Source organism: Amia ocellicauda, chromosome 5, assembly GCF_036373705.1.
Source record: "Amia ocellicauda isolate fAmiCal2 chromosome 5, fAmiCal2.hap1, whole genome shotgun sequence".
NCBI classification, from domain to species: Eukaryota; Metazoa; Chordata; class Actinopteri; order Amiiformes; family Amiidae; genus Amia; species Amia ocellicauda.
Window position 1 is genome coordinate 45,683,471 of NC_089854.1, and position 288,358 is coordinate 45,971,828.

Here is a 288,358-nt window from a genome sequence, read left to right on the forward strand (position 1 = left end):
TATAAACGTTGCCGGGTGGAGACGCACTTACAGCGGCGGGCCCGCTAGGCGCTCCACTTGTTGCAGAGGTGTTTCAGTTGTTGTGTGCCCCCGGTGCAAAAACTGATTGGCGCCTCTGCTGCACGTTTCCCTGTGTACGCGCATGTGTGCTCAGCGCTCGGCGATGAGCTCCCCTCGCCCCCGCCACTGTGCCGCTTGAGGCCACCGCACCTTGCCTGCCTGGAGTGGGGAAGTCTTATGCCCAGTCTATTTGGGCACCGACAGCGGGCGCGATTTGGCCGCAACTTCCGGGTCCGCTACGGTGCACGGAGGTCCGCCGCGCCCGGCGACTCCACACTCTGGCGAGTGATGGGGGGGCCTCGGGGGCGCTGGATCTCCGCCTCTCCCTGAGCCCCTCAGTCCCCTCCTCCAGGATGGTAGTGCTGGGGACAGCTGCGCATCCTGTGCCGGCGTCCCCACCTACTCCCGCTGCTGTGCCACGGCAGCTGCCCCCCCCTGTGACAGCCGCGCCGCCCCTGCCTGACGTGCCGCGCTGTCGGCAAAGGAGGTCAGGCTCAGTGGACAGAGAGCGCAATGAGGCTATCCTTGCTCTCAACAGCAGGATGGATCAAATCTGCGCTCTCCTGGCCGCGCAGGCAGTGCAACAGGTGCTGCCCCCCCCACACCATGACGCTCCGCCACTGGCTCACACTGCGCCGGTGGAGACTGAGGGGAGTCTGTCTGCCCCATCCCAGGAGGAGGGCAGCAGACGGGCCATCTGGGAGGAGGACCACCTGTCTCTGGGTCCTCATGAGGACTCAGAGCTCGAGGCGGAGCTCATGGAGGAGGAGCTGGACGCTCCCACCTCTCCTCTTCCGTTGAGCGTGGACGCCCCACCTGCTCCCACGGGACAGGACAGGGAGTTCTGGGCAGTCATCCAGAGGGCTGTGGAGTCTCTTAAGCTCCCCTGGCCCTCTGATCCTGCCCTGCCGTGCTCCAGGTTCGAGAGGGGTCAGCACGCGCATCGGCCCACACGGGCCTCCTCGAAGAGCTGAGGGCTACCTGGGACCATCCAGCAACAACCCCCGCCCTAGCCAGGAGAGGGAAGGCTTATGCCAGGACCCAAGGCACGGCAGAAGCGGGCTATCTCGGAGATAGCGGTGGCGGCAGATCAGCTGCCAGGGGGGCAAGGGCGACAGGGCGATCCTTGGCAGCCGCTGGCCCATCTTTACACCCCCGGCAGATCAGCTGGTCACGGTGATGCGCCAGGGGGCAAGGGCGACAAGGCAGCCTCTGGCCCATCTTTACACCCCCCAGCAACTCTCCAATTAGCAACACTGCACCCAAGACTCTTGGGTGCTCCAAATTATATCAGTTGGCTACTCCCTGCAATTTCAGACATGCCCCTTCCAGGGCGTGGTGTGGACGCAAGTGAGGGACCCATTGCTGTTTGGCGCTTCGTGTCGAAATCGCCACTCACCTGCAGAAGCGAGGGATTTTATTCCCCATACTTCCTTGTGCCCAAGAAAGATGGCGGTTTCAGCCCCATCTTGGATCTGAGGCGCCTGAACCGCCACCTCAAGTTGCTGCGCTTCAAGATGCTCAACCTGCGCACCATGTCCCAGGCCATCAAGCCCGGCAACTGGTTCACCACGGTGGATCTGAAAGATGCTTACTTTCACATCCCCATTGCGCAGGCGCACAGGAAGTTTTCTCTGTTTCGCCTTCGAGGGCTGAGCGTTCAAGTTTGCTGTTCTCCCCTTCGGCCTGTTGCTAGTGCCACGCACTTTTTCCAAGTGCATGGACGTCGTGCTAGCCCCCTTGCCTTGCCAGGGGGTCCGCGTCCTCAATTATCTAGATGACTGGCTGGTTTGTTCTCACTTGAGGGAGCAGGTTCGGATTCACACAGACCTGATTTTAGGCCGCCTCTCAGAATTGGGCCTTTGGGTCAATCGAGAGAAGAGCCGCCTGACGCCAACTCAGCAGGCACGGTTCGGACTGCGCCTCGATTCCGTTGCCATGCTCACCACGCTGGTGCCAGAGAGAGTTGCCTCAATACACACGTGTCTCTCCCTCTTCCGACTGAGAGCTCGTGTCAGGGTATCCCTTTGCCAGAGGCTGCTGGGCCTCCTAGCAGCTGCATCACAGACTCTCCCCCTCGGCCTCCTCCAGTTGAGGCCGTTGCAGTGGTGGTTCAGGTCTCTCAGGATGCACCCTTGCCGTTATCGAGTTTGCCGAGTCACCATCTCTCCGGTGTGCTGGAAGGCGCTCCATTGGTGGCGGAGCCCCCACAATTTGACCCTCGGTGTGCCCCTGGGGCCAGCTTACCACCGAGCAGTCATGACGACAGACACCTCCAAGCAGGGTTGGGGAGCAGTCTGCGACGGACGTGGAGTCAGGTGGACGGAGCCCGCATGGGCCCTCCTTATCAACATCCTGGAGTTACAAGCAGTACTCCTTGGACTGTCTCGTTTCCTGCCAGTCCTGCGGGACAGACATGTGCTGGTCCGGATGGACAACATGGTTGCCTATATCAACAGGCAAGGAGGTCTAGCACGCTGTCTGTTTCTGTGGGCGCAACCACGGTTCTGCTCCATCAGAGCAGTTCACCTCCCAGGCCTGTTCGACACGGCGGCGGACCTCCTCTCTCGGGGAGGACCCCCAGTCTCAGAATGGAGCCTCCACCTGCTTGTGGTACAACAACTGTGGAGCCGGTTCGGCAGGGCGGACGTGGATCTCTTTGCCTCGGCAGAGTCCACACACTGCCCACTATGGTTCTCCGTCCAAGACCGCTCAGGAACCCTAGGGATCGACGCGCTAGCTCACAAGTGGCCGCGCTGTCTCCTTTATGCGTTCCCACCGTTCCCCCTTCTCCCAGTGGTCCTGGAGAAGGTCAGGAGAGAACGAGCGACAGTTCTGCTGATAGCCCCGCGGTGGCCTCACAGATTCTGGTTCGCGGACTTGATTGCCCTCCTCCACGGAGAGCCTTGCAGCTCCCAGTGAGAGTGGACTTGTTGTCCTAGGTGCAGGGCATGCTTTGGCACCCCAATCCGGGCCTCCTCCAGCTCTGGGCCTGGCCCCTGAGTGGGAGCGATTGATTGCCTGGGGTCTGTCGGACACGGTAGTTGCCACTATTGAGTCGGCGAGAGCTCCCTCTACGAGGTCGCAGTATTCCTACCGCTGGCAGACGTTTAGCACCTGGTGCCAAGACGACGGTCAAGACCCTATTAATTGCCCCATCGGGGTCATATTGCAATTTCTAAAAGAGCTGTCATGTTCGGATTGATGGCAAGCCTCCTGGGTCTCATTTTCTGGCTGTGCAGTTTCTGAAGAGAGCTTGACGGCTACGGCCTCCTCGAACCCTTTCACTGCCCGCATGGTGCCTTGATGTAGTGCTGGACGCACTTTCCCAAGCCCCATTTGAGCCACTGAACTCAGCTGAGCTGAAGCTGGTGTCACTTAAGACTGCGTTTTTGTTGCTGGCAATCACCTCTGCAAAACATGTGAGCGAGTTACACGCCCTGTCCGTACACCCATCGTGTGTCCGTTTTGCGGGAGATGGCTCCAGGGTCACGCTACGGCCTAACCCTGCGTTCCTCCCGAAAGTGCTGTCTCCATTTCATGTCAACAGGCCTATTGAGTTGATGGCTTTTCATCCTCCTCCCTTCGCTTCAGAGCAAGAGAGTCGGCTTCACCTGCTCTGCCCTGTGCGGGTGCTCAGGTACCTTTTGGAACGCACTATGGACATTTGGCGCTCAGACCAAATGTTTGTGTCTTATGGAGCGCGGACACAGGGCCAGGCGCTTTCAAAGCAGCGCCTCTCGCATTGGATTGTGGACACCATTACCATGGCCTACGAGTCTACTGGGACCCTGGTGCCTGATCACCTGGTGGCCCACTCAACTCGAGGCATTGCCACATCGTGGGCCCTTTTTCAAGGTGCCCCCTTGGCGGACATTTGTGTGGCTGCAGCTTGGGCCTCGCTGCTTACATTTGCCCGGTTCTACAGGTTGGATGTGACGGGACTGGTCCCTTCCATTGGGAACCCGGTTTTGGCTGCAGTCGAGCCCCAGTAGCCTGCAGGCTCTGGCTCCTGCCTTTCCTCTCCCAGTCTGCCCCTGTAAGTGCATCCTGAGGGAGCTAGTGAACCGTGTCTTTCCCTTCCACCGGACTATGCCTTCCAGTTGAGCACCCACACGAGCTGCTCCTGGATGTATAGACAGCCCTGTCGATGTGTTCCCGAGGGCTTGTCGTGCGGCCTACAGGCATGTTGCCTTAAGAGGCCACCCTGTATATAGTTAGTTCATTGTAATTGTGTTGCGGTGGTGCATGCGTTTGGTCTGTACACCGCTCTGTGTATTGGTCAGCAGGTCTGTGGCCCGCTCTGGCTGTATTACGCCATAGAGCAGGGGACCACTGCTGTTGCTGAGTTCTCCAGTGCCCCGCTGTGTACATAGTTCATTTATTTGCATGGTAGAGCTGTAGTTGTCCTGCGTTAGCTGCGCTATTCGACAGGTGTCAACTGCTGCTGTGTTCCACGTGTGGTGCATGAGCCATCTCCTGCACGCCGTGATGTATATATGTGTATATATGTATTATGTGTTAAACAGCAGGACTGTGGCTCCATTCTAAAACTGTAGAATTAAGTTCACTGCCGCTGTTCCCAGCTGACGGCGCTTGAGTTTCACTGCCTTGCTGTGTATATAGTTCCTTTGTTAACACAGTAGAGCTAATGTTGCCCTGCGTTAGCCGGTCTAACCAGTAGGCGTCAACTGCTCCTGTGTTCCATGGGCAGCGCATGACTTCGTTCCTGCGCCCCGTGGTGTATATAGTTCGTTTGTACGAAATCTAAATTGTCAGCACAATGGAGATCTTCCACTCTGTACTGTTTAGCCGAGTTGGATGCTCTTGTGCTGCGCGCTGACAGCATGAAGGTCTTGCTGTCACGTGATATGTATGTATTGTATATTGTTCAGTTCGGCTACTCTGTTGACTAGCCAGCTATGTATTATATTGTATTTTTCTCATTTGGTCTGTGGCCCCGCTCCTATTGGATCAGGGGTCCACTGCCATGATATTGCGCGGAGGCCGCACAAGTGCTTGATTGCCCGTGCCAGACATTGTGCAAGTAGATTACAGCCTCGCTCCTAGCTGCACTAGTACAGCAGCTGGCCTTGCTCTTGTAAGTAAGAGCTTGACTACGGTCCTCGCTCCTGAACGGCTCAGGTGTGGTCCTACGGGGCCCCTGAGGTTACTGTCTGGAATTGTGTTGCCGAGGTCCCCTAGCGGTGCACCTCAGGGCAGGCTCCTTTATCAGCTCGCTGCCTCCTCCATTGCGATGGTTTTGTTATACAGTAACCCCTCCCCCTTGGGCAGTGCTTCCGACTTGAAAGATAACGATAGGTTGCGTATGCAACCCCGGTTATCTGAAAAAGGAAGCACTGCCCAAGGGTTGCAAGGTTGCGCGGGAGTCCAGGCTCCCGGCAAAAGAGGACAAACCTGTGCTGACATCACGTTTTATAGAACAGGAAGTGGGAAGGGACCTGTTCTGAGTGACGAGCGCAGGGGCCAATGGCAGCTTTGATAGAGTGACGTTTCGATCGGGTTCCCGCGGAAGTGCACAGAAACCCCTCCCCCTTGGGCAGTGCTTCCTTTTTCAGATAACCAGGGTTGCAAACGCAACCTATCGATGTACAGTAACTGATATTACAATTACACACACTATTTTTGCATAGCTCTCAAGTTTACAAAATGACAATGCATGAGATTTGTCACACAAAAAATGCGGTGATACCGTTGCCACCGGCAAAAGCTTAAGATTTTAGAGACTTGAGAGCTATACCTGCCACAGGAATACAGGCCACTGCACCACTTTACAACATGGACCATTCATAACTGGCTTGAAAATGACAATGACAATGACAATGCTACACAGCTACATAATACCCATCGATCTAATGCAACACAAAACAGCTGCTAATTACCAAAATAACACTTCCCCACGCCAACACAAAGCATTTCCAATCATGGAAAGCAAACAATACTATCCACTGCACTACACGAGTTATCGGCGCAGCTCGGATGAAGTGGGTATCCGTGTCCTTCTGTTTCTCCCATAACTCGTCAAACGTCGCAGTTTTTACACGCAATTGTGAGCGCTGCTAAACTATTTATTTTGCATTTCATGCAGCTGCGAAGGTATACTACTTTGATAGCAAACCTAAATGGTCATATTGACCATACCCTGTGTTAGGACCAATCAAAATATGTTTTTTTTTCCAAAATGTTAAACTATGTGTGACTGTATGGATGGTGCTATGGAATTGCAGAATGAAGAATACAGCCGGTTTAATATTCATATTAATGACCTACCGGAAATAAGTAACAGTAACGGAGTCCTCTGTGGGAAATGTAGTGGAGTGAAAAGTATATTATTTTGTTTGTAAATGTAGTGGAGTAAAAGTTAAAGTAGCCACCAATAATAAATACTTAAGTAAGGTACAGATACTTGAAACACGTACTTGTACTTGTAGAAGTACAGGAATTTGTACTTCTTTACTTTACACCTCTATGTCTTGGGAATTAAAATGTTTCTTCAGCTATTATTTATTTAGTCTCCACTGACTTCAGCTAGAAAAATCATGGAATTATGTTTTCTATCATCTTAAACAAAACATATATATAGAAAAATAAGACTTGTAGACAGTCTCTCCAGCATAACAATTTACAAATAGGAAAGCACATCACCTTGAATTTGAAGATGAGAGATGAGAGATGGTGACTGAAAATGAAGCATCGCTTATGCCTAAATATATATATATATATATATATATATATATATATATATATATATGAAAACAATATGTAAAATGTTCCGAAAATATTATGGATCCAGGTAGGATCTACTGAAATATTGTAAAAGGCATGAAACTGGCAGAAGAAGCTATGGTTAATATATACATTTCACTATTAGGATGTTTTCTCATTAAAAATAAACTTTTCTCATTAAGAAGAAACAGATACATTAGCATTCCAGTATTGCCTGGCTCTTGTGGGAACTATACAGTGTGTGTGGCTGCAATATGAATACACACAGTGACATTGCTTTCTGTGTTTCAGTCTGAATGAATACTGGAACTCTCCTTTCTTGTCATTCATTTCCTGTATTCCTTTCTTTTCTATAAAGTACGCTTGATTTTTTTACATCCCTGCTCTTCTGTGTTATCTGTAGCCTGGTGTTATGATTTTTTTTTCTTTAGACTTTGATAATCTTGAAAGGGTTCAAGGTTATAGTCTCAAACTGATTCCATCTGGGTTTTTTGTTTTGTGTGTGTGTGTGTGTGTGTGTTTTGAGCAGTAGGAGTTTATTTTGTTTGTGTTCTAGTCGTTCTTTAAAGATCTTTAACTACTGTTGTAAACCACACATTTATGTATACTTTTATATGTTTGTTTTCCTTAGTCACATACAGTATTTTAAACAAATAACCCCCCACGCTTTACAAGGAGAGAGCCATTCAATTAAACATAGAAAATATTAACTCAATTAAAAAATGAATGTAATATTTTGTCAATTAATCACAAACCACACATTTGGAGAAAATTAAATTAAGAAAACAGTATTTGTGGTGTATATGTTCCCTAGTATTTAATATTAACAAGGAACTAACCTTTAATAAATTGTATACTGTTTTGGTGGTTGTATGCTAAGTGTAGGTTAGTATGAGTATGGAAGCCTTCTGCCCATATTCAGGGCCCAGTTGTTCAAATGTAATCTGATTGGATTTCGGCTATTGGATTGCATCAAATCTTGAAAATGGATTGTTCAAAAGAAAAAAAGATTCTGAAATCGGATTAAATCACGTAATCCAGTCTTGGTTTTGATCTGGATCCAACCTTCAGTATGTGTTGTCCAAAACGTTTTAGTAGGATTGGGATACCTTTGATCCAAAAAATCAGGATTATCCTGATCCTAGCAGAAGGGTGGATTCAGAATGGATTTCAGGAACAAAATGTAGTAAAACTTTAAAATAGGTAAAATAATACATTTGTATTTTGTAGTATATATACATTTATTTATATTTTGCACTTGATTTTTTTAACCATTACAGTGATAAAGTAGATAAAGTAGACATTAGGCTACCTATTAAGCCTTTCAGTACAGTAAAGTAAAAAACAAACAAAAGATTGTCTCCCAATAAAATAATCCCCCAAACAGCTGTCAATATCAAACAAAAATAATATATTTAATTTTAACTTTCATTCATCACTCTATATTAATTACAATGACACAATCATCAGAGAGAAAGTAGTTATATATTTGTTGTGGGTCAGATGAGGGATCTGACTGTTTAAAAGAAATGAAAATGGAAGGGGTTGTTTGTATTGTTTTATTGTGCTGTTTTCTGTCTCTTCAAATAAAAACACTTAAAGTGACCCCATGCTGGGTATTCTACCTGTTGTTCTTTACATAGCTAGTAGCCTACATTGTGATATGTAGTCCCATTTAGAGCACTGGTAATCCGGATTTGGTAATCTTGAAAAGTTGTATCTGGATCAGGGTGATCCAATCCAATGTTGCTTTGAAAAACTGGCACAAATGTAAGATGGATTACCTGATCCTGGATAGCTAAATCCTGGAAGTTCAAATCCAGATTCAACTTTTTAAACAACTGGGCCCGGAACTATGAAGCTGTGTGAATCAGGTTGTAACTCCAAAATGAAAAGTGAAGTCAGACTGTGGCTTGTGAATGCATAACAAAGAATGTGTATAACAGCAGATTTCCTGGAATAGAATATTAATAGTGATAAAAAAAATAAGTCAAAAATGTCTTTCCAATGTGGATTTCTTACCAAGGACTGGTAATAATTCTTCTTATTACCTTAACAAAAAGGCTATTTATCTGACCTGGAGGGTCTGTCAAATGCCATACACTGGAAAACTGATATCCTCAAATGCAGTATATGAAGACTTGTCACTCAGAAGTTTGTGTTGTAATCTACCCCTGGCAGCCTGTCAGTAAACAAAGCTGGGAGATGCCATAGTGAGTGGCAAAGGTTTTGTTGATTTCAAAATGCTGTCTGTTGACTCAAAAGGACCCTCAGTGTGGTGGCTGGCAATGGAGCAATGACTTGTCAATGATTAAGCAGTTGTTTTTAAAGACACCCATTCCATATCTGAGAAGCTGTTTCAGGAAAGCTTGATTAGTACATGTCTGTGGTAAAATTAAGTGAAGTAAGGAAATAATACTAATAATATAAAGCAATCTAAATCTGCTGTGATAAATTTATATACAACTTTAAGTTATATGTGGTAGTGAAATACATTACTAGAGAAATATATTTTAATTTGACTCTTTCACATACCTTAAACTGTTACCAGGTTTTCTTCAATTTTAATTTTAATTTTGACAACAAAGCTTCATTATCATAACGTTGCCGTTATTATATCATATAATGATGATAATATGTTTCTATTAAGTATGTAATAATTTACTGAGCATGCAACGACAACAAGAAAGAAGAATGAACGAATAATTAATACTGGCTAAACTCAGAATATGCTTTATATCGTTGGATCGCAGTTGTTTTTAAACAATTAATCTTCTATGCATATATATCTGATTCATAATGTGTTATTATGTACAAAACTGAAGTCACTCTTGTTAGCAGTTTCTTAATTGAAAAAGACTGCAGTTCATATAGCTCTCTCTCTCTTCCAGACAAATTCTGACTTTACCCAAAGTGAAAGCAGCACATAGGTCAACACTTTTATGTCCTCAAACACTTCAGTGAGTTTAATAAAATGTAATAAAAGTTAGTCTTAAATTGTCCTTGAACCTTGAACACCCAAAATAAATGTAGTATTGTGAATTTAAGGGTGCTATGCAGCATATTCAATAAAAACATAAAATAAAAAAAACTGCCTCAGTTTTTCTGATCATAGCGCAATCAGGCTTTAAATTAAACTGAATCATGAAGAAGAGAAGAAGAAGAAGAAGAAGAAGAAGAAGAAGAAGAAGAAGAAGAAAGTTTACAATTACAAAGGCGATTTGACCCATCATTCTCGTTTGGTGTCCATTAATATCTAAGTGATCCAAGGATCCTATCCAGTCTATTATTAAATGTTCCCAAACTTTCAGCTTCTACCACATCGCTGGGTAGTTTATTCCAGATTGTGACTACTCTCAGTGTAAAGAAGTGTCTCCTGTTTTCCGTTTTGAATGCCTTGTAGCCCAATTTCCATTTGTGTCCCCGGGTGCGTGTGTCCCTGCTGATCTGGAAAAGCTCCTCTGGTTTGATGTGGTCGATGCCTTTCATGATTTTGAAGACTTGGATCAAGTCCCCACATAGTCTCCTCTGTTCCAGGGTGAAAAGGTTCAGTTCCCTCAGTCTCTCCGAGTAGGACATTCCCTTCAGACCTGGAATATGTCTGGTTGCTCTCCTCTGAACTGCCTCTAGAGCAGCAATATCCTTCTTGAAGTGTGGTGCCCAGAACTGCACACAGTATTCCAGATGATGTCTAACTAGCGCATTGTACAGTCTTAACATTACTTCCCTTGTTTGTAAATTCTACACTTTTGACAATATACCCTAACATTCTGTTTGCCTTTTTGTATTGCTTCCCCACATTGTTTGGATGGAGAAAGTGAGGAGTCCACATAGACTCCTAGGTCTTTCTCATGCGTTACTTCATCTAGATCTGTACCTCCTATAGAGTAATTATAGTGGACATTTTTGTTAACTGCATGTATTACCTTGCACTTGTCCACATTGAATTTCATTTGCCAGGTGTCGGCCCACAACTGAATATTATCTAAGTCCCTCTGAATAGCCTGTGCTGCCAAGATTGTATCTGCTGAGCCACCTATTTTAGTATCATCTGCAAATTTGACAAGTTTGCTAACTATCCCAGAGTCCAGATCATTAATATAGATTAGAAAAAGCACAGGCCCTAGTACTGATCCCTGTGGAACTCCACTAACAACCTCACTCCAGTTAGAAGCAACTCCTCTAATCGACACCCTCTGTTGACTATCTCCAAGAATATGGTTTTCATTAAGATGCTCCTCTATTTTCTGTCTAATAATTTTTTCCAACATTTTACAAGTGATGCAGAAGGTAAATTCTGCTCCCATCACATCATAAAGCCCATACAAAGCAATCACCTGGGCCCAGTTTTTCAAAACTTTTCTGATAGGATTTAAGTAATCGGATTGGATTAAATTGGGTATTTCAAAACTGAAAAAGTAGATTCTGATCTTTGAGATTGGGATTTGGATCTGGTAATCCAATCCTACCTTTAATCAAGCTTAAATGTTGTTTTGGGGTTTTTCAAAACTCAAGGGTGAAATAAGGATAGTTTTGATGCTGAAAATCAGGATAATCTTGATCGCACTGGAAGGGTGGATTCAGGGTGGATTTAGACACATATTGTGATGTTACTACAGTGGGGAATCTTGGAAAAGATATACAACTTGACTATAAATCATAAACAGTACTTAATGTTTACATTTTATTAAATTGACACAAGAAATAAGATGTTCCAATAATTAACAAATGCCTCAATATATAAACAAAAACGAATTCTCTAAAGTTCTTCATCTGAAAAAGTAACCCCAGCATCTTGCAGTTGTTTTTGAAGAAGACGAATCCGCAATTTTGCTTCTCTGTTGGAGCAAGGTCAGCTTGATATACAATCTTTCAACAAAACCCCCCAGAGGGCATCATACTAGGTGATTGTGCGTACCCACTCTTACCATGGCTAATGACACCTTTTGCCACAGCAAGCACTGATGCAGAGGAAAGATTCGCCCATGGAACAACCAGGAGCACAACTGAGCACCTAAATGGAGTGTTGAAGAGGAGCTTTGCATGCCTGACTACCTGCGTGTTGAGCCACAGCAAGCATGCAATATAATTCTCGCCTGTACTGTCCTTCATAACATAGCTCAAACATGGAAAGTTCCTCTCCATGATGACAGCGGTGATCTTCCACAGCCCCAAGTGGATGGCCCTGTCACACCACTGGCAGCATTGCAGCTGAATGGACCAGCTGGAAGGTCAATGAGAGATGCTGTAGTGAACCTTTATTATTATTAAAAGGGTCCTTGAATTAATTAATTAATTATAACAGTTTTCAGAGAAATTTGAAGTTTTGTGTTGTTCATTATTTTTTTTATCCATTGAGAGTTGAATTTTGTCTATAAGTTACCTTATGCATTTCATGTATGTATATGTGAATAAAAGTAACATACAAACTTTGTGTTACACTTTTTTAGTCTAGTTCACTCATGTCTTTTTGGCCTAACATGCTAAACAGAGGCCTATTCAAATCAGGATTCTGGAATCTTGATCTTGTGGTATCTGGATCAGAATCTGATTATTTTCTGAAAAACCGGCACAAAATCAGCAAGATTACTCTGATCCTGGATTGTAGAAAAGGGGATTACAAAATCTGGATCATTGTGATCCAGATCAAAAGTTTTGAAAAACTGGGCCTTGGTCATGGGGCTAGATCATTAGACAAAAACATAAGGATAAGGGCATCTGCTAAGAAATATAATAAACCAAAACATTGTGCATCCTTCTTTAAACTTTATTTTGTGTTGACCTGTTGACCCATGTTTCAATAGACATATAGGATGATATACTATGATAATATTTCGCTGCAAGACACCCACCTATCTGTTTTGATTATGATATTGTTATTGTTTGCAGTGCTTCTGTGACTTAACAATGCATTTAAAAAACACACACTATATGTCATCATCACCATCAGCATACACCGATCAGCCATAACATTATCACCACCTGCCTAATATTGTGTAGGTCCCCCTTTTGCTGCCAAAACAGCCCTGACCCATCGAGGCACGGACTCTACTAAACCTCTGAAGGTGTGCTGTGGTTTCTGGCACCAAGATGTTAGCAGCAGATCCTTTAAGTCCTGTAAGTTGCGAGGTGGGGCCTCCATGGATCGGACTTGTTTGGAGAGCACATCCCACAGATGCTTGATTGGATTGAGATCTGGGGAATTTGGAGGCCAAGTCAATACCTTGAACTTGTGATTCATCAGACCAGGCCACCTTCTTCCATTGCTCTGTGGTCCAGTTCTGATGCTCACGTGCCCATTGTAGGAGCTTTCAGCAGTGGACAGGGGTCAGCATGGGCACCCTGACTGGTCTGCAGCTACGCAGCCCCGATGCACTGTGTGTTCTGACACAGCATTCACTTTTTCAGCAATTTGAGCTACAATAGCTCGTCTGTTGAATCGGACCACACGGGCCAGCCATCGCTCCCCATGTGCATCAATGAGCCTTGGCCACCCATGACCCTGTCGCCAGTTCACCGCTCTTCCTTCCTTGGACCACTTTTAATAGGTACTGACCACTGCAGACCAGGAACACCCCACAAGAGCTGCAGTTTTGGAGATGCTCTGACCCAGTCGTCTAGCCATCACAATTTGGCCCTCGTCAAAGTCGCTCAGATCCTTTCGCTTGCCCATTTTTCCTGCTTCTAACACATCAACTTTGAGGACAAAATGTTCACTTGCTGCCTAATATATCCCACCCACTGACAGATGCCATGATAACGAGATTATCAGTGTTATTCACTTCACCTGTCATTGGTCATAATGTTATGGTTGATCGGTGTATATCAATCCACTGCTGGATGAAGGCCTCCCCAAGATGTTTCCACTTGCTTTGATCTACAGCTTATTTTTTCCATGTCAAGCCTGCAAAGTTTATGATTTAATATTTATTTTGCATGTTCATCTTCTAGGACTTTTTTCAGCTCTTGGTATCCATTCAATAGTTTGTTTTGTCCATCTTTGATCTGTTTTTCTGCAATGTGTCCTTTACTTTGCCATTTTAACATTTTCACTTTCAATTATGTCACATATTTTGGTTTGTACTCAGATCCATTAATTTCCTCTCTACCTCTTTTTGTTATTCCAAGGATACATCTTTCCATGCTCCTTTGTGTCATCTGCAGTTTCTGTATTTTTTTAGCATTAAGTGACCAAGTTTCACATCCATAAGTGATCAGTGGTAGTTTACATCTCTTCAGGCAAATGGGTAGATTTCCTTTCAACAGCATGGTGTTTCTTCCAAATGCACTCCATCCCATTTTTACTGTTTGGATTTCTTGGATAATATCTCAGTCTCCGCTGATTTTCGGTGCAAGGTAGGCATAAATTTTGACTTCTTCAAGTATCCGTTTGCTTGCATCTGAAAGTTCTTGAAATTGAAGCTGTTTGTCTTAAGGTGTTTTGTCAAATATGACGATGGCATCGGCAAATCATAAGATGTTAAAATAATGTTTAATTGATTCCTTGTCCTCCCAGTCCAAAGTCTTGAACACTTCTTCAAATTGCCTTGAAGAGTTATGGAGAGATTGTGATTGTGATTCTTGTATAACATGTATATGACCCATCGCACTATATCCGTTTCTGAATCCTGCTTGTTCTTTTGGTTGGGCAAAGTTGTCTCGATAAACAAGATACAGTCAAGACCCCAAATTAAACATTAATAACATTGAGCTGTGCAAAACCATAAGGAAACATATGACTGAAGATGTAAGAAAGTTTAACAACCAAATTAAAGAAACCATTGAAAATAATGGGAACATCAAAAATGCAAAATAATACCTTAAAATAGGAAAGAATCAAATAATCAGAAAACTGAATTGTGATTATCAGAATAGTGGAAGAATAAACAAATAACAGATAAATGGAACAATGCAATTGTCATTACCCTTCACAAGAAATGAGACAATGAAGATCTGAACTATAGGCCCATTAATCTAACTCCCATTTTATACAAAGTATTTTAACACTTTGGGGGTTTTAGGGTCACGGTGAGATGGGGAATTGAACCCGGTCTCCTTCACCACAATGCAGCGATCTTACCACATCACTAAAAGGCCCAGGCCTCTTAGCGAGGCTCGAGATCGTTACACTACACGTCCCCACACTACTCCCATATCTCCACAAAGGCCTGGACCTTTTAGTGATGCGGTCATACGTTTCCTGATGGTTTTGCACAGCTCAATGTTATTAATGTTTAATTTGGGGTCTTGACTGTATTTTATTCATCTTCTTTTCTTCATAAGTTATCTTGTTTATTGAGAGATCTTTTTTATCTTATTATGATGTGCTAGTTCCTGCAATTTTCATGGTGTCACTCGATACTTTATCACATTACTGTGATGCATCTATATCTTCTTGTTGTTCATAAAGTACATTAAATCAGTTCTTCAATTCTAAATTGTACTCTGCTTGATGATTTCTGAGGTTCATGATTTGCAATTGGCTTTTATTTCTTCATTAGTTTCTTCTTTCCACTCTGGCACTGAACCATTCTGTGGTCACTTCCAGTATTGAACCTGTTTAGGACCCTGCAGTCTCCTAAAATATGTTTACAGTTCATTAAGATGTAATCTATTTAACTTTTCCTCCTTTATGACATCACCTCTTTTTTCTTAAGTTCAGGTTCACTTTCTTCTAGGCTTTTTATTGAAGATAGAATTTGTGATCAAAAATTCAGTTCAGCTGCTGAGTTGGTGAAAGTAAACAGGTTGTAGAAGGGAGATTTTGTCTAGGAGTAGCAGGAAGTCTGTTGCAGGAGGAGCCAGGTGTGGCCAGTTAGGTGTGAATTGGGGGCAGGTAGACAAAAGCTACTTAAAGCAGCTGTTGAGAAAGAGCTGCACTGTTTCTCGCTCGCAAAAAGTGAAGCAGTTGACTAGGCAACAGGAACCAAGGGACAAAAAACAAACAACAACAAAAAAAACTAACATTTAGAAACATGTGGCCACTACAGTGTCAGTTTTGCAGAATGATTGCCTTCCTGGATGAACTCATCCAAGAAGGTTTCATTTGTGAACATTGTCAACAGGTTGAAATCCTACAGATCAAGGTTTGTGATCTTGAGGCTCAGCTTGTTGATCTGCGCTGTATTAGGGATATAGAAGAATTGGTCAACCAGCCCATGAGAGAGATGGTGTGCACGCCAAAACCTAGGAGAGTTGAGACCTCAGAGCAGGACAGCATAGAGAACTGCTGGGTTACAGTAGGTCGTAACCGCAGAACAGGGCGTGCACAACCCCAAGAGACACCCCAAGAGCTAGAATTGCCCAACAGGTTCAAACTGTTGGACACCGACAGCTCAGAGGGTGATGGGGGGGCAGTTGAGCACCAGAGCACCATGGTGCCAACTCCCCCCCAGAAGAGGGAGGTAGTTATAGTAGGAGACTCAATTCTTAGAGGTGTAGATCACACAGTGTGCTATAGTGACAAGGAGAACCGCATGGTATCTTGCCTGCCTGGTGCTCAGGTTGCAGATCTCCCTAAACTAGTAGATGGGCTACTGGCCAAAGCCGGGGGGAATCCACTGGTCATGGTCCACATTGGAACAATGACATAGGAAAAGGTAGGACAGAGGTTCTGCAAGACAAATCTAAAGTGCAGAACCTCCATGGTAGTTTTCTCCTAAATACTTCCGGTACCACATGCCAGGCAGGGAGACAGGCAGAGATTAGAAAGTTTAACACGTGGCTGAAATCTTGGTGTAGGGAAGAGGGGTTTAGGTTTATGGAGCATTGGTCTTTCTTCTGGGATAGATGGGACCTGTACAAACCAGACGGTCTACATCTAAACAGAAGGGGGGCTAATCCATTGGGAGAGCATATGAGCAGAGAAATTGAGAATCATTTTAACTAGGGACCAGGGGGGCAGGGAGCTCTGACAATGGGAGATGTTCCTCTAAGGAAAGAAAACAAAGGGAACCCACTAGTAGGAAAGTCCTGAAATGTTTGTACCTCAATGCCAGGAGTATAAGGAACAAGATGCTGGCAAGTGCTGGCATGTGACTATGATGTTGTAGGAGTGACAGAAACATGGCTTACAGAAAACGATGGGGTTGAATACAAGTTAGAAGGATACACACAGTTTAGAAGAGACAGGCAAAATCGAAGAGGAGGTGTGGTAGCACTATATGTGAAAAATGACATTGAGGCAGAAGAACTAAAATTAGATCCCAATAACAGAACAGAATCTTTGTGGGTGAAACTTTTGGACAAGAGATCTGGAGGATTAGTGGTAGGAGTGTGTTACAGACCACCCAACTCAGATATTCAGCAAGTTGTTGCATTGTACAGTGTAATCAGGACTGCATGTAGCAAGGATGTGGCTGTTATAATGGGGGATTTCAATTTCCCAAACATAGACTTTGAAAGCCCGGTTGGGACTACAGAAGCAGAAATAGAAATGGTTGAGATGGTAAATGACTGCTTTGATATTTTCAAATGACCAAGATAGAGTCAGAGGGACACTAGTTAGAGAACCAATGGCAATTTGTGATCACAACATGGTTAGCTTTGAGGCATTCTTTCAATAAACAAGGCCCAAGTCTAAAACAATGGTCTACAATTTCAGGAAAGCAAACCTTGAAGGTATGAGGTGGCATTTAGAAGAGGTAGACTGGAGCACACTGGATACAGATTCAGTTGAAAATGGATGGTTATATTTTCAGAATATACTACTTGAGGCTCAGGAGAAATTTGTACCAAATCTTAGCAAATTGAGGACCAAAAAACATTGGCCAAAATGGTTTAATAGAGGTATGCAAAAAAATTAAAGACAGATAACATGCCACAGGTTAACAATCAGTCCAGTCAAATCCTAAGGGAGATCAGGATAAATGAGGAGGAGGTACTAAAGGGACTAGCAGAATTAAAAACAAACAAATCACCTGGGCCAGATGGTATATTTCCAACAGTACTTAAAGAAATTAGGGAAATTATTTATAGGCCGCTAAGTCAAATATTCCAAATGACACTTAGAACAGGGGATGTGCCAACTGACTGGAAGACAGCAAATGTCATACCAATCCACAAGAAAGGGGACAAAACTGAGCCAGGAAATTACAGACCAATCAGTCTCACCTGCATCACCTGTAAAATGTTGGAAAAAATGATTAGACAGAAAATAGATGAGCATCTTAATGAAAACCATATTCTTGGAGATAGTCAACATGGGTTTAGACGAGGCAGATCATGTCTTACTAATTTATTCGAATTTTTTTAACATGCAACTGCAGCTGTAGATCATGTGAAAGCATATGATATGATATACTTAGATTTTCAGAAAGCTTTTGATAAGGTTCCACACCAAAGACTGATCCTCAAATTGGAAGTTGTAGGCATTCAAGGTAATGTAAGTAGATGGATTATGAACTGGTTGATGTATAGGAAACAGAGGGTGTCGATTAGAGGAGTTGCTTCTAACTGGAGTGAGGTTGTTAGTGGAGTTCCACAGGGATCAGTACTAGGGCCTGTGCTTTTTCTAATCTATATTAATGATCTGGACTCTGGGATAGTTAGCAAACTTGTCAAATTTGCAGATGATACTAAAATAGGTGGCTCAGCAGATACAATATTGGAAGCACAGGCTATTCAGAGGGACTTAGATAATATTCAGTTGTGGGCCGACACCTGGCAAATGAAATTCAATGTGGACAAGTGCAAGGTAATACATGCAGTTAACAAAAATGTCCACTATAATTACTCTATAGGAGGTACAGATCTAGATGAAGTAACGCATGAGAAAGACCTAGGAGTCTATGTGGACTCCTCACTTTCTCCATCCAAACAATGTGGGGAAGCAATACAAAAAGGCAAACAGAATGTTAGGGTATATTGTCAAAAGTGTAGAATTTACAAACAAGGGAAGTAATGTTAAGACTGTACAATGCGCTAGTTAGACATCATCTGGAATACTGTGTGCAGTTCTGGGCACCACACTTCAAGAAGGATATTGCTGCTCTAGAGGCAGTTCAGAGGAGAGCAACCAGACATATTCCAGGTCTGAAGGGAATGTCCTACTCGGAGAGACTGAGGGAACTGAACCTGGAACAGAGGAGACTACGTGAGGACTTGATCCAAGTCTTCAAAATCATGAAGGGCATCGACCACATCAAACCAGAGGAGCTTTTCCAGATCAGCAGGGACACACGCACCCGGGGACACAAATGGAAATTGGGCTACAAGGCATTCAAAACGGAAAACAGGAGATGCTTCTTTACATAGAGAGTAGTCACAATCTGGAACAAACTCTCCAGCAATGTGGTAGATGCTGAAAATTTGGGAACATTTAAAAATAGACTGGATAGGATCCTTGGATCACTTAGTTATTAAATGGACACCAAACAAGCATGATGGGTCGAATGGCCTCCTCTTGTTTGTAAACTTTCTTATGTTCTTATGTTCTTAAAATATTTGTGTTTTTGAAAAAATCCACTAATCTAGCACCTCTTTCATTCCTGTCTCTATTCTATATATAAATACACACAGGCCCACTCTCGTTTATCCGCCACATTTCATTTTCTGAACATTTGGCGGATTAATGAGAGTACATGCCTTATGCATGTATGTAATATCTGTCACCTTTTTTGTATTGTTCTCATTATTTTAACTAATTAAGGTAATTGGTAGTTTGTTAAGAGGGGAGATAAAGGCACTGGAGAGAGAATTGGAGAGGGAGAATGCTGTGTTGAGAGCCATGCTGAGTGCCGCTTGAGAAGCGAGCAGAAGGAAACAAAAGGGATATATATCCCAAGGAACCTTGTACTGAGATACTGCTGCTAGAGAAAAGTAACCAAACTACCTTGAACCAAACTAGCATTTTTCTTTCATGATTGCAATAAATGTTCATATTCTGCAGATCAAATCAAGTAAGACAAACAAACCCCTCTCCCTTTGGCAATTGTGCCATTTCCCCCTCAAATAATACTGCATTGAAAATACATTTTAAGATTAAATGTGTCTGCCTTATCTTAATGGGGTGGGACATTAGAAATAAGGGGTTATTTTTAATGGGACACATATTATGTATATTAAGTAAATGTTCATTAATATTTGTAAATATACAAATCCCTTGTTTAAAGTAACCTGTACATTCTACTATATATAATGTAAATAAATCATATACAATTAACCATTCAGAAACCTATGTGACATACAGAGGCCTGTGTCAATGTTTGTGACATTTAAGTCAGAATGGGCTGTGTAAGAGTTAAAATCAATAGTGTATATAGCGGCATTATATTTAACCTGGAAAAAAAACAACGGGAGGTTCCCAAATGAATTGTTTGAATGTCTCTCAATAATAAGAACCAAACCATATTGTACAGTTGCCAAATCTTTGGATTTATTTACTAAATTTCCCTCATCAGCTTCATTTACTTTACAGCACTCCAAGTTCTGAGTGTACTGCTGGCACAAAAAGCTGCCATTTTTATTTGCTCTGATCAGTCCAAGGTCAAACAGCAGCAAATGTTAGGAGATCTGAAAAGCACAAATACAGTTACCTATTTCCCAAGGTCCTCTTTCTAGTACAAGCAGGAAACCACATATGAGAATATATGAGGCCAAGAATAATTGAAAGACTTGCACTTATTTGTAAATAACTCTCAATAGGCACTGTATTAAACATACTTCTCAGGAACATGATATCACTTGGTAATCTAACCGAGTTTAAACTCATTAGCACAACCTGGTTCTTGAACACCGTGCAGTCTTGGCCAAAACCAACAATAGTCCTGGGAGTGCGAACTGTGCTTGTGGCAGTGTGCTCTGCAGGCTGGTCTTTTTACATCTGTTTTCAAGCTGTGTTTTCCTCAGGTACGACTGGCATTCTAGAAAGACATGTCTTATATTATCAGCAAGAGAAGGCCTTTGGGAATAAGCAATTAACTCCTTTATTTAAGCATGCTTTCAGCTCTGATATGCTGTGAATTATTTATGACAAAGCAAATTGATGTATTTGTGCAGCCTACTTAACGGGCTATTCCTGATAAGTGGTAAATATCTCTTAACTTTACAAATGACTTTCAAATTTGTCAGACACTTAAGACATCAACTTATCCTTTTCTACAAAATCATGTGCAATGTGCACGTTTTATGCATGTAAGAACTGCAGAAACTAAAAAACATGTATGCAGGGTTGAGCACAAATTTAATTGGTCAATGGTTGTGTGTAAATGTGTGGCCCTATTAGACTACGAAGGGGCTTAGATGTTCCTCAGAAACCCAGGTCAGTTATCTTGCACAATTCTTTGAGCTTGTTAGGAAGAAGATAGTTGTGCATCTTCAGTGCAGCTTCATTTAAAAAGGAACAGCTTAATAAATAACCACTGGCCTCTTTCCTTCTGACCCTGTACATACATTACAGCCACGCAGGAGCCAAATCCTGGAACAGCTATGTAACTGCTGATAAATACTGATAGTATTAAAACAATGTGGACAGCTGGAGCAGAGACTGGAGTGACACACCACCGAATTCTCCAACACAGACAATTAACTGGGAAAGGTAATGGCTTAATATTACATATCTTGTGCAAAATTATTGCTGCTGGAAATGTATCAGCTGGCGTAGAATATTATCTGGGGCCTCATGTGGCATTTCCAAGAGTTTATTATATTTATGTTGGGAATCATTTGAACACTGGAATGGGAGACAGTTAATTTGAAGATGAGGAATTGCAGGTCATATTTTAACTGTAAGCTTATAGGTCACCAGTCTTCCTGAAAAGATTATATTGCAGGTCACGTACCTTGACATATTTGTATGTTGACCTCTGGGCGCTCGTATTTGACTGAAAGAGTGAAATTACCCTGCCGATTCAAGAACTGCCTCAACTGTTGAGCGACTTATTTGTCAAGAATCATCAGTTTGCCACTGGGAAATGCTATAGTCTATGAATTAAAACGGGCTTCTGATCTGTGGGTTTAATATCAGGGCACTTTATTTAAATTGTTCATATTTACAGGGGAGCCCTTAATCCCTGGATTGCCTTCTGTTGCTGTCGAAGTGGAAATGTTATAATCCAATTCCATAGAGCTAAGCCAAGAGAGTGAACTTGTGGTGTTTGGCTGAAAGAGAGAGGGAACAAGAGTGAGTCAAACTCAATTCAAACTTACTGCTTGGCTGAGTAGTGTTTCATGTTACTAGGTGTATTAGGATTAAAGAGATTTTCAGTGTGTTTTTCACCTCATTTCTATGATACAAATGAAGAGATACAGTCACTGGTTGTTCAGTTCTCACTTCAATTATGTGTGGACAGAGCTAAACACTATATAAGAGATTACAATCAGAAAGTAAGTAGTTAACCAGTACAAACTAGATATTATACTTGATTTATCAATGATTTTGATGAAGGTGACTAATTATGATTTTGAATTATATATGTGTAATTTTTTACTTGTAATTGTATTATGTTTTGATATGTAATTTTATACTGTGTTATTTCACTTTTGTAATGCTCTTATATTGTGTTAGTCGCCCTGGATAAGGGTAATAATAATAATAATAATAATAATAATAATAATAATAATAATAATAATAATAATAATAATAATAATATATGGAACATAGCATTTTCTAAACAAAAAGTACTGTATAGGTTTAAAATGAATCCTTTCAGTTTTACAGATGTCTCTCATACACACATGATGTACATGAAAATGCAATACTCTGTCAAGTTATTTTGATTATTTTTTTTTACAAATATGACTGTTACTCACTAGCTTATTGCAAAGCACCCTACAACTGATTTTGGGAGATGTACACAGCTGTGAGATTAAAAATATAGGTTGAAAATTGAATCCTTCTGTACTGTGACAGTAGCTGCTCTGGAGAAATAGGAGAGAGAAAGTGGATTAAAGATAAATAAAGCACAGAGACAAGGTGTTGTGGGTGTACTTTACTGCTTAATAATTAATAGTAGATTGTGGTAAAAAGTTTCCAGAAAATGTTACCACTTTGAACCTGAAAGAAATTAAATTATTTTCTCTTTTTTTCCCGTTTCACTAATTGTCTGTAATGGCAGACAGACAAAGACTTCCGAATCTCACAATATATCTGTTTTTTCTTTTCCCTTTGAGGCTGTACATATTGAGATTTTCCAGCAACAGCATGCTGAAGAGATCTGTCTGCAGATTGACAGTAGTTTCAGCAGGACTCATTAAATAAAAAGGTAATGCTCATTTAATTACCACTGCCCTGCAAAGCACTGCTACCTTCTCCAGTTGCAGTATCCTCACTGTCAGATTGTATAAAATGACTTCAGTTAATATGAGGCATTGTAAAAGTAAAAAAACTGTGCAAAGGTTAGAAATATCATGAATGCATTTGTCTGGTAAAAATAATTAGAACGAAGACATTGGTAATATAGCTCAGCCGATGGTCTGAGCCACAAACTTAAACTGGTTTGCAAGTTACTTATCATTCGCATATTAATTGTTTTAAAATACCACAATTGGTTGTGTACCATATTTCACTACTAATAGTAAACTCTGTGTAAACAGTATTTCCTACTCTAACACTACACTATGAGGTTGAGTCTCTGATTTTGGATATTTTCTGAATGTACTTTTCTTAAATCTGTGTTATTGCTGAAGAAAGGTTAAAAGTATAGCTTTAGTTGGGCTACATGTTTTAAAACAATTTTATTTAAAAATGTCATTGAAAGCGTGGAGATTTACTTTATGTAAACACTGAGCAAGTGTCTTGTTTTAACCCAGGCCTATGTCTTCTGGAAATCTACCCACCAGCTTTTACCAGTTTGTCTGTTTTTCAAATACTGAAGTAAACGAGGTTGGAAATAGATGTTATAAATAATAATTAATAAATACTATATACGTATACATTAAGGATTGCATTCCATTTGTATTTTCTAGGACTGTTCTGCTTGTGGGACCTTTTAAGGTTATCTGAATGAATGAGTGGCCGGGCTCAGATATAAATGTGGTGGGTCAGCTCCATGAGCCAGCAAGTGATGGATTCTCCTTGTCAGAAAGCTCACCATTCTTCGGTAAGAGACAACTGTCATGACCATGCAATCCTAATCTCAATAGGCAAGCGAACATTGTTAAAAATGCTATAAATGATTTAACACCATTTCTGTTTCTCTTTAATTTGAGGAGAAGTTACTTCTCAGGTGAAATGGCTTTCAGAATAATTGAGGGGAGTGCTGGGGAATCCTCTGTGCCTGCTCTCTGATATCACTGTTAATCAGTTGAGATCAGAAACATACTCCTTATCTCGGGTGGAGACTGCAGGGAAATGGAGAAAGAAAGGAAAAAAGACAGCTTTTGTCAGTACATGAAAGTGACTGATCTTAGATCTTGGTCAGTTTTTTACTTTTGCACTGCAGCTGGAGTGGGTGAAAAAAATAAGATGATAAGAGTTTGCATAGGGGACAATATATTCAGCTTTGTGCACCAGGATGCTTTAAATGCGTCGTTTGTATCAGACTAGTCTGATAATAACAACAACAAAACAAACAAGCACATTAACAGCACAAACTTAAACTGCATGGAGGGAATCTTTATTGATTTCTAATTTGATGAATTCTACGATATTAAAGGCTTTTCCAGTCACTGCAGACATGGGTTTAATAAGTCACAGAAGTTGAGGTTTGCCTTGCTAATCGCTGCATCGTGGTACGGCACTGTCAGACATCAGACAGGATTTACCCTTGACTCACGCTCATAAATCTCAGCGCCGCCTACAATCTGCGCGTTTTCTGCAGCTTGATTTTCCTGACAGATATCTGCATTAATCACCCCGCAAGCAGCTTGCCCATTGACAGCTCCAAGCAATTACATTACAAATGAAGATGTGCTAATGCGTTTAAGATTAACAGGCCTTAAAAAAAAAAAAAACTTAAATAAATTAATGTTGTTGCTGCAAGTGCACTGAGTAATATGATTTCACGATCGCCATTAAGCTTTCTCAGCCTACTCCTAAACTGTCAGTAAATCAAATGCAAATCATGGTTACAACAGACAACGTGCCGCAATTAACAATTTGCTCTTTGATAACAATAGTTGTATTAAGTACGGTTGTTTTTTTCTTTACACAGTTGTAACATGCTTATAGCCACTTACAAAATACATCATTACAAAAAAATGTAACCCAGGTCTACACTGTGCTCTCTCTTTTGCAGGGTGATTAGGGGCGAACTCATTCATGGATGGCTGGGACATAAATTAATAATAATAATAAAAATCCGGCCTTGTTGTCCTCACACTTATTCTTTGGTTTGGAAGCTCTGAAGTTCATTGGCATCTTAACGTTTTAGGAAAGGATATCAAGTTAAAATAGATGGTTGTACAATTAAACACCAATCTTTTTCAGGAGATTCAGAAATACTAAACAGAATGAATGAATGAATGAATGAATAAATACATAAAATGGGCATATGGTATACTCTTAATAGACTGCTGAGTTGTATCTAGTTCTGCTTGAAATGTTTCTTGAAACCAATGTATGTAGTCACGGCTAATTGCTAACGCACTATTTTACCGTTTGCACACAGACATCTGTATAATCTATGTATATATAAGCCGTGGTTCAGCACTGAGAATTACTTTAAAGTTAATCAGTAATCCAAGCGACCTTTGAACCCATGGCATACCTGATCAGGTACTAAAGTGCTACAGTAAAGCAAAGTCACAATGAGTAATACATTTGCGTACACTTTTACAATGCTACACAGTGGAAAATGTATGTACTGCGTGGTGTCAAGCTTTTCTTGACTGGGTGAGTTTCAGAAAGGATCTATACCAGGGGCAGTGGTACCTGAGATAGGATACACTTTTTGGAGGTCCGACTGTCATGGAAATGGTGCAAGAGAAGTCTGCAGGAGGTTGGTATCTAGGGCAAGATGTTTTCTGTTTTGCAACTCACTGTCAAGCTAGCCTGACTTTTGTCTCCAGTGCGCTTTGGATGTGTAGCATGTAACAGGCAACAGGACTCTGAATAAAAGAAAAAGGTCCACATTCAGAGCTTCCACTAATTTCTATGATTAGGGCTTAAATCACTTCAAAATGTTACAGGCTCAGCATTCCTGTGTGTTTACAGATAAGAAGTAAAAGTAGCCAGCCAACACTGGTTAAGATATGTTCTCTTATATATCTCCATGCCTGACATTGCTGGAAAGTCAGTGTATAGTTTTCTGTGCCTAGGAGTTGTTTGCTTGTTATGCAGAACCAAATTATCATTACGAGGCATCTCTAAATGCATTTCAAGATATCTTCAAATATTTCAAGATATGTCTACATCATTTAAAGATATCTTATCTAATCACTTCCTGTTTCCTTATTCAGTTACATAGAAATGAATGAACAAGTTAACAGAGATTGATAATGTTGGGCTACATACAGGAAGTGATTTGAAGATATCTCGAAATGATTTATCACTATCTCCAAATAAACAGGAAGTCATTTGCAGATATCTCTAAATGATTTGCAGATATCTCGAAATCATTTAAAGATATCTCTAATTCTGCAGTTAGTAAATTGGTTTCAGTTAAACATTTAAGTTGTGTCTATGCTTTCCAGAACGGATACATGTCTCCAACTTTAGGATCTCTTTTCGTTCTATGAGACACTGCCAGTCTGTATTCTTATCTTCGAGACAAGACCACTTTTCATTTCTTTGTTATAGATTTGTTTGAAAACAAAAACAACATGTTATAAATACTTAATTAGATTCTGCCTTTGAGGAGTGTGGCAGATAATGAGGATAATTTTATTCTTGTGTTCCCTTAACCATCAGTTGAGTTGGGCTGAAAATGTTTAAGTCTGAGTTCTCAGATGGATTTGAGATCTTCTGGGATTGTTTTGTCTTAATGTGGTTCAAAATGGAACTCCAGCCCAGTGTGCCAATAAAAATAAGATGGCAGTCACCCTGGCATCCAGCAAACAAGTTAATTTTGCTCTTCAAGTTTAATGTACTTTGTCATTGATTTTGTTATGTATTTGTTTATTTCTTTTCATTTCAGATTTGCTGGCAGAACAGGGCAGCCCACTGCTCCCAGATCCAGAGGTGCTGCCCTATGCCAACTATCCCAGCATGCAGTTTTCTCCGGTACAGCCGCCCATGGCCTCTCCACCATACTACTCCAACCAGAATTACTACCCGCAGTACAGCGAGGAGTGGTACTTCCCCTCTGGAATGTATGAAATGAGGAAAGTGCCCTGTGAGAACTCTTATGACACAGAGCTGGAGGAAGGCACCATGCCACTGTGTAAAAGGTCAAGGCAAGGACCTCATTCAGGGAGGATCAAAGGCGAGGAGCTGTGTGTTGTGTGTGGAGACAAGGCTTCTGGGTACCATTACAATGCCCTAACCTGTGAAGGATGCAAAGGTAGGCATGAACAATTCACCCCAAAAAGTTATCCATTCCAATCTTCTTTAGAGATCAGTGAAACAAACCTATTTTCCCTCTTATTCCAGCTTTAGAGTAAATCAATGTTTGGTACAGTCTGACTAATTCATCTTGACTTTTTACAATGTTTTACAGCTAGGTTTATGATAAGAAAATACTGGAGGTCTACTTTTAAACCTGGAACTTTGCATATTAGCTAACAGTCCTCAATGATTCATTTCTGCAGTGTATGCAATGTAGATGAAAGTTGTTTTGCTTCACTTTTTCATGGCCTGCAGTCATTCATACACCATCCATGTAATTTGAATGAGTAATTACTAATGTAATGTCACTAGTAATGAGTGGACAGTGCACACCAAAGAGATTTGAAACATTCCAGTCTTGTTCTGAGTGCTTAGTTACTTATTTATTGATGTCAAAAATCTACTTTTTGGATTTGGATTATGTGATCCTCAGATTAAGTGTGTGTGTGTGTGTTGTTTATCCCCCCCGCCCTACCTTAAATAGCCTGTGGTATATGTTTTCCTTCTATTCCTATTCTAGGTATTCTAATATTGTAAGTTATTACTTTATCTGAAAATCCACTTATTCTCCAGGCTCATGTCAGCATAAACTGATTTTAGTTACACTGTTCTTTCTTACAAGTGTACAGCAGTGATTACTTTCTCCTGCAGCTTTAAGACGCATTTCAAACAGGCTCTACAGGCATTTACAGGGCCTTGGTTAAGCAAGATTTGTGATTAGACGGGTTAGCCATCGGCTTGTTAGTCCTGTTCTTATGAAAGCTGTACAGTAGAGCAAGATAATGGATGATGCAATCTGTCGGAAATAAAAGAGCCTTTGTTTTTTGCGGAACCTCTAAAACAGAAAAAAGCTACATAAAGCAAAAACAGGACAGATACATAAAGGCCCAGGGTTCCAACTGTATTGGGTTGGCAATGACTTTCAGATGAGTGTAGTTGGTAACAGATTTATTGTATGTTTGTTGATGTGATATGGTGATGAACATACTTCAGAAAAATGCTCTGTAGATCATAGAGCATTTAAACATGTAGAAATAATGACTATGTTGCTTGCTTCTAGGTTATTTCTCCTACAATTACCTGCAAGAATAAGTAGTATCTTAGTATCATATTCTTACGAGAAAGGACATTTAGGGATAATCTTGAATTAATCAATCTCTTGGTTAGTCTCCAGCCTTTGTTTTTGGAAATTAACTTCTGCCTGACTTACACATTACATAGAATGATTGATTTTTGTAACAGTGTCAGGACCAGGGGCCTTGAAATTCAAGGACCGCTGGTGACTTTCTCATGGTCACACACTAATCTGAAGTTTTGGCTTGGATAGTAAGTTGGATAGAACCAAATTGTGCTTAAATTCTGCAATGTATACAATGTTGGCAAATAAGAAGTGACATTAAAATAAGTATCATGACTTGACAGGAAACAATTATTCTCATGCAGAGAATGCTTTGCTTTGAGTCAGACATATAATTAATAACTTACTTTCCTTTTTAAAAACAATTACATTATTTAGACTACTTGGAACATGGTTTTAGTGGGCTTTCCCAGTTGGAAATGAAAAGGAAAAAATATTAAGTTTGTGTTTCCAATTAAAATTATAGATTTTTTACATTGTTATATTTGATACTTACTGTACATAATCTAATTTGATATATAAATTACAGGGATAAACAAGCCCATAGACTTTGCTCCTTGGTCATACTTCAACAAATCAGATGCTTAAATAAGTGGGGATGAAATGAGTCCCACTTTTTTTAAGAGCTCAAAGCCAGCCTTCCATACAATGCTGGACAGGGTGAATTATACTCTTAACATTATTAAACTCTTTCAATGATTTGTGTTACAGTATGATACATTTTTAAATGGATGACAAATTCAAAATTATTTTTTTCTGTTTCCTAATGTGCTTTAATGTGTTTTGAAGGTACTTGATACTATCAAAATCAAATTATTAGCGGCACAGCATCCACTTCTTTGAGATTCCCCAGCACTTCAAATTCAACATGGCTTTGTCTTCTACTGCTTTCCTAAACCTGAAAATCCTGCAACTCTGATACAAATTCTCATTTATTCCTTTTTTGTAGGCTCAGGAAACAACAGTTTCATGAGTGCACATGCCTAATTGATGAAAGAACAGGCACATGGTTAAGAACAGACTCCAGCTCTCTGGTCATTTTGCCACCTGTTCTTCTTGAAAACCTGCCTCTCCATGCGCACTACAATCTTCCACGCTAGAGTCAGTTTCCCCTCTCTGATTTCTGCTGCATTATAGCCTAAGAAACTGAGCCTGTCCAGGGCAATGCATTTTTAATGGCTGTCATTCTGCTGATAACCAAGTGGAAGAATGTGTAATTACTGCAGCCCTATATAGTCCTATATATTTGAGGGGAAGGAGGCCCAGTGGATCTGCTACAGAAGTGAAATACTGTATATTGCAACAGGAGACCCATCTATTTGTGAACTTGTCGTGGAATAAATTTTTGCTCTTGTTTCCTCTTACATTGACAGAGCCATAAGACTGCTGTAAATAAAATAGTATTAAAACCATAACCCACCTCAAAGTAGGCTTTCTATGAAAAGTATTGTATCCAGATCCATCCATCCATCCATCTTCGAAACTGCTTATCCTGGTGAGGGTCGCGGGGAAGCCGGAGCCGATCCCGGCAGGCATAGGGAGCAAGGCAGGAATACACCCAGGACGGGACGCCAGTAGTATCCAGATGATGCTGTGATAAAACAATAGGACTATATTATTTTATATATGTTGTATTTAGTTGAGCAAATTTCTGAGCCTATTTTAAGATGTAGGTACATTTGAGCAGTGCATTCTGGAATCTCCAAAGCACCAGATTTCTTCTAAATTGAAGGCCGTTGGTTTCTGAAACTTTGCCATTTTCCCCCTCCCTCACCTCCTCACAGGTTTCTTCAGGAGAAGTATAACAAAGAACGCCGTGTACAAGTGTAAGAATGGAGGGAACTGTGAAATGGATATGTACATGAGGAGGAAGTGCCAGGAATGTCGACTCCAGAAGTGCAAAGAAATGGGAATGCTGGCAGAGTGTAAGTGGGAAACAAATTACACAACGGAGAGCGAGAGACCACAACATAAACACATTAAGTTAGGGTTTGTTAAGACACAAATAGGCATTGATAAATTGGGAGCAAAGAATGTCAGTTGTTTCCCCTTCTAGACCTGGAACCCCACTTTATCACAGATACAGGTGCTGATACTATACAAGTATATCATGCTCTGTTGAATCATTGTATTCTTAATTCATTTATTACTCTTAACTTAACGTTGTGTTAATGGTACTCTTCAATTAAAAATACTGGTAGCCTTTCTTCCTAAACGTTCTCTATACTGTTTCTCTGCTGAATTAAGTATAGCACAGAGAATGTTTTGAATGCAAGACAGTGCCAGGGCAGGAACTGGGATTATTTTGCACATTCCATAGGTCCATTTCTGGAACTTTAATACATATCAATACATTTCATAATTAAATACATATCAAGCATGGATATCATTTTTTCCCCATCTTCTTCTTATAAGGGAACTAGTATGGTTCCTACAAGTATGGGTCTTCATGTGTTGTTAAACGTAAGATGTAAAGCACTTTTTCAGTTTGATGCTATCATATAAGCCACTTTTAACATTTTTACATATAAAACTCGATAATGGTGGATGTCAATGGCAGATGTGTAGTATTTTGGGATGTGTCATCATAACTTCCAGAATAGTGGAAACAGCAGAAAAAATACAGAAGCACTGGATTTGTCTTCCCTGCGACAACTCAAGTTATTTTCAAAGTCAGCCAAGTGTTAGCATTTTACTTATCTTAGCATCTTACTCTGTGATAGTAATTATAGTTTCTGTAGTCAACATGAAGTGTTGCTGTGTCCACGGCCACCGGGAATACAGTTGTTTATTTTCACCATTCTGACAACAGGTGGAGATTGTTTGTGTAAGTTAACAACTCCAAATTCAAACAAAGGGAAAAACAACAGTCATTTTGACCGCAGTGCATTCCAACATTTGTAACACTTGAATCATCCCATATGGCTGTGCTGGTTTGTATGACTAGGCTAATGCACTTTATAAATACATTTTACAATGTGATTAGTCTTTTCCTGCATACAGTACAACTATATAAAAAAACTGAAATGAACATAGTGCCTGCAGTAATCCCATATACACCAGTTTCCTGCTAAGAAGATTGGATGTTTTATTAGCTAAAAGCAAAATGGTGGTAACAACTATGAATAAATGTAGATTTTCGTATATCTATATATTTGATATAGCTGTGTATGCCTTATATATAAAGTACAATATACACATGCAATGTTATTCCATTTGCATTGTCAAGTCTTAATTGAAGTTAAAATAATAAATATTGTTCACATATTCTTAGACTGCATGCATTTATAGAGAATAGTAAGTGCATATTAAATAGCATCAGTAAGATATACAGTGAGGGAAAAAAGTATTTGATCCCCTGCTGATTTTGTACGTTTGACCACTGACAAAGAAATGATTAGGCTATCATTTTAATGGTAGGTGTATTTTAACAGTGAGAGACAGAATAACAACAAAAAAAATCAAGAAAAACGCATTTTCTTGTCAGTTGTCCTGTCCCCTTAGCAGAAAAACACCCCCAAAGCATAATGTTTCCACCTCCATGTTTGACGGTGGGGATGGTGTTCTTGGGGTCATTCCTCCTCCTCCAAACACGGCGAGTTGAGTTGATGCCAAAGAGCTCGATTTTGGTCTCATCTGACCACAACACTTTCACTCAGTTCTCCTCTGAATCATTCAGATGTTCATTGGCAAACTTCAGACGGGCCTGTACATGTGCTTTCTTGAGCAGGGGGACCTTGCGGGCGCTGCAGGATTTCAGTCCTTCATGGCGTAGTGTGTTACCAATTGTTTTCTTGGTGACTATGGTCCCAGCTGCCTTAACAAGATCCCCCTGTGTAGTTCTGGGCTGATTCCTCACCGTTCTCATGATCATTGAAACTCCACAAGGTGAGATCTTGCATGGAGCCCCAGACCGAGGGAGACTGACAGTTATTTTGTGTTTCTTCCATTTGCAAATAATCGCACCAACTGTTGTCACCTTCTCACCAAGCTGCTTGGCGATGGTCTTGTAGCCCATTCTAGCCTTGTGTAGGTCTACAATCTTGTCCCTGACATCATTGGACAGCTCTTTGGTCTTGGCCATGGTGGAGAGTTTGGAATCTGATTGATTGATTGCTTCTGTGGACAGGTGTCTTTTATACAGGTAACGAGCTGAGATTAGGAGCACTCACTTTAAGAGAGTACTCCTAATCTCAGTTTGTTACCTGTATAAAAGACACCTGGGAGGCAGAAATCTTGCTGATTGATAGGGGATCAAATACTTATTTCCCTCGTTAACATGCAAATCAATGTATAACTTTTTTGAAATGCGTTTTTCTGGATTTTTTTGTTGTTATTCTGTCTCTCACTGTTAAAATACACCTACCATTAAAATTATAGACTGATCATTTATTTGTCAGTGGGCAAATGTACAAAACCAGCAGGGGATCAAATACTTTTTTCCCTCACTGTATGTGAGTGGGAAACACACAAATCTTCTTTAATAGCAGTCTTTTCATATATGTCCCTATATCCAAAGAATGGATAAACAAGCAGCTGTACGAGGTTTTAGCTTAATCCTTTTTAGATACTCTAGCATTTAAATTGCTATCGGCTTTGTGTCGGCTGGGTGTTGTTTAAAACAGCCTGCCATATTATCCCCAAAAGCAGATTAATAGTGTTGTTTAGGGCATTTTGTGTGGGTCTGTACGTGTGTGTCGGGGGGAGTGGTTGTGGTTGGCTGAGGCACTGGAGAGAAAGTGTATTGTTCCGGGTTGAAAATTCAAACAGTTGTGAGCTACCTTTACAGTGGTGAGAAAGAAAAACAAATCAATAATAAAAAAAAGAACAGACATGGGCAGGGCTGGGATGAAACCTAATAAAAGGGAGATCAATTTTCTCCTCTTGGCATGGGCCAGACTAGATGAGCCACAGTGAGTGTTGCTATTTGAAGCTGTCAGGCGATGGAAACACTGAGTGCCTTGACTGAGCAGCTCAGGTTGCTCATAAATTGTGCATTTGATTTTTTTTATAAATATTGTAGGTGGTAGGCATTTTGTAGGTCTGCACTCCAAGCCCTTGACAGGTTTCAAACAAGGTGTGTGAGGGGAAAGGGAGAGGACTATTTTTGGGCTTGGCCTAATTCTGATGTTCAGAGGAGGGAGCCCTGCTGTTTTATTTTTGTGTTTGTTTTCCCTAGTGTGGAGACACAAACGATCAGGAATATGGGTATAAACATATTTTTTAATTCATTTTAGATATTATCATAACATTTACAGTATTTATTAGCCCAGGTTACCACATTTTTTACTTTACATTGGGTTCTTTTCATCCAATTGAAACTAAAAAAATCAACACAAAAGCAAGAATATCCTTTTGCATGGTCATTGTTTAGTGTTGAGAAGGATATTTTAAAATGTCACTTCTGCATTGTGGTTTATTATTTTTGCTTGCTTCCTTGTATTAGTGACACATCAACAACAATCCATTATATCACAGGGAACAGTAAGGCCAATGTACTAAATGAAGAAACCTTACGCTTATATAGACTTTTGCAGCCACCAAAAAGTGTTAGGAGGTTCTGCTGTGGCAGGAATAAAAACAGATATGTTACTAAAACAACTGTAGCAATATGGGGAATTAGGAGGATACATTTTTTGGGGACCTCCTACCTACTGTATAAAAATGCACAATGTTTCATGTCCCCTAATTTCCAGTGGCTTCTGATTGTTGTTGGCAGGCTTACTAACAGAAATACAATGCAAGTCGAAGAGGCTGAGAAAAAACACCAAACCCTCTCCTGACCATTCCAGCCGAGACACAGAGGGAGCCGATAGTGGAGATGCTAAACAGGTCACTTCCACAACAAAGGTGTCAAAGGTACCAGAGAGACAGAGACACTTCCCAACATGGTCATTTAAAAATACACAAAACAACTCTAGGGTATCTTCAGGTCTCTCCATACAGCCCCAAAACTAACACCAACATTAACCTAAACTGTGACCTTAACTATTCTTCCAAATCCTAATAGCATTAGGCTATAACCTAACAATCCTCTTTCCATCCCTACTGCCAGCCTTTACCTTAAACCACAAATGTTGTAGGCATGGACCGTATTTATTCAGATACTCCTAGATATTTCTTCAGTGGAGTGTGTTGGGGAAGAACTCTTGATAATGGTCACATATTGAATGTTCACATGCAGAGAATTTCATCAACCTGATTTAATTTGTTCCCTTAGAAAAAAATCCAAATGAACGGTTTCTATGTACACTAACATAAGGCAATCCATTGGAAGTATTAGTTTATATGTACAAGGGATGTAATCGGAATACATTTTTGCACATACCTCGAGCACCCATTAGTGTCAAGGTTACTATGACAACAAAAAGCTCATGCCATTCTTGCCAATGGTAGCAGTAATATGTATCATGTGCTGTACTTCTGTATTTCCAATATTTTTTAAAATAATATATTTGTGCACTTGTCGAACGATAGAAGGCAAGAACAAGAATTATTGTACCGGAAATCCAATTTGATTCAAATTAGCTTGATGCCTTTCGTCCATTGATATTTCTGTAGCATGCTACTTCCGTTAGATTAATATAATTTTACTTAATATAAATGACTAAGCCACCCTCAGACAGGTGAGGGACCTCCTGCACAGATCAACTGGATGGACCAATGGCAACTGTAGGGATTGGTATGCAAGACAATGAGATCACAATTATAATGTATTTATTTATTACACATTACACACAGGGTTAAAATATTGTCCTTAGGAGTTCTCCAATATAACATTTCACCTTGGAATAACAAATTTACCAAGTCAAGAGTCTGAGATGGCAAGTTCAAACCAACAAGCCACAGGGGATAAGTAAACAATTTAAATAAAGTGAAATAACAAATCTAAAAATACACATCTAAAATATCAAGTGATTAAATTTACAACTAAACCAAAAATTAAATGAACATCCTGCACACATCTTAATTATGAACCAGTGAATAATAGAATACATTAAATAACAATTAAAGGTTTACCGAGAAAAAAAAACAAATAATTGGATGTTACGCTCAAATTCTAAGAATAGATCAAAACAAGATAAAAGCCATGAGATGGGAGAAGTGTAAAACTGGTTATCTGAGAAAGGAAGCACTGCCCAAGGGGGAGGGGTTTTCAGCGTGCATCGTTGGCACGCATCAAAGATATTTGTCTATCAAAGCTGCCATTAGCCCTTGTGCCCGTCACTCAAACAGGACCCTTCTGCTTCCTGTTTGTATAAAAGGTGACTTCTGCACAAAGACTTCCTCTTTTTGCTGGGAGCTAGAACTCCCACGTGACCTTGCAACCATGGTCTTTTCTCAGATAACAACAGTTGCATAACCAAGCTATCGTTATCTTTTGAGTTAGAAGCACTGCACAAGAGGGAGGGGTTACAGTATAACCAAACCGTCGCAAGGGAGGTGGCAGTGAGCTGGTAAGAGAGCCTGCCCCGAGGCATACCTAGTTGGAGCCGTACCAACTCTATGATAGAACCACAGGGGCCCCTTGGGGCCACATCTGGGCTGCCCAGATGCGAAGACTGCACTGAACTGGGAAGAAATAAGCAATGGTGTATCCACGGGCAACAAGAACCTTGTGCCTACCATGAAGCCTAGTAATAGCGGCCTCCTGCTCTACTAGCAGGGCTAGGAGCGGGGCCAATACCAAGACCACACCATATAAGCACAGGGCGCAGTCTCACACCCCATGCTCAACATACTGCGGGCTAACCAGACTAGCTAGGGTGGGGCCACAGACTCCTGGCAAAAGAACTATATACATAGCGAAGCATGTGCGGGTGGAGGTGCCATTCCGACACCGGGGGCCCTCCCCGAGGGAGGAGGTCCGCCACCGTGTTGGAGATGCCCGGGAGGTGGGCTGCTCTGATGGAGCACAGCTGAGGCTGTGTCCATAGAAGCAGATGATGCACTAGCCGATATAGTGTGTGCGACCGGAGACCTCCCTGTCTGTTGATGTAGGCAACCACTGCTGTGTTGTCTGTCCGCACTAAAACATGACTGCCCCGAAGGGCCAGCATGAAGTGACGGAGACCGAGGAGCACAGCTCGTTATTCCAGGGCGTTGATATGGAGGGCCCTGACGGGCGCCGTCCAACTGCCCCGGACTCCCTGTCCATTGCAGACAGCTCCCCAACCTTGCTTGGAGGCGTCTGTTGTCAACACCACTCAGTGGCAGACTGGCCCCAAGGGCACACCAAGGGTTAAATTCGAAGGGCTCCGCCACCAACGGAGCGCCTTCCAGCACGCTTGAGTGATTGTCACTCGACGTGCTCTGTCGCGGTGAGGATGCATCCCATAGGACCCAAACCACCACTGCAGAGGCCTTAGATGAAGGAGGCCGAGGGGGAGGGTTTGGGACACAGCCGCTAGAAGGCCCAGCAGCCTCTGGCAAAGGGACACCCTGACGCGGGCTCTCAACCAGAAGAGGGAGAGACAGGCACGTATGGAGGCAACTCTCTCTGGCACCAGCGTGGACAGCATGGCAATGGAATCAAGGAACTGCGCCTGCTGAGTCGGCACAAGACAGCTCTTCTCTCTGTTGACCCGAAGGTGCTCTGAACCTGCTCCCTGGAGTTGGAACAGATCAGCCAGTTGTCTAGATAATTGAGGATGCAAGGGGCCAGCACTGCGTCCATGCACTTGGAGAAAGTGTGAGGGGCTAGAGACAGGCCGAATGGGAGAACAGCAAACTCGTATGCTTGGCCTTCGAAGGCGAAGCGGAGAAACTTCCTTGATGAGCATCTTGAAACGCAAGACCTTGAGGCGGCGATTCAGGTACCTCAGATCCAAGATGGGGTGGAAACCGACATCTTTTTTGGGCACAAGGAAGTATGGGGAATAAAATCCCTCATGCTGCGCCGGAGGGGGCACTTTGCGGATCATGCATTTCTCCAAGAGAGCGGCGATTTCAATGCGAAGCGCCACACACTGCGAACGGGTCCCTCACTCGCGTCCACACCATGCCTCTGAAGGGGGGTGGACGGGTCTGAAACTGTAGGGAGTAGCCAACTGTTATAATTTGGAGCACCCAGGAGTCCTGGGTGCGGAGGTGCCAATTGGAGAGTTGCTGGGAGGTGTATGGGTGGGCCAGAGGCTGCTGGAACGCTTCAGGGCCATGGCATGGGAGGTGGAGGGGGCGGAGGTCTGCTGCCCGTCCTCTTGCCCAGGGCCTGGGTAGGCGCCTGCCTGCTGGTGAGGTCCTGAAGAGTAACACCAAGCACCGCCGAAGTGCGCCAAACAAAGCACTGCACACTGCAAGCGCCGCGCAGGCTGACAAGCCTAGTCGCACCACGTGTGCCGCAGTGGGTACCAGGGACACTAGGCCCCACGCTGTTCGGGATCCGGAGGGCTCACTGTAGAAAAACCACCAGCCGAAGCTGTAGTGTGGGAGCAAGCCGGCGGAGGAGTCCCTCTCGCGGGCGAAGTCTCTTACGACAGACCGAGGCTTAGGCCGGGCAGCCGGCCTCAGCTATTACTGCCACTGCGTGTGCTCGCGCTGTGGAGGAAAAAGTCCAGTACACAGTGTACTAGCCTGAATAATAATAATAATAATAATAATAATAATAATAATAATAATAATAATAATAATAATAAACGACTAGTAGTCATGTGAAAGCCGAGATGAACTGAGGCGCCAACGGACTTCCGCGGCGCGGACAGAACAAAATAGCGTGGCTAATTTATATAAAATTAAAATAGAACAACACACAACTGTAGCCAATCGGTGGAAGGAAAGCACATTATGTACCGCCAGCCAACCGAAGAATGCAGATTTCTGGTTTGGACAAACAGGCTCTCTTATTCGTCTTGACGAACAAAGGCGAAGGGCAAAAAGAGGAAGTCTTTGTGCAGACGTCACCTTTTATACAAACAGGAAGCGGAAGGGTCCTGTTTGAGTGACGGGCACAAGGGCCAATGGCAGCTTTGATAGACAAAAGTCTTCGATGCGTTCCAGCGATGCGCGCTGAAAACCCCTCCCCTTGGGCAGTGCTTCTAACTCGAAAGATAACTAATATCAACGGATTGTTGCTAAACAACGTAACTCACCAACCCGGTTTTCTCGAAAATATGCAACAGTCTCATGTAACAGTCGCTCTCCTTTAATGCAGCAAAGTATTGCAATCTGTGTAGCCGTCGACCGACACATTCTCCCAGCTCAGCTGTTTTTGTACAGCATCCCCGCGCTTGCGCAAAGCGGAATCCCCTGTTTAAAAGACACCGCACTCATCTTCCCGTGCAGAAGGGTTGGGGCCAGTGGACAAGAGCGGCGGGTCTCCAGGGCAAAAGATCAATCTTGTATGCAAAACAAGACATGCTGTCAATGATGCAGCCAGGGAGATCAATAACAGATCAAAGCAGTCAGGCAAAGTTAATACAGAATAAAATACCCTTGTTACATCTCAATAATTTTCAAACTTTCAAACTTTGTAGCATTAACGTTTCCGCAGCAGACCATTTTTTGCCCCTCACCATATTACAGGATTTAACTGCGTGACGCAAATGAACGGACATGCACTGAAAGATGCAGATAGATTGAAGTAGATTTACACGGCTAGTATTAGACGCTATGTTCTGTTGAATTCATTATCAAAGGTCTACACCACCTCTTTCGTTCCGATCGAAATTTCATTCGAAATTAGTTCAATATGATTAGTCTGTTCAGATTAAGGTGTTTGTATGAGAGTATTGTATTCCGATTGATTTATAAATCGGATTATTAAAAGATTATTAGGCTCCATGTAAACATAGCTAGTGATGAAAGTGTGATGTTCTTCAGCTACAGTATCAGAGGAATCAGACAGATAGCAGTCAACAGCACAAATGCAAGCTGACCTATAGAAGTTATTGCAGATAACAACAGAGTATTTTACAAAAGTATGTGAACAGAACAGAGTCATTCTAGTCATGTTAGGTAAATTAACCCTTGGTAGCGCAAGTCTGCCATTTGCTCTTCTCAATGAAAAATTGGTTCGCTTGAGTGTCCTGACAGCTGGTTCTGAAATCCACAAATCATCTGCTGGTATCGTACTCTGCACAACTGGAATCTAGATAAAGACACGTGGTTGAGAATCTCTTTCAGTTTTTTGAAGGAATTATTTTTTGGCAGTTCAACCGATTGTCTTGTGTAAACTGCAGTCTCCCGCTGCTTTCAGAAGAAACCTAAAGCTAAACAGAATTGGAGAGAATGTGGATTTATTTTAAAACTATCACATGGTTCTTCAACAAGGAAATGTGATGTGGCATCACGCTGTTATATAGCAGTTTTTAACTGATCACAGCTCAAAGCAATGAAACAGAATCCATGCATTATTCAGCAATAATTAAATTGGGTCATGCTATTCTCGTGTTTGAAAATCCATAACCTGCTCATTTCATTTCAGGAGAAGGTTGAGTTCAGTCAAGAGCAAGTCAACCTTCTGAATTACATTTTAGATGCCTATAATAAATATCGCATTCCTCAAGACATTGCCAAAAAACTAGTAAGTTTGCTCTGATATTACTTAATTCAATGTTCTCAATGTATATCCTTTTTCTAAAAGCTCTTTGCTTCTTTACATCCAAAGAAAGACATGCTACAGCCAACCCAGAGAAAATTGATAATTTGTATAAAGGCCAGGCTATTGAATGTTTAATTTATTTTTAGTTGTCTTTGGTATTTATAAGCCAAAAACCTGTTGAAACCATCTGAAATTGAGTTCCATGAAAACTGGGTACAAGATTTGTTCTCAGTAAAGTTTACAATTTGCTTAGATCCATAAATTCTCTGTTACTTGATGACAACTTTATAATAGTCCCTTTCTGAAGTTTGCATGAAACTTAGATGCATTAAAACATGCATAGGATGTTTCAAATATTGTTTACAAAAGCATTATCAAGCATTATCATTATCAAGATTCAAGATTCAAGATTCATTTCACCTCAAGCTTAATTCTAGGTTCTTATTTTTGTTTGTTTTTTCTGCATCTCTTCTTTTATATCTCTTCTTAAGCTTCAAGATCAATTCACTGCAGAGGAAAACTTCCTTTTACTCACGGATTTGGCGACTAGCCACGTGCAAGTACTGGTGGAGTTTACAAAAAAGCTCCCAGGTATCTTGACTTCTCATTTGTAATGTAGAGATGATTGCACATTAACATACAGTTACTGAAGGCTTTTTTTTTTTAATAAAGACTCACAGCAATAACCCTTAAAAAATAAACGTTGCACTTTTGTCAGGTTTTAAAGCCACCAGAAGACTACTGCCAGATGGTGTTCTGTAGCAGTTAATAGCAGAACCCAATCCAAACATATTAAATAAACTGTAAACAGTAGGTATTACAGAATGCTACACCAGCACTCCTGTAACAATTTCACAGTATGAGATATGTATTAGAGCAGTGGTTCTCAAGCCTGTCCTTTTTGTTCCAACCCAGCTCTCAATTACTTAATTGAAGTAGTTTGATTACATTTGACTCTTTAAATTGTGTTACTGATATAAAGTTGGATCCTTAATTTTCCCTTATAGAATTGTATACTTGACTTAAAATCCTACTGTAAAAAATAATTGAAAGGCTCTGATTTAGGAAATTATTAGTTCAATTAAGTAATTGAGAGATCGTTTGCAACAAAAACCAACAGGACAGGTGGTACTCCAGGACAGGTTTGAGAACCACTGTATTAGATAATATATTTCATTTGTTTTCTTCCACGATCAATGTGACGATGCATCAACCATTTCTCTATTAGGGTTTCAAGGTCTGGATCACGAGGACCAGATTGCTTTGCTGAAAGGATCCGCAGTTGAAGCAATGTTTCTCCGATCGGCACAGATTTTCACACGAAAGCTGCCCCCGGGACACACAGAAGTTCTTGAGGACAGGATTCGAAACAGTGGTATGTTTAAGGCACTGATGTTTATAATAATAATAATAATAATAATAATAATAATAATAATAATAATAGTAATTGATAAGACACAATTGATACAAATTTTCTTAGCCTTTCTTTATTTCTGGACATGAACAATACTCTTGTGCGGCTCTCCTCTAAATTAAAACTTGAAATACCCCACAGAGGCTGTGAATATCTGGCAAAAGCTTAACTGGTTTTGCTGCACTGGAATTGTATTCTGGGATATACCTGTTTCCTCAACTAATTTTAAAATAGACTATAGGTTAAGTTTCCAAATTGTAACTGCATTCTGGATATACAAAATGTCTGGACACATGTTAAAAGCACCTTATTCTTGTTTGGGATGTCCAACCACTCCAGAAAGGAGCAAAGCAGATATTTGTTAATGTTTCATTTTTAAATACAAAAGCTCCCTTTTGATTTGAAACCCTTCTTTGGGTAACTAAATAAATATTCACACGATGAAGGATGGAAACAGGTATAATATAAGCATTATTTCAATAAAAAATTAAAAGCAACTGCTGTATACATTTACATAATTTAACCTCATCAGTTTTTAAAATGGCCATCATGCCTCCCCACATCGTCAGGACATTCTCATTAGCCAAAAGCTGATGTGTTGACGGCTTAATTTTCTCTCCAATTTGTTCAATTGGCTTGACTGACTTGTGGTTTTGGACTGATAGTCAAAGTCATTCTGAATTTTACAAGGCCTGGGTATTGATTGTGTAGGCTTTCCATTTTGTTGGAAATTAACGATAGTGAAAACATTTTTTAAAGTGTATTTTTTTCTATTTTGTCATTATTGCACCAGTGCAATAGTTCTGCATAGTTTGTTTCCCTCCAGTTTGAAGAACAGCAACTATACATACGTGATTAGTTAAACTCATTCATAACGATATATCTTTCTAATATTATAGTATTTAATGGTGAAAAATGAAGCACAAGTTGATTGTTTTGGGGTCATAATCAGTGCGATCCGTACTCTGGTGATCCAGAATGCAATAACTGCGTAGAATGTGACGGCAGTCTGAAAGAAATACGATATGTGTATAGAAAATAATCAGTCATGGCAATACTTTAGGGAGCAGATAATGGCTCTGGTGGAGCCTCTGGCTTCTGATTTTTTCTCGCCTCGACAGGGGTGCCTTCAGAAGGGAAGGATTTACTAAGGGGTGAAACAGGAGGTTCGTGCTTTCACAATTAAGAATTAAATTACCGAAATCAGTGAAGTGTCCTAAGGCATGCTGATATATTTAGAATAGTGTCTTGTGTTTGCTGTGTTTGCTCGCTGTAATGAATTGTACATCAAGACAATCAGTCAACAGAAAGCATTGCTATACTATACGTTAGGCCTTCTTCTGCAAGCAGGAACATTTTAAAACATTCCAGTGGCTTTACTAAAGCGGACATAAAAATCCCAGCTCTTTGATACATTAAAAAAAAAAAAAAAAAACAGGCTTTCCCCCAGGATAATATCACTCGCACATATATAATTCATACCATCTTGACAGCCTCCATTACTTTGAGATACAATTCATAGAAACAGCCAGAGTATATATTTGAGAATAAATGCCAGCTCTGTTTACCAGGGACAGCTGTAAACAAAAAAGAGAACACAATCAAGTCAAGCAAGCTGGGTTTCATTGTGTTATGTGACACAGGGGGTGCTTTGGGCAGATGGAATTTACTATGCATTAGAATGATTGGCAAGTAAAGTACTATCGGAAAAATGTGTGTACCCCCCCCATACACAACATTGTCATACAGTGTACTTTGAGTCACTGTTTCAAGCAGAAATTAGGTAATCTAGTTTGATTAGGTGAAAAAATTAGGTGAAAATTCTTCTCCCGTACTTGTAGATCCTGTGTCTTTTTGTCCTGTTCCAGGGACTTGGATCCCTAAGACAAAAGAGTTATTATCAGTGATCAAACAATAATGGCGTCACCATCACTGTACCTACACCCAGAATCCACTATATCTTATTTACCTGTTGCATCGCAATCTATGAGTTCATTAAGTGGACATCATTCAGTGGATATGTGTATAGGTCTTTTTTAAACATATAGTATGCATGACCATTTGTGATTAACACCTGTTTTCCGATTTGAAATGTGTGAGGAGGAGGATTTGTCTTTTCTACTTTTCTACTCTACTTGTTGTCTGTGCTTACTTTTATAACTATTGATTTCTTTAAATCAAGTTGTTTATTATTATTCAAATAAAATATGCTTTGGTAGAAAACACCACCACCCCCATACACACAAAAATAAAACTGTAGGTCAGTTAAATTAAGCTGGGGGCATTAATAATATATCTTCAACTAAAGACTGGGGGAAATATGAATATTTAAGCAGGGACTCATTGTCTTCTCTGTACTTGGTATCAATTACAGATCTCTTCAATGGCAACCGTATCATATTATGTGCTCTCTGTGGCTCCAGTCCCATTCTTTTCAGAGACACGTTTTGGAGACAATAAAAGAGTGGAAAACCAGCACCCTTGACACTACCAAGGGAGCAGCACTGTGGAGTAGTGTTTAGGGCTCTGGACCATGACTGGAAGGTTGGGGGTTCAAATCCTGTGTGGGGCAGTGCTGTTGTACCCCTGAGCAAGGTACTTCACTTAGATTGTTCCAGTTAAATGCCCAGATTTATAATTGGGTACAAATGTAAGTCGCCCTGGATAAGAGCATCAGCTGAATGACAAAAATAATAATACCAAGAAATGCTTTAAATCAACTTGAAAGAAAAGCTAACAAGTGGGGTGCATTGTTTGGAAGGTAAAGGGGGAAGAATTGCACTATGTTTTATTCTTAAGTCTGTTATCTGCATATTATTTCATTTTAATGAGATTTCCTGGTGGAGAATTCCTGGTGATCAATGAGGTTTCCTTAGGCCTTATGAGCAGTTTTCTACTGCAGTCTATTCCTGGGATGGTGGTGCTCGAGTCAATTTTGTCATCTGGTGCACAGAGAAAGCCAAACGTGAGAAATTAATAAGTCCTCAGCGCAATTGCAGAGTTTCAAAAAATTCTGTGCAGTGTTTTCTCCCCCTCTTACAGTCCTGCCATAAAAACTGCCCTGGATGCAGTGAGGCAACAGGCAGAGTGACAGGTTTTAACATTCACTTGAAATGCCAACCCTTGAAAAAGACCTAGTCTTGAGAGAGCATTGTTTTTAATCATTGCATCACAGCCAGTATTATCCTCCTGCCTCCATTGTTTGCTCTTGACATTTTTCCACACCAAAAGTCTATGAAGCTAGCGCTCAATGCCTTGTCATCGGCTTTGCTTCCCACTTGAGGCCTGCTCAGTGTATTATTTATGGATTATCCTGCGATCGCAGTGAATTTTAAAAACACTCACAGGGCAGAGAAGACAGCACCTATCTGCTTGTGACCTTTCCAGATATGTCTTCATTCTCATGCTGATGTACAAACTTGCAATAGGTTTCTCTGATAGCTCATCTGTTTCTATGGAGGGGTGGGGGGGTGAGGCAGATTTGAGTGGAGCAGTCTCCTCAGCTCTCGCCCACATAGTTCTTTTACATGATAAAAGTGTTTTCCATGTACGCAACAAATGAAGCCTCTCAGACAAAAGAAAGGATGCCTTTCCCATGTTCATTGCTAATGGAGTCTATTTTTTTTTTAAAGCACTGAGACGAGATGTACATCTCTATATTGATTGAGGTTTTGATCAGCTGAATATGTGTCTTTGAATGTCCACACCTTCAGAAGGAAACAAACCTAGCAAGATGATTGTGGCCCAGGATAAATCTAAGAAAGGGATTCAAAGAAACAGGGGAGAAAAGTAGAGAATGTCATAACTGCAGACATTGTACAGGATTTGTGGAGAAGTGAAAATAAACAGACAAACACAAAAATGGTTATTGTTGTCTGTTGCTCCCATCGTAGCAGGAGCACCACGACAGCTTCTGTGTTCTGAAATATTCAACAACTTAACCAGCTCCTACTCGTGTTATAATTATATAGGCTTTGTTCTGAATGAAAGGAAAAAAACACACCAATGAGTCATTTTTTTAAGAAACCAAATGCAATACACATTTTCAATATGATTGCATCTTTATAAATGATCATACATGTCATATTTTTTTAATGCATTAAAAGGGGGTTGGGGCGCATTTTAAAAGTAATAACTCCACCTTTTATGTGTACAGGCTTTATAATTCATTAATTATTTAAAATGTAACTTCCTTATTTCCCCCGGCCATTAAATTAAACACATCCATCTTCTAACATTCTTTTAACTCTGTCAAAAAGGATCTCTTTGCTCCTAAATATCTTTGAATAAAGGATATTCTTTCTTGCCCCTTTAATTCCCCAATAATGCCCTCTTCAACACAGGCAAATTCCATGCCAATACTCCCTCCTAATCTCAATATTTATTTTCTAAATCTGGTGTAATATGATGATTAAAGGAACTATGTATCAGAAAACTTGTCTTTTCTGCAGGAGAATGAATGAGCATGTTCTTGTTTATATATATATATATATATATATATATATATATATATATATATATATATATATATATCTATATATATATATATATAGATATATGGAATACCTTGTATTTCCTGTTTGATTGATCTTTATATTATAAAATTATGTTAAAATGGCAGAAAATGTTTAATTGCAATAGTATTATACTGTAATTACATAATTTTTTGTTGTCATTGTACCTGGTACTTTGTCCGGTGGCAAAAAATATCACTTTCTTAATTGTGAGTGAGTGTGTGTTAACATGTAACCACAGTGCTTAGAATGTGTAACATTGGGAAAGTCCTACCATCACTTCCAAACAGCAGGCATGCACATAAACACGCACTGTGCTGCATCTGCTTTTATATTCTATGGAAAAGATCACCACCTAGTGGCATTACAGGGGAACATGTGGCACGGGTGAGTTCCTTAACGCAAACATAAATATTAACAATGCTTTTACACGCAAGAGAATGGCTTTGGAAATGCATGTAGATGAAAGAAACATAAATATAGATTCAAGTCTATATTCAGATGTAAGGTCTCCACAATGTGCACAAACAGTGTTCCAAGCTATTTTTAGTTTTAAATCTATTTCAGCAAGTTTACAAATGAATAGACAATGGTGATTATATAGTTAATTAGATAAAAGCTCAGGTTTACCCTGAAAATAGCCTGATATTGTATAGGTAGCTGACTAACAAGAAAAGCATTACACATACCTTTGGTTTTCTCATTGAATAATCACTTTTGGCACTTTTGAATAAGCAATCATTCTTATAAAATGACATAACCCATATGGGACATATTGTTCTTTGTAATTTTCCACGTATTTCTTTAAGTCTATTAAGAACTCCCAAGATTTTAAATAAGCAAGACATCTCAGTTCATCCTTCCCAAATAGCCCTTGACTGCATCAACCTTCACACGGTTACTGTTTTTCAATATTTAGCAGCCAGCTAAGAACATTCTCATTCACTTTTAATAAGAGCCCTTAAAAAGGGATTCTAAATGTAGCCCCACAGCTGTAAAGGGGGGAAGGGCAAATGTGAATTCTCTGTGTGAATAAGAAAATGGCTACAGATTTTTATTTTCTTTAAACTAAATAAATGTAAACATTGCGACTTATAAATTGCAGGAAGAGAAGCTTCCTCTTCATTTGCAGCAAATAGCAGGGTTTCAGTAAGAGAATGATGATGGAAAAGAAGTACCTAGCAATAAGTTTCTGGATGGGAGACTGCAATGTTTTTTTTTTAAAGCTGATGTTTTTAGATTACATAAGAAGCTCTAATGTTGGCGAGGAAGGACAGATTTCTCAGCAGTCCTGGAGATCCATGACAAAATGTACAAGATTGTGATGGAGGGAGGAATGTATTAATTTCAACAAACATAACATAACATAATATAACTTTAGTGTAAGTGTTTCTTACATTTATTTCACAAATGTAGCCTCCACTGAAGGTGCAGGAATATACATTAAACATATAAACATATTGCCTAGTATACAAATATAACAACCACATAGATCTGCCCACCTATTTTATTCTATTGTGTAATCTTGTGCATTGCATTCTGATGACTTTGTGGTACCTGAATGTTGTCCCTAAACTACTGTTGCATTCTTCCTTTCTCAGGTATATCAGATGAATATATCACCCCAATGTTTAACTTTTATAAAAGCATCGGAGAGCTTCAAATGACACAGGAAGAACATGCGCTTCTGACAGCCGTGACAATTATGTCACCAGGTAAATCCACGTTTAAATTAAACTCTAAAAACTCTCTTCTGGTCTGCCAGTATGCTTTACAGATTCATGCAGAATTATGGTAGTGATTCCAATTCTATTTGTTTACTAATTAACTATTAAAAATCCCTAAGTTAAGCAAATACAAAAGTTTTGACAAGCATTAATTAAATTGCTCTGTTCTTTTAAAATAATTGACTATATAAACACTGCAACCTCCTTCACAGAGTCAAGTATGCTGGTTGGCACAGTCTTTGGAGTAGTAAGCTGATATTTGAACTTCTAAAATAACTGTTTTAGAAATGTGCCCTATGGATAATATAAATATTTTAAAAATAATATTTTATTTACAAATGTTATTTTATAATCCATCTTGTTTAATAATACAGTTTTTTTCTACTTTTGTATATATATATATAGTGGCTCTCAAAAGTATTCACCCCCCTTGGACTTTTCCACAATTAATTGTTACAACATGAAATCAGAATGGATTGAGGGCCAGATTAAATCAAAACTTTGACCCACCCGCTAATAGAAAATTACAGAACTCTACTCAGTTGCGGCTTCATTATTAGTAAGATGACACTTTCTTCTAATCATAAATGTAACCGCTATGATGAACAGGTTTGTAGTTTTCTATCAGCGGGTGGGTCAAAGTTTTGATTTAATCGAGTTTTTGACACTGATCAACACAGAAAATGTCCATAATGTCAAAGTGAAAAATATAAACTGCAAATTGTTCTAAATTAGATACAAATACAAAACAGTACATAATTGAATGCATAAGTAATCACCCCCTTCAGGCAACTTTGGCAGCAATTACAGCCAAGAGTCTGTCTAAAAGTCTCTACCAGCTTTGCACATCTGGACACAGCAATTCTTGCCCATTCTTCTATGCTAAATTGCTCAAGCTCCATCAAGTTGGATGGGGACCTTTGGTGAACAGCAATTTTCAACTCTTTCCGCATTTTCTCAATTGAATTGAGGTCCGGGCTTTGACCTTTTTGTTTTTAAGCCACTCTAGTGTGGCTGTATGTTTGGGGTCATCGTCCTGCTGAAAGATTAATCTTGAATTTATATATAATTTATACATATTTTAAAATGTTTTTAGCGGCCAGATATATTCAGTAATCTTTTTCCTGTTAATTTCTTTCTGTGCTGTATGCTTCAGACCGACCATATGTGAAAGATGTGCAGGCTGTGGAGACGCTACAGGAGCCAATGTTAGAAGTTTTGCGCAAGTTTTGCAAGCTGCACCATGCCAAAGACCCCCAGCACTTTGCTCGTTTGCTGGGACGCCTCACGGAGCTGAGGACTTTAAACCATCACCACGCCGAGATGCTGCTGTCCTGGAGGATGAGCAACCACAAATTCACCCCCTTGCTCTGTGAAATCTGGGATGTGCAGTGATTATAGCTGGCAATAATTGGGTGTGCCGAATATTCAATGCCATGCTACAAGGACAAGCAAACAAAACCAAGAACATCATTTGAAATGTGTATTTTTAAAAGAATAACCATATTCCGTGTTGCCCGTATTCTGTATTACAAAAGTGTACATGTAACAGCCATGTGACTTAACACATGAAATACTGTATTTAGATGTTGTACATATAATATATCTTTTGAAGTGTATTTTATCTGCCAGATTACTCACATTAGATGATTATTTATATAATGTTATATTCTTGAAAAATTTGAAAGTGATTAGTGCCTTTTATATTTCAATGTTAAGGTGCAGACAAAGTGATATTATGGATAAGAAAACCCAGAGTTGTGTATACAAATAAACATTTTTGTTTTAGATATTCATATTGGTTTTCATTTGTTTGGTTCTTTGCTTTATGTCTTCGACCATCTGATTGTCTTTCTGTAGAGATTTATTCATCTTTTATTTCAGTCTTTGATTACCACTGTATCTTTTAAAGAAATCTTATGCATGTATGAAGATAGGAATATAAAAAAAATGTCAGAACTTAATTGCATCCTCCGGACAACATTGTGCTTTCTTGTAGCTTGAATAACTCTCAAAAGTTTTAAATGTTTTGAGAACAAATAGATTCAAGGAGATACTGGTATTTAACAATGATTATAATATAAAAGGCAGCTGGTATCTGTAATTCAGTAATATGACCATCTGTGAGTTAAAATAATTGTATTGCTGTACATTCTTGGTTTTGTCATGAATTGTGTACTGTCAAATGCCTCACATGCAAAAAAAAAAAAAAAAAACGATTTAAAGGAACAATATACAGGCAAATTGTTCCCAATTAAGGAGCTGTGGGTAACTTTTGAAGGGGAAATTCATTCTATGGCTTTCGGTCAGAACCACAGAATTCACAGGCTACATAAAATACTTGAAGGCTAATGAAACAATATGTTCTTACAGATGTTCATTTTGATGGTAGATATTTGTTGTCTAGATCTAAAAATAAAAAGGATGTTGTTTTCTAACCCTTCATATTTTTGTTTTGAAACAGTAATGGCTATTATTATACATCTCAACAAAACACTATAAACGTTTGTTTTGCTCCCTTACCATTCATATTTGTGTGGCTGAGTATGCCACACACAGTATGATATTTTGTCTCCAAAAGCGGGCATTGCACCAACAGCTGTTTCCACAGAACTAGAGACCATACCACACATCTATCGCCATCAAACAGTGATGGCAAAACTTAGTACGCATCTGGATAAGCTTTAATTTCTGTATGTTCATGTATAAGTCCCTTGTGCCCTTTTACTCCACCTACTTTTGAAAAGCCTAGAATATCTTCAAACTGTCTCCCATATAACTATAAATGGATTAAATTACATACATGTTGACATCTACACACACATATATGCATAAATGCTCAGACATTTCAAGCAGTGATCTGTTACATTTATCAGGAAGACTGATAATAGTGCCCTCTAATGGTCAGAAGCAATGATGCATGTGCAGCGTACTGTATAGCACAGCAGTGTGACGACCAGTGTGCTATGACAAATGAGAAAATGAATTAGATAAGATAGCTTAAAACTTAAAAATCTAAATCTTGACTTCATACATAGATTAAAATCATATAGTATTTATAATGAACAGAATCTGTATTCTAAACTATACTGCAATACGCTGATGAATGGACAGACAAAACACATTTTGTATATTACATCAGTAAGTTACCGAGCCCATTTCAGGTCCTAACAAAAGCCTGAACCCCCAACAACAAAGTTTCTGTCTAGATCCATATAAATCAATGCACAACTGAGTTAAATCAATAGAAAAACAAACTGTAACCTTGTCAAAAGGTGTACAATTCAGTGCACAGCAGTACAGTGTGCAGTACAGTATGTTTCTTAGTGCCATTAGTAAATCATAATCTCTAATAAGAGTGTATCAGAATACACTTTCTGATATACTTTAGGATTCTGTTGTATGTAATATACTGGGTTAGTATTCTTGTAGAAATTATTTTACATTGTTTATATATTGTTTTTTAACAAGTTACTATAGTTTAAATACATAATCGTAAGCAGCACCTATATCAAGTAAATCAATAAGTTTGTGTATGTTGACTTTATGAGTGGGGTGGGAATTATTAGCATAAATGACAACAAGTCCCAATTATGCAACAATTCCAAGACTAGTGCCTAGAAAGTGACAGGTGTTTCCAAGACAAGTATATACAGGCAGGTGCATCAATAAAACCATTGAGAAAGACATTCTAATACGTGTATCATCTGGCAATTTAAATATTTGTCTTGGTTTATGTTCGCAAGCTTCCTCTGGTCTAATGCTATAATTACACATCACACACACTTGAGTTTAATTGAAGACCTTTTCCAGTCATGCCTTTTTTTGTATTCCAGAACTTATTCATTACTTATAAATGCTTGTAGCTTTGTTTTGTCACTTTCTCATTAAAACATCATTCCAAATCTTTGAATACTTTGTAAACATCTTTATTCATTAAAAATGCCAAATCAATTACTAAAAACATAGTATCTATTTATAATATTACAGAAAAACAATGAAAAACTAAAACAAACAGGGAATCAGCTTTTAACTGTTAACATTTTTTTTGGATGCATGTCTTACCAGTTACATTCTGGACTTAGCCTTAAAACTAAAGAATTTAGCCATGTGAGAGACAATAAAATGGTCTCCCTGACAGCTGACTCGAGGAAAGAGTGACTATGAGGAAACAATGACTACCCCTGTATGAGCAAACCCAGGACAGAATGGGATTTGCATGATGGGTTAAATATTTATGGACAAATTTATATGTGTTCTTGGCTACAGTTGTCAGGATTTATGACAGACTCATAGCCTACAGTTAAAGCAACTGTGGGAATAAAATACCTTGGATGTATTCCAAGGTACCTTTATAAAATATGTCCAAGCATGTTGAGTATGGGTAAGAAGTGTAAGAATAATTAAACAATTTATATTAGCATTAACATGCAATGCATGTGCAAGACTGTGGACTATATTCACAATTTGACGTGAAGAAGGCGAAGGAGTAATGATATGCATTTTATGAATCATTGACATTTAATTGGAATTGTAGAATAATATGCTCAACAAAAGGAACATCTGTATAGCATAAACCACTTTAGCGAGTCTGAGAGATCTTGATATAAATATATATGAATATTGTACATTTGACCTGAAAACTTTAAAAGTCTTGAACCAGTTGATGGTTTAAATATGTTGCTGTCTTGCCATATTATGAGGGTTGTGTCTACAGAATGTTGTGTTATGCTAATTTGAATTGCACCCTGAAACACAACCAATTAATATTTTGACCTTACATTTAAAAATGTTCCCCAATGAAGCAATACATAGCCCATTGATAATGGGTACTATTAGAATCTCAATAGATATTCACTTCACAAACTTTGTCAGGACAAAACATGAATGAATGCCACGAATAACAAGCTGGATTGGCTTGCTTAAACTGTTTTTATTCAATCACGTTAATTTGAAATTTGCCCTAAAGAAATTTGGTTAACACTTTTAGGTGTGACCATCAATGTGCACATTGTTAGTTTTTGGGTGTGACCGACAGGGGATTTGTTAATTTAAAAATGTTACGTTATGAGGTGGGTGGGTATATGGGAGTTGTCACATATATGATAATGTATATGTTTTCTAATTCTAATATTATTATATCATTATTCTAACAGAAATAATATTATGGATTGATTAGAAACACTATGACAAATTATCGAAGGATGTGTCTTGTTAGTTACATCAACCTCATGAGTGTACAAGAAATGTAAAAACAAACAAATTGTAACTGGTAGGAATATATTAACAAAATATATAACATAAAATAGACATACAATTATCTAAATAATAATAATAATAATAATAATAATAATAATAATAATAATAATAATACATTTATGTTAAGTACAAACCCGCTACTTTAAAACCTCGTGAACACTCCCACATGATTAATGTCGGGACGCTTGAGGTGTGACGCGCTTCCACCACCTGTATAATGACTTGGTCTTGCCACGCCCCCTGGAGGGTTTCTTGATTACGTCTGAGGTTGTGATTGGCTGTTTCGAACAGGGCTCCCACTGGAGTTCCATGGCGCTGGGAATTAACCGAGCAGGGAATGGAGGGCAACTGACATTTTAGGGAAAAACAAAGCAACGCTTTTACACACTAAACAGTCTGCCGTCACACGTGAAAAGGCATTTTGGAGAGAAAGGTCTAAATGCAGGTGAGTTCATATTTATTTAGTGGAGGCTTTCAAGCAACTTTGTCTCGCGCTTTTCACCTTCCTTTGCGCACGCCGAGAAAGCAACAAGTCTGCGCGTGCTCCTGGCATCAGTCTGGGGCAGGTCTGAAGGTTCGGAAAAGAAAGGGTTTCCAATGATACAAATCTGATGTTGCCTCTGTTGATGAATTGCATTGAAATTTCGTTCAGGATATTTTGAATAATAATGTGATAAATAGATTAACAATCGCTGATGCGTTTTCTATCCCGTGAATGCATGAGTCACGTTGTGGGGCTGGGTGGAAATGTGCGCATCATTTGAAAGTGTCTGCTCTGATTTGTATTTTACTGGCTTAAATACGTGTAGCAAGGTTTTGTAGCCTCTAGAAAACTAGGCACCTTCGTCATGCAACCAAATAAATACACATTTCTAATCAATGTTGTCTTTCCTTGTCACTGTTAAATATAATCACCTTAATGCACTTCAGACTGTTAAAGGTCTGTAATCTGTATTGGTTTAGTTGATAAGGACATGTTTGGCTTCGTGTACTTGGTAGCTATGGATACACAGGTCGTTGGTACAATAAAATAAACATTTATTCAGTTGCATGCACTACTACATGAAGGCAATTTGCAAAAAAATTATTAAGTTGGAAAATACAAAACATGCAGATAGGTGTGTGTGTGTGTGTGTATATGTATGTATGTATGTATGTATGTATGTATGTATATGTGTGTGTGTGTGTATATAATATATATAATTTGTATTTATTGCATGCAGTCTTAGTTCTTGAGTAAATGAGACTTGCATGATGGGTTTAAGGAACGAGATAAAGTAGCTTGGACATCTGCTTCATGTGTTAATTGATCTCCTTATGTTTGCCTTCTCGATAAAGAAATAAAGCACAATGGTCCTGTCTAATGAATGATTATACGAATTTTACTAACTATGTAAAAATGACTGACCAGTTTTAATAACCATTTAAATGCTTTAAATTTAAATGCTTATATTTACATTGAGTAACTTTATATTTATTGTCATTGTAGTAAACTGCTTTAAATGCAGTAAATGGTTTCAAAGCTATGCATTCAAGAGATTAGTGACTTGGCATTTCCTATTTATTTACCGAGTCTCATTTTGCCATTGTGGCACAACAATTAGTGCACTGTATTTTAAACTATTGCACTGGTTTCTTCCACTGAGAGCTGCTACTCTGAGCCTTGTATTGCTTGTATTTGTAGTCCTTTTAGAGTATTGCCTTATAATTTGTCATAAGTGTATGTGCCCAGATGAAACGCATCTGTTATTGGAACTGTTCTGGCTGAAGACCGTACCCTTTGGGATGCAATTGAAAGATGGTGTTAAGGATGCCGGATGTGTTTTGTTGGTTGAGTGAAAATCTAAGAAGGCAGGAAATATATTGTTGATTTGTATAGCTTCTGACCTTGATACTGTTTTTTTTTGTGTGTCCCACACTCAAAACGTTACGCAGTAGGGTTCTCAGTTGTTTGCATTCAAATTTTTTTTCTTGACAAAAACATTTAAAAACTAATGTGAGTTTAATTGCTCTCAACTGGAATAAGCTACACAATTGATGCTCACAGCATCTGGTAATTTTAGGGAATGTGAGATAGTTGTTGACTTCTTGAAAACCGTAATTGATACAGTTTAGTGTGTTTTTTAGTGCAAACTGTCTGTGCAGTGATTCATTGAGAATTAGTCGGCAATGCTGCAGATGTTTTGTTGTGGGATTTTAGAAGCTTTTTTTTAAATTAATGAGCATTGCTAAGGTTTTGAAGTATCATTAAAATGTTCTGAATAACAAAGTCCTTTTCAATATCCAAGTAATAAAATAATTTTTTAAGGCTACAATATACATAATTAAGTTAAAGCTTACCATTGATAAATGTTTTGTTCTTATTTACCACATTTTAATTTACAGCAGAATTTGTATAACATCTAGTTCACATTTGACTAGACCATATAACGGTTTTGCACATTTGAGCTGCACTGTATAATTGCACTTTGTATTGCTCTTATATTTTGTAAGTTGACCTGGACAAGGGTGTCTGCTAAGAAATCATTTATTTGAAAATAACTGGTGCACTAGTACACATACAGAATTATTTTGTATCAATAATATGATCTAGGCTATATATTTGGTAAGTGGTTACAGTATTGAGACCAGAATCTGATGTAGAAGAGAAAATAGACGACACATTTCCCTATAGTGTTGTACCAATGTCATTTGCTTTTCAATCTTTTAATAGTTTTCATTGTGAATCTCATAACAAGAGAATGGGATAGGAAACACTGCAGCTGTTTCCTGTTGTATAAATCACCAAGGAATAGCACTTTATTCTAGTAGTTCTGCCTTTTCTCTACTATTCTCTTCACAAATGGGCAAGGAAAATATGGTATGACACTGGAAATAACTTCTTTATCTTGACCTGACTTTTATTCTAACAACTAGCCTACGTTCTAAGTTTTACAGGCTCAGCAATATTTTCAGTTCTATTTAATGTTTTTTGGTACCTTCACACCTTATTGAATTGCAATCTTTGCAACTGACTAATGTACTTCATAGTAAGCACATGTTTTGGTGTGGTTTCAAAGATGACAAATTAATTTCCACTCAACTTGATCTCCATATCCAGTTGAAATTAATGTCTTTATTTTCAATTCAATTGGCCTTTTCTATATTTTGAAGTTACTCTTGTCGGTCTTGTATAGGTCAGACTGCTGGACTCCCAGCTGATCTTCTACTACATATTTGAGTTGCACTCTTATTAAACATACTTTCAGTTATTTTTTGGAAATTGATTGATTGATCAGTTTTGGTGCCTTACTGCTTAGATGGGCTCTATTTCAGCTCTTTTTCAGGATGTGAATGGAAACCAAATTGCAATTTGAAACTGGTACTTTGTTTACCTAGCTGTTGATCACAGAAACAAACAAAATCAAGTCAATCCATTTGAATATATAACAAACATGAATATAAATTGAAACTATTTGAATTTTATAGACACAAAAAAGAAACTCAATCCACATCTATAATATCTTGTGTGTGTGCTCAATCAATATTAACGATGTTACAATTTTCTAGGGGTCAATGGCATCTGGGCAGATTTGGTCTAAGCGGGGTAATTCCTGTGCCTGATGGTCCAAGTCTAGAAACTGGGCAGTTCAGGGACATCCTTCACGCATGCATTAATCCAGCTCCTAAACCTTGAGAGGTATTGTACAACCTTGCGTTTCAACAATTTGCACAAATTACAATGTGCAAATCCCTAACTGTAAAGTCAAATAGCTTATCAATGTTCGGTAACTAACCTTTTGTTAAAAAAATAAAATCCTTGCAGGATCCATTCAGGAAATGGCATAAAACCTTAAATGAATTGGGCATCAATGGGATCTAGTAAATGCACTATATGCTGATTTTTGTGCCCTTTGTTTAGTACTCCTTAAAATGATATAATATTTAAGAGATTACTCATAGTTAGCCTAGTTCTTAGAATGAAACTTTAGAAAACTTGCATGTGACTATGATTTCCTCCCTTCTTTAAGGATTAAACTGCATCATGGTTAACTTTACATAGCTTGGTAGAGTTTTACTTCTTGGGATAAACACAATCCACTTTGTAAAGGTGTTATGTAATCCATTCGTAAGCAAAGTGTAGAGGCCAACTAAAGACCTTGAATTATTTAATTGGACATTAGCCATTACCTGTAAAATGAGAAGTTGAGTGTTTTGTTTGCATTAACTACCTGCTAGCCTGTATTATGAAGTTTTATTTCAATGACTGCGAACACAATGAATCCAACTAAAATGAGATGGGGACTTTTCGGGTCTAAAATACCAAACTGTACGCAGTCAGCGGAGCGTCCGTGTCGGGTTGGTAATTGAAATGGAATGTGGGCAGTGACTTCTCTTGCTTGTACTACAGAGTTTGACAATATTAAATAAGAATAAACACTTGATTTGATCTTTGCCACCATTTTGGAGTACCTGCAACTATGCAGCATCTCTTTCGGGAGCAGCTGCTCTGATGCAAACGAAGAAAAAGCTATAGATTTAAGTGGAGGTAAGTTGTCATAATTGTTCTTAAAAAGATTTATAATGCTTTTGCTCCTGAAACTGGGACTATGTATTATCTTTAAATGCTAAAAATGCTTTAGCTTAGTTATGTAATGCTAAAAATAGTTTTTGTTTTGGCAATCAACGTATGTATTGTGTGACAGTACAAGAACCCCTCCTGTAAATTCGATGTACAAGAACTATCTATTTTCATCATAACCTCATTGAGAAGACAATATTATGGTAGGAAATGATTCTTTGGCGTACAAGCACAGTTATTGCATGTATAATTCTCCGCTTACTTTTAAGTTTAACTAACAACAGCTGCATTGAGGCGTAGTCGATAAAACATTTTCATTGCTGCACAATAACAAATGACAATCGCTAAACATTGAAATGTTCACTTCTGGTGTTGTGTTTAAGGGGGCTTGTCTAGCTCAGCTGATTTGCAGTGTGGTGTTGGAGAGGAGAGAGTTTCTCTAATTTCTTTTCTGTAACTTTGATGGTTTGCATTATGTAGCATATTTGTTCATACTAAAGTTTTAATTTCACCATATTCCACAGCTTCTATATGTTCTATAAGCCTGCGTCAGTGGTGTTAAACCACATTCTTTCAGAGCATGGTTTCTATTTTATAAGTTAAGTTTTTCACCATGATTTTATTACAGTACATTGCCTTTAGTCCATGAATTAAACTGAATGCACTTTAGTGTGGGTGGTCTTGTTGAATTTATTTGGTTCTGCATGTACTTGACATTACAACTTGACTGAATTCTCATCAGGCCATTCTTAACAAGTGGGCTCTGTGATGAAAGTTGTAATTTAATTACTTCTCCTCATTGCCTAAATGTTTTTAATGATGGGTCAGACGTTAGCACCTCTTTTCCAAGTAATGCTCTGTTCTTGTGTTTAGTTTTTTTGAACTTATTTGAACTATTCCTGGTGTGGAATAGAGGTGAGGGGTGTCCTTTCACATTTGCCTCATTAAATTGAATTAATGTTCAGTCATGGTTAGTACAGTAATCTGCTACATTGCACCGTACTGGAGCATTTGTAGAAGTGCCCTAAAGGACTCATCTGTCATTAAGACGTTGATTGCAGGAGGCCATTGTGCTCATTAGTGATAAAATGGTGGTTTGGTTTAATTATCTCCATGGCTACTTGAGATGCAATAATGTTTGGTTTGGTTGTAACGATCTAGCTGTCATGTCTGTATTTTTGTTATATTGGAGTATTGTTATAGAAAACAAATTAAGTTAAATGCTAAGGTATGTTTGATTAGTTGTGATTTGTACATTTTTACAACCTTTACAGATGCATGCCTTAATGGGGAGAAGAAATTGCCTCTTAAAGTATTTGTCCTACTCCATTTAATATAGTCTTATATTAATATTATTCAACTTCAATATTTAAAAGCATTTAGGTTACCACATACCCAAGGCAGTATTATTCGACCAGAAAGAGATCTTTAATCTGTCCTTTCTTAGCTTTCCTATGCATTAGTTCAGAAACTGAAATGCTTTGTTTGTAATTTTGGTAAACAAGTAACTGATCTTGCATGACAGCAGAAAGTTATTCCTTGAAATCCCTGCTGAGTAAGTTTAGAAGGTTGATAACTTCTTGACATTATTTCTGAGGAGTTATTGATGTTGGGAAGTAGTGTGGAGCAGTGGTTAGGGCTCTGGACTGTCGACCAACCAGGTTGTTCCCTTGAGCAAGGTACCTTACCTAGATTGCTCCAGTAAATGCCCCACTGTATAAATGTAAAAAAAAAAAAAAAGATATCTTGTAACAATTGTAAGTCACCCTGGATAAGGGTGTCTGCTAAGAAATAGAGTAATAATAGTCACAAGATAATCGCAAGATCAAATAGCCTAAACCTTGAAAGTACAGTTTTCTTTAGCCTCAAGTCATAATGGGATTTAGTGTAGCCTATAGATGCTCAAAATAAGCCTAGTTTATGAACTAGGCAAATTATTACCTTGTTAGTGGTACAGCACTTTCTTTAGCATAATATGGGCTGCTGTACTTGGCTATATATTAAAGTGTAATGTGTTTGAATGGTTTCGTATACAGTGAATTGATTATTACTGAAAAATGTTTTTTCACAATACAATTTCCCTCCAGTTATTTTTGTTTTTATTTCGTACTATATTCGGTATTGGTCAGAATTCAGCCAAACCGTGGATTTGATTTTTGTTAACTTGAGCCGAAACATGGGACCTGTGGAATATGGTGTGTATAGGCTGTGTGCTTACTCAGTCATTATTAACAATTTGCGTGCGTTTTTGAAAGGGTCGGTCTTTGCCTCATTGCCTTAATGTAAGCCATGCGTATACAGTGTTATACAAGGCTGAACTTTAAAGCCTTGTTACTATTGAGGACAGTTCCACATACTGCAGACATGATCCTCTTAAGGGATTAATAATTAAGGCTGTCCATAATTTTGGTATAGACCACCAGGTGTCATTTGAATCTTCTGTTAATAGATGTACATTTATTTATTTAAATATAATTAACTTGCTTACATTTAATCAATACTCAATAATGTTTGCGTAAGGTTGTGAACTTCAGCAAGCACTCTTTGTTTTGTGGTTAATGAGGTGGTCAAAACTGGAAACCTCAAGTGTTGTCCTGCCCAGAGCTCCCACTTCCTTTTTTCCTCATTTTCTCACCAGTGTTTGCGATAGTATCCCTGCTAAAACCGAATCCTGCTGTAGTAGAAGCATTTAACAGATGCATTCCAGTTAATTTCTTTGACTTTGATTATCTGCTTGACAATAAGTTTAAATGTGTTGGCATTTAAATCCCAACAGTAGTCCATTATATTGTATAATAAAGCGGGTTATTTGCCTCACCACAGTGGCAGATGCTGAACATTCTTGAAAACGAATACGTTCTTTATATTTTATATTGTTTCTCCATCCTCTGCACTCATTAACTCAATACAGCCTTTGTTTCCTGTCCTGGCAAGTTACTCCACTGATTTGTAAAATAGTTTTCGCTCTGTTCTCTTACCCCCGCCCCCCCCCCCCCCCCCTCCCCACATACAAAAACTTAAAAACAAAACACAAAACTTTTTGGTGGATGGTAGGCTGAGAACAAAGGCTCTGCTAGCTGTCCCACTTTTGTGTTGAATAGTTAATCACAAGCCACTTTCAGCAAGCTCATTTCAGTCTTTGATGGGGACAATGGGATTATTGTCCATCCTGTGCCCGTAGATGATGTGGTAGAGGGTTAGGAGCTGCATAGCCTCTTCATTAGCAGCTGCCCACACCATGGTTTGGCCTTCTACCTCCTTTGTTTCTCATGCTAATAATTTTGCCATTTTGGAAAGAAGGCAATCCCTCAACTATGAATTTCATATTAAGGACTCTGCCTTTTCAAATACAGACCAGAGATGTACGAGCTACAAAAATGCATGAGGTGGTAGACGTGTACAGCTTTAACTTCTCAAAAGCTCCTAGCTTTTGATGATTGTTTTTCTGATAAGGTATGTTTTGATTATTTGTTTTGAGCTTTTTAACGTTAACACTCAAATGGTGTACTAATGGAATCTGACGGTTTGTAGCAATAGGCTTCTGGCTCTGATTTTAACAATGAAACATTTGTACATTTTAATATTATATTTTTAGAAAGATATAATATTAAAATGTACATTTATTTTAGAATATTAAATACTCTAATTAAAGATTTGTCAATTTTCGTAAAGAAATGTGAAAGACTGAGGAGTGAGAGATGGGAGAACCCAGTGAACCAGGGTTCGGTTTAACTGTGTTCCTTAAAATGTATTGCATTCTAAACTCACTACACATTCCACTGTTATTGTGTACCTTAATAATGATAAGAAGAAACATAGATAGTTATCCTCCTAACTCCTAAATGCTGTTTATTATTTTTATATAATCTTGAGAGGCTAAGTATGTAACTGCAGATTGTGTGGGAAAATTAAAATGCAACTTTGAAAAGCCTGCAAACTTCTTTTTGTTTGTTTGAACAGCTGCATGAATTGTCCCGTGTTTAGAGAAGCTGGAGCTCATAAGCCAGTGTTACAAATAGTCTTTCTCCACTGTGTGTACTAGACATGTTCTGTACCTCTTGGGAATGTGGTCTGGATCAAATATTGGGAATGGACTTCGTGAACATCCTTGGGGGGGGGGGGTTGGGTCATATACCATTAGGATCCTTTTCCTGTGTTTTGAAATTGCTGTCAAGTACTTTGTTGACAGAAATTAGAATAAAATGATTTGAGTTCATAGTTATATTATAGTAACTTACATAAACCTTTGAAGAACAATTGTGCTTTTGAAGTTCTTCATGATGTATGTCTTTGCCAATGTTTATTTGGGCACTCTCCGATATTACGTATTGGAAAGGAAAAGAGTGGCAAGTTGTGGGCAGGAAGAGTTTGACGTTTAATACATTTCCAGTTAATTGAGAGAGTGTTTGGTATTTGCAAGGTGGGTTCAAGCAAAGACTAACACGGACATCCTGCTCTGTGAAAATACCTTTTCACTAGGAAGAAAACATCGGGAACATTTTTTTACAATCTTTATACAGATTAAATATTGAAATTTACCTTTCTTTGTTGCGTGAAGGATACAGTTGAATATGCCTAAAAAACGACATATTTGTAGAATAGAATCTACATTATGGTCAGACATATGAATTAAAAATATTGATTAACCTGTTTGGTTAATGAGTTTTTTTCTTTCCTTTTCAGCACACAAAGTTGACTTTTTCCTGATCACGCCAATGGCGGTACAGGCTGGGATTCAGGTACGGTGTGATTAGCTTCTCTGATGTTAACCTTAAATTTAAAACCCTGCTTTTATAAGCTATGTAAATGGTTTTGACCCATCCCAATGTTTAGGATAATGTTGATGTCTGCATGACATGAATATGTATCTTGTGATGATTTGATGGTCAACTTCTTTAGGCAGGAAGATGCCATTTACAAGTCATGAAGCTGGTTAACTGTAATGGTCATTTTTTGTTTTAATGCAAAACTAATTTGTTCTGCAGAATACCATTCATGGTGTCAAGGTATTGCAGGGTGTATAGTATAACCCTGAGAAGACAAAACCCACAGCAAATAGATGCTGTATTATACATGTGTGTTTTAGAGCTGCATTGCCTTGTCTGCCATTGTATTGAATTGACAATGTGATCTGCAAACCCTCTTGGGAAAAGTTGAAGTAATGAACACAATTTACAGGTCTTTTGTTGGCTGCCAGCTGTAACCAACCAAACTACACCCGAAACCATGGGGAAACCATTCCAGCAAGACCTCCTTAGACCATCCAGTTACTACATTAACCCTTTCACTACAATACTATAAATCTACAGACCTGTACCTATATTTATTACATATTTTAAAGTAGTAGTAGTAGTAATAAAAGTTCTCTTAAAAAGCCTGACTAGTTCTAGCCTTCAATTCTAGGACCAATTCAGAAAAATGGCATTGGGAAATGTTTAGTATTTCAGGTATACTGTGTAGCGTTCTCCTTGGGCTTCAAAGTCTTAGCTTTTTCTTTTGTATAATGGGGTTCAAATGGGATATTTTCTATCAAATGAGACATGGTTTAATTTGCAACAGTTAGCTCAGCAGATCCCAACGTTGCCTTTCTTTAAGAATCCCTTGCAATCACCCTTGAGGTGTCTGAACCGACAATGTTTTTGAAAGCGCACTGTTCCATCAACCAGAAGTTATGAAACAAGCCAAGTACTGCACGTTATCTCAGTTTGAAAAGTAGGACTTTTTTTTTTTTTTTACCAAAAAAATTAACTTGGAGATAATCTAAAATATTCATATGCAGAATGCTTTCAGATGCATGCACAATTGTTCAATGAATTTAGCTTATTTTTGTTTGGGGAAACCACTTTAGCCAAATATAAATGATACAGATTTTTCCCCTGATCTCTGAAGTGTCCTGGAAATGGAAGTGGAATTTCTGCCTAAAACAAAATGCCTGTATTAATTATATAGGCCTATATATAAATGTAGCCCCACCTCCCAATGTTTATACATGTAATAGTACCAGTGCTATAGTGATTATGCATACTTTTGTGTCATAACTGGTAACTTTATCAAATTTATCTTCACACACATTGGGTCATTAGAAGGAAGTGGTTTCAAATCTAGGCAGTCTTCCAATAGTACTGTGGCTTTGGTAGCTCTATTTCTGCCATCTGATATCAAACAACGCAACTATAATTACAGCTGGCTGTATTTTAGGAGTGGGCCTTTACACTGAACAGCTTTATTTCACTTTGGCTACCCTTTTGTTTTTTCTCTTCCTGCATTTCAGCCAGAAAATAAGTCTTGTTCTTTTTAACATTCAGGGATGAAAAACCACTGTACACCACGAGCTTTTTGTTGACTTAGATACCAGATCCTTTCATTGCATGTCTACCAGAATGAGATTTTTACTTCAGGGTTGGAACCCCTGCCATCAGCTTCAAACAAATTAAAATTTATATTTTTATGTCCATTTGGTATTCTAATAAAAGGACATCCATCATGCCTTAAAAAAAAAAAAAGCAAAGTTTTCCAGTCGTGTGTCCTTTCATTCTCTGTAAAATCACAATTTTATACAGGAAAATTTGAATAAGTTGAGAAAAATATTTTTTAGAGAAGCGCATTTAATGATACCCACTTGCAGATGACTGTATTGACCCTGCAGGGACATCCTATGATCAGCCTCCTCTCTTTTAAATAAATTACCTAATCTGGGGAATTGCTTTTGTTAGATAATCTTACCACCAGGCTGTTGCTGGTACCTCCATAACATAATCGAGCTTTTGTACCATTTCAACCACACAGTGCCACACAATCTGTTAAACGGGGCAGTTCATGATACTAAAGGCCGAGACTGTCATAAATACTGTATGTTGTCTTGCACAGGCGTGGTTTGGGGAGAAGTTTGACCTTCCCGTCCTGAGTCCGCGCAGTCCTCTGACCCCGAGACATGGCCCAGGCTTGGCAGATGTTTTCCAGTATGACCAGTGGCTCTCAGTACGACATGAAGCCACCTTGGTGCCCATGCAGGAAGACTTGGCAATCTGGCTTACTGGCATGTTGGGTAAGGCGGTACTGTTTTTTGGTTCCATACACTAGCTTTTTATTAAATAGTAGTTTCTTAAGATCTTTTACTAGCACATGCTTAGTCAAAATCATGCAGTTACCTGTGAGATTCTCTCTTAGTTCAAAGATGACAAGGATCTTGCTATGAAATAAGTGCCATTTTATGTGAATAGTAATTGTATTAATTTGAATCACTGTCATTGTCATCTAACAGGCTTAGATCTTTTCATGTATATATTACTGTATTATTGATGGACGTTTATTGAAAGCCTAGTTGCTTTGCAGCTTGATATTGTAAAGAGTGTAGCAAGGTATTTGAAACATTCAAAGACCATTTCCTTTTCTTCCTATTTGATGCATTTCCTTTACCACAGCTGCTAAAGATTTAAAATTTTTTGGAGGCTCCTGTACCAGTTTGATTGATTGGAATTGCAGATTGCAAGGAAGTCATACATATTTTGTATTTAGGACATTTTTATTTAACTTTTAAATTGATATACCCGACTTAACATTTATTAATTGCATTGTAACGGGCAATGGCCTGAAGGTATCCTATTCCAAGAGTTTTGTCTCAAGTTACTGAAGTCTCTGGTATTCTTGGTATATGTCTTGGAATATTTTTTTTAAGTGTGCCAATCATTTAAACACAATACAAACTTCAAATACACCCGAGTTTATGGCATTTTGTGGTGTTCCTGTGGCACCTTGAGGAACCCACAACCAATTCTGATGGTACATGGATTAATTTCAATTGTCCCTTTGGACACTAGTCATAATTGTCCAGAATTGTGGGCTGAATTTCAAAACATTTGGTGAAATCTAACATTTCCCGGCAGGCGGCAATAAAATGTTAATTGTCCAAAAAATGTTTACATTTTAAAAATGTTAATTTAAAAATAGTTTCTGGGTTGGGTTTAAATGAAAAACTCCTATTGTGTGTTTTTACATATAATTTTGTATCTTGCATTTCTCTTTGTTCCTGTATTTTATGGAAGTTATCCTGTGTAGTAATTGGACAGCATTTGTATAGATTTGCAATACTTTCACTGCCAAATAAGGCCTACAGAGCCCCTAAACATATTGAATAAAATGTGTATATTTTTATTATGGTTTCCTTTTCATCGCAGGAGAAGAAGTGAAGGCCGAACGTTTCATGGAGGAATTGGATAATGGAGTCCGACTGTGTCAGCTGATTGGAGTCCTGCAGAATAAGGTGTCTGAATGTTGTCATTCGGATAAGTGGAAGGTGAGAATTGCTTTTGTTTTTGAACCAAGTATAGTATTAGTAATTTGTTTTTCTTATGTGATGACTGGTAAATTTTAAAACTGACGACCTGCTTTATATATACCGGGAGATACTGTTGAAAGGTTTGAAGATCTTTGCAACTGGGATGCACTAAATTTACCTTAAATTGTGTGGGTACCGCTCCACATTAATTCTCATGCTCCATATTTAATCTGCTTTACTTCTTGTCACTTTAGATTTAATGAAAAACACATCTTGCCATCCTCTTAACTTTTTTTAGATGTATACCTGTTTAAGCTCGAATTAGTGATGGAGAGCTCTTTGAATTAAAATAGTTAATGATGCATTTGCATACAGCTGTCTGACAATTTGCAGAAAATTGATATCTGTACCTAGGCAGGTTGTCATGGTTAAAATTGATGCATTGTTTGCTAACATGTTCTGCTTTATAGTTTTTTTTTTTTTTTTTTTTTTATTCTTTGATTTTCCACTTCATAAGAAACTAATTCTATGCAGTTTAATCTACAACAGGTGTAAAAAAATAAAATAAATAAATAAAGCCCGACTGAATAAGATTACCCAATTAACCAACAAAGTGCACATTTTGGTTTCCTTCCAGCTCTTTCCCATGAAGAAAGTGCCATGCAAGAAAGACGCCTCTCCAGGCTCCTTCTTTGCTCGTGACAACACTGCGAACTTCCTGTGCTGGTGTAGGTGTGTGGGAGTGGACGAGACGTACCTCTTTGAATCTGAGGGCTTGGGTGAGGGCAACTTTTTTTGTTTTGGGGTGGGGAGTGGATTATAGTTCATTGCATGATGTATTTAAAACAAAAATGTAACCTGGTGGTTAATTTTCTAGTACTAAATTGTATAGGTGAATGTAGTTTGAGGTGGGTAATGGGCAAGAAAAAATCATGTACTTGAAATGTCTTTGTAAAATTTATATTTATGTACATGTATACATTTTTTTCCTTTACAATTGGTATCATCATACTTTAATTATTCACTGAAATCTCCATCTAAAATTCCAAACTTTTTCTTTTCTTAAACTGAGTAATGTTCCTTAAATGCTTTCCAGCAACCTCCAACCCCAAAGTCTGCTTATAATTAGTACTTCCCACAATAGATGGCTGAATCATTGACTTCAGTCTTTTAAAGAGATTATGAAGCATTTGTTTCTTGTTAATATGCAAATATATTAACTTGGAAATGCTTTGTAGAATTCTAAAACATGGAATGCTGAACATAAATACAAAATGGTTACATTTAATGGTACTTGTTCATGTCCACTTTTTTTACCATTTGCATTTCATGTTGAAAAATAAACTGTAAATGGGTTCATTCCTTGTTCTAAGATTTTGGAATATTGGCTGTGTATGCATGTGTCAATATGGTATTTCCCCATTAGAACTGAAATTCTCAATTTGTCAATTAAAAATCAGTGTCTATTAGTTGGCTTGTGGTTTTTGTTTTGTAACTATGAATTGGTTTTCTGGCCTATAATGCATGAATATATGGCAGCAGATGACTCTTGTTTCTTACCTAATTGATTTAAAGGTACTACACGTCATCTATTGAAGAATAGAACTTTAGCTACCTATCCATGTCTAAAGAGGTTAATCTAAAAGTTTTTAAAAAAGCCAAGAATTAATTAATGATCTTCAGAAATAACTTTTTTCTTTCTCCTCTTCAAGTCTTACACAAAGAGCCACGTCAGGTGTGTCTGTGCCTGTTGGAAATTGGACGGATTGTATCCAAGTAAGTGGTCGATTTTCAATGTAGTATAGGACGGGATGTGTTCTTGTGTCCATCCCTCAATTTGCTTAATTTCCAAGTTTGAATGGGCACTTTAACCAGACTGATCTACATCTGAGATTTATTGGAGTTTATTTTCTTGAAATCCCTTTTCAGATATGGTGTGGATCCCCCAGTCCTAGTTAAGCTGGAGAAGGAGATTGAACTGGAAGAGACTCTGCTCATCACCAGAGGACCTACTGTTCCAGTGAAAACCTTCAGTGTGTGCTGTCAACATGGAGACCTTCATGAGGCAGTAAGTTAATCAGAGTTCAATCAGGCTTTACTTGATATCTGTCGGGCTGGAATTTGCCTCAAAGCGTCACTGGGGTTTTGTCCTGCTCAGACAGTATCTTATTTTGTCCAGCAGGGCCTTAGGCAGTGAAGATTAAGTTTCTAGTAAACCCATACCGCCAGATTCTGTTCAAAGACATGATTATCTCCAATTGCCCCAACCTAGCTGTGAGCAAAAAATTCAGTATTCTGTTAATTTCCTGTTTTGAATAACAAGGTTCAGATTTAATGCCTGAAGTGAAATCCTCCAGCTCTGTGTTAACTGGCTTCATGAAAATGTGCCTGCCTACTTTTTTTTTTTATTCCATTAAACTGCTTTTTCTTTCTTGCTATCATGACTTTATTTTATTAATGCTTGTAAATTTCTAAATTACACCATCACATGAGAATCCTGAGTGAATCATGAGTAATTAAGTATGTGTATACCAAAATGTGTGTATATATTATGTATGTATTTATATAATAAATGCATACACATGCGCATATGTGTACAGTAGTATTCTAGCTGAACCATATTGCAATAGATCTTTGAATGTTAACAATTGCTGCAAACTTAATGGTATGCTCTCCTCAACCTACTGTAATTTATCTTAATGTTATAAATATACACCCATAGTACCTGTAATTTTCCATACTACAATCTTGACAATCCAGAATTATGTAATAGTTTATCACTTTTACCCCCCCTTTTACAATTGAAATATAACCAATTGTAGAATACTGCCAACCTCAATGCATTTGTTTTATTTTTTCATTTATGCAAATTCTCTCAAACATGTCATCTTTTCTTTTCTCCTGTATCCCTCTTTGTCTGCTTCATTCAGTCCTCTTCACTCTCTCTAAGCTTTGTGGGCAATGAGAAACTTTCCATTCAGAGCGAGAAGGTCAGGATAAGTGGACGCTAGCTTAGTGGGGTTTAGTTTTCTCCATACTGACAAAACATAAGGACACCTGGGCCGACTAAATTCATCTGGTGAAGAATCAATGCATTAAAGCACAGGACACAAATTACTGTCCCAATATAAGGTTCTGCACCAGAAAATAAGGTAACTTTTTATAAGGCAATATCAGGTGCTGCATACATGGCACAATGTATGTAGATGCCCTTATTTTTTGCTCTTGGTTATGTGTTGTGTAGTATTGTAGATGCTTTGAATCCTGTGTAATATAAAATTGTTTTTATTTCCCACAAAAAAAAAATGGTTTGAAATTAGGAGTACATTGCAGTTCACTGGGGTTTTCTATTCTTTAAAGTTTTACTGCTTCAATAACATTCAATAACATATGTTAAGCCTAATTTTTGTATGAAGGAGCACCTGTGTCCTCTCCAATAAGACCTCATTTTAACCATAAATAATGAGGACTGGAGGATGCTTAATATAGGCTGGAATCCAATTAAATTATCTTAACAGATGCTAGATAGGGTTACAGACTCATTTTCCAATCCTTTCAAAACACTTAAGGAAAACCTGAGTACTATTTTTTTTTTTTTTTTTTTTTTTTTTTTCTGGTGATTCATTACTGGAAAGCAATGCAAGCTGGATAGTGCTTTTGGAATCTGCTGCTCAAATAAAGGGATGGGGATTTATTTAATTAAAAATGGATACTGATGAATGGAAGAATGGAGAGAACACAATTTTAAGATTTTAAGATCTGATCCTGGCTTAAGTTCTGAGGTGTAATGGTCTTTGAAGTCTGATTCTGTCTAGTCCACCTTGGACATCTAGATACCTACTAACCACAGCCGCCCCCCCAACACACCCACACAATCCCTTACGAGGACAGAGTACAATCAGGCCGATTGACTTAAGAGACTTAAACTTATGTAGATCACCTCCTTAAGAGTTTGCCCTGTCTGAATGATGGCGTATGCATCGAAGACTTGGAGTCTTTAAAGAGGTTGTGGCCTCGTGAGGCAAACTGCTGTCCTAGTGTAGCACTTTTGCCACTATTTTATTTGAAAATGAACCCACCTTGACATCAGCTGGAAAACACATTAAATAAACTGATGGGGTTTAAGATGAAATTAACAATTTCAAATATTTGTTTGGATACTCCGCCAATGAGTTTTGATTGAAAAAACATGAGAATTGAGAAGTTAATGTCTTAAATTATTCTCCTGAATCCAACTTCGTGAAATATGGAAGGGTGTGCACAGTACCTACTGGGGATGGATTACTCCCATTTAGGCTTTTGAACGGATTTAGTTAATAAAGTAATATATTTATGTTGCTGTGGAAGTATTCTAATGCATTACATCTTCAAAACCATGGAGACAAGAATTAAAGGTATGCAATGTTTGAATTATTGATTCTCTCTTTCTATCCATAGGTTCAGCATATCGCACAGGACCCGCCCTGCAACTGCTCACATAGGTTTTCGATAGAGTATTTGTCTGAGGGAAGATACAGACTAGGAGATAAAATCCTTTTTATTAGGGTGAGTATTGATTTCTAATCGATAGGGTGGTTGGAGGACGGATTAGCTATTTAAAAAAAAAAAAAAAAAAAATTTTGAATTTGTGTTTTGGTACTAGGAAGGCTGAATGTTTTTCTCACTGTTTAATCATTTATTTTTGGTCAGCATTCATACTGATGTCTAAGGACAAAATATTAGCAGTGATTACCTTTTGGGAGGAGGGGGTTACAGTCCTAACCGGTTTGCTTCATGCAAATAAACTGTAACAAGGACACCCCGATACATTTTGAAAAAGCTTTACTAGTCCTGCACAGTGCTATGATTATGAGTGGTCTATTTCTACTCTCCTGCAGTGGAGCACCATTGCTAATGCAGCTTCTCCGAAGTGCTGGTCAATAGCCTTAACACAATCTATTTATAGAAGAATTAAACTGGTTATGCAGACCTAAATCCTTCTTTAAAGGCTTGAGCATACCTCCTTTTACCACCCCCCCTCCCCTCCATCCGATCTAATGTGCCACTGAAGCTGAGGTTTACTGATCTGTATGTTAAATGGAAACAAATCACATTAGTGGCTGTGGTGATGACCAAGCTATTTGATCCCTCATACGTCTTTGTCCGTGGCGGTCAAGACCAAGCTGGCTTTGAGAACAACGCCCTGTACCACTCCATCTTAAAAACATCCATCTGAAATCTGTGATTTGATTTGATAAGTAGTCTACAAATTCATACAAAGTGTAATTATATAATGTTTACTACTAGTTTCATGGGGAATAGCACAGAAGTAGTCCCATTAATTTATATTGACTTAATTTTATACATTGGATTAACGTTCTGTAAATTGCTGATTTTATACATGTGCGATTAATCTATTACTTGGCTTAGTCCTTAGTTACAATTTTAACACCTACAAATGTATTTATCCTTGTTAGTTCTGTGTGCGTACACACTGCAGACATTTGATCAGCATTGTATACTATATTCTCTCCAGCTTTGAAAATAAGAGCATTCAATTTTACTTTTTTTCTTCAAATAAAATAAATTGGATAGTGACAGAACTATAGTTTTATTTTATCAGAATCACACTGGATTTTGTGAAGTTTTGAAATATCCACTACACACACACAGCCCATTTTTATATTTTCCAATACATCAAAGGCATTTGTTAAATATATTGCTGCTTCATGAAGGGCTACAGTAATAACGGCAACTCCAATGAGAAGCATTTCTTAAATTAAAGACTAGAACACAATCTATAAACCAGTGGTGGTTGATCTGTCTACAGATTGCTTGTAGCTACAATATATAAAAGTCAGAATTTCATGAAAAATGCATAACATTCCAATTACATTGTCATTGAATTATTTTTGTCATGCCAACCTGCTTTTGCAATGCTTTCTATACAGCTGGGCTCCTGTGTTGCATGAGTGCACACACAATTCTCATGGGCATGAAATAAAGCCATCATGACACAATGCTTAGTCTTCACTGAGATGGACATCTTGTAAAATAAATACAAAAAATCCAGGGTTTATGCATAATAGGATGCAGGTGCATCAAATGATTTTTTAATTTTTAATAAGGGGGTCAGGTGTACATGCTTCTCAGTTTTACTTCTTAATGTGATACAATAGTGTAGGCTTGAGACCAGAGCTTTTATATTTAACTCTGCATTTTTCAAAAGCAAGATAGGAATCCTTGTGTTGACAGGTGGCCTCTGTGGTAAAGTGCATTTGCTTTAAAAATGCATGATTGGGATCAGGGCATTGGCCTCTGAAGACGGCTTTTTTTTTTTTTTTTTTTGCAGTAGGCTATATTTACCCCCATGTCATTGATGTGCTTATGAACGTCTGTTACAGATGTTGCATGGAAAGCATGTGATGGTGCGCGTTGGCGGCGGCTGGGACACGCTTCAGGGTTTCTTGCTGAAGTACGACCCCTGCCGAGTGCTACAGTTCAGCATGCTTGAGCAGAAGATCCTGGCCTTTCAGAAGGGAGTGTCTAACCCTCTGCTCAATATCCCAGCTTCACCTGGCCGGTCTCCTCACCCTCCTGCCATGAACCCTTTCTCGGCGGTGCATTTGCCCTCCGCCCCCTCCAAACCCAAGTCTCCTTCCCCAGTCCCCAAGCTCACGACAAACCGAGCTCCCACGTCAGCAATGGCTGCTCAGTCTACTACCAGCACTACTCGACTGGTAAAAAAGCACCAGATTCCCGCCAAGACGTCTCCGTTGACCTCCATGTTAGCTGCAGGCCAACTCCAAAAAGCAAAAAGCTCTCGACCTTCCCCCAAGACCCCCTTAACACTGACTAAAAGTCTAGAGAACAAATCTAGACGCCCTCAGTCGCCCCTGACGAATTCTCCAGTGGTGTCCCGGCTAAATCCCTCCTTGCGTTGTGCCCCCCCCTTGGCAAGGAGCCCGTCCGTTTTCTCCGAGCCGTCTTCCAAGTCTTCTAAACTCACTCCCTCGCTGACCAGATGCTGTCCGACACCTTCCTCGTTATCGGTTTGTTCGGAGCCGATTGGTTCATTTGCATCCATTCAGAGAGTGATTACTAAAAAGGCAGCAGAGCAGCCCCGGAAATCTCCTGCTCCTGCTGCAACGCTGGTGTGTCCTCAGAAAAAACGCCTTTCCCAGAGGCGCCCTGGTTCTCCTGCAGCAAGCCTTCGGCTCAACACTCAAGGAGTCAAAACGCTGGAACAGAATGCCCCTTCACTTAGAGTCCGAACCCCAGTCAAACCGGTGACTCCATCCCCCAAGAGCAGTTGGAGTCCAAGACCGTCTCCCACTATAGGCCACATGACTCCGCACTCCAAGAAAGACCCCCCTGCATTGGAGGCTAATAGTAAACGTACAGCTAAACTGATCCATGGGACTGATACGGGCCGTAAAACCTCACAAATCAAACTCCAACCTCCTCTCCCTCCTTCTAGGACAATTGCAAAAAATACCAAAACTTCAAAAAGCGCTCCTGCGTCTTCCACAAGCACAATGAGGTGTCCCTTGTCTGTTGTCAAGATTTCCCAAACAGCCAAAACTCCCGAAATTTCAGCCTGCAGAGCACAGCCAGCAAGCCAGATGCAGGCTCCTGTGAAGGCTTCGCAGAAATCTGGTAAAGCTCAAGCCCCCACCACAAAAAATCCCCTTTCAAATACAAAGACCCCCGTTTCTTCTACTAGGATTGCTCCTCGGGGAAGAAAGATTCCTGAAGCGAAGACCAAAGATGAAGATCCTTACTTTGTAATGAATGGAAAGAAGTAGCAAAATAAGTCTGCAAGATACTAAACCATCTGATGCCGACAACTGACTCTGATTTTCCAGATTTTAATGTGTAAGCTTAAAAATACCTCTGCTAAACAACATACCCATTTTAAGATCCTGTTGAAAAGCCACATGAGAGATTGTGAAATTGAACCACAGATCTTTCATTACGTTGGGGTACTCAGGGTTCAGTTAAAAATGCAGCTGGTTGGCTCACTGATAGTGCTCTTGGCATTTCTGACCTTTTTTTCCTTTAACATAAGCATCTAGTCAGGAAGATTACCTTTTATTTACTTATGGTTTTGCCAACGGTAAACTTGATCAGTACCTGTACACAGCTGTGTGCATTAAAATGATGACCATGTATGAAAAGGAAAGGTTTTTGTTTAAAATAGGCCAATTTGTCCTTTTCCATATTGAGGAACTGGGCCACCAAGATTGAACCCTGATGTCATTTGTTTGCTGAATGCCTCGGTTTGACTCATTTCAAAATCAAGTGTTTAACCTTGCATAATTCCTTAGTCCTTTCAACATTCACATTCTGCAGAAATTAGTGTTATCTGTTCTATTCAAGCTGGATACAGGGGTCCTGCAAGTTAAATGTTTTGACGGTGAGCAAAATTATCAAATCCATAATTCCCCACCAATTATGAAAAGTTTTACCAAAGTCCATATTTGTTTTTTAATTAAGGTGTTCAAGTTTTGTATTGTTTTTTTTTTAAAGACCATATGCTGATTCAGTTCAGTTCTAATCCGGTTAAGCTTTTTTTGCCATCTGGTGTTCGCAATAATCAATGTCTCAGTCCTGCAGAATGGCTTTTCTTTTTTAATGTTTTTGTTTTTACACGGTTAGATAATCAGTTACTTTTCTAACCCATTACTGAACTTTATTTTTTTTATTTTATTTTTATAACCCAAAACACTAAAGGCTTTGAACTGTGCTTCACTTGGATTCTGGCAGAGATCCATTGTTACAGCCTAGTTTTGTTTTTCATTGTCTGAATTATTTGTACCAAAGCAGTAATAGGAATATTTTCATTTATATTGTTGCTTGAATTCTTACCATGCTAAAGAAATGGAAAGGTGTTTGGCATAAACTTCTCTAAATTGTTGTGCTAGATTCTAGGCTTTTAAGACCAATGCAATCTTTTTTTTTCCCCATCATGTCATAGCCTTTACTCCACTCCAAGAATACAAGCCGTTTAGCTTTTGAGCTAAACTTAACATACATTGAAGAGCATACATTTACTAAATGTCCTCTGTAATTCGTGTTAATGCAGTTCCCTTTTGCATATTTGCTGCACATTTGTGTATTGGTCAAATAGTTCCTGAATCAGGCAAAAAAAAAAAAAAGTTGCTTATTACCAAGTCTTGCGAAAGGTTGTAAATACTACTTAGTAATGTAATACAAGTATTAGTTTCTCAACATTGTGAAAATAGCTTATTAAACAATCAATCTGTAGTACCAAACATATCAGAATATTTTGTCTTTGTAGAATTTGCAGTTTTGATAACATTTTAAGCTATTTACTTTATTTTTAGTGTGAAGAGACATTCAATATAGCATTGATTCTGGAAAATCATGACGCTTTTTCTTTATCAGTTTAGTAATGCTGTTACGGAACAATTTTAAAGCTTTACTTATAATGTTTTGCTTTCACACAGCTGGGTAGTCACACAGGTCTAACTTAATAAATGAAAATTTTAATATACAGTTTTCCTCTTTAAATGTATTTAACATATCAGGGTTCTTACTGAATTAAACAGTGTAGTCTGGGTGTACAATGTATACGTGTGGGTGTATATGTATGTATATAAAATTGTGTGTGTATGTATGTATGTATGCGTGTGTATGTATGCGTGTGTGTGTGTGTATATATATGTATGTATGTATATATATATATATATATATATATATATATATATATATATATATATATATATATATATAATATATATATATATATATATATAATATATATATATATATATATATAATATATATATATATATATATATATATAATATATATATAATATATATATATATAATATATATATAATATATATATATATATATAATGTGTATGTATATGTATATGTATTTTGTAATTATGTATGTACACAAACTTGTACAGTACATGCACATGCATGCAAAACTGGATTTAAATGTTTAATACAGGCCTTTTAGTAATATTCCACATTTGAATACCAGTATCATATTTATAGCGGATGTATTTTTAGAACCGTTCTATAAATATTACCAGTCTTTGACATTGTCTTTGTGCATTTACTACTAACCTGTAAAAGGCCTTATCTAAATGTCAATATGGATGTTTGGCAGATGAAAATGTCTGTTGGAATCGTACTGTTTTATATAAATGTAATAGCGGTCGAAGCATTGATGGAAAGTTAGTATTTAAAAGGGCTTATTTTGTTCAAATAAATTATGCAACTAAACAGAACTGCATTTGGTGCCTTTAAAATATATAGAAGAATGCTTTTAGGAGGTAACAAACTGTTTTAGTACATTTTATTCCTTTCCACTACTTCTCATTTTAACTTAACCCAATTTGTAACTGTTTAACAGCATAAACCACAATTTGCTTTCCAAAATGAAAAGCAGCCAACCTGCATTTGCATTTCATATTTTTGCAGTGCAGATATCTGGGTGTGTTAGCAGTTTCTGCATGGTTGTTTAAAGAAGGGCATCGCCTGATAGCCCCCTGTTACACTTCCTTATTATTCTTATAACTGGAAAGGCACTAAATGTACTTTGGAGTGGCTAATAAGTTCATAATATATTTGTTTTTGTTTAGTTTTGGAGGTGTGGTGGTAGTGTTTTTATTGATAAGGAAACGTTTTCTAGTTTTAAACTGCTATTAACGTAGCTTATTCTTAGTCTTCCTGCTGTGGTTATTTCATATGAAACCACGGTCCACAATTCTGTACCAGCACAGTATAGCACATGTAGGATCTTCGGTATGTCCACGTTTTAATTAAATGGCTGAGCAGAGACCTCTTGTACATGTGACAGATGAAGTAATTTTAAGTCCATCTGCAATTTCATTAATTTGTATTCCACAGCAGAGCTACTTTTTATACATTAAATCCAGTTGTGATATTTGATGACTGGGAATGTTGGATGAAAAGGGTGTAACAATACCCAATATTTCAAACAATAACATTTTTACTTTATTTAATTTTATCTAACAGGTGTACAAGATGTATCCTTTTGAAATCATGTGACTTAAATTAAGTACAACTATTTTAAAAAAAGCTTAAACTTTTTCTTTAGCAAACTGGGTGAACACATTTTGATTCGCTGTTCTCCAAAGCTGTAACTTACAGTTTAGGGGCTTTACTTCACCTGGTGTCATGCACTGCTTTCCTTGGACTTTGTTCATCTTTTGGTTTTGGATCACTACTACTATCACTACTTCAAACATACTTGAAGGTTGTTGCAGTCTAGTTCATTTTGCTTCAATATGTTTTTGTTCCCCAGCACTTTATAAATCATTGTAACTTCATTTTATATATGTGTATGTACATTTTGTTCTATCATTTAGGTACTGGTTGCTTACTTTTTGCAAATAAAGAATTTTAAGTCAAACCATTGTCCAATTTAATTTTTAGTTTTTATTCCTTGATTAACAAATCCACTAATGCAAATCATTACAAAATATGTATTCATAACTAAATGCATCAAAGATCTAGAGTTTAAACTGGAAAAGAAAAGGGAAGGGGGGGCATTACAAATGAAGCTACTATCAAAGCTGCAAATACAGTCTACATAAGTATTAATGTAACCCATTTATTTACTTAAACATTATCAGGATCTGGAACACAAATAGTCACTGATAATTTCAAAAGGTAAAAGTGCATTTCAGAGCACATGAATGATAATGCAAATTATGTGTTCTCGATCTTCCCTCAAGATGTGTGACTTGATGCCCTTGGTGGACCCAACATTCTCCCCCCCCCCCCACCCCCAAACAGCCCATTCACTATTCTCTCCCTGAGCAGTCTCTTGTAACCTGAATTTTAAATGCATGGTGTCAGTGCTTTCACACACACTGCAGGATCACTTTTTTTTTTTTTCCCTCAACGTAAAACCTGAGGAATGGAATGTAGTGAAAATATCCGTCCTTGTCCAGATCGAAGGCGAGGCTCAAGCGGTCAATCTCGGCGGGGGCAACATTAAATTTCAATGTTAAGAAAAGGGCATAAATAACTCTCAGGGGCACTTTTCCAGAGCCCATAGGGTCATTGGCTCTGAGGATGGACTTGATCGGTCTCCATTGTTTAACTATGTGGTTCCTCAGCTTGATCTGGGTGAGTGTCACAATGTTCTCTTCTCTGGGACCTTGACCCCCAACCCCCAAAAGGTTTTGCATTAGTATCTCTACTTGGTACAGTAAAGATGTTTTTAAAAGTTCTTGAGGTTTTCCTGTCTTTGTTTGGCTGGTATATTGAGTCCTCCAGGTCAAGAATAATACTTCAGATCTGGAGAATACATATATTTTAAACCATTTAAAAGGAACTCTACTAAAATATTTCAGAATTATATACATAGGAAGATGTTTTATAAGGGTTACGTTATACACAATGTAATTTTAAAGATCCTTTTCAAGTTGGAGTGGCCCCGTTTAAAAGTATAAGAGTGACTGACTAGTTTTGTTAAAAACAATTCAATTGCAGTGATTATTCAAGTAAAAATGTAACTGGAATTGAATCAATGCCTTACTTTCAAAGTCAGTGTATTCTGAGGTAAGCCTGCCCCCATGTGGTTACTAAGAAACAATACATGTAATCCTTTTTTGTAGACCCTTCCCTCGCCTAATTAATCCTTATTGTAACTCCAATCGTTTCAAATCTATTCTAATGTATTGTTTTTCCCCCTGAACATGAAAATCAGCAGATTATACAGGGATAATTATCTTAAATGTAAATGGTTATGCTGAACTACGATTACAGTACTTAATGGAAAGACTTGACACTAGACGGTATTCTATTACGCGGTTATTAATCTTCACAATAGTCAGTAACCCCACAATGGCCAATGCCAAAATGCACGCATTAGTTAAACAATTAGAAACACAACCGTAGCTATTATTGAAGTTTTAAGTTTCCTGGGGAATCTCTCCCTCAGCCTGGCCAAAACCAAGATGGAACCCTTGTTCTATGAAATGAATGTGGCTCCATTAGGCCACATGACCGTGTTCAAAACAAACCACCATGTGTGATCTGAGCGGAGTTACTCATTTTGTTCAAGTTCTTAGCTGGGTGAAATGGCTTTAATAGAGATTACAGATAAACCTCCGACAAATCAATAAAGAAAGCTCACAGTAATTTACTGCAATCAAGTTGTTAAGTGTAGTCTTATTACAGTTGACAAGGGCTGTGCGATTTCACATTTCGCTTAAGCAGACAGTATGTGCTAGTTTCTGATTTACTCCTTATTTCAGACTGACCTGCAGTTATGACAAATGATAAGACCGATGCATCTGTAACGTGATATTGCTAATATAAGTTAATATTTTATTGAGTTTTTATTGTACTGTTTATCTGCTTTGGAGTAGAGAGGTTTAAAAATGGCATATTTCTGTACTTCAACGTCAAAGAAAGGAGTGAAAGAACAGTAGCAGGGACTCAGAACTTACCAAGGTCCTTCATTTTCTTGAGTTTGCTAAAGTAAAGGACAAACTTCCTCAAAGAAATGGCCTCCACTGGGTAACTGATGGGCAAACTGTACCACAATTTGCCAAGCTCCAACGGCAGAAGAATGACATTCATCCTGGCAAAACACAAAATTAATTGAAGTAATCTACAAACTGCTTAGGTAAATAATAATTAGAATAATACAATCAGTACAGCTCTACATTTACAGATTGCTCTGTAATGTGTGATTGATTCTTTAGAGAGATACGTTTAGCACTCTAAAGTTGTGTATACAGTATCTACTACATTCATGTAAATGTTTGTAAAACCATGTAAGTCACCTTGGATAGATTAGCCTGTAAAATAACTTTGCACTGTTTAGAAGAAGAAAATAAGGTGTGTGTGTCTGTATATAATACATAGTTTGTAATTTTAAAATAAAACTACGGTTTAAATAAAAAAGTAGCTGCATTAATTTCACAATTGCCTGTGTTTTCTAACAAGGACAGAATGTGTAACTGTGGTGAAATTAGATAAATAAAGCCATTAAATTTCAGCTGCAGACACAAACAAAAAAGCATACACTTGAAAGCATCTGAGCTTGTTGCAGTATTTTTGTTTTATGCTTTGTGTTGTGGAAGGCGGTCACCAGATTACGATTCCAGAGAACCAAAATGATGATTGTGCAATGTTGTTTTTTTTTCATTTAAGCATCTGTCATGTTGTAGTGCAAAGGACCTTTAATCCCCCTGTCCCTCCCTTGCCTCTCCACTTTATAATTGTATCAGAGTGCATGGTTCACAGTGCAGCGGGCCCAATTATTACTTCTGCAGGATGCTGTCCAGCTTCTCCTTGTCAGCAGTGCATTCATCATTGTTGCAGACTGAGATGAAAACCTTGCAGAACAGACGAAAGCGCTCTTGCAGGAGACCGTGGACGATGGCACGCAGCTATGGGGAGAGGGAGAGAACAGAAAGAGAGAGAGGTGTATCTGTTGTTTGCAAAACCTTGCAAATAACAGATACACCACTCTTTTTCCTTTCTTAGTTTACCTCCTGCAGTGGCCTTATCTTCTGAGCATGGCTGAACCTGGCCCAGTCAGCTCTGAAGCTCTCGTTATAGCGCAGTCTGTCGTAGCGAACATGAATGAGGGAGCTGCACCTCTCCACTTCTTCCTTTAGCTCAGAGGTGCTTGGCCTTTATATATAAAATCAAAATTAAAAGTCTACTAAGTTATGTGTCATTTTCAGAAAGGTCTCTTAAGGCTTCTCTGCAGTACCCGACATGGTGCAAAAAATAAAGACACAAACGAGAGCCCTACCTGTCCTGAAACAGCAGGAGGAACTTGTTGTAAGAGATGAGGCGAGTCTCTGGATCCCCAACGATGCCGGCTAAACTCCTCAGCTGCTCGTCTGTCAACTGCACCTGGAAAGTCTTTTCAACAATTTCCTTAAACTGTTCAAGCCTCACTGACCCGTCACCAGAGGGGTCAGCCTTCCTGAGATGAACAAAACAGTCGACACAAAATGTGTTTAGGTGCTACAGCCATGTACATTTTGGTGTTCACGTATCTGTGCTGCTGAGAAGAAGTGTTGGGATTAATTCCAAAGTACTGCAGGTTATAAAACGGGTGCTACCTAAAGTCCTCCTTTCTTACTTAGGGTAAACGTTTGTTCTTTGCTCTGACCTCAGTTCTCTCAAATTGTAATCTCAGTGGGATTTTCAACTTAAATAAATTGACCTTTATATTTATAACAAGGTTGTAACCGAACTCCACTCCATTCCACTTTTAGTAGTGTTCCAGATGGAAAACACACACCATATTTGCTTAACTAATACTGAACTGAACTACTCTGAAGCCCCCCCAGCCCCTGCCTCCCTTCCCACAGTGCTCTTTGCTCCGGGTGCGCCTGTGAGGAGCAGCTTGTCAGATTTCGGTGTGTGGTTCACCTGAAAGCCGCTATCAGTCGCAGGAGCAGCCTGTGACACAGCTCCAGCAGTCTAGTCTCTGCCTTGGATGCCATCAGCCCCTCGCTGCAGCCCCCACTCCCTGTGCAGTCACTAGTGCAGAGAAAAATGGAACGATCAACCAATCAACAATCTATCACTCCCTTAATTAATTTCCTTCCAAAGCTACTGATAGCTCATAAAAATCCCAGGGGGTTCTGGTGTCTGTGGTTTCCGTACAACTTCTGTTGTAATTCTTTTCAATGAGATACTATTATACAGTCTATTATCTTTGCCCCTGGAATCATATCTGCTTACTGTCGGACAGTTTATTATTATAATCTCATTTGCTCTGAAGCTTCCTAGGTTTTTACTTCTCCCATAAAATAAATACATGCATGAGGCTGGGGTCAAGAAGTTATCTCCGACAAAGCAGCTTTGATTTACATTTGCAGGCAAGCTAGGCTAGCTAAGAAAAGATCGCAGGGAACTGTACAAGGTAAACATTTAATGCCATGTTTATTTTACGGTGGTATGTAGGCAAACTACTCTTGCAAATCACTCTTTGGTAGCTTTTATTCTGTGATTAAACTCCACTGAAAGAGATGTATACCAGTTAGTAAAACCTAAAGCTTCAGTATGGATAATAAACAGAGTTTCCTGTTTTAAAATCATCTTCATATCCTGAGCTGTTGTGGTAGCAGCCCTCCACAAATACAGCAAAAAAAGTCTCAACTCTATCAGTACTAATATTTGTACTTGAGTGAAAAGCTTACAAAATACTCATCCCTTTACCTTAGACCACTCTTGGCACTATCAATACATCAAGGTGTATTTTTTCCCGACTTATTTTGTGCAGTTATGTGGGTTATTTTGCAGGTGGTGCTACAGCTTATTATATCAGTGTAGAAAGATTGCATTTTCATTTTCTTTCACACAGTCAAGATACTTTACAAATAATTTGGTTGGATTCTCTTTTCTTCTTAATTATGCCAAAAAATAAACGTTTCTCTTCCCGTCTCACCCCGCCATCCCGTGTTCCACAGTATTGTTGAACATGCTGAGGGAAGACCTGCTGGTTAGCTTCTCCAGAAACCTTTCATAGTTCACCATCCCATCTTTGGACCTGAGAGCCAACCTGCAAAATGCATTCCTTTATGTCATATTGGTGATATTAGGTTGGCTTTCAAAGGTGGCTAACAATGTATTTTTAAGTCAAATGGTAAAAAAAACACACAACATTATGATACAATTTTACATGAGCCTAAGATTATTCAGAAAATGATTCGCAAAACCTACACTGAGATATAACTGTGTGTGTGTGTAAGTCAGCTAAAATAGGTCACAAGCATGTTGTGTTCAACAGCGCAATTTTGTTTAGGCCTAATATGTCCTTTATATATTTATCATTATGCCTTCAACCATCAGTGAAAGTGAACCGCGGGTTGCAGAAAATGCTGACAAGCCTACTTGTTCTTTGAGGATTATTTTTCCTTTCTAATAGCACTGATGTACAGCACACTTAGTTGGTCTGGCAACAGGGGAGGCTAAACCAAAGCTTATAAGAAAGGATGAAAACTGACATTTTAATAAGGTGTTTCCAAAACCAAAAAAAAGGACAGGTCATCTAAATGATATATGTATATATTCCACGTCTCAGATATGAATGTTTTTTGGAGCTCTGTTCTTACGGAAATCAGATCCCAGGGTGTTTGCTGGAAATCACCTGGGCTGTGCATGTCATCTGACACGAAGGCTGTTTTTTGTGCAACGCAAGTATATTAATACAGCTTTTATGATCAGAGACTCAAACTACCAAGATCAGCAAGACGTGTGCTTAAATATCTACTGTTAAGTGCAAACACAGCAACACAGAAATCAAGTTTCTGTAAAAAAATAAGTATATATATACAGGGGAATCTGCTGGGAGTTTGCAGGTCTTTTTTTATAATGAGTTTCTAGTTACATATTTATTTATTAAAGGGTCAAAGAAACTACCGGTGTGGGGATTGTACTCAGTGAAAGTGTATCGTTATACACTACAATAATCTCTTCTCGTTCCCCTTGATAACATTTAGTGTTGGTTTTGCAGGGTTATGAATTCACATTTGCCTGAAAGCTTTCACCAAGGATGGGGGTATATTCAATTTGTACTGTCTGGCAATAAAATACTGACGTGCAGTGATGAGAAGTAAAAGTGGAAACTTGTAATGAAAGTAGAGGGAGAGCTGCTGAACAAATGCTGGAACTGGGGCCTGGAAAACACACACACACACAAACAGTGGGGACTCACACACTTATCTGTGCATTTCCAAGAGCAATACTTAATGGCCACTTGTGAGAGACGGCCCAGACGTTACTTGCTGAGTCACAGCGAGGTTCAGGCTTTGGCAGGGCTTTCAGGGTGGGCAGAGTTAAAAGGAAAACATGGCTGTGAGCTGCCAACAAAATAGCTGAGCTTTTCCCAGTACCTTGCTAAAAGATGTTCCAGATCGATAGCTCCCATAGGGATGTTAAACTGAGCCAGAGCCTGTCGGAATACAGTGCGGGGAACCTGTAATAAGAAAGATTAGAGAGAGTGGTGAGAATGCTATTATTGTCATTATTACAATATTATCACATAACATGAAGGCTGACACAATCTATTATCTTTTCTTTTTTGACTCCTCTTTGGAAGTTAAGACAAACAGCTATATTTAGAATGCCTATACAAATAAAAAAGCAGATAACCTCTCGATTTGTATAGATTTAATTTAGTTAGCAGCATTTATTTTTAACTTGGAAAACAATACTTCTATACAGTTCTGTGCTTTAATTAGCTAGTATGCAAACACATGAAGAGTGCAGCACACAGCATGGAATCTTTAGCAGCTCAACATGTGAAGAATGCTTCCCCCTTCTTTGAAAAATGGCTTTGCTGACTTCAGCTACAGTATCTGTAAGGGGCTGTCATCTCTTACCAAGCCAGTCTTGTGCTGATCATGCTTTGCAAATGCATGGAGCAAAGCCAGACAGGATTCACTGAGCTGAAGCAGAAAATACAAAACAGCAATGTCAAAATAAGAACATAAGAAAGTTTACAAACGAGAGGAGGCCATTCGATCTATCGTGCTCGTTTGGTGTTCATTAATAACTAAGTGATCCAAGGATCTTATCCAGTCTATTTCTGAATGTTCCCAAATTGTTGGCTTCAGCCACATCGCTGGGTAGTTTGTTCCAGATTGTGTGAAGAAGTGTCTCCTGTTTTCTGTCTTGAATGCCTTGAAGCCCAATTTCCATTTGTGTTTCCAGGTCCGTGTATCCCTGAAGATCTGGAAAAGCTCCTCTGGTTTGATGTGGTCAATGCTTTTCATGATTCTGAAGAATTGGATCAAGTCCCCACGTAGTCTCTTCTGTTCCAGGGTGAAAAGGTTCAGTTCCCTCAGTCTCTCAGTAGGACATTCTCTTCAGACCTGAATAAGTCTGGTTGCTCTCCTCTGAACTGTGTGTTGCCCAGAACTGTACACAGTATTCCAGATGAGCTCTAACTAGCGCATTGTACAGTCTTAACATTACTGCCCTTTTTCTAAATTCTACACTAAATACCTTCTGACTTGCCACATAAACCTTTTCATAGCTTGCACCACTGCATCAGTCAATCATAGTCGACCAATTGTACTGGTCCTGTTGCAGAATATCTTGTCAGAAAACCATTTTAATTAATACAAAAAAAGGGAGATTCTTGTGGAATATTTCAAAACTAATATTTAAAAAGTTTCCATTTGACTTCTTCAAATAAAAGTAATTAATTTGTTTTATTTCATGACTAAAATCATAACGCGAGCCACAGTAGAAGGAAGACCATGTTTCTGAGAGATTGTGACTGTAATGTAAAAATTATTACCCTGAGAAATACCTCCGTGAAGTTGGCACCCCATATAATTAAATAATCACCAAAACTATTCCATTCATTTGTGCTGTGTTTGTGCTGATTTGTGCCGCAAAAATGAAAGTTTGTGCTGGTTTGGTCTTTGAGATATTAAGCATTCTTTTTTGGGCTGTGTGACGTCACTCTCCACCCCATCTCGCTAAAATCGCTCCAAACCGGTGTCATTCGTTTGTGCTCGATTTGTGCCGGTTTGTGCCGTTAAAATGAACACTTTATCTATTTCCATTCCTTAGAAATAACAAATATGATTCGGGACTGTGACGTCACTCTCCACCCAATGTTGTCCAAATCGCTCCAAACCGGTGCCATTCGTTTGTGCTCGATTTGTGCCGTTAAAAGAAACCCTGTAACTATGATCGTTTCTTAAATATAACAGAAAAACGTGTTTTAAGAACAGTGACGTCATTCTCCACCCCATGGCATCCGAATCGCTCCAAACTGGTGTCATTCGTTTGTGCTCGATTTGTGCCGTTAAAAGAAACCCTGTAACTATGATCGTTTCTTAAATATAACAGAAAAACGTGTTTTAAGAACAGTGACGTCATTCTCCACCCCATGGCATCCGAATCGCTCCAAACTGGTGTCATTCGTTTGTGCTCGATTTGTGCCGGTTTGTGCTGTTAAAAGAAACAATCTAATTAATTCCCTTTACATAGAAATAACAAAAATATCTCCCGGATCTGTGACGTCAGTCATGCATTTACCCCATCTCGTCCAACGCACTCATTTTCTGACTCTCGGTGCAGGTTTCTTACCGTCGCTGTCATTTTTTTTTTAATTTATTTTTTAATATTGACAGTTTGATCATTGACAGTAACTTCAAGCCTCAAATCCAAATCACATATGCCCTGTATCTGTGCTCGTGTACCACTTGTTTGAATTCACTTCGTGTATATTGGTACTTAATATAATGTTGTTTGTATTCTGGTCCATCGTTGAACCAAGTATTACATCTCGTTTATTACCATCATGTTTTAGCAGTTTATTCAAAGTAAAAAGTAGACTAACTTTACCTCAGTGAATATATCGTTAAGGCCACTGCGTTATAACAACCATTTGCTCGATTAGTTAGTGTGTGACTTGATACAAGTGCAGCTTATGTTCAAAATGGTTATTGCATTATGCAAGGACGATGATGGAATGATTGGATAGGATAAACAGTTTCATAAGAAATGGAGATAGTTGAAGCTTTTTATCTTCAAATTTGGCTCATCTCTGCTTGCAGTTCTCAGAGAAAGATGCATAAACAGTGAAGCAAGTACAGGTGAGGTGTGTGTTTTATTATGTTTCAAATATTTTAAAGTGGAGACCGCTTATAGCGATCACGGTTATATTGATCAACCGTTTATATGGGTCAAAAAGCTTGGGACGGAATCGTTCCTATACAAATGCTATTTAAATAATTTGCTTATAGTGATCAAGTACTCCGCTTATAGTGTTCATTTGGGTCTTTTCATACATTTCAACATATGGAGAAAAATAAATAAAACGACGAACGTGATCGTTATAAGGGGTCTCCACGGTACTAAAAAAGTCGAAACATAGATTTGTCTTAATTTGATAGCTAGACAAATCTCATGCAAGTTAGTAAAAAGTTAACTTGGTTTTGGACAAAACCAAGATCCAGGCATCAATTGACAAGTTTGTGAATTGACTTTTCCAGGCGGCCAAGAGCCGACATACAATACAGACATACAGCCGGCATTGATAGTCCACAGTTTATTTATTGTGAAACCACCGGCAAGCTGTGTCTTAGCCTAGCCTATTTGCACTACCGACGTATTTTGAAAGTATATCAAATTCAGGTAATAGCGAAGCTTTCAGTTTCATTACTTTATATTAATGTAATAAATATATAAATGTTAATTAAATAGTAATCTGCATGAGAAATAAATAAAAAAATAAGAAATCGGTTATAACGATCTGAAGGATCTGAACGACTGAAGTGTAAAGCAATTGGTCGGGAACCTGTGTCACCCTTGGGACTTGCACGTTTTGTTTATTTATTATTAATTGTTTTTCATTATTTCGTTTTGAGCACTTTATTTTGGTTTGGACTACTTATTTACTTCATTATTATTTTCTTTTTTATTTGATTGCACGTAAACCACTCGCTCTCGCTTTTATTGTATTTTCTATTTTTATTTTGAGCGCTCTTTTATAATTTATTTTGTTTCTCACGCCGCAACTCAGGCAAGGGCACAGTGAGACGGACGGTAATAGAGATTTCGGGTAGTCCCCTGTGTTCCTTGCGGTGGGAGCTGTTAAACCTTTTGTACTTCTTATATTTTTATGGATCTTCTACACGAGAGCAGCAGAACTTGAGGGGGAGCAGAGCAGCAATGGGCTCGGAGGCGCACAGTCGGGAGACGAGATAAGGACACCTGTCCCGAGTACCAAGCCACGGAAGTGGAGGCTGGTGCTCCGCCGGCTGTGCTGTTCAATTATTTAGGAGCTCCTCTCACTCGACTGGTTGTTTCTTTTTTTCTCTGTTCTCCTTCTGTTGTGTTTTTGAGGTATTGCGGTTGATGGCGGGATTTTTATCAAGAGGCTCGCCTACCGCTCGAGTGGAAGACTCGAGTGGGAGCTCTGGTGGACGAGTTCAGTATTTCATTTGTTGTTTTAAATTCTTTTTAACCTTTGTATAAAACGTGGGAAGTAATTTTATTAAATTATTGAAACCCATCCCTTTGTACTGTTCTGCTGCAACTGGTGTGTGGACCGCTGGATAAAAAAATCTTGGAAGAGGTATTTTTGTAGTTGGTTGTGGCTGCTCGGGGGTGTTGCAGCCCTAAGACTCCTGATACTCAACAGCCGAAATTCAGGTGGCTAGTACGGCTACTTTTATAATTTTGCCTCGTCTTTCGCCCCTCCCCGGGTGACGCGTTTTAGTTCCCGGCCAAAAGTAATAGTTTGATGAAATAACGCCAACCATATGAAACCAACCTATGCTGGTTTTCTACTTGGCTGGTTTAACCTGGTTTCACAGTCTGACCACTTGAAAAGTGGACAAACCCCTTTAAACCCAGCCGAAAGACAAGGCTGGTAGACCAGTTAAGACCAAAAAACCATCTTATGCTGTTGTAAGTTTCTTTTTCTTTTTTTCAGCACAGTATCATCTGAAATATCATGAATGTGAAATAACTTGGTAATTAGTTATGTTTAAATTTCAACATGTAATCAATATTGAAGATTAAAGTATCAAGCAGAATGCAGCTTACAGCATTGCTATTTAAAGATGGAACAAAGAACAGGCAACACCCAATGCTTGTGTATACTTTCAAATGCAAAGATGAAAAAGCTTCAACTATACTAATTTCTTATGAAACTGTTTATCCTATCCAATCATTCCATCATCGTCCTTGCATAATGCAATAACCATTTTGAACATAAGCTGCACTTGTATCAAGTCACACACTAACTAATCGAGCAAATGGTTATTATAACGCAGTGGCATTAACGATATATTCACTGAGGTAAAGTTAGTCTACTTTTTACTTTGAATAAACTCCTAAAACATGATGGTAATAAACGAGATACCAATATTAAGTACCAATATACACTAGGTGAATTCAAACAAGTGCTACACGAGCACAGATACAGGGCATATGTGATTTGGATTTGAGGCTTGAAGTTACTGTCAATGATCAAACTGTCAATATTAAAAAAAAAAAAAAAAAAAAAAAAATGACAACGACGGTAAGAAACCTGCACCGAGAGCACAAACGAACGAGTCGGAAAATGAGTGCGTTGAACGAGATGGGGTAAATGCATGACTGACGTCACAGATCCGGGAGATAATTTTGTTATTTCTATTTAAAGGGAATTACTTAGATTGTTTCTTTTAACAGCACAAACCGGCACAAATCGAGTACAAACGAATGACACCGGTTTGGAGCGATTTTAGCGAGATGGGGTGGAGAGTGACGTCACACAGCCCAAAAAAGAATTCTTAATATCTCAAAGACCAAACCAGTACAAACGTTCCTTTTTGCGGCACAAATCAGCACAAACACAGCACAAATGAATGGAATAGTTTTGGTGATTATTTAATTATATGGGGTGCCAACTTCACGGAGGTCTGAGAAATACTTCTACTAGATGTGATATTCACTCCATGATAAACTCCCTGCATCTGTATTTTCCTACTACAACTGCAGCTGGCCACATCCTGTAACTAAAACACTTCAATCAATTCCACACCATATCCATTTCAGCTGTTCAGATCTTTTGCAGGAGAGCATCGAGGGTCAAGGGCATTGGCTACACTGAGTCAGAATTCATATAGTATTGAGCGAAGTGTAATTGGGTACAAAGTTATACTATGTACACAGGAATTATATAGTATGTATTGTTTTTTCTGCTTGGCTAGACTAAATCTAAATCAGCTGGATGAAATGGAACTTTGGTAATGTACTTTCTTTAACACACCACATAAAATCCTTTCTTCCTGCACCAAGAAAGAAAAACCTGAACAGTTCATTGTCTGTTTAGTTCCCAATATCTGAATAGGGAAATTAAAAACTTGTTCAATTCCACCACCCCCTTTTCTTCACAAAGGGACGATGGAGGCATGAGAAGAAAGTGAGATATTTTATTAGCATTGCTGTCATCCACATTGAGAAGCTGTGATCACCACAATACAAAAGACAGCACTTTGTTGGAGAGCATTCAAATGATGCCACGTTCAATCATGAAGTGCACAGAAGATGTGAGGTTTTCAAAATCCTGAAATGGACAACCAACCCATATGGAACAAACGTATTTTTCATATGGTAGATATGTTCCTTATAGCACATGCCCAGAATGCCCCGCCCCTGTACAATTACAATGTATGGGATATACTGTAAACATATTTATTCTGCAACCCATATATTTGTTTTTTAATTTCAAAATATAGTGACGTTCGTTACTACCCATTTATTTTCAACCTGTAATAAATAAATACATGGACTAAGTGACAGACTAAAGCAGAAATATATTTAAATATATCCCATATACTTAAAAAATACAAAAATGTGTCATTTAAATGTCATACATTTCTGCTATCTAATAAAAATGTATGTTTGAGCCATATGGTGTTTCAATCTTGACACAAGGAACAGGAGAGAAACCACAAATGGAAATACAAGAAGATTCAGGGCTGAGAATAAGAGACTCTAGATAAGAAAAGGTCCCTGCATAAATGTTATCTCAAGGTAAGCAGGCTATCCTATCTCCAAAAATATTTTAAATGAGTCATATATTATTGAATGACTGGTATTGTCTTTTGCACCTCTTACACAGAAAATGCATTTTAAAAGGATAGTCGCTATTTATATGTTTTGGTTTCCTATGAAAGGATAGAAAACTATGTATCTTACCTTGGTTTTTAATACTGTGACTATTTCTTCAAAGCCCGGATGAGTCCCAGTTGCTATTCTCCTCTGTTGCACTGTGTTAGATGATTGTGGGGAATGACTTCTGACTGGACCTGCAAACAGTATGTGTTACAATGATACAATAAGAGAGCTTCTTTATCTGTTTTGGGAAACTTAAACAGCTACTGTGCATTTTGACCACAAAAGACACCATTTATGTCATTAAGCAGGAAATAAATAACTAATAAATAAATAAATGTGTACCTAAAACACAGGTGCTTTGTTTCATGTTGAGAACATTGATAATAAGGGACCATCTGTGTAACTGCTAGATCAGTGATCCCATCAAACTACAATTTTGGATTCACCCCTGATAAGTATTTCCTTTTCATTCAAATAAATCCAGATGAAATGCATTAGATACTCCACTGAAATATACTTTTCATTTAATTGCTGCACTAATAAATGCTTGCTTATCTGAATTTGGTTCAAGTTACAAAGCTATAGGAACAAATAGAAAAGAAAGAAAAGCTAGTATTAATAGTTTACCTTGAGGAATAATCCCAAGCTGTTTGATGAGTGAGTCTGTGTTCGTGTGTTGTGCACTGTTCTTTGAAATCCTGAAAGATGTGCTATAAAAATTAATAACTTTAGACAAACAGAACATTTTAACAACACAAAAGATACCAGAAAAAGTAATAGAAAGAAAAATATGTCCATTGCTGGGAAGTAACGATCAAGTTCAATATATATAGAAGTGCCTACAATTATCCTCTTATTGTTTGAAAATGAAGAAATCTATAGAATATATATATATATATATATATATATATATATATATATATATATATATATATATTCTTCATTTTCAAACAATAAGAGGATAATTGTAGGCACTTCTTTGTACAAGTTATGTGGATATTACTAAAAATACCAAACATGGCATTTGGAAACTGCAGTCACTGTGACAGTGTTAGAGTCAGGGAGAAATAAAAGGTGACTATAATTCATGTCAGAGCTGATTAAGTTAAACATGTCCTTTCTTACCTTAGCACAGAGACAAAGGCAGTGTAACATAACCTGTGACACGGTGCTTACCTCATCCTAATTACGAAATGCGAGATGTACCTAGCCTCAGAGAGCGGTAATACTAGACTATGTTCAAAAGCAAAGTGTTTTATTTTTGTCACTATGTAGCTCTAAGAAAACAATATTTCATTTAAAATACTGCATCAACTTGAAATTAAAATGTTTGGTTAAACTTGATGGCAGAGATTAAACTAGGACTGGTTTGCATCTGATTTGAACTTTGAACAACACTCTGGGTGGACTGGTCATGAAGGAAATGTGCATTTGTTTTACTTTTATATTTGAGTTTAAATATATAGATATATTTTTTTAAGTATAGTTTAAGGAAAGAAAACAAATCACTGAATAAAATCTTTTTAGTTGAACAGTGTTTGAACTTTCAAATCCTACTGTATCAATTCATACCAAAACGTATACATTCTCAAAAACATAAAAGCATAACTTTAAAAAAGGAACACTTATTTTTCTAATCTTATTAATCCAGTAAGGAAATGAAGACCATTCTCAAAAAGTCCAGAACCGAGAAGATAATATTATGGTCTAATAATGGTCGTTAGCGTGATAATAAAATGGCTTTGTCAATATCAGGACAATTCAGCAAGCACAAGAACCAAAAAACTTAAAACACCAGGTGGCCAATATCATGAAATGTAAGTACCCAAACAGTGGTCATTCATTAGCCTGATCAGGAAACTGCCTGGTGTTCAATTATATCATGAGGGGAAACCTCATTACTATTCTCTTCTCTGCTGTGCTGTTAATGTGATATTGAACGCTTAACCAATATGTGTTTAAAAGCTAATTCACCGATAAATGTTATGTGGAAGAGTGCAAAAAGGTAAAACACATCAGTGGTTATCTAGCCACAGAAAAGATGACTATGTATGTATGTCGTCTGTCTTGTGTACCGTGTTTGCAGCAACCTACAAAGCAGTGTGTGCTCCGACCAAGGATTAATACTTTTAAATTAGTTCAAACCACATCTGATAAAAGAGAATAATGAGAGTCCAAGCAGAATGTCAATTGCCAGCCAGTATCTGCATGCATTCATAAAAATGAGGGGGGGAAAAATACAGGGAGATGGATAGTTTTACAAATACATGTTTCGAAAGTCTCCCCCGTACTCTTATACAAGGAGTGTATGCCAAGAATTTCCTGTCTCTGCAGAATTACCTGGCATATCTAGGGTAAGTCCCCAGGGCTTCAGGGCCTTCCTCTTTCTGGAAGTTCTGCCTCAGAGAAACATTTTTAACAAGGAGCTTTCCCACAGAAGTCTGGAGCCTCACCTTGCCCAGAGCCTATCCAGTTCTTCCTCATTAATCAGGAATCCAATGTTGTCAAGGAATTGTCTGAGCTGCTCCACTGAGATGGTCCCACTCGGTCCCAGGCAGGAGGGCGGCAGGCATTTTTCAATGAGGAAATCACTGGCAAAACAAAGGCAGTCTGAGTTCTGTAGCTAAGCATTATCAATGAATCAGTCCTCTTTAGTAATGAATCACTCCTTCGCAAAGTGGCTTCACACATTGGACCAAACCACATAAGAGGTCATAAGTCTAAAACACCGAAAAAGTAAACCATTAGGCACAGATTTGTGAAAAAACAAAAACACAATGATGGGTTGATGGGTGTAGCTGAAACCGGGGGGGAGGTAGGGAACAGCAGATGACGATAAGGGCTTGTGATTTAGACACCATCTGGTATGAGATTTTACACCTCGAGGAGTTGCTAAATCTGAGGATATTCTAAGCGTGAAAGTTGGATATAGATTATGTTAATTGTTGAGGACCAACTGACAAACATTGGTTCATGGGTTCATGGGGGAATAGGTTAAGTGACACACAATGAAACATACAGGTCAACCAAATCAACACTTGATCACAGATTATAAACTTGTACGGTGGTTTAATTTATTGTCAGACGCTACTACTTAAAAATAAAAATCTTGATAGGACACATGTTTGTAGTTTACGATTCGCAAGACAGGTCAAAGTTTTGATATGTTCTAGGCCCAAATATCTTTCAGAGGGACATTTGGTTTGATTTCCAAAAATGTAAACGGCTCATCTTTGTTTCATATTTGCTACAGACCACAATGAACATTGCCTCATTTCAACAAAACTGTGATGAAAAATAACATATGGAGTTTGAACATGAGTTAGTGGTGCATAATGGGTGAGTACAGTTAAACTATATCTCCTGAAGAAGAAGACAATTTCAGATTTTTATATCTATGTGTTTACTGAAGTATAGGAAAATAAAAATACTGAAATTTAACAAAAGTCCTATAAGCATGAACTTCATTTAGTATGACATAAAATACAAGCGCTTTTAAACTACAATCTTTACTTATTTATTCTTAGAAAAAGCAAATCACAACCAAAAAAGGTTTATTATCAATATTATGTTGTACTCTGTAGACCAGTACATTAATTTGCTTCTCTCTACTACATGGCTTTGAGCAGCCTCAGCGTTTATTATTTATAACACAGCCAAGAAACTAGCTAAAATTAAGAGTTAAAATGCACATCCACACATATTTCTTATTAGTTAACCCACTGTAGCAAGTTAGTCTATATTCTTGACAGTTTAAGGCTAGCATTATTTAATTGTATAGATTTGTACTACAACCTGCTGCGATAATATATTCAGGATAGATAGGAGCTGCTGTTAAATTGGAGCTCACTGAAGTGTACAGAGTAAACAAAATAATGTGTTAAAAAAGTAAAACACTCAGAACCTCAGATATTATACTATATAATGGGAATATGTATAATAAATTATGATTAAAGGTCTCCATATATTATATCAAGGAAACCAAATCTTAACAAATAACAGATTAGAAGCAGTGCTGTTTATTTACCTCTTCTTAAATTTCTCTTTAATTAAGGTCCAGATCCTCTCAGTGTCTTGGCTATCCATTCCCCGAGACTGGGAGTCAATAGGTTTCTTCTTATTTTCCAAATCTTCAAGCTGTTTTGCCACAGTGGGGGTGAACCATTCATTTTTCTTTTTCTAAAAAGAAAAAAACATATGATTCTATGCTGTATACAAGAAATGCTGTGCTCTAATGACCTCTTCCAATATTGGAAAGCTGTCAAGAACAAGATGAGGTTTTCATAAGTAATAATGCAACAAAAATAGCATTAAAAAGCTTTTGCTGTAGATAAAGGATCTTCGGTAGTTATTAATAGTTTCATATTTATTAATTCATAAGGAAAATGAACTACCTATTGCCAATATTTGTATAAAGAACATCAGGAGCTGGAAAACCTTCTCAGTACCCTTGGAAGATTTCTATGGAGATATTCCATCTGTCTCTTTAGCTTCCCTTCAAGCTCGATGCTCAAGGTCCTTAAGGATTCCAGCCAGATAAACTGACTCCATTCTAAATACATGCTGAGGCCAGAACCATTAATAATATAACACTTTGGGGGCTTTCAGGTAACGGCAAAATGGGGAATTGAACCCCGGATTGAACCCTGGTCTCCTGCACCATAATGCAGTGATTTTACCACATCACTTAAAGACCGGGGTTCAATTCCCCATCTCGCCATGACCCGAAAACCCCCAAAGTGTTACAATAGCACATTTAACCTTAAAAGACAGTTTACTGGATTTATTTATTCAATTATTATCTGCACCTTCTTTCTCTATTAATATGGGGGTATGACAAATACCAGCTCCCTTGTCTTGGCTTGCTGTGATTGAGGTAAGAGAACCTCCTGATGTCTGTGAATATATTCAAAGTACAAAAGCACAAAACAAAAACAAGCAGAATTGATATTCTCCATCAGTAGTGGTGTGATCCCCTCAGACTTCAAGCAAGACAAATGTTTTGGTATTAAGAAAATGTAGCTGTAACAGATTGCTACACTAGGTAAATAATATGTGGTTGTAGAGAGCAAGAATTGGAATTGCCTGAAAAGGTGTGAAACAAACTGTATCTGTTTCATTAAATGGGCAAACAAAAAAACAACAGTTTGTCATGTGTTTTTATAGTCTTTAATGATCTAGTATGCTTTGAAAATGTTTCTTGTGAAAACTGTAAGTCATGCTGAGTAATAATAATAATAATAATAATAATAATAATAATAATAATAATAATAATAATAATAATAGTATAACAGTATACAACCATAATAGTATGGTTGTATAAAGCTGCCCGGTTCAGAGAAGGTCTGAAGTGCAGCCAGGGCAGCTGGTCACCTTATCGTTTTCGAACAGCACACTCAGAAAAAGTCTGACAATGCACCTGCACAGGGAAATGTATTTGCCGTGTTTCCGCCTGCCGCATGTGAAACCCAGATCCAGGTGCAAGATACAGGAGGGCCAATTACTCATCAGTGGCAGAGTGAAGAGCGCGTAGAATTAATCTTTTTGTAGTGCTTGCAAAACTTCACAGCTCAGGCAAGCGAAAGATGAAGCTGTAACACCAAACCTTCTGTCTGCTCAGGTAGACATGCAGGTACTCTTCCCGAATGCTATTTACAAATACAGTTCAGTTTCCTTTTATGCACTGCACTGTCTTTCATAATGTACTATGGGTAACTATAATTATATATATCAGTGTTTCCCAACCTTCCTGGAGGACCCCCTGCCCTGCTGGTTTTTGTTCCAACTGAGCTCTTAATTACACAACTGAGTCTTACACTGCATTGCTAGTTCAATTAAGGATTCAATTAGGCAATTAAGCTCTCAGTTGGAACAAAAAGCAGCAGTACAGGGGGTCCTGCAGGACTGGTTTGGAAGTCCCAAGTAAACGTGTCTTAGAAAAATTATGATTGTATATCACTCCCACATGGAAAAGTCACATAATTATAATGTGTTTATATATTTATATTCTATTCAAAATATATTACCTAGATATGAAAACACAGAATATACACATTGTATATATATGATTTTTCCATATGGGTGGTATTCCTGTAGTCCAGTTTAGCACAGTGAAAGCATGGTGAATAAATATGAAACGACTATAAAATAAAGGTAAAAGCACAATGGTAAAATGGTCAAGGGCCAAATCCTGCTGAAAATGACCTTGCATAAGTGAACTTGCATAAGGGCTATTACCAAATATTTGCTCACCTTCTTTAGTGGGAAACAGTCAGTGAAGTCGTCAAAAGAGACACTGGCATGCCCTGCAAGACCTAACCTGAGGAAAACATGATGGCGAAAAAGACCAGTCAGTGTTTAATAATAAACTCCAAAATAAACACAAGAGGGAGTTTTAACTGTGTAACTTGCTATCAAACGTGACATTTTTGCACTTATGCCACTACACTCCAGGAATGTGATGATAAAAGCAACTGCAACCTGTTTGTTTGGGTCCTGACAACCTAGGGTCCTAAACACTTTCACATATTACGATGGCAACCGTACGTTTCTAAACCAGGCAGTGACTAATTCTGAGCTTCAACCTTCTGGACCAGTTTAGTGTCATCCCATTATTTAATCTAAATATGGGCGGGCGTATTCTCACAGGAACCCGTTTCCAATGTTACATTTCAGCTTAGGCGGACAGGGAAAACCAATTCGAATAGTGTTAAACCATCCAGACGATACTTCTGCTGAACCCCAACCCTGGGAACTGCGAGCCTGTTTCTGTTGGTGACCTACTTAAACTAAACAGTCTGCTGACGTCTTTTAGAGAATTCAGATCAGCTTGCATAGGCAGTTTTGTCAGGGCCATTTGTTCTCACTCAAGCTACAGATACCAGTAATTACGAAACAGGTGCTTCTTCTATGTGTTTTACATGAACTGGTTTTGCTCCTGTGTAATTGCTTTTGTGTTTACACTTGAAACATATAGATCTGTATGAATCCTTTGGCTAACCAGTGTCTTCTCTATTAGAAGTGCTGACTCAGCTATGTTCTAAACATGGCAGTAATTAAGCAGAGATTTTTAATGCTAATGCAACAAGCACAGGTATGAAGTAGTCAGAGCTGGTATTCCTTACAGCCTAGGGGCAATAAAAGGAGAAATGCACAATATACGTGTTACCTCCAGGGGAAGTGTTACGCAGGTTTCTGCTTGATGTGTTCCCTTTTTTAAAGAGGTGAACTCAAGAAAAAAAAAACATCTACATGCAATGCAATATTCATGGCAATGGCCAAAGAAAAGGGAACTGATGCTGCCTTCAGAATGAATATTTCATTGTATTCTGACAGGCTTTTATTTTCCAACGTGGACGAGCGATTAAAGCTTAAAAGGCCATTGAGGCTCGAGCCTCAATGTGGATATCTGAGAACTTGCTTTGTTTCTGGATTTGGATATCCATTATGGTGTGAAGCTTGATGAAACAATCAAAGTTGCTCTGGTGTGTCCACGGACTGATACCTTCTTCGCAATCGCTGAAAGGGGTGTTATAGGGAAACAACAAAAATAAAACTGTACCACAGGGCCTAATTAAAAAACGTCACGGGACAATCTGCCCCAGTTGTCGATCAACTTACCAATATAATGGTTTGTGGGAAGGGGTGGGGATAAAGTGTTGTTCAAAGCAAAATGTCTAACACGCAATGAACAATATCAGGGCTTCCTTGGGTTATCTGGAGAATAACAGCAGTGGGTGCCTTCACCTACTGTGTTGGTTTTTGAGAAGCTATAGACCAAGTGATTCTGAAGCAATAATTTGTATTGGGTTCAAAGAGATATTTACTTGTATGCCATTATTGATAGAAAAACTAATCTATCTACAAAGCAAGTCAATATCACTTTCTTTGTAAGGGCTTATGTCTTGTTATAGGTTTTACGCTTGGAATATATGACGTCTGTGAGTTTTTCAGGTTGAGAAAACCAACCAAGAGAGGCTAAACCCCATCCTGAAGAATCACTGTCACCTTGACTTGTCCAATTAATTAATTGACTCAATTACTGGGTCAAATTAGTCACAATTACTGCTAATTGAAGGTGATTTCGTGATTGATGAGTTACAGGTAACAATCCAATGTACAGGACCAGGGCTGGAGATGGGTCCCTTTCTAGTGATCATTGGCAACAGAAAATACTTGACTTTACTTGTTCAAAAGAGAATTCACTTGTTGAGGGGAGAGATATCCGCACAGACTCCACAGAATTCGGTTTAGCCCTTCCCTAGAAACACAAGGGAAAAGAAAAAGAAACATATTGCAAAAGGAATAAGAAAATATATAGATACTGTACAAACATGATTGGCTTTATTCCACGAAGAACAGCATCCACCCCAAATGACACTGTAGAGTGGAATGGGTTAAGAAAAACTGGAGCTACACAGTTGATTGTTTTTTCATTTAATTACAGAGAAGATAAAAGACTTTATACTTTTCATTCATTTACTTTATACAGAGTAGATCACTGACAATTTAATCTCTGCTAGAGTAAGCACTGCTTATCTTCTTTCACAAAAAGAGAAAGATAAAAAAAAACCTGAGCAGTGCCATTAATTACACTGTCTGTTCTTCCTCGAGGTGTGTGTCTAGGGGGTGATGTATTATCTAAGATGCTGTGAGACAGATACAGTGAATACCAGCCAGGTCTGATAGGGGATATTGTGCCACCGTGCTTCCTAAAAAGTGTCTGTTTAGAACGACAAAAAGGGAGAGTAATGATTTTAGCCAGGTAAAAGATCAAAATCTGCAAACCTACTTGGAAACTCTGCCTTCACCTTTGGGATCGTTGGCTCGAAACAACTGATGGACACTGTGGAGGTGGGAGCGTAGTTTCTCTGTGATCAGCACAATAATCTGAAGGCAGACGTTAAAGAGGATGCCAGTAAGAATGGTGGGCTATTCATCTGCATGGCAGCCAGGCTAAAAGGACTTTTCAATTACCCCCACTGGGGCACCCATGACAGGACTCCCCATGTCTATTATTGTGCTCTCTCTGCTCCTCTTGTCTGTGCTCTGTCTATGTGGATGACTGTTTTCAAATTCATTATTATACACAACAGGTATACAGGTGACAAAGGGTGGATTACATTGAAAACCATTGTACAGCTTTAATTATAAACATAATTACTTTTCTACAATGGAACATACTACAGATTTATTTGTTTAAATAAAATAAAACTGTGTAAACAATTTGATTGTTGGGGATCTAATTTCCTGTAGTACATTCTGTTTTTTATTTATGTTCTTCTACTTAAATGGTTGATTTAGTAAACTGCCTGCATGCACCATGAATGTACCATGAATTGAATGCATTTTTTTAAATCATCAGCTGTAAATAATTTTACAGAGTTTTAAACATGTCCAAATGAGTAGATTATTTGATAATTTAAGAATCTGTGAGTTTAAGTTAAAAAGACATAAAACCTATCCCTCAAGGGCTTGAGTTTGCCATCCTTGTTCATAAAAATTCTTAAAATGCAATCTGGAATAAATAATATATCACAGTTATTTGATGTCTTTAGAATTAGGAAGTGCCAAGCTGTCTAGTTAGCAATCTATAGTCAGCATTCGACTGTAGAGGTGAACAGGCACAAAGTACTGAATAGGAGAAAATGTGAATTGTCAGTAAAACTGCTTTTTTATTATTTTATTTAAAGCTCTGAAACTATTAGTTAATTCAAGGGTTCTAAAAATGCACACACAATTCTTATGCCCAGGGGATTACTTTATATATACACGGAATGTACAAAACATTAGAAACACCTTCTCTTTCCATGAAAGACTGATGAGGTGAATCCAGGTGAAAGCTGTGATCCCTTTTGATGTAACCTGTTAAATCCACTTTAATCAGTGTAGATGATTAAGCCTTGACACAACTGAAACATGGATTGTGTATGTCTGCCAATCAGGGGGTACATGGATAAGACAGAACATCTGAGTGCCTTTCAATGGGGTATGATAGTATGTGCTAGATCCACGTCGGTTTGAATGCGTCAAGAACTGCAACGCTGATGGGTTTTTCATGCTTAGCAGTTTCCCATGTGTATCAAATATGGTCCACCACCCAGAGGACATTCAGCCAATGGTAGGCCACTGGTTGAAAACGGCTCATTGATTAAAGAGGCCAAAGGTGTAACCATGGGAGCACTGCAGTACACCACAATAATATAGCCATTCTTGCTATTATATTGGATTAGTGAAGGGTAGCAGTTCAGTTGTAGTAAATGATTATGCAGTTTAGTAATTAGCTCACCTCATGCAAGCTGGGATGCTTTCTTGACCACAGCTCAGTGGACAGGTGCCCAATGGCAGTGTTAGCACGGAGATTCTTCTCACAACTCTCCAGCCCTGAAACAGTCACATTTATCACAATTATCAAAGCATCAGAATAATGCAGTGCAAGCATTGCTGTTGTCTTGGCCCTGTCTGGTATGAATCAAAATCAGTACAGTTGAAAATTTTAAAACTAATCATTGATGGCAGAATTTACATTTGTTAGACATAAGAAGTCTGCAAAGGAAATAAAGGATGATGAATAGCATGGATCATTCGATAGTAGTGCTTGTTTAATTATGGGTTCTATTGCATGCTTATCAAGTATTCTGAACTGAACTCTTTCACTTTATTTTTCTTCATGACTGCATGTAATTTTTACAACTTCCTTTCCTTCCTGAGTTTAAAATACAGCTGTGTTGTTGAATGTGAGTCAAACAAATCCATAATAATAATTACATAATAATCATTTAAATGTCATGCTGGGTAAGGGCATCTGCCAAGAAAGTCAAGCTTGGTATTGTCATTTGGTTTTATCAGTAATTCAATCTGGGTCATTCAGTTAACACTTCATATTTAATATTTCCTATGTGTCAGACTTGATGTGGCTTATTAGTGGTGTAACTTGCTGTTCCAGTTTACTGTTGATGGTAACCTCACATAGGCTGGGGGCAAAATTTGCAAAAACCAAGTCTGTTACCAAGTGCTGTGTTATTAGAAACACCAGTGGCTCTCAGGGTTAGGTAATCTTAAAACATTTTGAAATAACCAATCAGTTTAAATATGAAATACCTCTAATGTGTTTAATATATGAATACTAACACTAACTGGAGAATTAAGTGGATTAGAGGCTTAAGAGTCTCCAGTATACACGATGTGCCATTGCAACATTCTGTTCATGTTTCGTTGGTGTTCTGTACTTTATTCTGATCATGTATATAACAATATGCAAAGTATTACTCAAAAAATAACGTCTTATTCATTCTTGCACACTACTACTACTACTAGAATGCATTTTAGAGGTTTAGATTTGAAACTCAGACAGCACCTGCAGCCACTGGAGCACCCGCAGTCCTCGCTCGCAGGACGACGCTCCCACAATTCCAGGTGTTCCTCCCGTTCCAGGCGGACTCGCCCTGGCGCTTCTCCGGGGCTGCTAGGTTGTTTTTTCCTTGCACGTTAAGAGTTGCATTCAGCGGAGACTTACAAATATTTGGCAGACTAGTACTCACAATACTTCCAGGCATGTCGAGAACTTTTTAGTGACTTTTTCAGAGGTTGAGGACTAATACCCCAGAGAGGTATGTTGTATGAGCGGCTTTGGTCTGCAGCTGCAGTTATGGAGACTGGAATCCCAAGCCTGTTGTATTTAAGTCTCTATGGTAACCTGGCTCCAGATTTTACTGATGATGAATGGTCACTGTGGCGCCACACGTTTTAGTTTTTTTCTGACGCACAGGAAAGTGTAAACAGTCTCTTTCCCTTCCCCCCCTTTTCATTTTTCAATACACAATTGTGGGCAATAAAACTAACCCTGTGCAGTGCAGTGCAGTGCAGTAGTGTCCACTTCAGATGCAAATAGCAGGAGCTGCATGCACTTCAAATATTTTAGTGTTTGCTGTTGATATTCTACGTTGTTCAAATATAAAATCATGTTTTGCACAGGTTTATACTATGCCGTAAACACATACGCAACTTCAAAACAACATTGGATTTATTCTAGCATTCAATCTCAGCCCAGATACTCGGTCGCATTCCCGTAGCGCAGATTTCCGCAGTTCTGCGCTGCTCCACCAATAGGATCGCCGCGATTCTGGAAATCTGCGCAGCACGAGCGCGACCCCGAGAGCGAGGCACCAATCACCTGCACCACGCGAACGCACAGCACGCCCGCCTCAAACTCCAGCAACTAGCGACAGCGGTCAACACTCACACTCTGGTGGGCACGGTTTCCAAAACCGTTAACACCACTCCCCGCTCGGATTCAAAGACTTTTGCAACACAACAATACTGCCGCACGGGATTTAAACAGATAATACATGAAAGGAAACTGAAAACGGATCCAATGCATTTTCATTTAAGTTAGAATGTGGCAATCGTACAACCCTGGGGCAGACTGCAATGTGAGTGCCACCCGGAGCCCGGCTATGAAAATCAAGCCAGTTTTCACCAGCGGGACGGTGGAGCTCAGGCGGTACAAGCAACGGGACCCTGAGGTACTGGCGGATGAAAACGAAAACATGGAAAACCTACAGTCACCTGCAGAAGCGACACTGGCTGTCCCCGAGAGCCCCTCTGGGATCAGATCGAGGTTGTCCTCAGCTGGGCATGGTAAAGATTCCTTCTGATATTATTATTATTATTATTATTATTATTATTATTATTATTATTATTATTATTATTAATCAACTCACGTAATATTTTCAGCACCAAGGATAGTAACTTCAGTTGCACTGTGGTTACGCTGTAAAAGGCTGTCCAGATCAGCACCGTTATATAAGAAGTTTTTGTGTTGCTAGTTTAATAAGGTTTAATGCAACAATGGGATTCTCGGTTTTAGGCTATATTTAATACTAGAATACTAGTAATATATTCAGAACAGCTTCACTACTATTTGTTACCTATCCAATACTTTATTAAAAAAGGGGAAAAAGCAACTAACAAATCTCGCGTTTGTTCAAAGGGTTGACAGGGTTTTGGAATCCCTGACTTGTTTGAAAACATCCTGGCTGTCAGAGGAATAGAAAAAGCGAATTAATTAAAAAGCTTTTTCTTAAATTACACTGGGGAAAAAAGCAATCAGAGATGCCTTTTTTGATGTAAAGCCATTTCAGATTAAACTGATTTGAATCTGAGAAACACGTTTGTATTATTCTTATATATAATAACAAGTAAATTTTAAACCTCAGACTAAAATGGAACTAATCCGAAACACTTGAAATACTAAAGTGTGACTTATGTTAGTCTGTATAAATGAAGAAAGGGTTCCCTAGTTACAAGGGGTTAAGTTTCCTCGGGTATGGTGCATTTGCACCTCTTGCAGATAATCAAATCTTACACAGATAGAAGCAAAATTGCATTGGTTCACAACGGGAGGCTTTTTTTTTTTTTACAATTCAGGATCAATAGAAAAAGTGACACCATTCTCGCGTATTAAAACTAGAATGAATACCTCTCTAAACCCTAACATTATATACATATGAATTTGAATTTAATCATGCTATCAGGTGTTTAACTACTAAAATACCAAATGCTGAAAAAGAAATTGTGAAAACATTTCATATTGCCTAATAACTTTAGTTGTATTTTTTCAATTGTGTAGTATAGAATTTTCAAACAATTCATTATGTATATATTTTATGGAAAGGTTAATGCTTAACAGTGAATTATGCAAATGGTATACAACAGTCTTTAAATGTGTTGCTTTGGGAGTGAGTGAGATGTAAATTCTACATTGCCAGACTAATTCACGCCAGAGCCATCAAATCAAAGCCAAAGGCAGGGATTTCAACTTAAAATGTACTTCAGCTTAAAAAGTACTTGAAAACAGATTACTGAAATGTGTGTGTGTTTAAGTACTCCTGTAATATTCATAAAAAAAGTTGGTGTTATGGTGTTAAATGAACGTAGCATGAGAAAAACTGAGCAGGTGTTGCCACAATCCAAAGGCCCTCAAAATCCTAAGTGTTTTAATTAACTGTGTTGACATGTAGTTGGTTTCAGCTTCAGGATATATTTGTGTGCATGCTGTCTCACTCTCATCATTCATGTATTTGAAATCCTGATGTACAAATTGAAGAAGTTACTGTTGTATGTTAAAGGCATTTTCAGACAGGATGTGTATTTGGCATAATACTAAAATGGGACCACTAAAGGTGTTTTGAGATTCAACTTCCCACAATCACATCAATGACATCAAGTCTTGGGCCAATTGTATTTGTGCGGGATAGTGCCAGCATGAATGGTTCCAGATCATGGAAATTTATAAGAGAAGAAATTACACTTTTTACAGACAAGCATTATAGAGTAGGCCTACACTATATAGACCAGTGCAATTACTCATTTTCAGGATCATTAAGGGGCCATCAGCCATGTTAAGTAATACAGTTGTACTCAAAACATTCTCACCTTTCATTCCATACTAGTGTTACTTCATTTAACCATTCTTATTTATCAATTATATCATTTTAGAGTTTGTTGACCACTAATTTAGCATAAACTGCAGTTCAGACTAACACACTTTAAGTAGGGGTTTCAGAAATTCTCTGAACTTTTAGAGACTGTGACTTAGAGAACCCTTTTTTGCATCTCTGGAGATGGACAACAGATTGCAGTCTTAACCTATCAAAAGTGAAATGCAATCCTACAAATATAATACCATATTCACAATAATTAACATATGCCTGAGATGATGTATTACTGTTGTAATTGTGTATGATTTGTTGCAAACTTTTTATGTGGCATTCAGGCAGCAAATGTTGTCAAAGCCATTGTTTTAAGCCCTCAATCAAAGAGCCCAAAAACACACAACTTTTGTACTGTTTGTGCTGATTTAAATAACCCTATAGCTATATACATCTCCAAGAAATATTACACAATATTATAAATAAATAAGTAAAAACTAGTGATTGCTTCATAAACAGAACTAAAATAACAATGACAATGTTAACGATAAAAAAACAACCAAAAAAAAAAAATATCCAGTACAGAATCATCACATAACATTGTTTCAAAAGAAGGGGGGAAGACTTTTGCATACAACAGTAAATACAATATAGCATACAAAGGGAAGCTGGCACACGAATTCAAGTATATTAAAATTGATACTTGGATTTCCTGGAGGATTTAGGTTCTTAATGAACTTCCTGGAAAAATGTAAAAGTCATTAACCTTTATATGAAGAGGTTCTGATTGATTTTGAAATGGATATAAGAAAAGGAGAAAGCAATCAATACTGTTACACAAACTCTTACGTTGGCAAATCATTCTGGGACAGGAGGGTGAAAGTATGATTGCGTCGCTTTAGAGAGCTAATGGATAATTAAATGGCATTTTGCTTTCAGTGTCTATTGTTGTTCATTCTCTCATAATAAACCCTACTGTAAACACACACACATAAAAACTGGGATGTACCTCACATTCATTTACTTGGATTTTAATTTAAAGATTTTAAACTTACCACAACATTGACAATAATATTTTGGTAAATAGAGCATTCAGATTGAGAAAGGGTTAACACATATTTGGGCCTAGATTTTTTTATCTGCAAAAAAGACGCCTGTATTGAAATTGTAGAGGAAGATGGATACATTGCTTTAAAGACCGTGTCTGCTAAGAGGTTGATTGTTACAGAGACAGAGTGGTGTGAATAAATCTGACACTGGTGCCTTGGCTGCTGTCTGAGCAGTGTTTTAAAAGGGCCAGCAAACTCAATACAAAGCCATTGTACAGTTTTTCTCCAGATGGTGTTCCATTATCTGGTGTGTGGTTTTAGACCTTATAGGCTGTTATTTTTACTTGTTTTACATGTGGTTTCTGAAACACCTTTCTATTGATGACAGAAACTTTAAACTTTTTTTGAGTGCTCAGGTTGAATTAAATTGAACGTGTACTATACCTTTCCATTGAATTTCACAGTTAACCCACACTTTGCTGAGGTTTTACCATAGTAAACTACATTAAACCTAATCAAACTGACCATCTCCATCTTTGCTATCAATATTTATTTTTCCCATACTCAAATTCTTTATGGTCACGCCCTGATGTTCCTTTGAAAATGACCAGCCAACACACAAAGACACCAGCACACCTGCCTGCCACTCATTGTATAGTTTTCAGAGGTCTGGAAATGTACCTGGCTGTCTTATAAACACATATTATTGATGGTTAAGTAAATATAAATTACAGCTTTATGTTAGAAAAACAAGTTAGAAGATTTATTAAACTAATATAAAGAAGAAAAATACATTTTGGCTTTTGCATCCTTAATATGATCTATATATTATTGTGTGTGTATGGTAAAATACAGATTGTTTAATACTGCAGGTTTTTGAACTTGGTAATGCAGTTACTGTATCATACATGACTGTAATTGCTTATTATCAGTTTAAAGGCCCAATGTCATGGTCACAGACCAGCACTTTTCTTCCAGTCCTAGCACTTCCATTTTTCTCCAATAGATGTCTCCAGCACACTTCCTTACCAGTCACTTCTCTCAGCTCCCTTCATTCAATCAAATCAATCAACATTCCTGAATACCATGTGCACTTGTTCAATCAACCTGTGCCCCCATTCACCAAAACCTGGTTCCTTGCTTCCCTCTGGTCCCCATATAAACCCCTCACTGTCTGTCACTAGTTGCAAAGTTTTGTTAATGTAAACTAAATTTCTGGGTGTATCCACCGTGCCTTGTATCCACCACTTCCCACCCATGACTTTGCTCCTCACTTGTTTGCCTGATCCCCGACCCTTACCCGTGACCACGACCACGTATTTTCCTTGCCTTGATTGTACTGTCCTGCTGATATCCGACCCCTGCCTGTCTTGACGATCCCACCAGCACTGTAACTGGGTTCCCCCATGTCCACGGTACGTGACACCCATCTTGTGATTAATGACACATGAATGAGCAAGGACATTATGGCTGATCATCAGTAAGACAAATAGGCTGTAGTGGAGATCACCTTCAAATTGTTTGAAAAAAAATGCATGAATGAATGCTTGGGATGTTCCTTTCTTCACTTCTGAGAAGCGTGTGTTTTTTTGTTTGAGGATCTATTTTGTTGCTACAGAATCTGTAAACACTCTTTCAACTATGAAGAATGTGATTTTTTCATGTTGGAAGGTGTGCAGAAGTCAACGCTCTCAGAAAGAAATATGTAACTGCAATATTACTTATTATTGTTAGTAATATTAGTAGTATGAAGTTAAAAAGATGAATGGTTTACATACCATATCTCTCCATGTGTCATCCAATTTTAAGTAGTGTAAAAATGAAAAAGGAATGCAAAAACATTACCACTGGATTTTGAAGCTGTCTAATCATTTTAACCTTATATTGATAACAGTTCATGTTAATAGACTCTGGTACTATTTTTTTTTAAGAAAAAAAAATTAAAAAGTGGAAATCCTCTTTGAAAAACATACCTTCTTGTATAAAGTTATCTGCCCCTTGGCTGAAGGTCAGTTACTTAGCAAGGAAATCCCTTTTGAGGTGGATTTGAGTGCCCAAGCTTACGTCAATAATTGTTTTACAGACAGAGAACCCAGCAGTGGAAGTTATAACCTCTCAACTGAAACCAGCTACTACAGCTGCGTCAGTCAGATTACCATTGGTGAGTATCACAAAACACCTGCCACCAACAATTTTGCTGTATCAAAGGTGATAGTATGTGAAAATACCAAGCTTTTAAATTGATTTTGAGAACACAATTACATACAAATCAGTAGTTTATTGTCATTTCTCTATTCTTAGTTAAACTGCAGTAAGTTTCCCAGGTGATTACATAACTACCATTTAGTTTCATCCAGTCACCTGGAAAAGAAAATAAATGAAAAAGAAAAAGAAAACTTAAGAATCTTTACATCAGTTATACAAATATTTTGTAGTATATGATTTTGATTCATCTGGGACTTGATCATTATCCAGAAATGTGACTGTTTTATGTTGCATATACAGCACTTTAATCTCAATTAAGCACTAAAAACTAGGACAAAAGAGAATGCAATGTAAAGTATTGTAGATTTAAAAATAAAGAATTATGTACCAGATGGATCCAATACCTGCACTGCTGGTGGTCCCCAAGGACTGGTGTCTGAGCAAGGCAAATATATCATCGAGCTATTATCATGTTACAGATGTACAATACTGTAGGCTAAAAAGCTCAATCATGTTGCCTAAGAGTGTTGCTCTGTTTACCCATGCGCAAGCTGACCCTTACAAGCAATATAAGGTAAGATGGAGAAGAGATTGTGCCTGTAAAATAACAGCTTTATTAGCAAGAAAACCTAGAGAATACTGCCCCCCCCACACACATGGACAAGTAAAACAATATAGCAGCACTTTCTCCTTATTAAGATGTTTTTATGGCAGTTGGCCTTGAGTAGCTTATAGTCTGAAAAAGAAAGGAAATCATTATGATTTTACAATACAGTTGCTTACCCATTTACCATGATTTGGAATCAATACTTTGACTATAATAATAATTTCAGCACAACCTCTAATTGTTCAGTCACAAAGCAATCTTAGCAGTGTCAGCACATTGAGCAATGAGAATCATATGTTCAAAATAGCGGAGTCTTCTCATTGTACCTTCTGGAGACACACACACACAAGCAGTAAATACTGTAATTAAAATACTCTGTCTTTTAAAGAGGTAGTGGAAGACATTCATTAATCACCACCACATCTTGTCTGCACTCAGCTTTTACAATCCAGGATGTACGGCCTCATATTGTATTCACTTGTGTAAACTGGAATTTGTAAAATGTATTAATGCTTTAAATTGCACTGTATTATGTAAATTTGAATTTTAAATTTTTTATGCTTTGTACTGAACTGTATTTTTGCACTTTGTATTGCGCTTATATTTTGTAAGTCGCCGTGGATAAAGCTGTCTGCCAAGAAATAAATAAATAATAATAATAATAATAATAATAATAATAATAATAATAATAATAATAGGTGGTGTGGTCTCCTCACATTTAGTTTGATTTAATTGTGCTTTTAATACTGGAAATGTTCCTTCAAATAAGGGCTACGAAGGCTACCATCACAGCAGTGTTAGCCAATGCGTTTTCATTCAAGCAGATTCAAAAGCCACGAACAACTCAAAAGGTGTTTGTATAGATTTTCAATTAAACGGATCAAAACACGGAAAAGTATAGTACAGTACACCTTCTCTTAACATTTTCACAATAGCTGAAATATTTGAAAGCTCCACAAGGGTGCAGTGCTGCCAAAGTAATGATGATCACATTAATGGGGTACAATTAAAAAAAAATTAAATAGTTTGTCATAACTCATACTTTTTTTGACATACCTCATCAACATTTTTGTTTAATTGGTTTTAGAAATATACTTTAAGGAAAATATCTATCGATATACATATATTCTATGAATGTTTCCAAGAAGCTTTGATAGTGAAATCAAAGAATTGTTAACTAATTAATTAAAGAACTGAGTGTGTTGTCCAACTGACTGGCATGAGAATACAGCTGAATTCCTCACTCCCATTGCTCAGTTAATCAACCAGTGAGGCTCATGGGAGGGAGAGACACCTCCAGCCGAAATAGTTATGAGTTTTCTTAAGGCATTAGGTGTTTTTGTTTGTATTTTGACTGTTCTCTTAAAGGGCCAGGTACCCTAATATTCTACAGGTAAGCGTATGTTTTCGATCCACACGGATGAGACTTTATGCATTCCCTGATCCCTACCTGCACATGCTGTTACAAGATCAGAGGTCTTTTCAAAGCAGGCAGATCTTAAAAGAAGCCAGTGCCTGCATCTGTGTGTGTGTGTGTGTGGTGTGTGTGTGTGTGTGTGTGTGTGTGTTTATGCCATTGTGCCAGCCTCTTCACCCTTCTAGCAGCAACATCTCGGCAGGTGTCTTGGCAGCTTGTTTTTATGGCCAGGCTGTTGTCCTTCAGCCAAGTCAGATTGTGGCTTAACAGTTTGTGTTTTCAATATCAATTAATGTGAAATGTATTAATGGCTTAAACACTGGTGGTAAGATTTCCGTCTCTTGAAAGAAAATTGCAAGCTGGGATGCCATTTCTGCGTAAAGCAATACACCTTGCTGTGTGAGGACATCATGTCCCAATAATGACTATCCTGGTGTTCCGTGTCTTCCTGCAGGTTTCGAGGTGGGCGGGCAGGTGGCCATCGGTTTTTCTCACTGGAAGAATCCATTTCCTCAAGACCCCCGACTGCCCTCCAGCCCGGCCAATTACAACTCGGATGAAGCCATGGTCTTGGGCTCTCCACCCTTTCTGACCCAGGTTGAGCTGACAGACCCTGTCTCCTGCCCCGCATCCATTTCAATCACACCGGTGCCTTCCTACAGCAGCAGTCAGGAAACTATCAGTGAAAACACTACAGGTAAGTCATATTGCATGTGGGATTGGGAAGAGAGAGTCTAGGTATTGCAGCAGGTGAGAAAAATTATGTCACTCAAATGAAATGCTGTGTTTGAGTTCAATGTCAGGATTCATTATGCAGTTTTCCTTTAATTCCCTCGCTTTAACATATTTTTCCTCTTTCTTTTCCCCAAATAAAGCAAGAAAGCATTGGAGGCATTTGTTTGAATGATGGCACGATTCAATATTTCACAATTTGATTTTCTTAACACAGCAGTACACTGCAGGGTTAACTACTAACTGTACAATTCCAAACCAAACCTAAATACAACCTAACTTTTAAATGAGGGAAATTATTTATAGGCCGCTAACTCGATTATTCCAAATGACACTTAGAACAGGGGATGTGCCAACTGACTGGAAGACAGCAAATGTCATACCAATCCACAAGAAAGGGGACAAAACTGAGCCAGGAAATTACAGACCAATCAGTCTCACCTGCATCACCTGTAAAATGTTGGAAAAAATGATTAGACAGAAAATAGAGGAGCATCTCAATGAAAACCATATTCTTGGAGATAGTCAACATGGGTTTAGATGAGGCAGATCATGTCTTACTAATTTATTAAAAAAATGTGAACATGCAACTGCAGCTGTAGATCACGTGAAAGCATATGATATGATATACTTAGATTTCCAAAAAGCTTTTGATAAGGTTCCACACCAAAGACTGATCCTCAAATTGGAAGCTGTAGGCATTCAGGGTAATGTAAGTAGATGGATTATGAACTGGTTGATGTATAGGAAACAGAGGGTGTCGAATAGAGGAGTCACTTCTAACTGGAGTGAGGTTGTTAGTGGAGTTCCACAGGGATCAGTACTAGGACCTTTGCTTTTTCTAATCTATATTAATGATCTGGACTCTGGGATAGTTAGCAAACTTGTCAAATTTGCAGATGATACTAAAATAGGTGGCTCAGCAGATACAATATTGGAAGCACAGGCTATTCAGAGGGACTTAGATAATATTCAGTTGTGGGCCGACACCTGGCAAATGAAATTCAATGTGGACAAGTGCAAGGTAATACATGCAGGTAACAAAAATGTCCACTATAATTACTCTATAGGAGGTACAGATCTAGATGAAGTAACGCATGAGAAAGACCTAGGAGTCTATGTGGACTCCTCACTTTCTCCATCCAAGCAATGTGGGGAAGCAATAAAAAAGGCAAACAGAATGCTAGGGTATATTGTCAAAAGTGTAGAATTTAGAACAAGGGAAGTAATGTTAAGACTGTACAATGCGCTAGTTAGACCTCATCTGGAATACTGTGTACAGTTCTGGGCACCACACTTCAAGAAGGATATTGCTGCTTTAGAGGCAGTTCAGAGGAGAGCAACCAGACTTATTCCAGGTCTAAAGGGAAAGTCCTACTCAGAGAGACTGAGGGAACTGAACCTTTTCACCCTGGAACAGAGGAGACTATGTGGGGACTTGATCCAAGTCTTCAAAATCATGAAAAGCATCGACCACATCAAACCAGAGGAGCTTTTCCAGATCAGCAGGGACACACGCACCCGGGGACACAAATGGAAATTGGGCTTCAAGGCATTCAAAACGGAAAACAGGAGACACTTCTTTACACAGAGAGTAGTCACAATCTGGAATAAACTACCCAGCGATGTGGTTGAAGCTGAAAGTTTGGGAACATTTAAAAATAGTCTGGATAGGATCCTTGGATCACTTAGATATTAATGAACACCAAATGAGCACGATGGGTTGAATGGCCCCCTCTCGTTTGTAAACTTTCTTATGTTCTTCTTATGTTCTAACAATCATTGTGTAAGAAGTCCACTAGAAGACTTCTGAACTTACCCTAGTATTGTGTTTCAGCCTGGGTGCCCTTGAAACTCACACACTAACTTTTGTATAAATGCATTAATACCAAGGGTCTTGACTATTATTATTTTTATTTTTTCATTTACAAAGCATTTACATGTAAATGATAGCAGGATCATAACATGCCCATGTATCCAGATGAGGCTATACTTGTGACCCAGGCCTGTAGTAGGATTGGAGATACAGAAACGGAATGACCACAAAAGCTAGTGCGATACATTTCACTGCTGTCTAGGTCCTATTGGTTTTTCACTGTATAGGGCCGTACTTCAAATATTAATGAGGTTTGACAACCAACTGATGAATGTGGGTTGTGTAGTTTCTTCTTTTGGAATGGCAAAAGGTCATGGCCTCAATCTGCCAGGAAAATTAAAGGTGAAACAAGGACCATTAGGTCATTAAAGTTTATGGATTTGAATTAAGCTGAGGCTTTTCATTCCCTATTCACAGTCGGAACAAAAGAAGTCTCTTCAGATACCTAGTGTTAACCGATGTGTGACACAGCAATGATAATGATTGTAAGATTATATATTATTCATTTTGAAAAGTGTTATGCTGACTTTGAGCTGAAAATATTTCTTTATGAAGAAGCCTAAATTATCTATATTATTAACTTCACTTGTATGTCCTTGTATATCTAAAAATTATTTGTTTCGCTTTTTCTATTCTTTTCTCTTTTTTTACATTGAAATTGGCAATGCATGGATAAGAGTTGATTATCCTAACAGATTAATAGTGTTCTTGTTATGTTTATACTGTATTTAAGTATGAAATCATTATTATATCTTCTGTAAATACTAAACCTAACAATATCCAGAAACCCAACTCTAGGTTCAGGCAAATTTGAAGCAGTGCCCAATTTGAAACTTGACATATCCTTGTTCGCTTAGTCGAAACACAGAAGCCCAAGGGCCCAACCAAATCAACACTTTGACCCACCTGCGGATCGCGAATTACCCAATAAATTAAACCCTGACTAGAGATTTGTACTTTGCAATTCACAGGTAGATCAAAGTTCGGATTTGGTCTAGCGTATAAGTTTTATCTAAACCTGACCAAAACCAAAATGTAACTCTGACCCCTAATTATATTTCTAGTCCAAAATACATCTAAACCTACACGTTGTCTATATACACCTATATCCATATTATAACCTAAATATAACCCAAGTACATCTTTCAATCTTATCTAGACTTTAAACCAAACCCAGGACAGCCTTGCAGTTAAACTACATTTTAAAATCCACACGGGATATGTCAATATGATTGAAGAGATTAATTCTATTAAACTATTAAAAATAAATACATGTAAAATAAATACTGCACTTGTCCTTTGTTTACACTGGTGTCTCCCTTCAGTGAGTACCCCTGACTTTCTTACGATTGTGTTATTGGCCGTGTGTGTCTGGTTGTTCTGTTGGCATTTCAAAAATTTCAAACTAATTTTCATCTGTCATACAGGTGTATTTCCAATTCTTTCCTGTCTTACAAACTTCTGCATAACACATTTTAGCATCGCCGACATATCAGTTTCCTTTTACACTACTACATATTGTTTTTGCATTTATCCTTTTGTTTGTGTGTTTGTTTTTCAACTTTTAAAGTATAAAGTAAATATTTTTCTGCATAGTTTTCCTAGCTAACATGTCGGTCTGATTATCCAATTTCATTTAGTTTAGATAGACCGTTCATGCATTTTCTTAAATATACTTTTTTATCTGTAGAGTTAAGGGTTATTATCTACCAAATGAAGAATACTTTCCAGCATGTTGTTATAATAATTAGTGATATACCTGCCAACCAGTATTAAATCCCTAATAGGAATATTCAATACCTTCTCTCTGTACAAATTTTGATTTTTATAATTAACTTCAGCCGATCTTCCACGTGTGTTTAAAAAAACAACAACAACAAAAAAAAAAACACTGCTGGAGCTTCTATAGTTCTTGTCTTTTATGAATGAGACTCACAATTTGGAAGTACAACACATTTACACAGCACTTTCCTTTATTTTATTATAACCTGGGATTCCTTCCTGGAGTCTGATCCTATATTTAGCTTACTGCCTCATTGCCTGAATCACTATTCTTTGATCTTGTCTATTATACACTCTGTGATTCAACTCAAGGGGGTCTTTTAGAGTGTGTGTGTGTGTGTGAAAGAAAAAATCTGAGTATTCTGTTTTATCAACTGGAATAGTTAAGTAGCAAGATGGCAACATGTGCATGCAGATTGTATGCTTATTCAGGATTACGGCACACTTGTCTTGTTTCAACTTGGTTCGTGAATCATTTTGAAATCATTTTTTTAAATTTAATTTTCAGACTATTAGTATCAGACCTTTTTTTTTGCAGGCAGTTGCCCCATATTTAACAATTACTCTCACAGTTTTGACAGATTGAGTGCCCTTATTTCCACTGGAAAAGGACAGAGCACAGTACTATTTCTTATGTTTCCTCTTTCCTTATGTCACATTCATTTAAAATATGTAAGGGCATGGTTTACAGTGTGTGTTGTCTGATTAATATGTGATTTATGGCACAGAGATGTACTGCCACTTGGGTGAAAACAGTGACAATGTATATTTGTTTATATATGATATAACCCTATTATTTTAAATCCTTACTTTTTCTTGTGATTTCCTGATTTGTTTTTCAAAAACTACACACAATATTCTGTGTAGTTTTTGAAAAACAAATCAGGAAATCACATATACACAAAACAAACAAACAAAAAACATATATTTATAGGCATTGAAATGTCAAATTGTACCCCTTCAGATATATATAATGTGTTTTAATGTGTAAACAAATCATTTATAGAGGCAAATATTGTTTTGCATGCATACATTGCCATTATGAAGTCCTCAATGTCAAATTGAAACTAGTATGGCAACCCTGACAGTTTCAATTAGCCTTTAAACTGGGAAGAAATGTTTATTTTATGGGTACATTTTCATAGTAAAGAGTAAATTTATCTTCAAATAAAAGAATGAGAAGAAAGAAGCTTTTGTTGGCCTATCTCTAGAATATGTTTTATTGTTAGGGGTCGGGTTTGCTGTCCACGCTGCTGTTGCAGTCAAGGAGCCCCTGCAAACAAGATGCTGGATCTCGACTTACTTGTTGCCGATGTGAATGGTGCTTGATGACAACATACGCACGTCTGATCTCATTGTATTGAATGTTAGATGCTTTGTGTCTGAAGCTGAATCACAGGCCAGCTGACACTTCAAGGATTTATATTCTTAATTGTAAATGACACACATGAAGCCTTGTATTCAACAATAGGCTCTAATAGTTCGACATTGCATACAGTAGCAGAAGATGAGGTAAACAAGCAGTGCATTTGATTACTGTAGTTTTTCTGTGTTTGCTGGCAATTGAAAAAAGTATTTTGTGTATACACTATAATGGCATTTGACACACTAAAAATTGGGTATTTGTAAAACAGGTGTTGCTTGGCTTCCATGATCATATTGGCTTATTGACAAATTTTAGTTTCATTCTGTTTTTAGTTTTTTTTTTCTGTATTTGTTGTCAATCTGGGGTAGAAAGGCTGCTTCGAATCATCCAGTTTTTTACCCAGTAGCTAAACTTCATAAACACAAAGCATATACAGTGAGGGAAAAAAGTATTTGATCCCCTGCTGATTTTGTACGTTTGCCCACTGACAAAGAAATGATCAGTCTATCATTTTAATGGTAGGTGTATTTTAACAGTGAGAGACAGAATAACAACAAAACAAATCCAAAAATTTGCATGTTAATGAGGGAAATAAGTATTTGACCCCTTCGACTTAGTACTTGGTGGCAAAACCCTTGTTGGCAATCACAGAGGTCAGACGTTTCTTGTAGTTGGCCACCAGGTTTGCACACATCTCTGGAGGGATTTTGTCCCACTCCTCTTTGCAGATCATCTCCAAGTCATTAAGGCTTCAAGGCTGATGTTTGGCAACTCGAACCTTCAGCTCCCAAGACAGATTTTCTATGGGATTAAGGTCTAGAGACTGGCTAGGCCACTCCAGGACCTTAATTTGCTTCTTCTTGAGCCACTCCTTTGTTGCCTTGGCTGTGTGTTTTGGGTTATTGTCATGCAGGAATACCCATCCACGACCCATTTTCAAAGCCCTGGCTGAGGGAAGGAGGTTCTCACCCAAGATTTGACGGTACATGGCCCCGTCCATTGTCCCTTTGATGCGGTGCAGTTGTCCTGTCCCCTTAGCAGAAAAACACCCCCAAAGCATAATGTTTCCACCTCCATGTTTGACGGTGGGGATGGTGTTCTTGGGGTCATTCCTCCTCCTCCAAACACAGCAAGTTGAGTTGATGCCAAAGAGCTCGATTTTGGTCTCATCTGACCACAACACTTTCACCCAGTTCTCCTCTGAATTATTCAGATGTTCATTGGCAAACTTCAGACGGGCCTGTACATGTGCTTTCTTGAGCAGGGGGACTTTGCGGGCGCTGCAGGATTTCAGTCCTTCGCGGCGTAGTGTGTTACCAATTGTTTTCTTGGTGACTATGGTCCCAGCTGCCTTGAGATCATTAACAAGATCCTCCCTTGTAGTTCTGGGCTGATTCCTCACCGTTCTCATGATCATTGAAACTCCACGAGGTGAGATCTTGCATGGAGCCCCAGACCGAAGGAGACTGACAGTTATTTTGTGTTTCTTCCATTTGTGAATAATCGCACCAACTGTTGTCACCTTCTCACCAAGCTGCTTGGCGATGGTCTTGTAGCCCATTCCAGCCTTGTGTAGGTAGTAGTAGTGGTGGGGAAAAATTTTAACAATCAAACATACTTTGAGATCAAATGTCTTTGGTGGTTGAGGTAAAGGCAAGAATTCAAAAATGTAGTTCTTAATGTCTATAGTCAGGTTTCCCTCCAGGCTTGTTTTGCGATTAAAAGTCCTGTCGAATAAAACAACTTTACGATAGACTTGATGGAAATGGCAAATGTTGATTGAATTTCGTAAACATCGACCAAAAGTTTTTACGTTCGTCAATGGTGGATTTTTCATATGTCGATATAGTCGGTTATGTGACAAATGCCAGTGGAAACAGGTTTTACTGACTACTAATGCCTTTGGCGAATAAGTTTGCATTCATGTGATATGATTTTGTCAGGTGTCTGGGAAGGGTAAGCAGAGAAGAAACATTATTTTGTGCATTATTTTATTACAAATTCTTGCTGAATTCCTAAATGTGAAGTGGGGTTTTAAGAAGCTGTTGGAATAATGTTTGTTGTATTTATAAGTAGGTGTAGTCTATAATTTTAAAACCTCTTTACAGGGTGTCAGTAGCCTACTAAAATGTCAATAGCCTACTATAATAATAATAATAATAATAATAATAATAATAATAATAATAATAATAATGATAATAATAGGCTAATTTAAAGTCAGTTTATTGTATTGTGATTAGCTTATTATTATCATTATTGGTTATATTATCTTATAATAATATAATCATATTATTATTAGCCTATGCAGTAACAAAACATGCCACAGAATGATCTTTTCTCCTGCTAAGGCAATTTGTTATGTTGTTATGTTATGTCTTTCTTGAATGTTTCTCTCCGCATCCGGAAATATCATTTTAATTCAGATTTGTATTAAGTTCAAGTTGTGTAATTTTGGGGCTGGCTGACAACTCTATGCGCAACGTGTCTTACAGGCGTGTCCCGTATTGCCACAGCTTCAGCATAGGGTGGACCTCCATATCTCCAATAAGGTGGCTGTGGTTGGTAATGCATATCCTGCGCCTCTGCTACTCCAGGCAGCTTGATGTGCTCATTATCCTCTCCTGTATGGCAGTGCACATCGCATATACATAATGGTGAATGGTGGTCTTGCAGACTCCAATTGTCTCTCCCGCCAGCCTGTACCCTGTACAACTGGCCAACTTTTAGAGTGCAAAGGCTAAGCACTATAGGGTTGAAACTGGAGGACAGTGGCTTGGCATTCTCAGCCTTTCAAAGGGACCAATCACCCGGCACAAACTTCCTAAGGTAGGCTTCGGCATTCTGAAATGTCCATTGCCTGCATCGTGATCTGGAGATGTATTTCTGTGGTGTCATCTTCAGAAGATGACAAGAACTGTGGCAATCAACAGACAAAATTATGACAACTTGCCCAATATTAACAAAGTGCTTTTGCCGGAAATTATTGAAACATGTTAATATTTTTACATACAAGTCAGTTTGGATGGAAATGCACCTTAGCTTGTAAAATGCGCATATACTTTTTATGCGAACTTAAGAATTTAAGAACTTAAGAAAGTTAGTTCCTGTAGTTACAAAAAGAGGTTAATGTAAATCAACAATACTGTGAATATCAGAAAGAAGTACATAGAAATAGCTTTTCATTTCATGGGGCTTAAAAGTAGTTTACAGCTATAACATTCTTTGGGTTCATCTAGTGGAGTGTAGTACCTTGTTGTCATAGTAACAGAAAACATGTATGAAGACAGTAGAGATGGAGATAATATTTATTAGAATAGGTATTTTCTTGTGTATTTATTTTACTATTAATTTGTCATGCAAAAGCAGTGTGGTCTTGTTTTAGTTCTGTCAAAATGAAGTCAATCAAAAAGTGGTTTGGGATAAGGAGCCTTCCTTCCATCACATTAACTGTTTCTTCACCATGTTTTTTTTATGTATAACATTCTCATAAATGCATTATAATATTAAATATTCTATTAAAGTGTAAAGGAGATTTGTTTATTTTACTGAAAATCATTTTTTTTTAACTATTTAAATGTAAAAGTGTACCTACAGTCCAAAATAACTTTCCAAAAATAAATGTATTACAAGCTTTTGAATTTTGAAGTATTGCACATTATAATGAAACCATTCTCTACATATTTATAATTCCTTAAATGTTTACCTAGTAGATAACCTCAGATTTATAATGCAACATAATTCTTCTTTGTGAGACGAAGTGTGAGCATAGCATTTAAGTCCATTTCCCCCAATGATAGTGTGACTTCTGCAAAAATATTGTAACTCACTTACTGTAAATTGCATCCCCTTTTCGAAATATATATTGTTATACAAGGTTGATGGTTTACTCTAATTTACTGACAAAATTACTTTTTCAGGAGACTGTCAGATGAGCTTACTAAACCAAACAGACACACGAGCAGGCAGCAACTGTCTGGAAAAAACACCAAAATTAAATCACATAGCCAAGGGCTGCTGAAATGTCACTGTGCATTATGTCTACAAAAGTGTGAGCATATGTATCAGAATAAGTTAGGTGTTCTACTTCAGAGAAGGACAAGAAGGCACATTACAACTGGGAGAAATTGCTTTTAATGTCATTTGTTTGTAGTTCTCTTTGCCAGTTAAATATTAAATATATCGATCTTATTTCAAGGACCTTATTTCTCTTGCAAAAAACATATATTTCCCCCTTAGTTATAGTTATATAGTTATATATATTATTCATAAAAATGATGGATCCTTAAGATGTTTTATATTTCAACAGTGGTTTAAATAAGTGAAATATGATTTTTCTATTTGCCTTAATCTCTTGAAAGTGTGACACATACCCCACATGCAAAAATATAGCATAACCGTTCTTATGTTGTTGTTTATTATCCATGCCTTGGTTATGCTATGCAGTTAACTTGGAGCTTAAAAAATGAGACATTTAGATATATTTTATTTCCTGGGGGAAACCCTCAGTAGCCAATTAAATGTTTCCTCCTCTTATTCCAACCTTTTTTTGTATATCTAACTGTACCTTGTCTGAAATATTTCTTGTCTGTTAGTTTCATATGCAGATTTGACGGGCTGTTGTACTGTGCTCTCCACCAGGCTGCCTGTCACTACAAAATTACTTACCATGAAATATTCTTCATGATTATTTAAAAGGATGTTGCTGCACAGTTTTTTAATCATTCATTTCCACTTTATTTTTGAAGACGTGTCCAAGCAGAATGGGGCAGTTTGATTTATCAAATGATTAATTGCACTAATTGAAGTAGGTAGTAGTAGTAGTAGTGTAGTACCGTCACACACCAGTAGAGGTACAGATTACAGGGAATATTGTGACTATATTGTGAATAGTCAGTGATGGGAAGCTCATTTTAGATTGTGTCTAATAAATGTGAGATTTAGGTAATTTGAATACAGTTCTCAAACTTAACAAAGTGTGCAGGAGTCCCTGGGGGGAGAAAGGTATATCTAATTACATCTATCCATTTTCAAAACCACTTATCCTGGTGAGGGTCGAGGGGAAGCTGGAGCCGATCCCGGCAGGCATAGGGTGCAAGGCAGGAATACACCCAGGACAGGATGCCAGGCCATCCCTGGGCAACACACACACACATACCAGAGGAAACCAGAGTGCCTGGAGGAAACCCACGGAGACACGGGGAGAACATGCAAACTCCACACTGACAGACACCCCGAGCTGAGACTCAACCCCGAGACCCCTGGAGCTGTGAGGCAGCAGCGCTAACCACTGTGCCACCATACCGCCCATCTAATTACATATTGTTGTCTTTTGGATTGAAATGGAGCAAGGTATACAATCTGACATATTAGTATAGCAATAGACTTACACACAGAAATACCTTAATGCTACACACTTAAAGTAGATCAGTAGGTGGGTGTTTTATTTTTATTTTTCTAAAATTCCCTGTTCTGGTGTTTTCTCAGTACTGTAGCTGATCAGGCTTCATAGTGTGATTCTTCACCTTTTGACCCCAACCCTTTCGTGATGCTCTCAGCACAGCTTCCAATCATGAAACTCAATCATTTTATATTTTTATTTTGGTCATGCAAGAAGCTGGACTTAAGCTTTTCTCGGGAGTCCTGGAAAACATGAATAATTTAGTCAAACACTTATTTTTGTTGGAAATAGAAATTCTGCACTGGAGCTCTGCATCACTGTAGAGTATGACTGTGTTTGTACTTTGACCATGTTTTCTTGTGGTATTATGAATGCTTTCAGTTACCTGTGCCCCATCCTTCATTTAGAACATTGTCCTTGATATTCAACCCAGATAACCCAAAATTCAAGTCCAGTGTTCAGTTCATTATAACCAAAAAAATCGTTATGAATAGAATAGTTATGGTCCTTCAAAAGAAGATGTTTATGAAAATGCTTACCTCATAATGAAGCACACAGATCACTAAAAACAGGTAATAACCCCAGGTGGGTTAAAGACAATGTCAATCATTAAAAAGCAGATAGCCTTTATATCGGGAAAGTTAACCTGTCTTTGATCTTGCAGATTATTTAATTGAGTCATTTGTTACAAGACCCATTACTCCCTGTAACTCCAGTGCTAAAGCTAAAGGCCTATATAATCCCCACAGATCTATTTGCTATACCTTAGCTACCAGAGAGGGGGAGTACAGGGAATCCATTCTCCTTGAATCAAAGCACAGGTCATTTAACGTTTTCCCAAGGCACTCACTTCCACAGTGATTCGGTTACATTGTTAACGTCTCCCGTATCCATTTCATTGACTTTGTAGGACAACAGCAGGTACCTGTGTACAGTAGTGGCATGTGCCATGTCTTCTGTAGTGATGCAGGGTGGAACGTGTAGTAGAGAAGATTCCATCAGCTAATTGTACGAAAGCCCACTCATCAAACTGGGAGATTAATTGGCTTGTATAAAATGCTTCACTATAGTCTCTTTTCAGCTAGGTTAGGGGGCGGGGGCTTCCCTGCCACAATGCCTACTCAGCACCTCCTGTTAAGCTTTTGAAGTCCACAGCACTGTCCCCACAGGCACCACAATCAATGCCACATATCTGTAGGGCTATGGAGACTAATAGGGCGAGGATTCTGTCAAAGGGGAATGGGCGGATAGAAACATAAACTGTGTTTGATGGCGTTCTTTAGCTCATGGAAGCAGCTGAGGAATGAGAATAGTGTAGCTCCCTCACCTCCCATACAATGCCATTAACACAGTCAGTGCTGGAAAGTCTATTATGTCTTGGGTGTGTTGTGTTTCTGGAGATGTTATTTTGATTGATCAGTGTTGTATTGATTGATTCTGTACTGCATATTTGAATTCTCCAAATTTAATTGAAACAATGATATTGAGGAAAAATACACTTAGATTTACAAAGAGAAAATTCATTATGAGCTGAAAATTAGACGCATATCTAAATGAATGCTGATAACTTTAAAGTGTCTGTAAAGAATAAAATAATTGAGAAATTCTATGGCCCAACCAGTATGTCATATTTATTCTTTGTTCAATTCAATCTCGTTAATCTAATTAATAATCACTGAGTCATAGATCATGACCGATTGACGGTTTCAAACTAATAAAGTATCTAATTGTGGCACAGCACATGAAAATGTCATTATAAAATTGTTAATTAAGGGGTTTTAAAAAGACGGGTCTTCAATTAATTAAGCCAGAGAATTGGTTGTATGCTGGTGGCGATAAAAGGCCTGAATGTAAATAGCTTGTATTGGCTGTTTCAGTAAAGCTCTGCAGTAAAGTTCTTCAACATTACAGTATTGATTACCTCAGGATTTTCGATATGAAAAAACAATTCTGTGCTAAATAATAGATGTTTAGAGAGACAATCTCCCACAAACACAGTCCTCTCCAAGAATTATTATTAGTGAAATGCCAAAATACCAAAATTGGAAGTGGATTCCCTTTGTTCAAAATGGAGAAGTTGTGATACCATGCAGGTCTGTATTTTTATTTACTAAAACTGTGCTGCAGTATGTATCAGTCCTGGAAATGTCGAGAGAGTCTACTCCCAGCATATATATACTGTATATTTATTCTTTATTTTAAAGAGCTTGCTAGTGTAATAGGCTTTTGTTGTATTTTTATATTATAAATATTGCAATATGCTGTACGAAAGACAGTGTGTACCCTCAGGACTGAGCTTGGTTCTGAAAAAGACACTGAATGCAATAGGCAGTCCTTGGCATATCTCAGTGCCAGTGTGTTAGTGGAGGGACATTCCCTGGAGAAATTACACTGGAACCCTGTGCTAAGGCTATCTAAGGAGTTGAAGTCAATAGAGTTCAAGAATTCAATATGCTGTTATTGAATTAAGCAATCTCTAGGCATTACTCAGTTACTCTGAACCGGGAACGTCCAGTGCTGTATTTCTGTCAAGATACCATGTGAAGAGTGAGAGAGAAACCGTCAGACATCGGGCAACTATCTGGAATGTCGACGAAAAGTCATGCTTTTTGAAAGACTTGAAACTGCAGGAACTCTGCAAGTTAAGAGTGAGGAAGCCTGTTTTATATACATGAAAACCTGCAATAAAAACAGTTTAGATTCTGCCATGAAGACTGGTATCAGTATTCATTACAAATTACCTTCCATGTCTGTGAAACCTGAAACTCATTGCAGTTTCAAGTTATTCCTTCAGTTCTGTATATTTAATTGTATCAAAACATTCCTGCTGAGGACTGATGCCACTGCAAATATAAGTAATTGCTTTTCCTTTGATACTTTTATAATACATACGTTTTAAATACATGTTTAAATGTCTCAATCGATTATCTTTTGTCCAAGCTTGCTACAGACATACTACCACATTTAAATGCTGGAAGATATCCATGATCATTTACAAATTAATCAATGAATTAAATGAATGATTCAGAAGATAAGAGGAGAGAATGGTTCCTGAAATGTTTGAGTTTTGCCATGCTTTAGGGGTAGGTTAGTTTCCATTTAAATTCACTTGGAATGCAGAATTCAAATTCAAATGATTGCAGTGCAGACATTGCATTTAAAAATATTAATGTATTGTTTTGGTTGGACTTTCCCGATGAAAGGTGGAAGGTGCCACATTCTGGGCTGTGTTGTCATTCCTTTGGTCAATTATGCTGATGCAACTCATCTCCCTCTGATTGGCTGATGGTGATGACTGATTAGGAATACTGATTCTCTTGCAGCTCGCTCTTTCTCTCTCTCGCTCTCTCCCCCCCCCCCCCCCCGTCTTGCTTGCTGTCTCCCCTCGCTCCACATCCCCAGATCCTCTGCACTCCACAGAAACCATCTGTTTTTCTTTTAACTCCCCCCTATTGCTGTTAAGGGTACTGCTTTTTTGTCTCTCCACTGCTAGGATGCAGTCTAACATGTAGAATGGTTTTTGTCAGCTGCTTTGTGCAGCTTGAGTCACTGAGAGGAAACTGCACATTTGCTTCAGTGACTGGTGTGTAGGAGTCATCATCAAGCCCTGTTGTAAAAGCTCTGTAACTCTAATCCAGTAAATGTGTGCAGGGGGGATGCTGTTACTAATGCTGCTGCTGCACAAGTTGCGTCCAGTGTCCTGCTGGTTTTGCTAATTGGAATTGAGCGAGTTGAATTGGATTTTTTTTTCTGTACATATAAATACTTCTCCCCAAAACCTGATTGGAAACTTCTGTGCATTTTGTATTTTGAAGGTAGCTTTTTGTATTTCCCTTGCTGGAGCCTGAATCTTTCTGCATCTCAAGGTAAGCATCAGCATGTTTTGTCTAAGCTCAGCCTCCAAAAAAAAAAAATAATAATAATATTAAAAATGCTGCAGTGCACGGTCTTTCCTAGCCACGCAGTTTTTTGACCTTCAGTTTCTTGCCCCTGAGACAAAGCTGTATCAGGATCCTGTTAAGAAATTAAACCATTTCAGCGGGATCCTTTTATTTATTTCCAGTTCAGTGGGTCACAGCTTGGTAAACGGTATTAATCATGTGTTCATCAAAACTGCGTCTGAAGCTGTGCGGAGGCTTCTGTGATTGATCCATTGCGCTGAAGACGTGCATGAAATTGTCATTCGCTCTGTTCATACAGGCAGTGGCATGTGCTTAATGGTGATGCTCAGACATGGGTCCCTACAAGCCAAAGTAGCATAGCTTAGGAACAGTTAAAAATATTCCTAACAACTGCAAAAACTGGCCTGTGCCACCTGCAAGACCACTTTGCATCAGTCTTTCATCTCCATTAACTGATTGCATCCACAATAGGATCCCGAAATAATCACAGATTTTTACATGAAATGTGAAACCCTTAATTCATATTCCTGTAATCTGGCTTGCTTGAAGTGTTCGTTATTATCATGCATGTAAGAAGATACTTTTCTGGGCTTAACAGAAACCAAAGCAGTTTTGATTCATTTGAACTGAAAATTTGTATTTCTGGGTGAAAGCTGGAGGAACTGTCACACGATGTATTATTTATCATCTGCGTACTGCTTCTCACTGCAGTGGGAAAGGACAGTAAATCTGTGTTTGGAGGCATGGAATATGTGTTTTACGTAACTTCTTGACAGTGTTCTGCAGATGTGTGAAGTTGTAACGTGTCATTACATATTTACAGTATACATTTGATGGATTTAATTTAACTTGTCTATTGACTAGTTGCTAGTAACAGTAGGAGTGGGGGCTGATGACATCACCAGTTGTGATGTGTTGAGTTTGTCAGAGCAGCAATACCATTGGTGCAGTGAGTCGTCTGTCCCCCATCGTACTCCCCCTCCCCCCCAAACACACACACCTTTTCTGGTCCAATCACTGACACGACAGAGGTTATTTTGCCTGCCAGATATTAACGTTATCAACAGGACAGCATTAGAGAAGCAGAGTCATTTAATCTCCGATTTCTGGAGTAATAACATGCATCTTTCCCTGTTTTTGTTACTGAAATACTAATGCACAAGTTTATCTGTAACTCTAATGCAGTGTTTGAGGGGAAACCTATGGGAGCTTTTCTTGCACATTTTTAAAATGTCTGCAGAAGAAAGTTGAATTGGCTGATTAGCATTTGGGATGATACATAATAATAATAGAACCATCTTGAAGCATTTTTAAAAACCCATAGGCGTTGATAATTTAATATTTATTTGACGTTTTTTTGTGTTCTCCAGTGGTTATTGTTGCATGAAAGATGTAAATAGATGTGCATAATTTACCATGCACATTGATGTACTGCGTAATTCCAAAAAATTGCTAAAATTGTGTCAAACTGTTTTAAATGTAAAACATCTTAAGCCTGAAAGGTTTAGTTTTCTGGCAAGTTGATATGAATCAAAATTTATTTTCTGCAATAAATCTTTGGTCTTTTTATAAAAAGACAGTGGGTCACATGAGATTTTTGAACCTTTTCATGATCTGACCTAGCATTTGATTGGCAATTTATATGTTGCATTACAAGATTCACACCAAAGAACCATTTTATAACCTAAATGTTAATATCGGCATTCCACTATCATATATACAAAATAGAATATTAATTAAAAAAAGTCTTAAATCAAACATGCAGATAAGAATGTATAGCTGAATCACAGATACCACAATATTCATAGCGCAACAGAGAGAGAGAAAAAAAGAAGTCTCCAAACAGTTTCTTTGGGTCCGGCTCATGGATAGCATAAATCCATTTGGCATGCCTGTATTTGAGCAACAACCCTGTTTGTTTCTGTAGTGTAGAAGGATCACATGTCTTGTGCAGATTATGGTGGAAAGGGGTACCTATATAGGGTCACAGTTAAAAGATCTGAAAAAGGGATGGTTTTTAATTCTATTACCTCAGACACGCACTGCTGGCCAACTGATGAATGCAGGCTGCTTAAGTCCAACTTTCATGTCCCAGTAGGAGGTGCCTGAAGGCACTGTTTTGTTTTATGGCCACCCTGTGGCTCATGGAGCATAAATGAAAAAAAAAAAAAACGCATTGAAATAAAAATACTTGCAATGCCATAAAAAGGTTATTGTGAGAATGCTCCCCTGCCAGCATTTTTAAGTTTGGCTCAATCAACCATGTTGAAAATATTCCTGGAGCTTTTAGCGTATCATTATATCTTTTCCATTGGAGACGGTTCATCTTTGATTCTGCGAAATGTGAAATATTACATCAAGCTTTTTCATTAGGTGGCCAATGGAAAGATCCTCTTCCAAAATTTTTGCAATACAGATTATAGATCCTGCCCATTGTTTGGTTATACAATAAGTCGGGGGTGTCACACTCCAGTCCTGGAGGGCCACAGGGTCTGTTGGGTTTCCTTCCAGCCCAGCTGTTGGCTACTTAATTGGTCTAATTAAACAATTAACTGGATGAATTTAACACTTGTTTCCAAACTGTGAAATGTTCTGTGGGTTCAATGTTTTGAGTAATTGACAAATGGTAAGGGATCAGCTATACAAATAAAATATTAAAGTTTTAGATAAGCCTATGACATTAAGTAATTGGGAGGTCCTGACACCCCTGCGATAAGTCAACTTTCACACTTGCTTTGAAAAATGGTACTGTGAATGACTGTCTTGATACAATAACTGTGGTATTTCAACATGACAAGCAAGAGGCACTAATGAAGATGATACAATTGGGCTATCAGACCTCTATACAGCTCTGTTTCTTTCAGACGTGCAAATTATTCTAAGATCAGGTGAAAGACATTGAAATACAGCACAGACTGCCGAGTCAGCATGCTCCAAGCACCGTGATGTCATCTGTTCTTTATGGACATGCTTGCAAAGGTGGTTGAGACAGCAAAAGCAGTTACAGGCTTCCTTTTTTCAAATGCAAGTGAGACCATCATTAACCACTTCATCTTCTCTTTATGGATCTTTCATTATTAGTGTAGTGTATTTACATTTTAGGACACTGTTTTTAGCCAAAAGTCACCATTTCCAAATGTTTGGGAGGTGAAATTGATTAATGGATGTGATTGTAATCTAAGATCTAAGTGTTGTCTTTGGTATCTTGCATTTAAGTGTTTAATCATAACAGACAGATATATCTGTGATTTTGTTTATTCAGGATGGTCATTTTTCTACCTGCTTTCAAAACCCAATCTTCATTCTCAATCTTGTGAAACAACTTTTGGGGGGAAACTGAGCACCTGGTTGGTGTGGTGGCAGTTTAATCAACCAGGTCTTCACCAGGGAAAAGGAAATACTTGAGTGTTTACTGGAGACAGTACATTTTAACTGGAGACAGCCACTGTAGTGCTTGAATTCAATACAGTAAAACATGATTTGTGTTGAGCAGGAACTTGTGCCAGAAATCTTCCCCTGCAGCTGAACCCTTTTGCTGCACAGTTAATGGGATATTAGAGTGATTTCTGGATTGTGTTGTTTTAGGACCACTGTGCTGTAAGAGGCTGATGTACACTTGTGTGATTGTCATACCTTTAACAGTGGAATAGGAAGCACAGACTTCCATCTCAGAGCTTGAATTCCCTTACAAAAAATCAAATTGGTTACCTTTGACAGAAAACCTGTAACTTCTTTTAAGGGTTCTTAAAAAGCCAGCAAATCAATAAATAAAATGGACATGTCCATAAGATGAATTTACATATAAGCAACTTTGTTGTGAATTTCACTTGCCTTTGTTCTGGGATGCCAGAGAAGAATAGCTTTCCCCTATTTACACTTTGAGCAGGGGAACCGCTGGCTTTATTACAATGATGCTGGCCTTGGAGGTATTCTTGTGTAAATGACTGTTTATGAATATCACCTTATGGATTATTTCACTGCTTTGATCCCCGCAAGACTTGCTAAGTGACTGCCCTATTCATAGCTGAGGTGACAGGAATGTGAACATCAGCTTTGCGGTAAGGATAGAAGCCGTTTGAACCTTGCTGGAGAATTCTCCTCCAGGAAACAAAGCCCACCTCTCAACGGGGAATCCATCAAGCTCTTACATAAAGAAGCACACAGTCCCTTTCAAGAGACATTGACACTCTACTGAAGGGAATAAAAACTACTTTTCTGTTACCGCTTAATTGCAAACATGATCAACACCATCTTCTTCTTAAGAGGTATTATAATGCCAACATTTTCCAACTCTGTAATGGATTAAATTGATATAATCAATTTACAAGTTCTTGGACTGACATAGGTATTGCAGAAAATAAAAATTCTTAAGAAAATCATATTTGAAAATGAAAAGCTAATGGGATCTTATCTTTAATGATCGGGTCAAAAGTATGTTGCATTTGAATCAACCTTTCAGTGTAACTGTTCCAGAAACTATTAATTTGGAAGGAATTCACTTGGTCTACGTATTTAGTCTTTATACCGTTTTTTCACTCAATCGATATAAAAATCCCCGGAAACCAGCAAAAGCACAAATAAATGTGTGCTGACATTCTCTACATTCTGAGCACCAAGGGCTTGAGTACCGAGCGCTTGATTTTAAATACTATTCACAAGCCTAAATCAATCAAGAGTCAATCAATGTTTTGCGCTTTCCTACTTGTAAAATTCAGACATAAGTTTTCCTAATCCCCCATGTTCATGAGTAGTAGATATCCCTTATTATCTGTTCATGCTTTTTGGTTTACAAAGTTTGTACAACCCTACCATTTATTTAGTGACAGTAATGAGTACATTGATTTCCGGGGAACTGCTTGGATCCTTGAACACACTGCAACTCAAATCCATGACTGTGTTGATTGAGACGCACTGAGGATTTGCAGAGATGCACAAAGGCTGGTGACATGTAAAGTTAAAAGAAAAGCTTGATTTTGGCAAATTCCACCCCAAAGTCAGGCTGTGCTATTTGTGTAATAAAAGTTGTAAAGACCCCCTGATCCCACTGAAGTTCAGTCTCCTATTGAGGCTGTTCAAATCTCTCTCCTTGAGGAATGTAGTATATTGATTGAATGAATACAAGAGATGCTTGTCCTTGCTTAGGTTTTTCCACATTGAATTAACTGCCTAGGACAAGTTAAAAAATGAGAACTTTTTCGATTAATACAATTCCATGGTAGCAGTCAGTAGTTTTGTGATTACAATGTTTGAATGTAAGTACTGATTGGTTAAGCACTAAGTGTATTTACAGTGTGATTACATATAGTTACAATGCAATTATGTACCCTGATTTGCAATTGTGTAATGTCACCTATATCCTAACTGTGAATCTAACTAAATTTACTGTAAATAATATAGTATCCCCAGAGAGCCCACTCAATGTAGTGTTTCAAATTCTATGTATATAATTGATCAAATCTGAGTTTGTTGATGATATTGTTGTTTATAAATACCATGCCATTTTTATTTTGTGAGAATAATAAACAAACCCATAGGAATCAAATATAATTTCAACTTGAACATAGTGGGAAGAAATACCATGGCAACTCAATGCTTGCTGATGGAGCCTATTTCCATCTCTAAGGACCTGTGGAGCTTTGTTTTCATCCTTTCAGTGAGCTGCTTTTCCTTCTATCTTAGTGGAACAGAGATTTGTCAGTTCAATCTTGTGAAATCAAGGCGTGAACTCTGCTTAAATTGGATCAGTATCCAGGATTATCCTTTATGGCGACACTTCCTGGGAAGTCCTGTGGGTTACTACAGTGGAGGAGTTTTACAAAAGCTGAGAACTTTATCAATTTATGTCTCTCAAACGACATGCAGTCAGGGGCTAGTTCTGTGTTTTCATGTACTGTCGATACATACTTTAAATTATCTTTAGTGAAGTGAAGGAAGACTTATTTTAGATTTATCATGTTGAATTGTCTTGTCTTGTCTGCCTGCATATACATATCTATTCTGCTCTTCTTTTAATTTTGACTTGTACAAGCAAGTCAAGAGCACTTCTTCACTTATTGTAGCAAGTGCAATTGTACACAAGATTAAATTGCGAGCTGTAGTAGCTGAAACTTCTGATTACCATCTGGATAAAAGGCAGCAAACAGTTTAGCACTCTCATGGCAGTCTGCAAAACTATCTTGCTGAGAAGCAGCTGGAATACGACCCATTTTCTCGCTTGAAGGACCTTGTCATGCATGATTACTGCTCTACTGTCTATTACTCATCACAAAATATGGAAGTAGAAGAAAATGTCAGCAAAAGGTGGATACCAAAATTCCCCCATACATTTGTTTTACATTTTAAATGCAGTTTTCTGTAGTTATTTTTATGCTTTCTTTACTTAATGAGAAAATAAAAAAATGGGGATAGAGCAAGTGTTCCTGAAATTAAAATATCCACTTGTGGTTTGGGATTTTTTTTTTGGTGCTATTAATATTCACAGCCCATGCTTTTGGAATATTATTAGTGCTGTGCTGTGGCAATCCAATTATTGCGTTATTTCAGGTCACCTAATCTCAGGAGAGAGCTCAATCTGGATTTAAGCACTTCTTAGTATGGAAAGTGCATTGTTTAAAGTGAGAAATTAGATGCTAGTTGTCATTTACAGTAATTTCCACAGTTGATTCCAGTGTCCTCGAAGAACATCCAATCAGATACAGATAGAATGAGATTATGGCGATTGTTGCCATGGCTTCAGTCTTATCTTTTGTATCTATATATGTATCCCACTTGATGGCCAAAGGTCATTATTATCTAGATTAAATACTCCTTTTAAGATAAGTTGTATTTGTATTTTTCCACTCTACCTAAATACAATATTCTATGAAATATGTTTGGTTACTGATTTTAATTATGCCTCAAAAGAAATACAGAAATCACTATACTATTCCCTCAGCAGTCATTTTCTTCTGTAGTGCTGCTCTTATATCAAATGCTTAGTAAGTGTGCTGTGGCTACTGGTATATGTTAAAAGATTGAACATTGTGTGCTTTTGTTAAAGTTTCAGATGGGTTATGTTGTTTACAGATGTGCATTCATAGATATAAACATTGACCCTCCTGAACATTTCTGCAAAAGTACAAAAAAAAAAATGCTGTTTTATAATAGTCAAAATCACATTCTCTTGATCAATTAAATTAACTTAAAAAATTAAAAAACTGTAAGAAATGTTTCTGCCCAGTCAGCAGTCATGTTTGAGCTACTTCTCACCCCCATCTTTGATCTGAATTTCAAATATTTTCTGTAATTCTGCTTAAACCAAGAACCAAATGTTGGCTTTGAGGAGATATTTCAGTTCTGTTTTAGTTTTTAAGGTTTGCCATGTGCACCTGTTAAATCAAATGACAATAAGAATTGGAATAACATATTTACTTCATAATAAGGATAATGTTGTGTTAATATCATTCATTTAACTTCCAAACTGAAAGTCAAATATATTTTATGGAGGAGGGCAAATTTTCTCTTTCACTGTAAAATGCTCTGCTATCTCTGACTCTTCATTCTGGGAATTTAAGTAGTTAAGAAGAAATGTGTTCTTTCCTGGGCCCAGTTTAATAAGAATAATCCAATAATAAAAATGTTTGGTGTGGACATTTAACATAATTGAGTTGTTTTAATTATGTATTTATTTGTAAACTCATTTTAAATCTTTCTCAAACATTCCTGTGAGGATTTGCTGTGGAACATCAAGATGCACAGTGACAGAAATGCATGCTGGGTAGAACTAAACCTAAACTAGCCTATTGAAGGTTAGAGACATGGAAGTTATTGCAGGCATGATCTAAAGAAGTGAACTCGACTGAAATAAAATGCTGCCTACCATTTAGCCTGCTTTTTCCAACATACTAAACCCCCCCTCACACAGCACTGTGCTCTGGTTTAGCATCATTGGAGGTAAAATTAAATTTGGTCCTGGGGTTTGTCAGAAAATCAATTGTGTGTGAAAGTGCATCTCATCCATTTCTCCGCTGGCTTCCGCAGGGTATTTCCCAAGCAGATCCCGGGGGGGTGGGGGGGTACAGCGTCAGCAACACGAGGGAAATCACTGTGGTTTACCATTGGCAAACCATGAGGGCCAGCCTCTGTTGCCACATTGGTCTTTTCGTATCCCGTATTTAATATATCGGTGTGTTTAAGGGAATGCCTCAGACATATTGAGTCATACCACCGTGCAAGAAAAAAAGCACACAATCACCAATGAAATCCGTGCCAGTATGATGTAATAGTTTCCCATTCAACCTAAATCTATAGCATTTAAGCCAAACTTTAATGTGAAGATATTTCAACTTTAATATAACTTTAAAATACCTGATACCTGTTGCAATTTATTCTGTGGTGTATAAAGTATTTTATGGGGGGAAAACACAACAACATTTGATCAATCCAGGGATAGTTCTGAGTTTGTGACTGAATTAAATGTCATGCTACTCTGAGGCATTATTATTATTATTATTATTATTATTATTATTATTATTTTTATTTCTTGGCAGATGCCCTTATCCAGGGTGACTTTCAACATAAGTGCAAAACAAATTGCAAAAATACAGTTAAGTAAAGGCATCAAACATTACAAATTCAATTTACATAAAACATAGCAATTCAAAATATAATACATTGTACAACTTTCAATTTACACAGGCAAGTACAGTAAGTGAGGTCATACATCCTGGACAGTAAAAGCTAAATGCTGTCAAGATGTAGGGTCACAGTCAAGGGATACGGGAAAGGGAGCTAGGAGGAAAACAATCAAAAATGCAAGAAGCATAATACAACTCTGTGAAGTGCTATCTAACGGGGATTAAAAGGACTAATATTACAAGTACTGTCTGACAAGATGCGTCTTGAGTAAGCACTGGAAGAAGGTCAAGGACTCTGCTGTTTTGACTTCGGTGGGAAGGTTGTTCCACCATTTAGGGGCCAGGGATGAGAAGGAGCGGGCTCTGGAGGAAGGGTAGTTGAGAGGAGGTAGTGTTAGTCTTCTGGCACTGGAAGACCGCAGTGGTCTGGAGGGGATGTATGGAGAGACGAGTGTCTGAAGGTAAATTGGTGCAGTGTAGTTGAGACAGTGGTAGGTGAGGGTCAATGACTTGAACTGAATGCGTGCTGGTATTGGGAGCCAGTGGAGGGAGCAGAGTAGTGGAGTAGCGTGTGCGAATCATGGCAGAGAGAATATCAGATGAGCCACAGAGTTCTGGATGAGCTGGAGCGAGCGGGTAGTAGTTGCAGGTAGGCTGGCCAGGAGGGAGTTGCAGTAGTCCAGGCGGGAGAGGACCAGTGACTGGACGAGCAGCTGCACCGAGTAGTCGGTGAGGAAGGGATGGATTTGGCGTATGTTGCTCAGGAAGAATCTGCAGGTGCGAGTCAGCGTGGTGATGTGCTGGGTGTAGGAGAGTGCAGGATCGAGGGTGACTCCGAGATTTTTAGTGGAAGAAGAAGGAGAGAGTGTGGTGGATTCCAAGGGGATCGAGATAGGGAGATCAGCAGAAGGTGAGGAAGAGTGGGGGAAAAAGAGGAGATCCGATTTGGAGAGGTTGAGCTTGAGGTGGTGTGAGTGCATCCATATAGCAGGAGATAGCAGACAAGCAGGATGAGATGCGAGAGGGGATGATAGGGTCAGAAAAGGGAAAAGACAGGAAGATCTGGGCATCATCAGCGTAGAAGTGGTAGGAGAAACCATGGGATGTGATGAGGGGGCCCAGGGAGCAAGTGTAGAGAGAGAACAGGAGCGGACCCAGGACGGAGCCTTGGGGAACGCCTGTGAGGAGAGGTTGGTGGGTGGATGAGGAACCTTGCCATGTTACTTGGTAGGTCCGGTCGCTGAGGTAGGAGGAGAACCAGGTGATAGCATTCCCAGAGATTCCAAGGTCAGCGAGGCAGGAGAGGAGGATAGAGTGATCGACGGTGTCAAATGCTGCGGAGAGGTCAAGGAGGATGAGGACTGAGGAGAGGGAGGCCGCCCGAGCACAGCTGAGGCAGTCAGTGACTGCCAGGAGAGCCATCTCAGTGGAGTGAGCTGTGCGGAAGGCGGATTGCAGAGGATCAAGGAGTGAGTGATGGGACAGAAAGGCAGAGAGCTGACGGTGGACCGCCCGCTCTAGAGTCTTGGAGAGGAAGGGGAGTAGGGAGACAGGGCGGTAGTTCTGTGGAGAGGTGGCATCAAGGGTTGGTTTCTTGAGGAGTGGGATGACAGCAGCTTGTTTAAATGCAGAGGGGAAACAGCCAGAGAGGAGTGAGGAGTTGAGGAGGGAGGAGATGAAGGGGGGAAGATCGGGAGCGGTCGCTTGGAGTTGATCGGTGGGAGGTTTGGGTGTGATGGGAGAGGAGGGGGGACTGTTGAAGAGCCTGCGGATGTCTACAATCTTGGAGGAGATGAAGGAGGCGAAATCATCAGCAGTGAGACATGAGGGAGGAGGGGGGGGCAAAGAGGGAGGAGAAGGTGGAGAAGAGTTTGCGGGGGTTGTTGACAGTGGATTCGAAGAGTGATTGGAAGTAAGACTTCTTGGCCGAGGTGAGTGAGGAGGAGAATGTAGACAGTAGAGAGTGGTAGACTTCGAGGGCAGCTGGGAGGTTGGTCCTTTTCCACTTCTGTTCGACGGCACGCAGACTAGTTCGGGTTGAGCGGAGAACAGCAGAGAGCCAATGCTGAGGAGGGGAGGGACGGGCAGGACGAGACGTGAGAGGACAGAGAGAGTCAAGGGAGGAGGTGAGTGAGGAGAACAAAGAGGAGGTAGCACAGTTGACAGATAGATGGGAAAAACAGTCAATGGAAGGTAAGAGAGTGAGGGCAGTGGAAGCAAGGGTGGAGGGGGAAACAGAGCGGAGATTACGGTGGAAGGTGACAGAGGGAGTGGGTGGAGTGGGGAGGGAAAGGGAGAAGGAGATTAAGTGGTGGTCTGAGATGTCCATGGGTGTCACGGAGAGTGTTGAAGGGGAGCAGCCTCTAGAGAAGATGAGGTCTAGCTGGCGGCCAGCCCTGTGAGTAGGGGGAGATGGGGAGAGAGAGAAGTTAAAGGAGTGAAGGAGAGGAAGAAGTCTGGCACAGTGGGAAGGGTTGGAGAGGTGGATGTTGAAGTCTCCCAGGAGGATGGTAGGTGAGGACAGCGAGGGGAGGGAGGAGAGAAGAAAGTCAAGTTCATCCAGGAAGGAGGTGAGTGGACCAGGTGGACGGTAGAGAACTAGAAGGAAGAGGTGAGCGGGAGAGGTGATTTCCACTGCATGGAATTCAAAGCTGTGGGTTGTGATAGAGGAGAGAGAGGGGGGGACAGAGAAGAGGAGAGAAGGGGAGATCAGGAGCCCTGTTCCTCCTCCCCACCCGCCGAGGGGAGTGGGACAGGACGAACAGAGAGGATAAGGCAGCAGGGGTGGTAGAGTTGTCTGGGGAAATCCATGTCTCGGTGAGAGCGAGGAAATCCTGTGACTGGTGGGAGGCGAAGGCGGAGATGAAGTCGGCATCCTAGTGCTGAGAATCCTACAGTTCAAATCTCCCCGTAATGATCCCATAGTGGTCTTCACTTTGAATTACAAATACATAATTTTCTGAGACTTCATTTCCAAATGTAATACTCTGGCACCAGACACTTCGATTTTACTCTATACCTTACTAATTAATACTGTTGTATTATATCAACGCAATACCTACCCCATCGTGAGCACAAACAATAACCCAGAAGCCCATCCCTAGCCAACACCAAAATGTGAACCTACACTGAATCCACCACAGCACTCATCTCATGAAGGAATATTCTAACCCTAGCTGATGCCTAGGTTTACAGGGAAAGCGAAATCCCAACTATTATGGATACATTTTTCAAAGTTTGACTTTTGTTTGAAACCTTCATGATTTATATTTCTTGTTCTTACTCATTAGTAAAGACCGCACCAAATTCATGACCTATCTGCCACTGGAGCTATAAATATTATTTTTAAATTATACCTTTAATTTATTAGATGTTTATTAGATTGATTTGATGTCATTTTCCCTTTTTATAGAGCAGAAAACTCAAATACTCCCTCCTGCAAAAATGCTTTACAATACACAAGGTCATGTATAAACTGTAACTGTTCATGTCAATAGGATTTTGAGCTTCACCAGCTAAAGGCCTATCAGTTTTGGACATCTAAATCTTGCCAATGTAGGTAGCTATGATTTATAAGACTTACTTATAGCCCATTCACTTGTCCACAATAAAAAAAAACGAAGTTTCAATGACTCCTATAAAAATGACATCACTTACATACAGGGGGTAGGAGTAATACATATTCACTCTGACTCCCAACCTCTGCATCAATATAATTTATAGAAATGTTGACAAATGCAGCTGCTAATATCAAATCAAATCTATTATTCCTGTTTCCTTGGCAAGCTTTAGAGAATGTTTTCCATTTATGGATTTCTGTAAGAGGATTGCTTTCTAACGGGCACAACGGAGATGTATAATGCTCATACATTGTACCTATAAAACTTGGTCTGTCTTATTGCTTCTCAAATAATAGCAATGGTAAGCACCTAGCAGCATTACATAATGGGAAACACTTATTAGCTTGGTAGCCTTTGTATTGATTAGTTGCTGATACAACTGTCAAAGGACAACGCCAAATGTTTTCACTCTCCCGTGAGTGGTAGTTTCCATCTGTATTTCTGCAGCATTGGTCTTTTGGGTATCTCTGCGGTAGTTATCTGTGGGTGTACCAACAGGTACCTTGCAGGCTTTGTGCACACTGCATGGGTTTTCCTAGAGGAGAAATCCAATAGCACTGCAGAGAAATGTATTTTGATAAAACCCATTTTCCACCTACATTGATTTAGGCCTATTTAGCAGCTGCACCACACATACATCCACACATAAGTAAAATATATGTTGATTGATCTATATAACCAATGAAGCCACTGTTTTCTTTAGATTTTATAGATAACCATATTTCAGTTGGCCAGTACTATAAACATGTTTTAAGATGTGATGCATGGGTTACCTGACACAACAATGGGACATGAACTGTAACTCTTCTATGCTCTCAGAAATAATTATTACCCTGAGAGACGTAGTATATGCTATCAGAAAAATCCACAACCATTCATCAATGTCCAGATAATACATTTATGGTTTTACTCTGCATTCATTTTAGCTTTAAGCAAGATCTTCATGTGCTTACATCAAAGTCCTTGAGCATGACATCTTTAGGGAGCAGGCATTGTGGTAAATTTTTGTAAAGCTTTTGTAGGGCTCTAAGAACCATTCCTTGTCTGTCATTTGCTAGAACCATCAGAAGGGGTAAATTAACCTGTGGTCTATGTAATTCCCATTAGAATAACCACATCCCGTCTGAAGTTTGTCTCATATTAACACCACCTGAAGGCGTGAATTATAAATTAGCTCATTAACACCAGTTAAATTAAGATGGTCTGCAGGTGCATAACTCAGGAGACACAAGTGGTTTGTCTTCATCTCTCCAGTTCTGCTGCAGTACTAGATTATCCATGGGCAAATCCATGGGGGGCTGTGCTATTGGATTTTGCAAAAAATTAAAATATAGATTTGGCATTGTTACCACATATTTCCACAGTAAGAATAACCCAGCTCAAATGAATTGTTAATGTATTATTAATAATTGCACATATAGTGTACAACTCAATCTAAATAACTGAGTATGATGTCATGCTTTATTGTTAAAAATGTAGATCACAAAGGAATAACCAACTTTTTCCTGAAAACATGTCAGCTACTTGTTGTATACCTGATTCCGAAAAGGCAAAAAGACATCCGGATGATTCATTAAGATCAAAAATTGGCGGATTTTACGTTGATGGCATTCTATGCTGAAATGAAGGACAGTGAATAAAGTCTGCAACCTAACACCAAAGCTGATAAAATGGCTTTGCTAGAAAGGCCTTTGCTGTTTTTAGTTAGAACATAAATAATGTATAAATATTGAATGGGATACATTAGTGAATCATCCCTGTAAATATATTCATTCGGAATGACGCTTCCAGCTGATTGGGAGGCATATTTTTAAATCACTTCGTCAGTTACTACATTGTGAAGTGAAATTATGTGTACTTTGCTTTCCTCTGGCTGATCATTACAAAGACTTCTCTAATCTATTCATATGTGATCAACAACACCAACAAAAATAATTGGATGTATGAAAGTAACCTTCCAAAAAACACTGATATATGTACAGTGAGGGAAAAAAGTATTTGATCCCCTGCTGATTTTGTACGTTTGCCCACTGACAAAGAAATGATCAGTCTATAATTTTAATGGTAGGTGTATTTTAACAGTGAGAGACAGAATAACAACCAAAAAATCCAGAAAAACACATTTCAAAAAAGTTATAAATTGATTTGCATGTTAATGAGGGAAATAAGTATTTGACCCCTTCGACTCAGTACTCGGTGGCAAAACCCTTGTTGGCAATCACAGAGGTCAGACGTTTGTTGTAGTTGGCCACCAGGTTTGCACACATCTCGGGAGGGATTTTGTCCCACTCCTCTTTGCAGATCCTCTCCAAGTCATTAAGGTTTCGAGGCTGACGTTTGGCAACTCGAACCTTCAGCTCCCTCCACAGATTTTCTATGGGATTAAGGTCTGGAGACTGGCTAGGCCACTCCAGGACCTTAATGTGCTTCTTCTTGAGCCACTCCTTTGTTGCTTTGGCTGTGTGTTTTGGGTCATTGTCATGCTGGAATACCCATCCACGACCCATTTTCAATGCCCTGGCTTTGGGAAGGAGGTTCTCACCCAAGATTTGATGGTACATGGCCCCGTCCATCGTCCCTTTGATGCGGTGCAGTTGTCCTGTTCCCTTAGCAGAAAAACACCCCCAAAGCATAATGTTTCCACCTCCATGTTTGTCGGTGGGGATGGTGTTCTTGAGGTCATTCCTCCTCCTCCAAACACAGCGAGTTGAGTTAATGCCAAAGAGCTCGATTTTGGTCTCATCTGACCACAACACTTTCACCCAGTTCTCCTCTGAATCATTCAGATGTTGGAAAACTTCAGACGGGCCTGTACATGTGCTTTCTTGAGCAGGGGGACCTTGCGGGCGCTGCAGGATTTCAGTCCTTCACTACATAGTGTGTTACCAATTGTTTTCTTTGTGCTATGGTCCCAGCTGCCTTGAGATCATTAACAAGATCCTCCCGTGTAGTTCTGGGCTGATTCCTCACTGTTCTCATGATCATTGAAACTCCACGAGGTGAGATCTTGCATGGAGCCCCAGACCGAGGGAGACTGACAGTTATTTTGTGTTTCTTCCAATTGCAAATAATCACACCAACTATTGTCACCTTCTCACAAGCTGCTTGGCGATGGTCTTGTAGCCCATTCCAGCCTTGTGTAGGTCTACAATCTTGTCCCTGACATCCTTGGACAGCTCTTTGGTCTTGGCCATGGTGGAGAGTTTGGAATCTGATTGATTGATTGCTTCTGTGGACAGGTGTCTTTTATACAGGTAACGAGCTGAGATTAGGAGCACTCTCTTAAAGGGAGTGCTCCTAATCTCAGCTCGTTACCTGTATAAAAGACACCTGCCAGAAACCTTGTTGATTGATAGGGGATCAAATACTTATTTCCCTCATTAACATGCAAATCAATTTATAACTTTTTTGAAATGCGTTTTTCTGGATTTTTTGGTTGTTATTCTGTCTCTCACTGTTAAAATACACCTACCATTAAAATTATAGACTGATCATTGCTTTGTCAGTGGGCAAACGTACACAATCAGCAGGGGATCAAATACTTTTTTCCCTCACTGTATAAGGTAGATGTTATATATAATACTAAAAGGAAAGGAGACATATGCTGTATTTCTTCCTCTGAGCTTTTCAGTCAAGTACCACAGAGTTATCAGTCATCTAGTATGGTTTGATTTTGATCAACTTAAAGGTTTTCTCTCTGTGTTTTTATTTTCTTTCCCCTCCCAGGTATAAGTTCATCTATTAATGGGGCTGAAAAACCTTTACGAAACCACGACAGACGAAGTGTGCCGAGCCATCTCCCTGCAGAACATCTGTCTGTGGCCCAGCACTCCTCCCTACCTCCGGTCAGGAAGTCAGTAAACATGGAAGAGTCCTCCTCCGGGTCCCCCGACTCTGCAGCAACTGATGGGAAAACACATCACCCAGGTCAGTGATGTGGCACTCCCTCATATGTATTAGCCAACATGGACTATCCTCGGCTATCCCATCCCTGTAGAAGTTTACTTTAAAATAAATCCATAGGGACCCATACGGATATTGAAAAATAAATAAATATATATATATATATATATATATAGCTCTGGAAAAAATTAAGAGACCATTGCACGTTTTTCTTAAATCAGCATCTCTACATGTGTGGCAGCCATTCCATTCCAGTGTCTGTTGAATTCCAACACAAGCACACCTCATTCTACTGAATGAGGTACTGATTAGGTGATCACCTGAACCAAATCTTATTTAATGAGGGAAAAGTATAAAAACGACTGCTGTGGTCATCACTATCCTCTTGCAATAGGACCAGCTGGATGGCAAAAACAGTGCTAGTAGTACCTTAAACGTAATTGGAATCAAAAAATAACTATTGACCATGCCAAAAGAGTTGAAAAGGAAAGTTTTGAGTGAGGAAAAGAAAGGTTCAATTCTGGCTTTACTGGCAGAGGAATACAGTGAGTATCGGGTTGCTTCATCCTTAAAATTTCAAAGACGGTGGTTCATAAGAACAAGGTCAAGCAGCAGACATTGGGGACAACAAAGCTACAGACCGGCAGAGGGCAAAAACAACACTCCACTAACCAGGATGACCGGCAACTCATTCGAATGTCACTCAACAACCGTAGGATGACATCAAGTGACCTACAAAAGAATGGCAAACGGCAGCTGGGGTGAAGTGCAAGGACGGTTCAGAACAGGCTCCTAGGGGCAGGGCTGAAGTCGTGCAAAGCTGGAAAAAAGCCTTTCATCAATGAGAAGCAAAGAAGAGCCAGGCTGAGGTTTGCAAAAGACCATGAGGATTGGACCGTAGAGGACTGGAGTAAGGTCATCTTCTCTGATGAGTCCAATTATCAGCTTTGCCCAACACCTGGTTGTCTAATGGTTAGACAGAGACCTGGAGAGGCCTACAAGCCACAGTGTCTCGCCACAGTGTGAAATTTGGTGGAGGATCGGTGATGATCTGGGGGTGCTTCAGCAAGGCTGGAATCGAGCAGATTTGTTTTTGTGAAGGACGCATGAATCAAGACACGTACAAGGTTGTCCTGGAAGAAAACTTGCTTCCTTCTGCTCTGACAATGTTCCCCAACTCTGAGGATTGTTTTTTCCAGCAGGACAATGCTCCATGCCACTTAGCCAGGTCAATCAAGGTGTGGATGGAGGACCACCAGATCAAGACCATGTCATGGCCAGCCCAATCTCCAGACCTGAACCCCATTAAAAACCTGTTGAATGTGATCAAGAGGAAGATGGATGGTCACAAGCCAACAAACTACTCCAGGAGTGGCATAAAGTCACCCAACATCAATGTGAAAGACTGGTGCAGAGCATGCCAAGACGCATGAAAGCTGTGATTGAAAATCAGGGTTATTCCACCAAATATTGATTTCTGAACTCTTCCTAAGTTAAAACATTAGTATTGTGTTGTTTAAACATGAATATGAACTTATTTTCTTTGCATAATTTGAGGTCTGACAACACTGCATCTGTTTTGTAATTCTGACCAGTTGTAATTTTCTCCAAATAAATGCTCTAATGCCCTGTTTCCACTGGCGGACGTGTCCATGTATTGTGGACGGTTAACAATTTGGTGCTAGACGTGTCCGTAAGCATCCGTCCCGCCCACTGAGGACATGATTCACTTTCAGGAGCGGAGGTGTGCGCTGGACTTGCAGACACAGGGAAGAGATCAGATACATTGTGTCGGAAGATTTAATCTCAAGTGCCGTGTGCGATCACAAAGAAATTGCAGTTTTATTAGCAGCATGGAGTGAAATCCACGTACAGAAACAATTACTGCTTACAGTTAATATCCGAGTGTATTAAAAACTTGGATTTCATAGGACCAGTGCAGTGCCGTGATTAGTTAAAAATAAACTGAAGGATAATAATCAGATCGGTAGCAGCCGATTTTATTAATATTTTAATATTTTAATATGGACGGTGTTTCAGGCTATGGTTTTGTGAATGGTGTGCAGGTCAATCCGCAGAGACAATCAGTATGAAGGCGAAGACGATTAAGTTAACGTGTGCCCATTTACAAGTTAAATTAATGAATAAATAAATACAGTAGATCTGGGTTTCCCTCTAAAACATTATGGACTGGTTTAATAAATGCGTCCATAAACGCCATGACTGAGATGTGCACACTTTAGTTCAAAACCTGCTATATTGTAGCTGGATGATTCATCGTGAAACGTGTGTATTTTGTTTCAACTGTAACTTGCCCTGGTTAAGGACATCTGATAAGTAAATTATACATATGGCAAAAAGTATTGTATTACAAATCTGCAGAAAGAATAATACGTTAAGGGAGTCATGCTGTGCCGTTTAAAATGCATATATACTAGCACAAATGATGACGATAATAATAACAAAACATATTCGCTATTTAGTATTATTGTTGCACATGGAAACGTATTCTTATGGGAACATGCTTGTCTGAATATAATGTTGTATATACACATTTAGCTCTTCCTAATATTTCTTAACAGAAACGTGTAATATGCTGTTTACAATCATGTAAAGCAGAAAGAATAAAATAGACACACAAGTCCTTTCCACGTCAGGCTGTGTCGCTCGTAATGTTTCCTGTCTCTGTTTTTAACACAAACACAAACCAAACCCACAGTCGCTGCTCCTCCCATCAGAGGGACGGACTTCACAGCGGCCTGGTTTTTCAAAAAGAAGCTCTGGGACGCGTCTGTGGACGGACGCGTCCGGCACAGCATGGCACGGAACGGACGCTTTAGCCAGTGGAACCGAGGCATTAATGACAATATTTTTATTTGGAATTTGGAAGAAATGTTGTCAGTAGTTTATAGAACAAAACAAAATTTAAATTTTACCCAAACACATACCTATAAATAGTAAAACCAGAGAAACTGATAATTTTGCAGTGGTCTCTTAATTTTTTCCAAAGCTGTATATAGTGGGTGGGATATATTAGGCAGCAAGTGAACATTTTGTCCTCAAAGTTGATGTGTTAGAAGGATCTGAGCGACTTTGACAAGGGCCAAATTGTGATGGCTAGACGACTGGGTCAGAGCATCTCCAAAACTGCAGCTCTTGTGGGGTGTCAGACCTATCAAAAGTGGTCCAAGGAAGGAAAAGTGGTGAACCGGCGACAGGGTCATGGGCGGCCAAGACTCATTGATGCACATGGGGAGCGAAGGCTGGCTCGTGTAGTCTGATCCAACAGACGAGCTACTGTAGCTTAAATTGCTGAAAAAGATAATGCTAGTTCTGATAGAAAGGTGTCAGAACACACAGTGCATTGCAGTTTGTTGCGTATGGGGCTGCGTAGCCGCAGACCAGTCAGGGTGCCCATGCTGACCCCTGTCCACTGCCGAAAGCGCCTACAATGGGCATGTGAGCATCAGAACTGGACCACAGAGCAATGGAGGAAGGTGACCTGGTCTGATGAATCACGAGTTCAAGGTGTTGACTTGGCCTCCAAATTCCCCAGATCTCAATCCAATCGAGCATCTGTGGGATGTGCTGGACAAACAAGTCCGATCCATGGAGGCCCCACCTTGCAACTTACAGGACATAAAGGATCTGCTGCTAACGTCTTGGTGCCAGATACCACAGCACAGGTCTAGTGGAGTCAATGCCTCGACGGGTCAGGGCTGTTTTGGCGGCAGAAGGGGGACCTACACAAATTAGGCAGGTGGTCATAATGTTATGGCTGATCGGTGTATAATCATGTTGATTCCTGAAACACGTGATATTCCACACATTATTCATATATTAATATTATTATTATTATTATTCATTGTATTAGCAGATTTGCACCTGATCTTTTCAGCCTGTCTTGATCGGCTCAGCAAGTTTCTAACTCTCCTTTGGAATTCACTCTTGATCTCGTTGCAAACCCAGGCCTCTGGATCAATGCCTTGATCAGTCACCTGTTTGATCATGAATGTGAATTGTTTTGTATTAGTGTAACGCACTGTAGTGTTGAAAAGCACGATTTCTGCATTGATAGTGCAGTCCGATGTATACTCCTTTTTACAGTTTATTTTGCGAAAAGTTAATTTTATTATTTTTTTATTCTTTATGTATATGCGCACATTTTGATAAACAATTGAAGAATCGAAGGTGATGTTACTCGTCTGCCAGGTTGCTAAATGCAACACAAACAGCCCTGTTGAAAAGCGCGTTTTCTGTATTGATGTACACAGATATAGACAGACGGATTCATTTCAAAGCGCTTCATGTTGTATAAAGTACAAAGTAAAATATGCATGTAGAAGCCGGACACAAAGAGGGAGAGAGTCTCGGGTTCCGTTTGTGTCCGGGGTTTATTGGGTTCACAGACGACAAACACAAGGGGCCAAATAAACAAACCAAACGGCCACACAAAATAGGGGCTCCGGGCAGTTAGGGTTGCAGGTCTCGCTCCTTATTCTCAGCGGCTAGCTGCCCTGTCGGCGAGGGAGAGGGATTAAATAGACAGGGCACAGCTGCCGCTGACGTCACAATCGCCTCGGTGCTCATGAGCACCTCATCAGCGGACGTCAGCAGCAGCTGTGCCGTGACAGACAGCGGGCTGTCACAATGCATTTCAAATTTTGATGAATACAAGTTTAATAAAATATGTATACATTTTTTAACTTAATATAAAGCATCAATAATTGTGCTATAGCCATATCTTAAACACCCCCCATCCTCCCAGTCTCTCTCTCGTGACGAGTTAATAATAATAATAATAATAATAATAATAATAATAATAATAATAATAATATTAAACCTGTCGTCAATGTTGGATTTGATAAAAGTGTTTTGGAATCGTAGGTCATTAAAGAATATTCGATCTAGTAAATAAAAAAAATAAAAAATCTGAATATGCAAAGTGCTGATGAATATCCAAATCGGTTATGAACTGTACCCCGTGATGACGTGTGCATGATGAAAAGAAGTAGACCCAATACTAAATACTGAAACAAAAATAGCCCACAATGATAAAAAATAGATAAAAAAATAGCCCTAATGTACTATATTCCAGTTTAATAGGATGTGAGGATTCTACCTTATAATTACACTTTTATTCTCACAGCACTGCTCATGGAGCAGCCACAGTGGGATCTGACTCCAGGTCTCCCAGGCCGCAGTGCACAGACCTTACCACAGCACCAAACAAGAATGCTTCAGAACCACTACTTTTATAAAAATAAATAAAGTTATTTCCCATACAATACCTTTTAACTTTAATAGCCTTTAAAGCAACCACTGTCACACTAGTCACCAGTACAATAGCAAATATGCACAAGTGCACAGCCATAAAATAACCATGGCTCGAGTCTCTTCCTAATGACTCCATAGTGGGTGGAATCAGTAGAGCCTCTGTGCTCTACTCAATTGTGCGAACGCGTGTTGAATATCTTTTCATCTGTAGCAGATTCATTCTGAACCAGAGAAAATCCAGCTTGAGTTATCAGCATTCAATTACTTGCTTGCTTTGTCACTTTGCCTCCAGATAAGCACCACGTTTGGAATTAAAGCTTATTTTCAGTAACTTGGCATGGACCAAACTTTGCTGTGAAGAGTTTGTTTTATTTTTTACTTTTTTTTTTATAACAGAGTAACCAGACTAAATCCAAACTCTGACCCTGCTGCAAATCACTAATCTGAATTCCAGCACTTAAAGGAGGCTTTTCTTGTTTGACATAGGATTTGACCAAACTCACCAAACTAAATTTGTGATTGGCCTAGGGATTGAAGTTTTAATTTGGTGTGAGGGATGGAAACCAATCACAAAACCTTCAATTAGTAGCCCGGTGTTTTGCAGATATTTTAATCAATTTAAATACATTGTAAACACTAAATATAACCTTTAACTTTCTTTACAGTATAGGAAATACTATGGTTCAATGGAATTTATGTATGTTGACCTAGGCCTTGACCCAATCAAAACTTAAACCTACAAAAACTCAGACTCTGATTGGGTGAAAATTGGAAGACAAAGTTTAGTCCTTATGAGTGATCTAAAGATAAACTTTACCTGCTCAGAAAACAATCACACCCAGCTGCCAGAAATGGTTCCTTCTGGTGCATTGCTTCCAGATGAATAATGCTACTGTAGACGGTGGGGCCGGTTCTAGGAGGGGGCTGATCAATCAAAACAATTAAAAGTTGCACCCCAATCCCCCCACGCACCACGGAAATGACAACATCAGCATTCCACCCCCCCCCCCGCTATTACCGTGGACAAGACACCATCAGCAATCCCAAGCCCACCTCCCGATAGCACAGTGGACAAGACACCGTCAGCACCCATCCTCCGCAAGCACAGCAGACAAAGGAAGGAAACCCCCCCCCCCCAGCACCGCAGCCCCCCAGCTGAAATGGTCTAGAACCCCCACTGCCCCCAAACATTTCACAAAGCCCAACAGGGATGATAATTGATATTTACAGCATTTTCAACAGAACCAAAATATGTCATAGCCTAAATGTGTTAAGAAAGTCTTAATCAAGCAATTTTAATCAAGCAATGCCATCAGGATCACACAACCCCTCTATAAATACCCTGCCTGTCTTCTCTAGTATAATATGAAATCAATGTTGAAGCAGTTGCGTCTTATACCCTTCATCATGTTTAGCTCTTCTCCACCTGATTAATTCTGTAGTTTGCTTCCTGCTGTCTTTACCACCTTGCCTGTCTTCAGTATTATACTTTGTGGTTGCAATAACCCTCTGTTGTTCTATCAAAATTGTCTCCTTAATAAAACCAAAGTAGTTTTTGGTTCTATTTTTTTATGGGAGCATTCAGGTTATTAGTCGCACATTCCCATTCTCCTCTCATCAGCGTTTTCCTCTGCTCTTCACAGCCATTAAGGATGTCAATATTTTCTTTGACGAGTCTGAGGGGGTGAACAGCCCCTCCAAGGACGACGATTCACTGCTTCACCCTGGAACACTGACCAGCAATTCTGAGGATGTGAGTCACCTGGAAGCGACTGGAGAAGTGAGTATTGTGTCCCACAAGGGGTGGGGGTGGGGGTGGGGGTGGGGGTGGGGGGGGGCGGGGGGGGGTGGTTGTTTGGGTAGTAGATAATGTTAATTAATTTCGAGAGAGCAAAATCCTAGCATCCTGTGGTAAATTACAAAATTCCCCTTCCAATTTAAATAAAAAAGACACAAGAAAAACCAGGAGTAGATTAAATGTAGGAGTTAGAATCAAATACCTGACACTCATATTGGCACTGTTTTGTCTGAGTGACATTAGAGGAATTCATTGATTAAGTGATTATGTTATTGATCAAACAGTTAATCATCCACATCTCTGGAAACAAATGTGCTTTGTTCAGTTCATGATATCTAGTCTTCTCATTAATCACAATTGTCAAGATATGTGGAACAGTCAATATTAAAGGTCTGAGCCAATTCAGAGTATTGTTACAAATGGCATTTATAACAATATTGAAAATTGAGGGAATATATGGTGTGGTCATGTCTTTCTGCAGTCCACATTTGTGTAAGACAAGGTGATTTTGCTTGTGTTTCTGAAGGAGTTACACTGTCTTTAATTATTTAATGATGGTCTGGTGTGTTCCATTTAATAATTTACCTTCCATCCTTATACAGAGCTATCACCTTAGAGACAGTACTAAGAGACAGGAGCACTGAGGGAGAATTACATTTGTATTGTGTGTGATTTTGGGGTGTGTGTTGTGTGTAACACCCTGATACAAAGAATATAGATCAAATGGTTTGTTATTGCCTTCTGGTAAAAGTGTTGTTCATCTTTCCTTTCTCGTTTTCTCTTTCTTTCCACAGGGAGTCAAAGAAAAGAGTAAATCGAGTGGCCTGTTCTTCAGGGATGGGAAGTGCCGCATTGATTACATCCTCGTTTACAGAAAGTCCAGTCCACAAATAGAAAAGCGAGAGGTCTTTGAGCGCAATATCAGAGCAGAAGGCCTGCAAATGGAAAAAGAGGTGATCATCACTGGTTTGGTCTGTTGCATTAACCATTCTTAAAAACGGGTGAGCTTGGAATTGGGTGTCACTGATGCATAGGGCATAACTAACTGTACAGATGCATGTATCACATAATTTAGTGCAAAGGCGTGAGTATGAAAACATGTGCCTCGGTTCCACTGGCTTAAGCGTCCGTGCCGTGCCATGCCATGCCGGACGAGTCTGAGGACCCAGAGCTTTTTCTGTAAAACCAGGCTGTTGTGAAGTCCGTCCCTCTTGTGGGAGGAGCAGCGACTGTGTGTTTGGTTTGTGTTTCGTTTTAAAAACAGACAGAGAACAACACTACGAGCTACACAGCCTGACGTGGAGAGGACTTTTGTATCTGTTTTATTCTTTCTGCTTTACATAATTGTAAACAGCATAATAAATACATGTTTCTGTTAAGAGATATCAGGAAGAGCTAAACGTGTATAGACAACATTATATTCAGACAAGCATGTTCCCATAAGAATACGTTTCCATGTGCAACAATAATACTAAATAGCAAATATGTATTGTTATTATTATTGTCATCATTTGTGCTAGTATATATGTATGTTAAACGGCACAGCATGACTCCCTTAATTTATTACTCTTACTATTTCTATTTGTAACTGCAAACAATACTTTTTGCCGTATTATCTATAATTTACTTATCAGACGTCCTTAACCAGGGCAAGTTACAGTTGGAACAAAATACACACATTTAACGATGAATCATCCCGCTACAATATAGCAGGTTATAATTGAACTAAAGTGTGCACGTCTCAGTCATGGCGTTTATGGACGCATTTATTAAACCAGTCCTTAATGTTTTAGAGGGAAACCCAGATCTGCTGTATTTATTTATTCATTAATTTAACTTGTAAATGGGCACACGTTAACTGAATCGTGTTCGCCTTCATACTGATTGTCTGCGGATTGTCCTGCACACCATTCACAAAACCACAGCCTGAAACACCGTCCAGTTATTCATAAAATATTAATAAAATCAACTGCTACCGATCCGATTATTATCCTTCAGTTTATTTTAACTAGTCACGGCACTGCACCAGTCCTGTGAAATCCAAGTGTTTAATGGACTCAGATATTAACTGTAAGCAGTCATTGTTTCTGTACGTGGATTTCACTCCATGCTGCTAATAAAACTAATTTCTTAGTGATCGCACACGGCACTTGAGATTATATCTTCCGACACAATGTATCTGATTTCTTCCCTGTGTCTCAAGTCAAGCACACACCTCCAATTCTGAAAGCGAATCATGTCCTCAGTGGGCGAGACGGACGCTTACGGACACGTCTAGCACCAGATTGTTAACCGTCTACAAAACACGCCAGTGGAAACGGGGCAATGGTGTGTAATAATGCCCTTTCAGCAGGATTTGGCATTGGAGGAAGAGAACCTTCCTGGAATTGCCTAACAACCAAAATAGAATGTACCCTTCAAACTTTCTCTGGACTACTTGATTTGGACTTCGGTTTCCCAGTTCTACAGTGTTCCTAGTAGGTTCATTACTTTGTAATACATTGCAAAAGTACAGGGCTTTCCTGTTTCCAGCCCTGTGAGTGAGTGAATTTTCCTCCAGTTCTCCAGGGTTCACTCAAGCCTCCCTGAATAGCTCCTCCTTTGATAGCAAGCTCTAAGATGCTCTCCTTGAGTCCAGTTTTACTTTAAAGCTTTATAGCTCTCCAGTGGTGTGAATCACTTAACCTTTGGAAGGACTTTATTATCAAAGAATGTACTTCTGAATTGCATACAAAAATTGTTTCCCCTCCTAATCGTTCTTTGTCTAATTTTTTTGTACACATCTAGTATATATTGTACTGATTAAACACTTAAACTGTTCGGTTGAATGGTTTCATTAGATAACCCACTCCCAGTTTATCTGCTTTCCATGCTTTCAACGAGATTATAACTTCTCCAGGAATAATTTCATCATAGGATTTTTCCTTATTGCCAATTATTAAATTCCAACCAGTTTTTATTCTCATTTTAACTGGTTCACTGTGCACTTGCAAGACTCCAGAGATTCTACAGAAAACCAAATTAACAGGTTATACATTTGTTCTAGAATGGGGCATAATTCTGCCGTATACATCTGCTTACTGTTTGCACTTCATTGCCTTTTGTTGTGAATCCTCTTGCGATTCTGATGTCACCCTCATTGCACTGCTGGTGTCAGAAAAAAGCTGCAACATCTGTGATTATAACCAGCTTTCTGGGTCCATGGGAGATAATGGACATATCTTTTGTTCCCCTGTTTTCCATCTGCGAGAATGCTTATGTCCTGCAGTATTATTGCTGTCATCTGAAGCGACTGTTTGAGGTTGATGTTTGCCCACATGTGTGCTCTTTCGCATCACTGATATATGATTTGCAGGGACTGTATCGGTTCCTGCACAACCGTTCAGGCTCTGGCTTCGCCTACCCACTTGTTTGGTAAACAGGTGTTAGGTTGCGGTGACAACGTAGAGACTGAGGAGAATTATGGGAGAGCACCATAACCAAAGGGATCCTAGCATAGCCTCTAGCTATTTATCTGCCCTGCATGGCAAACTGTGTAGAAAAGCGTTTCCCACTATCGATTCTAAAGTTCACAGAGTTTCTGTTTACACCCAAGTCCTCGAGCTGTGTAACTGCTTGAATAGTACAATTATTGAGGCACTGACTATACAGCCTTTGCTCAGGATGATACACTCCAAGGTATTTCACAAGACTGCTGTTAGTTATGTAAAAATGCAGACATTCAATAGTTCGTTCCTTCTTTTCCATTAAATTATTTGTAATTTCTTGTAAGGTTTGACCCACTGCGTAGTTAGGAGTTGCTTGTAACCCAGCAAGCTTGTGTTGATATAGATTTATTGGCTTTAGTACTTCACTAAACTAAACCACAAAAGTATAGGTAGGCATTGTTTGATTTTTGTATTATTTGTTTTCTTTTTAAATAAATCAGTGCAGTAGGACAAATATTTTTTGAAGAAATTCTTTACTTATGAGCTATTAAATTTAGTAGACATTTACAATAACTGTGCATTTTCCAGTCACATGCTAAATTCTTAGTCATAGAAATTTGAGCTATTTGGTGGCATCCATAAACTCTAAAATGTATTAAAACCCTTAGCTTACAGTGAACATTTTTGGGAATCATTTTTACCTTTGTTTTTCTAGAACATTGTACAGTTCAATGACACACAGCATACAGATCGGTATGAACAGTGAACATCAAGCCAAGGGAAAACAAACAGTAGGAGCAAATTGCTCCCAGTATTGGCACCAATTTGCATGAGGTTTTATTGCCGATGCGAGCTTTATGAAAATCTTTAGTCCTAAAATGAATTGTTTTCACAGCAAATATATTAATAATAATTTTTCAAATATTATGGACAACTTTTGTATGTATTTTTTTTGTATGTATAAATATGTTTGATGAATATGATTTAATAGTGAAAATTCCAATCAGTTGTAATAATGGCACTGAAACAAAATCAGGATCACCCAGAATAGTATATGAGTTATAAGACGCAAAAGCATTTTACAATCGTACAAACCATGTTCTACAAATAGTCCATAATGTTATAATCTTCTAAAACTGAATTTATTTTCTTCTAATAATACATGGATAAATTCTGCATTGCTAGACATACAGTATACATGTTCAATTTAACCTTACTGGCATTACAGAAACATGAATCCCAGAGCAAACTTAATTTTCCCAAGAACTACCATACTGTAAGTAGTTAACATATTTGTTGGGTTGCACTTAACAGTTCCATTACTGCTTGAATTTAATTACTTCATTATTAATGTGCGAAACATGGAGTCCAGGAGACAGTGGCAGAGTAGGATTTTATCAAGGTCATCCTTCCCTGCTATTAGACAAATCTCAGTGGTAATGGCTGTTCCTTAATATGGTTTAATTTTATACTTGGTAATTAATGCAATATTTGGATGGTGTGTGTATATATATATATATATATATATATATACAGACATGCTCAGATTTGTTGGTACTGTAGAACCCGTCTCTGAAATAAGTGGAGAAGTCGTTGAGATAAAGCAAATAGAACTTTAATCAAGCCGGCTTGGAAGCCCCACGTCAGGAAATTCCTTCAGTGAGGACTTAATGTTTACAAACATGAGTGCAGCTTTATAGGAAATCTTATGGTCGTTTATCCAATCAGAAGGTACAAGTCCGAGTCTGTTCATGATCTGTCTTCCCATGAAGAGGTGATGGATCCAAAAAGCAGATGTCTGTCTTTGATGTGCACTAGGAAGATGCGATCCCACGGTCGTCATTTACCTAGTGTCAATCGCTCATTAACAGAAACAGTTCCTGCCTATCTGGAGAAACAATTAAGTCACAAACAGATTTTAAACAAACAGCTGTAGGCTATTTCGGCACTGTGTGATCTTTTATTACTGACAGGAGTTTCTAACAAATGAACCTTGTTGACCTTTTGCTTAGCCTGCTAAAGCTAATCTGCTCAGTTTGTATACAAGCTATTTCTAATGCTAGTATTAATATAAAACATTATATAATTATCACAAAACACTTTCTTCAACTTTCCTATACAGAGTCTTCAGTACCCTTACAGCTCATTGAAATAATGCTTCATTCCTCCTGAAAAGTGATGAAATTAAAAGCTATTGCATCATGTTGAAGAAACCCTCTTAAATTGACGAAAACGGCAGCGCAGGAACAACTCCTGCGCTGCCGTTTTCGTCAATTTAAGAGGGTTTCTTCAATGTATACTGGCATGCCTTTGGTATGTCATAGAATAAAGCAAAGAAGCTATGAAAAGAGATGAATTATTGCTCATTCTACAATGATATTCTAAAATGGCCTGGATACATTTGTTTGTACCCCTTAGAAAATATAAGAAATAATTGGATTATACTGATATTCCAAACTAATTAGTTTCTTTAATTAGTATCACACATTTCTCCAATCTTGTAATCAGTCATTCAGCCTATTTAAATGGAGGAAAGTAGTCGCTCTGCCATTTGGTATCATAGTGTGCACCACACTGAACATGGACCAGAGAAAGCAAAGAAGAGAGTTGTCTGAGGAGATCAGAAAAAAAATAATATACAAGCATGGTAAAGGTAAAGGCTAAAAGACCATCTCCAAGCAGCTTGATGTTCCTGTGACAACAGTTAAGACAAATATTAAGAAGTTCAAGGTCCATGGACTGTAGTCAATCTCCCTGGGCGCGGCCGCAAGAGGACCCCAGATTGAACAGAAGGATCGTGCAAATGGTAGAAAATGAACCAAGGATAACTGCCAAAAAGATACAAGCTGAACTCCAAGGTGAAGGTAAGTCAGTTTGTGTTCGCACCATCCGTCGCTTTTTGAGCGAAAGTGGCCTCCATGGAAGAAGACCCAGGAGGACTCCACTTTTGAAAGAAAAACATAAAAAAGCCAGACTGGAATTTGCTAAAATGCATATTGACAAGCCACAGTCCTTCTGGGAAAATGTCCTTTGGACAGCTGGGTCAAAACTGGAGCTTTTTGGCAAGTCACATCAGCTCTATGTTCGCAGGCGAAAAAATTAAGCTTTCAAAGAAAAGAACACCATACCTGTGAAACGGATGAGGCTCTGTTATGTTTTGGGGCTGCTTTGCTGCGCCTGGCACAGGGTGCCTTGAATCTGTGCAGGGCACAATGAAATCTCAAGACTATCAAGGCATTCTGGAGCATAACGTACTGCCCAGTGTCAGAAATCTCTGTCTCAGTCGCAGGTCATGGGTCCTCCAACAGGATAATGACCCAAAACACACAGCTAAAAGCACCCAAGAATGGATAAGAACAAATCATTGGATTGTTCTGAAGTGGCCTTTTGAGTCCTGATCTGAATCCTATCAAACATCTATGGAAAGAGCTGAAACTTGCAGTCTGGAGAAGGCCCCCATCAAACCTAAGACAGCTGGAGTAGTTTGCTCAGGAAGAGTTAACACCTGTTAACAGGTGCAGAAATCTAATTGAGAGCTACAGAAAACGTTTGATTGCCTCTAAAGTTTGTGCAACAAAATATTAGGTTGAGGGTCCCATCATTTTTGTCCATGCCATTTTCATTTGTTTTATTATCTACAATATTATGTTGAAAACCAAAATCAAAAGCAAAGTCTGATTTCTATTAAATATGGAATATACAATGGTGGATGCCAGTTACTTTTGTCAATTTCAAGTTATTTCAGAGGTAATTGTGGATTCTTTGTTTTTGTGGAGGGGTACCAACAAATGTGAGCACGTCTGTATATAATTAGTGGCAGGGTTTGGTTTGGTGAAAGATTATATTTCGTATATACAAACACAGCTACCAATCCAATCCACAAATCCGTCAAGTCTCAGTCCATAAACAATGTTTATTTACCCTCTGGCTACTCAAACGTCCCCCCGACAAACAAGGTGTGCTGCAGGAGCCAGGCCAATCAGGCAAGACCTGGAGGTCAGGTGCTTCCCCTGAGTGATTCATCCTCCAGGGCTTCTGGGGAATACAGTGTCCTTAAAGGTGGCCATTATGTGCCCCACCCGACACGGCAGTATATATATATATATATATATATATATATATATAACGATAGGTTATTATCATAACCCCGGTTCCCTGAAAAAGAAAGACAGCCATTACCTAACGGGAAGACCTTCTTACCTGCCAATCATTGAAAACATGTACCAAAGCTGCCCAATAGGGGCCCTGCTGTCAGGAGAGACCCACCACCGGCGTCTGTGAAAAGTCTCCTCCTGATGCAGCTCCCTGCCATTTCTTATCAGGAAAGTTGTCTGGCCTAGCGACCCCTGAAGGGTAATGGCTGTCTTTCTTTTTCAGGGAACCGGGGTTATAATAATAACCTATCATTCCCTTTCAAATCGAAAGACAGCCATTACCTAATGGGAAGACTATACCAGAGCTGTCGCGAGTCCTGATACCTGACTAAGCCTAAACCCACAATAACAAGGATAGCAGAGCCTCATGGCGCCTGAGGGCTAGCAGTTTGAAGTACCTGGGTGCCCAAGCAGAGTGTGTGTAGTCTGCGGTCCTCATCCGATTCGTGTGGAGGGGGATGGAAAGACTCCAGGACAATAGCTTGATTTATATGAAACGCCAACACGACCTTGGGCAGGAAGGCCGGGTTCGTCCTGAGAGTGACTCTGTCGTTGCTTACCGAGAAGATCAGACAGGCTTTATCCACAGACAAGGCGTGAATTTCACTAATTCTCCTTGCCGACGTTATCGCTACAAGAAAAGCTACCTTGAGCGAGAGGAAGCGGAGCTCCGTTGTGGAGATGGGCTCAAAGGGAGCACCGCTCAGTCCTTTCAGCACTAATTCCAAGTCCCAGGCTGGAATTTTGTCCTTTATCAGTGGTCTCAAGCATTTTGCCCCTTTAAAAAACTGGATTGCCAGGAAATGCGATCCCGGGGAAACATTGTCAATTTTATCGTGACATGCCGAGATAGCAGCCAGATAAACTTTCAACGTGAATGCAGATTTCCCTTCTTCAAGCAACTGTTGCAGGAAGCACAGGATTGTCGATATGGGGCACGACACGGGATCCACATTCCTCTCTATACACCAGTTCTGAAAAACTTGTAAGTATATTGGGCCCTGGTGGAGGGGGCCCTGGCCGATTGCAGCGTTTCCACAACATTCGCAGGCAGCCCTAGAGACATCAGACGGTGCCTTCAGGGGCCAGACCCACAACTGCAGCTGTGCTGGGTTGGGGTGCCACAGCAGTCCCTCTGCTTGAGTCAGTAAGTCCCGTCGAAGCGGGAGCTGCCATGGATCCGTGCTGATCATCTGTGCCAGCGTCGCAAACCACAGTTGTCTCGGCCAACGGGGGGGCGATCAGGAGAACTCGAGCTCCGTCCTGGCGATCCTCTCCAGTGTCAGTGGAAGAAGTGGCAGTGGGGGCATACAGCAGTTCCTGCAGCCATGGGTGAACAAAGGCATCCACAACCAGCGGGACACCTCCCGTCTCCAGGGAGAACCACAGAGGACAGTGAGTCGTTGCCTTTGTAGCAAAAAGATCGACCCGAGCTCGTCCCAGCCTCTGCCAGATCTGTTCCACTACCTGAGGATTGAGTCTCCACTCCGAGCTGTCCGGACCTCCTCTGGAGAGGGCGTCCGCCGCTGTATTGTACACGCCCGGCAGGTGTATTGCCTGTATGGAGCGGAGATTGTCTTGCGCCCACAGGAGAAGTCTGCACGCCACACAATGTAGTCTGGGAGAGCCTAAGCCCCCCTGGTGGTTGATGTAGGCCACCACTGACGTGTTGTCTGTCCGGACCAGGACGTGTCTGTCTGCCAGATCGTGGCGAAAGTGGTGCAGCGACAGTCACACCGCTTGCAGCTCCAGTATGTTGATGTGTGCAGCTGACCAGAGGCCGCTCCACACTCCTTGGACTCCCCTCCCACTCCAGATCCAGATCGCCTGTTCCGGAGGCGTCCGTGGTGATGACTTCCCGTCTGTGCGGGCATCCGAGGGGGGATCCGAGGCGCAGATTTTTGTGGTTTCTCCACCAGGACAGTGCCTGCCAGCACGCTGCGGTCACTGTCAGTGGGCGGTGTTTGTGTCTCGCTGGGTGTAGCTTGTGGGCGTTTATCCAGCATTGCAATGGGCACATGTGCATCAGGCCCAGAGGGAGAATATTCGAGTCGGCCGCCATCAGCCCCAACAGTCTTTGAAATTTCACCAGCTGTAGAGTCGATGCCTTTCTGAATGATGCCAGGCACTTCTCCAATGACTCGAGTCTGTCTCTGGACAGGTAGGCAAGCATTTTTTGAGAGTCCAGTCTAATTCCCAGGAAAGTCGGCCTCTGTGCGGGCTCGAGGGAGCATTTCTCTGTGTGAACTGTGAGACCCAGTGTAGTCACGTGACGTATGACCTCCGCTGTGTATTCCTCCGCCTGAAGCCTGGAGTCTGCGCACACCAGCCAGTTGTCCAGGTAGTTCAGGATCCTTATCCCCTTTGTCCTGAGGGGGGCCAAGGCTGCGTCCATGTGCCTGGCCCTGGAAGGCGAAGTGCAAGTATTTCCTGTGCGCCGGGAGGATGGGGACGTGGAAGTAGGCGTCCCTGAGGTCTATTGACGTGAACCAGTCGCCCGGCCGGACGGACTGGAGGATACGCTGTACAGTCAACATGCGGAACGGTCTTTTCTTCAGAAACATGTTGAGGCCCCTCAGATCGAGAATGGGCCTGAAGCCTCCATCCTCCTTTGGCACCAGGAAGTTCCCCGAGTAGAAGCCTGCTCGAGAGTCCTCTGCGGCCACTAGTCGTATCGCTTGTTTCTCCCGCATCACCGCGATCACCTGAGAGAGAGCTTGAGCCCTTTCGGGACATCCGACAGTAGTGGGCAGCACCCCCCTGAAGGGGCAGAGTGGAATTGGAGGGCGTATCCATGGGTCATCGTCAGGCTTGCCATTGGTCGAGTCCGGTCAGGCTTGTGGGGGTTGGGGGTTGGCGATGGCGGCCGCGCACCTTCAGGGACACTCCTGCGGCTTCGCAGGGGGCTGCTGGGCGTCTGTTTTGCCCCTAGGCTTCCAGCTGGAGAGTCTATTCTTTCCTCTCACCGGCGGCTGGGCCCTGCAGCGCTGGTCAGGCTGCGAGCCACTGGGCTGTTGCGGTCTCGCATGAGGTCTCCCCTGCCTCGGACACGGTCTGTTTGGTTGCTGATGTCCCCACAGACAGTGTTGTGGCGGCCGTCTCGTCTGCTGGAGGTCAGCATATTTGGAAGCCGACTCTTTGGCCTTCACTGACCGCTCAATGGAGAGGTCCACTGACTTTCCAAACGTCTGGCCCGGGGTGATGGGAGCATCAAGGAGGATGGACTTCTCTTTGTCTTGGAGCTTCGCCTGCGTCAGCCACAGATGACGTCTGGCGGCCACCATAGCTGCGAGTGATCTCCCCATAGCCTTCGCTCCCTCTTGCAGCAAAGCCGCCATGTAGGCGTTGACAAGCTCCAATTCCTCCACATCCGCCATAGATTGGCGCTCCCTCAGGCGTCCCGTCAGGTGCCCCATGTACAGGATGAGGATAGCCTGCGCATTATTGGCTTGGACAGCTGAAGTTTCCGCAGCATATGCCTTTTTCAGCATCACGTCCATCGTCCTGCACTGTTTATTAGGGCAGAGCAGCTTCTTGCCCAAAACAGCACCCACCTGGACCAGCCTGGACACCAAGTCCCTGATCGGTGGGAAAGATCCCAGTCCCTTTTGTTCCACCCCCGCTGTTGCGTACATCACCTCTGCCTGTCTGGAAGTCGCAGGGGCCAACGCCGGCTGGTTCCATGTGGACTGTACAATGTCCAAATAGTTTTCAAGCAAGGGGAGTGTTTCTGCGGGCCTCGCGATCCTCTCCCTGATGAATCGGTTTTTGGGAACCTGTTCCTGGGCGCACCATGGGACGTCCACCGCCATAGCTGCCCGCCTCATCAGAGCCTTGAACTCCACGCTCAGCCCCTGAAACGGTTCCGACACTGAGCTCGCTCTGTCAGTCTCTTCCGCAAAGGAAAGCGCATCCGAGATATCGGAATGAGAAGCCACGTGAGATAATGCCTCTTCTGGTGGCGGTGGTAGTCGGGGCGGCGGCTGGGGAAGACGGGGGGCTTTCTCTCCAGTCGGAAGATGGAAGACCGTGTTCAGTATTTGTTGTTGAGAGTCCAGCCTGTCCACCAGCACCCCAACTGTTTTTAATAGTGATGCAATCCCTTCATTCTCTTGTCTCCTGCGGCGTGGAGGGGTTCGCGGAGTGGAGTGCCTCGCTGATCGGGAGCGGGAGCGGCTCGCCCTCGGGGATCTGCGTCTCGGAAAGCGTGCTCTCCTCCTAGGGGAGTGTCTGTGAAGAGGTGGAGGTGGAGATGGAGAAGCCGACTGCACTCTCGCTGAGGAGGAGCGGGATGAGGACGAGTGTCTCCACCCTGGAGAAGTGCTCGCTACGGTCCCCCGCAGAGCAGAGCCCACAGAGGAGTGCTGAGTGGAGCTTCTGCTGCGATGGCTGGCAGACGGGGAGTTTCTAGCCCTCTTACGGCACGTTGCCTCAGTAAAAGCCGCACAATGCACACAGCTGCCTTCTCCCGTTCCTGGCATTCCTGGCGTGCTCTCTTAGGCAACACACGCACAGATCGTGTCCATCGTCTGAGGGCAGCTTGCCCTGACATCCGGAACAGCGATGGAAAGCCCCTTTCGGCTTCATGCCTGTGAGAAGGTCCGTCTCTAGATCGTCCACGTCCAGACCCTCCAAGTATATCGACAGCTCTCGTGGTAGAAGCACTTCACCAAAGTCCTCCGCTCTGAGACTGTCCCCCTTGATGATGAAGTCGAGGTTGTCAACGTCGAGGTCTGAGAGATCGACACGGGTGTCCAGAGGTCGAGAGCGGGTCGATGTGAGCTTGTCGAGAGGTTGATGGTCGAGGAATCGATGAGGTAGGTCGATGTCGACAGCGGGGTCGAGGGATCAACGGGGTTGATCGATGTTGACAGTAGAGTCAAGGGATCGACGAGGTTGAACAATGTCGACAAGGTCGAGGGATCGACGAGCTCGGTGTCGAGAGCTGTTTTCAGCGTGTCGAGCGAGTTAAAATCCGCCGACAGAGGTCGAGATCCCAGAATAGTCTATCCTCTCCTATCGCCACTCGAATCTGTAAAAAGGATAAAAATGGTACAGAAAGTAAAATCGTGCAGTAGATCCCAGAGGAGGGACCGATGCCGGCTCCGAGCGAGACTCCTAATGCACACTTACCTCCAAGATTAGCTGAAAACGCAAATAATAATAGAGAAAAGACCGTAGTCTGAGCTCTGAAGAGATAGATATAGAGAAGAATAATCAAAGCATATAATCCGTTGAGGAAACCTAACTCCATAGAGTAGGGGAGCGTACTTCTAAAGCTTCAGGGTCGCAATCGAAACCATCAGCACATTCACTGGCAGATGAAAGAAGAAATGGCAGGAGCTACGTCAGGAGGAGACTTTTCACAGACGCCGGGGGCGGGTCTCTCCTGACAGCAGGGCCCCTACTGGGCAGCTTTGGTACATGTTTTCAATGATTGGCAGGTCAGAAGGCTCTTCCCATTAGGTAATGGCTGTCTTTCGATTTGAAAGGGAACTTAACATCTGTGCACTACAGCGTCTTCACTTCTATGGGGTGCTGGCCCAAATAAGGCAAAAATATATAAAGAAAATTAAATTTTGTAGCCACACTTTTACTTATTAGTTATTTAGACCATTAGTTATTTAGTTATTTAGATATTTATATGTATAGCAGTTGTGTCTGGGATCGGAAGGCGGGTTTTAGGAAATGCGCAACAGTGATTGTGGCAGGGGCAGGGGTTGGATATATGGGAATTAGAAACATAATAAGACAGACATAAAACTACACATGTCCCTCACTACACGCAGAAGTAATTAAACACAAACAATCAAAGTCCATATTCCAGCATCGTGGTTAAGTTCAAATCCAAAGTTCATTACCGTTGTCACGTCATATTTCTGTACTACTCTCTTGTTCTCCCGTTTTCCAGTGCTCCAATGTTCTCCAATTGGCCCTGATAGGACTTGCCTTGATCGCGGTATTATCCAAAAAGCAAAAATGTATTGTGCTTTATAGGTAGTAGAACGTTCTTGTACATTTCTTGGGCTTTCATTTTCATATGTAACCGATGATTGTGTCATCATTTCAGCCTCTTTAATTGTGTAATTGCAGTGGTAAATGTCCATGATCCTGAAGCATACAGGAGTAATAAAGCAATATCAGCTGTTCAGCGCATCTTCACAAGCTTAGATGAAGGTTATTTTACATGCGGTGTCAATAGAGGACCCACAGACAGGGCTATGGCAGTACTGCTCAGCAACTGCTCTCTGTAATTCTCCACAGCAAGAGGAGTGTGTGGCATTCGGAGAGGAAGGGGAGGTGGGAGAGGAGGATAGAGTCTCTCCCTCCATTCCAGCTGAAAATTAGCTGTCATTGTAGCAGTAATAAATTCCTCATCCCTCAGGATCTGTTCACATTGAAGTAATTTGCCCTTGTCTTTGCCTGACCCTGTTTAATTCAGAGCTCTAACTCTGGAGTCAGGAGAAAATAAAAAACAATGCACACGTGGATGTCCGCTGCAGATTAGCTCATGTAGAAAGGTTAGAGTAATGTGCCACGCTGAGAGGACCTGCAGTTAAGTGATTGTGTGTCTGTGTGTGTGTTCCCATTTTCAGAATGCCCAGCACACTGGCGCAAGTTCTGTTCTTATTGTATCGAGGTTTCCCTGTAGATTTGTATTGTCCATGAACAAATGTATATAATTTAAAGAAATATAAAAATACACTGACAAAATATGATTTATTCCTTCGTAAAATATATCTCCACCTATGGTAGTTAACCCCTGACTTTCTATTTTTACTCAGAGGACTTCAAAAAAAGAGAGTATGTCTGAAAAACACATGCTTTAGGAATGGGGATTTATTTGCTTCGGCAGGGTGCTCCAGGTCTCCACATTCCTCTTCCTGACACCATACATTTGAGATTTTGAAAGCTCCATCTAGATAATGTCAAGAGAAAGTATGGATCCAGTGGGGAGGCCTCCAGTGTGTAACCAATATTTTATTAGTGGCAGTGATGTGCCCTTTTTAAATTTTCTTATAAAATGAGATTTCTTGACCTTGAATGGGCAGGTGCAAGGGCACTAGAGTGAAATACAGTGGACTAGCGATGCTTCAGAATGTCTCGATGGGGGAGGTAGACTTACATAAACAAACAGTCTGCACAAAAGACATTGAAATGTAGGTATATTTGTTGGACAGAAAATGACAAATCATTCATTTTCTCCTACATGCCATCCATAGGAGTTTTTTGTTTTTCTCTCCTCCGTGCCTAAATGGTTTATTTACTTAAATGTTCACTCACTTTATTCTAGATCATGTAAAATGTACAGGTCTATATTTGATTTTATTGTATTTATGTTTTTTTATTTTGCTATACGTTTGTTGTATGTTTACCAGTCTGTAAAGCGCTCTGTGGCTACCCTGCGAAGGGTGGTATACAAATAAAAATTGATTGATTGATTGATTGAAATAGTCCCAGTCATTATGTTCTTGTTTTCTAGTATACTATATCGTCGAGTAGAGCCAATTCAGTATGTTGAAATCAACATCTCAGAGAAAATTATTAAAGAAAATAAATATAAACAAATTACAGGCTTAGGCTGGCATTTGTTAAATTGATTGGTTAATTGGTAGAAAACACTGCTAATAAAATAAAAGTAGTTATTTTGTATCAGCTAACAAGTAATATTCAGTTAACAGCCTTTTGTGTTGACTTTGTTTTATTTCTTTTTTATTTATTCCCTAAGTCATGAACAAAACTATTTAAAGTCAGGAGTAGGAAGGAGTTAAAACACACACAAACTGGCCTGTTTACAAATGTTCTTTTTGTGTATTGAAGAATGGCATTTCTGCTCTGAATGAAGCACATTTTCCTTTGCATTTCTGTACAGAGGCTTGATGCTCTGTCATCACTTCAAAACACAGAATGGTGCAGGCCCATTTCCACAATACTCCTTTGGGAACCTTATTTGTGGCGGATCTAGGGACCCATCTTTATCTGATAACAAGTAGCACATATATATTCCAGTATGGTGTCTTTAACACGATTTTTTTTCTTTTTTTTTCAATTCCTAAAATGAAAACTGCTGTGCAATTGTCCAATTGTCATGACTCAGAAAGCACCATGACAAGAGCTAGCCCATTTTTACTCATGTGTCATGTCTATAAGTAAATCACAAGGTAAAAGATGCAAGTGCTCTCTGGGATACTTATGATTTTGCATGTAGGTTCTCTGCACTCTAGTCTTGGCTATTCCTGTACCATATCCGGAGTGATGCAAGTTTCTCCCATAGATGGACCGAGTGCTTGCAGTGACGTCTTGTGGTGAAGCACCCTGAACTTCAGCTGATTGTGTGCAAATTATTTGTTCTGTGTCTGAACACAGGCTTCTGTTAAGTGGATGAAGTTTGTAACATCATCTGGGTCTAGTAGCTTTCAACACTTTGACTCAAATGGCTCTTTAAAAATAGCAGACAGTGTATTGATTCACGGACTGACAGAGCATGGCTAGGTAATGAAAATAGAAGAGAGCCTTAATTGTATTAATAGTATTAGTATCCCTACTCTCATTTTCACCCCCATCTAAATGTTTTGTTAAACCAAGCAGGTTATGCCAGTCTTAGTGCAGATATAATATGGCCCTACATACTATGTGTACCAGTACATCAGTCAAGCATTAGGTTGATTTTAATATTTAATATTTGGTGTTAGAATAAGAAAGAAATGTCTGATAGATCACAAAATTTTATCATTCACTTCATTAGGTGGAAAATGGCAATGGAGAATGGAGGTGTTTTTGCAGATTTTTCTTCCTTCAAGGCCTTGGCTGTATATAGGCCATCTTTGATTAATTTCTAAAATCAGAGTCAGTGGCACTTTCCCCCCAAAATAGAAAATCTAAGCGATTTTCACTTTTTTTTTTCTCCTGCCACACATATCTTTTCAATGAAATCTATAAGGCTTTTCATAAAATAAATGCTTTTTTCTAGCTTAAATAAAAACCAACGTATTTCTCAGGGGAGCTGTTCAATTAGAAATATTGTTATTTGACAGAAGACTTCTGTTGTTTAGCTGTAAGCATTTTTCTACAAACCATAATGTTATACCAATTCTTTAATAAAATACCACTTCTATGAGCTTATCTGTACTGTACTCACTGTACTGACAACAATACCTGCCCACAAACATTATAGAAAAACCTATCTGATGTGTATCACCTCATTATCACCATTATCAGCCTATATCGATCCACTGCTGGTTGAAGGCCTCCCCAAGATGTTTCCACTTGATTCAATCTATAGCTTCCACTTTCCATGTCACCCTTGCAAAGGATTATTTAACCATCCTAACTTTTTTTTTGTGTTCTTCTAGCTCTTTTTCCATCTCTTGGGACCCATTTAATAGATTAATTTGTCCATACTTGACCTGTATATATGAATGAACTTTCTGCATGTCTAATGTATTCTGTGTGTGTTGTTGTTTTGCAGTCCTCCATAACAAACAGCGATATAATTTTTCTGAAGTTGCACGCCCCCTGGGAAGTCCTTTGCAGATACGCAGAGCTAATGAACATACGAATGCCTTTCAGGTAGGTGCAGTTCTTCCCTCTCCATCTTCAGCTACCAGCATTTCATGTTCAGAACACTAAATTTGTTGTTTTAACCTGGTTTCACAGGAATTACATTTTAGACACAAAAAAAGAAAAGCTTGACATTCAAAAGACCGCTCAAAGGGTCTGTCTCCGCTATGGGTGACCTGAAATAAACAGAGGCACAGATAATACAACATTGCTCACAGTAATTATGTATATGTAGGTGGATGTTACCTTGAGTCATTTCTTCTCAATCAGCTTCCAGAAAGTATACTCTATTGCTCCCATGATGCACATGGTAGTGTTTAACTAACATTATTAGACCAAAGTGTATTACCTTTGAAATTCCAATTGAAAAACAAGCTCATTAAATGTAGTTGAATTATTTGCCTGTTTTTTAGAGTTCCAAAAGTATATCGGACTAGATCAGGTCTTCAGTTATACTTGTTTGGTAGCCACAGACACGTGTTGGGAATGTAATGCACAGTACATTGACTTCCAGTTCGGCATACTGGCAGGAGACCCAGCTGTTTAAGTCTCCTAAGGTGATAGTCCTATTCATTATTCAAACACTGGAAATATGCACAGTTGAATGTTACAGAACTGCCTTTGTCTAACTGCAGTTGTACAATCTATTTATACGATGCGTACAGTAAGAACATTTTACTTTTCTTTTTTTTTCATTTGGACAGATTAAATAAATCCAATTCACATTTGAAGTGTGTCTGTGTGTGTGTATATATATATATATATATATATATTACTTAACTGCACACAGAAGAGGTAGTATTGCATGTATTGGTGACTTTAAATGAAATAATTGAGAAAATATGAATAATTGGCAATTAAACAAAATTAATTAAATCAATCTGTAAACCTTAAGCAACGTACATGAAGTAGACAGTTAATAAGTATAAAACAATGGAGTTGTATAGTCAGATACTCTACATGTGAGGTGATGTGGAGTAAGATGTAGGCTGAAGGGGAGTGTTGGCTTTAACTGAATGAGCATGGCTACTAACTACTAACCCTGCAGGGCCTCTTATTGCTCTCTTCCCTGCTGGATTGTACGGAAGCGTATTGCTGCCACACATAAAAGAAAAATATATATCACGTAATTACGTGATAACTATCATGTTTTTACATGTTAGGGACTTATCACATAATTACGTGTTAGGGAATTATCATGTTTTTATGTGTTAGGGAATTATCACGTTTTTACGTGATAGGGAATTGTCACATAATAACAGACTGAACTAGAATACAGGAGACAAAACAGCGATGTCAGACGTTAGGGATTTTGTACGAAATTACTATAGGTTGGGATTTAGCCCTAGGGAAATGTTACAGTATTTGGCTCATGTACACCATGTCATAATAAACATTAGGACACTCAGGTGTATCCTTAAGAAACAACGATTCTTTTGCAAAATGTTTATCTTAAATTAAGCAACATGTACATTTATTGTGCAAAGGTTGACATTTCAATTTAAGTTTTTCAACAAAGCTGTTTTATAAACTAAATCCCATAATACTGCAATTTCACTATGGTAAAATACTGATTATACTAGACATTTCAAGGAATGGAGGTCATATATTCAGAAAATACACATATTAAGTTCAGCATGTGTATAGGCATGTTTTGTGCATGCGTCTATGTATGTTTGTTTTACTCAAGATAATAATAATGTGTGAATGTTACAAATAAGCTTGGGGAGTCATATATACTGCGTGTACAGTGGGGGAAAAAAGTATTTGATCCCCTGCTGATTTTGTATGTTTGCCCACTGACAAAGAAATGATCAGTCTATAATTTTAATGGTAGGTGTATGTTAATAGTGAGAGACAGAATAACAACAAAAAAATCCAGAAAAATGCATTTCAAAAAAGTTATACATTGATTTGCATGTTAATGAGGGAAATAAGTATTTGACCCCTTCGACTTAGTACTTGGTGGCAAAACCTTTGTTGGCAATCACAGAGGTCAGATGTTTCTTGTAGTTGGCCACCAGGTTTGCACACATCTCAGGAGGGATTTTGTCCCACTCCTCTTTGCAGATCCTCTCCAAGTCATTAAGGTTTCGAGGCTGACATTTGGCAACTCGAACCTTCAGCTTCCTCCACAGATTTTCTATGGGATTAAAGTCTGGAGGATGGCTATTCCACTCCAGGACCTTAATGTGCTTCTTCTTGAGCCACTCCTTTGTTGCCTTGGCAGTGTGTTTTGTGTTATTGTCATGCTGGAATACCATCCACGACCCATTTTCAAAGCCCTGGCTGAGGGAAGGAGGTTCTCACCCAAGATTTGATGGTACATGGCCCCGTCCATCGTCCCTTTGATGTGGTGCAGTTGTCCTGTCCCCTTAGCAGAAAAACACCCCCAAAGCATAATGTTTCCACCTCCATGTTTGACGGTGGGGATGGTGTTCTTGGGGTCATTCCTCCTCCTCCAAACACGGCGAGTTGAGTTGATGCCAAAGAGCTTGATTTTGGTCTCATCTGACCACAACACTTTCACCCAGTTCTCCTCTGAATCATCCAGATGTTCATTGGCAAACTTCAGACGGGCCTGTACATGTGCTTTCTTGAACAGGGGGGCCTTGCGGGTGCTGCAGGATTTCAGTGCTTCATGGCATAGTGTGTAACCAATTGTTTTCTTGGTGACTATGGTCCCAGCTGCCTTGAGATCATTAACAAGATCCTCCCGTGTAGTTCTGGGCTGATTCCTCACCGTTCTCATGATCATTGAAACTCCACGAGGTGAGATCTTGCATGGAGCCCCAGACCGAGGGAGACTGACAGTTATTTTGTGTTTCTTCCATTTGCGAATAATCTCACCAAGCTGCTTGGCGATGGTCTTGTAGCCCATTCCAGCCTTGTGTAGGTCTACAATCTTGTCCCTGACATCCTTGGACAGCTCTTTGGTCTTGGCCATGGTGGAGAGTTTGGAATCTGATTGTTTGATTCCTTCTGTGGACAGGTGTCTTTTATACAGGTAATGAGCTGAGATTAGGAGCACTCCTATGCTCTGTTTGTCCATGATCACACACATATTCCTGATCTTCAAATAGTAATGTTTGTAGGAGCCAATTTATGTATTAATAAACATTTATAATATATGTTTTGTTTAACTTGTATTTCTGTATGTTGCATTGAGTATACATAATTAAATTATTTTTCATTTGATAACTTGATAATTAATGTAATTGATAATTGGGTGAAATAGTGAAATAGTTCAGGAAATTGGATGGTGTGGGGGATAGATGGTGTATTGTTTGGGTCACAGACCGGTTTTCAACCACCTGTACCTTGTTTTGAAGAAAATGTGTAAATAAAGATGATGTAAATAATATCTGGACGCATGGACTTTGATTAAAGCGAAACGGTGCGTTGCTATTTTCACAGATATTTTCAAGATTGATTGTGTTTGTGATTTAAAAAGTCATTGGATAAGTATTGAGTTAGTAGCAACCTAAAGTAAGTTCGTACAAAAAATCCTCAACGTCTGACATCATTGTTTTGTCTCCTGTATTCTAGTTCAGTTTGTTATTATGTGACAATTCCCTATCACGTAAAAACATGATAATTCCCTAACACGTAATTACGTGATCAGTCCCTAACACGTAAAAATGTGATAGTTATCATGTAATTACGTGATATATATATATTTTTTTTAATGTGTGGCAGCAATATGCTTCCGTAGGATTGGCCGGTTGTGATTGGTAATTGAAAAGTGCACTTTGATTGCTTTAGTCTTGTCTTAAATGCTACACATTAACCTGAGAAGCTGCAGCCAAAAAATACAAAAATTTGATGTTAAAATTATTTCTTGATCAATTATTTTGAGTTGAAAGAAAATCAAAAAGCTATATTAAAACCTAAATATTTTATTACTTGTCATGACTAAGTTGTTTTTTGTTTTAGTTTTTTTTCATCCTCCAGTTGATTTGGTTGAGGAATTGCCACTCCTTTGATTTAATTTTGATCACATTCCCATTAAAGTACTTGGTTGTTCACTAACGCATTGTATTTAGCCACGCATGTACCACAATGTCATTACTTTTAATATGTGCTGTGCTGTGCGATCAGTGTGATCTCAAGCAGATGCAGAAAATAATTTAAATTTTGTTTTCCTTAGAGGCCTTAAGTGGTGTTTTCACTTTCCCCTTTGGATATTATTCATTTCTGAGAATTGAACTCTGTAGTTTTACATCAGAACCGTCACTTCTCCTTGTTGGTCCTCACGTCACTTCTCCACTCGTTGCTAAAGAAAAGACATTTCCACGATAATTTAACACTCAAGGGCCTGAAAGGATCATTCTAAAATGTTATCTGAGAGCATCGGATGTGTAATCATGTCCCTTTAAAATCTCTATGCAGCTCTTGCCCCAGTAGTGCTGACCATGGCAAGGAAATCAAAGCATTCTGGGATCCTTGCATTAAATGGGTCCATACATCACTTGTTAACAGGCATTAATAATGAATGCATTTCATACACAGCCCTTTTCAATTTACCCACATTGAAAAAGCATCTGTATCTATAAATTCCAGCAGTCAATATACAGTAATGCAGAAGCCCTGGGTATTTGTTGCTGATTTGTGTTTTCCGTGTGTTTAGTAATTGATGAGTCCAGTGATCACAGATTTAAGCCGACCAAGAGCAGGCAGTCCAAAGGGTGAAATTCAGCTCAAAGGAGCTCTAACTATTGCACTATATCTTAATTTCAAATCCTGCCCCAAACAAAACCTTGAACTTTTAAAACTGTGGAGGAGAACAAAACTAAATGAGGGCATATAAACAATCAACAGCAAACTGCCACATCTCCAGTTAAACATTTTTTGTGCATGGTTTCAAAAAGGTGAAATTAACAAAAGACAATTTGACTTTCTGCTTCGAAGTGAAATGACCTACATTTGAAACCATTTCCATGTATCTTACTTATTTTATTTTGATTTCATATGCATGAACAATAAACAGATCAATGGTAAACTACGTTATTTTTTGGAATGATTCTTCCAATTCGTCCATGATTACTCATTACTGTTATTTTATTTTTCTGTAAAATTTGTAATAATATGCAACCATTTTATATTGGCACTGTAGTATGTAAACCGATCACAACACAGCCACGAACTTTCTTAGGCCTTATAATAATAGGGTTATTAAAATGGGAAAAAAACACAATTTTTAGAGAAATTAGTTTTAACTAAAAGCTGTGTATGGGCAGCTAGATATAAGGTGGGCTTTGATTGTTTGTTTTTTTCCTAACCTCAGGCAGAAAATCTGATAACACCAGATCTTTTGAATAATTTGGGGGTATTATACAGATTTTGTTGTGTCATGGTTAGACAATCCTTGTCATGTTGTTTCTTTTCAAGCAAACAGGTGGAGGTTAATTCATCAAAATAAACAACTTCGTCATGACACAACAAACCTCATGAAAATGTCCTGACATTGCCCAAACCACTTCATGAAGAAGTGAGATGCTGATGTCTATTTATAACATTGTAGGCATCTGTGAAAACCTTGCAGGATCTTATCATTTGTAGCTTTTCCTAAAATCTCATTGATTGACATTCCAGGAGACTGAGGGCCTCTCATTATTCACTGATCAGGTATAAAACATTGATCTTGCCTTCCCCTGAGCCTTGCCCTACCAATGGACCTCCCTCAAACCATACTAATCTAAAAATTCAGGCAGGTCTAGGAGAAGGCTGTAAGATGGCCTGATAATTCTGGAGAATTTGTCATGTGGACTTCTACCCAACTGGGACAATGCAGATAACATATTCAATGTCAGTCCTGCAATTTCCAATTTAAAGCCAACAACCTTATAGGTTATTGTCCTAAGTCCACATTGACATCTGTATCCAAACAAGTTCCTGTAGTTATTGTTTGTTTTATGTATTGCATGCTGAATTTAAACTGCATAAATGCTTTCTGATTCTATTTAACTCGCCTGGGGCAGATAAGTCACTGGAATGCTTGGCCCTTGCTTGTATCCAAGGATTTTCTGTGTGGTCGTCTGTTTTTCGTTTAGTTTTTTTTTTATATAGTTTTTGCTTTGTGTGTTTGTTAATTAATTTTTTACTTTCTAAACATGAATGTTGTGCCCTCTGCAGCAGTGGGTTGTTTCTTTCAAAAATCAATCTGCAGATATTGGAATTTAAGGGTGTTTGATTTGGGTTGTCTCAATAGAAGTAGATCCTATTGACAAGTTCTTGTTGTGTGCTTTACCGAGGTGTATCCAGTCACTAGGATTAATCACAGAACATAATGAGCCCAAGCTGAGACGTTGCAGATAAACCGAAAATTCAGATGCCTTACCCCCGAGAGACTATTACATGACATTAAGGCAGACATTACTGGCTGATTATTTTGGCCAGGAACATTAACACAATATGTATAGTAAAATAATAATAATAAGAGATAATAAAAAGAGTATTGGATTTCATAGGTTATTGCAGATATCATCAGTATCAGACCTTTTGCATCCTTTTCAATGCTGTGGTAAGTGGAGTCTGCAAAATGACTTTGTGGTTAGAACATGGATGAAGAGAAATTCTTTACCAGAGAAATTCAATATTCAGTGTGTGATTTTGACTAGCAATTTCATAAGCAAACTACACTTGGGGGTGGGGGGGTGGAGAGTGTTTTTTATTACTGTATATCTATTTATTTTTAAGTCTGCCCCAGGCACACTGAATTGTGTTTTCATATATGATACACTCAAATAACCAGAGAATGCAAATCTGCCTTCCACCTCCTTTGTATACTGCACTCCACATTCTGCTTTGCTTTTCCTCGTTCTGCATGTATCATTCTTTCACATCCATATCTGCGAATTCCTAGCAGCCTGGTAGATTGTCGTGATAAAAGCAGACACTCTTTCAAGAACCACACCAATTGACCTAGAATGTGTGAGAGGTCTGCCAAGAGAAGGATTTCCAGGTGGGAACAAAAAATCTTTGCTTCTCAGTAAAATTGACATTGAGATTGTGTTCAGATTTGACTGACACATCCTTTCTAACACCTATAGATCTAAAATGGAGGGACACATTTGAATGGAAGAAAGGAGAGACTAAATGACTGCAGAGAGAGCTGCGTCACTTTGGCGAGCACCCATGTTTTTTTCCCCCTGTCCCTCCGACTTGATCTTTTAATCTCTCCTTTCAGTCTCTCTTCCTCCACCTCTTACAGGCTTCTATCTTCACTCTCCTTTCCTTCTTTGCTAGTTCTTACTGTAACTGACGATGGGTTTTCTTCTCGACTGGCTTCATTTTTGCTGTTCTTCCAGGAGAAAAATCTATTTCCTTCACCGACGGTACAAGTTCATGAGCAGGTTGGTAAAAGCAGCATTCTCTATTTCCTTTGCAAAAGTGGAAGTGTCCAATAGGAAGACACCTGGCTTCCTTTCACCATAACTGTGCTAAATCTTCACAATCTACTCCAGTTGTATAGGGTACAGCTCGCTTCTCTCTCCTTTTTTTTTGCATAGTAAGCCCAACATTTTGTTCTGATCAACCTTGTAATATTCCATACTCAATGTGGATGGTTTAATCTACATACATGTGAGGGGGCTTGGTGGCTCAGATGGGGAAGGCCATAGTTTAAGTGCTGGATTTGATATGGCATTCTGCTTGCTGAAGGGTAGCGTTCCCTTAGTTTAAAAGGCTAGAGAAGGTGGGATGATGGGTAGGTTATAAAGGTAGCATGCCATGAGGTTTATGTGAAAAATTCCAATCCTGATATAGAGCATGCAATCTCCAGGGACATAATGGAAGCTGAAGTGAACAATGCCAGTCTTTTTATTTTGTGGATTATTTGACCCTGGAGGATGCTTGATGAAAGCACAATGGTGGTTTTGTTTAATTTTTGTACAATTTTATCCACAATGTTGTGCCTCGGCTGTTTGCTTATGTTGTATACTGCCTGAACCTGCAACAAGCATAGGCCTCTGGCATTATCTTTCATATTAGGCTCATCAGTTCCCCCCCCCCCCCCCCATTTGAAGATGTTTCTAAAGCATTTGCAAGTTCTTATGAAATGAAGTATGTCCCTATTACCATCACTCATAGAACCAGGATGTTATATAAGTTACAAATTTCTGCAAACCCCCCCCCCACCTGTAGATAAGAATGCAAATATATTGAAGTAATCTGTCGACTATCTATTACTCAGATTATTCTGCCTGTTGTGTGTTACTATAACTTTTGATCTAACCTGATTCTTAAAGAATCACTGTATAGGGTAGATTTCTGGTTTATCTTTTGTTGTTTGACACAAGAAGAACCAGCGACACAGTGTCAACTTCACAGGCAGCTGAACTTATGCTGTCTGAAACATTTTTAAGAGGAATGTGCCCTAAATGCCCAATCAAAAAAGGCAGTTTTGTAAAGAGTTATGGCAGAACATGCCTGAAAATCAGCTGAATACCTCCTGGACCATATGCCTTAAATTTATGATGCACATTCCAACACGTACAGTTATCCCTAGATTTAAACCTTTAAAATGTACCAGACCTTTCTAAAATCTTTAAAAGCTTTCTTTTGATATTGTGATCATTATTCACACTGCAATTACACCAGGTAACATAAGCCATATCCAACTTCAATGTAAAGCCATTACACTAGAAAGAGCAATGTGGAAATCCATTCAATGATAGTGTGGCAACCAGCAGAGGGATTGCAGATAATTCCTAAGAGTAATTAACCATCAAGTTAAAAAAAAAGAATGCTTAAATGTACAGTTGGCTCAAAGTTGCAGTATAAACAGGACAACCTGGGACAGACCTAGTTATTGGAAGTATGAATGAGGATCAAAATAAACTGTTAGATATTCTAATAAGAGATACGTGTGGGTGGGTTGGAGATGCTTGTTAATGACAGCCCTATACATGGGAGTTTTTTCAAATCCAGGGAATACAAGAGCTGGTGCTATGCTATGCCCTGAAAGTGATCACCTAGTCATATTGACATCCTCATTTATTATTCTGCAGCATAGGGCTTGAGGTTTCCAGGTTTATGAGCCTGCACAGCACGATGCTTTCTATGTGCACTAATGCCCGCATTGTCCTTTCTTCTTGTGCGCCAGGATGGAGAAACGATTAAGCAGGTTTCGAGGATGGTTGCCCCGAAAGCCAATGAAGTTTGACAAGGACACACTACCCGATCTGGAGGAGAATGACAGCTATACCGCCCCCTTCAGTCAGCAGAGGATACACCAGTGAGTGCTTTCCCATTAGTTGGGAGTCCTGGCAGCTTCTGAATGTCATGCCTTTTTTGGTGGTGTTTCTTGCAAGGTGATTATGGGCTCAAATTAGCACCATAATTCAAAATAAAAAATATTGTAAACAAAAAAAATAAAGTTGAGAAAAAATTGATGTTGAGATCAAAAACAAAACAATCAAAATCAAAATGTATGGAATTGTAAACAAAAATAATTATATAAAAAGCAAAACAATATTTATTGAAAGGAAATAATGTTAAAGCGAGAGCACTGGAGTCCCTGTCTTTGGTTGTGATGCTGCGAGCCTCACTTTCGCCGCCAGTTTCTTTGCTTTTTTTTTTCGTTTATGAGTTTTGGCACTGTTTTGACGTGAGGGCGGGGCTTAGAGGGAGGTGTAGGTCATGGCTCTCCATTTGTCCACTGTGTTTGAGTGACAGTTCTTCCTAACCCAATCAGTGATCAGGTTGGGCTGGTTCTCGGGTGATTTGTTTGTGAGATGGTGATCGACTGTCACGGTTTCAACAGCACCGCCGATTCCAGGAACTCTTAAACATCCTGTGTGTGTTCATAGACCTGCAGTCAACAGGTGGAAAATCCCCACACTGGATCCCACCGCCTTCTTCAAAATATCCTCCCCCCCTGTACAGGAATGAAACAAAACACAGGATTCACTTGCTCTGTGCACAGTAAAGTGTTTAATATCATGTTCATATTCATTTAACCTGGACAAGCTCCTCAGATAACACAGCGCCAGGTTGATGGAGCTCACATCATCTAGCAAGAGGCAAATGTAGGGGCATTGTATTCATTAAGAGCATGTGATGTCCCAGTTTATGTTTAGGTAAGAAACACACACACATACACACACACACATACATATACACCTATGCACAGTCACCTACAATTTACTGGCACCATTAATAAAGATGAGAATAAAGGCTGTATAAAATAAATACATATGTAATATGTAGAAAGCGATTGTCTATAATTTTCATTAAAACATGCTTTTTCATAATTAAATTCCGAAGCCATGTAGTTGCACCCACTCTATGGGTACAATCAGTGGTAAAGTCAAAGATTTGTTGCATAGTGGTGACTGTCAGACCAGCTCACCTGCTCACTGATTGGGTGAGGAAGAACCGTCACTCAAACATAGTGGACCAATGGAGAGCCATGACCTACGCCTCCCTCTAAGCCCCGCCCTCATGACAAAACAGTGCCAAAACTCGTATTAAAAAAAAAACGAAAGCAAAGAAACTGGCGGTGAAAGCGAGGCTCGCAGCATCGCAACCAAAGACAGGGACTCCAGTGCTCTCCTTTAACATTATTTCCTTTCAATTATAATTTTTTTGCTTTTGATATAATTTATTTTGTTTACAGTTCTATACATTTTGTTTTCGATTGTTTTATTTTTGATCTAAACATACATTTTTTCTCAACTTAATTTTTTTTGTTTACAATATTTTTTATTTTGAATTCGTTACTTATGGTGCTAATTTGAGCCCATAGGTGTTGCTCACCCTTAGCAGCAAAAGCATGTATTTCTTTATTACTTACTGGATACAGGGTCAGAGCTACGCAGGGAGCTGAAGTAGGAGTTGAAGAGGAGGATTAGGTGGTGAGAGAGAAGAGGGAGATTGAAGAAGGAGTGGAGGATACAGTAGGCAGAGAGAACAGGGTGATGGGAAAGGAAGAGAGGGTAGAGAGAATGGGGGGTTGAATATTGGGAAACTTACATATAAATGTCAGGAATATTATGAAGAAATCCAAAGTCACCCAGTGGTATATAGGAGGAAGTAGTGGAAGGCTGATAAAAGATGGGTGTTGATTGCTGCAAATAAGATTTCTAGTGAGGTCTGGAGGGTCTGCTAATAGCTGAGAGATCCAATCAATATAGGAACAATTCTTACCATATAAAATGTTGATATTTGCTTTATCTTCTGAGGAATCTAACTAAAGCTGTGTTTCTTAGGAGTCCATTTTTGTTTTCCTAGTATTGTCACCTGAGGTTTAACTTGATTTTAACTTTGCCCTAAACAAAAGGCTATGAGATCACCTAGCTTCCACAAACTCTATAGCTAGAGCCTGCATCATAATGAATGGTATTGTGCTCCAAAATCCAGACAGTGTCTGGTTGTAGATTATTATTTTAAACAAATAAGTTGTCTGTGAGTATGACAGCCCATCAAACGACATTGAGGAATTAGGCCTAGAAACACTAATGGATTCACAAAAACGTGTGGGATGCATTTATCTTTAAGTGTGGATTATTTGAGGAGAATGTGTCACAGAATGATTTAGTTTAAAATCTGAGAAGACGTAACCTAATCTGATTTTGAATGTCTTTTATTAGCAGCCACTATAACCACACACATTTAGGTTATAGTAAAACTACTTTAAACATAGTATGTAGGCTTGTCTGAGTGGGCCATTTAAAACATTTAGCAAATGTATTGTCACCCACACATCGAACACTTAAAAAGCCATTAATAGAGAAGACTCTAGTATAAAAATTAGGTAACACACATGTATATTCCATTTGTCATCCATCATCATGGGGAAAGGCAAAGAACTCACAAACGAAAAGAGAAAAATGGTTCTTGACCTTCATAAATCTGGCAATAGTTAAAAAAACATGAATACACATCTTACCACAATTAGAGCAATAATTAAGAAGTTCAAAACCAGTGGAACAGTGGTAAACCTGCCTGGTAGAGGGCGCAAGTGCATCTCGGGTACCTCTGGTTCGGGAGGCAAGGAAGAGTCCAAGGGCCACAGCTGGAAAATTAAAGAAACTTGGTTGCATCGTGGTGTCACCAAGTCTCCAAACCTATAAATACATGCCACCTCCATGCCAATAGCCTGTTTGGAAGTATTGCCAGAAAAAAAAGCCTTTATTGTGAACAACCAACAAATGTAAACACCATGAGTTTGCTAAACGGCATTGGCACTTGGATTGTAACCAGGTTGGATGAGACAAAAATAGAACTCTATTTTGATAGGGCTATTTTGCTTCCACTGGTTCTGGGGCCCTTGTTAAGGTCAACAGTATCATGAACTCTACCAAGTACAAGAACCTTTTAGCCAAAAACTTGGTTGCCTGAAACTTCACCCCAAGAGGATCTTCCAGCAAGACAATGACCTCAAGTACACATCAAAATCCACAAAGAAATGGTTAATTGTCCACAAAATCAACCTTTTTCCAATGGCTTGAATCCCATTGAAAACCTGTAGTTTGAATTGATGAGGGCACTCAATAAACACACACTGAAAGATATCAAGGATCTGGAAAGATTATATATGGAGGATTTGTCCAAGATGCTTTCCAATATGTTCTCCAATCTCATAAAAAATCATAGGGGAAAAAGGCTCATTGCCATTATCTTTGTAAGGGGATGGTATGGCACTCATTTTCTGGGGAAATAAATGTATAATTTGATAAATGAATAATAATAATTAATAAAGTTCAAAATATTCCACATGTTGAAAATTTTAAATAACTCATTAACTATATATATATATATATATATATATATATATATATATATATATATATCTTACCCACCAAAGATTTTATCTAAATAATACTTTGCAGTATATATTCTGCAACTGGATGTCAGAATATTCTTTCCTGCAGTAGTTTATCGAGTTAAATCATAGTTTTGTATCCCTTAGAATAACAAATAGATTGAGAGCTTTTATTTTATGCTTTACCTGCCTAATCGATGGCTCTTGATTTTAATTTAGATATGAAAATTCTCATAGTCAGCCTTCTTGGAAGGGATGTGGAGTCATATAGGATTTTATCATAATTAGATCACATTTTAACTTTTTTTTAACATGCTTCTCGACAATTCTACTCTTACCCAACATGCACAGCAGATTTAAGGAGCACATTTCACCCCAAGGTTTTCCCAATCAGGAAATGTAGCACTGTAAACCACCTATATTCAATCCACAATTTAAATTAATATTTATTTCTATAAATCGAGTACCTTACAAAGCGAGCCCAAACTACTCATAGTGCATAGTGGCTTTTCAGAAGAGCTTGCTGATTTTTGTGCTTCCCTTTAATATCATTATTATCTGAAATTGCCAAAGCTAAGTTTGTATTATGCACATAAGAATCATTAGTATCATGGTTAGTCTTTGAAGGACATTCTTTAGATAAAAATATACCCTCTGCTTAGCTCAGTGCTGAGCCTTTTAGGGGATTTACAGTGAGGGAAAAAAGTATTTGATCCCCTGCTGATTTTGTACGTTTGCCCACTGACAAAGAAATGATCAGTCTATAATTTTAATGGTAGGTGTATTTTAACAGTGAGAGACAGAATAACAGCAAAAAAAAAAAAAAAAAAAACGCATTTCAAAAAAGTTATAAATTGATTTGCATGTTAATGAGGGAAATAAGTATTTGATCCCCTATCAATCAGCAAGATTTCTGGCTCCCAGGTGTCTTTTATACAGGTAACGAGCTGAGATTAGGAGAGCTCCTAATCTCAGCTCGTTACCTGTATAAAAGACACCTGTCCACAGAAGCAATCAATCAATCAGATTCCAAACTCTCCACCATGGCCAAGACCAAAGAGCTGTCCAAGGATGTCAGGGACAAGATTGTAGACCTACACAAGGCTGGAATGGGCTACAAGACCATCGCCAAGCAGCTTGGTGAGAAGGTGACAACAGTTGGTGCGATTATTTGCAAATGGAAGAAACACAAAATAACTGTCAGTCTCCCTCGGTCTGGGGCTCCATGCAAGATCTCACCTCGTGGAGTTCCAATGATCATGAGAACGGTGAGGAATCATCCCAGAACTACACGGGAGGATCTTGTTAATGATCTCAAGGTAGCTGGGACCATAGTCACCAAGAAAACAATTGGTAACACACTACGCCGTGAAGGACTGAAATCCTGCAGCGCCCGCAAGGCCCCCCTGCTCAAGAAAGCACATGTATAGGCCCGTCTGAAGTTTGCCAATGAACATCTGGATGATTCTCCCCAACTGGGTGAAAGTGGTCTCAGATGAGACCAAAATCAAGCTCTTTGGCATCAACTTAACTCGCCGTGTTTTGAGGAGGAGGAATGACCCCAAGAACACCATCCCCACCGCCAAACATGGAGGTGGAAACATTATGCTTTGGGGGTGTTTTTCTGCTAAGGGGACAGGACAACTGCATCAAAGGGACAATGGACGGGGCCATGTACCATCAAATCTTGGGTGAGAACCTCCTTCCCTCAGCCATGGCATTGAAAATGGGTCGTGGATGGGTATTCCAGCATTCCAAACACACAGCCAAGGCAACAAAGGAGTGGCTCAAGAAGAAGCACATTAAGGTCCTGGAGTGGCCTAGCCAGTCTCCAGACCTTAATCCCATAGAAAATCTGTGGAGGGAGCTGAAGGTTCGAGTTGCCAAATGTCAGCCTCGAAACATTAATGACTTGGAGAGGATCTGCAAAGAGGAGTGGGACAAAATCCCTCCTGAGATGTGTGCAAACCTGGTGGCCAACTACAAGAATCATCTGACCTCTGTGATTGCCAACAAGGGTTTTGCCACCAAGTACTAAGTCGAAGGGGTCAAATACTTATTTCCCTCATTAACATGCAAATCAATGTATAACTTTTTTGAAATGCATTTTTCTGGATTTTTTTGTTGTTATTCTGTCTCTCACTGTTAACATACACCTACCATTAAAATTATAGACTGATCATTTCTTTGTCAGTGGGCAAACGTACAAAATCAGCAAGGGATCAAATACTTTTTTCCCCCACTGTAAATGCATAGTGAGTGGTTAAAACAATTGAAATGTTGCTCATTAAAACAAATGAAGCGCAAACAAAACACAGATGTTTGTATACTGGGAAAACAACATTAACTGCACACAAACTGCACTTAAGAAGCTGCATTTAAGCAATTGATAATTGACAAGAAAATAAGTCTGAATGTTTCATTTTCTGGGTTGCAGGTGTTAAGTGATCTTTGTTGTTTGTACATCATTTGATGGATTAGAGGACTGTTGTTTTTTTACATCTCATTCCTTACCATCCCCACCAGCTAGGTTTTCGATCCAGTCCATTTATTTCAAATTGCAGGACAGTTGGCTATTTCATATGCAACTACAAATGCTGAAGAGAAATAAAAAAAAGGAATGAATGGCTGGATACCAGATTGAACTGCCATAGATGCAGGCTGTTTATTGTTTTGCACTAATATATGGCTTTCTTTTTTGCACAATCATCTTGAGGCTTATTTTTGTTTCTGTTCTTTGCAGCATGGTTTAAACTGTGTGTTTTGCTTTGGATGTCTTTGATTTGGCATCTCTCCAACTGAGGTTGTGTGGGATGCTCCCAGAGACGGAGATGATTGCATGAAATCTTTTAATTAAAGGTATCCCACTGCTTTCTTACCCAATTATTTATGTTGCATTTGCACATTTTCAACTGTGTCCGTGTTGCTTTAATTTATGTAAACAGATTCTTCTGCATGTCTCCTATTTTTCTTTTGTAAGATAAACGTACATGCTGGTATAACTTTATGCTTTTGATCTCGGAAAGGTAAAATAAGGTCACATTAGTAATAATGATCTTGCTTTCAATAATTAGCACTACAAATTGCAAAACATCTTGTGTATATTGCAGTCACTGTAGGCATAAGCAATTGTGTTTGCATCGTTTTTCAGTAAAAACTTTTTTTTGTGTGTTCAGTGTTGTAACAGAAGAACCGGATTTACATATTTCCTTTATGTAATCCATTCCTGTCTGTAAAACAAAGAATATGCGGTGGCATTTTCGAAAAGCCACATCATAACCCATTTTACACTTTTATGTCTGTTTTGTGTGTATTGACAGCTACTTGCTGCTTAAGGACTGTACACATGGTAGATAAGTAGCTCTCCTCACTTACCCTTGAAAGGACAGGCTTTTTATCTGAAATTATTCAACACTTCATAAAGAATGCATATTGCTTACCTCTACTTGAGTTCTGCCGTTTGTAACATGAGGTTGAAAAGCATGACACTGACTTTGAGTTTTCTTACTCTTCCCTTATGCGATTGGTGTAGTGCTTTTTAAGAGCTTTTTAGCGCCACATTTTTGAGCCCTTTCGAAAAATGTGTTGTAGGTCTTCGTTAAGGATTAAATAATTTGTACAGTTATCTTATCAAAACAAACCTGTAAAACTGGCAAGAACCTTTTTTGGGGGGGTTGGGTTGACAACTGAGATCAGTTTCTGTTGAGTTCATAACTCCGGTGTTGTTCATATGGCCTTCATATTATGATACCAATACAAGTCAGTACATTTCCAAGAAAATCAATATTCTTCTTCCACCCCTAAGTACCAACCCCAGGCAAGGACTTTAAGATTACCATTTTAGTTTTCATGCTCAACTCACTCAGATATCAATATACAAATATTATTATATTGATTTATTGATTTAACATTACTATCCAACTGGTCAATTGAAAGAATATACATTAATATATTATACCGTCTTATACAGCACCCAAAATACCAGTAGGTGTACCATTTAATTTAAGCGGCTTGACAGTATTTTTAAGTGCTCGGTAGATTATTTTTTTTTACATTGTTTTGGAATACTACAGTCTTTAAAGGTGGCAATGAAATGAAGGCTTTCCTTCTGTGTTACAGCTTTATTATCCACAATAAAGACACATTTTTCAACAACGCAACAAGGAGCCGGATCGTGCATCACATTTTGCAAAGGGTCAAATATGAAGAAGGCAAAAATAAAATTGGTGAGTAAGCGTAAAAAGGTATTTATCCATCTTTCTCCAGCATGAATACATTTCAGATTTTCAGAGAGCTGCATTGCTGTATATTTTCCCCAGCTTTTTGGGCTGCCTTTTAGTGCAGCTCATTATTGTGATAACCAAAGACTATATTGTGGTTCAGGAAACTAGGGCAGCTGGCAGAGGGGAGAGCTCAGGTACTCATGGTGCCTGTCCTTGACCTAGTCTTTACTCCACACAGTCCTCTGCTGTAGATGAAATATCAGATTTCATTTAGCACATGCCTGTAAAGAGCTGAATTCGACTCACAAGTCTGTATCACTGAGTTGTGTTTGGTGCTTTTTGTTTAATTCTACATACAAATTTAAAAAAATTGCTTTGTAACAGATTGCTATCAAAAGTTAAAATGCAACACAATGCATAATGCACAATGAATGAACTATATACAGGGTGGCCTCGTAAGGCAACGTACCTGGAGGCTGCATGACAGACCCTGGACACATCAACAGGGCTGTCAGCAAGTCCAGGAGCAGCTTGCGTGGGTGCTCGACTGAAAGGCATAGTCCGGTGGAAGGGAAGACACAGTTCACGGTCCCATCATGTCCAACCTGTAGAACCGGGCAAATGTAAGTGGCGAGGCCCAAGCTGCAGCCATACAAATGTCTGCCAAGAGGGCGCCTTGAAAAAGGGCCCACGATGTGGCAACACCTCAAGTCGAGTGGGCCACCAGGTGTTCAGGCAACGGGGTCCCTGTGGACTCATAGGCCACAATAATAGTGTCCACAATCTAATGCGAGAGGCGCTGCTTTGACAGTGCCTCGCCCTGTGTCCGCGCTCCATAAGACACAAACAATTGGTCTGAGCGCCAAATGTCCTTAGTGTGTTCCAAATAGCACCTGAGGGCCTGCACAGGGCAGAGCAGGTGAAGCCGACTCTCTTTCTCCGAAGTAAAGAGAGGAGGATGAAAAGCCATCAACTCAATAGGCCTGTAACATGAAATGGAGACAACACTTTTGGGAGGAATGCAGGGTTTAGTCTGTAACATGACCCTGGGACCATCTCCTGCAAAACAGACACACAATGGGTGTACGGACAGGGCATGTAACTCGCTCACGGGTTTTGCAGAGGTGATTGCCAGCAAAAATGCAGTCTTAAGTGACACTAGCTTCAGCTCAGCTGAGTTAAGTGACTCAAATGGGGCTTGGAAAAGTGTGTCCAGCACTACATCAATGCTCCATGCGGACAGTAAATGGGTACGAGGAGGCCACAGCCGTCGAGGTCCATTTAGAAACTGCACTGCCAAGAAATGAGACCCAGGGGGCTCGCCATCAATCCGGGCATGACATGCGGAGATGGCCGCCAGATATACTTTGAGCGTGGATGGGGACTTGCCCTGGTCCAACAGATCCTGTAGAAATTGTAATATGACCCGAATGGGGCAATTAATTGGGTCTTGACCGCCGTCTTAGCACCAGGTCTTGGCTAAACGTCCGCCAGCAGTAGAAATACTGTGACCTCGTAGAGGGAGCTCTCGCCGACTGAATAGTGGCTACTACCGTGTCTGACAGACCCCAGGCAGTCAATCGCTCCCGCTCTGGGGCCAGGCCTAGAGCTGGAGGAGGCCCGGATGGGGGTGCCAAAGCGTGCCCTGCACCTGGGACAAGTCCACTCTCACTGGGAGCTGCCAGGTCTGCAAACCAGAATCTGCGAGGCCATCGTGGGGCTATCAGCAGAACTTTCGCTCGTTCTCTGCTGACCTTCTCCAGGACCACCGGGAGAAGGGAGAACAGTGGGAGACAGCGTGACCAACGGAGTGCCTTCCAGCATGCCAGAGTGACTGTTCGATCACGGCCAGGGTGTATCTTGAGAGACCTGAACCACCACTGTGGCGGCCTCAATTGGAGGACACCGAGGGGCAGGGTTTGTGATGCAGCCGCTAGGAGGCCCAGCAGCCCCTGGCAAAGGGACATCCTGACATGAGCTCTCAGTCAGAAGAGGGAGAGACGTGTATATGGAGGCAACTCTCTCTAGTGCCAGTGTGGCGAGCATGGCAACTGAGGTGCAGTCCGAGGAACTGTGCCTGCTAAGTTGGCGTCAGGTGGCTCAATTCAGAGAGGCGGCCAAAAATCAGGTTTGTGTGGTTCTGAACCTGCTCCCTCGAGTGAGAACAAACCAGCCTGTCTTCTAGATAATTGAGGACGCAGACCCGCGGGGCTAACATGGCGTCCATGCACTTGGAAAAAGTGCGTGGTGCTAACGACAGGGCAAAGGGGAGAACAGCAATCTTGAACACTCGGCCCTCGAAGGGGGGTGTATGTGTTTCAAACTGCAGGGAGTAACCAACTGATATAATTTGGAGCACCCAAGAGCCTTGCCAATTTAAGAGTTGTGGGCGGGCAAGAGGCTGCTGGAACACTTCAGAGATGGGGCTCAGGTGGTTGGGGAGGTGGGGTCGGGCCAGGCCTCCTCCTACCATGAGCTGCCGTGGGCTGCCGGGGGCACTACGCCATAGTGGACCTGGAAGTCGCGGCCAAATTGCGCTCGCTGTCAGTGCCCAGACAGACGGGGCATAGGACGTCCCCACTCCAGATGGGCAAGGTGTGTCGGCTGCAAGCGGCACAGTTGGTGGGGGCGAGAGGAGCTCATCACCGAGCGCACACGCATGTGAACAGGGAAAAGTGCAGCGCAGGCGCAGGTCAGTGTTTGCACCAGGGGCCACACAACAACTGAAACGCCGCCACGACATGTGGAGCGCCTAGCGGGCTCGCCACTGTAAGTGTGTCTCCACCCGCAGACACGGTAAACACAGACAAATGGTGGTGAACAACACAGCCATGAACCAAATAATAATTGTTAAATAACATTAAAGGGTCTAATGCACAGACAAGACACAGAGAGCTCATGTTGTCGAGTCCAGGTGAAATGGCAAAAGAGGACGAACCTGTGCTGACGTCACATTTTATAGAACAGGAAGGGGTAAGGGACCTGTTCTGAGTGATGAGCGTAGGGGCCAGTGGCAGCTTTTATAGTGACGTTTCAATCGGGTTCCTACGGAAGTGTGCAGAAACCCCTCCCCATTGGGCAGTGCTTCCCACTTGAAAGACAACTGTGTGTTACTAACTGGGATGCTGACTAGTAGCTTCCATTATGCTGCTTGTTGCAGAATAGCCCCGAATCACCCACTCTTTGGCTAGAGACCATAAATAAAAACAATGTTACAGAAATGCTACACGTAGGCCCCTTCGGATTCCCTTACACTTGTATACTTTAATGTAAATGATGTATAAGTAATTAGTAATCTCTTATTCTTAATAAAGGATTGGTAAGCAGAATACAGGAGTAACGTAACGCAAATACAAGTATAAAAATTCTGTAATCTGACTATGTAATGCCGCTACCTGTATTCCGTTACTCCCCAACCCTGAGTATTTTGTATTTCAATGGTCAACTATGTAGACTTCTGCCTCTTAAAACTAATAAAAAGTTATATATAGCTAATTTGGCAAATTATTAATCATATTATAGATGCAAAGCATGACATAGTAAGTTATTAATTTACTTTTTATTGTCAGTATGTTTATCATCATGCAAGATGTTCTTCATACTTCTGTTACAGTTCCTTCACATTCTTTGTTGATATGCTGTTCAGATTTTACCTGTAGCCTTTCTGTTTTGTGTGTGTGTATTTTTTTTTTTCCTAGTTTAGATGAGGGGATTGGGTTGGCCATACAATCCTGCTTAACTTCTCCTTCTTCAGATTCTTCTTTGAAATGTCATAGGTCTTTCCCATCTTTTCCCCCAGACCCGTTGGTTTTCTGCATTATTACAGTTTACATGTATAATATATTTTAGGTGGAGTGTCCAATTGTATTGGTGACAATGGAGATCTTGGATATTTGCAGGATTCTGTCTTCTCAATCATTATGGAAGAAGTCTGATCAACAACTCATTGTATCTGATTCTCTTCCTTTCTCTCTCTCTGTCTCTCTGTCTCTCTCTCTCTCTAGGACTTAACCGTCTTCTGAGCAATAGTTCATATGAAGCAGCTTTTCCCCTTCATGAGGTAAAGTATCTTGGTCTATATGGAGTCGTTGTACATCAATGGCCACTACTGTTTTGGGTTTTTATTATCATTTAGTACAACTCACTTATAGATATTTGTAAACCACAAATTCAGGTTGACATTTCTGAACTGTGACCTGGCTTACTTAACTTTTTATATTATCTTTTAATGCTGACAGTTTCTTCCTAAAAAGGAACAAAAAACACAATCCCTATTAGCCAGTATGCACTTAGATGGCTAATCTTTTCGCACAGACTGCTCAAAGGTTTCTTTGCATTTCAATTTGGATTACCAGGTATGATTCTAATCTACTGCACATCATACTGCTATGCTTTACATTTCCAGTGCTTGCATGGCAGTGTAATCATACTTTTTTTTTCTGATAAAGGTCTAATGAAAACTCCAAAAGAAAATAGGAAAACAAATCTGTTGCCAAAAAGTAGGAAGCGGTAACAGATCCTAAAATGCAGCATTTATCAGGGGCAGGTATTTTGAGATTGTTCCTGGAAAAATAACAAGATAGTCAATCAAATGACGTTATTGGAGATATGGAAAGGAAAGTTATAAAAAACAACTATTGTTGAAGTTGTCCTCAGTTTCAGCAGAGCAGTGGTAATATGAAAAAGTTATTTACATGCAAACTAAAACTTCTATTTTGGTAATTCCTGCTAACAAACCTTGAATTGAGCTAAATGGAAATTTAAGTGAAATATTTTATCTGTATCTAATCTCTTTATTATTTCTCATGTTATGTTAGGTTTACATTCAAAAACAATCCCCAACATTTCTCTGAACTCAGAAGAGCATCAACCAGTTAGCAAGCAATTAACTAGTTAGAATGAGTTAGATATCCCTGTTTGAAAACAACCCCATTTCTGTTTGTGTTATTTTGTTTGCCTGAAATCAATTTCTTGACACAAGCCCCGTGATCCTAACCTTTATTACTACAGGGGAGTTACAGGAGTAAGAATTCCATAAGGACGCATGGAGCAGAGAACCACAGACACCTGCTTTATGAGTGCTGGGCCTGGTGGGGAGTGTGGTACAAATATCAGCCTCTGGATCTTGTACGGTATGTTCTTGGGCACGGGGGCACAGTTCTGTCATTACTGAACCTCTTTCTAAATATATATTGAAATTGTGAAGACAATTAAGTAAAGTCAACATAGTTTCTCAGGCTTCCATGAAGGGGGTTGACTGGAGGTTTTGATTTTTTCTACAGGCGATATTTTGGTGAGAAGATTGGTCTGTACTTTGCATGGCTGGGCTGGTACACGGGGATGTTGTTCCCTGCTGCGCTGGTGGGGCTACTGGTGTTTCTGTATGGAGTCTTCACTTTGGAGAACTGCCAAGTCAGGTAACATCACAGATCAAAGGGGGAAATTAATTGAGAATCACGCTCCTGGCATCGCTCTGTTCCTGATCAGAACAGTGCTGTACTGCCTAGTGAAGAATACATTATGTGAATAATCCTTAAGTGTCATAGATTAGACCATATTTTTTCTCACCTTAGAAGTGTAGCAGGGTGAGATATTAATACATATTTTCAGTGTGTTTATTGTTAACCAAATAATGCCCTTTGGGATTGTAGTGATATTACAGAATGCATAAAATGTGAGTCAAGCTCACTTGTCTATGTATATAGAGCATGGATATAAATGTATATTATATGACACATATTTTATAGATAAATATTAAGGTTCCTAATCTGATTGGAATTGTTCTCCATGTTTTGTGCCTTTCCAGTAAAGAAGTCTGCCAAGCAGCAGATATCATAATGTGTCCCTTGTGTGACAAGTACTGTCCTTACATGAGACTGTCCGACAGCTGCGTCTACGCTAAGGTATTTTATTGCTTCATATCTCGCTCTTACTGCTATTTCCAATGTGTCGGGAGGACTGGCACTGCATAGTATTTTGTGGGGGAGTTGTAATCTGGTTATTATCTGAAAAGCTTTGATTATGATCTGTACTCATTTGCCAGTTAGTTTACAATATCTGACGGGCTTCATCATAAGATATCAGGTTGTTTTATAAGCTGCAACAAATTAGTTCCCTTCAAAATGAAGCCACCACATGACTTGTAAACTGGAGCTACTTTTTTCCACAGTATACATAGCATGGCTGTAGCATGACACTTTAAAAAGCCTTGGCATGCAGTGTTGCTGGTGTCCTCCGCCTTGAGTGCCCCAGGGCTGGGTGAGATACAGCTGGAGGAAAGTGGCCTTCAGTCACTGGACTAGCACCTGCAGGACAGAATATTGCATTGAATCTGCATTGTGGTCTATAATCCCACCTGTCTGCTAGACTCTCACAAAACTTATGTATGTGTGTAGCTGGGGTGTTTGTCTCTTCCAGGCTGGTGTATGGCTGCATCCATAAATCACAATTGCTGATCCCATATTGAGGTATAAAAGGGTGTAGTAACCAGAAGACTAAAATAAACATTTTAAAGTCATTCAGCTTCGAGGGGGTTATAATTTACTTTGTTAAAAAGTACACTTTCTTTGGTATATTTTATCCGAGACATTTAAGGTTGATTCAGTGATCAACTGCAGAAGCTTTTATCCCATGTCAATGTTTTTAATAAAAATAGCCTCAGACAATGTGCCTAGAGAGTGAATACATATTCTCTCTGTAGGCAAGGGCCGTTTGAAATTTTCTAATAAGGACAATTAAACAGAAATTCCCTCTCTAATCTCAGAATTGATTTCCCAGGGCTTTTACTCAAATATGTCACTCTCTTCAAAGATATGTATATAGATAGATAGATATACATATATTATATTTTATTTATTGTATGTATTATAACATTCTGGGGGGTTCGGGCCATGGCGAGATTTAAACCCTAGTCTCCCGCACCACTAAAAGACCTAGGCCCCTTAGTGAGGCCTCAGGATCACTACAGTATTTATTACATAAAAAAATGTATTACATCAGTGCTCTTGGATAAATGTATTTAAAAAAAATTGATGTATTTTGATTATGTGCATAACTAGCTCTGTGTTTCTTGTATATATAGGAATGCAGTATTTTATGTATTTATGTATAAACATAGTTTACTCTTGATGCAACAGATCTTCTCTTATTGGAGTTGGCAACAAAATGTAAATTAAATAAATTCATTTTCTTTCTTTAATTGTAGGTCACTCATCTGTTTGACAATGGAGCAACAGTGTTCTTTGCTGTTTTCATGGCAGTATGGGGTGAGTTATTCACAGCCATTATCAATATTTCATCCATAGCCATAGTGCTTTATTATAGAGGAAAACAATCATCTGACACTACTGTCTTCATTATACAAAACTGACATAATAATAACCTGTTGGAACTACCTGGAAAATTACAGATTCCAAACAAATTGGGTCTGAGGTACTCCGCAGATGCGCTCTGTATTCTGCTGCAGATGTGTCCGTCAAACATTTTTTACATTTGATTGAAAATATTCCACCCTCTGTTGCATCTGAAGGTTATCTGATTTGGATCAATTTTTAAAAACATCAACAGTCAAAGGGAAAAAATACATAAATCTGAATTCGGGGGTGGGGGGAGGGAGGCTGGAATTCATCTTAGCATATTTTGAGAAGTTCAGCATGAAACAATGAAGTTAATTCAAATAAATGCAGTCAAATTAATTGTGCTAATTTATCAAGTTTAACTTGTAGATACTAAGCTGGCTGAATGAGATTAGTTTGCAGAGCTAACATAGTAACATTAAAACTAATCTTATATTGAATAGAAAGTACTGACAATAATAATAAATAAAAATCACTGTTGTCCTTTTTTAATGGTAATGATCCTCCTGTTAAAAAAACAACAACATAGAAGTAGTTTGTTCCAAATCAGGTAAACACTTGACCAAAGTGTTAAGGCCACTCGATATTTCTAGTCTGTTACGGTTTTTATGGGCCAAACAAACATGACATTTTAAAGGCCCACAAGGCTCTTTTCTCAAACATTCAAGAGGGTCATTCAAAGACAACTGATGTGATTTAGATTTGACTGTCCTACTTGCAAATCCTAGGGAGAATCGTATGTCTGAGGCTAGAGATATGTTCCTGGTTTCCCAATTGTGGTAGGTCCTAGTGGTGTCTGCTGGTTCTCCTCAGTAAAGTTGCTTGCTATACTTTCAGAAATAGACCCTTACCCCTTGCGAACATATTGAGCGTTTTGTTCAGATAATTTTACCAATTTGGAAATAAAGTGATAGTGATAGTTTTTGATAATATAAGAATTGAAATGATTATTTGGGTGGATTATCAGTGACCTACCCATTTTATAACCATTGTTTAATAATTTATTTGCCTTGAATAATTTCTTATTCTGTTCTTCTCCCGGCGTAGGTTTATTTATATTTATTATATACAAAAGTTCACGAAGGAGGGTGAATATATTTTTCTTTTATTGTAAATGTAAGCCTGCTATGACACAAAACCCATTCCATTAAATGATGCAAAAGATGCAGCCCAATAATCCCCCACGAGACCAACAAACCAGCAGGACTGATAGTCAATTATGTTAAAAGCTGTACAGCTCCCAGGCTTATTGTGAGTCTATCTGAAAACCTAAAAGAAGGGCTTATTCTCAGTGTGCATGCTAGGTTTAGTGTATGTTTAGTGTATGTAGAAGTCTGATCTAATTTTTGGATTTGATATTTTCTAAAGTTTTTCTCACACACACACACACACTGAACATTACAAAAATATTTTTACCCTAGATATTTTAAACTTAGACCCCCCCCCCACCACACACACGCTCACACACACACACACAAACCTAACGTGTTCTCCCTCCCCCAAGAAGTTAAACATCAATCACATTGTTTGGACTTTCAACTTGATTACTGGCATCTGTCCCTTAAAATCCTGGAGGTCCACGCTTGAAGGTTCAGCGTAATGTCTCTGAATAATACAATTCACAATGAGTGTGTATGGAATTCCAGTAAAAAGTCAGTGGATGACCAGAGGCAGAATATAATCCCTCTTCTTCAGCAGCAGTACTGTAGTGATGGAATGGTTCCCCAATCAGAATGGGAAGCTCACTCATGGCTGGAATGGCAAAACATGTAGATATTGTCAAAATGGGTCTTTTAACATACATTTTGTACATTTGCCCTGGTTTAAAGTGTGTTGTTAAGAAATAAAACATAATAAACATTAGAAACAACTATAACATTTCTCAAAAGGAATTGCAACTACATGGGTTGCATCACATGAACAGTTCAGTGTTTCACTGCAGGCACTTGACAGTTATTTCCATCTACTTTGCACACTGAAGAAATCTAACATTTTTTAATATATTCAAAACATATTTTCATGGTTAAATATCCATCCTAGTTTTGTGTGGTGTTTATGCTTTTTATGTTTTCTGTGTTCTGCCATAACCACTTTTCTTTGTATAGCCACCAGTTATTCTGTATCTGTTGATTATGCTCTTTACACTATTAGATACAACTTTGACTTTTCTTTCCATTTTCTTTAGTGCCCATCTGTGCAAAGCATAACTGTGGATACTTAAATATGCTACTCTCATCAATTTTCTCTGATACATACAAGATTTTTGTATAATGCCAAATGATTATTTTAGGTGCAGCAAATATAAATCACGTTATAAAAATGGAGCTGCGCTACCAATGTATTTAGAGAACAGATACTTCAATGAAGAGAGATGTTAATCTGGCACATCTCTGCACATCAGCTCCTTCCTTGTCTCTGTGTCCATCAGTCACCTTTAAATGGACATGTCAAAGTCATTCTTGTTTAAAATGGTCCCAAATCTTTCTTAAAAAACAAAAAAAGCAGGGATTTCCAAAGAATTGGTGCAAAAAGGCTACACACATAAGAGCAATACATAAAAAAATAGAAGGGCCTAAGGAAACCATAGTTCATGACCATAAATACAGGACTGAAAAAGATCAAATCTACAGTATGCAAGTGCCTGGCCAGGCTGTCAAGAGATAAGAAGTATGATTTTGGTATCTGGGAGTGAGTGAACTCTGGGATATGAAAGAAAATATATAATAAGGATTTTTGTACATCAGACTCAGCTCTGTCAACTTGCTTTTTCCTGCTGACACCTAGTAAAGGTATAGATCACTGTTCTCCCTCTTCCTCTGTGACTTTTGCCTTCTTAAATCTGTATTGTCAGGGTTGTTGTTTATAGTCCTCCTAGTATTATTTTAAAGCATCCATATTTTATGTGGGATGGCAACATCTGTAAAGGCAGGTGTTTAAGACTCTGGAATCCTGTTGTTTTCTTGAGCATAAAATAGCTGCTGTGTTTTGTTAGAGTGGATGAAAAATTACACTATTAAAGATAGCTATTAACTGAGACACTGCTTTTTGCATACTCCTTAGCAAATCCCAAAGGGAATATTTTTGTATTTATTTTTTCTCTTTTCACCCCCATGACTTTGTACTTCATGTATTAGCATGACATTTTACACACATATTTCATTTATGGTGTAAAAGCTGGCTATCATTTTAAGATCAATCAAGCAATACATTATTCCAGTGCCATTATTAAAGGTAAAGAAACACTTCCGTCTTGACAGCCCAGCATCATGGACACCACTTTTTGTTTTGAGATAGTTTGATTCTTAATTTACCAGACATTTTGGAGCATTTATGCAGTTTCCTCAAGTAAAAAAAAACATAGTAAAAAAAAAAAATAATAATAATATATATATATATATATATATATATATATATATATAGAGAGAGAGAGAGAGAGAGAGAGAGAGAGAGAGTAGTTGCTTACTAGGCTTCACGATGCAGTCTTTCTTTCCCTTTGAAAATCCAGCGGCAGAAAGCGATTCTGTTTTCTGTTTATCATACCTCCAGCATTTATACAAAATAAAACTGACCACAGACAGCTGCAACAGGAAGGTCAAGATGCCTAATACAATTATGATGTTGTTTCCTAAACAAATGACATAAATTATGATGGGGTCACAGAAAATTCCAGCATTCCTAATACAGTACATACTACTATTGTTGGAAGCTAGGATTTATGTCATAATACGTTGTACTGTCTGTACTTTTGTGTGTGTGGCGGGGGTTACATGTGACTGCTACGTGTGGTAGGACCTGCCTGCTTGTTAGTTAGGCAAGGAGAACATAGGAAGCTCTGCTACTTAAGTTAGAAAGGAGGCATACAAAAAGAAGGCAGTGCTCTAAAAATACACAGGGGTTGATATTACTGTATTAAGGATTTAATGATTGATGAGATTTCTGAGTGAGAGACACAGGGGTGTAATGAGCTAATACTGAGCCTCTGCAGGTGTCTGGAGAGAGGAGAGGAATTGATTAGCTTTACCCTTGTATTGCAATCAATGGTTTTGTCTGCAAAATTATGTGAATGGAGATGGCAGTTAATATAAATTATATACCTTCTATAGCCTGATTTTTGTGGCAAACTTCAAAGTGAGGAGGGAAGGAAATAATACACAAATTACTCCTTACAATCTGAATATGTGCACATTCATGTGTCACAGATTGCATATTGGTGTTGAAACAAAATGGCTTTAAAAAAATGGCTTCTGTGGAAAGTGTGGAAAAGTGTTGATAACGTACACAAGCCAAGCATTGTTCGGACTGTCAGTCACATTCGGAAGTTGTTTTCAGTAGGGTATACAGACCACAGATTTAGATAAAAAGAGCAACAGGGCCCCTCTGTTGTCAGATATCCTGTTTTTTGCTTCAACACAACCAAGTTCAAATCACAGGCTGCTACTGATAAAACTTCCAATATCCAACCGTTTAACCGTTTAATTGTAAAATATATTGGGGATTTTGGTACACATAGATGTGTGTCCATGTAGCTTTTAAAGAATAGTTCTGGGAAAGTAAAACCCTATTAATCATTTAGAAAGCTGTTCTGAGAAATTAAACTGTTGTTCTTAACCCAAATTAAACCAAATAATTTGTTTTTGGCAGTGGCAAAACCAGTAGCAAAAAGGCTGAAATGCTACAATATATAAAAAAGCCTTACATTGTATCTCTGTTACTGTTGGCTATTTGGTAACATCTGTGCATATTGTTTAAGCTAGTGGGAAATTATTTTTACAAGTAGTAAGGCACAAGACATTTAAACTTAATGCGGAGTTAATATTGGGTTATGTTCTGTTTCACTCACCCAAGGATGGTTTGATGCCTGTGATCGAAACCCAAGAAGCAAACTGTTGGTCCTCAGGATGGGTTTGGTTCACTGCAGGATCCATAGATTATACTGGCGAGGAGAACACAGATATGACCATATACCATTGACAAACCTGACTAATATATGTTGCTATAGTTTGTATGAATATAATTTAAATAATCAAACAGATTCCTAAAAAACCTCACTCCTTCATTCAGTTTGTTTGTTTTTTTCATTACTTTGCAGGATACCAGTCCAGGGTGTGAAAAACTTTACAAATCTTACTGGACACAGTAAAAGTGCAGTCCTGTTGAAATAGATAAAATATAATAAATCATTTTGCACAAAGGTAACAAGCTAGGCCTCTTCACATTCACTTTTTGTCTTTTGAGAAATGCACGTAAAATGCCCAAAAAGCTTAACACGATATCTATGATATACTTAGCATATTATGAATATAACATAGTTTATGCAAAGAGTTTGAAGAGTATTTAATTGTTTACAGATGCTTCTTTCTTCTAATCATAAATATAACCACTACCAAGTACAGTTTTGTAGTTTGCTATTAGCAGACGGGTCAAAGGTTTTATTGGATCTGGCCTTTAGTGCTGCTTAAAATCCTTAAAGCGTCAGAACCAATAACAAACAAATTGACATTGTATTCACTGCCAGCCCAGCACCTTAATCAATTATTATGGTGGCTTCCATATACAATACTATTGCATTACATTGCTTTTGTACGATTTACTTGTGGACTGTGGAGTACTGATTCACTAAAAGTTGTAGGCAAGGATACTGGTCACTCCTCAAATTACGTTTTAAAGCTACTCTTTGCGATTATACAGTGTCCAGATGTGCTAATGGCTCTTTTTTTTTTTTGCATCTACTGGATTTTAATGTAAAACAAGCAGCTCCCTGTACAATTGTTTTACATTTGCAAGTCTGACATAATCACAGTGTTACTACTGCATAAACTCAGTCTCCTATATAGAGTACAACCCAATATGTATGCCACTTACCTTAAAGGTATTAATAACATCCAAGGAAATGCCGAACCTTCACCAAGCAAAATGTTTCTTTGTACAGCTTACTGCAGTTGCACCATGTCTTCCATTGAAACTATGGTAGTCCTCTTGAGCAAAAAGGAACTTCAGCCAAGTCTATTCATCAGCATTCTTGCCCAGACCCTCTCACTAGCTGTAGTCAAACTTTGCCTTTTCTTTGAACAGACCCACAAACTTTAAAGTGAATTCAAAGGCAGATACTTTGCAATCTCAGGAGACTTATCTCTAAAAAGATTACTAATAAACTTTGGGTGGCCATGTGACTGCTTGTCAAATATTTTCACTATTGGCAGTATAACATAGACTTTGTCCATGACATTTTCTGACAATCTTATTCTATTTTTTTTTTTTTTTGTATAGATTTGTTTTGTATGCCTTATCTGTCTGAGATTAATTCCACAACTGGAGAAATGAGTCTTCCGACAATGAATCAGTAATTATATGATGCATGTTGATGCTGTTATAACCAGTTTGTGATTAATTCAATGTTGATAAGTAACTGAATCATTGAGGCTCAGTAATTTTATCAAGACATCCCAGTTAAATTGGTTGAGGAATTCCTGGATTTGTCATTCTGGAAACAAAATGTTTCCTTCTCTTCCTTTACATAAACCTTAATATGATGTGTATCAAAGAAGTGGGTCTGTATGGAGCAAATTGCTAGGCTGTGGTCAATGAACCTTTAGGGTAAGAACATGAAATTATCACTTTCTGGGATCAATTAAGTTACTAATGTCTGATTGAGGACAGTAGGCCAAATTACCTCTTCAGTACTGTTTGAAGAGGTCCTGAGTGCATAGTCTTGCAACCCTGCTGGGAATTCGAAGGCCCAACAATTAAAATTAACTTTACACCATGTTGCCTGCCTGGAAACCACACTTGCATTTTCTCATCCATATCTGCCAGGAGTTCTTGCCCTAGGCTGTTGGGATATTAATATTTGAGTGTGTAAATCAGAAAGTTGTAAGAGCAGAGAAAAGTCTTTTGAGAAGGTTGGTTTTTTCAGTTTTTTCCACAGTTTTTTCCACAGTTTACAGCAATCAATAAAGCAAAAACAATGTAAATCATTCAACGCCAGTAAATCATTATATAAGGTTCAGGTGGAGGGGTTGTTGCACATCAATAGCCAGAAATAAACCATTAAATTTGTGTTGGGGGAGGTGGAATAAATTCACTCTAAGAGAAGATATTCCCTAGTGACTATCAGTTACTATGTGTAGATGTCCTTTGTGAAAGCTTTTTTATTTTCCATTAATTTCTTCCATGGTTCCAAGGCTCTAATGCTCCTGTTTATTTCAATTATTAATCAATCCAGTAAATAAATCTTAAATGAAGTTCAGTGCTTTTTTAATCCTCTGTCGATGGGCAAACGAAATAAGATTGTGTGCATTAATCTAATGCCGTTTAACAGAGTAACCACTGATAATTGCAGATTTGATGTATGGTTTATCCTGCAGGACTCTTCTAATTGGTGCTGTGATCATATATATATATATATATATATATATATATATGCTTTAGCCATGGTATCCCTCAATTCTTTGCAATGCTTAGAATATCGGTGCTGTGTGTTTCAGCGACAGTCTTCCTAGAGTTCTGGAAGCGGAGACGGGCCGTGATCGCCTACGACTGGGACCTGATTGACTGGGAGGAGGAGGAGGTCTGGCACTCTGTTGTTTCGATCTGACACAGAGGTTTATTGTTGCTCATGTTTCGTTAAAGAATTTGTGTACTCAATTAATTTGCAGAAGCAATGCACATTGTTAGTTAGTGTTTTTGCATTTATTCACTATCCCCTGACTGCAACCATAATATATTTTATTGACAGTAGAATAACATTTCAAAATGATAGGAAATGATCCTCATTTGCTTTAAACCGATAAATATTGATACATAAAGGCAGCTATTAAATCTGCTAAGGCAAATACAAATGCAGTCTACAAAACAGGAAAGCTATTTTGTTAACTTAATGTTCATTTGATGGATCTGACCCGTGCCTAAAATGATTGAAGATAGTACTGCCTTTTGCTGTGGTCAAGTCAGACTCCAGCTTGTGTGTGTCGTTTTACAGGAAGAAATCCGCCCTCAGTTTGAAGCCAAATATTCAAAGAAGGAGAGAATGAATCCAATATCTGGGAAACCAGAGCCTTATCAAGCTTTCACAGACAAATGCAGCAGACTGATCGTGTCAGCATCGGGGATATTCTTCATGGTTAGTCACCGTGGCTTGTTGTGCTACAAAATACGTCCGGGGGAGGGGCCTATGTATTCGACTCATTCAGCACCAGGTACCGAGAATTGTACTTCAGTGTGCTGCTGTCATTGCATGGTAAGATGGTACAGCACAGCAGGAGCCTGGCTGAGCTTTGGAGAAACACAAGGAGCAGAGAGAAGGGTATTCATGCACAGATAAGCATGTGAAACACATGCAGATTTTCAAAGAGCATTTCTCAGAAAGCAAAGGCATGGCTAGGACCTTCTTACAAGAAGAAACTGCCCCAAGCTGATTATTCTGGTAACATAAATGATTGGTTTTAAACACTCAAAAGACACCATTTTCACAGCTGGCATTATTTCAGTCTCCAGGGGAATCGCATCCTCTGAGTAGCAAACCTGCACATTTGTCCCTTCCTCTTGAATTTGATTTAGTTTGGTTTTCTCTGGGTGATTTTCAGCAATAGATTTGAATCCTATTGCTCCACCAGTTTAATCCTAGTCTATGATTGGGTAACATGTACCATGCACCAAAAATATGAATATATATAGTACTGTGCAAAAGTTTTAGGCAGGTGTAAAAAAATGCTGTAAAGTAAGAATGCTTTCAGAAATAGACATGTTAATAGATTATATTTATCAATTAACTAAATGCAAAGTGAGTGAACAGAAGAAAAATCTACATCAAATACATATTTGGCGTGACCACCCTTGTTCTTCTAGGTACACTTGCACAAAGTCAGGGATTTTGTAGGCATATAGTCAGGTGTATGATTAAACAATTATACCAAACAGGTGCTAATGATCATCAATTCAATATGTAGGTTGAAACACAATAATTAACTGAAACAGAAACCACTGTGTAAGAGGAATAAAACTGGGTGAGGAACAGTCAAACTCAGCTAAGAAGGTGAGGATGCAGAAGACAGTTTACTGTCAAAAGTCATACACCATGGCAAGACTGAGCGCAGCAACAAGACACAAGGTAGTTATACTGCATCAGCAAGGTCTCTCCCAGGCAGAAATGTCAAGGCAGACAGGGGTTTCCAGATGTGCTGTCCAAGCTCTTTTGAAGAAGCACAAAGAAACGGGCAACATTGAGGACCGAGGCGCAGTGGTCGGCCAAGGAAACTTACTGCAGCAGATGAAAGACACATCATGTTTACTTCCCTTCTCAATCGGAAGATGTCCATCAGTGACATCATCTCAGAATTGGCAGAAAACAGTGGGACCCTGGTACACCCATCTACTGTCCGGAGAAGTCTGGTCAGAAGTGGCCTTCATGGAAGACTTGCGCCCAAAAAGCTATACCTCTGACATGGCAACAAGGCCAAGCGACTCAACAATGCACGAAAACACAGGAACTGGGGTGCAGAAAAATGGCAGCACCCATTTGATGAGTCAAAATTTGAAATATTTGGCTGTAGCAGAAGTCAGTTTGTTCGCCGAAGGGCTGGAGAGCAGTACACGAATGAGTGTCTGCAGGCAGCAGTGAAGCATGGTGGAGGTTCCTTGCAAGTTTAGGGCTGCATTTCTGCAAATGGAGTTGGGGATTTGGTCAGAATGAATGGTCTCCTCAATGCTGAGTAGTACAGGCAGATACTTATCCATCATGCAATACCATCAGGTAGGCATCTGATTGGTCCCAAATTTATTCTGCAGCATGACAACGACCCCAAACATACAGCGACACTCATTAAGAACTATCTTCAGCGTAAAGAAGAACAAGGAGTCCTGGAAGTGATGGTATGGCCCCCACAGAGCCCTGATCTCAACATCATCGAGTCTGTCTGGTATTACATGGAGAGAGAGAAGCAACTGAGGCTGCCTAAAACCACAGAAGAACTGTGGTTAGTTCTCCAAGATGTTTGGGCCAACCTACCTGCCGAGTTCCTTCAAAAACTGTGTGCAAGTGTACCTAGAAGAATTGATGCTGTTTTGAAGGCAAAGGGTGGTCACACCAAATATTGATTTGATGGAGATTTTTCTTCTGTTCATTCACTTTGCATTTTGTTAATTGATAAATATAATCTATTAACATGTCTGTTTTTGAAAGCATTCTTACTTTACAGCATTTTTTCACACCTACCTAAAACCTTTGCACAGTACTGTACCTCGACCCAGAAAACACTAAAACAAAAAGATCTCCCTGGGTCAGTTAAGGACTGTCAGGCAGTATCTAGATGCAACAATCCTGCACTGTTAGTACATTGTCAATAATTGAAAATGGGTTGTATTCCTAAAGGATTTATCATGTTAATACCTAACAGAGTAATATTGTCTGGCTCTTTATTGCCCCAGCAGTAACGATTAAGTGGTAAATCCAGCATTCATAAGTAGCTGAAGTTCAGAAGTTCACTACAGCTGATTACATCAAGACCAGTGCCTGGACCACTGAGAGATCTTGCTTACTTACTGTACTACACTCAAAACTGAATCCAGGGTTTGAGATATGGATAACATTGTGGAACAACAGTATATTTATAGATTTGCCTGGTTACTCTTACACTTTCAGGACCTGAAAATCCACAATGACATCAACGAAGAGAAGAGCACAGCCCTGACACAATACATAATTATTTCACCTGCACATCAATTTCCTGTCAACCCTCTTTCAAGTGAGAAACATCTGTCAATTTTTAATGATGTCATATCGAATGTGGGCATTCCCTGTCTGCAGCTGGATAATATTTGCACTCAATTTAGAATAATAAACAAATAAGGACTGATAATTCATAGTTTACCTATTAAACTGGAAGAAGTGGAAACAGACCTGTAAGATGACTCTAAGTGACTGGCTTTTTGGACTTTGCAGATCCTAGTGGTGATCGCAGCTGTGTTTGGAATCGTTATCTACCGTGTGGTGACTGTGAGCACTTTCGCGGCCTTTGACTGGGCTTTAATCAGGAATAACTCTCAGGTTGCAACTACAGGGACCGCAGTGTGCATAAACTTCTGCATTATCATGCTGCTGAATGTGGTAAGTGTGCAGCAATTGCACTGAGCCTATAAATGACCCCCCAACACACACACAAACACACCCTCTGCCTTTTAAAAAGCAAGTGTTTTTAAAGCATTTTCTTTCACTTTCAATAGGCATTTGTAGCTTGGTTTTGTATCTTTATGTAGGTGAGCAATGTGACAGTGCCTTCTAAAAGCATGCATTCCATGTCCATTTCTCTCTTCTTTTTACAGTTATATGAAAAAGTTGCCCTTCTTCTTACAAATTTAGGTAAGCGTCAGGAAATTCTGAAATTTGTATACATTATTTTTTTTTTATTATTGATTTTGGTTAATTTATTTACAATGCATCTATCTGGCAGTTTGAAACACTGCATTGCATAAATCACAACTGTGAAAACATTTTATATATTTGTTTATGTTCACCCCAATTCCTTTTTATGTGTGTGTTGAAAATATCCTGTTATATTCAAGAGAAATTCCAAATGGATGAAGCAGGTGTATTTTGCAACTCTCGTGCAAAGATGATCATCACATTTTCAATACATTTACTTAGCTGAATTCTCAATTAAGCATTTCTAATAAAACACACAGCTATATGTAAATTATGTTAATGTATCCCAAAGCATCAATGCCTACCCTGTGTTTTTTGTTTGTTTTAATTCCTTCAATAATGATCAAGGCAGCATAAACTAATACAGTCTTCAACTTTTAAATGACTGTTATACCAGTGCCTCTTTTCTGTCATACATTAGCAGTAGTTTGCCCTGCATCAATACTAATTTATCCATTTAAAATAATGCTCGGGGAAGGAATTTAAGTCACCATTTCAAGATTATATTTTTTTTTTTTCCAAATTTCCAATGTGTGATATTTTACTCTTTACAGAGCAGCCACGTACAGAGTCTGAATGGGAGAACAGCTTTACTTTGAAAATGTTTCTGTTTCAGTTTGTCAATCTGAACAGCTCAACATTTTATATTGCCTTCTTCTTAGGAAGGTAAGGCTCATTCAAGCCCACTGCACAGCGTTTACACAGAGACTGTCCTGACGCAGCACCTGCAATGTCAAGAGAATGCAAAAAGTACTATACATTAGAAACAGAGCTGTTATAGACATGTGTTATAAAAGAAAATGTTTGAAACACTATCATATTATTGTATCTAGGTTATTTGCAGATGTTCTAAGTATCGATTAAAATATTGTAGTGATTTTTGTTTTCATTTATATTTTACCATTTTCCAGCGATTACATATTTTTTAAGGGATATATATTATTGCCTAATCCCAGGTCTCAGCAGTTCATCAAGAAAGTGTCAATCAAAAGCACCAAAACTGTACCTGTTGGCAGCTCGTAATCTACATGTTTGAAAGAAAAGATAAAAGATGTATAAGCATATTTGAAATCGCTAGGCATCAGCTATTCCGTGCTTTATGATCGAAAAATCTAATCTTTTCTGTCTGTTAGATTCACGGGGCGTCCAGGTGCCTACATGAGGCTCATAAATAGATGGAAACTAGAAGAGGTGAGTAAACTGCCACTGACTAAAGGAAACTGGACTCTGGTAAAGCAGATGTTTCACACTTGAAAACACCTCCCAACATGTAGTATCAGTGCTATTTTCGCAATCCCTTTTAACTCAAAAATTCTGTATTTACGCTGGCATTGTTGTTCTCGTTACCATGTCTGACTTTGTATTACAGTGTCACCCTAGTGGATGCCTTATAGACCTTTGCATGCAGATGGGTATCATCATGGTGCTCAAGCAGACATGGAATAACTTCATGGAGCTTGGTTACCCGTAAGTAAGGGAGATATCTATTGCAGTATGCTTTAATGTATAATGCAGGGGCAATTCACTCCTACACTTACCATGTTAAATGATGCATACATTTCCATATCCTTTCGCCTGGGTTAGCGGTAGCTGGGCTGAGCTGTTTAATGAGGCTTTCAAACAGAGGAGGTAAGCAGGAAAAAAAGGTGGTGAGGCATGACACATGTTGAGAATCTCATGGTGGTTTGTGCCGGCAGGCTGATCCAGAACTGGTGGACACGACGGAGGTTGAGACAAGAGCACGGCCACAAAATTAAGGCTAGATTCCCTCAGTGGGAAAAGGACTACAATCTCCAGCCTATGAATGCCTATGGACTGTTTGATGAATACTTGGAGATGAGTACGTACATTCCTATAAATTATCACTGCCAGTCTCTTGCTCTGAATCTGCTTTGGGCTAGGAACTGTTTTTTTACCCTCGCATCTTCATAAGCACTGGGGGGTTCTCCTTTTGGTTTGAATTTCACACTTACTAGTTTATATCCCCTATATCCCTATCTACCACTGGTTAATTATATATATATATATATATATATATATATATATATATAAATGTTATATCTATATCTATCTATCTATCTATCTATCTATCTATCTATCTATCTGTCTATCTATCTATCTTATCTATCTACATATAGATAGATAGATAGATAGATAGATAGATAGATAGATAGATAGATAGATAGATAGATAGATAGATAGATAGATATAGATATAAAATTAATTTGGGTTTAGAGGTGTTACTTCACTTTTTTAGAGAGCGCTGTAGGTATCTCCATTCCCTTCAATTATTTTTATTATTTTTCTGTGTCTAATGTGTGCTTATGCAGGTTCTAGGTTTGAAAGTGTTTCTGAGGTCTGAAAATGCCTGACTCATCTCATTCATAAATGTGAGGTGAAAATGTATGCAGCTTCGTTTTGTTTTGTGGGATTACAGAAGCAGTTCATTGGAAAGCATTTTGTGCCTTAGACTGCAGCAATCTCCCTAGGCCAGTTCCCACTTGTTTAAAAAGCACCTGACACTTCCACACCCAGTTAATTGAATTGGCACCTATTGCTTGTTTGGGATAGATTTTTTTTTCTTTTTTTTTTGCCAAATGTGAGTGCACTTATCAAATCTGATGGGAATAAGCTATATTTTTCTGAGCTTGCCTATTGTCAATCAAAAATGGTTTGTGGACAAACCTAAACGGATCTGCTCACAGAGAGTTATACCCCCACTCCCTTTATTTCTCCTTTTCTGTAAGATGGGTGGTAAGTAATTTATCAAATTGGTTATAAGGGGTTAATTTTAAATTGTTTTCATGTAAAGTCATTTTCTATTATAAATTATATTAAGAAATGATTTCGCATCAGGTTTTGCCACATTTCTAATGAAACAAAGATTATTAACAGCTGTGAATCCCTTGGAAGCAAACATGCATATGTTTTTGCTATACATCATTAATTCATGTTTTAGTTATCTATGATGATACTGATTTTGCAAGAGGAAAAAAACTATATATTTATCTGTGTTCAGTAAATGCCTTAAGGGGAAAAAAAAAAAATGTAAAACATAAATGCAGAATCTGAAATCTGAAAATGGGAACCCATATCAACAATGTCTATACTTTTCTGTTTGTCATGGGCATAACCTGGACATCAAAAATGTCACAATGCTATTGTGATTGACTGGTGTGGCCAAATTCTTCATAACCTTAAGAAGGTAGGAAACTGACAGTAATATGAAGAGAGATTACCCTCAGGGCTTTTCTGCATTGTAGGTCCAATACATCTAAATGTAATCTGTATGTCCTGAGAGAGGTCAATTTACAAAAAAACTTACTCACTACTGGTGCCCTATGTGAAGGTATCGTGCTAAATTAAATTATTCCAGTTTCGTCTGATTGTTTTGTTTTATTGCGACGACCTGTAAAAGCCATCTGTGCTAGTGATCTCATGTATGCTTCTTTGTACAACTAAGTGTGAACGATGCAGCCGAGAGACAGAATTATTTATTCACCTCAAACATTTAGAAAGTTATAAGCATTACTGTAAATCTGAGTTTAAATGATTTCCGTGGCTCAAATGGATTCCTGATTGTAAGACATATCACCTTGCATAGTTTTCCAACTGTGCACGTTATAGGTTGTGCAGTTTGCTTTAACGAACACACTTGCAATTGCTAATGCTCTTTGACTCAGGCCTACATTTGATAAAGGTTATTCTTTATAACTATCAAGCAGTAGTAACATAAATGGAAATTGTATAAGCATGCTTAATGTGATTATGAAGATATTTATCCATCTTATGTTCAGTTGTGTCTGGTGATATCTATATTGATTCTTAACCAGCAGTGGCATTTTCAAATTGATAATTTAGTGTTAGCCTCTTATTGGCTAATGCCTGAAATAAAAGCCCCTTCTATATAGACGTTTCAGCATTTTCAATTTAGTAGTCTAGTGTTGAAGAGCATATGCAGAGAAACGGGACAAGTGGATGATGAAACCCAAAAGATTAGAATAGAGAACAGGGAGCCGGGATTGAAAAGCGCAATAATAATCCAAATGGACAGAATAATTCTATACAAAACAGTATTATGCTGCTGGAGTGTAAGCTATCTGCTGTAACAGGAATTAAGCCGTCTCTTTTCCATCAAGGGGTAATTGTACTGTCACTTTGAGAACGTTAAAAGCACCCTTTAAATTGTAACCATTAAACAAAGGGGTTTATGAATTATATATATATATATATATATATATATATATATATATATATATATATATATATAGTTTATTATGCTGCTCTGTGATCTATTTCTTTAAATATGCTGATGCTATACATTGACTTTAGGACTCCTTGTTTCTATGCTTACATTTTTCACCTTAGGTTGAAAACAAGCTTTTGTATCTAATTTCTAAAGGTTTATGTTGCCTTTCAGTAAAAACAAAACAATCAAACAAACACACGGGGTGGGGGGAGCATACCCTGGAGTACATGATTAATAATCCTGTCTCAAAACTGGAGCTGTGCAGTTGTTGAGTCTTTCATCATTTTTATTTTTCACCTCTATCAACTGTTGTTCCTCACCCATCCTGTGCATTTTCAGGGATGCCATTTGCCCCAATGGAGATAAATGCCCACTGGCAACATGAGCATTTTTTTGTCTTGTTCATCTCCTAATTTTAATGAATTTGATAATGGAAACCAAAATATCCCCAAATAATAATAATAATAATAATAATAATAATCCCAAACAAATAATTGTTGTGTTGCTTTAAAATTAAAGTACAGAAACAGAATTAAGTGTTGCTGTTTTTAAGGCCATTACAGTGGCAGAACAAAGACAACTGGAAGTGTGAGAATGTGTTAGTAAAATTACAGCAGTATTTTTCATTCTCTGTTTTTTTCTGATATGGTTTGATATATATTAGGGAGGCCTTTATCCAGCAGTGGATCGATATAGGCTGATGATAAGGATGATGTATAGATGGATAGATCGATGGATAGGTATAGAATCCATTAAATATCATTAAGTATCAATGATTTTTAATTATTTAAATCTTACACATGTTAACAAAACTGTTTTCCACACCAGTAGTTAAAGGGATTATTTTCTTTCATGTGCTTGATGCCAAATAGAAAATGTCATGGCATCCTTAGAACTATTGACAGACATGTTTGCACATGGACGGGTGATTCACAAAGGATAAATACCCACAAGGATCCCAAAAGACGATCAAGTTTAACTTTATTATTTACTGTAGAGTCTTCTGTATCTTCTTCCTAAATCAGGTGTGTTTGTGCTCATCCATTTACCACCTTTACGTGCTGGATTCCTGTTTTTGTAAAGCATGTGGAATGGCATTGACTTGCACTTAATGTGACTGTGTATCTTTGCTTGTTTTAGTTCTACAGTTTGGCTTCACAACCATATTTGTGGCAGCATTTCCTTTGGCACCAGTGTTAGCCTTATTGAACAACATCATCGAGATCCGCCTAGACGCTTATAAATTTGTTACACAGTGGAGACGGCCTTTAGCCTCAAGAGCCAAAGATATAGGTAAGACTTTAACTTTGTATATATTTAGTCTTCTTATCAAAAGGTCTTTCAGGTGACAAAATATTTGTTTATATTAATATATATATATATATATATATATATATATATATATATATATATATATACTATACAGATGATAGTATACAATAGAATAAGAGTATAATTTTGCATTATTAAACTGCAGACATTTAATCTGCCTTCTGTTTTAAAAATAAAATGCGTAATTCCTACGAATCCTGAAGGAGTTCCTGCTTTTTTAAACCAATGAAATAGTTGTGGTGTATATGTTCACAGGAACAGCTCTGAGATTGAAAAGCAGCTGTGTACTTAATATCAAGTAATCAACTGAGCAGTATTTCTTGGAGCCTCGTTTCTTGGTGGACCACAGCACGAAGCAATGTACCATGAAAAGACCACAAAAGTATTAACACCTTTGTAAGATAGATTGCTTTTAATTATATGAGGTTTAACATGGCACAGCCTGTTATTGATTCTCTAGGAATAATTGAGTTTTTTTCTCCCACTATAACTAAGTCTTTAATTTCTTTTTGGATTGTGAGATGAAACAACAGAACAGCTTATACTAAAAGGATATAAGTGAATCATCTGAAATCAAATCCACAAGCTACAGTGGTAGGAAATGTAAAAGCAAACACCAGCAGTTTGTTTGCTTGTGTTATTGTGGTTGGCAAACTAATAAATGAAAAAAGTCAGTGGGTCACAGATTCATCGATCAGTCAACACCATAAACACCTTTCACCCTTCCTGATCCAATGTGATCTCAAGTGTGTTTTTCTCTTTCAGGAATCTGGTATGGGATTCTGGAAGGGATAGGAATTCTCTCTGTCATTACAAATGCTTTTGTCATAGCGGTGACCTCCGACTTTATCCCCCGACTGGTCTACGCATATAAATACGGACCATGTGCAGGACAAGGACAAGCCGGAGAAAGGTCAGTCAATGTTGTTGTTGTTGTTATTGCTATAAGTAGTAGTGTATCATTCAGTAATGATTCAAATGAAAAAGTAAAGGACATCCAGCTCACAAGAGTATTTTGTTTTTAATGCTTTTTTATCCCTGCTTTGTAACTCCTCCTCCACCACCCACCTCCACCAGCAAAACTACAAAATGTGTTTGCCTGAAAGAATGAAAAATTCAGAATTAAACATGATTTACATCTTTAATAGGCTTTTTTAATTTTATTGTTATTATTTCATGTCCAGGTGTATGGTGGGATATGTAAATGCCAGCTTGTCAATATTCCAAGTGTCAGATTTTGAAAACCGATCCGAACCTGGATCTGATGGAGCAGATATATTTGGTTCACCGATAAAGTACTGCAGGTAGGCAAACCTAGGATGAAAAAATCCACGGGATGGAGAGTTAAGATCAAATGAAAAATCATCCCAGGATTTGAACGGATTTTGAATGTATTTCTTACACACTGCTGTCTAGATCCTAAAATAACCAACCAAATGCCTTGGAAGACTAGAAACATGAGGGTGGAAATCAGTACAGATTGAAAACTAATTGAACTATTGAAATATGTTCTTGAAACGTGTTGTGTGTGAAATAAATAGCACATTTATTCCTTTAAGAACTAAAATGCTTTCTCTAGAATACAGTGTTTTGAAATGCTTGATCCTCTCACAGTGTTGTAACCTACATATGAAGGATAGTGTCTCTGCCAGCTTCTCCAGACACATTCGCTAAAACAGTTTTTAATTGCCAAAGCAAAGCAGTTATTGGAACGGTGTTAGTGGAGGTGAAAAAGACGACTGTTTATTTCATCCTACCCTCAGATACAGAGATTATAGAGCTTCTCCAAATTCCAAAGAACCCTATGCCTACACTCTGCAGTTCTGGCATGTATTGGCAGCGCGGCTTGCATTCATCATTGTGTTTGAGGTGAGTGTTTCTGCCGTCATACAAGACACCTGTATCTATAGGCTTTTATATTGATATCAGAAGATGTTTGTGGGTTGGCAAAATTCTAGTGAAATTCGACATAAAGACCTGGGTTATTTTAAAACCTCCACTCTTCTCACAAATGACACAAAGCCAATTCCCTACATGTTACGTGACGGAAACCTACAAAGAAAAATCTTTTTTTTTTTTTTCAGAGACTTCTAAAATACTTTTCAGTTATAGACTGTTCCCCTATTTACTGATTACAGTGCAATCTATTTTGAAAATGGCATTGATTCAAGTCAGAGAGATAATTAGCCCCTCACAGTGATATATGTAGTTCGGTGCACTAGCAGAATTCTGCCGATGGTGTCGAGTTTTCACTTGAAGGGAAATGCTCACATCATCAAAGTACTCTTTCATGCACCATAAATCCTGCTGTAATTCTGGATAAATTTAATTCACTGTGTGTCCTCTAAGTCTAATGCACTCCAGATTCCACTAATCATAAAAAAAACATATTTTGCTCTCTATCTCAGCCTCAAAGGCACACATTTCATGTAAATTGTGAAAATGCTTGGAGCTATTTTGCAGTACCTTTCGTACTCACGTTCAATGGTAGCAGTGTCAGAGATATCACACAAATCAGAATATGACATTAACTTGTTGCTCATTGGTTCTATTTTATCTCCTTTTTGTAGCACATGGTTTTTACTATCAAAAACCTAATTTCTTACCTGATCCCAGACCTGCCTAAAGACCTGAGGGATCGCATGCGTCGGGAAAAGTACCTGATTCAGGAAATGATGTATGAAGCAGAGCTCGAACGCCTGCAGAAAGAGAGGAACGAGAGAAAAAAGAATGGCAAATCTCACCACAATGAGTGGCCCTGAATACAAGGCTCAGTAAGGTACTAGTCATACCACAGTGTCCCTCTTTCTACCAGTAGGTCTCCCCATAGTACTGAGTTACAACTAACAATCCTACAGTTACAGTAACAGCACGAATTCCCAAATAAACTACTCAATATCATACATAAATTAATAGTGTAATAGCTAAAAGTTTGCATTAGTTTATTCCATACTTGCATGAGGTTTTATTGATCACCTTTAGTGCAGCATTAAGGCAGCTAATAGAGTGTAAATGACTAGTGTGGGCAGGGCCTAAGTCATATATTCTGTATTTTTTGTTTGTTTATTTCTTGTACATCTTTAATTGCAGGTCAAAACCCATGTCCTCGGTTTACGTATTCCTGCTCTGAAGCCCAGTTGCTTCTGGAAAATGAGAAAAGGAACCTCAATGCATGTCAGGAGATGTTTTACAAGGCAGGCTAATCAGCACATTTACTAAGAGGTGTACTGTGAACAATACTGCAATCAACCAATACATGTTAACCGTTTCTAACACTACAAGCATGTTCCAGTCAATGCAGCAATGTACACCAATTTGTACTTCGGAGAGACGTTGTATTATCTACCATTTTACAACAGTTTGCTACTTTTCTCAGACGTCGCATCTTCTTCCATTACAGTTTTACATATCTTCAGAGACTGAATGTAAATAGACAAATTGGAAACTTTTGCATAAGTTAATGGTCTGTGCAGTATCATACCATACTCTCTTCCATTGTATCAAAAGGAACTCCTGTTTACAATCTACCTTTTTTTATTTCGAGACCTTTAAAAAAGATTTATGATATGACATATATTGCTTAATTGTACATAGCCAAATATTTAAGAGAATGTAGAATTTTCATTAAAATTAAGGATCAGTTCATGAACATGAAGCCACGTTTACTGCTTGTATATTGTGATGCAATAAATACTTAAAAATAAATGCATCTGAACTGTACCACTGGGTTGAGATTGTTTAACATTCAGATGCATTCAAGAAAGAAAAAAATACAAGATTTTTTTCAAAAAATTATGCAATCTGGTTTTCTGGTTTTAAAAAGAAGTTATTTACAGCCTTATACATAAAGCATGTTCTACCTTGTTAAGTGTACTGCAGGTCGTTTTTTGTATAACATTTGAAATGATGCACACTGAAATGTACACTGCAGGTTTTTTTTTTCAATACAGAAAACAAAACTGGTTTTAGTATATATCCCATCTTTATTGGCAAAGGCTTTTATGAGTAGTAGTAGGAAACTTAAATAATACCCATGCCCATTACATGTATTTTTCTGTTAATGTTTTATATATAACTATTAAAAACACAATTTATCTCAAATGCAGGACTATTAATTAATTTAGGTGGACACAAGCAGCTACTAATTTCTGTTTGCACTCCCTTTTTTTAATTTGGCTGTTGCCCAGCGTTGCAAGGAAAACTAGTATGTGTAGAGTGTGCAATCCTCTCCTCTCGGATCCGAACCACTATCTTGGGTACACCTCTCAGCCCCAGCAGAGAGACAAAACCTCAAAAGAATAGTGTATTTGGTCAATTTATACACTACATGCCATGTTACATGTTTCAAAGCATGTCGCCCAAGACTCAGTTATGCTTCAGCTGCAAGAAAGAAATCAATGCAGCTACTAATAAAGATGTGCACATTAGCTTAAATTAGATTTTTAATCACGTGATTGACATATTGTTTTAATTGTGTGAAATGTGAAACCAACACCATCAGGTATTTCTTGTATTATGTAACAAATAATTGGAACCTCTGAGGAAAACAAATTAGTTTATTTTTTCAAATATATCACCATCACCATTATCCCATATCGATCCACAACTTCCCTTTTCTGTGTCAACCGGCAAAGTTTATGATTTCATCTTCCCTTCTTTTATGTGGTCATCCTCTAGCTTTTATCTTTTCTTGGGATCCATTTGATAGCTTCTTTTGTCCATCTTTGAATGTGTCTGGCCCATTGCCATTTCAATACTTTCACTCTCAATGATGTCTCATTTTGTTCTTGCAACCCTATCTCTTCTTGTCATTCCAAGCAGATATCTTTCCATGCTTCTTTGTGCTGTCTGCAGTTTCTGTAACATTTTTTGCATTTTGTGACCAAGTTTCACAGCCATAAGTGAGCACTTTTAGTGTGCATTGATCAAATACTTTTCTCTTCATGTAAATAAGGGAGTGTATTTGATGTAATTTGCTAATCTATAATGTACATTTCAGCTCAGGGATTGGGACTCTTGCAGGTCACTGTTTCTCATGGAAATTGTCTGCTGTCAGTATCTGTGTGAGCAGGTGGGGGAACTACTTAGGGGGAAAATGAGCACAGAAAGCATATTAAGCTTTGATACCTAGAGTCACATGATCTGACACTCATGATTGACTGCTGACTTGACGACTACTACCCACTAGCAACAGAGTGAGTTCACAAATAACCCAACACAACTGGACATAACACGTCACATCTGCAAGAGTGATCTTTTTGCGATTGTCAACAAAGCACATGTTACAGCAGTATTTGCTGGAGCTCCCATCCCCTCAGTGCAAGGTCTCTTCTGTGAGTGCAGTGCCGCTAGCATTGTTGTCCCCTATGTAATGGTCTGAGAGTCATGTGTGTGTGTGTGTGTGTGTGTGTGTGTGTATATATATATATATATATATATATATATATATATATATATATATATATATTCATTCCTCAAGGGAAAAACATAAATGATGGTTTTATATATACATATACAGTGGGGGAAAAAAGTATTTGATCCCCTGCTGATTCTGTACGGTTGCCCACTGACAAAGAAATGATCAGTCTATAATTTTAATGGTAGGTGTATTTTAACAGTGAGAGACAGAATAACAACAAAAAAATCCAGAAAAATGCATTTCAAAAAAGTTATAAATTGATTTGCATGTTAATGAGGGAAATAAGTATTTGACCCCTTCGACTCAGTACTCGGTGGCAAAACCCTTGTTGGCAATCACAGAGGTCAGACGTTTCTTGTAGTTGGCCACCAGGTTTGCACACATCTCGGGAGGGATTTTGTCCCACTCCTCTTTGCAGATCCTCTCCAAGTCATTAAGGTTTCGAGGTTGACGTTTGGCAACTCGAACCTTCAGCTCCCTCCACAGATTTTCTGTGGGATTAAGGCCTGGAGACTGGCTAGGCCACTCCAGGACCTTAAAGTGCTTCTTCTTGAGCCACTCCTTTGTTGCCTTGGCTGTGTGTTTTGGGTCATTGTCATGCTGGAATACCCATCCACGACCCATTTTCAATGCCCTGACTGAGGGAAGGAGGTTCTCACCCAAGATTTGACGGTACATGGCCCCGTCCATCGTCCCTTTGATGCGGGGCCGTTGTACTGTCCCGTTAGCAGAAAAACACCCCCAAAGCATAATGTTTCCACCTCCATGTTTGGCGGTGGGGATGGTGTTCTTGGGGTCATTCCTCCTCCTCCAAACACAGCGAGTTGAGTTGATGCCAAAGAGCTTGATTTTGGTCTCATCTGACCACAACACTTTCACCCAGTTCTCCTCTGAATCATTCAGATGTTCATTGGCAAACTTCAGACGGGCCTGTACATGTGCTTTCTTGAGCAGGGGGACCTTGCGGGCGCTGCAGGATTTCAGTCCTTCACGGCGTAGTCAGTTACCAATTGTTTTCTTGGTGACTATGGTCCCAGCTGCCTTGAGATCATTAACAAGATCCTCCCGTGTAGTTCTGGGCTGATTCCTCACCGTTCTCATGATCATTGAAACTCCACGAGGTGAGATCTTGCATGGAGCCCCAGACCGAGGGAGACTGACAGTTATTTTGTGTTTCTTCCATTTGCGAATAATCGCACCAACTGTTGTCACCTTCTCACCAAGCTGCTTGGAGATGGTCTTGTAGCCCATTGCAGCATTGTAGTGTAGGTCTACAATCTTGTCCCTGACATCCTTGGACAGCTCTTTGGTCTTGGCCATGGTGGAGAGTTTGGAATCTGATTGATTGATTGCTTCTGTGGACGGGTGTCTTTTATACAGGTAACGAGCTGAGATTAGGAGCACTCCCTTTAAGAGAGTGCTCCTAATCTCAGCTCGTTACCTGTATAAAAGACACCTGGGAGCCAGAAATCTTGCTGATTGATAGGGGATCAAATACTTATTTCACTCATTAACATGCAAATCAATTTATAACTTTTTTGAAATGCGTTTTTCTGGATTTTTTTGCTGTTATTCTGTCTCTCACTGTTAAAATACACCTACCATTAAAATTATAGACTGATCATTTCTTTGTCAGTGGGCAAACGTACAAAATCAGCAGGGGATCAAATACTTTTTTCCCTCACTATATATAGAAACATAATTTATGTGTTTCCCTTGAGGAATATATATATCCAAAAATGCCAAAATTGAGATATTTAATGTATCAATATGCAAATACTGAAGTTTCCTTGTGCATATTTCTAATCTCCAGGTTAGAAACATTTAGGAAGAAATTTCAACAGAGATGAAAACAAATAATAAGGCAGCCAACATCTCCTCAGTCTCCCGTTTTTTAGGTAATGGTTCCCTATACTTTTTAAACGTTTAAATGTTTGGTGTGCCACCGTGTGCCCTAAAGGATATATATATATATATATATATATATATATATATATATATATATATATATATATATATATATATCTCAGCAAAAAAGAAACATCCTCTCACTTTCAACTGCTTTTATTTTCAGCAAACTTAATGTTAAATATATTTGTATGAACATAAAAAGATTCAACAACTAAGACATAAACTGAATAAGTTTCAGACATGTGACTAACAGAAATGGAATAATGTGTCCCTGAACAAAGGGGGGGTCAAGATCAAAAGTAACATTCAGTATCTGGTGTGGCCACCAGCTGCATCAAGTACTGCAGTGCATCTCCTCCTCATGGACTGCACCAGATTTGCCAGTTCTTGCTGTGAGATGTTACCCCACTCTTCCACCAAGGCACTTGCAAGTTCCCGGACATTTCTGGGGGGAATGGCCCTTGCCCTAACCCTCCGATCCAACAGGTCCCAGACGTGCTCAATGGGATTGAGATCCGGGCTCTTCGCTGGCCATGGGAGAACACTGACATTCCTGTCTTGCAGGAAATCACATCCAGCGAAGGTGGGTTTGTGCCCATAGGCAACGCTGTTGCCAGTGATGTCTGGTAAGGACCTGCCTTACAACAGGCTTACAAGCCCACAGTCCAGCCTCTCTCAGCCTATTGCAGACAGTCTGAGTACTGATGGAGGGATTGTGCGTTCCTGGTTTAACTCGGGCAGTTGTTGTTGCCATCCTGTACCTGTCCCGCAGGTGTGATATTCGGATGTACCGATCCTGTGCAGGTGTTGTTACACGTGGTCTGCCACTGCGAGGACGATCAGCTGTCCTTCCTGTCTCCCTGTAATGCTGTCTTAGTTGTCTCACAGTACGGACATTGCAATTTATTGCCCTGGCCATATCTGTAGTCCTCATGCCTCCTTGCAGCTGAGCTCACACAGATGAGCAGGGACCCTGGGCATCTTTCTTTTGGTGTTTTTCAGAGTCATTAGAAAGGTCTCTTTAGTGTCCTAAGTTTTTAAAACTGTGACCTTAATTGCCTACCGTCTGTAAGCTGTTCTGCTGTCTGTAAACGACTGTTCCACAGGTGCATGTTTATTAATTGTTTATGGTTCATTGAACAAGCATGGAAAACATTGTTTAAACCCTTTATAATAAAGATCTGTAAAGTTATTTGGATTTTTATAAAAAATATCTTTAAAATACAGTGTCCTGAAAAAGGGACGTTTCTTTTTTTGCTGAGTATATACACTCACCTAAAGGATTATTAGGAACACCATACTAATACTGTGTTTGACCCCCTTTCGCCTTCAGAACTGCCTTAATTCTACGTGGCATTGATTCAACAAGGTGCTGAAAGCATTCTTTAGAAATGTTGGCCCATATTGAGAGGATAGCATCTTGCAGTTGATGGAGATTTGTGGGATGCACATCCAGGGCACGAAGCTCCCGTTCCACCACATCCCAAAGATGCTCTATTGGGTTGAGATCTGGTGACTGTGGGGGCCAGTTTAGTACAGTGAACTCATTGTCATGTTCAAGAAACCAATTTGAAATTATTCGGCCTTTGTGACATGGTGCATTATCCTGCTGGAAGTAGCCATCAGAGGATGGGTACATGGTGGTCATAAAGGGATGGACATGATCAGAAACAATGCTCAGGTAGGCCGTGGCATTTAAACGATGCCCAATTGGCACTAAGGGGCCTAAAGTGTGCCAAGAAAACATCCCCCACACCATTACACCACCACCACCAGCTTGCACAGTGGTAACAAGGCATGATGGATCCATGTTCTCATTCTGTTTACGCCAAATTCTGACTCTACCATCTGAATGTCTCAACAGAAATCGAGACTCATCAGACCAGGCAACATTTTTCCAGTCTTCAACTGTCCAATTTTGGTGAGCTTGTGCAAATTGTAGCCTCTTTTTCCTATTTGTAGTGGAGATGAGTGGTACCCGGTGGGGTCTTCTGCTGTTGTAGCCCATCCGCCTCAAGGTTGTACGTGTTGTGGCTTCACAAATGCTTTGCTGCATACCTCGGTTGTAACGAGTGGTTATTTCAGTCAAAGTTGCTCTTCTATCAGCTTGAATCAGTCGGCCCATTCTCCTCTGACCTCTAGCATCAACAAGGCATTTTCGCCCCCACAGGACTGCCGCATACTGGATGTTTTTCCCTTTTCACACCATTCTTTGTAAACCCTAGAAATGGTTGTGCGTGAAAATCCCAGTAACTGAGCAGATTGTGAAATACTCAGACCAGCCCGTCTGGCACCAACAACCATGCCACGGTCAAAATTGCTTAAATCACCTTTCTTTCCCATTCAGACATTCAGTTTGGAGTTCAGGAGATTGTCTTGACCAGGACCACACCCCTAAATGCATTGAAGCAACTGCCATGTGATTGGTTGGTTAGATAATTTCATTAATGAGAAATTGAACAGGTGTTCCTAATAATCCTTTAGGTGAGTGTATATACACACACACACTTGGCACTAATTATTCTCCCTAATTTAATATGCTGTCCATAGTGCAGATATTAATTTTTACTGCATACAATTAACAAATAGCAAGATAATGTAATTTAAATTATCCCAATTTAACAAAATACTTACATGATAGATGTTTTGCTCACATTTTACTTAAAACATTGTCATTGTCATACTTTTGTCTTTCAAGGTTTCCCAGCATAAAGCAATTGCTCAACAAAACATGTATAATATATACAAATTACATTCGGTTTTTTTAATGTTACATGGCAGAACACAAGAGAAGACAAAATAGATGGTATTCTTTATTGTTGTCTCCAATATGTGAGAAAGGCATGCTTTTTCTTATTGTTCTAATGGTGTCCACCTCTGCGTTGCTGAAGGCAGGGTCCAGTCTTTATTGGGGTTCACCTTGCGGGCAAAGAATTCAACAGGTCTGTCCTGCTAGACACAAATACTACAATATTGTTCAAAAGAAAGGCAAACTAATGATTAACTAATGATTGTGTACAGACACCTATAAGCAGCGATGTACTTTGAAGGGAAATTGGATCACAATTAAAGGATGTCAATATCTGCAATATTCAGTAATCAGTAATAAAGTACATATTATTCCCCTAATGTAGCCCCCTCTTCATAGTGTAAATAGATATTACTGCACCCCTTTCAGTAGGTATAAGTAAGGCCCTGCATCTTATACACTTATTTCTAATGTAAGGAAATACAACTGGAATTTGGAGTGAAATACAATATTTTATTGAGTCTGCAGTTCTACAGAATAAAAACAGTTAGTGACGGGAGACTACGGGACCAGGAGATGCATCTGAATCAATGCTCAGTACACAAATCCTGAGCAAGGTCTCCATGCATCTTCCCCTGGGAACCAAAATCAATATATTTTCCTTCCCACAGGAACTAGGATGGTAAATCAAAGTCATAATACTCCACACAGTCATAATACCACCTAGGCCTATAGGACCAAGGCAATGAAGCTGTAAGTGAGTAACATTTAACTGAGAAAAGAAAATGGAGCATGCAGATATGCCCATTTTAACCTAATACAATACAGAACTCCTACTCTCAGACAGCACTTCATACCTCCCAACACAAGGTGGCCATGTAGCTTGCTTAATGAAACCACTTATCGATTAATAATATCATGAGTGCTTCAATCACCTCAATACGTTTTTATTAATGTGCATCTACACCTTGATTTAGTGGCACTCGCTACAGGTTACCCTCGCTACCCCTTTATTACCAATGTCTTATTCAAAAGTATTTGTAAGAGCCTGTAAGTAAATTAGTGTTTTCATTTTCTAGTAGGAACATCATTTGTCAACAAAATAGTATTAAAAAAAAATCCCAGAACATTTATTTATTTATAGAAATTATTTCATATACTGAATTCAGAACATCAATGTTATAACTAAGTAACATTGATTAGGGCCAGACGGAATCCGCAAAAATCTAAGTAATTCCGTCTGTCACACAATAACAAAAGTAATATTATAAAAATACAATCACAATTAAATGAATCCAAAAAACAATTTAAATTCTCTCTCATTTCCATTTTTTTTTAATGTATACTTAATACATCCAGGTTCATAGAGATTGTTAGTTTGCATTTCATGTTTTGATTTGAGGTACTGCACTCATATGAGACAATCTCAGGCTGAGGCTTAGAATAAAAGAACACAAAACTACAATGTCAAATCAATTGGAAGCATAGCGAAGATGATGTCACCAAAAGAATACATATCCACCAAAATGTAAGTGATCGTGCGTGATCATTTCCATTTCTATAAAGATAGGGTTTACTTTTGGTGCCTTCTGTCAGCACACCTTTCACCACTGTTGGAAGCAGATGCTGTTAGAACACTTGAAATTTGACTTGCAATCTGTATTTCTTTATAGAACATGAAATCCAATAGATTAATTGATGCAGATTTTTCACAGAATTTAAGTAAAAAGTTCCACAGAATTTGGAATAAATTTCCACAGATTGAGTAATTCACAGAATGCAGATTAACTGCATCAGCAAATTACTTTCAGTCTGGAGGTATTCAATAGTCCCTGTAGAACCAACAAAATATGCAAAACATACTGACCTTTCACACCTGCATCTACACTGACAAACACTTTTAATTTTGTGCAAATCTGCAATTTTGGTGTAGATATTCAATTTTCAAATGACCTGTAGAAAGTGCTCCCGCATTTATTACATGTTCGTTCAGAAATGCACATAGTTTGGAATTCATTTTTCCCCTTGAGGAATATTAGCACAAACAAAAATCATCGTCAGCACTCTCTCCCTTATGTTTTTACTGTCGGACGTATAATAGTCCTAAGTATAAAACCACCATCACAGTAACGTACAGGTTTATATTTTTGTTACTATAAAGCTGCTGAAATTGAATTTGCCAATTCCCTAATTTAATCACAAATTTCATTTTGCAGTAATATAGGCCTAAAACATGTATTAAGCAGGACACCTTTGTGCCCTATATAGCTCAGTTGGGGCTTGAAGACTGTAAAATATGAGCACTGTTCTCCAGAAGCATGGGGGAGTCTGTCAATGTTCTTCCCTTCAATTAACTAGGTCTGTATTACACTTTTTCCTAAAGTTGCAATTGTATATAGTACGGAACATTAACAACATGCATACTGTAAAGTTCAGTTCATACCAAATCCAACATATTAATCTCACTCTTCACCTACACCTGTTTCTCCACCTTCGTGCGAAATATCCGGCTTGGTAGGCAAGTGCACAGCGGAACCGTGTTGAGGTCTCTTGTGCTCTATTCTGCCTGAAAAGGAAAGTAACATAACTAAGACACATGCCCTGCAAAATACATACACTGTAGCCTCTGCATGGATTTCTGCTGGGACCTGCTATTCTCACACACGATCTGCAGTGAGAGCTTCCTTTAAAATCTAGTAAAGCAGAAAACAATATTTTTAGAAGAGGACCCTTGGGGACATTGAATTTTCCCACATTAGGCTTTATTAAAGCAATGTATGTATTGCTTGGAAGTATACTGGTGTTATCTTTTATGTTTTTTACTAGAACACTTAGAATAACATAGTCCATATAGACACATAGTGTTTACCTGGATGAATGTAGATACTGTACCTGTGCTGTATTATTTGGTGATCTATGGACAGAGGACTTCAGACAGACATGTCTATGGCATTAGTGAACATTATATGCATAAGTAACATGTTGGTTCATTAATAATCATAACTGTTGCCAGTACACTTGCAGCCATAGACATTTAATGGTCAAACGCACCTTGGCTGGGGTGGGTTTAAGTCCTAAGTGATGGTGAGGACCTGTTTGCTGCACCAAAGTCTCAGGCTGCACTGGTGTAAGTGTGAGATACGCCTGTCCTCCCCACAGCACAATACTACCAAACAACAATTACCGATTCTGAATGCAATTTGTAATTATATTGATGTTTATCCGACCACATTCAATCTGAAGGAAAAACCTGCTCAGAATACATACAACCCAATTCATGCAACCGGCGCCGGATGTAGTCTTGGAGACGTTGTATCCCGACGATGCCAGATTGACTTGAAGGTCCTCCACCACGGCCCGGGGGTTGACGGCGGCCTCTTGCATCACTTTCCGGACCACGCGTTTGGGTAGGATGGTCTTGCGTCCTCTTCCAGGCAAGGTCGCCACAGTGCCGCAAGCCTTGTACTTCTTGATGATAAAGACCACGGTCGAGACTGGGATGTCCATTTTCTTGTGGATGGCTTTATAGCCGTCCCCGGCTTTGTGGAGTTCAATAACCCTTTGCCGGAACGATTCGGACAGCTCGCAGACTTTGCCCATAACGACCAACTGAAACCAGAGCAGACCGCGCTGTTCCTGTCCCGCACAGAAGCCCAAAGCACAATACACCACAATACACCGCGTTTCAAAATAAAAGTGTCCTTGCTGTAAATTGTAATCCTGCAATCATTTTTTTTTAGATGTCAATACATACATAATGTATGTTTTAATAATTAACACTTTAATCATCCATTTGTACATACATCGCATAACACTGTAATTTTATTTTTCATTAAAAGTGGATTTTAAGCTCCACAGCAGTTTTGAGGTTTGAGTTTGTTTTGTGAGGGAAGCGGCACTTCTTTGTATTATTAGTATTGCAGCTACAGTTAAACCGTACCAAGTAATGATCATAATAAAGGATAACTGGACCAGAAAAGTCCAGCCCCAATTTCAAAAATTCAAGCATTTCTATGCAAGTATCTGAACAAGTAGTAAAAATACATTGTATAGGGATATATATATATATATATATATATATATATATATATATATATATATTCCAATTCTGTAGGCCTATGCTTTGTATGCCCACTAACCAGTTCACCTTCCATCCTGTACTATCACTATTCCATCAGTACTGTATAAAATATAGTCTCTAAAGTATCTGAGTTAAACAGTAGAAATGTGATGCATGAGAGAAACTTGCAGTATGCAGACTAACTTACAGAACTAATTTGACTTAGTTTAAAGTAGTTTACCCTAGTCACTGCATACACAACTGGCAGCATAAATAAAGGTTGCTACATGGTGATTCAATTTATACTGTTATTTTACCAAGTTTGCAATTAAAAGATTAACATTTTATCGTACTTCACAATTTTAATGTTTCAGAGAGTGAACTGCAATGAACATTTTTTGAATAATAAAAATGTTAATGGTCTACATAAAAGGTAAAATATCAATAGAACATGAAGCATTATAGAGAACAGCACGTTGTGTTGTTTATTCCTGTGTTTTCCTCCATCATGTCCACCTCTGCATCGCTGAAAGCAGGGTTCACCACACAGTCCAGTAATTCCTCATGTCTGTCCTGCTAGAATCAAGTGTTGTAATATAATTTATTATGGAAAACCATTCTGTACAGGTTACTTTTTTTGTTTGTTTGTTTGTTCTCTAAGAAAATGTAACAAATATAGGCTGTTCAACATGAAAGTTTAGACGTTCTGCCAACTTTCCCCATTAGTTTCCAATATGATGTAGGCCATCACAACCAATTACCAGCTGAATTTAATAACAAAGCAAATGAAGCAAACCTTAGGTTTAAAAAAACTGTAAATGTGGTAGAAGGTGAGGTCTTCTTTCATTAAAGTCAGTCCTGGCACCAAGTTTTGCTTTTTCCCCCCTGATTAGAAAAAAATAAATACACAAATAAGATGGATGGATATATGGATATATATATATAAGGTGGATAAAAATGATAGGCAGATGTAGTAACTTTGTTCAACATGATGCATGATATTTAATTTGAACTGAAATCCATTTTATTTTATTAATGTTAACCATGTATACATGTGTAAAATAACAAAATAGCAGTGTAACAACTGCTAAATACAACACGTTCATTGTGCAGCTCCAGGAGAAATATTTTTTTAAATGAAGTGTAGTATGAAAACTATCCTTTTTAAGATGCAATTTAGTGAGAGGCAGCATCATAGTACCACAGCACGAATGCTATAAGAGAAACTGCACCTGTAAGGAGACTGACTGTCACACCCACAGCCATAACTGACCCAATGGTGCAAAAAGTACATGAAGGACAAGGAATACCAGTTGTCTGCAAGATAAGGCCTGCAGATGAACAAAGACATATTAATATTTGCCAAAATTTGTGTATATTATATATATATATATATATATATATATATATATATATATATATATATACACACCAATCAGCCATAACATTATGACCACCTGCATAATATTGTGTAGGTCCCCCTTTTGCTGCAAAAACAGCACTGACCCATCGAGGCATGGACTCCACTAGACCTCTGAAGGTGTGCTGTGGTATCTGGCACCAAGACGTTAGCAGCAGATCCTTTAAGTCCTATAAGTTGTGAAGTGGGGCCTCCATGGATCGGACTTGTTTGGCCAGCACATCCCACAGATGCTCGATTGGATTGAGATCTGGGGAATTTGGAGGCCAAGTCAACACCTTGAACTCGTGATTCATCAGACCAGGCCACCTTCCTCCATTCCTCCATGGTCCAGTTCTGATGCTCACGTGCCCATTGTAGGCACTTTTGGCAGTGGACAGGGGTCAGCATGTGCGCCCTGACTGGTCTGCGGCTACACAGCCCCATACACAACAAACTGTGATGCACTGTGTGTTCTGACACCATTCTGTCAGAACCAGCATTAACTTTTTCAGCAATTTGAGCTACAGTAGCTCGTCTGTTGGATCAGACCACATGGGCCAGCCTTCACTCCCCAATGAGCCTTGGCCACCCATGACCCTGTCGCCGGTTCACCGCTTTTCCTTCCTTGGAACACTTTTGATAGGTACTGACCACTGCAGACTGGGAACACCCCACAAGAGCTGCAGTTTTGGAGATGCTCTGACCCAGTCGTCTAGCCATCACAATTTGGCCCTTGTCAAAGTTGCTCAGATCCTTACGCTTGCCCATTTTTCCTGCTTCTAACACATCATCTTTGAGGACAAAATGTTCACTTGCTGCCTAATATATCCCACCCTGACACTGAGATTATCAGTGTTATTTACTTCACCTGTCAGTGGTCATAATGTTATGGCTGATCGGTGTATATATATATATTAATAATAATAGAAGCTCTATGGTGGCAGAGTTCGTATCTGGCTGGTATTTATACCTGCGCATCGACTTGTTTTATTTTTATTATCTGTGAATATTAATAAATAATATATATATCAGGTCTGGTCTATCAGCTGCTTTATTTTATGAGATTTTATCTGGGGAGGCGTTATTGGAAGAATAGTGGTCAGGATGAACAATAATATAGAAGTGTTTCCCGTAATTCATTAGTTTTGTCTTCTGTGGGTTCCTTAACATTCCTACCGAATTACTACAGAGGTGTTCAGACATAATTTACTTAATAAAATATAATTTGTGGAGATACCAAAGTCTGATCCTGACGTTTTTAGTTTTAAAATTGGTGTGGCTACTATAGAAATGCTTGACAGAAGAATCTAGACTGATTGAAAAGCTACCAACATCACATTCCAAATTATTAAGCTGACATATAATTAGAAAACCTTTCTTCCCAACCGAGAGGGAGATATGAACACAATCACTGTGAAGGGTCAAAGGTCACACCTGTAGGGGGCCGGGTCCAGCACAGCAGTTGTCAGCAGGGGAAGCTGTGTTGGAAACGTCTTATTGAACGCCTGTGTTATAAAGCTGAAGTTACAGTTGGCTGTGCTGAGGCTCAAAGACATGGCTTTCTCAGGCAGCTGAGGGTACAGCTGGGCCCCGATCCCCACCCAGAGAGTGAGACACAATCCACACACCAGCCCCACCAAGCTGCCCTGAAAGAGGATGGGATTACTGATCACAGATTTGCATGATTTCTAGTCTTCTGTATTATAGTCCAAAGATTGGAATGCTCCAAAGTATTTAAAGTGAATTAAGTGTGCCTTATTGTATTACATTAATAGGTTGCGTACCTTCCTTAATTATTGACATCTTCACTGCACACAGGGATAATAATAATCAGAATTTTAATTTTAAACTGTGATACTGTATTGCAGTGCCAATGTACACAGGAGAAAAATAATAGTTTGAATGAATAATTCTTAACAGAATTAAAAAACAAAAACAGCTTTCTCACCAAAATAACGTTTTGTTTAAAAGTTTTGAATGTGCTGTACAGATGAACAGGTGTGCCTTAGGCTTAGAAATGTGGAAAACATTGGCACAGACCACCACTGACACAAGTATTCAGAGTGTAAGAAAGTGCAGCGCCCCTCACAACAGAGACTGGCAGTTTTTACATTTTGTTGTAAAGTTGCTGCATAATTAAAATAGGTTTTAGGATCTGATTAGAGAACTGTAGAGATAACATCTTATGTTTTGTAATGCTCTCACTTTAGAATTAACAGAATATGTTTTTGTGAGGGAGAATACATTCAAGCCTCTTTCTAACTGCAGGAAAATAATACAGACACACATACAAAAATTATAAATGGTATATAAATTATAAATATAGATGGTCTTTGAGAATCAACTGCTTGTTTACGCTTATTGCTGTATGTGATTGTTTGTTTGTTTGTTTGTACCTGTATGAGACTGTCCATTAGAGATGCCATGCCAGCCACCCCAATATACAGGGCCCCATATAGTACATCTGAAACACAGAAACAGGAGGCTTCTTTAAGCTATTGCATCACTCTTATTTGATGTGATTACATCCCCATTTATTTAATTTGACAAATCTAAACTCTTTTCAAAAATCAAATCTAAACTCCTTTTGCTTTTTCAAGGTAAAAAACTAAATAAAACGGACTCACTCAGGCCCTTGGAAGTCCAAGAGAGTTTTCTGTCGGACATTTTGAAATATGGCTTCACCAGATCCTCCACGGTCACTGTAGCCAGAGCATTGATGCTGGAGGACACGGTGCTGCGGAGATACACACAAGCGCTGAGCTATCAACATGAGAGGCTGCCAGCAAACAACAGGTTTGTAGTATAAAGTCCAAGACACATTTGATTACACAATGATTAATTGGACATGTCCACTGTAATGTCATGTATTTTAAAATAGTATGAATTTTCTTAGCACATAAAAGATCTACACATTTGGATATAACAGGTTCATAGGGATAAACTAAGTATTACCTTAATGTCCCGCTGTAAACCGATGCCACAAAAAGCCCAGGGACTCCAGGATAATCTCTCAGGATGTCTAGAACCAGGTGTGGCATCAACAAATGAAGTGGAGTTGGAGTGCACTCCTGTTCCTTTCCTCTGTTCCCATTGGCCCTGCACCTGCCTTCCTAGTTTCTGCTTCCCTTCATAAACCCCTCACTCCTGTCTCCTGTCACTCTCTTGTTCCAGTTCTCTCCCTCTCTCGCTCCCTCAAGCTTGACCCCACCCCACCCCGCCCCACCCTGCCCCACCCCGCCCCACCCCACTTGACCCTACACAGCGCACCAGGCAGTATCTCACAGAGCAAGCCAAATCTCATGACACTTCCCTGTCAATGCCAGGAGTAGAGCCTTTCTCTGATGAGACAAGTTGGAGATGCATCAGGCCAGGGCCATCATGTGACACTCTAGCACCATGTCTCAAGCCTCCTGGGCATCTCAAGTCCAAGATCAGCTCCCCTCCTCCTGAGAACACTACTGCAGTAAAACACAGCTTCCTTAAAGCAGGTACAAGGCTGGCCCAGCAGTCCTACTTTGCTCCTAACATGTACTCTCCTCTTCAAGATGACCAGAACGATAGTTGAACTCATAGAGCAGCCTACAATAACAGAGATCTTCCGCCGACTCCTCAGTTTAGCTGCACATGGCAAGACTCTCCAGTTGAGAACTCAAATGTGACTGACTGACTGCCAATCTGGGAAGCAATTTAAGTCCACAAACAGACTTATAACAAACAGCTGTGGGCCCTCTCTCTCTGCTGTTTGATCCATTTATTATGGACAGGAATGTCTAGAGGATATGCAATGAACAACTGCCTTAGTGGTTGTTGCTAGTTTAATACATTTACTTTGCTTGGTCTGCATATTATTATTAATATAAAACATAATACAGTTTATATAAAACATTAATAACGGCTCTTCAGACACTTTTAACTACACTTTATTAGCAGTTAATTGAAAAAACTAAAGATCAATAATCTTCAATCAAAATAAAAAATTATATATATATATTTTCTTTGTCCCATTATTGCACCCATAAAGTCATCCCCACATCTCTACACATGAAATACAAGTTTGCAATCAACTATAGAACACAGAACATCGTGACAACACCAAAGCAGTTTCAAGGTTATGCATCAGTCAGTAACAGCACTGAAGTGCAAAAAAACAACCATACAACATCATCACTGGCCCTGCCCTCAACCTTGTTCTTCCTGCTTAAATATATGGCCATTTTGGCTTGGTCAAGCAGGAAGTTGGACAGTTAGGCAACAAATGTTGTGTGCTTCGTATACATTGTACCAAAAATAAAAACAGAAGCACCAAAAATCAGGTTAAAATCCTTAAACAAACTTGCTAAAACAGTAAAAAGAGGGGTGAGATGTGCACACTCACTAAAACAATGAAAAACGGTTTCCCGATGCTGGCAGAAGGGACATTCATCACCGACACTGGGATTAAGAAGCGACAGAAAATAATTAACTGCAACGATGGTGTGCAGCACCCTCCACTGCAGATCACCAGCTCTCTTATTTAACGATGGCTGCCAGGCATTCATCTGGCTACGGTAGAAGGGGCTCAGTGCTGTGAGGGTCAGCTGGCCGCTGTTCAGCAGGAATAGGGGGAGGTCCAGGTGCAAGCCTCCGGCTCGCCACAGCAGTGTGCAGGCCAGCAGCCTCCAGGCCAAGCTGTCAGGACCATACAGCAACCGCTGGAGGGACTGCAGTCGAAAAGCAGCCAACCTGCTGCCAGTAGCTCGGCCAGCAGTAGTGGAGGAGGCTACACACACACCAGGTGGTACCACAGTGCTGAAGCCACCAGGTTATTTATAATCAGGCAACACCATGGTGAACGTTTCATTGATGGTGCCAGAAACACCACGACGGCGCCACTCATTTGGGAGGTAGACTTAATGTTTGCACACCTCCCCACCTCTCCCACAGCCAGCACACACTCTTCAAGGGGACAAAACAGCTCGGGGGTGAATTTAACGCCATGACGGTGGATGAGGGTTTCGAAGGGGAAATTCAGAAAACCAGAGAAAAAGTCAGACTCACACTGACCAGCTGCAGCTCGCACTCACTCCAGACATGCACTCAGGGAGTGGGAGAGGGAGACTTTTTACTTATTTTTTCCTTAAGGATTATAAGCAGTGCAAGCGGAGATCCTGAATCCCGAGATGGCGACAACATGTGCAAGGGACTTGGTAGCAGAGCATTGATGGCACGGGCTTCGAGCAGCTAAGTCTGAGTTTTTGTTGATTGCCTATGCAGTGGGGTTGCAGTAAGTGAGAGTGCACCGAATAAAATTGAAGAGATTTTAAATACAATTAAGAGCCACAGGCAATTGTGCTTTTTGGAACTAGCTTTATTTTGAACTTTGTCTGCATTACAGTAAGGAGACCTAGAAGAAATAATTATTGTGGATTAGACACTAAAGTTTGCGGTGAGAAACCAACATTAAATATTGACAGTTCTCATCCTACCTGAGGTTCCGCTGCCAACTGAGGCAGATTGAAACAGGGACTGTAGCTAGTTTTCTATATTAACTGTCAGTTTTGTTTTCTAGCCTGCTGGTGTCCGTTTGGCCAATGGGGCGCTGGCTGGGCTCCTGGGAAGAGAAAGCACAGGAGATCCACCTCACTTACCTGTGTGGGTTGAGCGCTGATCACACCTATGAAAGAAAGTGGAAGAAAGAGTTATTACTAGTGTCATTGCATGTTTGTGTTATAGTTGTATGAAAATTATAGTTTTATATTTTACTAGCTTACTTTTCTTATTTTCTGTTGTATGTTTGGGTAGGGTTTTTAGTGTTTAAAGTGCTCATGGATTAAAGGCGGTTTTAGCTAGATTATATTTATAATTCATTTTTACATTTGCTTCTGTACAACTTGTAATATCCAGGACAGTCTTTGTGCCCTGACTTGAATTTCATTTAATAAACTTTGTTATTCCTTTTATGTGTGCATGTGGAGATTTTCTTGGGGTCCTGGCGAACCTGCCCAGGGAGAGAGAGTGGGTAGTACAAGTTCTCCTCTCATAAATTAAAGGAGGTGGCATGGTCTTGTAGTGTGTCGCCCCTATTTACCCACTAGGCGGTGACATTAGTAAGTGTATAAAGAGATCCCCTCACACACACACCCTGTGCGTGCGATGCACGAACTTGCTCTTGAATTTGTTTTGTATAATTTCTGATGAAGATGTAACATGTAGAAACAGCTAAGTAACATTTTAATAGGGTACTTGTTAGGCCTGCAGCTTTCACCTTCACCACTAGATGGCTCCCACACTTCAGTTTTTCAGTTCTTTTGTGGCAACTATTCTGAGCAATCTCCTGTGTTAGCTAATCCTGTTTTTTTAACCTTGCCTTGTATTTTGACTTAATGTTTTGGATTCTCTCCGTGGCTCTGTTTACCTGGTCAATTGACCTCTTGCCTGCCTCCTGATTACGGTTTTTGGATCTCCCCTTAATCTAGTCTGCCCTGCCCTGTTCCTGTTTTTCCCTTCCTTTCCCGTTAGCTCTGCTCTTGGATCCAAACTCCAGTATGACTGACGCGACAGTACTTCAACCGAGGAGCATTAATTGACGGAATACAGAAATTGTGCGGCGGTCTGAGACGCTTCCATGTATATGGGGTGCTATAATAAATGTAAAATGGTTGATTGTTATCTTGTTGCTGTTTTTAAATATTGCTGAAATAATTAATCTTTAATTTATCACACTCTTGGAACTACTGTGTTAAATTCAACACATTCTGTGTTTGTTCAAGGACAACACAATAGTTAAAATTCTGCTAATAAATAAATAAATACATAAATAATAATAATAATAATAATAATAATAATAATAATAATAATAATAATAATAATACAACCCCAATTCCGAAAAAGTTGGGACAGTATGGAAAATGTTAAAAAACAAACAAAAAGAGTCATTTGAAAATTAAATTCACCCTGTACTATATTGAAAACATTATTAACACATTATTTGATGTTTTACTTTGTGAATTTAATTTATTTTAGAAAATATACACTAATTTCAAATCTGATGACTGCAGCACACTCCAAAGAAGTTGGGATAGTCGACTGTTTACCACTGTGTAACATACCCTTCTTTAAAAAACACTTATTAAGCGTTTGGGCACTGAAGACACCAGTTGGTTAAGTTTAGCAAGCGGAATTTTCCCCCATTCACCCATTTTGCATTTCTTCACCTGTGCAACTGTACGGGGCCTTCATTGCCTTAGTTTGCACTTCATAATGCACCACACATTCTCAATCGGAGACAGGTCAGGACAGCAGGCAGGCGATTCTAGCACCCGCACTCTCTGCTTACGAAACCATGCACTTGTAATCCGGGCAGAATGTGGTTTGGCATTGTCCTGCTGGAAAATGCAGGGACATCCTGGGAAAAGACGATGTCTGGATGGCAGCACCTTGACTGATGTGCTGACCTTGACTAAGACCTGGTTAAGACCAGATGACACTATTCCATTAGTAGAAGCCTCCCCTAATGACTTCTCTTACTGCCAGAAGGGGGGGGGGGCTGGCCACCATCTACCGCACAGACCTGCGTCTGTCTACTAAGCCATTAGACAGCTTCACATCTTTTGAAATTCACCAGGTAGAATTTAGGCTTAATCCACCTCTTCAGCTTATAGCTATTTATAGGCCACCAGGCCCCTATTCCTTTTTTATGACCGAATTTAGCAATCTCTTATCTGACTTAGCCGTACATTGTGATAAACTCATTATTATTAACATACATATGGACATTAAAAACGACACCCTCACTGTTAGTTTCTTGTCCCTATTGGAGTCTGTAGGCTTCACTCAGCATGTGTCTGGACCCACACATCGTCACAATTACACACTACATCTAGTTATTACCCGTGGGGTAAAGATTCACAACCTAATAAGATCACCCCAAAACCAGACGATTTCCGACCACTGCCTTATTACATTTGAGCTGCCTGGACTAGAATTAGACACACAGGAGAGGAATATAGAAACTCGCTGCCTAAATCCCACTGCTATTCATAAATTCACCACCCTGTTGCCAAATGCTAACTTTATCAAAACAGGATCTGCAGATGAATTATTAAATAATTTCAACAATACACTAAGCACTACTTTAGATACAGTAGCCCCATTAAGGACACGACAAATTAAACCAACAAAACACTCACCATGGTTTGACGAACACACTCGCTCACTTAAAACAGAATGCCGTAGATGTGAGTGTAAATGGAGAGAAACAAAACTAGAGGTCTTCCTTTATGACATGGAATGACAGTATAATAAGATACAAGCAGGCCCTGTCCTCTGCTAGGTCTGCCTGCTACTCCAATTTAATAGAGACGCATAAGAATAACCCGTGTTTTCTTTTTAATACAATAGCGACACTTACTAACCAGCAGGTAAAGCCTTCAGAGGTTATCCCCCCCAACTTCATGGATCATTTCAATAGCAAAGTTAACAGCATTAGAAAACAGATAGAACAGGAAACATACACAGATACTATAGCCGACACATGCAGTCCTTCACAGCCCCTGCCTACCTTGGACTCGTTTAACGTAGTAAATCACGAGGAATTGGTCTCCTTAATTACTAAAATGAAAACAACAACCTGCGCACTAGACCCTATACGCACTAAACTGCTAAAACAATCTCTGCCATTAATTATTCACAGAATACACAATATTATCAATGTCTCTTTATCCTCAGGATCTGTTCCTGATTCATTTAAAATAGCTGTAATTAAACCACTTAAGAAACCCAGTGCCGACCCTAACCAGCTTAAACACTATCGACCTATCTCAAACCTTCCCTTCCTTTCTAAGGTTCTAGAGAAAGTAGTTGCAAACCAACTGCAAGCTTTTTTTAACCAATAATGATCTTTATGAAGAACTTCAATCAGGCTTCCGTTCTGGCCATAGTACAGAAATGGCCCTGTTAAAAGTATTGAATGACGTGTTTCAGTCCTCCGATGTAGGGCACGCCAGTGTTATTATTTTATTAGACTTAAGTGCGGCTTTTGACACAATCGACCACAAAATCTTGTTACACCACTTAGAAAACCGTATTGGCCTATCTCGCAATGTGCTTTCATGGTTTAAATCATATCTATCAAACAGACTCCAATATGTACAGATTAACGAGAACCACTCAAATTTAACTGAGGTTAAGTATGCAGTCCCACAGGGCTCAGTCCTCAGACCTATACTTTTTTCATTATACATGCTCCCTTTAGGTGATATCATTCGACGACATAATATTAACTTTCACAGTTACACAGATGACACACAATTATATCTGTCAGTAAATCCTAACAACACCATAGACCTAAACTGTGTTGTCTGTCTGAGATTAAAACATGGATGACAGAACATTTTCTTATGCTTAATTCTGACAAAACAGAAGTCATAATTTTAGGAGACAAAAATCGAACTGTTCATCATGCACTAACAAAACTGAGTAATGATAACTTCAATTTCTCCCCTAAGGAGATGGCACGAAACCTGGGTGTCATCTGTGATCATAATCTATCTTTTGAATCACACATTCAGAATGTGTCGAGATCTTCCTTCCTCCAGCTTAAAAACATTGCTAGACTTAGACAATTCCTCTCATTACAGGACACTGAGAAATTGATACACGCATTTGTTACATCTAGATTGGATTACTGCAATGCCATTCTGTCAGGCAGCACAAACAGAGCTATTTCTGCACTTCAGTTAGTCCAAAATGCTGCTGCAAGAATCCTAACAAAAACAAAAAAACATTAACACATCACTCCAGTATTGGCTTCTCTTCACTGGCTGCCCGTGCACTACAGGATAGACTTTAAAGAGCTCTTATTAACATTTAAAGCACTAAAGGGACTGGCACCTCCCTACTTAAAAGATCTCCTTATGGAATACACTCCAGGTCAGCCATTGAGATCACAGGAAGCCAGTTAAATACACAAGAAAATACAGGTGGTGCAGGTGGTAGAGCATTTAGTTATAGGGCCCCGAAGCTGTGGAACGATCTTACAGCCAATGTAAGAGATGCCCCCTCTGTCTTAGCCTTTAAATCACGTCTGAAGACTCATCTGTCTCTGTTTTTCTAGCCCATAGTGCTGCCGGTGTGCCATGGACATGCAATTGCACAACTGTCTTTGGAAATGTCCTGCAACTGCATGACCAGTATCTGAGCACGATTGCCCTCTTGTCTTCCAGCAACAGCCTCCTCTGAGGGTCCAACGAGGCACCTCGTCCCCCACCATGGAAGTCTGATGAGGCACAACCCATCCCAGAAGCACCTCACCACGGAGGGTCAACGGGGCATCCACGCCCAAGGTTTGATGAGCCATCGCAAACAAAAGCCTGTTGATGGTCCAAACCCTCCACCCCCGATGGCCTCCTCCAGAGGGAAGAGCACAGTCAGCAGCACCGATAAAGAACTTTCTGATCTCCTTGCTGCTGTAATAACTATACTGCCTGGAGGGGAGACAACCATTAGGCCTAGGCCCTAAGCCGTGGACCCTCAGAGATTCATTTTCTCTTACATGCCATCCATAGGAGTTTTTTGTTTTTCTCTCCTCCGTTTATTTACTTAAATGTTCACTCACTTTATTCTAGATCATGTAAAATGTGTACAGGTCTATATTTGATTTTATTGTATTTATGTTTTTTATTTTGCTATACGTTTGTTGTATGTTTACCAGTCTGTAAAGCGCTCTGTGGCTACCCTGCGAAGGGCGCTATACAAATAAAAATTGATTGATTGATTGATTGATATGTTGCTCCAAAATGTGTACATATCTTTCTGCATTAATGGTGCCCTCACAGATGTGTATGTTACCCATGCCATGGGAACTGACACACCCCCATACCATGACAGATGCTGGCTTTTGGACCTGACGCTGATAACAGCTTGGATGGTGCTTTTCCTCTTTGGCCCGGAGAACACGATGGCTGTTTTGTCCAAAAACTATTTGAAATGTTGACTCGTCAGACCACAAAACATGATTCCACTGTGCTACTGTCCATCTCAGATGAGAGAATTCGGCTGCACTTCTGGACAGTGTTGATTTATGGCTTCTGCTTTGCATAGTAAAGCCTTAACTTGCATCTGTGGATGCAGCTTTGAATAGTGATTCTCGAGCCCATGTCAGGATATCCATTACAGACTCATGACGGCTATTAAGACAGTGACGTCTGAAGGATGGGAGATCACGTGCATTCAGAAGTGGTTTTCGGCCTTGCCCTTTACGGACCGAGATTTGACCGGATTCCTTGAATCTTTTAATAATATTGTGCACTGTAGAAGGTGAAATGCCCAAAATCCTACTGATTTGTCTTTGGGGAATGTTGTTCTTAAAGTGTTGGAATATTCGCTGACGCATCTGTTGTCAGATTGGCGAGCCTCGACCCATCCTTGCTCTTGGAGGACTAGGCCTTTTTTGGAGGCTCCTTATATACTATGATTACACGACTGCCTCACCTGTTTCACATCACCTTCTTATTTCAAATTGTCACATCACTATTAGTCCTACATTTCCCCGTCCCAACTTTTTTAGAATGTGTTGCATGCATCAATTTCAAAATATATGTTTACCTACAAAACACTATGCAGTTGATTAGGTAAAACATCACAATCTTTGTCTTTATATGTTTTCTGTTTAAATACAAGTCAAAGTAAATTTACAAATCATACTGTCCCACCTTTTTCAGAATTGGGGTTGTAATAATAATAATAAAATTCACCAAAGCACAACACAATATCTTTTTAACACAAGTCCGTGTATGAAAAACACATTATTGTGTTAAAAAGACTTGGTTATATTTTTGTAAACTTTAATATTTATACTTCTAAGTGCATACATAAACAAAAGTAGTTACAACACCATCATATGCCTTACGTTTATTTTGTATCATCACAATGCAAATCTCACAGGAAACAGTGCGAAAGAAAGGGTACAACAATTAATCAGTTTCTTTGTTTCTTTTTTAAATATATTTTAAGAAAAATACATTTAAACTATAAACTATAAACTATTAACATTATAGCATGTTAGGGTACAAACACTTCACGGAGAAGTGAACCCTTCGAGTTCCCTGGACTAGGCTAACCCAGCACCGTCAGTGCAGGATAGTGAATCCTCCGCAGGATACGAGCTTGGGAAGAAAATCACAGACTCAAAGCCTGTTCGTTTCGCTTCAATTTATTCTTGCTACAGCACACATTTTTATATACTCCAAGATCATGTTTTGCAAGAGTTCAGGGCAGTCCTTAAACTCGTGAGTTTCAACAACATTCTTATAATAGAATCCTAAAGTTCTGTTTGGATGGGGGGGGAATGTGGTTGCGGGGGAGAGGACATCTAGACTTGCACAAACCTCTACAAAGATTTGCACAAATATGTAATTTCTTCGGATGTTACAGGTTTAGGTTCCTCTCGAGCCTGGGGCCTGTCATGGCAACAGTTCAACAGTTCAGTTTACGCGACTAATGCTGGTTGTACAATAACAATCAAGTTCCTCCTTAGACCGAGGCATGCTAACAAAGCAGTATCATAAACAGACATTCAGCATTATACAGACAAAATAGTGATATAATATAGCAGAGTATTATACAGTGGGTTTATACAATACATAGGGGGCAATTATACGCCAACATAGCACTATTGATGTTATGTCTCCTTCCCTGCCCTGGCTCCCCATTGCCGACTTTGCTGTCACTGTCTCCTTTTGCTACTATTCATTCTCTAGTTTGAACTGATCCGAGGCTGGAGCTCCTCTTCGATATGGATGTTACTGGCATAGCCGCACTACTACCCAGTACAGCGCCATTCACACTGAAATGCTGGAAAATTGCTGGCAAATTGCTGGCAACGTTTGCCTGTTTTTTCCCATTGCCCCCCATTCACACTGGGTTTGAATGCCGGAAAATTGCCGGCATGGATGCATTCACACAGAAAACAGAGACTGGAGGTGTTACGACGAATTCAGTGACAGTTAGGATTCTTGTGACCTGGTGGATGTGCGCATTCGCCGGCAGCAATCCCCCGCTGTCTGCCTACGGGAGCGCGTGATCTCTCGCGTCACAAAACGCGTTACTGTCAATTGAGCATGCGCACTCCTGCAAACAGCAAGTTCAGCAGTCCTGCACGGCGCATGGCTGTCTGTGCAATTGTACATGTTGAATGGATTGTTTAAAAACAACAGCAACTATACAAATGTTTTATTGACATGTGTATACATTAGTTACTATAGGATGTAAGTATATGTACTCTTACTGTAGGTTATCAAACTTTATATACATAGTTAAAGTTGCACTTCTTAGTACTGAAGTTAATCTGTATTTGCTCTGCTCTTACTGTAAAATATATATTTTGTGTAAGTTGGCCCTGGTAAGGGTATCTGCTAATTAAAAAAGAGAACCTAACGCAACGGATTCATGTAGGTAATTAAATGTATGTATTGTACGATGGTACATGTATTTTTCACAGACCACAAAAAACGCAGTGAGTCACTCTCGTTTATATTAATTTCTTATTACTACACAAGTAATACCACTTGTAAACATATGCAGACATCATACTTCAGCGATATAAACGCAGTACGAACTTCTAAATGTTAATTTACTTATTTATTTGTATGTAATTTAATTCCTGACAGCTTTTCACAAGTATCACACACAAAGTGGAAGCAATAACAGAAACTTTGAACTTTAAAGGAGATTATAATGGTCAGTTATTTGTCATCTGAATGCATACTCAACCACTTTTGTGACCCTGGTGTGTATTTGCTGTCGCTAAGGAAGGGATCACCATTTTTTTGAAGGGGCACAGTTTCTTACAGCCACTGGAAAATTTGGTGACCCCCCTGTAGTCGGTTAAGTTGGTTAGCTTCTTACATGTTGCTGCATCTGACTCGGGGGACTTGAGAAGTTTTCTCCCTTGCTTTTCAGTCCAATCTTTTTTGCATTTTTATTGCAATTCTTAAAGATGCCTCTTCTCAGAACACAATCCTGAGCAAGGTCTCCATGTATTTTCCCCTGGGCACCAAAATCTATTTCTCCTCCATTCCACAGGAACCAGGAAAGTAAATGAAAAGCATTCTACCCTATACAGTCATAATACCACCTAGGCCTAGAGGGCTAGGGCAGTCAAGCTGTAAGTGACTATTTAACTGAGAAAGGAAAATAAAGAAGGCACAGAGTGAGCAGATCTGCCCATTTTAACCCAATAAAATACAGAACTCCCAACACTGACTGCACCTCATACCTTCCCACACATGGTGGCCATGTAGTCTGCTTAATGAAACCACTTATCGCTGAATACTCTCATGAGTGCTTAAATCACCTCTATAAGTGTGCATCGACATTATGACTACGCAGCACTCGCTACAGATTTTAAGGGTACATGCACCACTGTATTACCAATGTCTTATTCAAAATTATTTGTAAGAACCTGTAAGTAATCAATTTAAATTTTAACATTTTCTAGTAGGAACACATAATTTGTCAACGAAAGAGTAAAACACTTTATAAAAATATAGCACTGATTCACAGAACATTTTAAATAAAATACTGAATTCAGAACATCAATGTTGTAACATTTGAGGGTCAGACGGAATCCAAGAGCTCGGATGTTTGACGTCAAACCCACAGAAAAGCTTTAAATAGTAGAATTCCCACAGAATTCAATGAATTCAAACTAAATGAAAGTAATACCATCTGTCAAAGTATTATTTTAATAATAAAATAAAATAATATAATCACAATAAAATGAATCCAAAAAACAGTACAAATTCTATCTTGTTTCCACATTTATTTAATGTACACTTAATACATCCAGGTTCATAGAGATCGTTAGTTTGACAGTTGCATTTCATGTTTTGATTTGAGGTACTGCACTCGTATGAGACAATCTCAGCATGAGGCTGAGAACACAAAACTAAAATGTCAAATCAATTGGAAAAATTAAGCATAGCAAAGATGATGTCAGCAAAACATTTTATATATATATATATATACACTCACCTAAAGGATTATTAGGAACAACTGTTCAATTTCTCATTAATGCAATTATCTAATCAACCAATCACATGGCAGTTGCTTCAATGCATTTAGGGGTGTGGTCCTGGTCAAGACAATCTCCTGAACTCCAAACTGAATGTCTGAATGGGAAAGAAAGGTGATTTAAGCAATTTTGACCGTGGCATGGTTGTTGGTGCCAGACGGGCTGGTCTGAGTATTTCACAATCTGCTCAGTTACTGGGATTTTCACGCACAACCATTTCTAGGGTTTACAAAGAATGGTGTGAAAAGGGAAAAACATCCAGTATGCGGCAGTCCTGTGGGGGCGAAAATGCCTTGTTGATGCTAGAGGTCAGAGGAGAATGGGCCGACTGATTCAAGCTGATAGAAGAGCAACTTTGACTGAAATAACCACTCGTTACAACCGAGGTATGCAGCAAAGCATTTGTGAAGCCACAACACGTACAACCTTGAGGCGGATGGGCTACAACAGCAGAAGACCCCACCGGGTACCACTCATCTCCACTACAAATAGGAAAAAGAGGCTACAATTTGCACAAGCTCACCAAAATTGGACAGTTGAAGACTGGAAAAATGTTGCCTGGTCTGATGAGTCTCGATTTCTGTTGAGAGTCAGAATTTGGCGTAAACAGAATGAGAATATGGATCCATCATGCCTTGTTACCACTGTGCAGGCTGGTGGTGGTGGTGTAATGGTGTGGGGGATGTTTTCTTGGCACACTTTAGGCCCCTTAGTGCCAATTGGGCATCGTTTAAATGCCACGGCCTACCTGAGCATTGTTTCTGACCATGTCCATCCCTTTATGACCACCATGTACCCATCCTCTGATGGCTACTTCCAGCAGGATAATGCACCATGTCACAATGGTCGAATCATTTCAAATTGGTTTCTTGACCATGACAATGAGTTCACTGTACTAAACTGGCCCCCACAGTCACCAGATCTCAACCCAATAGAGCATCTTTGGGATGTGGTGGAACGGGAGCTTCGTGCCCTGGATGTGCATCCCACAAATCTCCATCAACTGCAAGATGCTATCCTCTCAATATGGGCCAACATTTCTAAAGAATGCTTTCAGCACCTTGTTGAATCAATGCCACGTAGAATGAAGGCAGTTAATTAGTATGGTGTTCCTAATAATCCTTTAGGTGAGTGTATATATATATATATATATATATATATATATATATATATATAGATAGATAGATAGATAGATAGATAGATATCCATCAAAATGTAAGCAAAAGTGCTTGATAAGGTTTACTTTGGGTGCCTTCTGTTAGTTAGCACACCGTTAGAACACTTGAAATCTGACTTGCAATCTGTATTTCTAAACAGAAGAACATGAAATCCAATATATTATTGTTATATATTATATTGTTATATAATATATTATTGTATATCATTTGTACATATATATGCCAATTCTATATGCTTTGTATGCCCACTAACCAGCTCACCTTACATACTGTACTATCACTATTCCATCAGTACTATATAAAATATAGTCTTTAAAGTATCTTACTTAAAAAGTAGAAATGTGATGCATGAGAGCACACCATAAGCCCCCCCCCCTCCCAATTTGTATTTCATATGATGCCCACAATGCAGAAATTAATGTATTATTAATTTATTTGTGCTATTTAACAAAATACTTGGTGATACAATGTGTAGTTATTTTACCATGTTTGCAATTAAAAGATGAAAACTGTATTGTACTTCACAATTTTAACGTTTCCCAGAGTGAACTGCAATTATTTTATTTTAATAAAAATGTCTATGGACTACATAAAAATATGAATACAATGTGAAGCATTATGGGGAATAGGATTAAATGGGTGTTGTCATGAGCGTTTATCATGTGAGAAAGTCAAGTTGTTTTTTCCTGTGTTTTCCTCCATTGTGTCCACCTCTCCATCACTGAAAGTAGGGTTTAGTGTCCCACAGGCTTTCTTGGGGTTCACCCCACAGTCCAGTAATTCCTCATGTCTGTCCTGCTAGAAACAAGTTTGTAACATCGTTTAGTATGGAAAACCATTCTGTACAGGTTACTGTTTTTGTTTGTTTGTTTTCTAAGAAAATGTTCAACATGAAAGTGGAGACTTTCCCCCTTAGTCTCCAATATGATTTTTAAATTAATTTTGTAGGCCATCACAACCAATTCCCAACTGAATTCCATAACAAGCAAATGAAGCAAACCTTAGGTTTAAAAAAACAGTACATGTGGTAGAAGGTGAGGTCTTCTTTCGTTAAAGTCAGCCCTGGCACCAAGTTTTGCTTTCTTCCCCCTGATTAGAAAAAAAGAAATACACAAATAAAACAAATACCTGCTCAATACTATAAATATATATGCATAGTTGCATCCAAATGTATTTATACAGTGGATAAAGTGTAACTAAAACTAAGAGCAAAAAAAGAAAACACAAACATGATGCCTGGATTTTAAAGATAAATAGTAGGTTGATGTAGTAACTTTGTTCAAACACGATGCATGATATTTAAATGCATTCACACCTCACCACACCACCACAATCACTATTCTGTGGATCCTCTTCTGGGTTTATTTTCAATTATTATTATTAAAACTGCCAATATTACATCAGACTATTTTAAGCAGATATGCCACTGCTATGCAGTATGCAGAAAACATTTTAAATATAAATAAGTAATTTGAAAATCTTACATATTATCAAATGGTTAAAATGTAATTTTAACTGAAATATATTTTATTTTATGAATGTTAACCATGTAAAATAACAAAATAGTAATGAGGCACCATGTAGGAAATAATTCAAACTTCTTGTGCACACACATATGAAATGCTCGCACACACACATATGAAATTGAATACTCTCTCACCCACATATGAAATGCTTTCACACACATATGAAATTCTTGCAAACACACATATGAAATGCTTCACACACACATGAAATGCTTGCACGCACACATATTAAATTCTCGCACATACACATATGACATGCACGCAGACGTAGGACTTGTATTTTGTATTAATGGTATAATTTCCTATCCACTTTCCCAACTTGTAATTGTATTGTTTTGATCTGTAATTTTATACTGTATTATTTCACTTTTGTAAAGCTCTTATATTTTGAAAGTTGCCAAGGATAAGGATGTCTGCTAATAAATACATAAAATAAATACATAAAAATAATATGAAATGCTCTCTCACACAGACACACAGCTGAAAAAGATGAAGCCTTGTTCCTTCTACTTAAATAACCTGAAATAACATTATAGATACTGTATAATTTAAAGAAAATGTATACCTACAGAAGAAATAACATCTCTACATCAGGAATTGAACCCAAAATGCCCATATCACAGTGATGTTCCATAATTACTATGCCAGCAAAGACACAAGCTTTATTGTGAAACCTATATTATGTAGCGTATAGATGCATCCAACTGTCCTGATTAGTTGTACAGTGAGGGAAAAAGGTATTTGATCCCCTGCTGATTTTGTACGTTTGCCCACTGACAAAGAAATTATCAGTGTATCATTTTAATGGTAGGTGTATGTTAACAGTGAGAGACAGAATAACAACAACTTCGACTAAGTACTTGGTGGCAAAACCCTTGTTGGCAATCACAGAGGTCAGACATTTCTTGTAATTGGCCACCAGGTTTGCACACATCTCAGGAGGGATTTTGTCCCACTCCTCTTTGCAGATCCTCTCCAAGTCATTAAGGTTTCGAGGCTGACGTTTGGCAACTCGAACCTTCAGCTCCCTCCACAGATTTTCTATGGGATTAAGGTCTGGAGACTGGCTAGGCCACTCCAGGACCTTAATGTGCTTCTTCTTGAGCCACTCCTTTGTTGCCTTGGCTGTGTGTTTTGGGTCATTGTCATGCTGGAATACTCATCCACGACCCATTGTCAATGCCCTGGCTGAGGGAAGGAGGTTCTCACCCAAGATTTGACGGTACATGGCCCCGTCCATCATCGCTTTGATGCGGTGCAGTTGTCCTGTCCCCTTAGCAGAAAAACACCCCCAAAGCATAATGTTTCCACCTCCATGTTTGACGGTGAGGATGGTGTTTTTGGGGTCATTCCTCCTCCTCCAAACACGGTGAGTTGAGTTGATGTCAAAGAGCTCGATTTTGGTCTCATCTGACCACAACACTTTCACCCACTTCTCCTCTGAATCATTCAGATGTTGGCAAACTTCAGACGGGCCTGTACATGTGCTTTCTTGAGCAGGGGGACCTTGTGGGCGCTGCAGGATTTCAGTCCTTCACAGCATAGTGTTACCAATTGTTTTCTTGGTGACTATGGTCCCAGCTGCCTTGAGATCATTAACAAGATCCTCCCGTGTAGTTCTGGGCTGATTCCTCACCGTTCTCATGATCATTGAATCTCCACGAGGTGAGATCTTGCCTGGAGACTGAGGGAGACTAACAGTTATTTTGTGTTTCTTCCATTTGCGAATAATCGCACCAGCTGTTGTCACCTTCTCACCAAGCTGCTTGGCGATGGTCTTGTAGCCCATTCCAGCCTTGTGTAGGTCTGGTGGAGAGTTTGGAATCTGATTGCTTCTGTGGACAGGTGTCTTTTATACAGGTAATGAGCTGAGATTAGGAGCACTCCCTTTCTTCTCTCCTCTCTCCCCTCGCTGTCCTCACCTACCATCCTCCTGGGAGACTTCAACATCCACCTCTCCAACCCTTCCCACTGTGCCGGATTTCTTCCTCTCCTTCACTCCTTTAACTTCTCTCTCTGCCCATCTCCCCCCACTCGGGCTGGCCGCCAGCTAGACCTCATCTTCTCGAGAGGCTGCTCCCCTTCGACACTCTCCGTGACACCCATGGACATCTTGGACCACCACTTCATTTTCTTTTCCCTTTCCCTCCCCTCCCTCCCCTCTCCACCCACTCCCTCTGTCACCTTCCGCCGTAATCTCCGCTCTGTCTCCCCCTCCACCCTTGCCTCCACTGCCCTCACTCTCTTGCCTTCCATTGATTGTTTTTCAAATCTATCTGTCAACTGTGCTACCTCCTCTTTGTTCTCCTCCCTCACCTCCTCCCTTTACTCTCTCTGTCCTCTCACGTCTCGTCCTGCCCATCCCTCCCCTCCTCAGCCTTGGCTCTCTGCTGTTCTCCGTGCAACCCGAACTAGTCTGTGTGCAAAAGTGGAAAATGACCAAACTCCCAGCCGCCCTCGAACTCTACCACTCCCTACTGTCCACATTCTCGTCCTCTCTCACCTCAGCCAAGAAGTCTTACTTCCAATCTCTCTTCGAATCCACTATCCCTCGCAATCTCTTCTCCACCTTCTCCTCCCTCCTTGCCCCCCCTCCCCCTCCTCCTCCCCCATCTCTCACTGCTGATGATTTCGCCTCCTTCTTCTCCTCCCTCCTCAACTCCTCACTCCTCTCTGGCTGTTTCCCCTCTGCATTTAAACAAGCTGCTGTCATCCCACTACTCAAGAAACTAACCCTTGATGCCACCTCTCCTCAGAACTACCGCCCTGTCTCCCTACTTCCCTTCCTCTCCAAGACTCTCGAGCGGGCGGTCCACCGTCAGCTCTCGGACTTTCTGTCCCAACACTCACTCCTTGATCCTCTGCAATCCGGCTTCCGCACAGCTCACTCCACTGAGACGGCTCTCCTGGCTGTCACTGACTCCCTCAGCCGTGCTCGGGCGGCCTCCCTCTCCTCAGTCCTCATCCTCCATGACCTTTTTGCAGCATTTGACACCGTTGATCACTCCACCCTCCTCTCCTGCCTCGCTGACCTTGGGATCTCTGGGACTGCTCTCACCTGGTTCTCCTCCTACCTCAGTGACCGGTCCTACCAAGTGACATGGCGAGGCTCCTCATTCACCCCCCAACCTCTCCTCACAGGCCTCTGTCCTGGGCCCGCTCCTGTTCTCTCTCTCTACACTCGCTCCCTGGGCCCCCTCATCGTATCCCATGGTTTCTCCTACCACTTCTACGCTGATGATGCCCAGATCTTCCTGTCTTTTCCCTCTTCTGACCCTCTCATCCCCTCACGCATCTCCTCCTGCTTGTCTGCCATTTCTGCCTGGATGCACTCGCACCACCTCAAGCTCAACCTCTCCAAATCAGATCTCCTCTTTTTCCCCCACTCTTCCTCACCTTCTGCTGACCTCCCCATCTCGATCCCCTTGGAATCCACCACACTCTCTCCTTCTTCTTCCGCTAAAAATCTAGGAGTCACCCTCAATCCTGCGCTCTCCTACTCCCAGCACATCACAACGCTGACACGCACCTGCAGATTCTTCCTGAGCAACATACGCCGGATCCGTCCCTTTCTCACCCACTACTCAACTCAGCTACTCGTCCAGTCACAGGTCCTCTCCCGCCTGGACTACTGCAACTCCCTCCTGGCTCCACTCTCCTTCCTCCAGAGCCCACTCCTTCTCATCCCTGGCCCCTAAGTGGTGGAACGACCTGCCCACCGAAGTCAGCAGAGTCCTTGACCTCATTCTGGCGTTTACTCAAGACGCATCTCTTCCGACAGCACTTGTAATATTAGTCCTCTATCCCTGCTAGATAGCACTTCAGCTTTATTATGCTCCTCGCGTTCTTGATTGTTTTCCTCCTTGCTCCCTTTCCCGTAGCCCTCGTCTGTAACCCTACATCTTGACAGCACTTAGCTTTCACCGTCCAGGATGTAGGAAGGACTTGTGTAAATTGTAAATTGGAATTTGTAAAATGTATTATTTTGAATTGCTATGTTTTAGCTAAGTTGAATTTGTAATGATTGATGCCTTGTACTTCTCTGTATTTTTGCACTTTGTTTGCACTTATGTTGTAAGTCAAACTGGATCAGGGTGCCTGCCAAGAAATAAAAATAATAATAATAATAATAACATGCAAATCAATTTATAACTTTTTTGAAATGTGTTTTTCTGGATTTTGTTGTTGTTATTCTGTCTCTCACTGTTAAAATACACCTACCATTAAAATTATAGACTGATCATTTCTTTGTCAGTGGGCAAACATACAAAATCAGCAGGGGATCAAATACTTTTTTCCCTCACTGTATATGACTGAATTATTGGAGTTTCTAATAAATGTATAAACATATAAGCCTATATGTATGTGTTCTATGGCTGTACAATAAGTAAATGCATTCATGGTTACAAATGCTCATGTGGAGAACGTGTGATGTGGATGTCGCCAGGATGAATTGTCAGAAACCAATTGTTGTTGGGTGAATTGACAGGGATGAGTTGTCATTTACCCATGAAATGACTTCCTGATATAGTGAAATGACTTTCGGATATACTGAAATTGTCTGTCACAGACACGGAATTGCTCGCACACACACATATGAAAAACCTCTAACTCATGTATTTGAATTTCTCGCATGCACTTTAAACATTTCATATGTATGTGTGTGATTGTTTCATATGTGTGTGTGCATGAAAAGCTTCCTAAACGGCCCTTTATAAATGGTGGTGTAAGCACCTGCTAAATACAACACATTCATTGTGCAGCTCAGGGAGAAATATTTTTTTTTAATTAAGTTTAGTGTGAAAACTATATTTTTTAAGGTTCATTTTAGTGAGAGACAGGATCAGAGTACCACAGCATACATGCTAATAATAAGAGAAGCTACACCTGTAAGGAGACTGACTGTCACACCAACAGCCATAACTGACAGAGTCCCAATGGTGCTGAAGTACATGAAGGACAAGGAATACAAGTTGTCTGCAAGATAAGGCCTGTAGATGAACAAAGACATATTAATACTTATATATATATATATATATATACATATATATATATATATATATATATATATATATATACACTCACCTAAAGGATTATTAGGAACACCTGTTCAATTTCTCATTAATGCAATTATCTAACCAACCAATCACATGGCAGTTGCTTCAATGCATTTAGGGGTGTGGTCCTGGTCAAGACAATCTCCTGAACTCCAAACTGAAGGTGATTTAAGCAATTTTGAGCGTGGCATGGTTGTTGGTGCCAGACGGGCCGGTCTGAGTATTTCACAATCTGCTCAGTTACTGGGATTTTCACGCACAACCATTTCTAGGGTTTACAAAGAATGGTGTGAAAAGGGAAAAACATCCAGTATGCGGCAGTCCTGTGGGCGAAAATGCCTTGTTGATGCTAGAGGTCAGAGGAGAATGGGCCGACTGATTCAAGCTGATAGAAGAGCAACTTTTACTGAAATAACCACTCGTTACAACCGAGGTATGCAGCAAAGCATTTGTGAAGCCACAACACGTACAACCTTGAGGCGGATGGGCTACAAACAGCAGAAGACCCCACCGGGTACCACTCATCTCCACTACAAATAGGAAAAAGAGGCTACAATTTGCACAAGCTCACCAAAATTGAACAGTTGAAGACTGGAAAAATGTTGCCTGGTCTGATGAGTCTCGATTTCTATTGAGACATTCAGATGGTAGAGTCAGAATTTGGCGTAAACAGAATGAGAACATGGATCCATCATGCCTTGTTACCACTGTGCAGGCTGGTGGTGGTGGTGTAATGGTGTGGGGGATGTTTTCTTGGCACACTTTAGGCCCCTTAGTGCCAATTGGGCATCGTTTAAATGCCACGGCCTACCTGAGCATTGTTTCTGACCATGTCCATCCCTTTATGACCACCATGTACCCATCCTCTGATGGCTACTTCCAGCAGGATAATGCACCATGTCACAAAGGTCGAATCATTTCAAATTGGTTTCTTGAACATGACAATGAGTTCACTGTACTAAACTGGCCCCAACAGTCACCAGATCTCAACCCAATAGAGCATCTTTGGGATGTGGTGGAACGGGAGCTTCGTGCCCTGGATGTGCATCCCACAAATCTCCATCAACTGCAAGATGCTATCCTATCAATATGGGCCAACATTTCTAAAGAATGCTTTCAGCACCTTGTTGAATCAATGCCACGTAGAATTAAGGCAGTTCTGAAGGCGAAAGGGGGTCAAACACAGTATTAGTATGGTGTTCCTAATAATCCTTTAGGTGAGTGTATATATATAGAGAGAGAGAGAGAGAGAGAGAGAGAGAGAGAGAGAGTAGTTGCTTACTAGGCTTCACGATGCAGTCTTTCTTTCCCTTTGAAAATCCAGCGGCAGAAAGCGATTCTGTTTTCTGTTTATCATACCTCCAGCATTTATACAAAATAAAACTGACCACAGACAGCTGCAACAGGAAGGTCAAGATGCCTAATACAATTATGATGTTGTTTCCTAAACAAATGACATAAATTATGATGGGGTCACAGAAAATTCCAGCATTCCTAATACAGTACATACTACTATTGTTGGAAGCTAGGATTTATGTCATAATACGTTGTACTGTCTGTACTTTTGTGTGTGTGGCGGGGGTTACATGTGACTGCTACGTGTGGTAGGACCTGCCTGCTTGTTAGTTAGGCAAGGAGAACATAGGAAGCTCTGCTACTTAAGTTAGAAAGGAGGCATACAAAAAGAAGGCAGTGCTCTAAAAATACACAGGGGTTGATATTACTGTATTAAGGATTTAATGATTGATGAGATTTCTGAGTGAGAGACACAGGGGTGTAATGAGCTAATACTGAGCCTCTGCAGGTGTCTGGAGAGAGGAGAGGAATTGATTAGCTTTACCCTTGTATTGCAATCAATGGTTTTGTCTGCAAAATTATGTGAATGGAGATGGCAGTTAATATAAATTATATACCTTCTATAGCCTGATTTTTGTGGCAAACTTCAAAGTGAGGAGGGAAGGAAATAATACACAAATTACTCCTTACAATCTGAATATGTGCACATTCATGTGTCACAGATTGCATATTGGTGTTGAAACAAAATGGCTTTAAAAAAATGGCTTCTGTGGAAAGTGTGGAAAAGTGTTGATAACGTACACAAGCCAAGCATTGTTCGGACTGTCAGTCACATCCGGAAGTTGTTTTCAGTAGGGTATACAGACCACAGATTTAGATAAAAAGAGCAACAGGGCCCCTCTGTTGTCAGATATCCTGTTTTTTGCTTCAACACAACCAAGTTCAAATCACAGGCTGCTACTGATAAAACTTCCAATATCCAACCGTTTAACCGTTTAATTGTAAAATATATTGGGGATTTTGGTACACATAGATGTGTGTCCATGTAGCTTTTAAAGAATAGTTCTGGGAAAGTAAAACCCTATTAATCATTTAGAAAGCTGTTCTGAGAAATTAAACTGTTGTTCTTAACCCAAATTAAACCAAATAATTTGTTTTTGGCAGTGGCAAAACCAGTAGCAAAAAGGCTGAAATGCTACAATATATAAAAAAGCCTTACATTGTATCTCTGTTACTGTTGGCTATTTGGTAACATCTGTGCATATTGTTTAAGCTAGTGGGAAATTATTTTTACAAGTAGTAAGGCACAAGACATTTAAACTTAATGCAGAGTTAATATTGGGTTATGTTCTGTTTCACTCACCCAAGGATGGTTTGATGCCTGTGATCGAAACCCAAGAAGCAAACTGTTGGTCCTCAGGATGGGTTTGGTTCACTGCAGGATCCATAGATTATACTGGCGAGGAGAACACAGATATGACCATATACCATTGACAAACCTGACTAATATATGTTGCTATAGTTTGTATGAATATAATTTAAATAATCAAACAGATTCCTAAAAAACCTCACTCCTTCATTCAGTTTGTTTGTTTTTTTCATTACTTTGCAGGATACCAGTCCAGGGTGTGAAAAACTTTACAAATCTTACTGGACACAGTAAAAGTGCAGTCCTGTTGAAATAGATAAAATATAATAAATCATTTTGCACAAAGGTAACAAGCTAGGCCTCTTCACATTCACTTTTTGTCTTTTGAGAAATGCACGTAAAATGCCCAAAAAGCTTAACACGATATCTATGATATACTTAGCATATTATGAATATAACATAGTTTATGCAAAGAGTTTGAAGAGTATTTAATTGTTTACAGATGCTTCTTTCTTCTAATCATAAATATAACCACTACCAAGTACAGTTTTGTAGTTTGCTATTAGCAGACGGGTCAAAGGTTTTATTGGATCTGGCCTTTAGTGCTGCTTAAAATCCTTAAAGCGTCAGAACCAATAACAAACAAATTGACATTGTATTCACTGCCAGCCCAGCACCTTAATCAATTATTATGGTGGCTTCCATATACAATACTATTGCATTACATTGCTTTTGTACGATTTACTTGTGGACTGTGGAGTACTGATTCACTAAAAGTTGTAGGCAAGGATACTGGTCACTCCTCAAATTACGTTTTAAAGCTACTCTTTGCGATTATACAGTGTCCAGATGTGCTAATGGCTCTTTTTTTTTTTGCATCTACTGGATTTTAATGTAAAACAAGCAGCTCCCTGTACAATTGTTTTACATTTGCAAGTCTGACATAATCACAGTGTTACTACTGCATAAACTCAGTCTCCTATATAGAGTACAACCCAATATGTATGCCACTTACCTTAAAGGTATTAATAACATCCAAGGAAATGCCGAACCTTCACCAAGCAAAATGTTTCTTTGTACAGCTTACTGCAGTTGCACCATGTCTTCCATTGAAACTATGGTAGTCCTCTTGAGCAAAAAGGAACTTCAGCCAAGTCTATTCATCAGCATTCTTGCCCAGACCCTCTCACTAGCTGTAGTCAAACTTTGCCTTTTCTTTGAACAGACCCACAAACTTTAAAGTGAATTCAAAGGCAGATACTTTGCAATCTCAGGAGACTTATCTCTAAAAAGATTACTAATAAACTTTGGGTGGCCATGTGACTGCTTGTCAAATATTTTCACTATTGGCAGTATAACATAGACTTTGTCCATGACATTTTCTGACAATCTTATTCTATTTTTTTTTTTTTGTATAGATTTGTTTTGTATGCCTTATCTGTCTGAGATTAATTCCACAACTGGAGAAATGAGTCTTCCGACAATGAATCAGTAATTATATGATGCATGTTGATGCTGTTATAACCAGTTTGTGATTAATTCAATGTTGATAAGTAACTGAATCATTGAGGCTCAGTAATTTTATCAAGACATCCCAGTTAAATTGGTTGAGGAATTCCTGGATTTGTCATTCTGGAAACAAAATGTTTCCTTCTCTTCCTTTACATAAACCTTAATATGATGTGTATCAAAGAAGTGGGTCTGTATGGAGCAAATTGCTAGGCTGTGGTCAATGAACCTTTAGGGTAAGAACATGAAATTATCACTTTCTGGGATCAATTAAGTTACTAATGTCTGATTGAGGACAGTAGGCCAAATTACCTCTTCAGTACTGTTTGAAGAGGTCCTGAGTGCATAGTCTTGCAACCCTGCTGGGAATTCGAAGGCCCAACAATTAAAATTAACTTTACACCATGTTGCCTGCCTGGAAACCACACTTGCATTTTCTCATCCATATCTGCCAGGAGTTCTTGCCCTAGGCTGTTGGGATATTAATATTTGAGTGTGTAAATCAGAAAGTTGTAAGAGCAGAGAAAAGTCTTTTGAGAAGGTTGGTTTTTTCAGTTTTTTCCACAGTTTTTTCCACAGTTTACAGCAATCAATAAAGCAAAAACAATGTAAATCATTCAACGCCAGTAAATCATTATATAAGGTTCAGGTGGAGGGGTTGTTGCACATCAATAGCCAGAAATAAACCATTAAATTTGTGTTGGGGGAGGTGGAATAAATTCACTCTAAGAGAAGATATTCCCTAGTGACTATCAGTTACTATGTGTAGATGTCCTTTGTGAAAGCTTTTTTATTTTCCATTAATTTCTTCCATGGTTCCAAGGCTCTAATGCTCCTGTTTATTTCAATTATTAATCAATCCAGTAAATAAATCTTAAATGAAGTTCAGTGCTTTTTTAATCCTCTGTCGATGGGCAAACGAAATAAGATTGTGTGCATTAATCTAATGCCGTTTAACAGAGTAACCACTGATAATTGCAGATTTGATGTATGGTTTATCCTGCAGGACTCTTCTAATTGGTGCTGTGATCATATATATATATATATATATATATATATATATATATATATATGCTTTAGCCATGGTATCCCTCAATTCTTTGCAATGCTTAGAATATCGGTGCTGTGTGTTTCAGCGACAGTCTTCCTAGAGTTCTGGAAGCGGAGACGGGCCGTGATCGCCTACGACTGGGACCTGATTGACTGGGAGGAGGAGGAGGTCTGGCACTCTGTTGTTTCGATCTGACACAGAGGTTTATTGTTGCTCATGTTTCGTTAAAGAATTTGTGTACTCAATTAATTTGCAGAAGCAATGCACATTGTTAGTTAGTGTTTTTGCATTTATTCACTATCCCCTGACTGCAACCATAATATATTTTATTGACAGTAGAATAACATTTCAAAATGATAGGAAATGATCCTCATTTGCTTTAAACCGATAAATATTGATACATAAAGGCAGCTATTAAATCTGCTAAGGCAAATACAAATGCAGTCTACAAAACAGGAAAGCTATTTTGTTAACTTAATGTTCATTTGATGGATCTGACCCGTGCCTAAAATGATTGAAGATAGTACTGCCTTTTGCTGTGGTCAAGTCAGACTCCAGCTTGTGTGTGTCGTTTTACAGGAAGAAATCCGCCCTCAGTTTGAAGCCAAATATTCAAAGAAGGAGAGAATGAATCCAATATCTGGGAAACCAGAGCCTTATCAAGCTTTCACAGACAAATGCAGCAGACTGATCGTGTCAGCATCGGGGATATTCTTCATGGTTAGTCACCGTGGCTTGTTGTGCTACAAAATACGTCCGGGGGAGGGGCCTATGTATTCGACTCATTCAGCACCAGGTACCGAGAATTGTACTTCAGTGTGCTGCTGTCATTGCATGGTAAGATGGTACAGCACAGCAGGAGCCTGGCTGAGCTTTGGAGAAACACAAGGAGCAGAGAGAAGGGTATTCATGCACAGATAAGCATGTGAAACACATGCAGATTTTCAAAGAGCATTTCTCAGAAAGCAAAGGCATGGCTAGGACCTTCTTACAAGAAGAAACTGCCCCAAGCTGATTATTCTGGTAACATAAATGATTGGTTTTAAACACTCAAAAGACACCATTTTCACAGCTGGCATTATTTCAGTCTCCAGGGGAATCGCATCCTCTGAGTAGCAAACCTGCACATTTGTCCCTTCCTCTTGAATTTGATTTAGATTGGTTTTCTCTGGGTGATTTTCAGCAATAGATTTGAATCCTATTGCTCCACCAGTTTAATCCTAGTCTATGATTGGGTAACATGTACCATGCACCAAAAATATGAATATATATAGTACTGTGCAAAAGTTTTAGGCAGGTGTAAAAAAATGCTGTAAAGTAAGAATGCTTTCAGAAATAGACATGTTAATAGATTATATTTATCAATTAACTAAATGCAAAGTGAGTGAACAGAAGAAAAATCTACATCAAATACATATTTGGCGTGACCACCCTTGTTCTTCTAGGTACACTTGCACAAAGTCAGGGATTTTGTAGGCATATAGTCAGGTGTATGATTAAACAATTATACCAAACAGGTGCTAATGATCATCAATTCAATATGTAGGTTGAAACACAATAATTAACTGAAACAGAAACCACTGTGTAAGAGGAATAAAACTGGGTGAGGAACAGTCAAACTCAGCTAACAAGGTGAGGATGCAGAAGACAGTTTACTGTCAAAAGTCATACACCATGGCAAGACTGAGCGCAGCAACAAGACACAAGGTAGTTATACTGCATCAGCAAGGTCTCTCCCAGGCAGAAATGTCAAGGCAGACAGGGGTTTCCAGATGTGCTGTCCAAGCTCTTTTGAAGAAGCACAAAGAAACGGGCAACATTGAGGACCGAGGCGCAGTGGTCGGCCAAGGAAACTTACTGCAGCAGATGAAAGACACATCATGCTTACTTCCCTTCTCAATCGGAAGATGTCCATCAGTGACATCATCTCAGAATTGGCAGAAAACAGTGGGACCCTGGTACACCCATCTACTGTCCGGAGAAGTCTGGTCAGAAGTGGCCTTCATGGAAGACTTGCGCCCAAAAAGCTATACCTCTGACATGGCAACAAGGCCAAGCGACTCAACAATGCACGAAAACACAGGAACTGGGGTGCAGAAAAATGGCAGCACCCATTTGATGAGTCAAAATTTGAAATATTTGGCTGTAGCAGAAGTCAGTTTGTTCGCCGAAGGGCTGGAGAGCAGTACACGAATGAGTGTCTGCAGGCAGCAGTGAAGCATGGTGGAGGTTCCTTGCAAGTTTAGGGCTGCATTTCTGCAAATGGAGTTGGGGATTTGGTCAGAATGAATGGTCTCCTCAATGCTGAGTAGTACAGGCAGATACTTATCCATCATGCAATACCATCAGGTAGGCATCTGATTGGTCCCAAATTTATTCTGCAGCATGACAACGACCCCAAACATACAGCGACACTCATTAAGAACTATCTTCAGCGTAAAGAAGAACAAGGAGTCCTGGAAGTGATGGTATGGCCCCCACAGAGCCCTGATCTCAACATCATCGAGTCTGTCTGGTATTACATGGAGAGAGAGAAGCAACTGAGGCTGCCTAAAACCACAGAAGAACTGTGGTTAGTTCTCCAAGATGTTTGGGCCAACCTACCTGCCGAGTTCCTTCAAAAACTGTGTGCAAGTGTACCTAGAAGAATTGATGCTGTTTTGAAGGCAAAGGGTGGTCACACCAAATATTGATTTGATGGAGATTTTTCTTCTGTTCATTCACTTTGCATTTTGTTAATTGATAAATATAATCTATTAACATGTCTGTTTTTGAAAGCATTCTTACTTTACAGCATTTTTTCACACCTACCTAAAACCTTTGCACAGTACTGTACCTCGACCCAGAAAACACTAAAACAAAAAGATCTCCCTGGGTCAGTTAAGGACTGTCAGGCAGTATCTAGATGCAACAATCCTGCACTGTTAGTACATTGTCAATAATTGAAAATGGGTTGTATTCCTAAAGGATTTATCATGTTAATACCTAACAGAGTAATATTGTCTGGCTCTTTATTGCCCCAGCAGTAACGATTAAGTGGTAAATCCAGCATTCATAAGTAGCTGAAGTTCAGAAGTTCACTACAGCTGATTACATCAAGACCAGTGCCTGGACCACTGAGAGATCTTGCTTACTTACTGTACTACACTCAAAACTGAATCCAGGGTTTGAGATATGGATAACATTGTGGAACAACAGTATATTTATAGATTTGCCTGGTTACTCTTACACTTTCAGGACCTGAAAATCCACAATGACATCAACGAAGAGAAGAGCACAGCCCTGACACAATACATAATTATTTCACCTGCACATCAATTTCCTGTCAACCCTCTTTCAAGTGAGAAACATCTGTCAATTTTTAATGATGTCATATCGAATGTGGGCATTCCCTGTCTGCAGCTGGATAATATTTGCACTCAATTTAGAATAATAAACAAATAAGGACTGATAATTCATAGTTTACCTATTAAACTGGAAGAAGTGGAAACAGACCTGTAAGATGACTCTAAGTGACTGGCTTTTTGGACTTTGCAGATCCTAGTGGTGATCGCAGCTGTGTTTGGAATCGTTATCTACCGTGTGGTGACTGTGAGCACTTTCGCGGCCTTTGACTGGGCTTTAATCAGGAATAACTCTCAGGTTGCAACTACAGGGACCGCAGTGTGCATAAACTTCTGCATTATCATGCTGCTGAATGTGGTAAGTGTGCAGCAATTGCACTGAGCCTATAAATGACCCCCCAACACACACACAAACACACCCTCTGCCTTTTAAAAAGCAAGTGTTTTTAAAGCATTTTCTTTCACTTTCAATAGGCATTTGTAGCTTGGTTTTGTATCTTTATGTAGGTGAGCAATGTGACAGTGCCTTCTAAAAGCATGCATTCCATGTCCATTTCTCTCTTCTTTTTACAGTTATATGAAAAAGTTGCCCTTCTACTTACAAATTTAGGTAAGCGTCAGGAAATTCTGAAATTTGTATACATTATTTTTTTTTTATTATTGATTTTGGTTAATTTATTTACAATGCATCTATCTGGCAGTTTGAAACACTGCATTGCATAAATCACAACTGTGAAAACATTTTATATATTTGTTTATGTTCACCCCAATTCCTTTTTATGTGTGTGTTGAAAATATCCTGTTATATTCAAGAGAAATTCCAAATGGATGAAGCAGGTGTATTTTGCAACTCTCGTGCAAAGATGATCATCACATTTTCAATACATTTACTTAGCTGAATTCTCAATTAAGCATTTCTAATAAAACACACAGCTATATGTAAATTATGTTAATGTATCCCAAAGCATCAATGCCTACCCTGTGTTTTTTGTTTGTTTTAATTCCTTCAATAATGATCAAGGCAGCATAAACTAATACAGTCTTCAACTTTTAAATGACTGTTATACCAGTGCCTCTTTTCTGTCATACATTAGCAGTAGTTTGCCCTGCATCAATACTAATTTATCCATTTAAAATAATGCTCGGGGAAGGAATTTAAGTCACCATTTCAAGATTATATTTTTTTTTTTTCCAAATTTCCCATGTGTGATATTTTACTCTTTACAGAGCAGCCACGTACAGAGTCTGAATGGGAGAACAGCTTTACTTTGAAAATGTTTCTGTTTCAGTTTGTCAATCTGAACAGCTCAACATTTTATATTGCCTTCTTCTTAGGAAGGTAAGGCTCATTCAAGCCCACTGCACAGCGTTTACACAGAGACTGTCCTGACGCAGCACCTGCAATGTCAAGAGAATGCAAAAAGTACTATACATTAGAAACAGAGCTGTTATAGACATGTGTTATAAAAGAAAATGTTTGAAACACTATCATATTATTGTATCTAGGTTATTTGCAGATGTTCTAAGTATCGATTAAAATATTGTAGTGATTTTTGTTTTCATTTATATTTTACCATTTTCCAGCGATTACATATTTTTTAAGGGATAGATATTATTGCCTAATCCCAGGTCTCAGCAGTTCATCAAGAAAGTGTCAATCAAAAGCACCAAAACTGTACCTGTTGGCAGCTCGTAATCTACATGTTTGAAAGAAAAGATAAAAGATTTATGAGCATATTTGAAATCGCTAGGCATCAGCTATTCCGTGCTTTATGATCGAAAAATCTAATCTTTTCTGTCTGTTAGATTCACGGGGCGTCCAGGTGCCTACATGAGGCTCATAAATAGATGGAAACTAGAAGAGGTGAGTAAACTGCCACTGACTAAAGGAAACTGGACTCTGGTAAAGCAGATGTTTCACACTTGAAAACACCTCCCAACATGTAGTATCAGTGCTATTTTCGCAATCCCTTTTAACTCAAAAATTCTGTATTTACGCTGGCATTGTTGTTCTCGTTACCATGTCTGACTTTGTATTACAGTGTCACCCTAGTGGATGCCTTATAGACCTTTGCATGCAGATGGGTATCATCATGGTGCTCAAGCAGACATGGAATAACTTCATGGAGCTTGGTTACCCGTAAGTAAGGGAGATATCTATTGCAGTATGCTTTAATGTATAATGCAGGGGCAATTCACTCCTACACTTACCATGTTAAATGATGCATACATTTCCATATCCTTTCGCCTGGGTTAGCGGTAGCTGGGCTGAGCTGTTTAATGAGGCTTTCAAACAGAGGAGGTAAGCAGGAAAAAAAGGTGGTGAGGCATGACACATGTTGAGAATCTCATGGTGGTTTGTGCCGGCAGGCTGATCCAGAACTGGTGGACACGACGGAGGTTGAGACAAGAGCACGGCCACAAAATTAAGGCTAGATTCCCTCAGTGGGAAAAGGACTACAATCTCCAGCCTATGAATGCCTATGGACTGTTTGATGAATACTTGGAGATGAGTACGTACATTCCTATAAATTATCACTGCCAGTCTCTTGCTCTGAATCTGCTTTGGGCTAGGAACTGTTTTTTTACCCTCGCATCTTCATAAGCACTGGGGGGTTCTCCTTTTGGTTTGAATTTCACACTTACTAGTTTATATCCCCTATATCCCTATCTACCACTGGTTAATTATATATATATATATATATATATATATATATATATATATATATATATATATATATATATATATATATATATATATATAAATGTTATATCTATATCTATCTATCTATCTATCTATCTGTCTATCTATCTATCTATCTATCTACATATAGATAGATAGATAGATAGATAGATAGATAGATAGATAGATAGATATAGATATAAAATTAATTTGGGTTTAGAGGTGTTACTTCACTTTTTTAGAGAGCGCTGTAGGTATCTCCATTCCCTTCAATTCTTTTTATTATTTTTCTGTGTCTAATGTGTGCTTATGCAGGTTCTAGGTTTGAAAGTGTTTCTGAGGTCTGAAAATGCCTGACTCATCTCATTCATAAATGTGAGGTGAAAATGTATGCAGCTTCGTTTTGTTTTGTGGGATTACAGAAGCAGTTCATTGGAAAGCATTTTGTGCCTTAGACTGCAGCAATCTCCCTAGGCCAGTTCCCACTTGTTTAAAAAGCACCTGACACTTCCACACCCAGTTAATTGAATTGGCACCTATTGCTTGTTTGGGATAGATTTTTTTTTCTTTTTTTTTTGCCAAATGTGAGTGCACTTATCAAATCTGATGGGAATAAGCTATATTTTTCTGAGCTTGCCTATTGTCAATCAAAAATGGTTTGTGGACAAACCTAAACGGATCTGCTCACAGAGAGTTATACCCCCACTCCCTTTATTTCTCCTTTTCTGTAAGATGGGTGGTAAGTAATTTATCAAATTGGTTATAAGGGGTTAATTTTAAATTGTTTTCATGTAAAGTCATTTTCTATTATAAATTATATTAAGAAATTATTTCGCATCAGGTTTTGCCACATTTCTAATGAAACAAAGATTATTAACAGCTGTGAATCCCTTGGAAGCAAACATGCATATGTTTTTGCTATACATCATTAATTCATGTTTTAGTTATCTATGATGATACTGATTTTGCAAGAGGTAAAAAACTATATATTTATCTGTGTTCAGTAAATGCCTTAAGGGGAAAAAAAAAAAAATGTAAAACATAAATGCAGAATCTGAAATCTGAAAATGGGAACCCATATCAACAATGTCTATACTTTTCTGTTTGTCATGGGCATAACCTGGACATCAAAAATGTCACAATGCTATTGTGATTGACTGGTGTGGCCAAATTCTTCATAACCTTAAGAAGGTAGGAAACTGACAGTAATATGAAGAGAGATTACCCTCAGGGCTTTTCTGCATTGTAGGTCCAATACATCTAAATGTAATCTGTATGTCCTGAGAGAGGTCAATTTACAAAAAAACTTACTCACTACTGGTGCCCTATGTGAAGGTATCGTGCTAAATTAAATTATTCCAGTTTCGTCTGATTGTTTTGTTTTATTGCGACGACCTGTAAAAGCCATCTGTGCTAGTGATCTCATGTATGCTTCTTTGTACAACTAAGTGTGAACGATGCAGCCGAGAGACAGAATTATTTATTCACCTCAAACATTTAGAAAGTTATAAGCATTACTGTAAATCTGAGTTTAAATGATTTCCGTGGCTCAAATGGATTCCTGATTGTAAGACATCACCTTGCATAGTTTTCCAACTGTGCACGTTATAGGTTGTGCAGTTTGCTTTAACGAACACACTTGCAATTGCTAATGCTCTTTGACTCAGGCCTACATTTGATAAAGGTTATTCTTTATAACTATCAAGCAGTAGTAACATAAATGGAAATTGTATAAGCATGCTTAATGTGATTATGAAGATATTTATCCATCTTATGTTCAGTTGTGTCTGGTGATATCTATATTGATTCTTAACCAGCAGTGGCATTTTCAAATTGATAATTTAGTGTTAGCCTCTTATTGGCTAATGCCTGAAATAAAAGCCCCTTCTATATAGACGTTTCAGCATTTTCAATTTAGTAGTCTAGTGTTGAAGAGCATATGCAGAGAAACGGGACAAGTGGATGATGAAACCCAAAAGATTAGAATAGAGAACAGGGAGCCGGGATTGAAAAGCGCAATAATAATCCAAATGGACAGAATAATTCTATACAAAACAGTATTATGCTGCTGGAGTGTAATCTATTTCTTTAAATATGCTGATGCTATACATTGACTTTAGGACTCCTTGTTTCTATGCTTACATTTTTCACCTTAGGTTGAAAACAAGCTTTTGTATCTAATTTCTAAAGGTTTATGTTGCCTTTCAGTAAAAACAAAACAATCAAACAAACACACGGGGGGGGGGGGGGGAGCATACCCTGGAGTACATGATTAATAATCCTGTCTCAAAACTGGAGCTGTGCAGTTGTTGAGTCTTTCATCATTTTTATTTTTCACCTCTATCAACTGTTGTTCCTCACCCATCCTGTGCATTTTCAGGGATGCCATTTGCCCCAATGGAGATAAATGCCCACTGGCAACATGAGCATTTTTTTGTCTTGTTCATCTCCTAATTTTAATGAATTTGATAATGGAAACCAAAATATCCCCAAATAATAATAATAATAATAATAATAATAATCCCAAACAAATAATTGTTGTGTTGCTTTAAAATTAAAGTACAGAAACAGAATTAAGTGTTGCTGTTTTTAAGGCCATTACAGTGGCAGAACAAAGACAACTGGAAGTGTGAGAATGTGTTAGTAAAATTACAGCAGTATTTTTCATTCTCTGTTTTTTTCTGATATGGTTTGATATATATTAGGGAGGCCTTTATCCAGCAGTGGATCGATATAGGCTGATGATAAGGATGATGTATAGATGGATAGATCGATGGATAGGTATAGAATCCATTAAATATCATTAAGTATCAATGATTTTTAATTATTTAAATCTTACACATGTTAACAAAACTGTTTTCCACACCAGTAGTTAAAGGGATTATTTTCTTTCATGTGCTTGATGCCAAATAGAAAATGTCATGGCATCCTTAGAACTATTGACAGACATGTTTGCACATGGACGGGTGATTCACAGAGGATAAATACCCACAAGGATCCCAAAAGACGATCAAGTTTAACTTTATTATTTACTGTAGAGTCTTCTGTATCTTCTTCCTAAATCAGGTGTGTTTGTGCTCATCCATTTACCACCTTTACGTGCTGGATTCCTGTTTTTGTAAAGCATGTGGAATGGCATTGACTTGCACTTAATGTGACTGTGTATCTTTGCTTGTTTTAGTTCTACAGTTTGGCTTCACAACCATATTTGTGGCAGCATTTCCTTTGGCACCAGTGTTAGCCTTATTGAACAACATCATCGAGATCCGCCTAGACGCTTATAAATTTGTTACACAGTGGAGACGGCCTTTAGCCTCAAGAGCCAAAGATATAGGTAAGACTTTAACTTTGTATATATTTAGTCTTCTTATCAAAAGGTCTTTCAGGTGACAAAATATTTGTTTATTTTAAATATATATATATATATATATATATATATATATATATACTATACAGATGATAGTATACAATAGAATAAGAGTATAATTTTGCATTATTAAACTGCAGACATTTAATCTGCCTTCTGTTTTAAAAATAAAATGCGTAATTCCTACGAATCCTGAAGGAGTTCCTGCTTTTTTAAACCAATGAAATAGTTGTGGTGTATATGTTCACAGGAACAGCTCTGAGATTGAAAAGCAGCTGTGTACTTAATATCAAGTAATCAACTGAGCAGTATTTCTTGGAGCCTCGTTTCTTGGTGGACCACAGCACGAAGCAATGTACCATGAAAAGACCACAAAAGTATTAACACCTTTGTAAGATAGATTGCTTTTAATTATATGAGGTTTAACATGGCACAGCCTGTTATTGATTCTCTAGGAATAATTGAGTTTTTTTCTCCCACTATAACTAAGTCTTTAATTTCTTTTTGGATTGTGAGATGAAACAACAGAACAGCTTATACTAAAAGGATATAAGTGAATCATCTGAAATCAAATCCACAAGCTACAGTGGTAGGAAATGTAAAAGCAAACACCAGCAGTTTGTTTGCTTGTGTTATTGTGGTTGGCAAACTAATAAATGAAAAAAGTCAGTGGGTCACAGATTCATCGATCAGTCAACACCATAAACACCTTTCACCCTTCCTGATCCAATGTGATCTCAAGTGTGTTTTTCTCTTTCAGGAATCTGGTATGGGATTCTGGAAGGGATAGGAATTCTCTCTGTCATTACAAATGCTTTTGTCATAGCGGTGACCTCCGACTTTATCCCCCGACTGGTCTACGCATATAAATACGGACCATGTGCAGGACAAGGACAAGCCGGAGAAAGGTCAGTCAATGTTGTTGTTGTTGTTATTGCTATAAGTAGTAGTGTATCATTAAGTAATGATTCAAATGAAAAAGTAAAGGACATCCAGCTCACAAGAGTATTTTGTTTTTAATGCTTTTTTATCCCTGCTTTGTAACTCCTCCTCCACCACCCACCTCCACCAGCAAAACTACAAAATGTGTTTGCCTGAAAGAATGAAAAATTCAGAATTAAACATGATTTACATCTTTAATAGGCTTTTTTAATTTTATTGTTATTATTTCATGTCCAGGTGTATGGTGGGATATGTAAATGCCAGCTTGTCAATATTCCAAGTGTCAGATTTTGAAAACCGATCCGAACCTGGATCTGATGGAGCAGATATATTTGGTTCACCGATAAAGTACTGCAGGTAGGCAAACCTAGGATGAAAAAATCCACGGGATGGAGAGTTAAGATCAAATGAAAAATCATCCCAGGATTTGAACGGATTTTGAATGTATTTCTTACACACTGCTGTCTAGATCCTAAAATAACCAACCAAATGCCTTGGAAGACTAGAAACATGAGGGTGGAAATCAGTACAGATTGAAAACTAATTGAACTATTGAAATATGTTCTTGAAACGTGTTGTGTGTGAAATAAATAGCACATTTATTCCTTTAAGAACTAAAATGCTTTCTCTAGAATACAGTGTTTTGAAATGCTTGATCCTCTCACAGTGTTGTAACCTACATATGAAGGATAGTGTCTCTGCCAGCTTCTCCAGACACATTCGCTAAAACAGTTTTTAATTGCCAAAGCAAAGCAGTTATTGGAACGGTGTTAGTGGAGGTGAAAAAGACGACTGTTTATTTCATCCTACCCTCAGATACAGAGATTATAGAGCTTCTCCAAATTCCAAAGAACCCTATGCCTACACTCTGCAGTTCTGGCATGTATTGGCAGCGCGGCTTGCATTCATCATTGTGTTTGAGGTGAGTGTTTCTGCCGTCATACAAGACACCTGTATCTATAGGCTTTTATATTGATATCAGAAGATGTTTGTGGGTTGGCAAAATTCTAGTGAAATTCGACATAAAGACCTGGGTTATTTTAAAACCTCCACTCTTCTCACAAATGACACAAAGCCAATTCCCTACATGTTACGTGACGGAAACCTACAAAGAAAAATCTTTTTTTTTTTTTTCAGAGACTTCTAAAATACTTTTCAGTTATAGACTGTTCCCCTATTTACTGATTACAGTGCAATCTATTTTGAAAATGGCATTGATTCAAGTCAGAGAGATAATTAGCCCCTCACAGTGATATATGTAGTTCGGTGCACTAGCAGAATTCTGCCGATGGTGTCGAGTTTTCACTTGAAGGGAAATGCTCACATCATCAAAGTACTGTTTCATGCACCATAAATCCTGCTGTAATTCTGGATAAATTTAATTCACTGTGTGTCCTCTAAGTCTAATGCACTCCAGATTCCACTAATCATAAAAAAAACATATTTTGCTCTCTATCTCAGCCTCAAAGGCACACATTTCATGTAAATTGTGAAAATGCTTGGAGCTATTTTGCAGTACCTTTCGTACTCACGTTCAATGGTAGCAGTGTCAGAGATATCACACAAATCAGAATATGACATTAACTTGTTGCTCATTGGTTCTATTTTATCTCCTTTTTGTAGCACATGGTTTTTACTATCAAAAACCTAATTTCTTACCTGATCCCAGACCTGCCTAAAGACCTGAGGGATCGCATGCGTCGGGAAAAGTACCTGATTCAGGAAATGATGTATGAAGCAGAGCTCGAGCGCCTGCAGAAAGAGAGGAACGAGAGAAAAAAGAATGGCAAATCTCACCACAATGAGTGGCCCTGAATACAAGGCTCAGTAAGGTACTAGTCATACCACAGTGTCCCTCTTTCTACCAGTAGGTGTCCCCATAGTACTGAGTTACAACTAACAATCCTACAGTTACAGTAACAGCACGAATTCCCAAATAAACTACTCAATATCATACATAAATTAATAGTGTAATAGCTAAAAGTTTGCATTAGTTTATTCCATACTTGCATGAGGTTTTATTGATCACCTTTAGTGCAGCATTAAGGCAGCTAATAGAGTGTAAATGACTAGTGTGGGCAGGGCCTAAGTCATATATTCTGTATTTTTTGTTTGTTTATTTCTTGTACATCTTTAATTGCAGGTCAAAACCCATGTCCTCGGTTTACGTATTCCTGCTCTGAAGCCCAGTTGCTTCTGGAAAATGAGAAAAGGAACCTCAATGCATGTCAGGAGATGTTTTACAAGGCAGGCTAATCAGCACATTTACTAAGAGGTGTACTGTGAACAATACTGCAATCAACCAATACATGTTAACCGTTTCTAACACTACAAGCATGTTCCAGTCAATGCAGCAATGTACACCAATTTGTACTTCGGAGAGACGTTGTATTATCTACCATTTTACAACAGTTTGCTACTTTTCTCAGACGTCGCATCTTCTTCCATTACAGTTTTACATATCTTCAGAGACTGAATGTAAATAGACAAATTGGAAACTTTTGCATAAGTTAATGGTCTGTGCAGTATCATACCATACTCTCTTCCATTGTATCAAAAGGAACTCCTGTTTACAATCTACCTTTTTTTATTTCGAGACCTTTAAAAAAGATTTATGATATGACATATATTGCTTAATTGTACATAGCCAAATATTTAAGAGAATGTAGAATTTTCATTAAAATTAAGGATCAGTTCATGAACATGAAGCCACGTTTACTGCTTGTATATTGTGATGCAATAAATACTTAAAAATAAATGCATCTGAACTGTACCACTGGGTTGAGATTGTTTAACATTCAGATGCATTCAAGAAAGAAAAAAATACAAGATTTTTTTCAAAAAATTATGCAATCTGGTTTTCTGGTTTTAAAAAGAAGTTATTTACAGCCTTATACATAAAGCATGTTCTACCTTGTTAAGTGTACTGCAGGTCGTTTTTTGTATAACATTTGAAATGATGCACACTGAAATGTACACTGCAGGTTTTTTTTTTCAATACAGAAAACAAAACTGGTTTTAGTATATATCCCATCTTTATTGGCAAAGGCTTTTATGAGTAGTAGTAGGAAACTTAAATAATACCCATGCCCATTACATGTATTTTTCTGTTAATGTTTTATATATAACTATTAAAAACACAATTTATCTCAAATGCAGGACTATTAATTAATTTAGGTGGACACAAGCAGCTACTAATTTCTGTTTGCACTCCCTTTTTTTAATTTGGCTGTTGCCCAGCGTTGCAAGGAAAACTAGTATGTGTAGAGTGTGCAATCCTCTCCTCTCGGATCCGAACCACTATCTTGGGTACACCTCTCAGCCCCAGCAGAGAGACAAAACCTCAAAAGAATAGTGTATTTGGTCAATTTATACACTACATGCCATGTTACATGTTTCAAAGCATGTCGCCCAAGACTCAGTTATGCTTCAGCTGCAAGAAAGAAATCAATGCAGCTACTAATAAAGATGTGCACATTAGCTTAAATTAGATTTTTAATCACGTGATTGACATATTGTTTTAATTGTGTGAAATGTGAAACCAACACCATCAGGTATTTCTTGCATTATGTAACAAATAATTGGAACCTCTGAGGAAAACAAATTAGTTTATTTTTTCAAATATATCACCATCACCATTATCCCATATCGATCCACAACTTCCCTTTTCTGTGTCAACCGGCAAAGTTTATGATTTCATCTTCCCTTCTTTTATGTGGTCATCCTCTAGCTTTTATCTTTTCTTGGGATCCATTTGATAGCTTCTTTTGTCCATCTTTGAATGTGTCTGGCCCATTGCCATTTCAATACTTTCACTCTCAATGATGTCTCATTTTGTTCTTGCAACCCTATCTCTTCTTGTCATTCCAAGCAGATATCTTTCCATGCTTCTTTGTGCTGTCTGCAGTTTCTGTAACATTTTTTGCATTTTGTGACCAAGTTTCACAGCCATAAGTGAGCACTTTTAGTGTGCATTGATCAAATACTTTTCTCTTCATGTAAATAAGGGAGTGTATTTGATGTAATTTGCTAATCTATAATGTACATTTCAGCTCAGGGATTGGGACTCTTGCAGGTCACTGTTTCTCATGGAAATTGTCTGCTGTCAGTATCTGTGTGAGCAGGTGGGGGAACTACTTAGGGGGAAAATGAGCACAGAAAGCATATTAAGCTTTGATACCTAGAGTCACATGATCTGACACTCATGATTGACTGCTGACTTGACGACTACTACCCACTAGCAACAGAGCGAGTTCACAAATAACCCAACACAACTGGACATAACACGTCACATCTGCAAGAGTGATCTTTTTGCGATTGTCAACAAAGCACATGTTACAGCAGTATTTGCTGGAGCTCCCATCCCCTCAGTGCAAGGTCTCTTCTGTGAGTGCAGTGCCGCTAGCATTGTTGTCCCCTATGTAATGGTCTGAGAGTCATGTGTGTGTGTGTGTGTGTGTGTGTGTGTGTGTGTGTGTGTATATATATATATATATATATATATATATATATATATATATATATATATATATATATTCATTCCTCAAGGGAAAAACATAAATGATGGTTTTATATATACATATACAGTGGGGGAAAAAAGTATTTGATCCCCTGCTGATTCTGTACGGTTGCCCACTGACAAAGAAATGATCAGTCTATAATTTTAATGGTAGGTGTATTTTAACAGTGAGAGACACAATAACAACAAAAAAATCCAGAAAAATGCATTTCAAAAAAGTTATAAATTGATTTGCATGTTAATGAGGGAAATAAGTATTTGACCCCTTCGACTCAGTACTCGGTGGCAAAACCCTTGTTGGCAATCACAGAGGTCAGACGTTTCTTGTAGTTGGCCACCAGGTTTGCACACATCTCGGGAGGGATTTTGTCCCACTCCTCTTTGCAGATCCTCTCCAAGTCATTAAGGTTTCGAGGTTGACGTTTGGCAACTCGAACCTTCAGCTCCCTCCACAGATTTTCTGTGGGATTAAGGCCTGGAGACTGGCTAGGCCACTCCAGGACCTTAAAGTGCTTCTTCTTGAGCCACTCCTTTGTTGCCTTGGCTGTGTGTTTTGGGTCATTGTCATGCTGGAATACCCATCCACGACCCATTTTCAATGCCCTGACTGAGGGAAGGAGGTTCTCACCCAAGATTTGACGGTACATGGCCCCGTCCATCGTCCCTTTGATGCGGGGCCGTTGTACTGTCCCGTTAGCAGAAAAACACCCCCAAAGCATAATGTTTCCACCTCCATGTTTGGCGGTGGGGATGGTGTTCTTGGGGTCATTCCTCCTCCTCCAAACACAGCGAGTTGAGTTGATGCCAAAGAGCTTGATTTTGGTCTCATCTGACCACAACACTTTCACCCAGTTCTCCTCTGAATCATTCAGATGTTCATTGGCAAACTTCAGACGGGCCTGTACATGTGCTTTCTTGAGCAGGGGGACCTTGCGGGCGCTGCAGGATTTCAGTCCTTCACGGCGTAGTCAGTTACCAATTGTTTTCTTGGTGACTATGGTCCCAGCTGCCTTGAGATCATTAACAAGATCCTCCCGTGTAGTTCTGGGCTGATTCCTCACCGTTCTCATGATCATTGAAACTCCACGAGGTGAGATCTTGCATGGAGCCCCAGACCGAGGGAGACTGACAGTTATTTTGTGTTTCTTCCTTTAAGAGAGTGCTCCTAATCTCAGCTCGTTACCTGTATAAAAGACACCTGGGAGCCAGAAATCTTGCTGATTGATAGGGGATCAAATACTTATTTCACTCATTAACATGCAAATCAATTTATAACTTATTTGAAATGCGTTTTTCTGGATTTTTTTGCTGTTATTCTGTCTCTCACTGTTAAAATACACCTACCATTAAAATTATAGACTGATCATTTCTTTGTCAGTGGGCAAACGTACAAAATCAGCAGGGGATCAAATACTTTTTTCCCTCACTATATATAGAAACATAATTTATGTGTTTCCCTTGAGGAATATATATATCCAAAAATGCCAAAATTGAGATATTTAATGTATCAATATGCAAATACTGAAGTTTCCTTGTGCATATTTCTAATCTCCAGGTTAGAAACATTTAGGAAGAAATTTCAACAGAGATGAAAACAAATAATAAGGCAGCCAACATCTCCTCAGTCTCCCGTTTTTTAGGTAATGGTTCCCTATACTTTTTAAACATGTTTGGTGTGCCACCGTGTGCCCTAAAGGATATATATATATATATATATATATATATATCTCAGCAAAAAAGAAACATCCTCTCACTTTCAACTGCTTTTATTTTCAGCAAACTTAACGTTAAATATATTTGTATGAACATAAAAAGATTCAACAACTAAGACATAAACTGAATAAGTTTCAGACATGTGACTAACAGAAATGGAATAATGTGTCCCTGAACAAAGGGGGGGTCAAGATCAAAAGTAACATTCAGTATCTGGTGTGGCCACCAGCTGCATCAAGTACTGCAGTGCATCTCCTCCTCATGGACTGCACCAGATTTGCCAGTTCTTGCTGTGAGATGTTACCCCACTCTTCCACCAAGGCACTTGCAAGTTCCCGGACATTTCTGGGGGGAATGGCCCTAGCCCTAACCCTCCGATCCAACAGGTCCCAGACGTGCTCAATGGGATTGAGATCCGGGCTCTTCGCTGGCCATGGGAGAACACTGACATTCCTGTCTTGCAGGAAATCACATCCAGCGAAGGTGGGTTTGTGCCCATAGGCAACACTGTTGCCAGTGATGTCTGGTAAGGACCTGCCTTACAACAGGCTTACAAGCCCACAGTCCAGCCTCTCTCAGCCTATTGCAGACAGTCTGAGTACTGATGGAGGGATTGTGCGTTCCTGGTTTAACTCGGGCAGTTGTTGTTGCCATCCTGTACCTGTCCCGCAGGTGTGATATTCGGATGTACCGATCCTGTGCAGGTGTTGTTACACGTGGTCTGCCACTGCGAGGACGATCAGCTGTCCTTCCTGTCTCCCTGTAGTGCTGTCTTAGTTGTCTCACAGTACGGACATTGCAATTTATTGCCCTGGCCATATCTGTAGTCCTCATGCCTCCTTGCAGCTGAGCTCACACAGATGAGCAGGGACCCTGGGCATCTTTCTTTTGGTGTTTTTCAGAGTCATTAGAAAGGTCTCTTTAGTGTCCTAAGTTTTTAAAACTGTGACCTTAATTGCCTACCGTCTGTAAGCTGTTCTGCTGTCTGTAAACGACTGTTCCACAGGTGCATGTTTATTAATTGTTTATGGTTCATTGAACAAGCATGGAAAACATTGTTTAAACCCTTTATAATAAAGATCTGTAAAGTTATTTGGATTTTTATAAAAAATATCTTTAAAATACAGTGTCCTGAAAAAGGGACGTTTCTTTTTTTGCTGAGTATATACACTCACCTAAAGGATTATTAGGAACACCATACTAATACTGTGTTTGACCCCCTTTCGCCTTCAGAACTGCCTTAATTCTACGTGGCATTGATTCAACAAGGTGCTGAAAGCATTCTTTAGAAATGTTGGCCCATATTGAGAGGATAGCATCTTGCAGTTGATGGAGATTTGTGGGATGCACATCCAGGGCACGAAGCTCCCGTTCCACCACATCCCAAAGATGCTCTATTGGGTTGAGATCTGGTGACTGTGGGGGCCAGTTTAGTACAGTGAACTCATTGTCATGTTCAAGAAACCAATTTGAAATTATTCGGCCTTTGTGACATGGTGCATTATCCTGCTGGAAGTAGCCATCAGAGGATGGGTACATGGTGGTCATAAAGGGATGGACATGATCAGAAACAATGCTCAGGTAGGCCGTGGCATTTAAACGATGCCCAGTTGGCACTAAGGGGCCTAAAGTGTGCCAAGAAAACATCCCCCACACCATTACACCACCACCACCAGCCTGCACAGTGGTAACAAGGCATGATGGATCCATGTTCTCATTCTGTTTACGCCAAATTCTGACTCTACCATCTGAATGTCTCAACAGAAATCGAGACTCATCAGACCAGGCAACATTTTTCCAGTCTTCAACTGTCCAATTTTGGTGAGCTTGTGCAAATTGTAGCCTCTTTTTCCTATTTGTAGTGGAGATGAGTGGTACCCGGTGGGGTCTTCTGCTGTTGTAGCCCATCCGCCTCAAGGTTGTACGTGTTGTGGCTTCACAAATGCTTTGCTGCATACCTCGGTTGTAACGAGTGCTTATTTCAGTCAAAGTTGCTCTTCTATCAGCTTGAATCAGTCGGCCCATTCTCCTCTGACCTCTAGCATCAACAAGGCATTTTCGCCCCCACAGGACTGCCGCATACTGGATGTTTTTCCCTTTTCACACCATTCTTTGTAAACCCTAGAAATGGTTGTGCGTGAAAATCCCAGTAACTGAGCAGATTGTGAAATACTCAGACCAGCCCGTCTGGCACCAACAACCATGCCACGCTCAAAATTGCTTAAATCACCTTTCTTTCCCATTCAGACATTCAGTTTGGAGTTCAGGAGATTGTCTTGACCAGGACCACACCCCTAAATGCATTGAAGCAACTGCCATGTGATTGGTTGGTTAGATAATTTCATTAATGAGAAATTGAACAGGTGTTCCTAATAATCCTTTAGGTGAGTGTATATACACACACACACTTGGCACTAATTATTCTCCCTAATTTAATATGCTGTCCATAGTGCAGATATTAATTTTTACTGCATACAATTAACAAATAGCAAGATAATGTAATTTAAATTATCCCAATTTAACAAAATACTTACATGATAGATGTTTTGCTCACATTTTACTTAAAACATTGTCATTGTCATACTTTTGTCTTTCAAGGTTTCCCAGCATAAAGCAATTGCTCAACAAAACATGTATAATATATACAAATTACATTCGGTTTTTTTAATGTTACATGGCAGAACACAAGAGAAGACAAAATAGATGGTATTCTTTATTGTTGTCTCCAGTATGTGAGAAAGGCATGCTTTTTCTTATTGTTCTAATGGTGTCCACCTCTGCGTTGCTGAAGGCAGGGTCCAGTCTTTATTGGGGTTCACCTTGCGGGCAAAGAATTCAACAGGTCTGTCCTGCTAGACACAAATACTACAATATTGTTCAAAAGAAAGGCAAACTAATGATTAACTAATGATTGTGTACAGACACCTATAAGCAGCGATGTACTTTGAAGGGAAATTGGATCACAATTAAAGGATGTCAATATCTGCAATATTCAGTAATCAGTAATAAAGTACATATTATTCCCCTAATGTAGCCCCCTCTTCATAGTGTAAATAGATATTACTGCACCCCTTTCAGTAGGTATAAGTAAGGCCCTGCATCTTATACACTTATTTCTAATGTAAGGAAATACAACTGGAATTTGGAGTGAAATACAATATTTTATTGAGTCTGCAGTTCTACAGAATAAAAACAGTTAGTGACGGGAGACTACGGGACCAGGAGATGCATCTGAATCAATGCTCAGTACACAAATCCTGAGCAAGGTCTCCATGCATCTTCCCCTGGGAACCAAAATCAATATATTTTCCTTCCCACAGGAACTAGGATGGTAAATCAAAGTCATAATACTCCACACAGTCATAATACCACCTAGGCCTATAGGACCAAGGCAATGAAGCTGTAAGTGAGTAACATTTAACTGAGAAAAGAAAATGGAGCATGCAGATATGCCCATTTTAACCTAATACAATACAGAACTCCTACTCTCAGACAGCACTTCATACCTCCCAACACAAGGTGGCCATGTAGCTTGCTTAATGAAACCACTTATCGATTAATAATATCATGAGTGCTTCAATCACCTCAATACGTTTTTATTAATGTGCATCTACACCTTGATTTAGTGGCACTCGCTACAGGTTACCCTCGCTACCCCTTTATTACCAATGTCTTATTCAAAAGTATTTGTAAGAGCCTGTAAGTAAATTAGTGTTTTCATTTTCTAGTAGGAACATCATTTGTCAACAAAATAGTATTAAAAAAAAATCCCAGAACATTTATTTATTTATAGAAATTATTTAATATACTGAATTCAGAACATCAATGTTATAACTAAGTAACATTGATTAGGGCCAGACGGAATCCGCAAAAATCTAAGTAATTCCGTCTGTCACACAATAACAAAAGTAATATTATAAAAATACAATCACAATTAAATGAATCCAAAAAACAATTTAAATTCTCTCTCATTTCCATTTTTTTTTAATGTATACTTAATACATCCAGGTTCATAGAGATTGTTAGTTTGCATTTCATGTTTTGATTTGAGGTACTGCACTCATATGAGACAATCTCAGGCTGAGGCTTAGAATAAAAGAACACAAAACTACAATGTCAAATCAATTGGAAGCATAGCGAAGATGATGTCACCAAAAGAATACATATCCACCAAAATGTAAGTGATCGTGCGTGATCATTTCCATTTCTATAAAGATAGGGTTTACTTTTGGTGCCTTCTGTCAGCACACCTTTCACCACTGTTGGAAGCAGATGCTGTTAGAACACTTGAAATTTGACTTGCAATCTGTATTTCTTTATAGAACATGAAATCCAATAGATTAATTGATGCAGATTTTTCACAGAATTTAAGTAAAAAGTTCCACAGAATTTGGAATAAATTTCCACAGATTGAGTAATTCACAGAATGCAGATTAACTGCATCAGCAAATTACTTTCAGTCTGGAGGTATTCAATAGTCCCTGTAGAACCAACAAAATATGCAAAACATACTGACCTTTCACACCTGCATCTACACTGACAAACACTTTTAATTTTGTGCAAATCTGCAATTTTGGTGTAGATATTCAATTTTCAAATGACCTGTAGAAAGTGCTCCCGCATTTATTACATGTTCGTTCAGAAATGCACATAGTTTGGAATTCATTTTTCCCCTTGAGGAATATTAGCACAAACAAAAATCATCGTCAGCACTCTCTCCCTTATGTTTTTACTGTCGGACGTATAATAGTCCTAAGTATAAAACCACCATCACAGTAACGTACAGGTTTATATTTTTGTTACTATAAAGCTGCTGAAATTGAATTTGCCAATTCCCTAATTTAATCACAAATTTCATTTTGCAGTAATATAGGCCTAAAACATGTATTAAGCAGGACACCTTTGTGCCCTATATAGCTCAGTTGGGGCTTGAAGACTGTAAAATATGAGCACTGTTCTCCAGAAGCATGGGGGAGTCTGTCAATGTTCTTCCCTTCAATTAACTAGGTCTGTATTACACTTTTTCCTAAAGTTGCAATTGTATATAGTACGGAACATTAACAACATGCATACTGTAAAGTTCAGTTCATACCAAATCCAACATATTAATCTCACTCTTCACCTACACCTGTTTCTCCACCTTCGTGCGAAATATCCGGCTTGGTAGGCAAGTGCACAGTGGAACCGTGTTGAGGTCTCTTGTGCTCTATTCTGCCTGAAAAGGAAAGTAACATAACTAAGACACATGCCCTGCAAAATACATACACTGTAGCCTCTGCATGGATTTCTGCTGGGACCTGCTATTCTCACACACGATCTGCAGTGAGAGCTTCCTTTAAAATCTAGTAAAGCAGAAAACAATATTTTTAGAAGAGGACCCTTGGGGACATTGAATTTTCCCACATTAGGCTTTATTAAAGCAATGTATGTATTGCTTGGAAGTATACTGGTGTTATCTTTTATGTTTTTTACTAGAACACTTAGAATAACATAGTCCATATAGACACATAGTGTTTACCTGGATGAATGTAGATACTGTACCTGTGCTGTATTATTTGGTGATCTATGGACAGAGGACTTCAGACAGACATGTCTATGGCATTAGTGAACATTATATGCATAAGTAACATGTTGGTTCATTAATAATCATAACTGTTGCCAGTACACTTGCAGCCATAGACATTTAATGGTCAAACGCACCTTGGCTGGGGTGGGTTTAAGTCCTAAGTGATGGTGAGGACCTGTTTGCTGCACCAAAGTCTCAGGCTGCACTGGTGTAAGTGTGAGATACGCCTGTCCTCCCCACAGCACAATACTACCAAACAACAATTACCGATTCTGAATGCAATTTGTAATTATATTGATGTTTATCCGACCACATTCAATCTGAAGGAAAAACCTGCTCAGAATACATACAACCCAATTCATGCAACCGGCGCCGGATGTAGTCTTGGAGACGTTGTATCCCGACGATGCCAGATTGACTTGAAGGTCCTCCACCACGGCCCGGGGGTTGACGGCGGCCTCTTGCATCACTTTCCGGACCACGCGTTTGGGTAGGATGGTCTTGCGTCCTCTTCCAGGCAAGGTCGCCACAGTGCCGCAAGCCTTGTACTTCTTGATGATAAAGACCACGGTCGAGACTGGGATGTCCATTTTCTTGTGGATGGCTTTATAGCCGTCCCCGGCTTTGTGGAGTTCAATAACCCTTTGCCGGAACGATTCGGACAGCTCGCAGACTTTGCCCATAACGACCAACTGAAACCAGAGCAGACCGGGCTGTTCCTGTCCCGCACAGAAGCCCAAAGCACAATACACCACAATACACCGCGTTTCAAAATAAAAGTGTCCTTGCTGTAAATTGTAATCCTGCAATCATTTTTTTTTAGATGTCAATACATACATAATGTATGTTTTAATAATTAACACTTTAATCATTCATTTGTACATACATCGCATAACACTGTAATTTTATTTTTCATTAAAAGTGGATTTTAAGCTACACAGCAGTTTTGAGGTTTGAGTTTGTTTTGTGAGGGAAGCGGCACTTCTTTGTATTATTAGTATTGCAGCTACAGTTAAACCGTACCAAGTAATGATCATAATAAAGGATAACTGGACCAGAAAAGTCCAGCCCCAATTTCAAAAAGTCAAGCATTTCTATGCAAGTATCTGAACAAGTAGTAAAAATACATTGTATAGGGATATATATATATATATATATATATATTCCAATTCTGTAGGCCTATGCTTTGTATGCCCACTAACCAGTTCACCTTCCATCCTGTACTATCACTATTCCATCAGTACTGTATAAAATATAGTCTCTAAAGTATCTGAGTTAAACAGTAGAAATGTGATGCATGAGAGAAACTTGCATTATGCAGACTAACTTACAGAACTAATTTGACTTAGTTTAAAGTAGTTTACCCTAGTCACTGCATACACAACTGGCAGCATAAATAAAGGTTGCTACATGGTGATTCAATTTATACTGTTATTTTACCAAGTTTGCAATTAAAAGATTAACATTTTATCGTACTTCACAATTTTAATGTTTCAGAGAGTGAACTGCAATGAACATTTTTTGAATAATAAAAATGTTAATGGTCTACATAAAAGGTAAAATATCAATAGAACATGAAGCATTATAGAGAACAGCACGTTGTGTTGTTTATTCCTGTGTTTTCCTCCATCATGTCCACCTCTGCATCGCTGAAAGCAGGGTTCACCACACAGTCCAGTAATTCCTCATGTCTGTCCTGCTAGAATCAAGTGTTGTAATATAATTTATTATGGAAAACCATTCTGTACAGGTTACTTTTTTTGTTTGTTTGTTTGTTCTCTAAGAAAATGTAACAAATATAGGCTGTTCAACATGAAAGTTTAGACGTTCTGCCAACTTTCCCCATTAGTTTCCAATATGATGTAGGCCATCACAACCAATTACCAGCTGAATTTAATAACAAAGCAAATGAAGCAAACCTTAGGTTTAAAAAAACTGTAAATGTGGTAGAAGGTGAGGTCTTCTTTCATTAAAGTCAGTCCTGGCACCAAGTTTTGCTTTTTCCCCCCTGATTAGAAAAAAATAAATACACAAATAAGATGGATGGATATATGGATATATATATATAAGGTGGATAAAAATGATAGGCAGATGTAGTAACTTTGTTCAACATGATGCATGATATTTAATTTGAACTGAAATCCATTTTATTTTATTAATGTTAACCATGTATACATGTGTAAAATAACAAAATAGCAGTGTAACAACTGCTAAATACAACACGTTCATTGTGCAGCTCCAGGAGAAATATTTTTTTAAATGAAGTGTAGTATGAAAACTATCCTTTTTAAGATGCAATTTAGTGAGAGGCAGCATCATAGTACCACAGCACGAATGCTATAAGAGAAACTGCACCTGTAAGGAGACTGACTGTCACACCCACAGCCATAACTGACCCAATGGTGCAAAAAGTACATGAAGGACAAGGAATACCAGTTGTCTGCAAGATAAGGCCTGCAGATGAACAAAGACATATTAATATTTGCCAAAATTTGTGTATATTATATATATATATATATATATATATATATATATACACCAATCAGCCATAACATTATGACCACCTGCCTAATATTGTGTAGGTCCCCCTTTTGCTGCAAAAACAGCACTGACCCATCGAGGCATGGACTCCACTAGACCTCTGAAGGTGTGCTGTGGTATCTGGCACCAAGACGTTAGCAGCAGATCCTTTAAGTCCTATAAGTTGTGAAGTGGGGCCTCCATGGATCGGACTTGTTTGGCCAGCACATCCCACAGATGCTCGATTGGATTGAGATCTGGGGAATTTGGAGGCCAAGTCAACACCTTGAACTCGTGATTCATCAGACCAGGCCACCTTCCTCCATTCCTCCATGGTCCAGTTCTGATGCTCACGTGCCCATTGTAGGCACTTTTGGCAGTGGACAGGGGTCAGCATGTGCGCCCTGACTGGTCTGCGGCTACGCAGCCCCATACACAACTAACTGTGATGCACTGTGTGTTCTGACACCATTCTGTCAGAACCAGCATTAACTTTTTCAGCAATTTGAGCTACAGTAGCTCGTCTGTTGGATCAGACCACATGGGCCAGCCTTCACTCCCCAATGAGCCTTGGCCACCCATGACCCTGTCGCCGGTTCACCGCTTTTCCTTCCTTGGAACACTTTTGATAGGTACTGACCACTGCAGACTGGGAACACCCCACAAGAGCTGCAGTTTTGGAGATGCTCTGACCCAGTCGTCTAGCCATCACAATTTGGCCCTTGTCAAAGTTGCTCAGATCCTTACGCTTGCCCATTTTTCCTGCTTCTAACACATCAACTTTGAGGACAAAATGTTCACTTGCTGCCTAATATATCCCACCCTGACACTGAGATTATCAGTGTTATTTACTTCACCTGTCAGTGGTCATAATGTTATGGCTGATCGGTGTATATATATATTAATAATAATAGAAGCTCTATGGTGGCAGAGTTCGTATCTGGCTGGTATTTATACCTGCGCATCGACTTGTTTTATTTTTATTATCTGTGAATATTAATAAATAATATATATATCAGGTCTGGTCTATCAGCTGCTTTATTTTATGAGATTTTATCTGGGGAGGCGTTATTGGAAGAATAGTGGTCAGGATGAACAATAATATAGAAGTGTTTCCCGTAATTCATTAGTTTTGTCTTCTGTGGGTTCCTTAACATTCCTACCGAATTACTACAGAGGTGTTCAGACATAATTTACTTAATAAAATATAATTTGTGGAGATACCAAAGTCTGATCCTGACGTTTTTAGTTTTAAAATTGGTGTGGCTACTATAGAAATGCTTGACAGAAGAATCTAGACTGATTGAAAAGCTACCAACATCACATTCCAAATTATTAAGCTGACATATAATTAGAAAACCTTTCTTCCCAACCGAGAGGGAGATATGAACACAATCACTGTGAAGGGTCAAAGGTCACACCTGTAGGGGGCCGGGTCCAGCACAGCAGTTGTCAGCAGGGGAAGCTGTGTTGGAAACGTCTTATTGAACGCCTGTGTTATAAAGCTGAAGTTACAGTTGGCTGTGCTGAGGCTCAAAGACATGGCTTTCTCAGGCAGCTGAGGGTACAGCTGGGCCCCGATCCCCACCCAGAGAGTGAGACACAATCCACACACCAGCCCCACCAAGCTGCCCTGAAAGAGGATGGGATTACTGATCACAGATTTGCATGATTTCTAGTCTTCTGTATTATAGTCCAAAGATTGGAATGCTCCAAAGTATTTAAAGTGAATTAAGTGTGCCTTATTGTATTACATTAATAGGTTGCGTACCTTCCTTAATTATTGACATCTTCACTGCACACAGGGATAATAATAATCAGAATTTTAATTTTAAACTGTGATACTGTATTGCAGTGCCAATGTACACAGGAGAAAAATAATAGTTTGAATGAATAATTCTTAACAGAATTAAAAAACAAAAACAGCTTTCTCACCAAAATAACGTTTTGTTTAAAAGTTTTGAATGTGCTGTACAGATGAACAGGTGTGCCTTAGGCTTAGAAATGTGGAAAACATTGGCACAGACCACCACTGACACAAGTATTCAGAGTGTAAGAAAGTGCAGCGCCCCTCACAACAGAGACTGGCAGTTTTTACATTTCGTTGTAAAGTTGCTGCATAATTAAAATAGGTTTTAGGATCTGATTAGAGAACTGTAGAGATAACATCTTATGTTTTGTAATGCTCTCACTTTAGAATTAACAGAATATGTTTTTGTGAGGGAGAATACATTCAAGCCTCTTTCTAACTGCAGGAAAATAATACAGACACACATACAAAAATTATAAATGGTATATAAATTATAAATATAGATGGTCTTTGAGAATCAACTGCTTGTTTACGCTTATTGCTGTATGTGATTGTTTGTTTGTTTGTTTGTACCTGTATGAGACTGTCCATTAGAGATGCCATGCCAGCCACCCCAATATACAGGGCCCCATATAGTACATCTGAAACACAGAAACAGGAGGCTTCTTTAAGCTATTGCATCACTCTTATTTGATGTGATTACATCCCCATTTATTTAATTTGACAAATCTAAACTCTTTTCAAAAATCAAATCTAAACTCCTTTTGTTTTTCAAGGTAAAAAACTAAATAAAACGGACTCACTCAGGCCCTTGGAAGTCCAAGAGAGTTTTCTGTCGGACATTTTGAAATATGGCTTCACCAGATCCTCCACGGTCACTGTAGCCAGAGCATTGATGCTGGAGGACACGGTGCTGCGGAGATACACACAAGCGCTGAGCTATCAACATGAGAGGCTGCCAGCAAACAACAGGTTTGTAGTATAAAGTCCAAGACACATTTGATTACACAATGATTAATTGGACATGTCCACTGTAATGTCATGTATTTTAAAATAGTATGAATTTTCTTAGCACATAAAAGATCTACACATTTGGATATAACAGGTTCATAGGGATAAACTAAGTATTACCTTAATGTCCCGCTGTAAACCGATGCCACAAAAAGCCCAGGGACTCCAGGATAATCTCTCAGGATGTCTAGAACCAGGTGTGGCATCAACAAATGAAGTGGAGTTGGAGTGCACTCCTGTTCCTTTCCTCTGTTCCCATTGGCCCTGCACCTGCCTTCCTAGTTTCTGCTTCCCTTCATAAACCCCTCACTCCTGTCTCCTGTCACTCTCTTGTTCCAGTTCTCTCCCTCTCTCGCTCCCTCAAGCTTGACCCCACCCCACCCCGCCCCACCCCGCCCCACCCCGCCCCACCCCACTTGACCCTACACAGCGCACCAGGCAGTATCTCACAGAGCAAGCCAAATCTCATGACACTTCCCTGTCAATGCCAGGAGTAGAGCCTTTCTCTGATGAGACAAGTTGGAGATGCATCAGGCCAGGGCCATCATGTGACACTCTAGCACCATGTCTCAAGCCTCCTGGGCATCTCAAGTCCAAGATCAGCTCCCCTCCTCCTGAGAACACTACTGCAGTAAAACACAGCTTCCTTAAAGCAGGTACAAGGCTGGCCCAGCCTACTTTGCTCCTAACATGTACTCTCCTCTTCAAGATGACCAGAACGATAGTTGAACTCATAGAGCAGCCTACAATAACAGAGATCTTCCGCCGACTCCTCAGTTTAGCTGCACATGGCAAGACTCTCCAGTTGAGAACTCAAATGTGACTGACTGACTGCCAATCTGGGAAGCAATTTAAGTCCACAAACAGACTTATAACAAACAGCTGTGGGCCCTCTCTCTCTGCTGTTTGATCCATTTATTATGGACAGGAATGTCTAGAGGATATGCAATGAACAACTGCCTTAGTGGTTGTTGCTAGTTTAATACATTTACTTTGCTTGGTCTGCATATTATTATTAATATAAAACATAATACAGTTTATATAAAACATTAATAACGGCTCTTCAGACACTTTTAACTACACTTTATTAGCAGTTAATTGAAAAAACTAAAGATCAATAATCTTCAATCAAAATAAAAAATTATATATATATATTTTCTTTGTCCCATTATTGCACCCATAAAGTCATCCCCACATCTCTACACATGAAATACAAGTTTGCAATCAACTATAGAACACAGAACATCGTGACAACACCAAAGCAGTTTCAAGGTTATGCATCAGTCAGTAACAGCACTGAAGTGCAAAAAAACAACCATACAACATCATCACTGGCCCTGCCCTCAACCTTGTTCTTCCTGCTTAAATATATGGCCATTTTGGCTTGGTCAAGCAGGAAGTTGGACAGTTAGGCAACAAATGTTGTGTGCTTCGTATACATTGTACCAAAAATAAAAACAGAAGCACCAAAAATCAGGTTAAAATCCTTAAACAAACTTGCTAAAACAGTAAAAAGAGGGGTGAGATGTGCACACTCACTAAAACAATGAAAAACGGTTTCCCGACGCTGGCAGAAGGGACATTCATCACCGACACTGGGATTAAGAAGCGACAGAAAATAATTAACTGCAACGATGGTGTGCAGCACCCTCCACTGCAGATCACCAGCTCTCTTATTTAACGATGGCTGCCAGGCATTCATCTGGCTACGGTAGAAGGGGCTCAGTGCTGTGAGGGTCAGCTGGCCGCTGTTCAGCAGGAATAGGGGGAGGTCCAGGTGCAAGCCTCCGGCTCGCCACAGCAGTGTGCAGGCCAGCAGCCTCCAGGCCAAGCTGTCAGGACCATACAGCAACCGCTGGAGGGACTGCAGTCGAAAAGCAGCCAACCTGCTGCCAGTAGCTCGGCCAGCAGTAGTGGAGGAGGCTACACACACACCAGGCGGTACCACAGTGCTGAAGCCACCAGGTTATTTATAATCAGGCAACACCATGGTGAACGTTTCATTGATGGTGCCAGAAACACCACGACGGCGCCACTCATTTGGGAGGTAGACTTAATGTTTGCACACCTCCCCACCTCTCCCACAGCCAGCACACACTCTTCAAGGGGACAAAACAGCTCGGGGGTGAATTTAACGCCATGACGGTGGATGAGGGTTTCGAAGGGGAAATTCAGAAAACCAGAGAAAAAGTCAGACTCACACTGACCAGCTGCAGCTCGCACTCACTCCAGACATGCACTCAGGGAGTGGGAGAGGGAGACTTTTTACTTATTTTTTCCTTAAGGATTATAAGCAGTGCAAGCGGAGATCCTGAATCCCGAGATGGCGACAACATGTGCAAGGGACTTGGTAGCAGAGCATTGATGGCACGGGCTTCAAGCAGCTAAGTCTGAGTTTTTGTTGATTGCCTATGCAGTGGGGTTGCAGTAAGTGAGAGTGCACCGAATAAAATTGAAGAGATTTTAAATACAATTAAGAGCCACAGGCAATTGTGCTTTTTGGAACTAGCTTTATTTTGAACTTTGTCTGCATTACAGTAAGGAGACCTAGAAGAAAGAATTATTGTGGATTAGACACTAAAGTTTGCGGTGAGAAACCAACATTAAATATTGACAGTTCTCATCCTACCTGAGGTTCCGCTGCCAACTGAGGCAGATTGAAACAGGGACTGTAGCTAGTTTTCTATATTAACTGTCAGTTTTGTTTTCTAGCCTGCTGGTGTCCGTTTGGCCAATGGGGCGCTGGCTGGGCTCCTGGGAAGAGAAAGCACAGGAGATCCACCTCACTTACCTGTGTGGGTTGAGCGCTGATCACACCTATGAAAGAAAGTGGAAGAAAGAGTTATTACTAGTGTCATTGCATGTTTGTGTTATAGTTGTATGAAAATTATAGTTTTATATTTTACTAGCTTACTTTTCTTATTTTCTGTTGTATGTTTGGGTAGGGTTTTTAGTGTTTAAAGTGCTCATGGATTAAAGGCGGTTTTAGCTAGATTATATTTATAATTCATTTTTACATTTGCTTCTGTACAACTTGTAATATCCAGGACAGTCTTTGTGCCCTGACTTGAATTTCATTTAATAAACTTTGTTATTCCTTTTATGTGTGCATGTGGAGATTTTCTTGGGGTCCTGGCGAACCTGCCCAGGGAGAGAGAGTGGGTAGTACAAGTTCTCCTCTCATAAATTAAAGGAGGTGGCATGGTCTTGTAGTGTGTCGCCCCTATTTACCCACTAGGCGGTGACATTAGTAAGTGTATAAAGAGATCCCCTCACACACACACCCTGTGCGTGCGATGCACGAACTTGCTCTTGAATTTGTTTTGTATAATTTCTGATGAAGATGTAACATGTAGAAACAGCTAAGTAACATTTTAATAGGGTACTTGTTAGGCCTGCAGCTTTCACCTTCACCAATAGATGGCTCCCACACTTCAGTTTTTCAGTTCTTTTGTGGCAACTATTCTGAGTAATCTCCTGTGTTAGCTAATCCTGTTTTTTTAACCTTGCCTTGTATTTTGACTTAATGTTTTGGATTCTCTCCGTGGCTCTGTTTACCTGGTCAATTGACCTCTTGCCTGCCTCCTGATTACGGTTTTTGGATCTCCCCTTAATCTAGTCTGCCCTGCCCTGTTCCTGTTTTTCCCTTCCTTTCCCGTTAGCTCTGCTCTTGGATCCAAACTCCAGTATGACTGACGCGACAGTACTTCAACCGAGGAGCATTAATTGACGGAATACAGAAATTGTGCGGCGGTCTGAGACGCTTCCATGTATATGGGGTGCTATAATAAATGTAAAATGGTTGATTGTTATCTTGTTGCTGTTTTTAAATATTGCTGAAATAATTAATCTTTAATTTATCACACTCTTGGAACTACTGTGTTAAATTCAACACATTCTGTGTTTGTTCAAGGACAACACAATAGTTAAAATTCTGCTAATAAATAAATAAATACATAAATAATAATAATAATAATAATAATAATAATAATAATAATAATAATAATAATAATAATAATACAACCCCAATTCCGAAAAAGTTGGGACAGTATGGAAAATGTTAAAAAACAAACAAAAAGAGTAATTTGAAAATTAAATTCACCCTGTACTATATTGAAAACATTATTAACACATTATTTGATGTTTTACTTTGTGAATTTAATTTATTTTAGAAAATATACACTAATTTCAAATCTGATGACTGCAGCACACTCCAAAGAAGTTGGGATAGTCGACTGTTTACCACTGTGTAACATACCCTTCTTTAAAAAACACTTATTAAGCGTTTGGGCACTGAAGACACCAGTTGGTTAAGTTTAGCAAGCGGAATTTTCCCCCATTCACCCATTTTGCATTTCTTCACCTGTGCAACTGTACGGGGCCTTCATTGTCTTAGTTTGCACTTCATAATGCACCACACATTCTCAATCGGAGACAGGTCAGGACAGCAGGCAGGCGATTCTAGCACCCGCACTCTCTGCTTACGAAACCATGCACTTGTAATCCGGGCAGAATGTGGTTTGGCATTGTCCTGCTGGAAAATGCAGGGACATCCTGGGAAAAGACGATGTCTGGATGGCAGCACCTTGACTGATGTGCTGACCTTGACTAAGACCTGGTTAAGACCAGATGACACTATTCCATTAGTAGAAGCCTCCCCTAATGACTTCTCTTACTGCCAGAAGGGGGGGCTGGCCACCATCTACCGCACAGACCTGCGTCTGTCTACTAAGCCATTAGACAGCTTCACATCTTTTGAAATTCACCAGGTAGAATTTAGGCTTAATCCACCTCTTCAGCTTATAGCTATTTATAGGCCACCAGGCCCCTATTCCTTTTTTATGACCGAATTTAGCAATCTCTTATCTGACTTAGCCGTACATTGTGATAAACTCATTATTATTAACATACATATGGACATTAAAAACGACACCCTCACTGTTAGTTTCTTGTCCCTATTGGAGTCTGTAGGCTTCACTCAGCATGTGTCTGGACCCACACATCGTCACAATTACACACTACATCTAGTTATTACCCGTGGGGTAGAGATTCACAACCTAATAAGATCACCCCAAAACCAGACGATTTCCGACCACTGCCTTATTACATTTGAGCTGCCTGGACTAGAATTAGACACACAGGAGAGGAATATAGAAACTCGCTGCCTAAATCCCACTGCTATTCATAAATTCACCACCCTGTTGCCAAATGCTAACTTTATCAAAACAGGATCTGCAGATGAATTATTAAATAATTTCAACAATACACTAAGCACTACTTTAGATACAGTAGCCCCATTAAGGACACGACAAATTAAACCAACAAAACACTCACCATGGTTTGACGAACACACTCGCTCACTTAAAACAGAATGCCGTAGATGTGAGTGTAAATGGAGAGAAACAAAACTAGAGGTCTTCCTTTATGACATGGAATGACAGTATAATAAGATACAAGCAGGCCCTGTCCTCTGCTAGGTCTGCCTGCTACTCCAATTTAATAGAGACGCATAAGAATAACCCGTGTTTTCTTTTTAATACAATAGCGACACTTACTAACCAGCAGGTAAAGCCTTCAGAGGTTATCCCCCCCAACTTCATGGATCATTTCAATAGCAAAGTTAACAGCATTAGAAAACAGATAGAACAGGAAACATACACAGATACTATAGCCGACACATGCAGTCCTTCACAGCCCCTGCCTACCTTGGACTCGTTTAACGTAGTAAATCACGAGGAATTGGTCTCCTTAATTACTAAAATGAAAACAACAACCTGCGCACTAGACCCTATACGCACTAAACTGCTAAAACAATCTCTGCCATTAATTATTCACAGAATACACAATATTATCAATGTCTCTTTATCCTCAGGATCTGTTCCTGATTCATTTAAAATAGCTGTAATTAAACCACTTAAGAAACCCAGTGCCGACCCTAACCAGCTTAAACACTATCGACCTATCTCAAACCTTCCCTTCCTTTCTAAGGTTCTAGAGAAAGTAGTTGCAAACCAACTGCAAGCTTTTTTTAACCAATAATGATCTTTATGAAGAACTTCAATCAGGCTTCCGTTCTGGCCATAGTACAGAAATGGCCCTGTTAAAAGTATTGAATGACGTGTTTCAGTCCTCCGATGTAGGGCACGCCAGTGTTATTATTTTATTAGACTTAAGTGCGGCTTTTGACACAATCGACCACAAAATCTTGTTACACCACTTAGAAAACCGTATTGGCCTATCTCGCAATGTGCTTTCATGGTTTAAATCATATCTATCAAACAGACTCCAATATGTACAGATTAACGAGAACCACTCAAATTTAACTGAGGTTAAGTATGCAGTCCCACAGGGCTCAGTCCTCAGACCTATACTTTTTTCATTATACATGCTCCCTTTAGGTGATATCATTCGACGACATAATATTAACTTTCACAGTTACACAGATGACACACAATTATATCTGTCAGTAAATCCTAACAACACCATAGACCTAAACTGTGTTGTCTGTCTGAGATTAAAACATGGATGACAGAACATTTTCTTATGCTTAATTCTGACAAAACAGAAGTCATAATTTTAGGAGACAAAAATCGAACTGTTCATCATGCACTAACAAAACTGAGTAATGATAACTTCAATTTCTCCCCTAAGGAGATGGCACGAAACCTGGGTGTCATCTGTGATCATAATCTATCTTTTGAATCACACATTCAGAATGTGTCGAGATCTTCCTTCCTCCAGCTTAAAAACATTGCTAGACTTAGACAATTCCTCTCATTACAGGACACTGAGAAATTGATACACGCATTTGTTACATCTAGATTGGATTACTGCAATGCCATTCTGTCAGGCAGCACAAACAGAGCTATTTCTGCACTTCAGTTAGTCCAAAATGCTGCTGCAAGAATCCTAACAAAAACAAAAAAACATTAACACATCACTCCAGTATTGGCTTCTCTTCACTGGCTGCCCGTGCACTACAGGATAGACTTTAAAGAGCTCTTATTAACATTTAAAGCACTAAAGGGACTGGCACCTCCCTACTTAAAAGATCTCCTTATGGAATACACTCCAGGTCAGCCATTGAGATCACAGGAAGCCAGTTAAATACACAAGAAAATACAGGTGGTGCAGGTGGTAGAGCATTTAGTTATAGGGCCCCGAAGCTGTGGAACGATCTTACAGCCAATGTAAGAGATGCCCCCTCTGTCTTAGCCTTTAAATCACGTCTGAAGACTCATCTGTCTCTGTTTTTCTAGCCCATAGTGCTGCCGGTGTGCCATGGACATGCAATTGCACAACTGTCTTTGGAAATGTCCTGCAACTGCATGACCAGTATCTGAGCACGATTGCCCTCTTGTCTTCCAGCAACAGCCTCCTCTGAGGGTCCAACGAGGCACCTCGTCCCCCACCATGGAAGTCTGATGAGGCACAACCCATCCCAGAAGCACCTCACCACGGAGGGTCAACGGGGCATCCACGCCCAAGGTTTGATGAGCCATCGCAAACAAAAGCCTGTTGATGGTCCAAACCCTCCACCCCCGATGGCCTCCTCCAGAGGGAAGAGCACAGTCAGCAGCACCGATAAAGAACTTTCTGATCTCCTTGCTGCTGTAATAACTATACTGCCTGGAGGGGAGACAACCATTAGGCCTAGGCCCTAAGCCGTGGACCCTCAGAGATTCATTTTCTCTTACATGCCATCCATAGGAGTTTTTTGTTTTTCTCTCCTCCGTTTATTTACTTAAATGTTCACTCACTTTATTCTAGATCATGTAAAATGTGTACAGGTCTATATTTGATTTTATTGTATTTATGTTTTTTATTTTGCTATACGTTTGTTGTATGTTTACCAGTCTGTAAAGCGCTCTGTGGCTACCCTGCGAAGGGCGCTATACAAATAAAAATTGATTGATTGATTGATTGATATGTTGCTCCAAAATGTGTACATATCTTTCTGCATTAATGGTGCCCTCACAGATGTGTATGTTACCCATGCCATGGGAACTGACACACCCCCATACCATGACAGATGCTGGCTTTTGGACCTGACGCTGATAACAGCTTGGATGGTGCTTTTCCTCTTTGGCCCGGAGAACACGATGGCTGTTTTGTCCAAAAACTATTTGAAATGTTGACTCGTCAGACCACAAAACATGATTCCACTGTGCTACTGTCCATCTCAGATGAGAGAATTCGGCTGCACTTCTGGACAGTGTTGATTTATGGCTTCTGCTTTGCATAGTAAAGCCTTAACTTGCATCTGTGGATGCAGCTTTGAATAGTGATTCTCGAGCCCATGTCAGGATATCCATTACAGACTCATGACGGCTATTAAGACAGTGACGTCTGAAGGATGGGAGATCACGTGCATTCAGAAGTGGTTTTCGGCCTTGCCCTTTACGGACCGAGATTTGACCGGATTCCTTGAATCTTTTAATAATATTGTGCACTGTAGAAGGTGAAATGCCCAAAATCCTACTGATTTGTCTTTGGGGAATGTTGTTCTTAAAGTGTTGGAATATTCGCTGACGCATCTGTTGTCAGATTGGCGAGCCTCGACCCATCCTTGCTCTTGGAGGACTAGGCCTTTTTTGGAGGCTCCTTATATACTATGATTACACGACTGCCTCACCTGTTTCACATCACCTTCTTATTTCAAATTGTCACATCACTATTAGTCCTACATTTCCCCGTCCCAACTTTTTTAGAATGTGTTGCATGCATCAATTTCAAAATATATGTTTACCTACAAAACACTATGCAGTTGATTAGGTAAAACATCACAATCTTTGTCTTTATATGTTTTCTGTTTAAATACAAGTCAAAGTAAATTTACAAATCATACTGTCCCACCTTTTTCAGAATTGGGGTTGTAATAATAATAATAAAATTCACCAAAGCACAACACAATATCTTTTTAACACAAGTCCGTGTATGAAAAACACATTATTGTGTTAAAAAGACTTGGTTATATTTTTGTAAACTTTAATATTTATACTTCTAAGTGCATACATAAACAAAAGTAGTTACAACACCATCATATGCCTTACGTTTATTTTGTATCATCACAATGCAAATCTCACAGGAAACAGTGCGAAAGAAAGGGTACAACAATTAATCAGTTTCTTTGTTTCTTTTTTAAATATATTTTAAGAAAAATACATTTAAACTATAAACTATAAACTATTAACATTATAGCATGTTAGGGTACAAACACTTCACGGAGAAGTGAACCCTTCGAGTTCCCTGGACTAGGCTAACCCAGCACCGTCAGTGCAGGATAGTGAATCCTCCGCAGGATACGAGCTTGGGAAGAAAATCACAGACTCAAAGCCTGTTCGTTTCGCTTCAATTTATTCTTGCTACAGCACACATTTTTATATACTCCAAGATCATGTTTTGCAAGAGTTCAGGGCAGTCCTTAAACTCGTGAGTTTCAACAACATTCTTATAATAGAATCCTAAAGTTCTGTTTGGATGGGGGGGGAATGTGGTTGCGGGGGAGAGGACATCTAGACTTGCACAAACCTCTACAAAGATTTGCACAAATATGTAATTTCTTCGGATGTTACAGGTTTAGGTTCCTCTCGAGCCTGGGGCCTGTCATGGCAACAGTTCAACAGTTCAGTTTACGCGACTAATGCTGGTTGTACAATAACAATCAAGTTCCTCCTTAGACCGAGGCATGCTAACAAAGCAGTATCATAAACAGACATTCAGCATTATACAGACAAAATAGTGATATAATATAGCAGAGTATTATACAGTGGGTTTATACAATACATAGGGGGCAATTATACGCCAACATAGCACTATTGATGTTATGTCTCCTTCCCTGCCCTGGCTCCCCATTGCCGACTTTGCTGTCACTGTCTCCTTTTGCTACTATTCATTCTCTAGTTTGAACTGATCCGAGGCTGGAGCTCCTCTTCGATATGGATGTTACTGGCATAGCCGCACTACTACCCAGTACAGCGCCATTCACACTGAAATGCTGGAAAATTGCTGGCAAATTGCTGGCAACGTTTGCCTGTTTTTTCCCATTGCCCCCCATTCACACTGGGTTTGAATGCCGGAAAATTGCCGGCATGGATGCATTCACACAGAAAACAGAGACTGGAGGTGTTACGACGAATTCAGTGACAGTTAGGATTCTTGTGACCTGGTGGATGTGCGCATTCGCCGGCAGCAATCCCCCGCTGTCTGCCTACGGGAGCGCGTGATCTCTCGCGTCACAAAACGCGTTACTGTCAATTGAGCATGCGCACTCCTGCAAACAGCAAGTTCAGCAGTCCTGCACGGCGCATGGCTGTCTGTGCAATTGTACATGTTGAATGGATTGTTTAAAAACAACAGCAACTATACAAATGTTTTATTGACATGTGTATACATTAGTTACTATAGGATGTAAGTATATGTACTCTTACTGTAGGTTATCAAACTTTATATACATAGTTAAAGTTGCACTTCTTAGTACTGAAGTTAATCTGTATTTGCTCTGCTCTTACTGTAAAATATATATTTTGTGTAAGTTGGCCCTGGTAAGGGTATCTGCTAATTAAAAAAGAG

At 39.2% G+C, this 288,358-nt stretch overlaps 5 protein-coding genes and 3 long non-coding RNA genes across 14 annotated transcripts; 4 read left to right on the forward strand and 4 right to left on the reverse strand.

Annotated features, from left to right (window-relative positions):
* The first annotated feature begins 21,117 nt into the window (after positions 1 to 21,117).
* Positions 21,118 to 49,360, forward strand: nr1h4 (nuclear receptor subfamily 1, group H, member 4). Of its 3 annotated transcripts, XM_066705456.1 has the most exons (12): positions 21,118 to 21,343; positions 21,804 to 21,928; positions 22,918 to 23,009; positions 23,713 to 23,846; positions 26,823 to 27,188; positions 30,155 to 30,295; positions 34,090 to 34,229; positions 39,793 to 39,891; positions 40,401 to 40,500; positions 41,138 to 41,284; positions 47,439 to 47,552; positions 48,721 to 49,360. In XM_066705456.1, the coding sequence occupies exons 4-12, from the start codon at positions 23,750 to 23,752 to the stop codon at positions 48,957 to 48,959; spliced, it is 1,443 nt and encodes a 480-aa protein (XP_066561553.1). In that variant the 5' UTR covers positions 21,118 to 21,343; positions 21,804 to 21,928; positions 22,918 to 23,009; positions 23,713 to 23,749; the 3' UTR covers positions 48,960 to 49,360. The 3 variants fall into 3 exon arrangements, with proteins under 3 accessions (XP_066561553.1, XP_066561554.1, XP_066561555.1); XM_066705457.1 differs by lacking the exon at positions 21,804 to 21,928; XM_066705458.1 differs by lacking the exons at positions 21,118 to 21,343; positions 21,804 to 21,928; positions 22,918 to 23,009; positions 23,713 to 23,846 and adding an exon at positions 25,489 to 25,685.
* A 3,718-nt stretch (positions 49,361 to 53,078) lies between these two features.
* Positions 53,079 to 75,323, forward strand: gas2l3 (growth arrest-specific 2 like 3). The gene is made up of 9 exons (XM_066705459.1): positions 53,079 to 53,268; positions 62,068 to 62,123; positions 64,252 to 64,429; positions 65,559 to 65,677; positions 66,297 to 66,438; positions 67,372 to 67,435; positions 67,589 to 67,727; positions 70,097 to 70,204; positions 72,043 to 75,323. Exons 2-9 carry the CDS (start codon positions 62,100 to 62,102, stop codon positions 73,444 to 73,446), a joined length of 2,178 nt encoding a protein of 725 aa, XP_066561556.1. The 5' UTR covers positions 53,079 to 53,268; positions 62,068 to 62,099; the 3' UTR covers positions 73,447 to 75,323.
* A 1,738-nt stretch (positions 75,324 to 77,061) lies between these two features.
* On the reverse strand, positions 77,062 to 101,937 carry LOC136750400 (EF-hand calcium-binding domain-containing protein 6-like). 3 transcript variants are annotated; one of them, XM_066705462.1, is made up of 18 exons: positions 101,620 to 101,937; positions 100,552 to 100,646; positions 99,055 to 99,152; positions 98,449 to 98,523; positions 96,516 to 96,582; positions 94,291 to 94,442; positions 92,717 to 92,854; positions 90,891 to 90,961; positions 90,345 to 90,454; positions 84,014 to 84,079; positions 83,525 to 83,607; positions 82,078 to 82,191; positions 81,057 to 81,167; positions 80,428 to 80,604; positions 80,159 to 80,303; positions 79,932 to 80,056; positions 79,109 to 79,242; positions 77,062 to 77,811 (listed from the first exon to the last, which is right to left on the reverse strand). In XM_066705462.1, the coding sequence occupies exons 1-18, from the start codon at positions 101,816 to 101,818 to the stop codon at positions 77,513 to 77,515; spliced, it is 2,259 nt and encodes a 752-aa protein (XP_066561559.1). In that variant the 5' UTR covers positions 101,819 to 101,937; the 3' UTR covers positions 77,062 to 77,512. The 3 variants fall into 3 exon arrangements, with proteins under 3 accessions (XP_066561559.1, XP_066561558.1, XP_066561560.1); XM_066705461.1 differs by having other exon boundaries at positions 90,891 to 90,973; XM_066705463.1 differs by lacking the exon at positions 77,062 to 77,811 and adding an exon at positions 77,820 to 77,951 and having other exon boundaries at positions 90,891 to 90,973.
* Positions 101,938 to 124,573: 22,636 nt separating this feature from the next.
* On the forward strand, positions 124,574 to 210,449 carry LOC136750401 (anoctamin-4). The gene is made up of 27 exons (XM_066705464.1): positions 124,574 to 124,993; positions 140,991 to 141,191; positions 148,088 to 148,224; positions 149,037 to 149,195; positions 165,294 to 165,394; positions 172,696 to 172,740; positions 174,492 to 174,623; positions 182,274 to 182,380; positions 186,382 to 186,437; positions 187,388 to 187,509; positions 187,660 to 187,794; positions 188,184 to 188,280; positions 189,582 to 189,642; positions 197,217 to 197,299; positions 197,711 to 197,851; positions 200,669 to 200,833; positions 201,049 to 201,085; positions 201,703 to 201,814; positions 202,282 to 202,339; positions 202,518 to 202,615; positions 202,846 to 202,988; positions 206,538 to 206,690; positions 207,495 to 207,642; positions 207,914 to 208,033; positions 208,493 to 208,598; positions 209,300 to 209,508; positions 209,820 to 210,449. Exons 2-26 carry the CDS (start codon positions 141,128 to 141,130, stop codon positions 209,489 to 209,491), a joined length of 2,772 nt encoding a protein of 923 aa, XP_066561561.1. The 5' UTR covers positions 124,574 to 124,993; positions 140,991 to 141,127; the 3' UTR covers positions 209,492 to 209,508; positions 209,820 to 210,449.
* On the reverse strand, positions 190,822 to 195,862 carry LOC136750402 (uncharacterized). 3 transcript variants are annotated; one of them, XR_010816862.1, is made up of 5 exons: positions 195,595 to 195,862; positions 194,573 to 194,665; positions 193,196 to 193,357; positions 192,067 to 192,164; positions 190,822 to 191,484 (listed from the first exon to the last, which is right to left on the reverse strand). It is a non-coding gene; the product is annotated as an uncharacterized LOC136750402 (long non-coding RNA). The 3 variants fall into 3 exon arrangements; XR_010816863.1 differs by having other exon boundaries at positions 192,090 to 192,164; positions 195,595 to 195,859; XR_010816861.1 differs by lacking the exon at positions 192,067 to 192,164 and having other exon boundaries at positions 195,595 to 195,850.
* Positions 210,450 to 238,478: 28,029 nt separating the features above from the next.
* Positions 238,479 to 245,020, reverse strand: LOC136750404 (uncharacterized). The gene is made up of 3 exons (XR_010816865.1): positions 244,917 to 245,020; positions 239,504 to 239,592; positions 238,479 to 239,298 (listed from the first exon to the last, which is right to left on the reverse strand). It is a non-coding gene; the product is annotated as an uncharacterized LOC136750404 (long non-coding RNA).
* Positions 245,021 to 246,342: 1,322 nt separating this feature from the next.
* LOC136750403 (uncharacterized) lies at positions 246,343 to 249,019 on the reverse strand. Its single transcript, XR_010816864.1, has 3 exons — positions 248,767 to 249,019; positions 247,746 to 247,838; positions 246,343 to 246,530 (listed from the first exon to the last, which is right to left on the reverse strand). It is a non-coding gene; the product is annotated as an uncharacterized LOC136750403 (long non-coding RNA).
* Positions 249,020 to 250,365: 1,346 nt separating this feature from the next.
* LOC136749047 (anoctamin-4-like) lies at positions 250,366 to 263,420 on the forward strand. Its single transcript, XM_066702986.1, has 14 exons — positions 250,366 to 250,479; positions 250,891 to 251,031; positions 253,849 to 254,013; positions 254,229 to 254,265; positions 254,883 to 254,994; positions 255,462 to 255,519; positions 255,698 to 255,795; positions 256,026 to 256,168; positions 259,520 to 259,672; positions 260,466 to 260,613; positions 260,885 to 261,004; positions 261,464 to 261,569; positions 262,271 to 262,479; positions 262,791 to 263,420. The coding sequence occupies exons 1-13, from the start codon at positions 250,366 to 250,368 to the stop codon at positions 262,460 to 262,462; spliced, it is 1,587 nt and encodes a 528-aa protein (XP_066559083.1). The 3' UTR covers positions 262,463 to 262,479; positions 262,791 to 263,420.
* The last annotated feature ends 24,938 nt before the right edge of the window (positions 263,421 to 288,358 follow it).

Coding starts and splice junctions, on each gene's coding strand:
- LOC136750400 (XM_066705461.1), bottom strand. CDS start 101,818: ATGCCTGGAAGTATTGTGAGTACTAGTCTGCCAAATATTTGTAAGTCT. Junction 94,443..96,515: donor ACTGTTTCCCACTAAAGAAG/GTGAGCAAATAT, acceptor TTTTCTTTTTAG/AAAAAGAAAAATGAATGGTT. Junction 81,168..82,077: donor GTGGAACACGGGATGGCGGG/GTGAGACGGGAA, acceptor TCTCTGCACTAG/TGACTGCACAGGGAGTGGGG.
- LOC136750401 (XM_066705464.1), top strand. CDS start 141,128: ATGGAAGAGTCCTCCTCCGGGTCCCCCGACTCTGCAGCAACTGATGGG. Junction 197,300..197,710: donor TTGACTGGGAGGAGGAGGAG/GTCTGGCACTCT, acceptor GTCGTTTTACAG/GAAGAAATCCGCCCTCAGTT. Junction 206,691..207,494: donor CTCAAGAGCCAAAGATATAG/GTAAGACTTTAA, acceptor TTTCTCTTTCAG/GAATCTGGTATGGGATTCTG.
- gas2l3 (XM_066705459.1), top strand. CDS start 62,100: ATGGCGGTACAGGCTGGGATTCAG. Junction 64,430..65,558: donor CTGGCTTACTGGCATGTTGG/GTAAGGCGGTAC, acceptor TTTTCATCGCAG/GAGAAGAAGTGAAGGCCGAA. Junction 66,439..67,371: donor CTTTGAATCTGAGGGCTTGG/GTGAGGGCAACT, acceptor CTCCTCTTCAAG/TCTTACACAAAGAGCCACGT.
- LOC136749047 (XM_066702986.1), top strand. CDS start 250,366: ATGCTTAGAATATCGGTGCTGTGTGTTTCAGCGACAGTCTTCCTAGAG. Junction 256,169..259,519: donor TGATGAATACTTGGAGATGA/GTACGTACATTC, acceptor TGCTTGTTTTAG/TTCTACAGTTTGGCTTCACA. Junction 259,673..260,465: donor CTCAAGAGCCAAAGATATAG/GTAAGACTTTAA, acceptor TTTCTCTTTCAG/GAATCTGGTATGGGATTCTG.
- nr1h4 (XM_066705456.1), top strand. CDS start 23,750: ATGAATGAGTGGCCGGGCTCAGATATAAATGTGGTGGGTCAGCTCCAT. Junction 30,296..34,089: donor AATGGGAATGCTGGCAGAGT/GTAAGTGGGAAA, acceptor TGTTGTTGGCAG/GCTTACTAACAGAAATACAA. Junction 39,892..40,400: donor AAGACATTGCCAAAAAACTA/GTAAGTTTGCTC, acceptor TCTCTTCTTAAG/CTTCAAGATCAATTCACTGC.